Below are 255,878 nucleotides of genomic sequence, written 5' to 3' on the forward strand. Positions count from 1 at the left end.
CAAAGAGTTGAACTGCACGTGCATCTAACGAGAGCGTCTTGGACCTCCAGGTGGTCCACAGTAGGGGTGATTGATAAGTTCGTGGCCTAAGGTAGAAGGAGATGAGTTCTACAGCTCTCGTTACATGCACATGCAGTTCAACTCTTTGACTGAAAATGCAGAAAGTTTGACGTTTGTCCTCATCTCCTTCTACCTTAGATCACAAACTTATCAATCACCCCTGCTGTGGACCACTTTCTGGAGGTCCAAGACACCGACCTCTACAAAGAAGGGTTCCATATGCTCCACGAGCGTTGGACTAAGTGTGTAAATGTAGAAAAATAAATGTGCTAGGTTTTCTAAAATTGACTCCTTCTACCTTAGGCCACAAACTTATCAATCACCCCTCGTACAATAAAAGTTAATTTCTTATTTCTCCAAATTCCTACTGTGATACAAGTGGTCTGAAATTATATTTGTGTTCAGCTTCAAGCGGTCTGATGAAGCAAAGCTTTTGAAAAAAAATCTTTGTCTAGTATTCTTACACCTCCCATTGATAAGAATTTTGTACCTTCTCCCCGTGACCCCATAGGTTGCCTCCCACATTCCAAAGACATATGGGTTAGGGTTAGAGAGTCGTGGGCTTGCTATGTTGGTGTCGGAGGCATGGAGACACTCGCGAGCTTCCCCCCCCCAGGACTGTGTTAGTTGCTGACGCAAAATGATGCATTTCACAGCAAGTTCAATTGTTCTGATGTGCATGTGACAAATAAAGCTAATCTTTAATCAACTCTCAACAACCGGTTTGAATTACTCGTGCCTGAAAGTTAAATGGTTGCATATTAGTCAGCGGTTGATTAGTGAGGAAGAAGCGTATGCCTTCCACGGGCTCGCTGACAGCTCCTCACAACGTACATCGAAGCACTAACACCCCAGTGCAGGAGGACTTGCGTTGTTGGGTCATTACTGCAAAGGCCAGTCGACACAGCTGACACATCTATACACCACACACCCTGATTTACTCATGTTCCACGCCAGAGAGAAATCACAGGCGTGGAGATCTCCCTACATCCCAGCCAGAGCCAATTTAAACAGCCTGCAGGAAGTGTCAAAATTTAATAAGCTTTGCTTGAGTTGAAATTAGCTTTGTCGTCACGGCTCACATAGGGTTTGGAACAGTTTGCACTTTTGCATTCATATCTGACACTTCAATAGATAGATGGCAACGTACATGTAATTCTCTTCTCAAGTAATCATTTCAAAGTTCAAAGGTTGAAGTGAATTTATTATCAGAGTACGTATATGTCACCTATGCTACTGTTGTTCCTCTCCGTGTCCTGTGGTGCATCGGGCGGCAAGTGCGGTTTCTTCAGCATGTTGGTCTGTTTTTTTACAAGGTCGAGTTGCTAGCTCGATACTCGATCCGGCGCAGAAGGAAAACAAGCACATTTGGAGGTGATGGCAGAATGTAGTATTAATGGTCAGACTCTCGGCAGTGTAGAGGATCAGGGGGATCTTGGGGTCCTAGTCCATAGGGCACTCAAAGCTGCTGTGCAGGTTGACTCTGTGGTTAAAAAGGCATATGGAGTATTGTCCTTGTGCATTGTCCTCCAAGTGGGGTACTGTGCTCAGTTCTGGTCGCCTCACTACAGGAAGGATGTGGAAACTATAGAAAGGGTGGAGAGGTGATTTACAAGGATGTTGCCTGGATTGGGGAGCATGCCTTATGAAAACAGGTTGAGTGAACTTGGCCTCGGAGTGACAGAGGATGAGAGGTGACCTGATAGAGGTGTATAAGATGATGAGAGGCATTGATCGTGTGGATAGTCAGGGGCTTTTTCCCCCAGGGCTGAAATGGCTAGCACGAGAGGGCACAGGTTTAAGTGTGCTTGGAAGTAGGAACAGAGGAGATGTCAGGAATAAGTTGTTTTTTTTTATGCAGAGAGTGGTGAGTGCGTGGAATGGGCTGCCGGCAACGGTGGTGGAGGCGGATACGATAGGGTCTTTTAAGAGGCTCCTGGGTAGGTACGTGGAGCTTAGAAAAATAGAGAGCTATGGGTAACCCTAGGTAATTTCTAAAGTAAGTTAATGTTTGGCACAGCATTATGGGCCAAATGGTCTGTATTGTGCTGTAGGTTTTCTATATTTCTATGAGCAAGGAGCCGGCCGGAATCGAACCCAGGACCACTCGCCCTCTCATCTGATGCAGGTGCCACTTACACCATCGACCGGCTAATACTAACCCGTACCCTATGCAGAGGTTCATTTTCTTGCCGCCATTCACAGTAGAACAAAGGAACGCAAGAATCAATGGAAAAGCCGCACACAAACAAAGACTGACAGGCAGCCGATGTGTGAAACACAAACTGTGCTAATGCAACAGAAAACACAAAGGAAAAAGCCCTCCGCACCCTCTCTAAACCTTCCATTATCCTTCCCATATGTAGTGTGAAGGGTTAATTTACCTGTCGGCCGGAAGCCGCTTCTGCTGTGTCGGCCATTCGAAGGAAGCAGCAGCTCTTTCCCATTGCTGTCCGGGTTCCGGCACTTTCTTTCGTCTCGGGGCACTCATTGTCACTCTGAGGTCACAATCACCACCGAAGCACCATTGGGAAAGTATGTCACAGATATAGAAGGGCCTGCACATACTCTTCTTTGTTGAATAATTAGTTTTGTAGTTTGTGTAACTTCCATGTTTGGTAGAATGTTTTACTGTTTATAAATAAATGATTAATGTACTTATTTCTAATTAGTGTCATCTATCTCACTCCCCAAACCCGGGAACCTGCTTCTTCGTTACACTATAATGAAGTGACCAGAACTGAACTCAGTGTTCCAAGTGAGAAGCATATTCTTCTCAACCCTCTCTGTAATGATCTGGTCTGTATGAACAATATGCAAGACCAGCTTTTCACTGGATCTCGGTACATGAATTGAATTGACTTTGTTACTTACATCCTTCATATACATGAGGAGTAAAAATCTTTATGTTACGACTCCGTCTAAATGTGCAATTTATAGTAATTTTTAATAAATAGTATGTACAACAGAATAGTCAATATAACACAGAAATACAATTATATCAGTGTGAATTAATCAGTCTGATGGCCCGGTGGAAGAAGCTGTCCCGGAGCCTGTTGGTCCCGGCTTTTATGCTGCGGTACCGTTTTCTGGATGGTAGCAGCTGGAACAGTTTGTGGTTGGGGTGACTCAGGTCCCCAGTGATCCTTCAGGCCCTTTTTACACACCCATCTCTGTAAATGTCCTGAATATTGGGAAGTTCACAGCTACAGATGCGCTGGGCTGTCCGCACCACTCTCTGCAGAGTCCTGCGATTGAGGGAGGTACAGTTCCCATACCAGGCAGTGATGCAGCCAGTCAGGATGCTCTCAATTGTGCCCCTGTAGAAAGTCAGGATTTGGGGACTCATACCAAACTTCTTCAACCGTCTGAGGTAAAAGGGGTACTGTTGTGCCTTTTTCACCACACAGCTGGTGTGTACAGACCATGCGAGGTTCTCGGTGATGTGGATGCCGAGAAACTTAAAGCTGTTCACCCTCTCAACCCCAGATCCATTGATGTCAATAGGGGTTAGCCCGTCTCCATTCCTCCTGTAATCCACAACCAGCTCCTTTGTTTCTGCGACATTGAGGGAGAGGTTGTTTTCGTGACACCATTGTGTCAGAGTGATGACTTCTCTGTAGAATAGTAAACCACATGAGAATAACAAACCATTTTATTTCCAAATCCAATTCCAACTGCTCTCCCTTATCTGCACAACTTGAAACATATGTGCTTACCCGTTTCTAGTTAGGTTACATCTGGAGACTGGCATTCCGTTCTGGTCGCCCCCACTACAGGAAGGTTATGAAGCCTTTGGAGAAGGTCGGAGGAGATTCACAGGGAAGCACAGAGACTTAAGAGATTTTGTAGGATTTCCCAGTGGCCAACCATTTTAATTCCAATCTTCCCATTCTGACCTGGGCCTCCACCACTGCCACGATGAGGAAATTTGGAGGAGCATCTCCTCATATCAACATGAGAGAGGTCTGGAGTGGGATGAGGACCATCACTGGGTTCCGGCAAACTTGCAACAGAGGAGCTGAAGGCAGTGTGGACAGGGCCAACGAACTTAACCTGTTCTTTAACAGATTTGACATTGTGACCCCTGCCCATCCCACACATGAGTCATCTGTTGTCGGCCCCCAACCAACACATATTCCACTCTCCCCTCCTACACCTCCTCACAGTCCCCCACCCTGCTCTCATAACTATACCCCTTCCCCACACGAAACCACCGTGGTCGGCTTCACAGCTGAACAGGTGAGACGACAGCTGAAACGTCTCAACCCAAGCAAGGCTGCAGGACCGGATGGTGTCAGTACCAGGGTGCTCAAAGCCTGTGCCCCTCAGCTATGTGGAGTACTTCGCCATGTATTCAACCTGAGCCTGAGGCTCCGGAGGGTTCCTGTGCTGTAGAAGATGTCCTGCCTCGTCCCTGTGCTGAAGACGTCGCGCCCCAGCGGCCTCAATGACTACAGACCGGTGGCATTGACCTCCCACATCATGAAGACCCTGGAGAGACTTGTTCTGGAGCTGCTCTGGCCTATGGTCAGGCCACACTTAGATCCCCTCCAGTTCGCCTACCAGCCCCGACTAGGAGTTGAGGATGCCATCGTCTACCTGCTGAACCGTGTCTACGCCCACCTGGACAAGCCAGCGAGCACTGTGAGGATCATGTTTTTTGACTTCTCCAGTGTATTCAACACCATTCACCCTGCTCTGCTGGGGGAGAAGCTGACAGCGATGCAGGTGGATGCTTCCCTGGTGACATGGATTCTTGATTACCTGACTGGCAGACCACAGTACGTGTGCTTGCAACACTGTGTGTCCGACAGAGTGATCAGCAGCACTGGGGCTCCACAGGGGACTGTCTTGTCTCCCTTTCTCTTCACCATTTACACCTCGGACTTCAACTACTGCACAGAGTCTTGTCATCTTCAGAACTTTTCGGATGACTCTGCCATAGTTGGATGCATCAGCAAGGGAGATGAGGCTGAGTACAGGGCTACGGTAGGAAATTTTGTCACATGGTGTGAGCAGAATTATCTGCAGCTTAATGTGAAAAAGACTAAGGAGCTGGTGGTAGACCTGAGGAGAGATAAGGTACCAGTGACCCCTGTTTCCATCCAGGGGGTCAGTGTGGACATGGTGGAGGATTACAAATACCTGGGGATACAAATTGACAATAAACTAGACTGGTCAAAGAACACTGAGGCTGTCTACAAGAAGGGTCAGAGCCGTCTCTATTTCCTGAGGAGACTGAGGTCCTTTAACATCTGCCGGACGATGCTGAGTTTGTTCTATGAGTCTGTGGTGGCCAGTGCTATCACGTTTGCTGTTGTGTGCTGGGGCAGCAGGCTGAGGGTAGCAGACACCAACAGAATCAACAAACTCATTCGCAAGGCCAGTGATGTTGTGGGGATGGAACTGGACTCTCTGACGGTGGTGTCTGAAAAGAGGATGCTGTCCAAGTTGCATGCCATCTTGGACAATGTGTCCCATCCACTACATAATGTACTGGTTGGGCACAGGAGTACATTCAGCCAGAGACTCATTCCACCGAGATGCAACACAGAGCGTCATAGGAAGTCATTCCTCCCTGTGGCCATCAAACTTTACAACTCCTCCCTTGGAGGGTCAGACACCCTGAGTCAATAGGCTGGTCCTGGACTTATTTCCTGGCATAATTTACATATTACTATTTAATTATTTATGGTTTTATTACTATTTAATTATTTATGGTGCAACTGTAACAAAAACCAATTTCTCTTGGGATCAATAAAGTATGACTATGACTATATTCCACCTGGGTAGTCTCCAACCTGACAGCATGAACATCGATTTCTCCACTTTCCAGTCATTTTCCCAATCCCCCCCCCCACCTTCTCTGTCCTTCAATTTCCCATTCTGCTTCCCGTCTCACCTCCCCCTCGTGTCCCTCCTCCTTCCCTTTCTCCCGTGGTCCACTCTCCTCTCCTATTGCATTCCTTCTTCTTCAGCCCTTTACCTTTTCCACCTATCACCTCTCAGCTTCTTACTTCATCCCCCACCTCCTGGCTTCACCTATCACCTGCTAACTTGTACTCCCTCCCCTCTCCCCACCTTCTTATTGTGCCTTCATCCCCCTTCGCTTCCAGTCCTGATGAAGGATCTCGGCCTGAAACATCGACTGTTTACTCTTTTCCATAGATGCTGCCTGGCTTGCTGCATTCCAGAGCATTGTGTCTGTGTGTGTGTGTGTGTGTGTCTGTCTGTCTGTCTGTCTGTCTGTCTGTGTTTGTGTGTGTGTCTGTCTGTGTCTGTGTGTGTGTCTGTGTGTGTGTGTGTGTCTGTGTGTGTGTGTGTGTGTGTGTGTGTGTGTGTGTGTGTCTGTGTGTGTGTGTGTGTGTGTCTGTGTCTGTGTGTGTGTGTCTGTGTGTGTGTGTGTGTGTGTGTGTGTGTCTGTGTGTGTGTGTGTGTGTGTAGCTTGGATTTCCAGCAACTGCAGATTTTCTCTTGTTCGTGACTGCACGCTTAAATATTAAGGGTTGCTTGACATCCCCAAGCCTATCAAAGTAAACTTAACAAGGTAAAACAAATGAACAACCCTCGACAATTAACTAATTAAAGAGCTCCAGAAACCTTGGAGCCCAACTTTCTCTGGCTCCCACACAGGCCCGGAGAGCTGGTTACAGTGGGTATGGTTAATTGGTCATTGTAACTTGTCCTGTGATTAGGTTGGGGTTAATTCAGGATTGTCAGGGGTTTGCTGGGCAGTGCAGCTCAAAGGTTAGGAAGGGCGTATTCTGGGCTGTAGCTGTAAAGAAAATAAAGCTAAAAAATAAATTGAAAGCACGGGACTTTCCACACCGTGTCTCAGTCTTGGCTTTCTGTTTCTTTCATCAGTCCAACTCTCCCTTGTGACGGCATCTCCCTGACGAGAGGCATTGCTCAGAGACAGCGCTGACGCAGCTAACACAGCGGGAGAGCAGCTCTGGTGGGCTGAATGGCCACTACTTGTTTCCATACGAAAGAAACACCAACGTCAACAAGGCTGATGGTACAATTTTGTTTCCATGTTGGGTCACAGTGAGATAAGCTCCTGAGAGAACGAAAGAGGGAGCGGGGGGGGGGGGGCAGATGGAGAGAGAGGGAGAGATGAAATGATGAAAGATAGAGAGATAGAGACAGAGATATGAAGGAGCATGAAAAAGGAGAGAAGTTGGAGAATATGAGACAGGGAGAAAAAGAGAAAGAGGAAGAGAAGGAGAAAGAGAGAGATAGAGATGGAGAAAGAGAGGGAGGTGAAAAGGGAGAGATAGAGAAAGAGAGAAAGAGAAAGAGGGAGAGAGAGGGAGAGAGGGAGAGATGGTGAAAGAAAGAGAGACGGGGAAAGAGGGAGAGATGGTGAAAGAGAGAGAGCAAAAGAGAAAAAGATGAAGAAAGACGTGGAGAAAGAGAGCGAAGGAACGAGAGAGAGATAGAGATAGAGAGAGGGGTAAAGAAAGAGTCAAACGTGAGAGCAGGACAAGAAAGAGAGGAGAGGGAGGGCGTAAGGCAGAAAAACGGGAGATGGAGAGATGCTTAAACTCCCATCCCAAGCTGCTGCACACTGACCTTTCTCAGTCGTCTGATCATTACTCCCACCACTGAGTTATAATTAGTCCTCAGCAGGACTTCGGTCCCAGCCGGCGGGGAGATCATTAACCTCGGGCCACAGAGCATGGCCGGTCACCACGGCAACTTCAGGGTGCGGTTGGGGGCGGCGTTGTTGTTGTTCCTCTCAGAACCAACAAGAGGCTGGCAGAATCTGCGATTCCCTGAGTAATGAAACAATGATCAGCAAGCAATGACTGGGAATAGAACTGAGACCAAACCAGAAAATCTCGGAAACACTCAGCAGGTCAGGCAGCATCTTTGGAGAGAGCTAACATTTCAGTTGACACTTCAGGTAGACATAAATATTGGGGCAGAATTCAATTGCTAGGCCCATCAAGACTGCTGCACCATTTAACCACGGCTAACTTTATTTTCTCCCACCTTCTCTCCATTACCAATCAATAACATATTGATCTCTGCCATAAATACACCCATTGACTTGGCCGCCACAACCCTCCATGGAACAAAATCCAAAAATTCCTCCTCATCTCAGTTCTAAAGTCTGCCTCAGAGGTTTTGCTCTTGGATCCTGGACTCCCCCACTACTGGAAACATCCTCTCTGTCCACTTTGTCCAGGCCTTTCAGAATCCAGTAAATTTCACTGAGATCCCCCTCATCCTTTGAAATTCTAGTTAGCATGGGGCCCGAGGCATCAAAGGCTGCTCGTGCATTAACCCTTTCGTTCCTGGAATCAATCCCGTGAACTCTCCTCTGGACCCTCTCCAATGCCAGCACATCCCTTTCTTCGAGAGGGATGTGGGCCAAACGTAGGCAAATGGGATTAGCTCGGGTACGGTTGGCATGGACGAGTTGGGCTGAATGGCCTGTTACCATTCTGTACAACTCTAAATCTCTGCGATTGTAAAGGAGTGGGGGGCGGAGGGGGGTGATCACTGACAAATCAGATGGCAGTCTGGTCTGCCCTCTGGTGGCATAAATATAAACTGCATGCACTTAATAACCATTCATTAATTGATCACAAAGTTTCAGAGACATAGTCACCTACAGAGTTCCAGCCCAAAATGTCAACAATTCCTTTCCACCCACAGATGCTGCTGGATTTGTTGAGTTACTCCAATGGATTATTTGTTAAATTAAATATTTAACGTTGGTATCTCAACATATAATGGCAATCTCCCACTGTTGGTCATTTTAACATTTCTGTTAGTTCTTCAAAATAAACCAACTCCTGCTAATGAAATTGTTATCAGATCAAAATATCCAAGTTCATGGTCCAGATTATTGTCACTCAACAGGGAACATGTATAAAGCTAACCAAAACAATGTTCCTCTGCGACCAAGGTGCAAATCACAGTATATAAATCACATTCAGCACATAAAATAAAATTAACACAATAATATTATCAGATAAAAATATTCTGTAGGTGTGTAAGCTGACAGAATATGCATCTAACGACATATATTTAAGTGTTACTGTTACCGGCACTGTCATAAATAATGTGTACTGCGAGGTAGCAAGCAGGGTGTTTGGAAGTCTCAGCCTGGAGGAAGAAGTTGTTACCCAGCCTTGATCATACTTGCAGTACCTTCTGCCTGATGGTAGGAAGTTGAAGAGATTGTGGGACAGATGGGAGAGGTCCTTGACTACTGGAGGGCTCTGTGAATGTAGCACTGTTGGTATCTGTCCTGAATCAAGATTCTGCTGCAAATCTTGAGCAACACACACACAAAATCCTGGAGGAACTCATCAGGTTAGGCAGCATCAGTGAAGGGGAATCAATAGTCAACACCTCTGCCCGAAATGTCGACTGTATTTTCCCGTCCATTTTGCTGCCTGACCTGCTGAGATCCTCCAGCATTTGATCATCATCTTCATTACGTGCTGTGTCGTATCCCCTGGGCAGTCATGGTCTCACGACGATGATTGATCTTGGCAAATTTTTCTCCAGAAGCAGTTTGCCACTGCCTTCTTCTGGGCAGTGTCTTTACAAGACGGGTGACCCCAACCATTATCAATACTCTTCAGAGTTTGTCTGCCTGGCGTCAGTGGTCACATAACCAGGACTTGTGATATGCACCAGCTGCTCATACGACCATCCAGCACCTGCTCCCATGGCTTCACATGACCCTGATCATGTAGTAGGTGCTAGACCTTGCCCAAGGGTAATCTGCAGGCTTGCAGAGGGAAGGAACACCTTACACCTCCTTTGGTAGAGATGTATCTCCACCCCTCCACCCACAGCATTTTATGAAGGTAAAAAACATATTAGTTTAAAAGATTAGCTTTATTTGTCAGATGTACATTGAAACGTACAGTGAAATGCGCCGTTTTAAATCGGCAAGGATTGTGCTGGGCAGACTGCAAGTGTCACCTCATTTCCGGAGCCAACATAGTGTCCCCACAACTCACTAATCATAACCCGTATATCTTTGGAACGTGGGAGAAACAGACATGGTCACGTCGAGAATGTACAGACAGCGGCAGGAATCAAATCCTGCGTTTAGAGCTGGGGGCAGCCCGCAAGCGTCTCCACACATTCCAGCACCAACATAGCAAAAAATATTTCTCTTTTTGCACTGTTTATTTATATTATATATATTATTATTCTAACATAGTATCGTTTATGTGTTGCACTAAAATACTTCCACAAAACAGCAACTTTCATGACATATGGCAGTGATTTAAAATAACTTATTCTTATTCGGACTGCTGCAGTAAATTATATTGACCACCAGATGGCAGCAATGTCCGTGATTCACTCTCAGCTCTGACTTCACCACGAACATTTTGGGATTTCAAAGTTCAAAAAGTATATTTAATATCTTGCTTGTTACATACACCTGTTAGGGTGCATTCTCCAGTTACCTTATAAGGTAACTGTAGCCTTCAGCCAGGAGCAGATGTCATCAGGTGGATCCCAACCTTCACCGAGTGTTTCGACCCTTAACCACGACACTCTCCAGTTGGTGGGCCGGCAGTGGTGGACCAAATCACTGCCTATCTGCTCCTGGCTTCCAGCTTCCCTCCTCTCGCCTACTCTAAATCCAACAAGATGCTCGTTCTGCCTCTTCCCCCATTCTACGAGCTGCTTGTTTTTTGATCCTTTCATCCAGGCCCAGATCTGACAGCAACGGCCATGCTGATTTGGCTGGGAAACCTCTGCAGCCGATCTCCACAGGGAACAACCACGCCTGCCATCCCTTGTCTTTACACTCCTGCAGTAAGGGCTGGTACTTCAAGGCCTTCAAAAAGTATATTCAATATCAAACTACATATATGTCACCACCTACGACCCTGAGATTTGTTTTCTTGTAGGCATACTCAATAAATCCAATATCGAATCGAAAGACCACACCAATTTGAGAGTGCAACCGGTGTACAAACGACAACAAACTGTGCAAATACAAAAAGAAAGAAATGACAATAATAGATAAATAAGCAATAAATATTGAGAACATGAGACGGAAAGGCCTTGAAACTGAGTCCATTGGTTGAGGGAACAGTTCAGCGATGGGCAAGTGAAATTGAGTGAAGTTATCCCTTTGGTTCAAGAGCCTGATGGTTGAGGGGTAATAACTCTTCCTGACTTCAGTGGTGTGAGTCCTGAGACTCCTGTATCGTATTCCTGATGGCAGCAGTGAGAAGAGAGCATGGCCTGGGTGGTGAGGGTCCCTGATGATGGTTGCTGCTTTCCATAAGACCATAAGATATAGGAGCAGAATTAGACCCATTGAGCCTGCTCCATCATTTTGTTATAGCTGATCCTATTTGCCTCTCGGCCCCAATCTCCTGCCTTCTCTCCATATCCTTTTATGCCCTGACCTGTGACAACACTCTGTGTAGTTGTGCTCAATGGTGGGGAGGGCTTTACTCATGATGGACTGGGCCATAACCACTACTTTTTATAGGATTTTCCATTCAAGGGTGTTGTGTATGTGGCCTGGCTTCACAACAATGCTATTGATAAAAACGCTAGAGACGGGAGCTAAGTTTCATGGTTCTTTACTGGCAGAATCCGAACTCAGCACACACATACAGATCAATACGCGCCTAATAGCGCATGCAACGACGTGTTACTAAAACATAAAGTAGTCCCTTATTATACTGTAGGCTATACGGTACACTCCTCCGTTGTTATTTTAATACTGTATCAACTGTTTTCTTTTACTGGGGCACTATGCTAAACAAATATGTTTACTGTTAACATACAAATGCCTACCATCTTACTCAGTAACTTAATAATGTCACATTATAACAAAGTAACGTAATAATATCAAATTAAAACAAGCCTTTTTTTTTACTTTTGTCTAAGACCCATTTATAACTCAAGTCTCAGCGGGGGGGGGGTCTTCTCTAGATTGTCCAGCACTGAAGCAAATAGGTCTTCACTCTATTGTCTGGAATAAATTAAACAATCCACAAATTGGCAGGTTCCAGCCATAAAGAGTAGTCACCTCCATCTTTTAAAGGTGATGAAAGCAAAGTGAAATCCATGAAAAGGTGAATGTTATTCTTAAAAATATGTACAATCATCAAAACTGAGATGGCATTAGAAAGTCTTCAAATAGTGTGTTCTTCAGTCTGTCAATAAACTTGTTTGTTTTAATACAAGTTTTATATTTCCATATAAGAGTCATGAACAGTTGACCTCTGAGTATAGGGAGTTAAGATGTGTGCCTCCAACTTGGTAAGAGTTCTAGGCAGCAGATCACCTCTGTATAATGAAGACTCCTCTGTGCAGCTGTCCTAGTTATATACACATCTTTGTGCTATCACTTGTCTTCCTTACCCAGGTCTCATTTGTCCCAACTGAGCTAATTACACAGCCAATCTTTGTATTCTCCTTAGATTCCAAAGAGATAGCCTGACCTTTATGGTACTGTCTCTTGCCATAACATAACTTTCCGTCTTCTATTCGTGTTTCATATCTTTGTGCTGGTGATTCAGCAGTAGTGCTGGGAAGATGCTCAGGAGAAGACAGAGATGCTGGTCTTTTTGGAGATTTAAGCTTATTGCGAGTTCGCAGATCTTCCATTATCTGTTCATCGGTTAACAAGTAATTTAACTGCGCAAGTGCAGGTTTTCGTCTTTTGTCTGTAATTGGAACGGGGTCATTAGGTCTCCTCCTTAGTTTCCTAGTCATTATTGGCTTTACCTCCATAGAATCTCCTGTGAGTTTCATTGTTAGCCTCTCACTCTCAATCATCTTTTTCTTTTCTTCTAACTCAATCTTTTTATCTTCAAATTCCTTTACTGCTGCTTTCTTCTCTTTAATATAATTCCTTTCCACTTGTTCTGTCTTCAGATGCAGAAAAAGCTCTGTATTTCGTATTCTTTCCTTGTATTGTTGATCCAGTTTCTTCATCTTTTTCTGATAGTCCTGCAAAGTGCCTTCCTGTAACTGCTGTAACTGTCTTTTGAGAGATGTCAATTTCTCCTGGTTCATCTGCTCTTTTACTTCCAAGTAGCCTTCATCATCCTGCTTATTGGCAATATCTGTCTCCCTTGCATCTATATCTTCATCTGAGTCGTGGCCACCGATACTGCGTTCGTCCTCCTCGTCGACACTGTCCAGCTCCTCCTCGTCGTTGTAATAGTTGACAATGGGTGAGAGGAGAGCTGTGGACATCTTCCCTGCCGAGCTGCCCTCCTTTGTTGAGGACATCTAGTGCCTTGATGGTGCGCCAATCCAACTGGATTTTCCTGAGCCATTCCCGTCCCAGCAATGGTGGTCCTCCATTTCTCAATACCTAGAGGTTCAGCTGCTGTGTCTTGTCTCCGTAGGTCACTGTCACTTTAATTTTGCCTTCAGGACTCACTTTCTGTCCTGTGTAAGTCTTCAGCAGTAGTTTAGTTCATTTCAGAGGTATGTGAGAAGACAGTTGTTTGTAGTCGTGTACAGAGATCACTGTTAAAGCTGAGCCTGTGTGCAACTCCATTTTCAGTCTCACGCCTGCCACTTGTGCAGTAATCCTTATTACTTTTAGATCATCTGTCTCTTTCACGCTGTGAAGTTGCAGACAAGACAATTCACTTTCGTCTGAGTCGTTTTCATCAGAACTGCTTTCTTCCATTTTGTGTGCATTGTTGTGTTTTCCTTTCTGGGTTTCTTGTTTCTCTGTACTTTGTCCTTTTTCTGCTGTTTACTAGCTTTGCATACTCTGCCAGTGTGGCCCTGTTTGCCACAGTTTCTGCATTCTTTGTCTTTAAACCAACAGTCATCGGGGCATGTGACATGTTCCCATAACAGTAACATTTCTTTCCTTCATTTCTGTTCGGTGACATTTTATTCGTAGCATACTCCAGAGATTTTTGTTGTATCTCTAAAGCACTCCGTGCTGCTGTTTCCGTTGATACTGTAATGTTCAGCGCCTTCTCTAATGTAAGGTCTTTTTCACCCAGGAGCTGCTTCTGTGTGGTTTCACAGTGCATGCCACACACTATCCTGTCCCTCAATGTGTCCAGTAGACCAGCTCCAAATTGACAATGTTCTGATAATTTGCACAATTCAGCACAATATTCAGAAATGCTTTCATTTTTGCTCTGATTCTGTTTGTGAAATTTAAACCTTTCAGCAATGACCAGTGGTTTGGGGTTTAAATGCTGTTGGAGAGTGTCTACTATTTGCTTGAACATTTTGCCAGCTGGCTTTTCAGCGGTTAACAAGCTCCATAGCAGCCCGTATGTTTTTGCTCCCTCAATACTGAGTAAGACGCTGGCTTTCTTTTCATTATTAACACCGTTAGCCTCACAATATAACTCCACACTTTCAGTGTAAATTGCCCAGTCTTCAATGCCACTATCAAATGCTGTAATGGTTCCAATCATCGCCATCTTTGTTATGTTAATTTAGCCCCGTTTTCCCCTTGTTTTCTTTTTGATCCACATGACCTTTTTCTAGCACCACGAGCACACTCCGTCTAGATGTGTGCGTGTCGCTCCTTTTTATCTCCCTTCTGGGCCCTCAGCCCCTGGGGGTCAGCGCCGGCTGTGGTCTCGGCTGGGTGTGCTGTGGCTCCGACTGTGTCTCTTGGTCTCCCAACGTTCCCGACCCCGGCTGTGCTCCCGCTTCCTTTCGGACTCGCAGCCTCACTCTGCCTCCTTCTCCCGCTCCTGGGCTCGTTCCTTGCGCTCTTCCTCCAAGTGTCGTTATCAACTAAAACACGGCGTTTCGATAAGATGTAGGTTCATTAACCTTGTCGCTAATTTGTTGTGTATGTGGCCAGGTTACACAACAATGCTATTAATAAAAATGCTGGAGATGGGAGCTAAGGTTCATGGTTCTTTACTGGCAGAAACTGAAATCGACACACACATACAGATCAATACGCGCCTAATAGCGCATGCAACGACGTGTTACTAAAACATAAAGTAGTCCCTTATTATACTGTAGGCTATACAGTACACAGGGCATTGGGGTTTCCATACCAGGCTGTGATGCAGCCAGTCAATAAACCCTCCACCACATAGCTACAGTAGTTTGACACGCTGAATCTTCACAAACTCCTAAGGAAGTAGAGATGCTGCAGTGCTTTCTTCATAATTGCACTTACGTGCAGGGCCCAGGACAGGTCCTCCAAAATAATAACACCAAGGAATTTAAAGGATTTAACCTTTCTTCTGCTTTATTAAACAGCAGGTCCAGGATTTAGATCAGCAAAGCCAAAGACTTCATCAAACATTTTCTTGTCTGCTGATCCTGAATCGATTTTCAGCTCCTCTTCAGAGTTTACAAATCGTTCCAGTCTCAGCCCTTGCCCCACCTGATCTACTGCTAACACTCTCTCCAGGAAATTTAAGCTCTTCCAACTCTAGTCTCTCAATCACTTCACTGCTGCTGGCAGAACAGTCAACACACACAAAGTGCTGGAAAAACTCAGCAGGTTGGGCAGCATCTGTGGAGAGGAATAAAGAGCTGACGTTTCAAGCTGAGACAGTATACAAACTCCTTAATTTATAACAAAAGACTGTGGAAAGGATCCAGAAGACATTTAGATTAGATTAGATTATGAGGACACCCAGTCCTCTTTTATTGTCATTTAGTAATGCATGCATTAAGAAATGATACAATATTCCTCCGGTGTGATATCACAAAACACAGGACAGACCAAGACTGAAAAACTAACAAAACCACATAATTATAACATATAGTTACAACAGTGCAACAATACCATAACTTGATGAAGAACAGGCCATGGCACAGTAAAAAAGTTCAAAGTCTCTCGAAAGTCCCACATCTCACGCAGACGGGAGAAGGAAGAAAAGTTTCCCTGCCATGCTCGACCACAGTCCGACTCTGAGTTGTCTGAAAACTTCGAGCTCTGATCAGCCCTCCGACACCGAGTACCGAGCACCATCTCTATCTGAACGCTTCGACCTCAGCCTCGGTCGCCAGCGGCAGGCAAAGCCAGGGATTTTGGGGCCTTCCCTCCGGAGATTCTGGATCACACAGTAGCAGCGGCAGCAAACCGGCGTTTCAGAGATTTCTCCAGATGTTCCTCTGTGCTTTCACGTCTGTCTCCATCAAATCAGAATTGTCCACGGCCCCTATTTAACAGATACGACATCATTTTCACCGGAGAGCTGCGCGCGCATTTACCAAGTTGCTAAGCACAAGAGAGTCTGCAGATGCCGGAAATCTTGAGCAAGACACACAAAAGGCCGGCGGAACTCTGAAGATCGGGCAGCATCTATGGAGAGGACTATAGAGTCGAATATTATGAACATTGTGGACGTGCTATGTTGGTGCCAACATATGTGGCAACACTTGTGGGCTGCCCCCAGCACATCCTTGGGTGTGTTGGTTGTTAACGCAAATGACACATCTCACTGCATGTTCCAATGTTCAGTGTATACGTGATAAATAAATCTGAATCAGAGATTTCGGGCTGAGACCCTTCATCAGGACTGGAGATTTTACCAGGACAGGTTTACAAGGATGCTGCCTGGATTAGAAGGCACGAGATGTAAGGACAAAATAAAGGTGCAAACGAAGGACTCTAGGGAAACAACAGAACAGCTCATTTACTGATGCTGAAGTGTTATTGGCTTTTAACATGTGGATTTAATTGGTTAATAACATCTGAAATATGTATTATGATTGGTCCTTAAATATGCAAATGACCGGATTCAGAAGTGCGCCGAGTTTCTATTGGATCGCTATTTGTATACAGCTGGGCAGCGTCTGTATAGAAATATCAGTTCTGTGTGGTGATGGGGGTCAGGCTCTTCCCTTTGTGCATAAAGTGTGATTGAGGAATGGGTGAGGGTTGTTGGAGTTTGTGTTCGTCAGCAACGACCGGCTGGGGGGAGAGTTTAAAGGCAACATTATGGGTGACTTTTTTTTACTCAGAGTGGCAGGTGTCTGGAATAGGTTACCAGCTTACCAGGTCTGGAATAGGTTACCAGGTCTGGAATAGATTACCAGTTTACCAGGTCTGGAATAGGTTACTATATCCCCATTCCTTCATTGTCGCTGGGTCAAAATCATGGATTCCCCTCCCTAACAGCACTGTGGGTGTACCTACACCTCAGGGACTGCAGCGGTTCAAGAAGGCAGCTCATCACCACCTTCTCAAGAGCAACTAGGGATGGGCAATGAATGCCAGCTTAGTTGGCGACGCCCACATCCCGCAAGCGAATAATTGACGAAAAATGTAGAAACAGGTATAAATTCCTGGATTTGTTGGCAAAGAGTGCGTATGGTATGTTTGCCTTCACTGGTGGCGGTATTGATTGTAAGAGTGAGGAAGTCATACAGCAGCTCTATAGAACTTCAGTCACACCACACTTGAGTATTATCCGCAGTTCGAGTTTACTCCATCCAGAGATACAGCATGAGATGGGCTCTTCCAGACCTTCAAGCCGCATCACCCAGCAACCTCCGACAACCCCAATTGAATCCTGACCCAGTCACTGGACAAATCACAACGACCTATTGACCTACGCAGTCCGTCTTTGGACTGTGGGAGGAAACCGGAGCACCCGGAGGAAACCCACGCGTTCCATGGGGGGTCCCCACCGTGACGCAGTGCAGGGGATGCTGGGATTGAACTCCAAACTCCCCACGCTGAGGCCCTGAGCTGCAATAGCCTCGCGCCAACTGCTGCTCCGTTGTCGAAAGACGTGCAAAGAGTGCAAAGGGGTTTACCAGGATGCTGCCTGGGTTAGAGAGCATACGCGATTCGGAAAGGTTGGACAAATTTGGAGAAGTCCGAGGGGGGACCTGATAGAGGGTTTTAAAAATAAGAGGCATAGACAGTCAGAATCTTTAACCCATCCTCAACTATCAAACACCAGAGGACATGCCTGTGAGGTTAAGGTGGGGAGGGGGTGGTGGGAGCTTAAAGATGATGTGAGGGGCAAGTTTGAGTGGCTGGTGCCTGAAATGGGTTACCGGGGTAGAATGGGTTACTGGGATGGAATGGGTTACCAGGGTGGGATGGGTTACTGGGGGATGGAATGGGTTACCGGGGTGGGATGGGTTACCAGGGTTGAGTGGGTTACTGGGGGGTGAAATGGGTTACTAGGTGGAATGGGTTACCGGGGATGGAATGGGTTACCGGGGACAGCAGTGGAAACGGGGAGCTTATGGAGTTTAAGAGGCTTTTAGACAGCCACGGGAAAAAGAAGGGAATGGAGGGATATGGATGATACACAGGGAAAGGATGTTTCGTATAAATTGGCATCAAGGTCGGCACAATATTGTTAGCCAAAGTCCTGTCCTGGATTTCCAGCTTCTGCAGACTTCCTCGTGATTCTGATTTGCTGCTCCCCTGTGAAGTCTCTTCGAAGAATGCCGACCCTGAAGAAGTTTGCCTCTTCTCTTCGACGGGAGTACAGTGAGACCCTCCCTCACTGCTCCCCCTCTGTGATCTCTGCTGCCCTCCAGCTCTTCGACTCTGACCTCACCTAGGCTCTACCTATCACCTCCCAGCTTCTCACTTCAGCCCCTCCTTCACTCTCCTACCTTCCTCCTCCCTCAGCCGGTCTCACCTATCACCTGCCTCCTTGTACTCTTACCCTCACCCTCTTGTTCTGGCTTCCTGTCACTTCCTTTCCAGTCCTGATGGAAGGTCTTGGCCTGAGACGTCGACTGTTTATTCCCCTCCATAGACACTGTCTAACTGGCTGAATTCCACCAGCATTCTTTATGCTATACTGCTCTGTGAATCAGAAATTTCACAGAAATATGATATGAATCATACAACTCAATGAGTTGTTCTCTGATTCATATCTCACTCATCATTTTATGATGATGTGTTGGCCAAAGTTCATCTACATGGAGTGATGTCATAGGGAAGCCAAATCCATCATCAAGGATTTCCACCACCCAGGTCGTGCTCTCTCTCCCTGCTGCCATCAGGAAGAACGTACAGGAGCCTCAAGACTCTCACCACCAGGTTGACTCACAGTGACTACCCCTCAACCATCAGGCTCTTGAACCAAAGGGATACCTTCACTTGCCCCATCACAGAACTATTCCCACGACTTACGGACTCATTTTCAAGGACTCTTCATCTCATGTTCTCAATATTTATTGCTTATTTATCTATTATTATTATTATTTCTCTCTTTCTGTATTGGCACTCTTTGTTGGCTTTTGCACATTGTTTCTTTGTCCGTCCTGTTGGGTGAAATCTTCCTTTGATTCTATAATGGTTATTGGATTTACTGTGCATGCCAGCAAGAAAACGAATCTCGGGGTCGATATGGAGACAAGTGTGCACTTTGATAATAAATGTACTTTGAACTTCGAAGCCTGGGTCCGGTTGGGGAAGTCAAAGGCCTAATGTCTGCAAGTCTGAGTCCGCTGGAGGCCGAAGGTGCCTGACCGGGGTCTGGAGGACTATCCGTGAGAGCCCGTGTGAGTGAGCGGGCGGGTGGGAGGAACAGGGCTCGTTTTGCTGAGTGTTGCTCCACGAACATGGTGGGCCTGCTACGCTGGCGCCAGAACGTGTGGTTACTTTCATATTCCCGATAGTGGGGGAGACTAGGACCAGAGGGCTCAGTCTCAGAATACAAGGACGTCCCTTTAGAACCGAGGAGGAGGAATTTATTTGAACGGAGGGTGGTGAATCTGTGGAATTCATTGCCACAGACAGCTGTGGAGACCAAGACATTGGGTATATTTAAAGTGAAGGTTGATACCTACTTACTTAAGCAAATCGCCCCTCCTGGGGCATAGGCCGCAGACAGCAGCTCATTGGGGTTACTGCCCTGGACCTGTCGTTCGCATTATCCCAGGTGTAGCCCATCCCTGAGCTCCGGGAGCATTTCCGTAGTTCAGGATTTTTATAAGATGGTGTTACTCGTCCCATGCCCTAACCTCCTGCTTTCGCATCTGGGATCGGGACTGTCCATGGTCGAGTTGGAGATTGGTGGGCTCTCGATTAGTCAGGGGCATCAACGGTTACAGGGAGGAGGCCAAAGAATGGGGTTGAGAGGGGCCATGATGAAATTGTGGAGCAGACTTGATCAGCTGAATGGCCTAACTCTGCTCCCAGGTCCTAATGTCACATAGACACCTATGGGCTGCCTCCAGTACATCCTTAGGCTGTTGGTTGTTCATACAAACGACACATCTCACTGAATGTTTTGACGTGTGTGTGATAAATTAATCTGATCAGCAGTCCATTGGCCAAGGTCTGGAGGCTGGAGCCCTGTCCTGGAGTCTGGGTGTGTGCGTGGGTGGGTGGGTGGGAGGGAGGAAGGGGGGCCTGTCCTGCTGTTGTTGTTTTGGTACTTGTTGTGTTCTGTGTTGTTCCGCCGAGCATTGCGGGCTCGCTACGCTGGAGCCAGAATGTGTGCCCATCAAGCACCCTTCGGTAGAGTTGCAAATGATGCATGTTTCGACGTGCGTACAATAAACAAGTAAATATGAATGTGAGGGGAATGGAATAGTACGGACATTATGTAGGCAGAAGGAGTTATTGTACAAACACAAGAAATTCTGCAAATACTGGAAATCTAAAGCAATGCATACAAAACGCTGGAGGAACTCAGCAGGTCAGGCAGCATCCACGGAAATGAATAAACAGACAATGTTTCAGCCCGAGACCCTTCTTCAGGACCCAGTTGGTCGTTTGATTACTGATTCATTCGGGGTGCCGTGGTAGCGTAGCGGTTGGTATGACGTCATTTCAGCTCAGGGCGTCGGAGCTCAGAGTTCAATTCCAGCGCTGTCGGTAAGGGGTTTGTACGTTCTCCTCGTGACCGCGTGGGTTTCCTCAGGGTGCTCTGATTTCCTCCCATTGGCCAAAGACGTACCAGTTGGAAGGTTAATTGTAAACTGTCCTTTGATCAGGTTGGTGTTAAAATCGGTGGGTTGCTGGGCTTCGCCACTCGTTGGGCCAGAAGGATCTGATCCACACTGAATCCCAAAATTTTTTTTTTTAATTAATAATAGGTTCTGCACAACACTGTGGGCCAAAGGGCCTGTTCTTGCACTATACTCTTCAATGTTCTATAAATCTAGACCTGAAACTGTGAATGTTAGGGATCCCTCTCTAACCAGGTTCGAGAATACCTAGGGTGTGCCTACCTCTTGGTCCAGCTCTCTGAAATGACTCACCAGTTGCTGCATCAGACATTCACTTGCCTAAGTTGTGGGACTTTGATCTCGAAACTTATTATGACACAAGCAGATTTTGTCCTGTTGAAAACAAGGTTGTGCTGCAAATAAGGAAGGGAAATAATTTTTCTGATTGGAAGGAGAGCAACTGGAAACCAGCAGCTAAAAAAAAAAAATCGTTGGGCATATTTCCATAATTACCTTTGTTTATTGCCATGGGCCCGCAGGTGTTGGGTGTAGATACCATAAAAATTAGATAAATCAGGGTCAGTATCAAGTTTAATATCACTGCCATGTCTCATGAAATTTGTCACTTTACATCAACAGTACATCGCAATATATAAAAAAATCATAAATTACAGTAAGCAATATATCATATTAAAAAATTTGGATGACGGGTTGGAGATGCGTCTCTATCAAAGGGGGTGTAAGGCACTCCTTCCCTCCACTAGTCTACAGGTCACCCTTGGGCGAGGTGTAGCACCTGCTTAGCCCTCGATCAGGGTCACGAGAAGCCATGGGAACAGGTGGTGGATGGCCGTATGAACAGCTGGTATATATCACAAGTCCTGGTTATGTGACCATTGACGCCAGGCAGAAATCCTCTGAAGAGTATTGATAATGGCTGGGGTTTCCCATCTTGTAAAGTCACTGCCCAGAAGAAGGCAATGGCAAACCACTTCTGTAGAAAAATTTGCCAAGAACAATCATGGTCATGATCTCCCACGTTATATGACACAGCACATCACGAATGAATAAATGATATAAAAAATAAAATTAAATAAGTAATGCAAAAAGAGAGAGAAAAAAGAAGAAAATTAGTGAGGTAGTGATCATGAATTCAATGCCCATTCAGAATTCTGATGGCGGAGGGGAAGAAGCTGTTCCTAAACTCATTCCACCAAGGTGCAACACAGAGCGTCATAAGAAGTCATTCCTGCCTGTGGCCATCAAACTTTACAACTCCTCCCTTGGAGGGTCAGACACCCTGAGCCAATAGGCCGGTCCTGGACTTATTTCCTGGCATAATTTACACATTATTATTTAATTATTTATGGTTTTATTACTTTTTAATTATTTATGGTGCAACTGTAACGAAAACCAATTTCCCCCGGGATCAATAAAGTATGACTATGACCATGACTATGACTAAAACATTGACTGTGTGTCTTCGGTCTCCTGTACCTCCTCCTTGATGGTAGTAATGAGAAGAGAGCATGTCCTGGATGATGGGGGTCCTTTTCGATGGCCATCACCTTCATGAGGCATCGCGTTTTGAAGATGCCTCGATGCTGGGAAGGCTAGTGCCCATGATGGAGCTGGCTGAGTTTACAACTTTCTGTATCTTTTTCCAATCCTCCATACCAGACGGTGATGCAACTAGTTAGAATGCTCCCCACAGTACATCTGTTGTGTTTGGTGAACATAGCCATTGTCCTTGTAATCACATCAATATGTTGGGCCCAGGATAGACTGGTTCAGAGAGGTTGACACCTAGGAACTTGAAAGAGGTACATACAGCGGCAGTATATCAGCATTATGTTAAATTAACATGAATCAACATAAATTAACATAAATTATACATAATCCCGCCATGGACGATCACAAGTCCTGCTGCAAAAGGAGGAGGATTGAGCATGGAGCTAGAAAACCTCATTCCTGAAAAGCTACAGAAACAGAAGATCCGAAGACCTCATTCCTGTGAGAAAGAATGTTCGCCTGAAAGACTATGAAGCTGTGTGATGAAAGTGGAAGCCATATGACCATCAGCCTTCTATTGGCCCAGGACAGAAAACTTTGGTGAGCTGCTGGTGGGAGTTTATGTTCCAGCAGAGGTGATGGACTTAACTTCTCCCTGGATTGTCACCTTGTCGTGGTGGAGAGGCTTGTGTGGTCCTGTGATCCCGAGAGCGATGCCGTCTGGAGCTGTGCTCCTAGTAGGGTCACCCATGGCGGTAAGGTCGAGGGTGAGGTCTCTGACAAAGAACAATCCAACCAAGACCTCAACGGTGGAACAGACGGACCATCAGCTTCAATCGTCGTGGTTTCCATGCCATTGGAATCAGTTGGTTGATTTGTGAAGTACCGTGTGCTTCTTGGAGTGCAACATCAAGTACACATTAAACAAATACACGCACAGGTGTCTTCACTCTGTGGGACACTTCTTCAGAACGAAGACCATCATCCTCGACCTCGAGGGATAGCCACAAAGACGACGATGGACTTAAGAAGGAGATGAATGCATTACTTACACATAAAACATAGAGCAGTAACTACATAGGAACAGGCCATTTGCCCCACAATGTTGTGCTGAAGGTGTTAAACTAAAAATAAAAGTAGTACGTGACAAAACAAACAAAAGCTAAAAGCAACAATGTCATTGCAAGTTGAGGAAAGTATAGTACGAGGTAGAATTAGGGTTTTCCAGCTTGGTTCAAGAACTTGATGGCAATGGGGAGGAAGCTGTTATTGTACTTCACCTCGTCCGCAAAGTAGGTATATGAAATGAGCTGCCAGGGAAATGGTAGATGTGGGTACAATTACAATGTTTAAAAGGCATTTGGACATGTAGGGACAAAGGCCAATTGGGCCGAAGGACCTACTTCTGTATGACTCTATGAACCAAATATAAAGAGGTGTTCCTGCTGCTATTTCCTGGCATAATTTACATATTACTATTTAATTATTTAAGGTTTTATTACTATTTAACTATTTATGGTGCAACTGTAACGAAAACCAATTTCCCTCGGGATCAATAAAGTATGACTATGACTATGTAACACACATAAAAGTTGCTGGTGAACGCAGCAGGTGAACGCAGCAGGCCAGGCAGCATCTGTAGGAAGAGGTGCAGTCGACGTTTCAGGCTGAGACCCTTCGTCAGGACTAACTGAAGGAAGAGTGAGTAAGAGATTTGAAAGTTGGAGGGGGAGGGGAAGATCCAAAATGATAGGAGAAGACAGGAGGGGGAGGGATGGAGCCAAGAGCTGGACAGGTGATAGGCAAAAGGGATACGAGAGGATCATGGGACAGGAGGTCCGGGAAGAAAGACAAGGGGGGGGCGGACCCAGAGGATGGGCAAGGGGTATATTCAGAGGGACAGAGGGAGAAAAAGGAGAGTGAGAGAAAGAATGTGTGTATAAAAATAAGTAACAGATGGGGTACGAGGGGGAGGTGGGGCATTAGCGGAAGTTAGAGAAGTCGATGTTCATGCCATCAGGTTGAAGGCTACCCAGACGGAATATAAGGTGTTGTTCCTCCAACCTGAGTGTGGCTTCATCTTTACAGTAGAGGAGGCCATGGATAGACATGTCAGAATGGGAATGGGATGTGGAATTAAAATCTGTGGCCACTGGGAGATCCTGCTTTCTCTGGCGGACTATGACTATGTGTTGCTGTAGAGAACAAGTCCTTTGTTGTATTTAAGGCAAAGATTGATAGATTCTTGAATTCACTGCTCCGTCTAAGCTGCACAGGAGTGTGGCCACACAGTAACAAAAATGCTCCCGTGCACATACCCTTTGTTACTGCGCAGCTAGAGAAAGTTTACAAAACGTGAAAGATTTTTCTATGTCCAAGTAAATATCATTATACCCGTCAATTAATAAATAAAATCCAAAGTATGTGATTTTTCAACTTTCATTCTAAATATTCATACAACACATATTACAGAAATAAACATTTAAAGAGCCATGTAGTTTTCAGGCCGTGTAAAGATTTTCTGCTCAGGTCAATGGTTGGTCCACACAGCTGTATAGAAACTAGAGGGAACGTTGTTTTTGATTGATAAAGGGGTTAAGGGTAATGGGAGAAGGCAGAAGAATGCGGTTAAAAACTAATCAGATCTGAATGTATGGTGTAGCAGACCCATAGAATGCAGACCATACAACTTTACAGCACAGTACAGGCCATTTGGCCCACTGTGTTGTGCTGATCTTTTAACGTACTCTAAGATTCCTTCCCTCCTACATAGCCTCCAATATTCTATCATCATCTATGAAACATTTGGTTTCTTAAATACCCCTAATGTATCTGCCTCCTCCAGCATCCCTGGCTTGGCATTCCATGCACTCACCACTCTCTGTGTGAAAAACTCATCGCTGACAAGCAGGGGAGGATGCCGGATACTTTCCTCCAATCATCTTCAAATGATGCGCCCTCATATTAACCATTTCCACTCTGGGGGAAAAAATCGCTGGCTGTCCACTTAGTCAATGCTTCTTATCATCTTGTACATCTCTATCAAGTCACCTCTCATCCTCCTTCACTCCAAAATGAAAAGCCCTAGCCCACCTAATGTACCCTCATTAGACATGCTCTCTAATCCAGGTAGCATCCTGGTAAATCTCCTCAGCACCCTCTTTAAAGCTTCTATGCCCAGTCTATAATGAGGTGAAAATAAGAGCATAAGACCTAGGAGCAGAAATAGGCCATTCAGCCCAACAAGTCTGCTGAACCATTTCATCATGTCTGATCCACTCCCCTCTCAACTCCATTCTCCTGCCTTCTCTCCATAACCTTTCACACCCTAATCAACCTCCACCTTAAATACACCCAATAACTTAACAAATTCCACTGATTCTCCATCTTCTGTCTAAAGAAACTCCTCCTCATCTCTGTTCTAAATTGACGTCCCTCTATTTTGAGGCTGTGCCCTCTGGCTCTAGACTCTCCCATCAAAGGAAACATCCTCTTCACATCCACTCTTTCCAGATCTTTCAACGTTTGATAGATTTCAATGAGATCCCCCCTCATGCTTCTAAATTTCAGCGAGCACAGGCCAAGAGCCTTCAATCGCTGCTCATATGATAAATCTTCCATTCTCAATAACCTCCTCTGAATCCTCCCTGTCTAAAGAAATTCCTCCTCATCTCTGCTCACAATACTCCAAGAGAGGCCTCACCAGTGTGTTATACAGCCTTAGCATTACAGAACTGAACACAATATTCCAAGTGTGCTCGAAAGACAGAATGGTTTAATTCCGCTCCTAAACAGTATCTCATGGTCTTCTGGTTGAGTGCAGACATGGTAGGCCAAAGGCCTTACTTCCATGACTCTATGACTGCGATGTACAACACTCACAGAGGTGAACTCCTTTTGTTATCTCAATGATAACTTTAGTATTCTAATCTCATAGTCATAGTCATAGTCATACTTTATTGATCCCAGGGGAAATTGGTTTTCGTTACAGTTGCACCATAAATAATAAATAGTAATAAAACCATAAATAGTTAAATAGTAATATGTAAATTATGCCAGTAAATTATGAAATAAGTCCAGGACCAGCCTATTGACTCAGGGTGCCTGACCCTCCAAGGGAGGAGTTGTAAAGTTTGATGGCCACAGGCAGGAATGACTTCCTATGACGCTCTGTGTTGCATCTCGGTGGAATGAGTCTCTGGCTGAATGTACTCCTGTGCCCACTCAGTACATTATGTAGTGGATGGGAGACATTATCCAAGATGGCATGCAACTTAGACAGCATCCTCTTTTCAGACACCTCCGTGAGAGAGTCCAGTTCCATCCCCACAACATCACTGGCCTTACGAACGAGTTTGTTGATTCTGTTGGTGTCTGCTACCCTCAGCCTGCTGCCCCAGCACACAACAGCAAACATGATCGCACTGGCCACCACAGACTCGTAGAACATCCTCAGTATCGTCCGGCAGATGTTAAAGGACCTCAGTCTCCTCAGGAAATGTTCTCAATATTATTAATTACTTATTTATTCATTATTATTTTTCTATTTGCTTAATTTGCCATCTTTTGCACATTGGTTGTTTGTCCGTCTTTGTGTGCAGTTTTTCATTGATTCTTTCTATGTACTGTGAATGCTTGCAAGAAAATTATTCTCAGGGCAGTATATGGTGACTAAAGTATACGTACTTCAATAATAAATTTCCTTTGAACTTCCACAATTTTAGCCTTGGCATTTGGAGCTGCCTCACTGCAGCACGTTGGATTGGCTAGAATGAGAAGAAATAAATCCTGTCTCAGTGTGGCCTTCAGGGCTGATGGAAGACCTCCACACAGAAACCTCCTTGTGTTCTCTCTATGGAGAGCTTGTCTGTTCAGCTATGTTTCCATCGATGATAGTTTTCATATCTAAACGTTGTTGTTGGCAAGGATCCTGGAGATAGGCAGTTTGTTGGGACGACAGCTGAAACCCATGGAAAACACACCTGAGAAAGTTTTCTCTAATCTCTTGTTAATCCTTCCAGCAGACAAAAGTCTTCTCATTTTTTGCATAACATTTAACGTTCTCTGTGTATCAAAGTTCAAAATTCAAAGTTCAAAGTAAAAATTAATCATCAAAATATTTATAGAAATGTCACCTGAGGTTCATTTTCATATTCACAGTAAATACAAAGAAATACAACAGTATCAATGAAGACTTCTTTAGCCAGAGGGTGGTGAATCTGTGCAATTTGTTGCCACAGGTAGTTGTGGAGGGCAGGTCCTTGGGTATATTTAAGGCAGAGATTGATAGTTTCGTGATTAGTCAGACCATTACTCACGGGGAGAAGGCAGGGGATTGGGGTTGAGAGAGAAAAAGGATCAGCCATGACAAAATGGTGGAGCAGACTCAATGGGCCAAATTATCTAATTCTGCTCCTATATTTTATGGTTTTATGGTCTAAAAAACACGTACAACAAAGGCAGACAAACAACCAAGGTGCAAAAGACTGCAAACTGTGCAAGTGCAAAAAGGAAAAAGAACTCAAAATAATGGTAATAAATAAAGAAGCAATAAATATCAAGAGCATGAATGATAGGGTTTCCATGGGCTGTGGAACCAGTCAGTGTTGGGGTAAGTGAGGTCATCCCCTCTGGTTCAAGAACCTGATCGATTAAGCACTCTGGAGCCTGATGGTGTGAGTCCTGAGACTCAGGTGCCTCCTTCCTGAAGGCAGTAGCAAGAAGAGAGCATGGCCTGGGTGGTGGGGGTCATTAATGATGGATGGTGCTTTCCTTTCCTGCGACAGCGCTCCATGTAGATGTTCTCAATGGTGGAGAGGGCTTTTCATTTTCCTGTGCCTCAGATTGACAGATTATTTGCTTCTGAATATGTCTGCTTCTCCTGTGCATCTTACAGGCTGTTCAGGTGTGACTGATAAACTGGTATCACCCTCTCCCAGCCAGTAGCACTGTGATGTTTAAGTTTCTCTTCATCCCCCCCCCCCGCCCCATCAGACATTTTCTTTGTCAGTGAACATAGAATGTGGAACAGTACCCACAGTATTGTGGCAATCTTTTAACCTACTCTAGGATCAATCTTTTAACCCTTCCTTCCCACACATCCTCCATTTTCCTTTCATCCATGTGCCTATCTAAGGATTTCGTAAACGCCCCTAATGTATCTGACTCTACCACCACCCCTGGCAAGACGTTCCACATACCCACCACTCCCCGTGTAAAGAACTTAACTTTGACATCCTCCTCTCCTTTCCTGCAATCATCTGGGCTGCACCCATTGCTTTCACACAGTGATGCAGCAGTTACTGCTGTAGACTCACAGTTCACCTGAGCCAGGTTTGATCCCCATCTCTGGCACTGGAGTTAGCACCTGCTCCCTGTGGTTGTGTGGTCTTTCTCTTGGGTGCTCCAGTTTCCTCCCACATCCCAGAGACGAGCCGATTGATCACTCCTGAAAATTAGTGTAGGTGGATGGCGAATCAAAAGTTCAAGTTCAAGTTTAATTGTCATTCAACCATACATGAATACCCATGAATACTACCGAATGAAACACCATTACTCTGGGGCCAAGGTGCAAAACACTGTACCAACGGTCATACACAGCACAAGGCACATATAGCACACATAGACAGTGGTAGTAGTCATAGTCATACTTTATTGATCCCAGGGGAAGTTGGTTTTCATTACAGTTGCACCATAAATAATATAGTAATAGAACCATAAATAGTTAAATAGTAATATGTAAATTATGCCAGGAAATAAGTCCAGGACCAGCCTATTGGCTCAGGGTATCTGACCCTCCAAGGGAGGAGTTGTAAAGTTTGATGGTCACAGGCAGGAATGACTTCCTATGACGCTCTGTGCTGCATCTCGGTGGAATGAGTCTCTGGCTGAACGTACTCCTGTGCCCAACCAGTCCATTATGTACGCCACCAACGTCCACAAGGGTCTTGCGATCACAAGAAAAGTGACCGAGATGATCGTTCACTGTTAGACTGCACACCTCCTTCACTCACCCGACTCTGACGCCTCTCTAATGCAGGCAGAAGCACGACCCGCACTGTCAGCTTCTCCACCAACGAGCAACTCGCTGGTGGGGTAGACAAGACACTTTAGGTTCTTAATGTCTTGTGGTCTTAACAAACATGTTTAAAAAAACACAGTAACACCTTTGCTTGACCCATAGAAGCTACTGTGTCGGAGTGCCCCGTCACCTTATTGGAAGGAGGTGATTGTCAAGTTCAAGGTTATTGTCATTCAGCCATTTACATGTACACAGCTAGAAGAAGCAATATTCCTCCAGGGCTAGGGCGCAAAGCACGGTACATACAGTCTCGCACAGCACATATAGTTATGATAGTCACAAAGTAATATTAGCACAAGTCCCCGAGTGGCATGGATATTGTCCTGGAGCCATGTTCCTGCAAGGACAAGCACACAGCAGTTCCTCAACTCCTGCAGCGGAAGGCAATCCCGCTTCTCTTCCAGATTGTCAAATGGGCAAGGTTAGAATCAGAATCAGATTTCAGAATTGTTGAGTGTGGAGGGAGGAGGTACAAGAGCCTAAACCCTCACATCTCAAAATTCAGCATTAACTTCTTCCCCACTGCAATCAGGTTCTTGAACCAACCTTTCCCTCTATTTCTTACTCTCGCTCTCAATCTTACCCAGGTGTTGCTATGTTTATTTTACACATGTAAATTATGCATAAATTGAATATATTATGTATATTAATATGTTAATGTTGATGTGTTTATCTTCACTTTGAAATGAGCTGAGCTGCTGCTGAACGAAGCCAATTTTTATAACAGATACTGTATGGCCTGGTGTGTATTACATTCAGTGGCCACTTTAAATTAGATACTTCCTGTACCTAATAAAGTGTCCACAGAGCGTATGTTCATCGTCTTCTGTTGCTGTGGCCCTTCCATTTCAAGGTTCAACATGTTGTACATTCAGAGATGCCCTTCTGCACACCACTGTTGTAACGTGTAACTATTTGAGTTACTGTCACCTTGTTGTCAGCTTGAACCAGCTTGGCCGTTTTCCTCTGACCTCTCTCATTAACAAGTTGCTTTCACCCACAGTACTGAGTGTTTTTTTCTGCTTTTTGCACCATTCTCTGAAAACTCTGGAGAGTGTTATGCATGAAGATCCCAGGAGATCAGCAGCTTCTGAGATACTCAAACTACCCTCAATCATTCCACGTTCAAAGTCACCTAGATCACATTTCTTCCTCATTCTGATGTCTGGTCCAAACAATAACTGAACCTCTTGACCATGTCTGCATGCTTTTATGTGTTGAGTGTCTGCCACATTTAACAAAGAACATGGAACAGTACAGGACAGGAACAGGCCCTTCGATCCACGATGTTGTGCTGAACCAAATAAATAACTAAACTAATCCCTTCTGCCACACAATGTCCATATCCCTCCATTTCCCTCACATTCATGTGCCTACCTAAACGTCTCTTAAAAGTCCCCAATAGAGTATATCTGCCACTACCATCACCCCAGGCATCACATTCCAGGTGCCCACCACTCATTGTGAAAAAAACCTGCCTCTCATATCTCCTTTAAAATTACCCTCATCGATTTAAAATCATGCCTTTTGGTATAAGACATTCCAACCCTGGCAAAAAGGATACTGTGATCTATGCCTCTCGTAATCTTACAAACCTCTATAGATCTCCCCTCAGCCTCCACCGCTCCAGAGAGAACAACCCAAGTTTGTCCAAACTCGCGTTACAGCACATGCCCTCCAGGTAACGTCCTGGTAAAACTCTTCTGCACTCTCTCCAAAGCCTCAACATCCTTCCTGTAATGGGGAGACCAGAACTGTACACAATAATCCAAATGTGGCCTAAATAGAGTTTTGTAAAGCTGCAACATAACTTCTTGACATTTGAACTCAATGGCTCAACTAATAAAAGCAAGCATGCCGTACGCCTTCTTAACCACCAAATCAACCTGTGTAGCCACTTTCAGGGAGCTATGAACTTGGACCCCAAGATCCCTCTGCTCATCAACACTTTTAAGGGTCTTGCCCTCAACAGTACACAGTCTCTTTGCACTTGATCTACAACACTTCACATCTGGCCTGGTTAAACTCCATCTGCCATTTCTCCACGAGTATCTGTAACTGATCTATGTCCTGCTGTATTACTTGCCAGTCTTCTACGCTATCCACAACACCACCAGTCTTGGTATCATCTGCAAACTTACTAACCCATCCATCTACATTTTCATCCAGGTCATTTATATACATCACAAACAGCAGACGTTCCAGTGAAGATTCCACTAATGACAGACCTCAGGCTAAAGTAAGTCATTTTGACCACTACCCTCCATCTTCCATGAGTAAGCCAGTTCTGAATCCAAATGGCCGGTTCACCTGGATTACCAATTCACATGGAATCCATTTTATCCCATGCATCATGGTCTTCGGGATGCGAGTTCCATGAGGGACCTTGTCAAATGTCTTACAAAAATCCATGTAGACAACAGCTTCAGCTCTACCTTCATCAGTCATCCTCGTCACCTCATCAAGTTAGTAAGACATGACTTACCCCGTACAAAACTATGCTGGCTCTCCCTAAGTTGGCCATGGTTTTCTAAATACTCATGAATCCTATCCCAAATAATTCTCTCCAGTAACTTCCCTACCACTGATGTGAGACTCACCGGTCTATAGATTCCAGGGTTATCCCTGGTTCCCTTCTTGACCAGTGGAACAACATTAGCTACCCGCCAGTCCTTCGGCACCTCGCTTGTGGCTAAAGAGGACACAAAGATATTGGTCAAAGCCCCAGCAATCTCTTCACATGCCTCTTTCAAAATCCCGGGGTATAACCCTTCAGGCCTGGGGACTTATCCTCCTTAATGCTCTTTAAGAGACCCAACACTACCTCCTCCTTTATCTCGAAATGCCCCAGCATATCAATATTCTCAGCATTGATCTCCCTATCTTCCACATCCTTCTCCATGGGAAATGCTGATGTAAACACTCATTAAGGACCTCACCCACATCCTCCACATCCAATCAAATGTTCCACTATTTCTCCGTGAATGGACCCACCCTCTCCCTAGTTATCTAACAGAGAAGGTTCCCTACCTTCCTTGCTCCTGATGTATGTATAGAATGCCTTGGGATTATCTTCAATCCTACTTGCCAAGGATTTTTCATAGTTCTTCCTGGGTCTCATAATTCCCTTCTTGAGTTCTTATGTGGCTTCTTTATCATCCTCCATTGCTGTTTGATTCTAGCTTCCTGAGCTTTGCATACTTCTCCTTTTTCTTCTTGAACCAACTAGAGAGCAGGCTAATCTGGACTGGGTTTTGAGCAATGAGGAAGGGTTAATTAGCGATCTTGTCGTGAGAGGCCCCTTGGGTAAGAGTGACCATAATATGGTGGAATTCTTCATTAAGATGGAGAGTGACATAGTTAATTCAGAAACAAAGGTTCTGAACTTAAAGAGGGGTAACTTTGAAGGTATGAGACATGAATTAGCTAAGATAGACTGGCAAATGACACTTAAAGGATTGACAGTGGATATGCAATGGCAAGCATTTAAAGGTTGCATGGATGAACTACAACAATTGTTCATCCCAGTTTGGCAAAAGAATAAATCAAGGAAGGTAGTGCACCCGTGGCTGACAAGAGAAATTAGGGATAGTATCAATTCCAAAGAAGAAGCATACAAATTAGCCAGAGAAAGTGGCTCACCTGAGGACTGGGAGAAATTCAGAGTTCAGCAGAGGAGGACAAAGGGCTTAATTAGGAAGGGGAAAAAAGATTATGAGAGAAAACTGGCAGGGAACATAAAAACGGACTGTAAAAGCTTTTATAGATATGTAAAAAGGAAAAGACTGGTAAAGACAAATGTAGGTCCCCTGCAGACGGAAACAGGTGAATTGATTATGGGGAGCAAGGACATGGCAGACCAATTGAATAATTACTTTGGTTCTGTCTTCACTAAGGAGGACATAAATAATCTTCCAGAAATAGTAGGGGACAGAGGGTCCAGTGAGATGGAGGAACTGAGCGAAACACATGTTAGTAGGGAAGTGGTGTTAGGTAAATTGAAGGGATTGAAGGCAGATAAATCCCCAGGGCCAGATGGTCTGCATCCTAGAGTGCTTAAGGAAGTAGCCCAAGAAATAGTGGATGCATTAGTGATAATTTTTCAAAACTCGTTAGATTCTGGACTAGTTCCTGAGGATTGGAGGGTGGCTAATGTAACTCCACTTTTTAAAAAAGGAGGGAGAGAGAAACCGGGGAATTATAGACCGGTTAGCCTAACGTCGGTGGTGGGGAAACTGCTGGAATCAGTTATCAAGGATGTGATAACAGCACATTTGGAAAGCGGTGAAATGATCGGACAAAGTCAGCATGGATTTGTGAAAGGAAAATCATGTCTGACGAATCTCATAGAATTTTTTGAGGATGTAACTAGTAGAGTGGATAGGGGAGAAGCAGTGGATGTGGTATATTTGGATTTTCAAAAGGCTTTTGACAAGGTCCCACACAGGAGATTAGTGTGCAAACTTAAAGCACACGGTATTGGGGGTAAGGTATTGGTGTGGGTGGAGAATTGGTTAGCAGACAGGAAGCAAAGAGTGGGAATAAACGGGACCTTTTCAGAATGGCAGGCAGTGACTAGTGGGGTACCGCAAGGCTCAGTGCTGGGACCCCAGTTGTTTACAATATATATTAATGACTTGGATGAGGGAATTAAATGCAGCATCTCCAAGTTTGCGGATGACATGAAGCTGGGTGGCAGTGTTAGCTGTGAGGAGGATGCTAAGAGGATGTAGGGTGACTTGGATAGGTTGGGTGAGTGGGCAAATTCATGGCAGATGCAATTTAATGTGGATAAATGTGAAGTTATCCACTTTGGTGGCAAAAATAGGAAAACAGATTATTATCTGAATGGTGGCCGATTAGGAAAAGGGGAGGTGCAACGAGACCTGGGTGTCATTATACACCAGTCATTGAAAGTGGGCATGCAGGTACAGCAGGCGGTGAAAAAGGCGAATGGTATGTTGGCATTTATAGCGAGAGGATTCGAGTACAGGAGCAGGGAGGTACTATTGCAGTTGTACAAGGCCTTGGTGAGACCACACCTGGAGTATTGTGTGCAGTTTTGGTCCCTTAATCTGAGGAAAGACATCCTTGCCATAGAGGGAGTACAAAGAAGGTTCACCAGATTGATTCCTGGGATGGCAGGACTTTCATATGAAGAAAGACTGGATGAACTGGGCTTGTACTCGTTGGAATTTAGAAGATTGAGGGGGGATCTGATTGAAACGTATAAGATCCTAAAGGGATTGGACAGGCTAGATGCAGGAAGATTGTTCCCGATGTTGGGGAAGTCCAGAACGAGGGGCCACAGTTTGAGGATAGAGGGGAAGCCTTTTAGGACCGAGATTAGGAAAAACTTCTTCACACAGAGAGTGGTGAATCTGTGGAATTCTCTGCCACAGGAAACAGTTGAGGCCAGTTCATTGGCTATATTTAAGAGGGAGTTAGATATGGCTCTTGTGGCTACGGGGGTCAGGGGGTATGGAGGGAAGGCTGGGGCGGGGTTCTGAGTTGGAGGATCAGCCATGATCATAATAAATGGCGGTGCAGGCTCGAAGGGCCGAATGGCCTACTCCTGCACCTATTTTCTATTTTTCTATGTTTCTATGTTAAGTTCATCACGCCCTCAATATCCAAGGTCCTCTTACCTTGCCATCTCTGTCCTTCCTTCTGACTGGAACATATCTGTCCTGTACTCTGTGCAGTTGGCCTATAAATATCCTCCCAATGTGGAATGAGGACTTGCCCAAAAATGCTGTTCCCAATTAACTCTCCCTAGTGCCTGCCTAATGCTACATTAAAAATTAAGGAGGTTTTGGCACTGTTCCTTAGCTGCTCACCCACTGGAAGGCTGGTTCCTTGGCCAGGCTCATTACTCAATTGTACAACCACCCCTCCTGTTGGACCACCTACATAATGATTTAATAAATCCTCCTGTATGCACCTAACAAATTCTGCCCCATCTAAACCACTTGCACTAAGAAGGTCCCAGTTTACATTAGGAAAGTTGAAGTGCCCCATGACAACGACCCTATTGTTTTTACAGCTTTTCTTAATGTGCCTGTAACCTGTTCCTCAATGTCCCAGTGGCTAATGGAAGTAGCGGGGGCAGTGGGGGGGAGGAGGTGTCTGCAGTACAATGATTTTCTGGCCCGGTGCTCTGGTTCCCATCTCCCTGCCAAACCCGTTTAAACCCTCCCGAATTTGAGAAAATCTGCAGATGCTGGAAATTCAAGCAACACACACAAAACACTGGAGGAACTCAGCAGCGTAAACACAAAATACTCTGCAGATGCTGGGGTCAAAGCAACACTCACAACACGCTGGAGGAACTCTTGCAGGTCGGGCAGCATCCATGGAAACGATCAGTCAACGTTTCGAAGGGTTCCGGCCCGAAACATAGACTGATCGTTTCCACGGATGCTGCCCGACCTGCTGAGTTCCTCCAGCGTGTTGTGAGTGTTGGAGGAACTCAGCAGGCCAGGCAGCATCAATGGAAAGAAGTACAGTCAACTTTTCAGGCCAAGACCCTTCGGCAGGACTGGAGAAAAAAAAAGTCAAGGAGTAGATTTAAAAGGTGAGGAAGGGGAGAGAGAAACTCAAGGTGATAGGTGAAAATGGGAGGGGGAGGGATGAAGTAAAGAGCTGGGAGGTTGATTGGTCAAAGAGATACAGGGCTGGAGAAGGGGGAGTCTGAAAGAAGAGAACAGAAGGTCATGGGAGAAAGAAAAGGGAGAAGAGCACCAGAGGGAGGCGATGGGCGGGCAAGGAGATAAGGTGAGAGATGGAAAAGGGGATGGGGAATGGTGAAGGGGGGGAGGGGCCATTACTGTAAAGTTTGAGAAATCAATGTTCATGCCAACAGGTTGGAGGTACCCAGACAGAATATAAGGTGTTGTTCCTCCAACCTGAGTGTGCCCTTGTTGCGACAGTAGAGGACTGACATATTGGAATGGGAATGGGAACCCTCCCAAGTAGCCCCAGTGAACCTCCCGGCCGGGATATCGGTTCCCCTCCAGTTTAGGTGCAACCTACCCCTCTTGTACAGGTCACCCCTGCCCAGGAGAGGTTTCAATGATGCAAAAAGCTGATACTTTGCCCCCTGTACCATCTGCTCCTGCATCTGTACTACCATCCTCTTCCTGCCCCGCCCTCCCACATTGCAAAAACCTGGGGGTTAGTAGGTCACACGGGCATAATTGGGTGGTACCATCTCACTGAGCTGGAAGGGCAGCCTGATACCATGCTGTATCTCTAAATAAAACAGTAAGCAGCGGTGGGAACTGAACTCCAAGCATTGGCACTGTAAAATGTTACGCTAGCCTCTACACTACCTTGCCACCTTATGTTACTTTTCCCAGTTTATCCTTTGTTCCCGAAGTTGCTTGAATTGGGTGCCTTTCTGGGTCATTTCAAAGGGCAATTCGGACTTAGGTATTGCCGTGGGACAAGAATCACATCTAGGCTGGACTAGGTAAGGATTCTTTCCTTGAAGAATATGAATGAACCCTGATGAGTCTTTAAAACCACCTGATAGTTTCACACTTACTGCCGATACTATTTTTAAAATTAAGTGCATGTAATTGCTCAGATTTGAATTCCTGATGTCAGTGACGGGACTCGAGCAGCTTTCTTGCAGTCAATGGTACTGGGCCTGAGGGCTTTCATCCTGAAATGTAACTACTGTGCCACGGTCCCCTCTGTATGCTACAAGGAGACCCGCTATGTCACCAATGACTCGCAAATTTCTACAGGTGTACCGAGGAAAGCATTCTAATTGGTTGCATCACCGTCTGGTATGGAGGGGCCACTGCACAGGATCAGAAAAGGCTGCAGAAAGTTGTAAACTCAGCCAGTTCCATCATGGGTACCAGCCTCCCCAGCATCCAGGGCATCTTCAAAAGGCAATGTCTCAACAAAGGTAGCATCCATCACCCAGGATATGCCCTCTTCTCATTGCTACTGTCAAGGAAGAGGCCTGCTGTACCTCAGGAACAGCTTATGTCTATACCAGCTCAAATGTCATTTATAAATTTGCTGACAATACAACTATTGTTGGCAGAATTTCAACTGGTGACCAGAAGGCATACAGGAGCAAGATATATCAGCTGGTTGAGTGGTGTCACAACAACAACCTAGCACTCAACGTCAGTAAGACCAAATAACTGATTGTGGACTCCAGGAAGGGTAAGATGAGGGAACACACACCAGTGCTCCTAGAGGATTCAGGAGTGAAAAGAGTGAGCAATTTCAAGCACCTGGGTGTCAATATCTCTGACCCAACCGGACCCAACATATCAATGCAGCTACAAATGAGGCACGACAGTGGCTTTACTTCGTTAGGAGTTTGAGGAGATTTGCCATGTTACCAAAAACACTCGCAAATTTCCGCAGACGTACAGCGGAGAGCGTCCTAACTGGTGGCATCACCGTCCAGTACGAAGAGGGTTGCTGCGCAAAATCAGAATAAGCTGCAGAGAGACGTAACTCAGTTAGCTCCATCACACAGTATATATACAGTGTTTCTTATTGTAATTTATAGGTTTTATTGTTCTGTATTGCACTATACTGCTGCCACAAAACAACAACAAATATCATGACATACGCCGGTGATATTAAACCCGATTTGGATTCTGATTCTGAAGATCACTGCTGAATCTGGTCCAAGTTCCTGTCAAGCAGAGAAGTTCATATCACAATAACTTGCCAGCTTAAAAGTAAAGTGCTCCTCCCTCTGGCTGTGTGATCAGATTTACGATTTTATGGCAAGTATCAACACGAAGAGCAGATGATTTGGTCATTATTGATGAAAGGTTTGACCTATGGCAAGGTACTGTGCATCTTTCTGTGACTCTACCGCAGAAGGGGATTCATTGACTGGAAAATGCCTAGGGATAAGGGAAATGTAATCTCTTTCTCCACATTGAAAGTTATCTCCGAATCAGAATCAGATTTATTACTTATTTTAGTTGGAGATAACGTGTGGAACAGGGCCTTCCGAACAAACGAGCCACAATGCCTAGCAACCCACTTATTTAACGCTAGCCTAATCACCGAACCTGAGGCTCCAAGTAGCTGTTTGCATACAGCAGGGGCCACACCCCAGTACACAGATTCAACCAGCTGGCAAAAACCAAGTGTGGGGGGCAGCGGGTCTCACTCCCGAGTGAGACAGGGACTTGCCTGCCCTAGCGTGTGAAGTCATCTCCGGCAGGCTGGGCGCGGATGAGATCTACAGTGAGATCCAATGGCCAGGAAGGCGCTTATACAATGCCACATGGAGAGTGAAGAGCATGACGAGGCCCAGAAGGTTATGGTCATCCACCCAAAGCACAGAAAACCCCAGTTGTGACAACTACTCGAAAGACTAGACCCAAACTTCCGAGGTCACGAGAGTAGAACTGTCACAGTGCAATGGCCTCTCCACTTTAAAGACTCTCCCGAACACGCTGTCTGTGGTGGACGCAGATACAATAGGGTCTTTTAAGAGACTCTTAGATAGGAACATGGAGCTTAGAAAAATAGAGGGCTGTGCAGTAGGGTAATTCTAGGCAGCTTCTAGAGTAGGTTACATGGTCGGCACAACATTGTGGGCCGAAGGGCCTGTAATGTGGTGGAGATTTCTATGTTCTATGCCACCTGGTGTGTGTTCATGTGACTTCCCCTTCCTGAAGTCTAATGCCAGTCCCTTGGTCTTGCTGGTGTTGAGCACAAGGTGGTTATTATGGGACCACTCAACTAGCTGACCCGCCTCACTCCTGTAGCCCACCTCAGCACCATCCATGATTCTGCCAACAACAGAGAGTCGGGGGGAGTAGGTGGAAATATAAGAAAGTTGCAGGAATACAGGAAAATAAGAAGGGAAAGGAACTATGGGATTGCTCCGTCAGAACCCATTGGTTTGAATACTTTCCTTCTATATTAGCAGTGCAAACAGATTCAAGATTCGAGATTATTTTTTAGATTATGAGGACACTCAGTCCTCGTTTATTGTCATTTAGAAATGCACGCATTAAGAAATGATACAATATTCCTCCAGTATGATGTCACAGAAACACAGGACAGACCAAGACTAAAACTGACAAAAAACACATAATTATAACAACAGTGCAAAGCAATACCGTAATTTGATGAAGAGCAGACCACGGGCATGGTAAAAAGAAAGTCTCAAAGTTCCGATAGCCCCATCATCTTACGCAGATGGTAGGAGGGAGAAACTCTCCCTGCCATGAACCTCCAAGCACCACAAACTTGCTGATGCAGCACCATTGGAAGCACCCGACCGCAGCGGACTCTGAGTCCGTCCGAAAACTTCGAGCCTCCAACCAGCCCTCCGACACTGAGCACCGAGCACCCTCTCTAACGAGCGCTTCAACCCCGCCCCGGCCGCCAAGCAACAAGCAAAGCCGAGAATTCGGGGCCTTCTCCTCCGGAGATTCGGCATCACACATTAGCGGCGGCAGCAAAGCAGGCATTTCGGAAGTTTCACCAGATGTTCCTCCGTGCTTTCACGTTTGTCTGCATCAAATCGGGATTATGCACGGCGCCCTACTTGACAGATAACAGATATTCATCACTGGAGTGGCTGCTGCGTTGCGCCGCCATCTTCACCTCTCCTCGCTATGTATTTATTTATTTATTGAGCTACAGCACAGAATAGGCCCTTCTGGCCCTTTGAGCAATCCCCTGATTTTATTCCAGCCTAATCACAGGACAATTTACAATGACCAATTAACCTGCCAACCGGTACGTCTTTGGACCGTGGGAGACACCGGAGCACCCAGAGGAAACCCACGTGGTCACATGGAGAACATACAAGTTCCTTACAGGCAGTGGCCGGAATTGAACCCGTGTCTCTGGTACAGTGTGATGCTAACCACTAAGCTACCATGCCACCCCAAATAAATAAGTAGGTTCAAGATCATTTATCACGTGTACATCGAAACATACAGCGAAATGCGTCGTTTGCATTAACAACCAACACAACATAAGGATATGCTGGGGGCAGCCTGCAAATGTCGCCACACATTCTGGTGCCAACATAGCATGCCCACAATGCTCGGCAGAACAACACTAAGTACAGCAAGCAACAAAAAAACAACAACAGCAAAACTCCCTCCCACCAACGCACATTCCACAGTTCTTCAACCACAGGGCAGGCCACCTTCTTCTGCCTCAAGGCTCCAGTGGAGACAGAGTTGGACTTGGGTTTGCAGACATTGGGCCTCAGCTTCTGCAGTGGACCTGCAGAGATCTGCAGGCTTGGCTCCTGCCAACGGGCCTCTGTCCTCCACATTGATCCCAGAACATGCCAATCGCTGAACATTAGGCCTCGAACTCTAGAGTGCGTATGTCTGCTTTGAAGTGGAGAGGATGATTTATGAGGACATCTCAAAAGTATGAATTCCAAACATTCCAGCAATGGCAGCTGAGCCTAGTCCAAAATTACTTCTGAAAATTCTTTCGTGTTAAAGATGCTCCAAAAGCTCACCTCTTCGTGTAAGATTATGGAACCCTGCCTTCTTCTGGGGATGGATGCCAGGCATTGCTGATCACACTATCAAAATTTGTCTTGAGAGGATTTGCCTTGTGAAGGGGTCCAGGCTCCTGAACTTGTTTCTGTAGAAGCCAGAAATCTGAAACAGACACACACAGAAAAATGTTGCGTTTCAACAGTTAAATCAGTCTGGGCAAACAGAACAGATAAGCTGGTGATTTACAAGTAGATACTTTGTCAGTAAAAAAAAATGCTTATCTTAGGTCTTAGGCTTGCATGTTTAGTAGAGATTGATAAAATATTGAATGGTAAAGGGATTAATGGTTATGGGGAGAAGGTGAGACAATAGTGTTGAGGAAAATTAAATCAGCCATCTTGACTCAATCAAATCAAATCTTGACTCAGCAAGACAAGTGGCCAAATTTGGCTCTGATATCTTCTGGTATTATTGTCTCTTGATCTGGGGAAAGCAGGTAGCATTCTCAAGTCATAGTGTCATAGTGTCAGAGACCTCGGCCTTGTGCAGCTGGATCCTGGACTACCTGCCGGCTGGTGGTATGAATTGGCTCCCTCACCTTTGCCTCTCTGACCCTCAATGCAGGTGCCCCTTTAGGGCTGTGCCCTAAGCCCTCCTTTACTCCCTGTATACCCATGCCTGTGTTGCCACCCACAGCTCCAAACTGCTAATTAAATTTGCCGACGATACTACATTGATTGGCCTTACCTCAATTAATAATGAGGCAGCCTACAGAGAAGAAGTCATCACCCTGACACAGTGGTGTCAAGAAAACAACCTCTCCCTCAATATCGCAAAAATAAAGGAACTGGTTGTGGACTACAGGAGGAACGGAGACAGACTAGCCCCTATTGGCATCAATGGATCCAGGGTTGAGAGGGTGATCAGCTTTAGGTTCCTCGGCCTACACATCACCGAGGATCTCGTGGTCTATACATATTAACTGTGTGGTGAAAAAGCACTACAGTGCCTCTTTCACCTCAGACGGTTGAAGAAGTTTGGTATGGGCTCCCAAATCCTAAGAACTTTCTACAGGGGAACAATTGAGAGCATCCTGACTGGCTGCATCACTGCCTGGTATGGGAACTGTACCTCCCTCAATTGCAGAACTCTGCAGAGAGTGGTGCGGACAGCCCAGCACATCTGTAGATGTGAATTTCCCCCTAGTCAGGATATTTACAAAGACAGGTGTTTAAAAAGGGCCTGAAGGATCATTGGGGACCCGAGACCCCAGTCACGAACTGTTCCAGCTGCTACCATCTGGGAAACGGTACCACAGCATAAAAGCCAGGGCCAACAGGCTCCAGGACAGCTTCTTCCACCAGGCTATCAGAGAGATTAATTCACACTCATACAATTGTATTTCTATGCTATATTGACCGTCCTGTTGTACATACTTATAAAGGCATCCGTTAGTCTTGCAAGACCATGGATCTGCGCCTGGGAAGTCCTCACTCTCCAGGGCGCAGGCCTGGGCAAGGTTGTATGGAAGACCAGCAGTTGCCCAAGCTGCAAGTCTCCCCTCTCCACGACACCAATGTTGTCCAAGGGAAGGGCATTAGGACCCATACAGCTTGGCACCAGTGTCGTCGCACAGCAATGTGTGATTAAGTGCCTTGCTCAAGGACACAACACACGTTGCCTCAGCTGGGGCTCGAACTCACAACCTTCAGGTCACTAGTCCAATGCCTTAACCACTTGGCCACGTGTCCACACATGTACATACTACTTATTACAAATTACTATAAATTGCACAATGCACATTTAGACAGGGACATAACATAAAGATTTTTACCCTCATGTATGTGAAGGATGTAAGGAACAAGTCAATTCAATTCATACATCAAGGACAAAGGCCCTTCAGCCCAACTGGTTCATGCCATCCTAAACCTTCCCATTCACCCACGTTTGGCCCATAACCTTCTAAACCTTCCCACAGTATTGTAGCGATTGGAGTTCAATTCCCACCACTGTCTGTAAGCAGTCTGTACTTTCTTCCCCTGACCTCGCAGGCTTGCTCTGGTCTCCTCTCACATTCCAAAGACATATGGGTTAGGGCTAGTAAGTTGTGGGGATGCTATGTTGGCACTGGAAGCATGGCGACACGTATGGACTGCCTCCAGAACATCCTCAGACCTTGTCGGTCGTTGATGCAGAACAATGCATTTCACTGTCTGCTTCGATGTTCCAATGTACGTGTGAAGAACAATGCTAATCTTTATCTTTATATTCATGAATTCATATACCTGCCCAACTGTCTTTTAAAAGTTGTTAATGGACCTGCCTCAACTATTTCCTGATTGGATTTGTTTTCCCCACATTATAACCGTTGTTGCACTTGAAGCTCATTCTTGGCTACAAATGCTCTGAAAGGAATTCAGTACATTCAAGTCCTTTGTTTTTAATCATTGGAGCCTCTCCCAGAACTACATCCATCACTATTCCTTGAACTTCCCAGGATTTCCTCTTTTTTTTTTGCCATTGTTACTTGTGCTTTCAGTTGCCAAGTTCCCAATCTCTGAAAGCTCCTCAAAGTTCTAAAGCTCAAAGTATATTTTAACAATAAGGATAAAAAGATAGAGATAAAGATCACTTTTATTTGTCACATGTACATGGAAACCCAATGAAATGCAATTTATTATCAAAGTACATCTATATTAACTCTGACACTGATGACCCCAAGCCTGGCCGCAAAAGGAGGAAGGTTGGGCGTGGCCTATCAACCCTACCCCATAAAAACCCAGAGCAACAGAAATGCCAACAGAAGTTCCAAGTCCCCGAGAGCAGAAGGATCTTTGAAGATGAGTAACACTTGGGAAAAACTTGAAAGGTTGGTCCAGGATAGAGAACTCTGGCAAGCTCCTATGGGTGGCCTATAACCCAGTAGGTGGTCCAATCAAATTGGGAGGAAGAGTGGAAGCAACACAGATCCATGAGTGAGATTTAAAAAGGAGCATTCGCGGGCTTTTGAAGTTTTTCTGGTGATTCAATCTAATCGGGAGCAAGGGAGGAGGCATCTTACAGGTCCATGAGTGGGATTTAAAAAGGAGCGTTCGCATGCTTTTGCCATTTTCTAGCGGCCCAATCAAATCACAATTCATTAGCAAGAGCAAATAGAAATAAGGCAGGGACAAGTGGAGCGGCCATTGTGAGAGTGGACCAGTGTTAGCGTGGGGGAAGCTTGAGCTCATCAGACTTTGGTGAGATAATTATCTGGTAAGTTATTTCTTCTTCTTCATTCTTCATCGTTCGGTGCATGGTTAGAGAAGCGAGGATGGCTCCAAGGGCTGTGTTGTGTTCTTTGTGGGAGATATGGGAATTCTGCAACTCCTCAATGAACTGGTTAAGGAACTGGAGCTGCAGCTCAGTGACCTTCGGCTCATGTGAGAGAATGAAGAGGTGATAGACAGGAGCTACAGGGAGGTAGTCAACCCTAAACTTGCAGGAGGCAGGTATCTGAGTGACTGTTAGGAGAGGGAAAGAAAGGGACAGCTAATGCAGAGTAGCCCTGTGGCTGTTCCCCTCAGTAACAAGTATACCACTTCAGATACTGTTGAGAGGGGTCGACCTACTGGGGGAAGCCACGGAGATGGGGTCTCTGACACTGAGTCTGGCACAGTGGCTCAGAAGGGAAGGGGAGAGGAAGAGGACTGCAGAAGTGATATGGGATTCCATAGTTAGGTGGGTAGACATGGGATTCTGTGGACATGATAGAGACACCCGGATGGTATGTGGCCTCCCAGGTGCCACAGGCAGGGATGCCTCAGGTCGGATCCACAGCATTCTAAAGGAGAAGGGTGAGCAGCCAGAAGTCTTGGTATATATCGGCACCAATCGGTGGGGAAAGGGAGGAGCCATGAAGTGAGAATTTAAGGAGCTGTGCTAGGCAGGAAGCTGAAAAACAGGACCTGCAAAGTAGTAATATCTGGATTGCTGCCTGTGCCATGTGCCAGTGAGGCTAAGATTAGGATAATTTGGCAGACAAGTGCATAGCTGAGCAACTGGTGCAGGGGACAGGGTTTCAGAGTTTTGAATCATTGGATCTCTTCTGGGGAAGGTACAAAAGGGATGGGTTATACCTGAACCCGAGGGGGACAAATATCCTTGCGGGCATTTTTGCAGAACAGGTGGCAAGGGTTTAAGTTAATTTGGCATGAGGATGGGAAACAGTGATAGCGCTGTGGATAGGGCAGTTGCTATACAGGTAGAGGCGGTGTGTAGTGAGTCTGTCAGGAAGGACAGGTAAGTTCCAGTTCATGGAATGAGTTGCAATGTAGCAGGGGGACAAAATCGAAAAGGGTGACAAATACAGGGCTGAAGGTGCTATATCTGAATGCAAGCAGTGTATAAAATAAGGCAGACGATTTTGTAGCGCAGTTAGAAATTGGCAGGTATGATGTTGAGAGCATGACTGAGTCGTGGCTGGAAGAAGGTTACAGCTGGGAACTTAACATCCAAAGATACACAATTGTATCAAAAGGACAGGCAGGTAGGCAGCGGGGGATGGTGTGGCTCTGTTGGTAAAAAATAAAATAAAATCCTTAGAAGGAGGAGACATGTAGAGTCATTGTGGGTAGAGTTAGGGAACTGCCAAGAGTGAAAAGGGACCCTGATGGAAGTTACATACAGGCTTCTGAACAGTAGCAAGGACGTGGGCTAAAAACTACAATAGGAGTTAGAAAATGCATGTCAGAAGAACAGTGTTACAATAGTCGTGGAAGACTTCAATATGCAGGTAGATCGGGAAAATCAGATTAGTGTTGATTTTGGATCACAAGAGAGAGAATTTGTAGAATGCCTGAGATGGCTTTAGAGAGCAAATTGTGGTTGAACCCATTTGGGAATCAGCTGTTCTGGACTGGGTATTGTGTAATGCACTGGATTTGATGAAGGGGCTTAAGGTAAAGGAACCCTTAGTGATTATAATATGATACAATTCATCCTGCAATTTGACAGAAAGAAGCTAAAATCAAGTGTATCAGTATTATAGTGGAGTAAAGGGAATTACAGAGGCATGAAAAAGGAGATGATGAAAGTTGATTGGAAGGGGTCACTAGCGAGGATGAGGACAGAACATAAATGACTGGAGTTTCTGGGAGCGATTTGGAAGGTGTAGGATAGATACATCCCAAAGAAGAAGCATTCTAAAGGCAGGATGACGTAAGTGTAGCTGACAAGGGAAATCAAAGCCAACATAAAAGCAAAAAACAAGGGCATACAATAAAGCAAAAATTAGTGAAAAGTTAGAGGAGTGGGAAGCTTTTAAAAACAGAGGACAATTAAAATGCCATAAAGAGCAAAAAGTTTAAATATGAAAGTAGGGGAGGGGGAACGTCGACTCAGACCATGAGAGAGAGAGAGAGGCCTGTGTCGAGCATTTTCATGCCTTACAAGGTGCAAATTGGAAGTCTGTGTGGGGCACCACTCCTCGCACAGACTAGTTCAATTTGTGATTAAGTGCCTTGCTCAAGGGCACAAACACACTGCCACAGCAGAGGCTCAAACTAGCGACCTTGAGATAACTAGACGAATGCCTTAACCACTTGGCCACATGCCCAACACAAATATGAAAGTAAGCTAGCTAATAATATCAAAGGGTACCAAAAGATTTATCAGATATATGAAGAGTAAAAGAGGGGCCAGAGAAGATATTAGACCACGGGAAAATGACACTGGAGAGGTAGTAATGGGGGACAAGGAAATGAATGAACTAAAAAAGCATTTTGCATCAGTCTTCACTGTAAGAGACATTAGCAGTATGCTGGAAGTTTGAGACTATCAGAGGGCAGAAATGTGCAGTTGCTATTATTAGGGAGAAGTTTCTTGGGGAACTGACAGGTCTGAAGGTAGATAATTCATCTCAGCTAGATGAACTACACCTGGGGATTCTGAAAGAGGTGGCTGGAGAAATTGTGGAAGCATTAGTAATGATCTGTCAAGAATCATTAGATTCTGTTATGGTTCTGGAGGACTGGAAAATTGCTAATGTCACTCCACTCTTCAAGAAGGGAGTGAGGCAAAAGAAAGAAAATTATAGGCCAATTAGTTTGACCTCAATGGATGGGAAGATGTTGGAGTTGATTATTAAAGATGAGGTTTCGGGGTACTTGGAGGCACATGATAAAATATCCCAAAGTCAGCATGGTTTCCTCAAGGAAAAATCTTGCCTGACAAATCTATTGGAATTCTTTGAGGAAGTAACAAGCAAGATAGATAAGGGAGAATCGGTGGGTGTTGTGTACTTTGGATTTTCAGAAGGCCTTTGACAAGGTGCCACACATGAGACAAGGTAAGAACCCAAGATATTACAGGAAAGATACTAGCATGGAGAGAGCAGTGGTTGATTGTCAGGAGACAAAGAGTGGGAATAAAGAGAGCTTTTTCTGACTGGCTGTCAGTGACTAGTGGTGTTCCACAGAGGTTGATGTTGGGACTGATTCTTTTTATGTTGTAAAATTATTCAGATGATGGAATTGATGGCTTAGTGGCCTGTTGATACAAAGTTAGGTGGATGGGGCTGGTAGTGCTAAGGAAGCAGGGAGGCTACAGAAGGATTTAGACGGACTAGGAGGATGGGCAAAGAAGTGGAAGATGGAATACAGTGTCAAGAAGTGTCTGGTCATGCACATTGGTAGAAGGAATAAAAGTGCAGACTATTTCCTAAATAAGGAGAAAACTTAAAAATCCAAGGTGCAAAGGGGATCGGGAGTCCTTGTGCAGGATTCCTTAAAGGTTAACTTGCAGGTTGAATTGGTGGTGAGGAAGGCAAATGCAATGTTAGCATTGATTTCGAGAGGACTAGAATGTATGAAGGATGTGATTCTGAGGCTTTAGAAAGCACTGGTGAGGCCTCATTTGGACCATTGCAAGCAGTTTTGGGCTCCTTATCAAAAAAAGGATGTGCTAACAATGGAGAGGGTTCAAAGGAGGTTCATGCAAATGATAGAATTCTGCAGATGCTGGAAATTCAAGCAACACACATAAAAGTTGCTGGTAAACGCAGCAGGCCAGGCAGCATCTCTAGGAAGAGGTGCAGTCGACGTTTCAGGCCGAGACCCTTCGTCAGGACTAACTGAAGGAAGAGTGAGTAAGGGATTTGAAAGCTGGAGGGGGAGGGGGAGATGCAAAATGATAGGAGAAGACAGGAGGGGGAGGGATGGAGCCGAGAGCTGGACAGGTGATAGGCAAAAGGGGATACGAGAGGATCATGGGACAAGAGGTCCGGGAAGAAAGACAAGGATGGGGGGGACCCAGAGGATGGGCAAGGGGTATATTCAGAGGGACAGAGGGAGAAAAAGGAGAGTGAGAGAAAGAATGTGTGTATAAAAATAAGTAACAGATGGAGTACGAGGGGGAGGTGGGGCATTAGCGGAAGTTAGAGAAGTCGATGTTCATGCCATCAGGTTGGAGGCTACCCAGACGGAATATAAGGTGTTGTTCCTCCAACCTGAGTGTGGCTTCATCTTTACAAATATAAGGTGTTGTTCCAGGTGTTGTTTCTCTGTCCGCCAGAGAAAGCAGGATCTCCCAGTGGCCACACATTTTAATTCCACATCCCATTCCCATTCTGACATGTCTATCCACGGCCTCCTATACTGTAAAGATGTAGCCACACTCAGGTTGGAGGAACAACACCTTATATTCCGTCTGGGTAGCCTCCAACCTGATGGCATGAACATCGACTTCTCTAATTTCCGCTAATGCCCCACCTCCCCCTCGTACCCCATCTGTTACTTATTTTTATACACACATTCTTTCTCTCACTCTCCTTTTTCTCCCTCTGTCCCTCTGAATATACCCCTTGCCCATCCTCTGGGTCCCCCCCTCCTTGTCTTTCTTCCCGGACCTCCTGTCCCATGATCCTCTCGTATCCCTTTTGCCTATCACCTGTCCAGCTCTTGGCTCCATCCCTCCCCCTCCTGTCTTCTCCTATCATTTTGGATCACCCCCTCCCCCTCCCACTTTCAAATCTCTTACTAACTCTTCCTTCAGTTAGTCCTGACCAAGGGTCTCGGCCTGAAACGTCGACTGCACCTCTTCCTAGAGATGCTGTCTGGCCTGCTACGTTCACCAGCAACTTTTATGTGTCATGCAAATGATTCTGGGTTTAAGCGGCTTATCACATGAGGAGTTTTTGATGGCTCTGAGCCTGTACTTGCTGGAATTTAGAAGAATGGGGTGGGCTAGTTTCATTGAATGTTGAAAAGCCTAAGTAGAGTAGATGTGGAGAGGATACGTACTATAGTGGGGGATTCTAGGACCAGAGCACACACCCTCAGGATGTCCACTTAGAACAGAGATGACGAGTTATTTCTTTAGCCAGAGGGCGTGAATCTGTGGAATTCATTGCCACATACAGCTGTCGAGGCCAGGTCACTGACTGTGTTTGAGGCGGAAGTGGATAGATTCTTGATAAGTCAGGGCATGAAAGGTTACGGGGAGAAGGCAGGAGAATGGGGTTGAGAGGGGGATGGATCAGTCATGATGAAATGGCGGAGCAGACTCAATGGGCCAATGTCTCTAATTCTGCTCCAATATCTTATGGTCTTATGGGTGATAGGCTTAACTAAGTATGTATGTGTTACCATATGCTGCTTAAGATTCATCTTTTGCATGTAATTTATAGGAATGAAAGAAATACAATAGAATTCTATATGATAAATTTGGACCATTCAGAAATCTGATGGTGGAGGGGAAGAAGCTGTTCCTAAGTTTTTGAATGTGGGTCTTCAGGCTCCTTTACAGACCCCTTGACGGTAGTAGTAAGAAGATAGCACGTTGCAGATGATGAGGGTGCTAAATGATGCATGTCCCCTTCTTAAAGATATTGGGGAAGGTTGTGACCATAATGGAACCGGCTGTTTCTACAGCTCTCTGCAGCTTGTTCTTTTCCCTTGTCCTACCACCATCTTATTCCGCTTCTCTCCCCTTCCCTTCCCTTCCCTTCTAGCCCTAATGAAAGATCTTACCCAAAATGTTTAATCCTCTCCATTGATGTTCCCTGACCTGTGCACTCAAGCATTTTCTGGGTGTTCCTTCAAAATCAGAATCAGAATCAGGTTTAATATCACTGGCATATGTTGTGAAATTTGTTGTTTTACAGTGGCAATACATAATAAAAACTGTAAATTGCTGAAAGTAGTGTATGTATTTATTTAAAACATTAAATTAAGTAAGGAATGTAAAAAGTGAAAAAAGTAGCGAGGTAGTGGTCATGGATTCAATGTCCATTCAGAAATCTTATGGCAGAGGGGAAGAAGCCATTGCTGAATTGTTGAGTGTGTGTCTTCAGGCTCCTGTACCTCAATGCTGATGGCAGCAATGACAAAAGAGCATGTTCTGGGCTAGGTGATAGGGATCCTAAATGATGAATGCTGCCTTTTTCCAGGCATAGCTCCTTGAAGACGGCCTGGATGCTGATGATGAAGCTGATAGAATTTACAACTCAACTTTCTGCTGCTTATTTTGATCCTGTGCAGTGTCCCACCCCCCACCCATACCAGAGGACGGTGTGGCCAGTTAGAAGGCTCTCCATGGTACACCTGCTGAAATTTGCAAGTGTCTTTGGCGACATACCAAATCTCAAAATCCAAATGAAATAAAGGCACTGTTGTGCCTTCTTTGTAGTTGCATCGATATGTTAGATACTCAGAGATCCTGACACCCAGGAACTTGAAATTACTCACTCTTTCCACTCCGATCCCTCAGTGAGGACTGGCATGTCTTCCCTTGTCTTACCTTTTCTGAAGTCCAGAATTAATTCTTTGGTCTTACTGACATTGAGAGCTACCATACCTCTCAACCAACTTGTCTGTCTCATTTCTGTACACCTTCTTGTCACCATCTGAAATTCTGCTGACAATAGCTGCATCATCAGCAGATTTGTATATCATATCTGAGCCGTGCCTAGCCACTCAATCATGGGAGTACAGGGAGTAGAGCTGTGGGCTAAGTACACATCCCTGAGGAGCTCCAGTGTTGATTATCAGCAAGATGGAAACTAAATGGACATTAAACCCATGAACACTACCCTCAATATATTATTTCTGTTTTTGCATTATTTTTAATCTATCCAATATACATTTATATATAATTACATTGAACTGCTGCTGCAAAGTTAACAAATTTCATGACACATGCTGGTGACAATAAACCTGATCTAAGATGTTATTTCTGATTCGAACTATCTGTGGTCTTCCGGTGACAAAGTCGAGGATCCAGTTGCAGAGGGAGGTACAGGGGCCCAGGTTTAGCAGCTTTTTGATTAGAGCTGTAGGAATGGTTGTGTTAAACGCTGAGCTGTAGTCAAGAATCAGCAGCCTGACGTAAGTATAATGACCCTTTGTACTTGGATGAACGTTTAGAGAAACCATTACTTGTTTGGCTGTAAAGGTCGATTAGGCTGTATAGTTCTTTTTTTATTATTAGCATTCGCTATGTCTTCCTTCTTATACTGCAATGTTTGGCTTTCAATCGGTCTAATTGAGACTACAATTCCCAGGCAGCATTGCGACCAGGGAGCGGGGTGGGCATCGACGCCCGCACATTGGGCGGGGCCAGTGGATACACGTCACCCGGCGAGCTCGCACGGGGTAGAAGTTTGACAGGAGCTCGAGCTGCGGCGGGTCTCCTTCAGCATTCGTGAACAAGCCGGGCCCTTTCTGTCGTTCTAGACACGGTCCGCCCTCCTCAAACGACACCTGTGGCGACCCTTTTTGGGGTGGGTTATTTTCTTTTCGGCTCAATCCTGTGAGGGGCTACGTCGCCGAGGGAGGAACTATGTCTCGCAAACCCGAGGATATCAACAGGCTCACGGAGAACACCTATAAGGTGAGGACCCCCACCCAAAAAGTAGCCTTCAAACTAAAGTATACATGTTTTAAAAACTACGTTATTAATTATATGCAATGGCTGGCGTCGTTCCTAATTTATCACTTTGGATAGTGGTACAGGTGAGTTGCGGCAGGTGAGGCTTACCTGAAGAGGTCTGATTGATAAGGTGCAGTCTTGAGTAAATTCGCTTGAAACATCATTTTTGCCTCACAGAAAGTGGGTTAACTATTTTTAAATCGTTTTTCTTTCTTGGGGGCAATGAAATGGATTGGTCATAGAAGGGCTGGGCATCGCTTCCACTGCACCTACCTGTTTAGTCACCTTTTAAAATGGGTGTGTTTGCGGACGTGGAGAGGCAGCAGGAGTGACTTATTATGTCGCAGATGACTGTTTTTCTTGAAAGTTTGCTGAAGCGAATCCTTTAAAATGTCTTGTCCGTAATAGGCTTTATGGGGCGTGTAAAAACTGTAATTGGGGTTTTAAGAAGTCTTGGGTTCGTGTAATCCCCAATAATTTAATTTCAACAGAAATTAAAGCCTTCCCCTCCAAAGATGTGGGGGGAAAACACTACTTTTAACTGTGAATTGCATATCGGATTGTGCAGTTCATTAGTTCTTACAATTTTAGGTGGAAATCAAAAGTGCCTGAAAAGATCTGTAATTGGTATTTAAGGCTGTCTCTTGGATATCTGAATTGGAAATTTGTGCGTAGATTTGTGAGATCCTGGGCTGTCGTGCATGACTGGGCTCCACCAGCAGACTTGCTTGTTGCTTTAGATATCTATAATGTATTTCACACCTCCATAACCCCCAGTGTCTCACACCCAATGAAGTTCTTTTGTTGTCATGTAAAACACACAGCAAGGTCCTACAATGTTATTGTATTCAATTAATCTATTCATAATTGTATTAACCGAAGGTTAAATATTAACCAGACACCAAAGATAATTGCAGAGTTTCTATTCATTTCTCTTCCCCACATAAATACAAAAGGTTCTGCAGATGCTAGAAATCCAGAGTAACACACACAATGCTGGAACAACTCAGCAAGTCAGGCAGAAACTACAGAGGGGGGAAAAAGACAATTGACATTTTGGGTTGAGAGCCTTCATCTGGACTGGAAAGGAAGGGGAAAGAAACCAGAGTAAGAAGGTGGGGGCAGGGGGAGGAATACAGGTTGGCAGGTGGTGGGTGAAGCCAGGTGAAGGGGCAGGTAGGTGGGGGAGGGGGTTGAAGTGAAAAGCTGGGTGGTGATGAGTGGAAAGGTACAAGACTGAAGAAGGAATCTGATAGGAGAGGACAGTGGACCACGGGGGGCCGGGGGGAAGAAGAGTACCAGAGGGAGGTGAAGAAAAGAGGAGAACCAGAAGGAGGATAAATTTATGGAAGTTGGAGAAATCAACATTATGTCAGGTTGGGGGCTACCTTGGTGGAATATGAGGTGTTGCTCCTCCAACCTGAGAGTGGCCTTATTATCTCAGTAGAGAAGGCCATGAACTGTCGGAACGGGAAGTAGAATTAAAATGGGAGGCCACCAGGAATACTTTACCTGTTGTGGCAGATGGAGCGAAGATGGTCGAATCTATGTCGGTCAGCCCCCCACACAGACCTTTATCTGCTGAGTTCCACTAACAGATTGTTTGTTACACCGGGGATAGCTCCCCTGTTCTTTCCCAAAAATTGTAACAAAGTGCTTCTTGCATATGGGGCTATTAGTTAGCAGACTGTTCATCCTTCAGAAATGCATAAAATCTAGGCTTGGTTAGTGGAATTTGAACCAACAAAGGGACTGCCATTTAGACATGACTGCCAGCCATTAATGCCCTGATACTTGCCTACTTAAAAATCAAAAATTATATTATTTGAGCTTTAAAGCTCATACTGACAGACTTAGCAAATTAGCTTTAAGTTATTTTGGCTCCACTAAAAAAGATACAATGGAGCTGATGGATTGAAGTAGCCTTTGGATTCTACACTTTTGTGAATATTTTACATTTTCCAAGTCACACTATTCTAGTTTGAACCATAAGCGGGTCATATATTTATAGAGATTAACTCTCCAAGGACATGGAGATCTGCCTATTCCATTATTTTCGTACAGTGGCAGTGAAGTTTTGCAATTGACTGAATTGATATCAGCAGCCTGCTTTTGCTTTGTAAATAGTGCTCTGTAGCATATTGACACAGCATACTAGAGCTGTCCAGTATACAGAAGGGCATTGTGGGAAGCTAAGCTAATAAAAATTGCTTTATGGTGTATAGTCCCAGTACCAACTAGTGTTTCAAGTTGAGGTACGAGTAGAGAGTATTGGAAGGACAGTGACTGTTTAAAGATGTTTGCCGTCTGAATGCAACTACTATAATTAACTATGTAGATACTTCAGGAGCTAATGTTGACCTTTGTTACCAGTTATTTATTTCCCATTTGGGAAAACTGGTATAAATAGCAACAACAGGATTTCACTGTGCTCTTGCTCTCTTTCTCTCTTCACTTTCCAATGGTACCACTTTCTGTGATCCATCATCCCTCCTCACTTATTCCTTCCTGGCAGTTTGTACTTTTCCCTGCAACTGGAGGTGGGGGGGGGTTGTTAAATACAACAATCACCACTATCTAGAACTTATCAGCGCTTCTAGGTGAGGCAACTATTTTCATGCGCCATCTCGAAACTTGCATTGTGTATTCACTGTTGTCCAGGCAGCACAATAGCATAGCAGTTAGTGCAGCACTTTACAGTGCCAGTGATCACCACTCGAGATTCAATTCTCACTGCTGTCTGTTAAGGAGTTTGTACATTCTCTGTATGATCACCTGGGTTTCCCCAGGATTCTGCAGTTTCCTCCCACATTCCAAAGATGTAGAGGTTAGGATTACTAATTTTGGGCATGATATGTGATGCTGTAAGTCTGGCAACACTTGCGGGCTACCCCCAGCATATCCTTGGACTGTGTTGGTCGTAGCCACAAATGACGAATTTCGTGTTTTGATATGCATGTGACAAGTAAAGCTTATCTATCTATAATGCGGAGGGATAAACATTTCAACTCCTCTTCCCTTTCCCACACAACTTGACTGTTCTCTGCCTTCTCCACTGGCATGTTGAGGCCAAATCTAAACTGAAAGAACAAGACCTCGTATTCCACTTGGGAAGCCTACAATCCAATAGCATGAATATTAAATTTTCCAAATTCAGGTATCCCACTCACCTGCTTTTCCAGACTAACCCAGTTTCAAGAAATGGCATTTTGGAAGTTGCCTCATTGGATTGAAGCTTTAGGGAATGGAAATCAAACCTCAGACAGGTGCAAGCTTGGTTGAATTGCTTCCTCGTTTGTTTTTATTACTCAAATAGTGTTGCAGCATGGAATTTGCAAAATGTTTTTGGCTGAAACATTCTGTGGGCACAGATTCAATAGATAACAAGAGTTTCGGAGTATAATTTTTTTTGAACATTGATCTCTCCTTTATAATACATCTATTACACTCACTGCTTCAATAAAATGGCACTGCGATTATTGAATTGATTAAGGTTCCTCTTGATCACACAATCTATGTCATGGTGATCTTGCACCTTATTGCCTGCATTGCACTTTATTTGTAGCTGTTACAGTTCACTCTGCATTCTGTTATTGTTTTACCTCTGCACTGTGCTTTCACTGTAGCTCAGTACATGTAACAATAAATTAATTCCAATGAATACTTTTCTTTCGAGACCATTGTAGGTCTTTAAGAGTGGCTAATATGGAGATTTTAAACTTGCATCGGTATTACATGACAATGTGTCAAACATCTAAAAAATTGTAATGTCTGAGATACTTAAACTTTGTAATAGATTGTGGTGCTATTTTGCTTTGTTAATCAAATGCTTGGGTTCAACTATGGCTAATACTGAAAACTGCAAAGTATCAAGTGCATTTATAGGTGAAATGTAGTTGCTTAACACGTGTGCATTTTCATGATTTTTTTAGTTTCATAGTGCTGCTAGACCTGTTCCCATTTATAAACTTCCTTTTCAGATTCAAATTTATTACAATCAAAGCCATGCAAATGTCACCCACTATGTAAGTGAGCTCTGTGATGGTTCTCACTGAGGGATCTTGGAACAGCTTCTTCCCCTCTGCCATCAGATGTCTAAACTGCCCATGAACACTGCCTCAGTATTTCCTCTTTTGTGCTATTTTATTTATTTTTTTTGTAACTTGCAGTAATTTTTGTCTTGCACTATACTGCTGCAACTGCAAAAACAACACATCTTGACATGTGTCAGTGATCATGAACCTGATTGAGTGTTGATAATTATTATTTTAATTATTCTAATGGTCTTTTCTGTCTTCCTCAGACTGTAATGGAACAGTTTAATCCAGGATTACGGAATCTTGTAAATCTGGGCAAAAATTATGAAAAAGCTGTTGGTGGTAAGTGTACAGTTTAACTGTTTCTGATGGTTCATTTAGGTGTGCTATTTACTTCACTTTGGTCAGTTCCTAGCACCACAAGGAGGAATCTGTAATTCCAGGAAATGCAGCTCTTCTCAAATAGTGATCTTCCTGTAGATACTTGATATTTTACATGTACTACAAGTGGAAAGGAATTCTGGCCTGTAAAATGTTCAATCTGTCCAGAATGTGGATTTTCTCCCTCCAGGCATATGAGCTCATACAGTATCAGATATTTTTGACGTTCATAAACTGTCACATGTTTTTGAGTTATTAATCCCTTGAAGTAGGTAAATTACCAAATGTTAAGATCTTGATCTTTGTATCAGTTTTGAGAAAGGTTGCATAAATGTTGCAACTGACATTCTTCATGAACTATCAATTGGTGCATCAATTTTGGAAGCTTGTAATTTAAATATGTTGTGATACTGTATGACAAGGAGAAATAAGCGCCATGTGTGGCTCAAAACTGGAGGTCAGAAGGCACAAATTGCCCTTTTCCATTGTTGAGGAAAAGAGGAATGAAAGGATTGAGTTAATCAAGCGGCTAGCAACGTGATGTTAGCCATCATGTAAATAGTTTCTGGGAACCAAATTGGCTTCTAACAAGTGCTTTTTAAATCGTATCATTAGACCAAAAAAAAACACAATGCTGGAGGAATTCAGCAGGTCAGCCAGCATCTATGGTGCGGAGTAACCAATCGACGTTTCATTCGAGACCCTTCATACAAAACGTCAACTGTTCATTCCTCTTCATAGATGCTGCCTGACTTGCTGAGTTCCTCCAGCATTTGTGTGTTGCACTGGGATTCCAGGATCTGAAAAATCTCTTGTGTTCATGACCAAATGAACACTCACAATGCAATAGAAAACTGATTATATTGGAACAAGGTTGAGTGAAAAGATGTGGGTGCAGCAGGGAGAAAACTGTTCCAGACAAGATAAACAGTAGAAGGCGTGTAAGTGGATGTAAAACAGAAACCAGCATTAAGGCAAGAGGTATAAATGCACCAGAACTATGTACAAGCTTTCATCTTGCATTCATGTAAATAGATGTATGGGTTACCACGACCCTGTTACAGCTTGGGATGTCAGAGTTGAGTTTCGATGTCCTCTGTAAGAAAGTTCTTCCTGTGTGCGCGTGGATTTCTGTGTTCTGGTTTCCTCCCACAGTCCAAAGGTGTACTGGTTAGTAGGTTAATTGGTCATTGTAAGTTGTCCTGTGATTAGGCTAGGGTTAAATCAGTAGGTTGTTGGGGGGCATGGCTTGGTGGGCTGGAAGGGCCTGTTATGTACTGTATCTCTAAATAAAAATAAAACAATGTGAATGTAAGAGGTCTGATTGGAACTGAAAAGGCTGGGTTCATTTTCTTTGGAGCAGACAATCTGATGGGGAGCCTAGGATATTCAAAAGGATGAGGTGCATAGATAGGGTACACTGTGAGAAGCTTTCTTCTTAACTGAGGTGAGTCTGTGGTGGCCAGTGCTATCATGTTTGCTGTTGTGTGCTGGGGCAGCAGGCTGAGGGTAGCAGACACCAACAGAATCAACAAACTCATTCGTAAGGCCAGTGATGTTGTGGGGATGGAACTGGACTCTGATGGTGGTGTCTGAAAAGAGGATGCTGTCCAAGTTGCATGCCATCTTGGACAATGTCTCCCATCCACTACATAATGTACTGGGTGGGCACAGGAGTACATTCAGCCAGAGACTCATTCCACCGAGATGCAACACTGAGTGTCATAGGAAGTCATTCCTGCCTGTTGCCATCAAACTTCACAACTCCTCCCTTGGAGGCTCAGGCACCCTGAGCCAATAGGCTGGTCCTGGACTTATTTCCTGGCATGATTTACATATTACTATTTAATTATTTATGGTGCAACTGTAACGAAAACCAATTGCCCTCGGGATCAATAAAGTATGACTATGAGGTATCCGGAAGTAGAATGTAGCTAAGGTAAGGGGAAGGAGTCTTAGAGGGGAAATGAAGAATTTTTTTGACCAAAAGTTAGTTAAAATGTAGAATGCCATGGCGAAGGGTGTGAAGTAGTTGTAGTTGTGCACTCCCATGCACAACCATTATGTACTTTAAACCTGCTTTCCTCATCCTTCTTGTAATAACCAACCCTTGATTATGCTGTCTTTACTACTTTGCCTGCCCACCTCCATACTTGTTTCCCCTCCAAAATCATTGAATGTGTTCCTGCCAGTCTAAGCCATGCCAGTCTTGAGTGATTTTGTTTGAATATCTTGCCATTCTATCACAATAGCCTTCACAAAACCTGTAATTTAGCATTTTCTGGTTTGTATTTTTTTCATCTACTGAACGTGGATGTTGTGGGCCTGTCCCTAATCCTGATTACCCCTGTAGGTAGTGACTTGCTTACTAAGCCCATCACCCCTCCTGGGGCATAGACCACTGACAGGAGCTCACCAGAGTCCTCGGTCCCCGCTGGCCTTTCAAGCTGTCCCCAGGTGTAGCCCATCTTTTTGGTGTATTGTTCCTCTCTCAGAGATGATGTCTTTGAATTGCTGTAGCTCTAAGTTTTTATGGGATGTGGTTGCTACCCCCATGCCCAACCCTCCTCCTTTCACAGCCAGGCTTGGAACTATACGTGGAGTTGAGAAGGCAGTGAGCCATGCCTTGAATTGCTGTTTTTTCTGGTAAAGGTGCACCACTGTGTTCTTGTGGAATGGTGTTCCAAATGTAGATATAATTACGATAAAGGAATGGTAATGCAATTTCAGGTCAGGGTTGTTTGTAACTTGAAAGAAAGCCTGCAAGTGATGGTGGTCCAATATACCTGCTGCCTTAGCATTTGGTAGCAAAAACTCTAAATTTTGGAGGTGCATTTGAAGTATTTAGGTGAGTAACTGCAATGCTTTTGTAGATGTTATGACTGCAGATGTGTTGTGGTGGAGCTATTGTTTTAGAGTGGTGGGCTGTTTTGAACTGGAGAGTGTGAAGTTTCCTAAACATTATTGAAACTAAATTTATCTGGGCAAGTGAAGAGCAACACACTTTTGGCTTCTAGGAAGTAGAAAGGCTTTGGACTATCAGGAAGCAAATCACTAGCTTGCTCTTGTAGCTGCAGTATTCAAATAACAGCTGCAATTCAATTTCAGGCCAGTGGGTACACCCCAGGATGTTGATGCTGGCTTTTGTTTACTTAGCTCTCTCCTAGCTCCACAGAATCTATTTCCCATTTGGTGTTTACAGTCCTGGCAGCTGATGTTGAGCCTGGCTATTGGTGTTATAATTGACTCCAAGGTGAGCTTCTAACCACACTTCCACTCCATCATTTGCACTATCTACTTCCAACATGAAACCCGCTTCAAATTTCCTTTTGAAAAATTTAGCGTCCAGACTTGAATTCACTTTGCATTCATCTAAAACTCTGCTGCTTTAATTTGCTCTAGATCTTTTCACTTGTTGCTTCTGTACTTTCTGGCCCCAAAATGTAGTCTGTTTTAAAATGGGCCAAGTTCCATGTATTTGTAATTTCTTCTAGCCCCATAACATTCGAAGATTCCTACACACTCAATTTCTGGCCTCTTAATAATCTGAGTTTAATTGTTTCACCTTGGCTCAGTCCCTTCATTTGGACCCACAATTTTGCAATTCCTTCTCCCTAACCCCATCCAAACACTCAGCCAAAACCCATTTTTTCACTTTCTCTGAAGGGAAGGACATGATTTATTTGCATTTAGAAAGCTTGTGTGTAGGGAAATTATGTCTCATGAATTTGGTTGAGGTTTTTGAAGAAGTGATGAAGTGGATTATGCAGAGCAGAATGATAGATGTTGTCTCATAAAATTCAACAAGGCCTTGACAAGGTCTTGCATATAGTATGCTGTTCATGGGATTCAGTACAAGATAGAAAATTAAATACAGAATTGGCTTAGTTGTAGGCAAAGAGGATGGTAGTGGAGCTTGATTTTTTTTTTCCAGATTGGAGACCTGTGACCAGCAATCTGCCATGGGTATCAGTGCTAGATCCACTGTTGTTGTTTCATTGGTATTAACTTGTATGATAATATGGATGCCCATATTTAATAAGTTTGCAGACGACACCAAAATTGGTGGCATACCTGGCAGTGAAGAAGGTTTTTCAAGGGTGTAGATCAACTGGGAAAGCAGGCAAAGCAGTGGTAGAAGGAAGGGCACCATGACAGAGTAGCGGTTAGAGTGATGCTATTACAGCTCAGGGCATTGGAGTTTGGAGTTCAATTCCAGCACCACCTGTAAGAAGTTTGTACATTCTTCCTTTGAGTGTATGGGTTTACTCCTGGTGCTCAGGTTTCCTCACAGTACAAAGAACTGCCAGTTAGTAGGTTAATTGGTCATTGTAAGTTGTTCCGTGATTAGGCTAGGTGGGTTGCTGGGTGGTGGCAGTGTGGATCATTGGGTTGGAAGGGCCTAGTTCCGCACTATTTTCTCTAAATGAAAAAAGAAATAAATTTAATGCCTACAATTTTAGAGTGATCTGATTAGGGAAGTTAAACATGCACAGGTTTTTGGGAGCCTTCTTGAATGGAGGGACTTTGGGATGCATGGTTCCCTGAGAATGGGAATACAGGCAGAATGTTGAGGAAATGTATGGCATGCTTGCCTTCTTTGGCTGAATCATTGAGTATAAGAGTTGGGGTGTCATGTTATACCTGTATAAAACTGCACACAACACTTGGACAGTGTGTGCATTTGTCGTCATCATACAACAGGACGAATATGATTAAGCCAGAGAGGATGTAGAAAAGATTCAGGAGGATTTGCCCAGCTTGCAGGGCTTGAGTTATCAGGAGGTTGGTTAGAAAAGGCTGATATTCCTTGGAGCAAAGGAAACTTAAAAAAATATGAAATTGTATATAAAATGTATGTGAAATTGAGAGGCAGAGATGGGATAGGTACCAGTGTCTATTTTCTGTGGTAAGGGTGTCTAAAACTCAAGGTCATAGATTTTGGCAGGAGACTTGAGGGGGACCTAAGTGGTAAAATGTTCACACAATAGTTGGCACTTAGAATGAGTTGCCAGAGGTGGTGGTGGCAGGAGCAGTAACAATATTTAAAAAAAGCATTTGCACAGGTATTTGAATGAACAAGGCAGAGGTATCTAGGATTAATGCAGGCAATTGGGATTAGTATAGATGAGCACAGTGGTCAGCAGAGCCATGTTTGGACGAAGGGCCTTTTTCGGTGCTGTAAAACTCTTGACGCTATGATGTCCTGAGATAACAAATGTTACCAATTACGTTCAATGTATTTCTTGTCTTTACTAATTTCTTGAATTGTACTATTTGTTCAATTTGGTACCTTTCGTTCAATGCTGTTCTATATATTAAGTGACGCATGCCTTCATGCTGTTTCTGACCACAACAGTGGTTTCCATTTCAAAATCAACCACAGCCTATGGATAAAATTAAAACAATGTTGAATTGTTTAATCTCATTATCCACTATATAGGAATTGGATAACTGCAGATATTATCCAACATTGCAAGCGTTTGAAGGATTAACTAATTTAGTTGAGTATATTTCAGAGAATTGCTCTATTGTTAGTCCAATAAATTGGGTTCAAATGATGAATCTTTTGTTCCTGTGTTCTTTCACCTATGGCACAATTTTATTACTACAGCATCATGTACTGTAAGCTAACTTTAAAATTCTTTTTCCTGATTTGCTTTCTTCCCAGGACTTCTTAAAAGTAAGATGAACTGAAGGAAAATTGCTTACCAAATAGAAAACCAACTCTAAGACAGGGTATATAGAAATTGTTTGAGAACCTCATTGAACTCAGTGCTAAGTGTTTAATATGGTTGACAACTGCATATTCTCAAAGCGGAACTTGCATGCTTTTATGAAGTCAATCATATATAATACATTTGTATATAATTAATAGATGTATTGACTAAGCTCTCTGGGAACTTGTAAATTAAAGGATAGTGAAGCTCATTGAATCATCATAATAAAGAAAAGTTCTAACAAAGGAGGAAGCCAATTGTCTGTTTAGAAATTCCAGATCTCATCATGTAGCATTCAGGCCACATCTAAATACTTTGAATTGTAATGAGGGTTTCTGTCTCTACCACTTTCAAGGATTAAATTCCCAACCCCATCATCTTCTGAGTAAAATGTATTTCTTCATCTTATAATGTATTTCTTCATCTTATAATTTTCTGCAAATTACTTTAAACATGTGACCTCTAATTTGAGCTGTCCGTCTACATCCTTTGTTCAGTATATCTTAATTAGATCTTCCCTCAGCATTTTTTCCAAACAGAACAACTCCAGCTTAAGTAATGAGAGTGAGGCACAAGGAGATAGTAACAGAAGGGATGAAAATGGTGGAAGCAGAGGAAAATTCAAACATTTCAGGTTTTGCAGAATTCACTCTATTTTCATATACTGTTAGATTCTTCAGTTATTTTTCCATTTTTCACCTAGTTCCAATAATGCTCAAAGTTCAAAATAAATTTATTATCAAAGAACATGTATCACCATATACAACCCTGAGATTAGTTGTCTTGTGGGCATACTCAGCAAATCCAATAACCATAAAAGAATCAATGAAAGACCACACCAACACATGGGGTGGACAATCAATGTGCAAAAGATTTTTAAAAATTGCAAGTACAAGAGAAAAAATAATAAATAAGCAATAAATATCAAGCGCATGAGATGAAGAGTCCTTGAAAGTGAGTCCAATGATTGTGGGAGTAGTTCAATGATGGGGTACATTAAGTTGAGTGAAGTTATCCCCTCTGGTTCAAGAGCTGGATGGTTGAGGAGTAATAACTGTTAGTGAATCTGGTGGTGTGGGTCCTGAGGTTCCTATACCTGCTTCCTGATAGCAGTGAAAAGAGAGCACGGCTTGGATGGTGGGGGCTGTTGATGATGGATGTTTTCCTGTGACAGCATTCCATGTAGATGTGCTCATTGGTGGGGAGGGCTCTACCTGTGATGGTTTGGGCTGTATCCACTACTTTTATAGGATTTTCCCTTCAAAGGCATTGGAGTTTCCATTCTAAGCTGTGATGCAGTCAGTCAGTATACTCTCCACTACACATCTATAGGAGTTTGTCAAAGTTTTAGATGTTATGCCAGATATTCGCAAACTCGGAAGGAAGTCAAGGCACTACTGTACTTTCTTCATATTAGCACTTATGAGCTGTACCCAGGACATGTTCTCTGAAGTCATAACACTCAGGAATTTAAAGTTACTGACCCTCTGCACCTCTGATTTCCCCCAGTGAGGGCTGGCTCATCCTCCTGAAGTCAATAATCAGCTCTTTGGTCTTACTGACATTGAGTAAAATGTTGTTGTTGTGGCACCACTCAGCCAGATTTTCAATTTCCCTCCTATATACTGATTCGTTACCACCTCTGATTCCGCCAACAGCAGTGTCAGCAAACTTAAATGTGCCATTGGAGGTGTGCTTAGCTACACAGTTTTAAGTGTAAAGTGACTGCAAGCTTTCAGTACATTGCTTAAAAAAATTGAGAATTTTACTGGGGAGTTCCTTTTTGTTAGGGATGTCATGACTGAAACTGCTTATTAAAATGTTGCTCCTGATTGCAGAGTATTAAGAGTTGACCACAATGCTATGGCTTTGGAGTCACGTAATCAAACTACTGTAGGTAGCAATGCCAATGTGAAGGGCATTGGTGAACTAAATAGTTTTATTTTCAATGCACCATTACTGATGGCGGCTCTTTTATTCCATGAATTTAAATTCTGGTTACTTTTTCCCAGTGCTGAAATGATGAATTGAAGAGCACGTAATTTTAAGGTGGTTGGAGGAAAGTATTGGGGCGGGGTATGTCAGAGGTTTTTTCACATACTGTTGTGGTTGTGTGGAACGTGTTGCCAGGAGTGGTGGTAGAAGCAGATACATTAGGGACATGTAAGAGTCTGTTAGGCACATAGATGATAGAAAAATGGATAGATATGTAGGAAGAATAGGTTAAATTGATCTTGGGGTAGGTTAAAAGGTCAGCATACCGTGGGCTGATGGGGCTGTACTGTCCTATGTTAAACTCCCCAGTGTAGTAGGATTCAAGCATGATGTCCCTTGGCTATTGTTGACCATGGTACGGTATTTAGAAAGTAGTTTAAAAGCCTCCCATGTCAGATTTGGTAGGGATAGTCCTAAGGTGGTGTTGTATATGAAGGATGTCCAAGCAAATGTGTGGGTATCAACAAAGCTGAGCCCCTCCATCAGTCCGTATACATAGTGAAATGGACAGAGATAAAGAATGATTGTGATTGTATTGTGATATAGCAACAAATAAGCTGAGTTTCTTGCAGCTTCCTAAAACAACAGTTAATGATGTCATAGATTGCTAAATTATTTTATTCATTTTCTTATAATATAATTTTATTATGCAATGCCTTTATTTGCTATGCAGCCTGTCAAATGTGAACACCAGTCCCTCGTGATTTATGGAATTGTACCCAAATATTAAACAATGGTGTCACATGCTGTACAATTTAAGTTTCTGTATCCTGTTTGTATGATTACAGAAAAATACTTGCCTTGTCACAGACAATGTTTATGCTAGTTTTTTTGATTACATGTAAATTAAGCCTGTGTAGATCTGATAGAAACGTTCTGATATGCACTGCATCCATGTAATATTTGCTCTTAAATCCTGCATCAATACTTTGCTTTTAATCTTGTGGTTGACAGCAAAACAACTAAGTGTCTCCAATAAAACACATTTACCAATCTGCATTCCATGACTCCACAGGGAGAACTAATTATCCCAAAAATGGTAAAATCGACCCTTTTTATAAACAAATGTTGTCTGGATTGCATTTTTTATGTGTTGATTTTTACTGATTTTCTTAAAAATATTAAAGTGTAAAATAGCTGAAAATGTAATATATCGGAATTATTAACATCGGAATGATGTGACTCTATTGGATCTCAGACAACTTTTTCTTATTGTATACTTGCACTATTTGCCCAAGTTAATCTGAATTCTGGTCTCAGCACTGTAACTTGCATTATTTCAGAACGGGAAAAGTCGATGGATAATTTCAACGGGACTCAACATCAATATTGCAGAGAACGATTTTTGCATGTTATCATGTAAGATTAAAGAATCGATTACCACTTTAAAACAATATTATCTGGTTGACTCTCGTCCTTGCATATCTTTACATATGCAAAGCATCCTCTTTTCCTGGTGATTTGCAACTTAGTCTAAGGTCCACAATAATATTACCTGCTGCTGTGATAACAATGCTAAGACTTTGCTGTTTGTTACACTTGCTTGCTCCACACTTGAGAGTGGTGAATCTGTGGAATTTATTGCCATGGATGGCTGTGGAGGCCAGGTCATTGGGTATAATTTAAAGCAGACGTTGGTAGTTCTTGCTTAGTCAGGGGACCAAAAATTACTGGAAGAAGACGAGAATGGTGTTGAGAGGGATAATAAATCAGCCATAATGGAATGGCAGAGCAGACTCAATGGGCCAAATGGCCTAATTCTGCTCCTTTGCTTTATGGTCTCGTGCATGATTTATATATTCAAGTGATTTGGATGATTAATCTGGTTCAAGGGAGTTGTTTTTAGTGGATATGCTTGTTTTTGTACAGCTATGCAAATGTATTTAATTGATCCATTATATTCCATATCTATCTAGATTGTTTTTACTTTTATTAATCAAGGAAAATCCTTTATTTCTGAGAATACTTGTTCTTTTAATTTAGACTGCCCTGTTTTAAGTAAGTGATGTGTTTCTACTTTTACTTTTATAAAATGCAAATTCTGACAGTTGGTAAAACTCTGCTCAGTACAGTATGTGGTGCATCAGAATAAAACATTTCAGTCCAGTACTTAGAAATGAAACCTGGTACAGTCAATTTTGCCAAGGTGCAGTAACACTGATGATCCACGATTTTGCCAGGTACAGTAAAACTGATCCACAATCTATTTGCAATTCCTGATGGTTCTGTATCGGACTCAGCAAGAGATGTATCCTGTGTTCCATGAAATTCACTAGGGCTCCTGTTACCACACCTTTGAATGCTGGAAGATTTATTGTGATAATGTGTAACTTTATAAAAGTGAATGTAAACAGTAGTATTAACAGGTGTAAAGGCAAGTCCTAAACTTGCTGATGGTTGTTGTAGAATACACCTTCTGGTGCTACTTGGACACATCTTCAGTGATGGACCTGGGGTCAGTTTTATTGTAACTAGACTAGTGAATGAATATCAAAATACTAAATATACAAATCTAAAAGTAAACTACAAAATTCTGAAAATATTCAGCAAATTGGGTGGCTTCTGTAGATATTCCACATAATTCAAAGGTTGGCAATAAACAGATTATCATTCCCCAGCATCACTTTGGAAATGTTTGGTAAAATTCTTCTCTGCTTGCCCCAAAGTTCTGCTATTCACTTGGAAAGGAACACCTCCTTGCATCAATACAACTTGAAATGAGCCTTGTACAGCCTAAAATAACATGACCTCTGAATCTCCAATCTCCTCTGCCCATGTGCTTGGAACAAACAATGTCATCAAACAGTCTAAATCTCTCTCATGTTCATACTGAACTGGAAAATTTCATTACTTTTGCTGCCAAGTTCCATCCTGCTATTATTTTCAGTTCATTTTTTTTGGATCTCCCTGTCTTGATCTTGGGATAGATTAACAACCAATATCCATACCTACAGATATCTTGACTATATTTTCTCTCTCCCTGCTTCCTCTAAGAACTTATTTCCTTTCCTCCCAATTCCTGGTGTCTGTTCCACTTGCTCCAATGATGAAACCTTCCACACAGGTGTTTCTTAGATTTACTCCCTTTTCCATAACCATTGTTTCTCCTGTACCATAGCAGACAGAGTCCTCAGCTATTTCCTACATCTGTTGTCACTCTTGCTCTTCAAAACCAGAGCAAGGATGGTGTTCTCTGGTGTTCAGCTTCCACCACATCTGTCTGTACATTTAATGTATCATTCTTTACAACTCCCACCACTTTATGGTGAGTTTCCATCAGTAGAGACATCATCTCCCCTTTCAGCATTTCAAGGTGACTGTTCCCCTTCATGGCTGGCTAGTTTGCTTTTCCATTTTCACCTGCGGTTTCCCTTAAGTACTCTTATATGAAATTTTGGGAGGTGCATTACCTGCACTTATCATTTGTCTCCTCTCATTAATTTGTTAATCAGGCAGGTCTGTAAACATTGGCATCACTTAGACAACCAGGACCTCGCTCTCAGATATTCCCATTTTGTTTTAACGATTTCTTTCTGCTTCACGCTCTCACTTATCTCGTTATGTACTTGGTTTAGCCTTCTAGCAGACCAACAATGATTACATTTATACATTCTTTATTGACTATAAAAAAACTTTGTTAAATCCTGTGTTTGTGAAAAGGGTTTTATAAATCTTTTTTTATTTCTCAGTCTCTTGTTCATAGCTTTAAAACCTTGCTGTGTTTTTTTTTCCCCATCTCTAACTGGCCTCATTAACTTGTTAACCAGCTGGCTCTGTGACAGTGAAATCTCCATAGCAATGCTGGCCTCTCCCTCTCAGAGATTCCCTTTGTCATATCCTTGGTTTGCTTTCCTAAAATTAGTGTCCCATTTTCTTTAGTCAATCTTGATGACCTATAATTCTACCAACTGGGAAGTCATCTTCCTTCCCTTTCAAAGTCGGGCCTTACGCAATTTTGGTTTGCTTAATGTATTCTGAGGGTTGAAGAACAAAAACAACAGGAATTCTGCAGATGCTGGAAATTCAAGCAACACACATCAAAGTTGCTGGTGAACGCAGCAGGCCAAGCAGCATCTATAGGAAGAGGCGCAGTCGACGTTTCAGGCCGAGACCCTTCAGTTAGTCCTGACGAAGGGTCTCGGCCTGAAACGTCAACTGCGCCTCTTCCTATAGATGCTGCTTGGCCTGCTGCGTTCACCAGCAACTTTGATGTGTGTTGGTTGAAGAACAAGATGTGTTTCTTTAGAAGAGTGCCTCTGGAAGGTGGTATGGTAAATCAGTTAATGTTGAGCTGTCCTTGGATCAAGTAAATCAGGTTTAATTGAAGCATATTACTGTGATCTAATTTTAATCCAGTGGATTGGACTTGACCTGTTGGAATTTGACAGAATTATGACAATTTATTAAGCAGCAGACCTTTCAAATTAAATTTGATTATGTTTGGGTAAATGGGATGGAAACATTTTCGTAATCCAGTTCAATTGACCAAGATTTTCTGTTGTAAAAGTGCCATTGTAAATGAAACTGTAGTGATTTTTACTCTGTATCCACTTTAAAATTGTCATAAATATAGCATGATTGTTGGTGGAAGCATGACAACACTTGTAGGCTGCCCCCAGCGCACATTTGGACTATATTGGTCATTGACTCAACGATTCATTTCACTATATATTTTGATGTACGTACAACAAATAAAGCAAATATTTTTATCCTTTTTTCTGATTCTGGTTTAAAATGGTGCTGGTGACACACAGCGATGACTTGCTGGTAGCACACAAAGCTAGAAACTACTGTATTAATCACACTTTCTCAGATACGATTATTGTATAAATGGCCTGTAACTTCCCTTTCGGAGTTGATCTTTTGAACTGCCTGTACGACCTGGCATTTTTGAGGTATGAACTGAAGTCTCTACGGTGCACGATGGTTGAGTCGTGGCGTGTACAGGCCAAATCAAGGTGATGGGCCTGAGTGTGTATCAAAGTAGCAGAGCCCAGGTCAGTGCGAGGAACTACCAGAGGTTTGGCCGATTTTAAGTGCTGGGTCAGATTGGGGGGGTGGGGGGGGGCGTGGAATCAGGGAGTCTGGGCCGAAGGAGAGGGAAGAGCCAGTGTTTAGCTCGCTGCTCAGGTTTACTCGTCTCTGCAACTAATGGCTCCTGAATTGGCTGCAGTGATGACTGGCTTTATGGCTGTGGACCCACTTTCATGACATTCAGTTCTCATTGTTGTTTGCTTTTGTTTGCAAGATTTTTTTTGTACATTGGGTGTTTATCAGTGTTTTTTAAATGGGTTCTATTGGGTTTCTTTGTTTCGTGGCTGCCTGCAAGGAGACAGATCTCAAGGTTGTATATAGTGTAAACACACTTTGAACTTTAGTGTATGGTTTAATAGAGTTGACTTCAGTGCTAGATTATACCTCAACAGTCGATTTGCACTCTGTTTAATGTTGCTATGATCATATGACAGTTATGCATTCAGAAAATGAGGGGATAGATTTTTTTTGCTTGACCAGACCTTTATGCTAAGTGAGGGTACAGTCATTAGTCAATATCCAAAAGCCTGCATTCCTGCAAAGATTTCTTCAAGCAAAGTTTTGTAAATTACAAAGAATGCCTTGTGGGAATTGTGATACAATGTGTTCCAGTAGTAATTGTTATAACACAAATTAATTTCATAAACAGAAGATGCATAAAATTTGTAAATCAACGTTTGTAAATCAAGAAATACTTTAAGGATTTGAAACTATTTAACAGACAAAGAAAGTTGAAGTTGAATCACGTAAGGAAATCTAGTGTAAACAGAATGAATGTGGACTGAGTCAAATGCCTTACCGAAAAGTTAAAGGGGCAATATTGCTTTATTTTATTTATTTATCGAGATACATCATGGAAAAGGCCCTTCGAGCCACACTGCCTGGCAACCCCCAGTTTAACCCTAGCCTAATCACGGAACAATTTGCAGTGACCAATTAACTATCTTTGGACTGTGGGAGGAAACCGGAGCACCGATTGGAAACCGACATGGTCACGGGGAGAACGTTCAAACTCCTTGCAGACAGCAGTAGGATTTGAACCCAGGTCACTGGTACTGTAAAGCATTGTGCTAACAACTATGCTACTGTGTTACAGCATTAAGTCTATGGTACCCCAGGCTTACCAGAACGAAGATGGTTCTCTTTTTTTGCCTCTTACCCCCCCCCCCCCCCATCTTTTAACACTGTCCTTGTTTCAAAGTACTTCTGTTTGGTTGTGTAGGACATTTTTTTTAATAATCTATATTCTCTGATTGAAAGAGACGTAAGCTAATTTTGGTCTGGTTGTTGTCAGTTAAGGGAGAAATTTTAATTGTAATTATTCTCGGGAGTTTATCTTAATTGGGAAGGGACCTTTCAACAATTATAATTTGAACTGCAGTAGAGACCCGAAGAAAAATTACTAAGTCTCCTAACTAGGTTTTGAACTAAGACAAAATAAGACAAAATTAGAAACTTTGCAGTTATTACTTTTTTTAAAAAAAGGAGTTTAGCTGACATTCTTTTGCGAAACAGAGCTGGAATTTTTTAGGAAAATTTAAATCTGGACTTTTTTCATAGCCTTTGACTTGTTCCCTGAGGAATGAATCAATTAAATCTGCAGATTGTGGCTTACACCACATAATTATGAAATCATACTTTAAGTTCAGTAAGCACTCTGTAGAAAAATATAGTTCTATACCCAGTTGGCTCAAAAGGAGACCCAGCCCATTAAAGTAGACACTTCCTTTCTTGTCATTATATTAAGAGCAGTTTGCTGAGTGAGCTTAATAGAATAAGAAAAGTCTAATTTTCCTTGATCAAAGGAATTTGTACTGATTCTTATCAATTCGTGCTTTGGATTTGGTCCCGGTTGATCTAATGATAAACTTAAGATTTCAAAAGATAGCTGTTAGGCCATTTCATTTTTATTTATTTTTACTTTGGAGGCTCTTCCAGCTCAATGAGCCTGTGCTGCCCATTTATACCATGTGACCAATTGACCTGCTAATCCTGTAAGTCTTGAAAGGAGGAAACCAGAATACCTGGAGAAAACCATATGGATATAGGGAGAACATGCAAACTCTTTGCAGGAAATGGTTGGAATTGAACCTCTGTTGCTGGCATTGTAATAGTGTAACATTAATAGCTTGGCTACTCTGCCATCCCAAGTATTTGACTAAATTTTTTTGTTTTGAATGTTAAGGATAGAATTTTAAATTTTCACATTAGTACTGAGCTACAGTTAGATGAGCAAAGTACTAGAGAGGAGATGTCTGGTAGAAGTTACATTCTAACTATTGCTCTTTCCGTCCTGATGCAGGGTTCCAACCCAAAATGTTGACTATTTCTGACTTCACTGATGCTGCCTGACCTGCTGAGTTTCTCTAGCAGTTATTTTTTCTGCTCCGGATTCCAGCATCTACAGTCTCTTGTGCTTACAAGAAAACCATTAAACTGAATCTCCTCAAAAGCTCTTGAAAAGCCAATTCTTAAATGGACAAATTGGGTATAAACAGAATTATCAAACAAAACAATTCGTTTCTCATAAAATGAACTTGAAGCTCCCTTTTACCCAAGATTCAGGATATAATGCCATAAAGCAGCCAGAGACAACCCTATCAGAAAGTTCCATTATGTCCTGTATCTCTATTAAAAAGAATGGCTTAGCTGTGCACATTTTCTGGTTTTGTAATGGGTTTGCAGTGCTTGCATTTTTTCTCATTTAACTTGATATTGAAATATATAGTTGTTACCTGTGTCTTTGTCAGCACTGCTATCTTCTTGGAAGACAATGAAAGTTCCTAAGCTCAAAGCTTAGAATGGACTCCATTGTATTACAGGGGAATATTGTCATGTTCAAGCTGCTACCTTTGGATGATATAGTCATATGAGGCCAGATCTACACACTTTGGATGACACAATATTGCAGAAGAAAGGAGTTTTCCCTGATGTTTTGTCCAATATTCTTCAATTAATATGTTTAGAACTTATTTGGATAATAGTATGTTGCTGTTTTGGGACTGGACGCAAAATTCATTGCTGCGCTATATCAGTGATTACAATGGGATATTACTAAATTTGCTTCAAATCATTTGTGACAACCTTGCAAATGCATATATAAATTCCTGCTTTTGTTTTTGACCAACTCAAGCAGATTGAGTTCATTTGGGATGTAGGCACTCAAGTACAGTTTTACATAATTTGAATATTTTTAATTTAGCTTGGTTACAGGCCCGTGGTGCCCAATTACAACTTTATGACTTATGAACTTACTAATCTGTATGTCTTTGGAATGTGGGAGGAAGCCCACATGGTCGCAGGAAGAACATGCAAACTCCTTACAGACAGTGGCGGGAATTGAACCCTGGTCGCTGGCACTGTGCTACTGTGCTGATAAAATATAATAGATAATTGTATGATCTATGACAATGAAGTCATAATCAATCCATAGAAATTATAATAGAGGACTGGTATGATATCAGGCTTGCTCTTTTTGGTGTCTTTAGTGCTGTCTTTGAAGCATGTCTAAACAAAATTGCCATTTATTAAAATTATTTTACTGTTGATTTTAACAGCTATGGCAGCTGCAGGCAAGACTTACTTTGATGCTATTTCGAAGTTAGGAGAGCTGAGTTCCCAATCACCGGTCTCCAGAGAATTGGGTAAGAATGCATGAACTAACAGATACATTTTGTATTTCAGCTAATGTATTAACTTTCTTTGCCCATATTAAAAAGAAAATTCTGCATAAGTGAAGTGCTGTATTCCCTCAGGCATATTGAGATGTTTCGTATCATTGAATGTACAGCAAAAATGGTGACAGAGGCTAAATTGAAAGAAATATTACCACATCATTCAAACAAAATTTTGATGAATGACCAGTTTTCTCATGGTGTTGGTTAGAGGAATGTTGACCCAGTTACTGACTGTGTTCTGTGAATAATGTGGAATTTAAAGCTAATACTTTTAAAACTGCCAGGCTGTCATATTTTAACCTATTTGGGTCAATAATAACCAATGAGAAAGGATATCTTCTGTCCTTATCTGGCCTAGATCAGCCTGAAGATTTATAATCCTAATGTTTACTCTTAATTGCGCCACTGAATTGACCTTGGAAGCCTCTGTGTTGTATCAAACCCATCATCAAATAAAACACGACAGCGTCATTTAATTATAACATTCTTGAAAAAGGCGCATTTGCCACAGCCAACTTTGCAGTTTCCTTCATTAACATCTAATAATGTGCTGAAATTGAGAGAGGTCCCACACCACTGGATCAGAAACATTACCGTACAATCATCAAGCTCCTGAACCAACGTGGATAGCTTCACTCAGCAAAACTCTGAACTGATTCTACAACCTACAAACTCACTTTGAAGGATTCTATGACACACGTTCTCAGAATTGTTTTTTTTATTTGCACGGTTTTGTCTTTTGCACATTGGTTGCTGGTCTTTTATGTATAAATTTTTGTAAATTCTATTGTATTTTTTTTCTGTAAGTACCTGCAAGAAAACAAACCAAGGTAATATATGGTAATATACAGTCTATATACTTTGAAAATAAATGTACTCTGGGATGTGACCTGAATAGTCTAAGATAGCTCAGTGTACTCACATTTGCGGTATCATACTTTTGAGCAAAATTTTAAGCCACAACTCCATCACATTGCCTGGAGATGTTCAGTACCACTGACAGAACAAACTTGCTAGAGATGTGGTAAATGAAGCTCAATGTTATAATGGCACAGAGGAGACCATTTGGTCTGTCAGGTCACTGGAGAAGCTGGGTCCACAAACGTTGCTATCCTCAGTGATAGCAAAACCCAGCACATGAGAGGCAAAGGCAAATCTGAAATATTTGCAGCCATTTTCAGTCAAGAACAGCAAGTAAACAATCCGTCTTGGCCTCTTTGAAGTCCTACCAATTACAAAGCTGATTTGAAACTCTGCAGGTGATAAGTCTTCAATGATTGATGCTAATGCTACAATCAATATTCACTTCTCCTCTGCAACTAATAACATCTTCAGCTATTCTGTTAAACTACAGCTGAGTACAGAGAATGCTGATTATTTATGGAACTTGTATGCAGAGATTTCAACTGCAACCATCACAGCTGAGCAATTTAATTTCAATTAGTTCTAGAATATACAGTCAACTTCAGTAATGGTACAAGTAATGATTCTCAACTTTAAAAAGCTGTTTATTAATGAATTTTTATAGAAATATGTGTGTGTTCGTCCATCGTCGATGTCGATGAGGATCTCGACAGCATTATGATGGTGTTGAGACTAGTGCATGACTTGGATTTAAGTGAGGGAGAGTTGCACAGCGTCAGCCTCACTCCCTCTCTTCCCAATTCCCATCTGGATCCAGTGGCAAGACAGAGTTGAGATGGCTGGAGATGGGACTAGGCACAGTGGATGACCGGGATGTCTTCTGTGTCTTGTCCTGCTCTACACGTTTCACGACGCTTGCTTTCTTGACCCTTGGACCTTCCATCGGTCTCGTCTGCTCAATCTGCTGGAGTCTGTCTTCATATGCTGGGATAGACAACCCCTTATCTCACCGAGGGTTTGAGACCCTTTGGCTACCCTCACCTGGTTTAGGTGGCTTGTCAAAGCCGTTGCCCAGCGTGTGGCCTCTGTCGCATGCAAACAGCTATGGGAAGAGCTGAGTGCCAGGTGGGGACCAAAGGTGGACTAACCGCCTTGAAAAAGACGCGACATGTTCCCCCACAAGAGGAGCTACCCCTCCCTGACACCTCATACACCCCATTTATTGAAATAGAGTACAGCGTAGGCACTTAGAACCACACTGCCCAGCGACCCCTGATTTAACCTTGGCCTAATCACAGGACAATTTACAATGACCAATTAACCTACCAACTGGTATGTCTTTGGACTGTGGGAGGAAAGCAAAGCACCGGGAGGAAACCTATGTGGTAATGGGGAGTATATATAAACTCCTAGCAGGCAATGGTGGGAATTGAACTCGGATCACTGGTACTATAAAATGTTGTTATAACCACTATGCTACCATGCTATCCCAGTGCACAGTAGCATAGTGATTAGCACAGTGCTTTACGGTACAGACAGCCCAGGTTCAATTCCTACCGTTTCCTGTAAGGAGTTTGTACGTTCTCCCTGTAACCACATGGGTTTCCTCTGGCTGCTCAGGATTCCTCCCACAGTCCAAAGATGTACCTGTTGGCAGATTAATTGGTCATTGTAAATTGTCCGGTGATTACTCTCAGATTAGTTCAGGAGATTACTGGGCAGTGTGGCTCAGTAAATAAATGTAATTAATGACAGATTGAAAATTTTGGAAATATATTTTGGTAACATATTAAATCTCCTCTCAAACTCCTAATGCAAACTAGCAAGCTTTCATAAACAACAGGAATTCTGCAGATGCTGGAAATTCAAGCATCACACATCAAAGTTGCTGGTGAATGCAGCAGGCCAGGCAGCATCTCTAGGAAGAGGTACAGTCGACGTTTCAGGCTGAGACCCTTCGTCAGGACTAACTGAAGGAAGAGCTAGTAAGAGATTTGAAAGGGGGAGGGGGAGATCCAAAATGATAGGAAAAGACAGGAGGGGGAGAGATGGAGCCAAGAGCTGGACAGGTGATTGGCACAGGGGATATGAGAGGATCTTCTTCTGCCGTCAATTGCTCTGATCAGATTATCCCAGAGCAACAGACGTCAAAGTTGCTGGTGAACGCATCAGGCCAGGCAGCATGTCTAGGAAGGGATACAGTCAACATTTCGGGTGAAGACCCTTCGTCAGGACTAACTGAAAGAAGAGCTAGTAAGAGATTTGAAAGTGGGAGGGGGAGATCCAAAATGATAGGAGAAGACAGGAGGGGGAGGGATGGAGCCAAGAGCTGGACAGGTGATAGGCAAAAGGGATACGAGAGGATCATGGGACAGGAGGTCCGGGAAGAAAGACAGGGGGGGGGAACCCAGAGGATGGGCAAGGGGTATATTCAGAGGGACAGAGGGAGAAAAAGGAGAGTGAGAGAAAGAATGTGTGTATAAAAATAAGTAACAGATGGAGTATAAGGGGGAGGTGGGGCATTAGCGGAAGTTGGAGAAGTCGATGTTCATGCCATCAGGTTGGAGGCTACCCAGACGGAATATAAGGTGTTGTTCCTCCAACCTGAGTGTGGCTTCATCTTTACAGTAGAGGAGGCCGTGGATAGACATGTCAGAATGGGAATGGGATGTGGAATTAAAATGTGTGGCCACTGGGAGATCCTGCTTTCTCTGGCGGACAGAGCGTAGATGTTCAGCAAAGCGGTCTCCCAGTCTGCGTTGGGTCTCGCCAATATATAAAAGGCCACATCGGGAGCACCGGACACAGTATATCACCCCAGCCGACTCACAGGTGAAGTGTTGCCTCACCTGGAAGGACTGTTTGGGGCCCTGAATGGTGGTAAGGGAGGAAGTGTAAGGGCATGTGTAGCACTTGTTCCGCTTACACGGATAAGTGCCAGGAGGGAGATCAGTGGGGAGCGATGGGGGGGACGAATGGACAAGGGAGTTGCGTAGGGAGCGATCCCTGCGGAATGCAGAGAGAGGGGGGGAGGGAAAGATGTGCTTAGTGGTGGGATCCCGTTGGAGGTGGCAGAAGTTACGGAGAATAATATGTTGGACCCGGAGGCTGGTGGGGTGGTAGGTGAGGACCAGGGGAACCCTATTCCTATTTGCAACAGTGACTTTTCTATTGCCCATGGTGGGTTAATACTGTAAAAGACATGTTGAGGTGAGTTTAACAGGTGTCATTCGTTCATTAGTATAGCTAACATTATTTAAACTACGCAAACAACAGGAATTCTGCAGATGCTGGAAATTCAAGCAACACACATCAAAGTTGCTGGTGAATGCAGCAGGCCAGGCAGCATCTCTAGGAAGAGGTGCAGTCGACGTTTCAGGCCGAGACCCTTGGTCAGGACTAACTGAAGGAAGAGTTAGTAAGAGATTTGAAAGTGGGAGGGGGAGGGGGTGATCCAAAATGATAGGAGAAGACAGGAGGGGGAGGGATGGAGCCAAGAGCTAGACAGGTATGACAAGAGAGATATGAGAGGATCATGGGACAGGAGGCCCAGGGAGAAAGAAAAGGGGGAGGGGGGGAAACCCAGAGGATGGGCAAGGGGTATAGTGAGAGGGACAGAGGGAGAAACAGGAGAGAGAGAGAGAGAATGTGTGTATATAAATAAATAACGGATGGGGTACAAGGGGGAGGCATGTTCTGACATATCATGGCTGATCCAACTTTCTGCTCAGTCCTAATCTCCTGCCTTCTCCCTATATCCCTTCATGCCCTCACCAATCAGGAATCTACCATCCTCTGCCACAGGCAGCTGTGGAGGCTAAGTCTTTGTATATATTTAAGGTAAAGAGTTCCAGATTCACCACTCTCTGGCTAAATAAATTCCTCCTTTATCTTCATTCCAAAAGAATGCCCCTCTATTTTGTGTCCTCTGGTCTTAGACTCTCCCACCATAGGAAATATCCTCTCCACATCCACTATCAAGGCCTTTCAGCATTTTATAGGTTTCAATTAGGTCACCCCTCATTCTTCTGAATTCTAGTAAATACAGGCCCAGAGCCATCAAACCCTCTTCATATGACAAGCCATTCAATCCTGGAGTCACTTTTGTGAATCTCTTTTGAACCCTCTCCAGTTTCAACACATCCTCCCCAAGATGAGGGGCTCAGACCTGCACATGATACTCCAAGTGATGCCTCACTGGTGTTTTATAAAGTTTCAACATTATGTCCTCGCTTTTATATTTTAGTCGTCTTGAAATGAATGCGAACATTGCATTTGCCTTCCTCTCCACAAACTCAAACTTGCAAATTAACCTTTAGGAATCCTGCACAAGGACACCCAAGTCCCTTTGTGCCTCGGATCTTTGTATTTTCTCTCATTTAGAAAATAGTCAACCCTTTCGTTTCTAGCAAAGTGCATTACCATACATTTCCCAACACTGTTTTCCATCCGCTATTTCTTTGCCCATTCTCCTCATCTATCGAAGGCATTGTGTAGCCTCTACTTCCTCAAAGCTACCTGCCCCTCCACCTACCTTAGTATCGTCTGCAAACTTTGCAACAAAGCCATCAATTCCATCATCCAAATCATTGACATACAATATCAAAAGAATCGGTCCCAACACAGTTTCCTTTGGAACACCACTAGTCACCGGCAGCCAGCCAGAAAAGGCTCCCTTTTATTCCCACGCTTTGCCTCCTGCCAATCAACCATTGCTTTATCCATACTAGAATATTTACTGTAACACCATGGATTTGTAGTTTGTTAAAGAGCCTCGTGTGGCACCCTGTCAAAGGCCTTCTGAAAATCCAAGTACACAACATCAATCGATTCTACTTTGTCTGTCCTGCTTGTTTTTTCTTCAAAGAATTCCAACAGATTTTCCCTTGAGGAAACCATGCTGACTATGGCCTAATTTATCATGTGCCTCCAAGTACCCTGAGACCTCATCCTTAATAATCAACTCCAACATCTTCCCAACCACTGAGGTCAGACTGAGTGACCTATAGTTTCCTTTCTTCTGCCCCTCTCCCTCCTTAAAGAGTGCAGTGACAATTGCAATTTTCCAGTCTTCTGGAACCATTCCAGAATCTAGTGATTCTCTAAAGATCATTCCTAGTGCTTCCACAATCCCTTCAGCCACCTTTTTCAGAACTCTGGGGTGACACCATCTGGTCCAGATACTTATCTACCTTCAGACCTTTCCATTTCCCAAGAACCTTCTGTCTAGTTATGGTAACTTCACACACTTAATGCCCCCGACTCCTGGAACTTCCACCATACTGCTAGTGTCTTCCACAATGAAGACTGATGCAAAATACTTAGTCACTTCATCTGCTATTACCTTGTCCCCTGTTACTACCTCTCCAGCATCGTTTTCCAGTGGTTTGATATCCACTCTCGCTGGCTTTTACAATATGTATCTGAAAAGACTTTTGGTACGCACTCTAATATTATTGGCTAGCTTACTTATGTATTCCATCTTTATCTTAATGATATTTTGAGTTGCCTTCTGTTGATTTTTAAAAGTTTCCCAATCCTCTTAACTTCCCACTGCATTTTCCTCTATTATAGCTCTTTTAGGTTGACTTTGAATTTTGTTAGCCAGAGTGGTATCATCTTTCTTTGGAATACTACTTCCTCTTTGGGGTGTATATATCCTGTGCCTTCCAAATTGCTTCCAGAAATTCCAGCCATTGCTGCTCTGCTGTCATCTATGCCAGTGTTCTTTTCCAATCAATTCTTGCCAACTCTGTAATGTATGGATCTATTTCTTTTAGAGCAATGACCCCCCCCCCCCAGCACTATGTATTGATCTGTTGTCTGGTCATGTGCTGTTATTGCTCTCGATCTCACTCTCACATGTGCATGCTTTTAATTGATAAGTAGTTGTGCAAAGACACCACAAATTGGCGATGAGTCCAAACCTAAATATAAGAAAATATGACAAACTGCACCGCAGTTATGGCACGATTATAGGACAAGACAGCAAGAGTTAAACAGTACAGAGAAGGCTGTTACAGCTGCCAACAAAGGCGTGAGTACAGTGCATAGTAACAGTGAAAGGTGCTGTGAATTTGAAGTGAAAATAATGTGGCGATGGCTTCAGTCAAGAAAATTGACGAATTTGATAGCATTAATGAACGCTGGGAGGTGTATATCGAGAGGGTTGAACTATATTGTAATGCGATCATCGTGGAAGAGCAAAAGAAAGCCCTGTACTTGGCTTAATGGGTTCAAGAATGTACAGTCTCTTACCCAACCTAGTAACCCCTGAAAAGCCAGCGAGCAAGACATTTGAAATTGTACAATTTTATAAAATCACTTGAGCTCTAACTGCTGGTAATTGCTGAGAGATTTAGATTTTATGAAAGGAACCAGTCAAAAGATGAAAGCATTTCTGAATATATTGCAGAACTGCACAAACTTTCTCAGTACTGTGACTTTAGTGTTGGACTTTCAGATGCATTAAGGAACAGGCTTGTATGTGGCAAGCAGAGTCAAAGCACCCAAAAGAGGCTACTATCCGAAAGAGACCTAACCTTAGAACAGGCATTGGCCATTACAATATCGTTGGAGGATGCAGCAGAACTACAGAAAAGGTTAGAATGTGAAATGCACAATGTCCCTGAATGGTGCAAAAAGCCAAAGGTGTTATCAATGTGGCAAATCCTCCCATGATGCAAATAACAGTTGGTTGGAAGAGAAAGTCTGTGGGAAGTGTCACAGATAAGGTCTCAGAGAGAAGGTGTAAGGCAGACTGAATGGAAAGTCTTAAACACAAAACTAAGCAAATACATAAAGTTACCAAATGAATGCAAAACAGAATGACAAAGGTGAATCTGTCATGCCTAGGACTGCATGATATTACTGAAGCGGATCACAAAATCATCTGAATCACAATAAATGTGACTGGTATAAAACTGAAAGTGGAGCTGTATACAGGTTCAGCTTTGTCCATAATTCTGGAGGCTGACAAGAACAGACTGTTTTCTAGGATACCATTAGAAAAGACCGCAGTAATGTTAGAGATCTACACAGGTGAGAAAGTGTCTCCCAAAGGCAAACTGAAACTGCGACATATGGAGGCCCAACACAACAGTTAGAGATTTGTGTTGAAAAGTGGACAGCCAGCACTTTTCTGATGTGAATAGTTGAGAAAAATCCAATTAGACTAGCATTCAACCAAAGTTCTCAGTGTGGTAGCCAAATGGTAGCATTAACCAGAGACTGGCAATGCTAATGAGAAGGTGTTTAAGAAGGGGATTGGTAAATTCAAATTGAGTGAAGCAGCAACATCGAGATTCCACAAAGCGCATCCAGTCCCTTAGTACATCCTAATGTGGATGCTGAACTGCAGAGATGGAACTCTCTCCAAGGTTGAGTAGAATGATTGGGCCCTGCCCAATGTCCCAGTGATCAAGAAGGGGAAGGCCAGAGTAGTTGGGATTTCAAGGTGAGTATCAGTCCTGTGCTGCATACTGTGCAGTATCCCCTGCCATGAATAGAAGACATTTTTGCATCTTTGATAGATGGGGAGAGGTTTAAAAGATTGACATGTCGCAAGCCTATCTGCATATGGAGATTGAGGAGTTCCTCACAATGAACATTCACAAGGGACTGTTCCAGTATAATCATCTCATCTTTGGCATTGCAATTTGGCAAACATCAATGGACCAAATGCTCCAAGATATCCCAGGAACACAATGTTACCTTAATGACAACATCGTGTCTGGCAAAAAAAAGATGAGAGCAGCTCCAGAACCTTGGCAAAGTGCTTAGCAGGCTGAGTGAGTATGGGCTGTGTGCAAAGAGAGAAATGTGAGGTTTTTCAAGAATGAAATCTCATTGTGGACATGTCATTGCTAAGCATGGCTTACATAGGTCACAAGAGAGATTGAAGCAGTGCTACAAGCACCCAAATTAGAAAATATTCACAACTTCAGATCATACTTGGGCCTTGTAAACTACCACCAGTTTCTCCTAAACATTGCTGTGGTGCTGCATCCATTGAATGCACTGTTATAGAGAAGAACAAAGTGGGAATGGCCAGAAAGATGTGGAAAAAGCATTAAAGGAAACAAAGACTAATAAAATCTGATGAACTGCTCACCCATTATGACCCATCCATGCTTATCAGACTGGTGTGTGATGCATCCCCTTATGGCATTGGAGCCATTTTGTCACACACTATGAAAGATGGATCTGAATACCCAATTGCATTGGCTTCAAAATCACTGATGAGTGCAGAACACAACTGTGCACAGATTGACAGAGAGGTCCTTGGTCCAGTAAGGGGAATAAAGAAGTTCCACGACTACCTCTACAGTTTGTGTTAGTGACAGATCATCAGCCCCGTGATTCTAGTTTCAAAACCAGGAAGGGAATTCCAGTGATGACTGCTACCCAGATACGATGTTGAGCATTATTCCTAGGAGCTCACTCTTATGACATAGAGTTCAAGGGTACCGAACAACACAGCAACACTGATGGCTTGTCACATCTTCCATTATTGGCAACTGAAGAAGGAAAGTCTTTATACTGTGACCCAGCAGATGTATACACACCGCATTGGTGGACTAGTTCCTGGTAACATTCCAAAATACAAAGGGAAACAAGAAATGACCCGACATTGTCAAAAGTCTATGAAATCACCATGCAAGGATGGCCAGCTCATGGTAACCCTATGTTTCCAGAGTTCTCAGCAAGACAAGATCAACTATGGGTATGTCAAAGAAAGCTGATATGTGGATCTCCTGTTGTGGTTCCCGCTAAACTGCACACTAGAGCGTTAGAAAATCTGCATGAAGGATATTTGGGTACAGTCAAGATGAAGAGTCTCACCTGGAGCTATGTGTGGTGGCCGGGGATAGATAAACAGGTTGAAGACTTAGCCTAAAGCTATTCAAAATACCAAAAAGTTCAAAATGCACCCCCACGGGCACCATTACACCTGTGGGAGTGGCCATCATCAGCATGGCAGAGTACATATTGACTTTGCTGGGCCATTCGTGGACTCCATGTTTCTGATTACTGTGGATGTTCATTTGAAGTGGATGGAGGTTATACCAATGAAGTCAACCACATCAGCAAAGATGGTCTCTGCTCTGAGGACCATCTTCGCCAGAAATAGCTTACCCAAACAAGTTGAATGACAATGGACCGTGATACACATCAGAATAACTTCCTGTTCATGAAGAAAAATGGAATCAGACATTTCAAGTCAGCTCTTTCATAACCCAACAAAGAAAGGTTTATCCAAACCTTCAAGAAGCCCATTAAAGTGATGGACAAGGAGGACGTTTCTCTACAGCACAAAGTGGACAGCTTCCTTTTTGCATTTTTTGAACTCTGTTCATGCAATGATAAATCAAACACTTGCAATGCTGTTCATGACCAGGAATCTGAGCTCTCGCATAGACCTCCTGAAACCAGACCTCCAAAGGGAAGTACAGAATAAACAGTTCAACCAGTTGCCAGGAGAAGCAGCAAAGAGCTTCAAGATTGGACAGGAAGTCCTAGCTTGCGTTTACCGAGAAGACAATTGGGCACCCGGTAGTATAGCTACAAGAACGGTACCAGAGGTACACAGTGGATGTTGGAGATCAGACAGAGATGTCATGTGCACTAGATACTGGATGCTCAACTGAAGAACACAGACACGTTACTGTCACCGGACTTGCCCCTCAGTGATGATCATGTCATTGACAGTAACGTGACACCTGCAACCAAGAATGTGGTCTTAGACAAGGCACCTACCGAACCCGATGCCGCTCCACAGGTCCAGAGGCACCATCCTGAAATAAGCAGGGCACCACCAAGGACTGAACCTTTAGAACTGTGAAGTTAGTTATGGACTGTTTTTGTGAAAACATGGTTGTTTGGAGTGTGGGTTTATGAAAGGGAAATTGAATGTTTAGCACATATACAGTTCTATGTTGCATTAATCCAAGGGGGAGGAAGTGTAATGTATGGATGTATTTCTTTTAGAGCAATGATTTCCCCCCCCTCCTTTAGCACTACGTATTGATCTGTTTGTTCATGCGCTGTTGTCTATGCATGCACATTGTTTTCTGTCTCTCTCGTGACTACACCAGTTAAAGCCATCTCCCGCATGCGTGCTTTTATTTAATTGATACGTAGTTGTGCATAGACACAACAAACTCCTCTCTCATGCCTCTGTAATTCCCTTTATTCCACTGAAGTATTGATTATTTCTGCACTGCTTTCCTTTACATCTAACTATACTCTGAAATCTGGCAGTGTGGTGGCAAAACTAGACAGAGGTTTGTTCATTCACTGCATGAATGGAATTTTCCTCTTCAGTTCTCTCCAGGTCTGCCGTAGCCAGACCTTCCTCACCAATGAATGTAAATATTCACAGAATATGACCTTTGTTTCCTTTCTGCTTATCTGTTTTCAGATTAAATTTTAAATGTGAGGAATAAGAGGTTAGCACCTCAATATAATTTTACCTCTTATTGCTGTGTTTGTATACTTGAGGCTTTTTCACAATGTCACAAAGGATAATTAAATATGACAGATTGTTTCTGCTTGTATAATATTGCAGTACTATATATCATTTCAAAATGAAATCTTTTTTAAAAAAAACTTTCCTTTTGACTACATATAATTTCGACCTGAACAGTTGAGATTTGACCTTGATTTTTTAAAAATTACTAACTATGGTAACAGTATCAGTGTCATTATTAAAACAGGAACTATAGACTGCATATATGTGTGATAATTATCAAAACCGAAAAGCAGTTATCGGTATTCTGCCTTTTCCTTCAGAACCACCTTTAGCATCTGCCTCCAAAATGAGGGGAAACTAGGTATTTATGAATCGCATCACTATGAAATACTGTGAACCTATTGCATGTGGTTCAAATGGATTTTCAATCATCTTTTAAATGATAAATGTTGTTTCGCAACCTCTGGCAGTCTGACTGAAAACTGTTGATTCTAACACCTCCAACACTTCAACGTATTTTTAAAATCCAGTTTTAAATTTATAATTTAATTTCTCTATCTTGCACATTTGAATCTCTTTTGTATTCTGTAAAGTGATTTAAAATATTCATGGCCAAAGAAGTTTGCCACTCTTATGAAAAGTACATGACATAGAAGCTGTTGATTCTTTGTGTGCGGCTTTCTTCATTGTCAGTAATGAGCACTATTGCTTTACAAACTTGAAGCTTTTCCTTGCAAGTTGGGGAAAAACTGACTATTTTACCTTTTCGTTTTGTTAACTGAAGTATTTCATAAGGCCACAAAAAAGTGTGATTTTTCTCGGAGTTGTCTTTATGCATACAGTGTAAATAGTCCTGAACCAACTGTCTTAAGTCTGCAGTGCAGGTGTTACCATGAATGCACCTATTGCAGTTTGGGATGGATTCTCAAGTATGATTGGCAAAAGAAAACTATACAAATTTTGTGTTTAGTTTTTTTTGTTCGAAACTTTCGATAGGTAATTGTATAAACCAACTACTAACATTAAGGAGTAAAACTGCCTGCAGTCAAGAAGAATTGACTTGCATTTGCACTGCACTTAAACTTTAAAATTTCCAATGCACATTCCAACCAATTAAGTACTTGTGAAGTTTAGTAACTCTTCTAACATGGGTAAATGTGGCAGTTAATTTGCACACAGTAATGTTTCTGTACCATATAGCCTACAGTATAATAAAGGACTACTTTGTGTTTTAGTAACGTGTTGTTGAATGCGCTATTAGGCGCATATTGAGCATGTGCTATTAGGCGCATATTGGTCTGTACGTGTTTGCCGAGTTCAGATTCTGCCAGTAAAGAACCATGAAACTTAGCTCCTGTCTCCAGTGTTTTTATTAATAGCATTGTTGTGTAACCAGGCCACATACTCAACAGTTTCAAAAGCAGCAATTATGTACACAACCAGACATTTTTTCTTTCTGAAAGAAATCTTCAATTTAGGGTCAAGTTAAGGGCAACACACCAGAACAAAAATATACTGCAACATCTTTTGTCTGTCTAGTAAACAAGGCCTTAATTTAACTTTTTCATTAACAACTTTATGTTTGAAAATGTTTTAATACTGTATTGAATAGCAAGCATGCTCTGTTTAAAATGTACGTGGGCAGTGATTTTTCTGATTCACACTGCTAACTGAGAACTTATTTTAAGAAAAATGGCCAACATTTTTCACTGAGGAATGATAAGGCAGTTAATTAGGGTATAATGAAGTGATATCACTGCTTTTTTGAACACAAATGCACAATTGTAGCTACTTTAAAAAAAAATTCATTCTTAAGCATGGTGTAGTGTCTAAAAGCCACACAATGTCCATATGACAGACGCTAGTTAGAAAATGTTCAGCAACAGTCTGCCCCAGTTAATTAAGTGATACAGTACAGAGTAGGCCCTTTGAACCACGCTGTCCCAGCAACTCCACAACCCAATTAACCCTAACCTAATCATGAGTCAATTTACAAAGACCAATTAACCTACTGGAAGTGCTTTGGACTGTGGGAGGAAACCAGAGCACCCGGGGAGCACCCATGCATTCGAAGGAAAGGATGCACAGAGACTCCTTACAGAATGGCGTCAGAATTGAACTCTGAACTTGGGAACACACTAACTGCTACACCACCATGTTGCATATTGTCCCAAATAAATGAAGGTAATGCTGGCTATTTTCTTGATTAGTTTTTGTTCTTTAAGAGTTGTCCCAAATAAGCAGCTGCCCCAATTAACCACTGTGTTTGGATTGGAGATGCTAAAGGTTCAAATAGGAACACTTGACTGTGGGGAACCTTCCACTGGAAACAGATTTTGGCATCCAGACTTTGCATTATCGAGTAGACAATTGTTGAGCTGATGCTCTTGCTACAGTTCCATAATCTTTTTGATTAAAGGATTATGAGAAGATTATGTTGTGTATATACTCCACCCACCTGATTTCTTTTTCAGTGTTAACAGGAAATTGAATTTATTAAGATATCAATCTAAAAAAGCTACAAAACCTTTCTGAATGGAAAAGAAAGGTGGTGTTGAAATGCAGTATAAATTTTGAATGGTATATAATGTTGGGATTAAATGATGCTTTGTTAAATGTCAACATTTGTTTAAATTTTGATATAGGGAAAGCTGTTCTGGAAAGTTAGATATAATGCTTTATAATGTTGCTTCTAAAATAGTTACACAATAGGACACATTCACCAAGAGGAAACTATTGGGAGTACTAGTAACAAACAGTTTAACCAGTCATAGTGCTGATGTTCTAAATTAGTGATTACACTGGGACTCTGCTTGTGAAAGTTTCTTGATGGGGGGGGGGAATTGAAATGTTGAAGAAACCTATTTACCTGATTTTTTTGAACTTGGATTTAATCCATTAATATTTTGGTCTTAATATTTAGATTCTGTTATCTCATCTTTGTGTTCCTTTGCCTCCTTACCACTGAGACATAAATGTCTCTGGAATCTGTTTCAATCCATTGTTGATTTATCTCATTTCCAGTTTTGTTTTGAGTTTTGAAAGTGGTGTCATGTCACTCTGGTAGCAATGTTGATCTTCCCTTTCCAAGTGTTAGCATATGCAAGGCATAATCCCTTCTCCAAAAACACTTGCAGATCTTGAATTCTAATTTTTAAAAAATAGCATTTGACAACCATAATGCGCCGACTTATTGATAGAAACATCAGGAAAGCTTACCATCAGTATGTTAATGAGGTAATAGATGAGAGCTTAAAGAGCGACAACACCAAACCCTTCTGTAGCTTTATTAAATCTACAAGCCAAGAAGTTTTTGGAATTTCTTCTTTCTCATCCGGGGGCCGCGTTGTATCTCTTACTGCAGACAAAGCACAAGCACTTAACCAGCAGTTTTGCTCTGTGTTTACAAGGGAAAATTTGAATGAACTTCTCACTTTAGACCCCTGCAATACCCCAGACTTGCCAGATCTCATCATAACTGTAATAGGCGTTAAGAAGCTTCTCGAGGAATTAGAGCCGAAGGAAGTACCAGGACCTATTCAAATACCAGCTATGATTCTAAACAGTTGTGCTTCCAGTCTAGCTCCCATTTTGCAAAAGATATTCCATAAGTCTATTGATACTGGGACATTACCGGACGATTGGTTGAAAGTGAATGTTGTTCCAAATTATAAGAAGGGCGAACGTACAAACCCGGGAAATTACAGACTGGTTTCACTCACTTCCATCCCTTGTAAAATTCTTGAACATGTTATTTGCCATCACGTTATGGACCACCTAGACAGACACAATGCTCTTACTCACCATCAACATGGATTCCGTCCGGGCAGATCTTGTGACACACAACTTGCAGGGTTGATCAACGACTTAGCAAAGATCCTTGGCAATAGAAGCCAAGCAGACTTGATCATACTCGACTTCAGTAAGACATTTGACACAGTTCCCCACCAGAGATTGCTACGTAAGCTTGAACATGTGGGCATTAACAATAGCCTTCTATATTGGTTAAACATGTTTCTTACCAACAGACAGCGACGTGTGCCTCTTGAGAGGGCAGAGTCCCCTGAATCTCCAGTAACATCGGAGTGCCTCGGGGACACTGTTGGGACCCTTTTTCTCATTTACATCAATGACTTGCCAAATAAAGTCAAGTCCAAAGTCAGACTTTTTGCAGATGACTGCATAATCTACCGTGAAATACAAAATGACCAAGATGCTCAGCTGCTGCAAAACGACATTGATTCATTATGTCAATGGAAGTCTCAATGGCAAATGTTCCTCAACTCATCTAAATGTTATGCTATGCATGTCAGTCATAAAGTTAAACCAATCAACACGACATATAACGTGAATGGACAGATTCTTGAAACAGTCACCCACCACCCACATCTTGGTGTTGAAATTTTCAAGGATCTTCACTGGGCATGCCACATCAATCAGATTACAGCCAAAGCAAATAAAATGCTGGGTATCCTGAGAAGAAACCTCCACTCATGTAGTAAATCCGTCAAGGACATGGCATTCAAGACACTCGTCCATCCAAAGCTTGAGTATTGCGCGACCATATGGGATCCCCATCAAGCTAACAAGAAGTCCATCAAAAAAAATCCAACGCCATGCTGCTCGCTTTGTGTTAAAGGATTACAGCAGGAAATCCAGTGTCACCAACATGCTCTCTAACCTTCAATGGGAACCACTTGAAAACTGACATATTAAACTACGGTTAATTTTCATTTTCAAAGAAATTCACAACATCACTCTATTAAACATCCAAATTCGTCACAGGATCAGTTCAACTCATCAGCAAACTGGACCTTGCATATTTGGAAACTCCTTCATTCAATAAGATAGTCATAGTCATACTTTATTGATCCCGGGGGAAATTGGTTTTTGTTACAATTGCACCATAAATAATTAAATAGTAATAATAAAACCATAAATAGTTAAATAGGAATATGTAGATTATGCCAGGAAATAAGTCCAGGACCAGCCTATTGGCTCAGGGTTTCTGACCCTCCAAGGGAGGAGTTGTAAAGTTTGGTGGCCACAGGCAGAAATGACTTCCTATGACGCTTTGTGTTGCATCTCGGTGGAATGAGTCTCTGGCTGAATATACTCCTGTGCCCACCCAGTACATTATGTAGTGGATGGGAGACATTGTCCAAGATGGCATGCAACTTGGACAGCATCCTCTTTTCAGACACCACCGTGAGAGAGTCCAGTTCCATCCCCACAACATCACTGGCCTTACGAATGAGTTTGTTGATTCTGTTGGTGTCTGCTACCCTCAGCCTGCTGCCCCAGCACACAACAGCAAACACGATAGCACTGGCCACCACAGACTTGTAGAACATCTTCAGCATCATCCGGCAGATGTTAAAGGACCTCAGTCTCCTTCGGAAATAGAGACGGCTCTGACCCTTCTTGTAGACAGCCTCAGTGTTCTTTGACCAGTCCAGTTTATTGTCAATTCGTATCCCCAGGTATTTGTAATCCTCCACCATGTCCACACTGACCCCCTGGATGGAAACAGGGGTCGCCGGTGCCTTAGCTCTCCTCAGGTCCACCACCAGCTCCTTAGTCTTTTTCACATTAACTTCGTCAGGACTCACGAAGGGTCTCGGCCCGAAACATCGACTGTACCTCTTCCTAGAGATGCTGCCTGGCCTGCTGTGTTCACCGGCAACTTTGATGTGTGTTGCTTGAATTTCCAGCATCTGCAGAATTCCTCGTGTTTACTGAATAAAGTGTAATGGTTTCAGAGAAAGTGCAAGCAGACAGTTAGGTGCAAGGCCACAATGAGGTAGATTGTGAGGTTGAGTCCATCTTGCTGTTCTAGTGGACTGTTGAATAGTCTTTTAACTGGGGTAGAAGCTGTCTTTGAGCCTGGTGGTAATGTGCTTTCTTTTAAATAATTGATAAAGACCAACAAGGCAGTATTGTCTGGCTCCATTAAGTTTTCTACATTTGGCAATTATGTTGATAGGTGAAGTTTCACCCCCCCCGCCCCCCAGAAAGTTCCCTATTATCACATCATTTACTCCTTTTTATGCTATCCAGTGATTTACCTGTTCCATTGATATACACCATTTCATTAAAAAACATGCATATAAGAATATTTGTAAAGAATTGAATCATTTAGATGTAGCTCTGTATTATTTAAATAGTATATTGCTCAAACCCAGAAGAATGTATTTGGTGAAGGTTGTTTTTGGCTCATAGTCACCTGAGTCCTTACAGGCATTTGTCATGGCAGGAATAATAGGAATGCAGTTCAGCTTCCTCTAAACTGGAAGGCAAGAAAACTGGCTTGCATGTCAGGTACATGTCTGCATAATGTTATGGTGTTTATGTGAACTGATTAGTTATCATTTGTGGAAGCTGTTTAAGCAAGGAGCCAGACAACGACAGTATTTGGTTTTATTTTCTAAACAAATAAACTTTGAGAAAATTATTTGCTTTACTGATTTTCATAAATTTGTTTTTCCAATTCAACTTAATTATAGTTGTGCAGCAATACTACATGGAGGCAGGCTCTTCAGCCTAATGAGTCTGTGCCCACCCAGTTAGACCCAATTTCCGTGTTCAGTCCATATCCCTTTTAATCCTACCCCTCCTTGTATCTATCGAAATGCTGCTTAAATGACATACGAAAAAATCTGCAGGTACAGGAAATCTGAGCGACACATACAAAATGCTGGAAGAACTCAGTAGGCCAGGCAGCATCTCTCACCCTAAACGTATACCACCTAGTTCTGGATTTGCCCTACCCTGGATTATTTCAGATAAACAGTATTTTTCAAAGGAACTGTTTTGGGAGAGATTATATTGCAGTGGTTATGTATTGGCTCCACACTGTCTGATATCTGAGAGACTGTTAAAATCAACCCAGTTCATTCTACATATCAAAAAGCCAAAAAAACCTGCAAATGCTGGAAATTGAAAATAAATATCAGAAAATGCTGGGAACAATCAGTAGGTCAGGTGGAAAAATAAACAATCCAGAATCTGAAATGTTGCTGAAGAAGTGTCAACCTGAAACATTTACATATTCTTTTGTCACATTCTATGTGACCAGCTTAGTGATTCCAGAAGATTCTGGTTTTCACTTTTTCTAAATTTTCGAGACATGACTTTATCTCTGAGGGTCAGAGTACTATGGTCCAGTAGGTTTTCTCAAGTATTTCTCCATTTGTTAACATCTACAAGAAGGTTACCTAAACTTTGAGTTTTCAATTCTAATACGTATTTTGTACCTACTTTAATGGTACAAAGCTGCAATTCATTCAGTGTAACTGCTTTTTTTTCCATTATGACCAACTTTTGATGAGGTGCTTTTCAGAATATTTGAAGAAAAATTAGGCCCAGTCTTAACTGCTTATTCTATAATGTTTACATTGTGATTTATTAAATTCTGTTTATCAAACAATATTGATTATGCACCTGTTGCACCTTTTGTGTTCTGTAAACGAGAGCAGATTAAACTGAAATTAAAAAGAATGGAAGTTTTTATTGTATCTTCATAAAGCTTAATTTTGAATATTTTAGCAGTACAATTATTATATGGTTTGTCAGTAGTGTTTTTAATTATCAATGGTGGTTATGATTATGTTTATCATATAACAGCTATTCAATTTTAAGGTGATGTCAAACACTGTTGAAGGGGTTTGGGGGAAGAAGCAGATAGTTAAGCTGTAGAGTGGTCGCAGTAGTATAGATCAGCGGTCCCCAACCACTGGGCTGCGGACCGGTACCAGGCCGCAAAGCATGTGCTACTGGGCTGTGAGGAAACAATACGAGTCGGCTGCACTTTTCCTCATTTCCTGTCACGCACTGTTGAACTTGAACATAGAGTTGCCAACTGTCCCGTATTTGCTGGGACATCCCGTATATTGAGCTAAATTGGTTTGTCCCGTTTTCCCCCCACTAAAGTAAAGCGTTTCTATGAAATCTTTCGTGCCGAAATGGTGAGAAGTGAAGAAGCAATTAGCATTAATTTATATGGGAAAAATTTTTGAGTGTTCCCAGACCCAAAAAATAACTTAATAAATCATACCATATAACACACAAAACCTAAAATAAATAACACTGACATATAGTAAAATCAGGATTGATGATGATAAATACGCAGCCTATGTAAAGTAGAAATAATGTATGTACGGTATAGTCAGGAAGATGAAGGCAAAACTGATTTGTGGTGAAAAGAAATCGGCACGTACGTGCATGCGCACATCACATGTACGCATCACACATGCACACACAGGTGCCGCGCAAGGCTTCATGGTCTTGGTAGTCTTTCCTGGGGTAAAGTATCCTGGGATTTGACTGCGACTTTTGTCCCTTAGTTGGGAGTGAGAAAGTTGGTAACCCTAACTGTAAAAGACATGTTAAGGTGAGTTTAAACCTACTTGAACACCCCCCCCCACCCCCGAATGGCCGGTCCACAAGAATATTGTCAATATTAAACCAGTCCGCGGTGCAAAAAAGGTTGGGGATGCCTGGTATAGATGAATCAAGGTGCATATTTGATCTATTAAAAAATCAGCAGTTGACTGAAAATGAAACAATTAAAGGTCATTAGGAGTAATTGAATTGAATGGGTCATGGAGAAAGCCACCTCTATCAATCTAAGCAACACACATCAAAGTTACTGGTGAACACAGCAGACCAGGCAGCATCTATAGGAAGAGGTACAGTCGATTTGATCTCTTACTAGCTCTTCTTTCAGTTAGTCCTGACGAAGAGTCTCTGCCCGAAACATTGACTGTACCTCTTCCTAGATATGCTGCCTGGCCTGCTGCGTTCACCAGCAACTTTGTGTGTTGCTTGAATTTCCAGCATCTGCAGAATTCCTTATGTTTGCATCTATCAATCTAATCCTGCTTTGATGTGGTCACACAAAAGAATGTGTGGATCATGATCCATGAGGCAGAAGCAGAATTAGGGCACTTGGCCCATTTGAGTCTGCTCCATCATTCCATTAAGGCTGATTTGTATTTCTTCTCAGCCCCAATCTCCTGCCATCTCCCCATAACCTTTGATACCCTTACTAATTAAGAACCTATCAACATCCAGTTTAAATTTATCCACTTACCTGGCCTCCACAGGAGTTTATGGCAATGAATTCCACAGATTTATTACCTACTGGCTTAAAACATTCTTCCTCATCCTGCTGAGCTCCGTCCACGAACCCCTCGGTTAATGGTAGGGGTCCATGGTATAAACCCCTGCTTCAATGGTATGCCCATATAAAGTTGAGGATTGTAATTTAGATGGTTTCATACATAAACTGGAGAATTACATGATGGAAAAGAATAGAAAAGTAAATTTAAAGGCTGAGTCAAAGTACTTGGAATGATGTACTGACACGTGGATTATAAATGCACACTATTATAAAGTTGTGCAGTGTATCCTCTGAGTCAGTTTAGCAGTGATCTTGATGGAAGTAGTAGTATCTCTCTCTGGAAGACTTGCTACAGGAAGAGTCTCTAATTTTATGATCACTTTTGAATTTTCTTGTCCCAGTTGTAAATCATTTCTCTTTTATTAATGCATACTGCTTTCTCGGCCTTGAATGCAATTTACTACTTAATACTACTACCTGATTGTAGAATTGCCAAGTAGTCTACAGCAGATGACTTTCATGCTATCAGTGCTAATATCTCATTTATTAATCTTGGCATGTGTTTCATTGCGTTGTTAAGGACAAAGCAGACCCTGATGATCATTGGTATCTAGCGGAAACTCATGGGGGGAGGATACCAAAACTTAAGGATAATAGCTGGGAGTGTGCCCTACTAATGATATAATCTTATGACATTAATAAGCCAAATTTGTCTCAACATTTACTTCACTTGAACTTTGAGTAGATTGGTGGACTTGTGTATTTAGATGAGAAATGCACATCATATTTGCTGGAGTTACACAAGACCATAAGATATAGGAGTAGAATTAGGCCATTTGGCCCATCAAGTCCGCTCTGTCACTTCATCGTGGCTGATTTATTATCTCTCAATCCCATTCTCTTGCCTTCTCCCAGTAACCTTTGGCACCCTGACTAGTTGAGAACCTACCAACCATGGCTTTAAATATGCTCGATGACTTGGCCTCCTCAGCTGTCTGTGGCAATGAATTCCACAGATTCATCACCCTCTGGCTAAATAAATTCCTCCTCATCTTTATTCTAAAGGGACTTTGTTGTATTCTGAGACTGTACCTCCAGTCCTAGACTCCCCCACTATAGGAATCATGCTGTCCATGCCCACTCTATCTAGGTCTCTCAATATTCAATAGGCTTCAGTGAGATTTTCTCCCCCCCCCCATTGTTCAGAACTCCAGCAAATATTAATTCTGCAACTGTCTTTCACACAAAAGCAATGAAATTCTATTTATTCCAGATTTTTAGAAATTTATGTGGAAAAATCAATAATAAACAGAATGAATAAACAATGCAATTTCAAAGCTTACTTTTGAAAAGAGCACCAATCACACTGAAATGCAGGAAATTCCTAATTCTATTTAGAAAGGGCAAAATGTATTTTAAAATAAGAACTAACGTTAATCCAGAAAAAAGTAGATCAAAACAGGAATTTCTCTTTCCAATTGAACCTTTATGGCAGTTTAGAGTAAAATATGACTGCATAAAAAGATATTAAGTGGAAATATGTAATTGTTTTTGTGTAGAATGACAGCTCAGGCCATAAAATTTAAATTATGATGATACAGGCAGTAAAGGAATTGAGAGTTCTTGGCTTAATCTCTAATACAGCAGAAAAGTTCTGGAGTTAGAAAATCTATTTGTACTTCAAACGAAAGATGATTTGTGTATGAAAATACTGGACACATTTACATGGGGAAGTGTGAAATGTATTCCTGCCTTAGAACATCTACATATACTATTTATAGACATAACCTAATTTACAAGTCGGCTGAGGGAGAGATCTAATTAGGGTTGTTTTGTTTTTTTATATGTAACCCTTTATAGCATAACCTTAATTATTGTAAAGATATAAACTACAAAATATCTGAACTATATATATTTAAAAACAACACTTATTTAATTTAAGGAAAATTCCAAAGTTGTCAACTTTTCTTTGTACTTATTGACTTGTGAATGTCCAATAATTTTTAAACAGATTTATTCCTAACCTATTTTATTCTAGATAATTGACCGATTGTGCTGGTCGTCCAGCACCTGCTTTCTTCCAACAAGTACTTAATCACTCTTGTCAGTTGTGTCTGCCTTCAGTCCCTTTTTAACCTAGATTTTAGTTTGTTCTTGTTTAAAATAACAATCAACAGTATGGATGAAATGAATTTTTGAATGTTTAAAAAAAACACATAATTAAATTTTGCCATCAACTGTATCTGTTAAAATTTATCCATTCTGGTAAGAGTTTTATTTTAAATTACTAAGTTTTTTTGATAGTTTGCAGTAAATAAAAAGCTACCCATTACTTTCATGAGACTACATTAGCATCTCAGATGCATATTGAAACATATTTGAATATGCAAAATTCATTACTATCTAGAACAAAAGAGTAAACGTGAATGCACTGAGTATAACTGCTAATTTTTCTTGTTTTATCTGCTTCTAAAATCAGATTTCTGAATTGTAGAGAAGTTATTTAATGTTTGACTGTTAAATGCAAAATATCTGAGCAATAGGTATAGAAGAAAAAAGCCCAATTGTTAACCTTTGCACTAATCTGATTATAATTTGTTACAATTGCTATCAAGAGTTAACATGACAAAAAATTCCTTCATTGTTTGAACACGAAGTAATGTAGAAATATTCATGGAACTCTTGCTGAAAAGGAAATTGGTATTCTCATCTGAATTGACCTTGAGTTGTCGCCAAAGGGTTCCAGCCCACATGTTGAGCTTCTTCACAAGTTGCAGTAATGGCTGTGATGAAAGAACAGTTAACGCCAGGTGAATAGTAACACGTCTGGATTTTAAGAGATCCTGACTTGGCAAGTCTTAGCAAAGGTGATGCAATTTTATTGCTCAAAAGTTAATGAATAGTTTGTAGTTTTTCCCCCAGGAGAGTAATGAAATTCTTTAAATAAGCAATGCTCCTCTTCAACCTACTGTAATAATTTACAAGTAATCACAAATGCATACTATCATTATGCTCCACTGCTAAAATTCACTCGCCATTTGCCAGTTCTTTTTATTGATGCTCTTTGCGTAAATATTGATGTTTGTTAAGTATTTTTTTGGTTGCTAAGCAGGTAAAATTGCATCAGGGCATGTCTTATGAATTTGTAATGTCTTCCCTATAAATATTATAATTGCAGAAGAATGTACTCGGGGGGGGGAATTCTTTTTATACAAATTGAAGTCATGGTTTTGTTCCTTGGAACTTATTAGAAAACATATTTCTATGTTTAAGCATTCAGCATTGAATTAAAAATTGCTGGGAACAGCAAGCTTGTCTAGGACGTTATACTCTCTTGCTAGATCTTGAGTTTAATATTCAAAATTCTACCTGTTAATATAGACATTTGATAAGACTTTTTTCCATCCCCCATGTGAAGCTTTTAGGAATCATTTAAATGGAAGAAAATTGTTTAATGTAGTTGGAAGGACTATATATGTCTGTAATCAGGAGGAAAAAAAATCAATTGCTGAAAAGGCTCAGCAGGTCAAGCAGCATCTGTGGAATCAGAGGGATAGTCAATGTTTTGGATAGAGGATGTGTATCAGAATAGATGTAGTGTCTCCATTCTTTGCTACCACAGAATCTGCTTGACCCACTGAATTCGCCTTGCAGTTTTTTCTTTAGTTCGCTTATTTGCTACCTTGGAATGAGTCGTCTAGAGATGTGAACAGATTGCCTGGACCAAATATATTGTACCACAAGTGTTTGCACTGATACAGAAAATTATTGTAATCCACAGCAGATCATTGTTGGCGAAAAGGCCTGTAAGATAAGAGGGCACAGCCTCAGAATTAGGGGGACGCTAGAACTAGGGAACATAGCCTCAAGATTCGGAGGAGTAGATTTGGGATGGAAATGAGGAGGAACTGCTTTTCCCAAAGAATCTGTGGAATTCTCTGCCCAATGAAGCAGTGGAGTCTACCTCAGTAAATGTGTAAGACAAGGTTGGATAGATTTTTGCATAGTAGGGGAATTAAGGCTTATGTGGAAAAGGCAGGTAGGTGGAGATGAGCCCATGGCTACATCAACCATGATCTTATTGAATGGCGGAGCAGGCTCAACAGGCCAGATGGCCGACTCCTGCTCCTATTTCTTATGTTGTTGTGTTCAGAATAGAAGGATGTCCCCTAGGACAGTTGAGGAGAAATTTCTTTAGCCAGAGTGGTAAATCTGTGGAATTCAATGTCACAGATTGCTGTAGAGGCCAAGTCATTGGGAATATTTAAAGTCGAGGTTGATAGGTTCTTGATTAGTAAGGGTATCAAAGGTTATGGAGAGTAGGCAGGAGAATGGAGTTGAGAGAGATAATAAATCAGCATTAATGGAATGGCAGTGCAGACTTGATGGACTGAATGGCCTAATTCTACTCCTGTGTTTTGTAGTCTATCAGTGCTGATAAAGTGAGGAAAATATGTTTTAATTTGTAGAGAAGGGAGAGGTTGAGAGAACAAAGAATATCTGCAATGTGGTGGAGTTATTTTTAAAATAACTGCAAAAGCTGGAAGTCTGAAATAAAAATAGTAGGTTGGGCAGCATCTGTGGAGAGAATTAATATCTTGGGACAATAGTTCTGTCAAATGACCTAATCAGTTCAGCTGAGTTTTTCCAGCATTTTTAATTTTTTTTAAATTTAGATTTCCAGCATTTACAGTTTTTTGTTTTGCTTACATACTGATTGTCACACTTACCTTGAATGGGAGAAGCGTATTATCTTCCAACCAGCACTAGTTATAACCTGTCAGTAAGACCATAATATAGAAGCAGAATTAGGCCATTTGGCCCATCAAGTCTACTCCACCATTTCATCATGGCTAATCAATTTCCCTCTCATCCCCAATCACTTGTCATCTTGCCCGTAATGCTTCATGCCCTGGCTAATCAAGAATCCTCTGCTTTAAATATACCCAAAGCCATGGCCTCCACATCAATTCAGTTGCAATGAATTCCACAGATTCACCATCCTCTGGTTCAGGAAATTCCTTCTAATCTCCATTCTAAATGGACATCCCTCTATTCTGAGGCTGTATCCTGTTAGACTTCCCACCATTGGAAACATATTCTCCACATCCACGCTTTTAAGTCCTTTCACCATTCAATAGGTTTCAGTGAGACCCCTCCCCATTCTTCTGAATTTCAGTGAGTACAGGCCAAGAGCCATCAAATGCTTTTCATGTGATAAAGCTTTCAATCCCGAAATTATTTTTGTAAACCCCTTTTGAACCCTCTCTAAGAAACTATTCTGAATCTTGCAATCATAAATTTCCAAACGCAAAATAGTTGCTACTTGAGGTGATTTTTTTTTCACATTTTTCTGTGTGCCTCAAAATTCAAGGACAATGCATAGCTTAACTAAAATGAAACTTAATTATACTTTTCTCTGAATGTGACTTTCCCTCCAAATCATAATGAATGCAAGTATTTAAGTAGACTGGAGGGTTCACTATCAACCACTCCACTCTGATCCCAACCTCAGCTAGAGAAGGCATAATCGGTAGCTGCTTTCTAAAGGGAGAAAGGTCAAGTTCAAGTTTATTGTCACCTGATTGTTTCATATGGATGTATGTATGTACAGTGTTCCTCTGGACCACAGTGCATCCACAATATGTATATCACACAGCACATAAAACAAAATATTACCACAAATTTCAATAAAATAAAATGTAATTCAAAATGTAAGATGGACACTGAGAAGTGAAATGCTGGTGTTGGAGTTGCTTTTGGTTGACCGGTCTGAATAGAGCCTGAAGTAACTTGCTGTTTTGAGAAACACAAGCCTAACTTCTGACAGACTTGGGATACTGTACCATTTACAATAGGGGGATAAACTCAGCTTTTTTGTATATTTAAAAAAACATCTTTTTCATATAAATAAACTAGGCAGCTATGTAACTCTATTTTCTATTATCCCCATAGGACAAGTCCTTATGGAGATTTCAGAAGTTCACAAGAAACTCAACTTTGAAATGGAAGATAATGTATGTATAAGTTGTACACTGTTTTATTTTAAAAACAGTTTTAAAATAGTTATTCTCCTTTTAATCTTATCCAAAATTGTACACCTAAATGATAATATTTAAAATAAAAAGCATAAAAATGTGCTTTTCAGCATGTTATGACCATGCTGGCAATTCAGATGACCCAGATGTTGGGGCATACTCCTGTCAATTACTACTCAAGAACAGCAGGATCCAGACAACCACCACTATAAAAATACTTTTCCTCAACTTTCCCGTTTCGCAATTAACTTAAATTTCTGCCTCCAAGGAAAGCAAGTCCTTTCCAGTTGCCCTGTCTGTGTCTGAGCCTCTGCAGTACTTAAATGAAGACTTCCCACAGTGCTATTTCGTAGGAAGTTCCCAAATCTACATGGGGAAGCTGTATGTTCCAAGCATCCGTTGCCCATGAATGAGTTTGGGAGGTGCTGTCCAAAAAGCTTAAATGAGTAACTGAAGTGCATTGTGCAGATGGTATACTTTGCAGTCATGTGCATTGGTAGAGGGAATTGATATTTCAGATGGCAAGTTGAGGTAACTCAAGTTTAGTGACTTTGTCCTGATATCAAGCTGCTTCAGGGTTGCATTCATCCAGGCCAATGCAGAGTGTTCTGTAGTGCCTTTGATTTCTACCTTGAAGATGAAAAGGCTTTGGGATGTCAGATGAGTCACTTACTGAGGATGTAGTCTTGGGTTTTTTTTCCCCTAGCCATGGTTTTCATGTGGCTGGTCTGGTTGAGTGCTCGTAAATGGTGCCCACCCTGCTTCCCTCCATCCCACGCTCACCAGATTTTGTTGTGGTAGGGCATTGACAAAGTCATTGAATGTCAAAGTTACGTAGTTAGTCCCGTTGTTGAAGGTTATCACCTAGCATCCTTGCGATGAAAGTGTTACTTTCTGTCATTAGTGCATGCCTGAATGTTGCGTAGATCTTGCTGCATGCAGGCATACATTACTTCCTTTGTGGAGTAGTTATGAATAATATTGAACACTGTGCGCTCATCAGTAGGTGTGTGATGGGAACAGTGGAGGAGCCAACGATGATTGGGCTCATATATTGCCTTGAGGAACTCTTACAGGTCTGCTCACATAGTTGCCATGATTAGCCTCCAATGATCATATTCACATTTTGGAATCCTGATCTCAGTTTTAATTGGACAGACTTTCTGTGGTTGCAATTAATACCCCTGGAATTTGGTTGGGGGTGAGGGAGAGGGAGAGAAAATTACCCTTTGAGCCAGATTAAGTTAGAAATATCTATTTCGCCTGGTTGTGAAAAAAATTAAATACCTGACAGCAGGATGCTCATCTCCTTTTTCATTTGAGATAAACTATTGTTTAATTCTAGAGTAGAAGAGAAAACAGTTTGTGGACATCCACAGAATTTCAAAACTTAATTAAGAAGCCCCCCCCCCGCCCCCCAGATCAAGCTACAGGGTAAATTTGTGTTCATCTGCACAAGAGATGAAGAAAATAGGCCTGGAAATGATGCATAAAAATATGTCAATGTTTGAAAGTTCAATTACTTTTTATAGTACATTGTAATTGAAAATTAGTTTTGAATCCAGTGTAATCGTTTCCTATAAATTTGAGGTAACTTTCTCTACAATGCTCTAAGAGTATCCACTCTTGCTTATTTTGCATCTTTTTGACACCCCCTGCAACCACCTTAACCCACTGACCCCCAGCCAGCTCTGGTCCCGCAATCCAGTTGTCTCAAGATCCATTCCTGTCCATGAAAATGATGATTCCTCACGCCAACCCCTGACTTTCTGAGTGTTGGTCCCATTGTTTCTCCCCTATCTTGCATTCAAATTGACTGCAGTAGAATTTTTAAGCTAAGATAAATTTGGGCATTATTTAAGTCTTACTTTTTGCTGTTGATTTAGTTTCTAATTGAAGCTTTTTTTTTCATCTTGAAGTTTAGGAAATTTCACAAAGACATAATAACTGAATTGGAGAAAAAAATTGATCAAGATGTGAAATACATGAATGTAGGTACCTACTCTATTCAATTACAAGTTACGTAACAGTTAATTGTTTAAGTCAGATATAATTTAAGGAATTACAATAAATTCAACTTATTGTGAATACTTGGGATCTTGTGCTACTGAAAAAATGCCTTCTCTAATCCCACCCAACAATTTAAGTTGGAAATATTTATGGAATGTTGTTACAGTAAGCAGGAAGCCATTTTACAGATAAAGCTAGAAAGCGGTATTTAACTGAACATGAAATTAACATGTTTAATAAGTCCATTACTAAATTTCTGGTTAATAAAGCTCAATTATACCAAAGAGAGAGCCAAAGCTGTCATTATGTTGTGTGATACAGAACTTTTGCTTTCATAGGAAAAATAGAAACTGGATTTGATCTGAGGACATCATTAAACAAATATAAACTTGTGTTTGTCCACAGTTTGAGAGGTTTAGAGATTGGTTTAAGTATTAAACTGTGGATTCACAGGAGGAGGAAGAGTTTATTTTGTTATTCTCAAGGTATCATGGACAGCAAAGATATGGAGGAAAGTCGTAGGTCAGTCATGATATTAATGATTGGCAAAATATATTGGAAGAGCCAAGTGGCATGTTCCTCCTTCCTACATTCCTTCCTATGTCTATAACTATGACAGAAAAAAATCTAAAACTGACTTTTCATAATGTATAAACATTCAACCTATGTTTGTATCTTGGAATATTCTTAATCAAACAATGAAGGGCTTTTCCAGGGTTATTGGAGTACTGCACAATTTGATTTTCAGATGTATTAGTTTTATATAGAAAGAGAAGATCAAGGATTCATATTAACAGTAATTGTAATGTGATGCTTATCTGAATTTTAAGTATTGTTGGTGAGTTAGGCTGTAAGAACTTCAGGTATTTAATTTCTCTGCCTGTGCCCTAGAATTTATTATAATAAACTGACCATTTTTGGCATGCAGATTAACTTCTTGTAACTTCCTGCAGGCAACTCTTAAAAAGTACCAAACAGAACACAGAACTAAATTAGATTCACTGGAAAAGACTCAAGCAGAACTCAAGAAACTTAGAAGGAAAAGTCAAGGAACAAAAAATGCATACAAATACGAAAATAAAGAAATGGAGGTAGGTGGCAAGTTTATAATTTTGTGTCTAAAATCAGATTTGCTTCTATCTTTCATCTTCATCCAAATTATTTAAGAGTCCAAAGAGTTAACTTTTCTACGATTCATTCTTTTGCAATTTAACCAATACTGGTTTCTTTCTAGGGTGCACTTTATCTTTGTACATATGTAAATATGAATTGCATGTGATTTACTGACAGTGTTAACATTAAAATTAAACCTGCCTGAGCTAAAGTGTATGTACATCTGTGTTCAGGTTGTATACCATACTTTTGAGTTTTAAACTGAAACCAATGAGTTCCTTGTGGCTGTAGTATATTGAAGATCAAATCAATATTTCTCAAGTGGAATAAAAGACAAATCTGTTGTGAGGTGGATGTGGTTTGTGCTGTGCTGGTTAATTATTGGCTATATGTGGTGATTTTTTAACACTAAATCTGCTTTCTGAAACCACAAAGTATCTGGCACCATAGTATTGCAATTGTTTTTTTTATAATAACCTTACTAGTCATTCTCTTTAGTTGATAAGTAGCTTTCTCAGTTATAAAATTAATTAAGTACTGCTTCTCTGAAGTATAAACTGCAGGTGCTCAACAGTCGTCAAGGCCTGATTAGGGATAGTCCTGACGAAGGGTCTCGGCCTGAAACGTCGACTGTACCTCTTCCTAGAGATGCTGCCTGGCCTGCTGCGTTCACCAGCAACTTTTATGTGTGTTGCTTGAATTTCCAGCATCTGCAGAATTCCTGTTGTTTAGGGATAGTCAATGTGAATTTGTGCATAGTTGATCATGTGTAATCAATCTTGCACAGAGATTTTCAAAGGGGTTGCCAAAAAGGTTGATAAAGACATTGCTACATGGACTTTGCCAAGACCTTCGACAACATCCCCCATGGTAGGATGGTCCAGATTTAAATCACGTGGCATTCAGAATGAACTAAACAATTAGGTCTGACATTGACTTAGAGGAAGAAGCCAGAGAGTGGTAGTTTATGTCTGTCTCTCTGTCTCTCTGTCTCTCTGTCTCTCTGTCTCTCTGTCTCTCTGTCTCTCTGTCTCTCTGTCTCTCTGTCTCTCTGTCTCTCTGTCTCTCTGTCTCTCTGTCTCTCTGTCTCTCTGTCTCTCTGTCTCTCTGTCTCTCTGTCTCTCTGTCTCTCTGTCTCTCCCAAGGGATATAGATGAGGTGAATGCAAGCAGGCTTCCCCCCGCCCCCCGAAAATAACTAATTCAAGTTTTAAGTTTCTCATTCAACTTAAAAATTGTTTAATGTAATTTCGAGTACACAAGTGTAAAGGAAAATGAAATAATTGTTACTCCAAATCTAACGCAGCACTCAAAAAAAAAACACAAAAGATAAGGAACACAATAAAAATAAATACATTAGATGGCTTAAATGCATAGATTAATTGTATGTTCATAAAGTGACACTAGGCACAGGAGTATCTGTACATAAGGTGGCTGACAGGAAATGATAAAGTTGTCGAGGGGTGGGTTATTGGGTGGAGGAGTTGATCAGCCTTCTTGCTTGGAGAAAGTAACTGTTTTTGAGCCTTGTGGCCCTGATCTGGATGCTACATAGCTTCCTCCCTGATGGGAGTGGGATAAACAATCTATGAGCAGGTAGGTGGGTTCCTTCAGGATCCTGACCCTTTTCCGGCACTTTTCTGTATGTATGTCCTTGATGGCAGGTTGGCTGGTGCCAGTGATCAGGTTGTATACAGATAAATGAAACATCATTCCTGTGGGGCTAAGGAGCAAGACAGTACATATAGAACATACGGGCACTATAATATTAGCACAGGTCCCTGGAAGATTGACATAAAGTGTGAGGTATAGGTTTATGTAAGACAGTAGAATGTTACTAGCACTATTATAAAACAAGCCGTAGTGTAAATATGTGAAACAGCAACAAAAGTGACCAGTGCAAGACTGTGTGTGTCTGTGAGTTGGGAAGTAGGGTGGGATTCATGTGGCAGGGCATCAAACAAGGTGTATATGTGTGTTGAGTGGCAGCAATTTGTTAATTAGCAAGGTATTGGGGAAAATGATTGATTAATTTGTTCAGTACTGCATAGCTCAATGAGCCGAATGTTATCCCCCTAGTCTACAAGTTTCTGATTCTGAAATCATGTACACATTTAGTTCTGTATTTTGGAGTACAATCATTGTGAATATTGGACTTCATAAGTAGCAACAATATATGAAAACATCTTGTCTAAAATTGAATTTGGAGCTTCCAATGTATGTAACAGTGGAGTTTCTGTTCAAGCTATTCATCCAGTCTATTTCCTTCTACCTAATGCTTTGGAATAACGTTGATGACTGCATTGAATGTAAATTTATTTGGCATTAGCTCACATTTTTAATCTACTGATGTTTGCCAAAAATGCAAAGTGAATTTTAATAATTTATTTCCCCACCCACAAAAGCCACAGTTGTGATGAAAGGCAAGGGTTGGGTAGGGAGGATGCTGAAGGTGTCTGTTCAGTTGGTGATTGATGTTTTCACATGTGTAACTAGGTTTGGGCAATAAATACCAGTAACACCCACGTCACAAAAATAAATGGAACAAAACAAAGAGTCTAAATATAGTTACTTCCTGTCAAGGGAGGATGATGGTTACTCATCTCTTATCAAATTTGTATATCACTTTGTTAAAGGCCATAAGACTGCAGAATTAGGCTATTCAGGCCATTGAATCTGCCCCAAAACAAGTTAAATAATAAACACAAGATTCTGCAGCAAACTGCTGGAAATCCAGAGCAACACACACAAAATGCTGGAAGAACTTGGGTCAGGCAGCAGCTATGGAAATGAATAAACAGTTTACATTACGTGCCGAGATCCTTCACCTGAGCGTGAATGGTTTAATCATTTAAATACATGCAGTGGCCACTTTATGTTTGTACACCTACATATAAAATGAGCAGCGCCTCTAGAGGCAGAACATGGCCATTGAGTGTATAATCCCTTTGTTAAATAAGCCATTTATAAGGCAAATTTTGAGTTTTTTGTTCCAGCTACAAAAGGTGACTATTCAGATATTCAATTTTTTCTGAGTATTATTTCTTTCAACAAATTTTTTATCTTGTAACATTTTTGTGGCTGTAGTGTGGATGTCAAAGTATTTTACAATAGAGGGATGACCTTATTCCTGAATAGATCTTTTGTTTTGACAAAATATTATTGGCCAATGCAAAGTGATTATCAATTAATATTGATATTAGCTGAATATTAATGCTGCCAACCTCTTTCAGTTAACCTTGCATAGAGCGATGGATCAGATAGTTCATTTGGGTGTCATGGTGAATGCTAGGCTTATTGTTAGGGAATCTTGCATCTTGCTTCAAAGGAGTTTATGATCTATGAGCACAATTTTATCTGTCTTTTAGAATTTTTAAGTCTAATACTCTACACATAGCATGTATTTTGGAGAAAAGATGCTCTTGTAAATTTAAAAGTTCTGGAAATATGCCCATTTCATAGAGGGTACTGTTGTGTTCTGGTAAGGAGGAAGGACAAGGATACCAAGGTAAGGGAACATTAGAAGTCAAGTTGGTGAATTTAGTCAGAAAGAAAAAGGAAGCATATGTAAAGTATCCGAAGCTAAAATCAAGCAGATCGCCTTGGGGGTTATAAAGAAGCTAGAAGAGAACCCAAGAAGGGGATTGAGAAAGCCAGGCGAGTCCATGCTAAGTCCTTGGCAAGTAAAATTAAAGCATGCCAGGGTATTCTGTACATCAAGAGTAAGAAGATATCTAGGGACTAAGTAGGATCACTCAAGGATAAAGTGGGGCATGCTCCTATGCTATACTGTACTATATTCTAGATTTGCAACACTGTGTATTTAATACTTCAATAATGTAAATGTATTGTTTGAAGCATTCTTTGATGTTTAATTCATTATGGGTTAGATGTAAAAGTACGTACATGGCATTATGTCATCACGGCACCACATCATACGTGCGCGTCTCACTAAAAGTAAAACTAAGAATGTACACGAGTTATTCCCAGCTTTGTATTTTCCTTTCAATTAGTTTTGTTTTGAAGTTACAAAACAACAATGGTGACAAGGAAGTTTTCACTGAACCCAAGACAGCTACCTACGTGTTGAAGTGCAGCAAGGTGTTAGTTTTTTTAAAAAAATAGAACACTGTAGCATGTGTTCGTTGGAAGGGACAGAAGATGGTAGAGTTTAAAAGAAGGCAGGAAACAGACAAAATTCATAAGTCCGTTAACAGTGAGTACCAGGTGATCGTAAAAAGAGAGCAGAGACGCTGGCTGCATCAGAAAGGTGGATGCACTTGATTACACAATGAATAACTGGATATTATATGCTGACTGAATTGAATAGTATTTTAAAGCATAGCTGATGAGTAGCGAGTGCCAATTTTGCTCAGTGCATTGGATTTAAAGGTATACATTTTGGTTAGAGGTTTAAGCAACACTCACAACACGCTGGAGGAACTCAGCAGGTAGGGCAGCATCCGTGGAAAAGATTGGTCGACGTTTCAGGCCAGAACCCTTTGTCAGGACTGTAGAGGGAAGGGACAGAGGCCCTATAAAGAAGGTGGGGGGAGGGTGGGAAGGAGAAGGCTGGTAGGTTGTGTTTGGTTAGAGGTTTGACTGCTCCAACCAAACCTGCTGAAATGATATTGTGAAAGTAATGCAGGAAGACCTGAAACCAAAGCCATTGTTGAATGCAAAAAGCTTTAGAGTTCATAAGCAGAATGAAAAGGTAGGGGAGTCCGTTTCAGCATACGTGGCTGAATTGAAGAGATTGAGTATAGTCAGTTCGGTAATGTGCTTAATGATGCATGGAGATCATTTAGTTTATGGAATTTTACAAGAAGACATTCAAAAACAGCTCTAAATGAAGCGCAGTTTACATTTTAAAATAGCCGTTGAAATAGTTTCATCTGTGCCGCAACTCAATTATAACGGGCACAATTGAATTGCAGACAGGAAGTGAATGTGAACAAAATTACAATATCTAAACAGAAGTTGGCCTGGCTAGACAAATGGTATTACCATTATGGCAGGGACTCACATTCACCAAACTAGTGTATATTTAAAGGTGAAACTTGCAGAAAATGCAACAAAGTAGAACACGTACAAATAGCATATTGGGCAGACAAAATAAATAGACTGCACAGGGAAGAGAAAAAGCTTAAAAAGTAAACTTGCAGTGTCAAAAAGAGTAGTAATCTGCATGTTGATGAAAAATCTGATAATTATGAGTGATACAGGACTGGGTAACCTTGTGGAAACCAACATGAGACAAACAATAGGGCTGACACGAAGTTAACAGTAAATTAATTAAAATGGAACTGGACACTGGCTCAGCTGTTTCAGTTATTCCACAAAATGAGTGAACAGCTTTTCAAAGATACTAAACTGAAGCAGATATCCAACTAAAACTTGTACTGGAGAAGAGATAACTCCTGTGAGAATGACATTTGTAACAATGAAATACAACAAACAACAAGCTACATTGGGCTTGTATGTGGTTTAAAAACAGGAGGACCAGCATTGTGGGATCATGATTGGCTGAGACAACTGCAACTTGATTGGAGTTCCATCCACCATTTGCATGCCACATTCCCTGCAATAGAGTCAACTGAAAGTGAATTAAGAAAGACACTGGATGATGCTACAGCAGTGTTCAAGGATGGCATTGGAAAACTCAAATATATCAAATATGTATAGTGTTATATGAAAATGCCACACCTGGGTTTTGCAAAGCCCGTCTAGTTCCTTGTGCCATTCATGATGAAGTAGCCAGTGAGCTAGATCGCATGGAGGCTGAATGAATTCTTTCCAAGTTTGAGTGGAGCCCATGGTCCCAGTAGCTAAGAAGAATAGGTCTGTCAGGATCTGTGGTAATTAAAGTCACCATTAACCCAGTACTGAAAGTAGATCAGTACCCTCTGCTGAGGATAGAGGATATCTTTGCAAACCTTTCAAAATTCAAAATAAATTTTATTATCAAAATATGTCACCCCATACAACCCTGAGATCCATTTTCCTGCAGGCATACTCAGCAAATCTATAGAACAGTAACAATAACAGGATCAAGCAAAGTGCAGACAACACCTGCAGGAAAACACTTCAGCAAAGTGGACGGCTGAGGCCTACCTACAGATGAAGATGGAAGCAGAGTCCAAAGTGTTTCTCACCATAAACACACACAAAGGGCTTTATTGAAGTAGCATCTGCACCTGCACTCTAGCAAAAGCTGTGGACCAGGTGCTGCAAGGCTGTCCAGGCACTCAGTGTGATCTGGATAACATCATTGTTACCGATGAGGATGACAAGGAACATCTCCAAAATCTCAGTACAGTGTTAAAAAGATCATGGGCTCAGCACAACACAACAAGTGTGAATTCTTTAAACCAAGCATCACAGTGGTCACACCATTGACACACAAGAATTACACGGGTGTGCTGAGAAAGTTCAAGTAGTGATGGATGCTCCAAGGCCAAAGGACGTGTCATAGCTGCGGCCCTTTTTAGGATTTGTCAATTACTATAACAGGTTCCTGGTACTATGCTCCACCCCTTGAACTCATTACTGCAGGTCAGGAAGAAATTACGATGAAGAAAGCAATGTGAGGTGGCTTTCCAAAAGTCAGAGGAAATGGTGATGTCAGACACTGTATGCACACACAATGATCCACATCATCTAGGGAAGCTTCCCAGGCATTGTTCAGGTGTCTAGAGTCAACTCCTACAGCCACCACAGAGGAGGCCAAAAGAAGCTGAGATTATTTCACTGCCACAAGTCTCTCCTCTCAAGCAAAGTGACCCCCTCCCCCCGGTCAGGAAAGATGTTATCCCACAAGAGTAAGAAATCCTCAACAGTGACTAAATCTTTAGCCAAGTGTTGTGTATTTAATATTTCAGTAATATTTGAGTATTATTGTAAATATATTTGATTAAGCATTCTTTGTTTAAATAATTTATTACGGTCTATATGTAAAAGTACATACAAAACATGTCATACATGTATGTCTCACTAAAAGTATAGCTAAGAACATAAGTTATTCCCAGCTCCGTGTTTTCCTTTCAATAAGTTTGTGTTTTGGAATTACAAAACATAACAGCCACTCTCATTTATTTGTCCTTGAAATGAAACAAGGAACTGGAAAGAGTATACCTTGCCTACAAGTTAGTTCTATTAATAGATGTTGGAATAGGAATAACAACCTGGAAATTGTATGCAGATTAATGTGTGAATATATGGGGTGGATGTGCTTCAGAAAAGTGTATTTTTATAAAATGCATTTACCAGTGCTCCACATTGACTATCATTTGTATATTGACAGTAAAGTAAGAAAGTAACTGAGTAAAGCCATTAATTTATTGCCATCCTGTTATACCTGCAGATCAAATTCCCTTTATAATGAATCTTTTAGCTTGGGAGAGCAGTATTTTTATACACTGTAGCCACTTCATTAGGCATATAAGTTTACCTTAATAAAATGGCCACAGGAGTGGAACCTGGTGTGGTCTTCTGCTGTAGTAGCCCATCCACTTCAAAGTTCAAGAAGTTGTGCATTCAAAGGTGCTCTTCTGTACAGCACTGTTATGCGTGGTTATTTAAGTTATTGTCACCTTCCCGTCAGCTTGAAAGCCAGTCTGACAATTCTCCTCTGACCTCTCATTAACCAGGTGTTTTCATCCACAGAACTGCTGCTCACTGGATGCTTTGTTTTGGTTTTTTTTTGCACTGTAAGCTGTTGTGTGTGAAAATCTTAAGAGATCAGCAGTTTATGATTATATTCAAACCACCGTGCCTGGCACCAACAATCATTCCGTGGTCAAAGTCACTCAGATTATATTTCTTCCTGATTTGGATGTTTGGTCTGAATAACAACTGAATCTGTTGACCATGCCTACATGCGTTTATGCATTGAGTTGCTGCCACATTATTGGCTGATTAGATGTCTGCATTAACGAGCAAATGTACAGATGTATCTAATAAAATGGCCACTGAGTGTATTAAAATGGCTACAAGTCACGTTGTCTATATAAGCGTTCTCTCATTTTAAAAAAATTTAATTTTTTATTTTTATTGAAGGAATGACACAATACAAAATATATAATGGATTACATTTCCCCCCATTTTGCTTTAATATCGTACCCCCAAAACAAACTCCCCCCCCCCCCCACCCTCCCTCCCCGAACATATCATGGCAGCTAATATATTTACAACACAACAATTCACAAATACAAGTACGGACATTTCACAACCATACCCCCACACTACTTCAAGATGACGGTTCACACACATCTGCAACATGTCAGATGATCCAAAATACACTCATATTTACAATTCATCAACCACCCTGTGAGGTAAATTATAAGCATGTTAAATGGGAGGCAACTTCCCAAGTACAATCAAATGCCCTCAACTAGCAGGTAATTCCTTAAGACTCCCGAAGTATGATAAGAAAGGTCAGCTTTCTCTCATTTTCATACAGGTTAAATTTCAATGACCAGTTTTGGGATATTTTAATATTTTTGGCTTCTGAAATGTAGCCTTTCATACTAGAAATATTTCTTATCAACTGTCCAGAATATAGTGCTTTCTGATGTACTAAATATGCATAGCTATGATAACATGGCAAAAATATGCAGAAATTTGATTTTTGAAGAAACCAAGAATCTGTAATTATGATGTGGTAGAAATGACTATAGATTGTGAAAAAGATAAAGTCGCATGCATTTTTTTTCAGGTTCTAGCAACTATCAATACGAGAGAAAATGAGATTCAGAAGTTTATCACTGATGGCTGCAAAGAGGCTTTACTTGAAGAAAAAAGACGCTTCTGCTTCCTGGCAGACAAGCACTGCAGTTTTTCGCAAGACCTAAGCAACTATCATGAAAAGGTCCATATAAAGAACTGTGAAACAACTGTTGTTCTCTTTCTTAAAAAAAAAAAATTGGAAAGCATTAAAATTATCAAAATTAGAAGCACTCTTACTTTAAGGAACTGGAGATAGCTGCACTTAATATTTTACACTGCACTTGTGCAGTTTGTACCCACAGAAGGAGAGGGAAGTTAGAAAATCTACCATCCAGCTCCATTGTTTTTTATCTAAAAGAAGAGCACCATCAATAATTGTCATATGTATGACAAGTCCTCATGTGGCGCATGTTCTGAGGTGTTATATAGAGTATTAACAATTTAAAAGAAACAGGAGACATTGGCAGATGATCAAGAGTGGTCATGGATGTAGATTTTAAAGGAGAACGGCAAGACAGAGGGAAGGAAATTCTGGGGGCTCAAGAATCTACAGCCAAAGGAGCTCAGAATACTTTGGCCAGTGCTAGAGGAACTAATATCAGAATTGTATAAGAGGCAGTGACTTCAGACTTGTGTAAGGTTGATGGAGTTTGCAAAAAATGAGAATGACCATGGCCAAGGGGTGATTTGAAAGCAAACAGGAATTTAAGAGCAACACACAAAATGGTGAAGGAACTCAGCAAGTCAAGCAGCATCTCTGAAGAGGGATAAACAGTTGGGGTTTTGGGCTGATGTCCTTCATCAGGACTGCTAAGGAAATGGGAAGAAACAAAAATTGAGGGAGGAGAAACAAGGATTTAATATTGTTTTATTAGATTGAGACATGGTGATAAATGGGATTTGCAACAAGACGAGCCACTGGTATAACAATGCTTTGGATGTTCATTGTGGAATGTCAGAGGCTGACCAGGAGAGTATTGGAATTGTAAAATATAGAAGTCACAAAATGATTGAAAGCTTCAATGCCAGATGAATTGTGATAGAACTGCTTGTAAACTTTGTGGAGGTGAAGATGTTAAAACTGACAATGAAGCAAGTGTGTGGTTGAAAGCACTGCTCTGGGTCAAACAGCACCCTGCCAGTAATCTGGTTCAGCTTCAGACAATTACCAAGTGTCTAAGGACAGGATTTCCCAACCTGAGGTCTGTTGACCCCTTGGTTAATAGTAGGGGTCCATGGCATAAATGTTGGAAACCCCTGGTCTAGGGAAAGAAGTTCAGGAGCTTAAAGATAAAGGAGCTCAAGGGGACTGGAGACTAGAGGGCACTGCCTCAGAATAGAGGGGTGACCCTTTAGAGCAGAGGAAGAATTTTTTTTTTTTTTTTTTATAGCCAGAGGTGGTGAATCTGGAAATCTTGGCAACAGACAACTGTGGACGTAAAGTCATTGAGTATATTTAATGCGTAGATTGACAGGTTGTTAATGAGTAAGGGTGTCAAAGTTTACGGGGAGAAGGCAGGGTAATGGGGTTGAGAAGGATAATGAATCGGCCATGATGGAATGATGGAGCAGCCTCGATGGGCCAGATGGCTTAATTCTGCTCCTATGTCTTGTGGCCTTAAGACAGGCTGAGAAAAGAAACAATTAGAATGCATAGATGTAGATGTTTGCACAGCATGAATTCTATCCAATTTGCTCAAACTATTTTTTAGAAAAAACATAATTTCCATTTATTAACCATTGTATAATTGTGTTTTCAATTAGGCCAATGGGTTCCTTCGTGCCAAAATAATTCATTGGCAGGACAAGTGCTTGGAAGCCACAAAGGTGCCAGACTTTTTGAATGAAGATGAAAGTAGCTTCCCACCATACTTCTCCAAAACTCCTCAACCTTCTCCAATCATAGGAAGATACACTGTGAGTACCTGGCTTTGACATAGTGAATTTGACTGCAGAATGAAATATTCTATGTTTTGCACTAAAGCTTAAAGCTTAATAGAGAAATGTTAGAATTTGTTACTAAAGTCATTTTAGTTCAGCACCTTGGAAAAATTACTATAAATATTTGGGAATGGTCAGCATACTTCTGTTGAAGGACAATCTTATTTAACCAGGAGACGCAAGGGAATGCAGATGCTGGAATCTGGAGCTACAATCTGCTGGAGAAACTCAGTGGCTTGAGCAGCGTCTGTTGGGGGGAAAGGATGTGTTGACATTCTGGATCAAAATGCTGCATCAAAATACTGGGGGGGGCGGAGAAGATGGCTGGTATGAGGAGGGGGAGATCTGTGACAGAGGTAATTGGTGGACTGACAGGGTGGAGAGGTGAAGAGAGTTTTGTAGGGAAGTTTAGATGCATGATAGATGGAAGTGGAGAGAGGACATAACCAGTAAAAAGAGGGAGAACGATACGCATTCAGATTCATTTATCACATGTACTTTGGAACATGCATGCATGGATACATACGTTCTACATTGAACTGCACTGGTTGCATTAACAACCAATAGAACTAAGGATGTGATGAGGCAGCCCACAAATGTAGCCACACATTATAGCACCAACACAGCCTGCCTGTGATGCTCAGAAGAACCATGCAAGCAACAACAACACAAAAACAACGGCAAGACGCTTTCCTATCTCCCAAGCAAGGGTTGGCAAACCAGGATGGTGGGATAGTTTTAGTAGGTATATGCGGCTGGAGGGGGGCCAGTAAACCCGTTCCAAAGAACTTAAGTTTGAATACTGCGTCAGTTTTAATAATATCCTTTGACCTGTCCGAAATTTTATTTTTGAGTCAATTGAGTTTAGATTTTCTTGGCTTCCTTTTCTTGAAATGTTTTTAAATCGCCTAGGTTAACAACATTAAAACTCCAAGAGCTGGAAGAAAGGAGTTAACTAGACTGATCTCTGAGCAGAGTGTAGTAACAGTTCATTGACTCTTGTCCATGTAAGTGAAAGTAACATACCTGGGAAGGCAGGGTTATTTAAATATTTATTCTTGTCTGGTATTTATGGCTTGTGTTTCCATACCGTTAGCAATTAGTAAAAATGCCACATCAGAGCCACTGTAACCTTTGTTATTGTAATACAGACTGACAAAAGAAGTATTAGTAATATCTAGGCTTTTCTCTCTACTGGCTATTACACCAGTGATGTTTAGGGCAGCGATCAAGTTCCTCCATCTCTGGTCTAAAGTAATATTCTTGTATTCTGAGATTGTGCCCTCTGTCCTAGACTCCCCCACTATAGGAAACATCCTCTTCATGTCCACTAGGCTTTCAATATTCAAAAGGTTTCAGTGGTATCAGCTTGTCATTTTTTCTAAACTCTAGAGAGTACAGACCCAGAGCCATCAAGCACTCCTCAAACATTAACCCTTTCATTCCTGTGACCATTCTCAACCTCTGGATAAGATATTGCTAGTATGTGTTAGTTTATTTTTAAAAAGAATTATTTTAATCTTTTTTGGGGATCTGGCATTGCTGACGAGACCATCACTTAGTACCTCCCTAACTGTCCTTGAAAAAGTGTTAGTGAACTGCTTCCTTAAACTACTGCAATGCTCATAATTAAAGTATTCCCATTATCCTCCTTGCCCTTGCCTGTCTTGGTGTTACACCATCTAGGACAAAAATTTCCTTGATCACTTCTCCATTTGTCGTCGTAATCATTCATTGCCCCACCACTACCACGTGGTGATTGCAGTGGTCTAGGAACCCATCATCTTCTAGACAGCACAGTAACACTGCAGATGGTGCTGCTGATTCAGCAAAGAGACCCGAGTTCAGTTCTAGCCTCTGCTGTCTGCGTAAAGGTTTGCACATTTTGTATACGACCACATAGATTTCCATTAGGTGCTCTGCTTTCCTTCACATCCTAATGATGTTCTGATTAATAAGTTAACTGGCTGCTGTAACTTGTCCTTAATGTAGGTGAATGTTTTATTTATTTTACTTTTTAAATTAGAGATACAGTGCGGAACAGGCCCTTCTGGATCACCAAGCCGCACCACCCTGCAGCCCACTGATTTAACCTTAACCTAATGATAGGACAATTTACGATGACTAATCTACTAATCAGTATGTCTTTGGACTATGGGAGGAAACCCACATGCACATGGGAAGAATGTATAAACTTTCTTACAAAAGAATGCTGGAATTGACCTCTGAACTCTGACGCCCCGAGCTGTAATAATGTTGTGTTAACTGCTACGATACCATAGCGCCGTAATGTTAAATGTTAGATTCAGTGGCTGGTATGTGTGAGAAAATAAGTTGGAGAAGTAACTCATCTTGGCAAAACGTAAGTGTCTTCTATCACAGTCCTGACTTGTGCTTGGTCTAAAGTCTTTCAGTTGTCAGAAGATGAGTTACTAGGCGTAGAGTACTCAGCTTCCTACCTCTTGTGGCTATGATATTTATATGGCTGGTTCTTTCGACCTTTGGGCCAAGAAGGGTCCCAGGATTTTGATAGTGTGATGGTATTATCGAGTTATAAGCCCGCAATTTATTTCTCCGCTTTCTTTCTGATGGTGCTAACAAACTGGAGTATAATTACCATAAATACAACTTCCTGGTACTGAGGCTGTGGCCTTTCTTCCTTCATTATCACAAATTATACTCTTCAACCAACAAGCAAAGTAAGTTTTATAATACAGCTAGTCCTGTTCTTATCCAGTATTCACACACACACACGCTTTCTAGGCTGTATATTAGAAAGAGGATAATAATTACCTTTACTCCTCCCTCAACCTGTACTAGTATGGATGATTAAAGCACCCTGACTGCATAAAACAGTATTTGCAAATAGAAGAAATAACATTTCACTTATGTAGTAAAGTGGAGTAAATTTAATACCTTATCCTTTTAATCACATAGAATTTTGTAAAAGTACAATTTATCGCACATACCTTAAGGAAAAATCAGTTGCTTGATTTCTAAATTAATGCTCTGTCTTGGATGTAGTTAATAGAAACGTTCTGAATATTGAGTGCCAAGCAATTCAAAGTAGAAAACTCCACCATGCAGAATTTGAAAGTGATCTTTCTAATTAAGAAATTTTTTTTTTGCTTTTTCAAAGAAACTCCTTTTACAAAAAAAAACTACAGAAGTACGTGGCTGATTAATAACCTTTTTCCAGTAATTAGGGCTGGTTATTGAGTTCAATAACTTGTCAAGCTGTATTGGGAAAATTTTTGAGCAAACACTTCTAGTTGATGTTAGAAATCACATTATGGTGCAGGATTTGTGAGAAAGAGACGTGGGAGTATAGGTGGAACAGGAGTTAGATCCTCAGGCAATTTGTGGCAATGTTTGTTTAAAATTAAATTTCTGTGAATCTTATTTCCTTGGAATTCTACAGTATTTTAAAACAAAATGGGAATTGGAACTGTTTGGGGCGGGGGGAGGGAAGTAGCAAGGACATTAGGATAATTTTTATGTACAAAAAATTAGTGTGCTTGTACATTTAACATTTAAACTAATCAGTTTCTTTGACTTTTAATTCTTGAATTTCTGCGGAACAAACTGTGCTAATTTTTCACTTTTAAACTTTGCAAAAGGCTTCCTTAACTTTAATCCAAATAAAACTGAGGCTAATCAAGCAGCATCTGACCTCAAAAAGAGGTATTACCTGGTTAATACTGAATTATCATGTACTGGTTTGTTTAATAATGCATTATTTTTCCAGTTATTAATGCAGTACAGATGGATCTAATGTTGAGGTTAGATTTCTCATTCTAATGAAGTACAAAGTACATGTTAAGATGTTTCCCATACTGATGTCCCGGAAAATATGACCAGGTTCCTGTCTTTTAACAAGAGGTATATCAGGGGTGGCAGGATGAAAGGCACTCCTTCCCTCTGCTAGCCTGCAGGTCACCCTTGGGCAAAGTGTAGCACCTGTTTAACACCTCTATCAGAGTCATGTGAAGCCATGGGAGCAGGTGGTAAATGGTTGTATGAGCAGCTGGTGCATATCACAAGTCCTGGATATTTGACCACTGACGCCAGGTAGACCATCTCTGAAGAGTATTGATAATGGCTGGGGTCACCCATCTTGTAAAGATACTTCTCAGAAGAAGGCAATGGCAAACCACTTCTGTAGGAAATATTTGCCATGAACAATCAGTCAAAGGCCATGATCGTCCACTTATATGACATGGTACATAATGATGATGATATCAGGCCCTTGTTCTTTAATACAACTGTACAGAGGGTGGGGGAGGTTTGGGGACCTGCAACCAAAATTTTTTTTTGATTAAGGTGTACCAAACCATTTAATGTGAACAAGCATCTTGTTTGTTTTCTCTAGATGCATGATCCTGTATTACAGAATAACTCAAAAATACCACCTGCTCCTCCTGTAAGATTTCAGAAAAGTCCTCTGCCGGATATGTTCAACAATCCAAATTCACAACGCATGGCCCCTATTGAGAGAAACACTGAAGTTACAGGTAAGGAGTGGAATTTAATAGTGTTTACTAAATATCAGTAAAATCCAAGCAAGCTTTGGGTTTACTCCTTCTTGCAGTAATTTAGTTTATCTAAGTGATGCGAGGAAGGTTATAGGTGAGTGTTGCAGAGGAAGAGAAGTGCTGGTGGGGGGGGAGATAAATTCCATGCATTTGTATTCAAACCTGTATATCAACCGCTATTTACAAGTGTCTAACTACCAGTGAGATATTTAGTGGTTTCAGAAGTGTTGATGGATCTTGAGGGATTGATTATGTGCTGCTTCAATGAGCATAATGGCTATTGAATTCTGCAATTTAAGTGTATTCCAACTGGTATAAAGTGAAATGAGATTGCCTCTTGAGGTTGATCATTTGCTTAACATCTGTTTTGTGATATTTTCAGAAAACCTAGCAGTTATGCATAAATGGAGATGCTAATTCCTTGCTTATATGGAGTAGTTTTTTAAAATTAAGCTGAATATTTAATTTGAAGGAAATCAGCTCTCAAACTTCTAGAGTGTAATTATATGTTGGAAAAAGTGTAAAGTAAAAACTTGCGCTGGAAATAAAGTTAATACTGCTTAATATGCCACCTTCAAACTGTTGAAATATCTGAAATGAACATAGAATGCTATGGTACAGTGCAGACTCTGGCTGTTGATGATTTGCTGATCTTTTAACCTTGAATCAATCTAACCCTTCCCTCCCACATAGCCCTCCATTTTACTACCATCCATGTGCCTATCTAAGAGTTTAAATGTCCCTAATGTAACTGCCTCTACCACTATCACCACGGCAGCAGGTTCCATGCACTCACCACTCTGTGTAATTTCTTTTTAAAGAAAGAAATTTGCATCTGACGTCCTCCCTCTTCCCCCCCCCCAATACTTTCCTTCAGTCCCCTTAAGATTGTGCCCCTTATATTAGCCATTTCTACTGTGGGAATAAGTCGCTGGCTGTCCACTCGATCTATGCCTCTTATCGTCTTGTACACCTCTATTGCGTCACCTCTTGACCTCCATTCCAAAGAGAACAGCCCCATCTCGCTCAAGCATTCCTCATAAAACATGTTCTGTAATTCAAGCAGCATCCTGGTAAATCTCCTCTGCACCCTCTAAAGCAGGGGTCCCCAACCTTTTGCACACTGTGGACCGGTTTAATATTGACGATGTTCTTGCGGACCGGCCGACGGAGGGGTGGGCGGGGAGGGAGGGTGTTTCAAGTTCAACAGTGTGTGACAGGGAATGAGGAAAGGTGCAGCTGACTCATATCACCAAATCATATCGTTTCCACGTTGGGGACCACTGCTCTAAAGCTTCCACATCCTTCCTATAATGAGGCAATAATAATCAGTGTAGTGTACTGATTGACATGCTAATTGAACATGGCACAGAATTCACTAGCCGCCTTTAACTTGTGATGTTCAGAGTTACAATGAATTGCATTGTTGATGAGCGTGAGTACTTGAACTTATTGTCATTGTGTTTGGATGCAGATAATATCAGTATTGAGAAAATCATGTTCATGTATTTGATTTAATTTTTCCATAGATGATGTCAGTCTATCAAGATCGATTTCTGTTGCAACTGGACTGAATATGGTTCAGAGGCCAAAGGTGAAAAGCATTTTCCCCCACACTGCAGGAAATAACAAGAATATGTTGAGCTTTGCAGAAGGAGATATACTGACACTTCTAATACCAGAAGAAAAGGATGGCTGGCTGTATGGAGAACATGACATGACTAAATTGTGAGTGTCCATGTCTTCAAAGTTACTACAATTTAAGTATTATATCGGTAATACCTTAAAACAAAGTATTCAACTATTGGACATTGATTCACTATGAATTGAGCTCATGGTGATATTTTACAGCCTGCCATCTCACTTTTTAACATGCAAAGACCATTTTTCAATTTTAATCCCATTCCCAATCTTAAAACTCTTAAATCCGAGGGAGTTTATGACCAATAAAAGTGTCCCATTCTCAAATCTCAAATTTCCTTGCGAGTATGTTGCACTTAAGGGGTATCTATCTACCATACTTGAGTGCCACCCAGTGGCTTGAATAAAGGAAATCAGAGTTCCAAGGATGGTCCAAGATAAAAGATGAGTTTTTGGGGGGGGGGGGAGATAGTCTAGAGATATCTTGGAGTCAGTGTTTCAAAACCTAATTCATCACGGAAGAGGTGCATATGAGAGTCTGATAGCTTAGAGTCCTCAATCCTGAACTACATTGGAGAGTCTGTAAAAGATCTGCCACAAAGGTAGCAGCGAAGCAGGAGGTTCACCTGCTTGTCCTCCTTTCCTACCCGTCAACACAATCCCAACAGAAACTATAAAGTCAGTGCTGCTCTTCAATATCCACTCCCTGGAAGGCTAGCTAGATTGCCTTTGTGGCTAACCCAGTCTGCGATGAGGAACTGCTGTATGCTCGATCTTGCTGAAATGTGGCTCCAGAACAACATCCCATGCTCCATCAGTTTTCAGGCCATACCATTCAAAGTGGTGCTAATATTATTTTGTGATTGCATGTGATATGTGACTGTGTGTACTGTGTTTTGTACCTTAGTTCTTGGGAAGCAATTTACTTTAGCTGTATACATGTATATGGTTGAATGACAATTAAACTTGAACTTGAGGTGGGTTGGAAATCCTGCAGATGCAAGTTGTGTCAGAATTGCTTCTTGGTCTTAAATTTTAGTTCTACTGCAACTAATTTAAAGCAAAAATCAACATGGGATAAAATAAGGGATTATGTTGTGTAATCTTGCTGGAAGCTTAGCTTTCCATGTAATGGTCAGTTTCATAGCAACTCTCATAATAACTAGGTCAATAAATAAAGATTTACATTTATAATGGGTACAAGTTATCTTTCGCTGATTACAATCAAACTTTAGATAGTGGCCTTTGTAATGTAGGAGACAAGGTGGTCAATTTGCGCACAGATCTGTCAAGCTTCCACAAACAGCAATGTAATAGTGACCAGTTAGATTACCTGTTTTCTTGAAGTTAATTAGTCTGAATGATTAATGCATTTTAGAACAATTGAGCCTTAAATATAAAGCTATGGAAATGAATTCATAGCTGCCTATTAGTACAAAAGGAATTGTTTTAATTAAAACTAGCACAGTGATATTATAATGCGAATCTACTTGGAAACTTTATTGAATTCAGTCTTGACCATTTGTACACCCCTCTAAGAGCAAACTGTGTTAATTTTCAAGTTCCCCTGCTAGTTTGGTGTGTAAGGTATCCTAGTTAGAGTTACAATTTTCTAATTTGATTTGTTAATAAAAAAGATGAATTATCCCTAGTAAATGTACATTTTTTTAAGTGTTTACAGTTTAGTACATTGAGCCTTCAGTTTCCTGTCACTTTACGCGATACTCTGACCTATCTTTCGTTTCATACTTTGGACTTTGTATGCTTCAACCACATCCCCTGTTTAGAACTCAACATTTGAACTCAACAATGACATAAACAAGTAATTCTAATGTCTGAAATAATCTGTTCTGATGAAGCGTTATGTTAAGTCAGTCACGTGAAGTTACTGTTTTTGTCTCTGCAGGCACTGCTTGACCTGTGTTCAAGCAGATTCTATGAATTCAGATTCCAGCAATTGCAGTGCTTGTGTCTCTCTTTCAGCACAAATTTTTAAAAATATTTCTCCTTTATCTTCATTCAGTCCCTTTTATGCATCTCTGGATTGGTCAAGTTAACAATTGTTCAACATCTTCTCTCAGTTGGCATCACAAGCCTTTGCATCATTCAGTTTTTTTTTGGTCTACATACTATTGCAAATTTCCTTTATTTTCCCTTCACTCCCTTCTCGTTCTCTACAACTTTAAGCATGTTTGCTTTGTATATTTTCCGGCTTCAGTTGATAGGTCGTTGATTTGAAATGTTAACCATTTCTTTCTCAATAGATGTTGTTGAAGCATCTGAGTATTTCTGGCAATTTTCTATTTTTAATTTCAGGATTGCAGTGCCTGGAGCTTTTTCAAAAAAACCGTTATTAAAGATACACTAGCTTTATAGTTAACAAAGCACACAGTTTAACCACCTGTTTACAAATTTTGTTATTTAATGTTGAAGAGCAGATGATTTGCATCAATAAGGTTAAGAGTCTGCAGGCTGTAAAGTAAAATTGAATTTTTCGACATACGTTGTCATTAGGAAATATTCCTGTAACTTTTTCCCTACAGGATTTAAACCATTACAGCTTTTAGTGTAGGAGCTTAGCAACAGGCTCTAACAGTTACTCTTTAGATCAGTCGTCCCCAACCTCCACTGGATTTAAGTGAGATTCATGTTTCAGTTATATACCTACAATATTTATTTTAAATTCTGCACCTTTAAATATGTGATATCTATACTGATTGCATCATTATAGAATAGCATTACTATATAGCCTAGTTAATTCCTTTTTGCTTGGATGACTTGGATGGTATTTGCCAAGTATAATAAAAAAGAATTGGGTTTTTTAAATTATTTATTCTGGGAGTTGATTTGTTGATTTTTTTTATTGTATATCCATAAATTGGCTTGAAAAGCTAGTGATGGGTTGATTCCTCGAATCATTGCATTCCTTTGAAGTCAGTCCATCTGTGCCGTAAGAGAAAAACATTACCTAATATAAATAATAAATTAGTTTCCTAAATGAACTAGAGCTGAATATTTAGCACACAATATCTTCCATGATTCAAATCAGATACCTCTGGCACAGGTCACTTGAATAAAGGACTGATATTTTAAAACATTTTTGCTGATTGGATTTAAGACTTCATTGATTTAAAATGCAATTCCTATTGTATGTGCTAAAATAATTATACAATATAAAGATTTTGTGTTTTCTGCAAATACTGTTTAAAAATAATCCTTTAAGCTATCTGAATGATTTTGCAAATTTTTGAATGTAAAAAGAATTGCTGCCGGGCTCTTGTAATGGATACTGAATGTAATGTTAATATTGTTCATGTTCCTGGATGGCATTCCACCATGCTGAATGTTAAACTAATCCTTAAATTACAAATGACATGCCTATTCAAGCATGCTCCTTTGCACCTCATGTTATTTGAACTCTGATTTGAAATTCACTATCATCTTTTTGTCCCCTGTTGCACTTACATTTGTAGAAATCCAGGGAGTTGTGCTTATGCTCTGAGAATCGCCATGTAATTAATGATTGCTTGTTGCACCACCAAAGGTGACATTGTGATCAAAACACTGGGAATAATTTTAAAGACTCTGTCAGTCTGTCAATGTTCAATTCAACTTTAGTACCACATTCAGTTTTTACAAGAGCAGTCTAAATTGCTCTCTAGAGGTGGAACTGCCATTCAGTGATGCTAAGGGACTCTAAATTGAGCATAGTTTAAGTGGATACAGCTCAGGAAATTGGACAGTTGAAAGAAGATTATAGCGCTTAAGCATAAAGTTTGTGGGTTGGGGAGGGAAAATGAATAATTTATTTTCCTCCCTTGTGTTCCTTGGTGAGGAATTTCACAAAATCACAAGACAAAGGAGCAGAAGTACGCCATTCAGCCCATCGAATCTGCTCGGCCACTCCACCATGAGCTAAACTCAGACATCTCACCTCTCCTGGAAGATCCGGGAGTCTCCCGCATGTCGATAGTGGCTCCCTGACGCCTGGAAATTATGTACAATATCCCGGAAATAGATTTTTTTGAGAGGGAGAGGGAGAGCGAGCATCCTGATTGGTCTGTCTTCGTGCTAAGAGTGGTCCCCAACCACCGGACCGTGAGGAAACAATATGATTTGGCGATATGTAATGATATGAGTCATTTGCACCTTTCCTCATTCCCTGTCACACACTGTTGAACTTGAACGCACGCAAGATCATTATGCGTGCGTCATTCATGTCAGCGCGGGAAGAAGATCAACTCCTCGAGCTTGTAAATGACGGCAGGCTGAAAAGTTTGTTTGACATAACATCTCTGCCGGCATTCTGGATCAAAGTCAAGGCTAAATATCCTGAGATAGCCACAAAAGCACTGAAAATGTTGCTTCCATTTCCAACATCATATCGCTGCGAAGCGGAGTTTTCTGCAATGAGTGCAACGAAAACTAAATTGCGGAATAGACTTGGACATAAGGAACCCCCTTCGAGTATCACTGTCTCCCCTCACCCCTCAATGGGACCGTCTTGTTGCAGGAAAACAAGCCCAGGGCTCGCACTGATTCAGTGATATTGATGTGTTGCAATGATTTAATATGTTCATATGGGGAAAATACGCGCTGTGTGTTTAATATCCAAACGTTACTTAAAATGGTATGATGCTATTGACTTATCACCTATATTCCGGTTGTGATTAACACCCCCCGCCCCCCCTCCCCTATCCCGGTCAGCCGGTCTGCAAGAATATTATCAATATTAAACCGGTCTGCGGTGCAAAAAATGTTGGGGACCCCTGCTAAGTAGACCTATCAGTTTTCTCTGTGGGCGGGCTTTACAGTCGACCTCAAAAATTATGACAGAGTTGCTCCCTGCATTGTTTGCAGCAGTGACTTTTCTATTGCCCATGGTGGGTTAAAATGTAAAAGACATATTGCAGTGAGTTTAACAGGTGTCATTACAGCATAGCTAACGTTATTTAAACTAGCTGGCTAGCTGCTAAGGAGCTACGCTATTGATGTCCTACGTGATAAGGCCAAACTCCCTGTAGACTTGCTTAAAGTTGTAATAGAATAAACATGATAATATAATATAATATAAGCACATATTTTAATGTCACATTTGCTGCATATACCCAACTTGGTTTACAGATTAGACAAAATCACTAAACAAAGTATTACATACACCCTTGGAGGTCGATGGGTGGGGTGGGGGGGGGAATATGGTGTTGCGGGGGGGGGGGTGCTAACCTCCCTGAAATGGCGGTGATACCTCCCTGAAATGAGTTTTTGCAGGATGGGATGTCTGTAAACTATTCTCCCATCTTGTTCCAATTTCCAGCTTTTTCCCCATATCCCTTGATATCCTGACTAATTAGATGCCCATCAATCTCCTCCTTAAACACCCTCAATGATCAGGCCTCCACAGATGCATGTGGCAATGAATTCCATAAATCCACAACCCTCTGGCTAAAAAAATGTCCCCTCATTTATGTTTTAAATGGATACCCTCTAATTCTAAGACCGTGGCCTCTTGTCCTGGACTCAGCCACCAAGGGAAACAGCCTTTCCACATCTACTCTGTCCAACCCTTTCAACATTTGAAATGTTTCTATGAGATCCCCTTACATTCTTCTATGCTGTAATGAATACAGTCCAAGAGCCAACAAACGCTCCTCATATGTTAGCCCCTGCATTCCAGGAAACATCCTCGTAAATCTTCTCTGAACTCTCTCCAACATCAGAACATCCCTTCTAAGATAGGGGGCCCAAAACTGCACACAGTATTCCAAATGAGGTCTCACCAGTGCCCCATAGAGCCTCTTCAACACCTCCTTACTCTTGTACACTCTTCCTCTTGAAATGAATGCCAACATAACATTCGCTTTCCTTACTGCTGATCCAACCTGGTGGTTGGATTTAACCTGTCTTCCTGCCTGACAACGTCATCAGGCTTATCTGCTGAGGGTGATATCCACAGTCTTTAGTCTGGCAAGCACTCAAATTCCCACATTTCCAGATTTGCTGCAATCCCAATCCCCACCCCCACCCCTCCCTCGCTGCCTCCCCAGTTTATATCAAACTTTAAACTACAAAGTAATATAAAATGAAATGCAAGTATTTACAATGGTGCTAGAAAGTTTGTGAACCCTGTAGAATTTTCTCTGTTTCTGCATAAATATGACCTAAAATGTGATCAATTCTTCATGTAAGTCCTAAAACTAGATAAAGAGAACTTAAATAATGCAAAAAAAGTTGTGCTTTTATTTATTGAGAAAAATGATCCAATAGGGCATGTATTTGTTGGAAAACGTATGTGAACCTCTGGATTAATACCTTCTACAAAAGCAAATTGGAGTTGGGTGTTCCAATCGATGAGATGAGATTGGAGGTATGGGTTGTCGAGATACCCTGCTGTATAAAAAGACACACATGGTCAGGTTAATGATAGAGCCTGCTCTTCTCAAGAAAGATATGTTTATGTGCACCATGCCTCGATCTAAACAACTTTCAGAGGACTTTAGAAGAAGAATTGTAGAGATGCGTGAATCTGGGAAAGGCTACAAAAGCATTTCTGAAGACCTGAGTATTCATCAGTCCACAGTAAGAGAAAGTGTCTACAAATGGAGGAAACTCAGTACTGTTGCTACTCTCCCTAGGAGTGGCCATCCTGCAAAGATAGCGCAAGAGCACAATGTGCAATGCTGAAGAAGGTGGGGGGGGGGGGAACAAGGATAACAGCAAAAGACCTGCAGAAATTTCTTGAACTTGCTAAAGTCTCTGTCATGTGTTTACTATAAGAAAAACACTGAATAAGAGTGGTGTTCATGGAAGGACATGACAAAGGAAACCGCTGCTCTCCAAATTAAAAAAAAACATTGCTGCACATCTTAAGTTTGCAAAAAACCACCTGGATGTTCTACAATGCTTCTTGGATAATGTTCTGTGGACAGATAAGACAGAATTTGAACTTTTTGTCAGAAGTGCACATTGCTGTGTCTGGAGGAAAAAGGGCACTGCACACCAACACCAAAACCTCATCCTAACTGTGAAGTATGGAGGAAGGAGCTTCATGGTTTGGGACTGCTTTGCTGCCTCAGCGCCTTGCAATCGTTGAGGGAAAAATGAATTCAAGATTTACAGGAGAATGTCAGGGTAACAGTCTGTCACCAGAAGCTTAATAGAAGTTGGATAATGCAACAAGGCAATGATCTGAAAGACCAGAGTAAATCAGCAACAGAATGGTTTAAAAAGAACATTCGTGTTTTGGAATGGCTGAGTTAAAGTCCTGACCTTAATCCTATAGAAATGTTACGGAAGGACCTGAAATAAATAGTTCATGTGAGGAAGCCCACCAACATACCAGAGTCAAAGCAGTTTTGTAACCAGAAATGGTCTAAAGTTCCTCCAAGCTGATGTGCAGGACTGATCAACAGTTACCGGAACCATTTGGTTGAAGTTACTGCTGTATGGGGGGGCGGGGAGGGGAGGGGTGGTCACACCAGTACTGAAAGTAAAGGTTCAGGTATATTTTCGCAATGTAGTTTTTTTTTATTTTTCACAATAAATAAATAAATGAACAAGTGTAATGTTTTTGTTATATTTTTAATTGGGTTTTCTTTATCTAGTTTTAAGACTGATCACATTTTAGGTCATATTTATGTAGAAATAGAAAAAATTCTACAGGGTTCTAGCGCCTCTGTATGGATTGAATCTGGAGAGAGCACTTGGATTATTCTGTGTTTGCATTTTTTAATTTTTGTTTGGGTCAGTTATGAAAGTCAGATTGGCTTGTTATATTTGGATGATGTTGAAGGGTCTTCATTGACATTAGAACATACTGAATCTAAAGTGTAAAATTTCTGGAACTGCTTCCATCCATAAATGTAATTTTGTCATGCATAGTCTATCTGAAAGGACACTCGATGCAATTCAGCTATCCCAATGCACAGGAAGGTGTGTGTGTGGCCTTCGTCGGTCGTGGTCGACCATGGGTACTGCGCCTTTGGTAGTCACTGGTTTGTTGGGCCGTGTTGACTGTGGCTGTTGAGGCCAATCCTGGAACGGTAGGCTTTGCCACAGTTGCTGCATTTGTAGGGTATCATGGAATTGTCGGCTGTGCTCTCTGTTTAGCTCTCCACTCCTCAAACTGACTCAGGATCACTCTTTCGCCTTGCTCTGGGTGTTGCTGAAGAGTACCTCGCCATTTGTTGCAGTCATCTGCTGTATCCTCCCAGCACTCTGTGTTGATTTTTAAGGCTTTCATGTCGCACTTGCAGAGGTCCTTGAAGTGAAGCTGGGGTCTACCAATGTTCCTCTTGCCTGTTGCTTGTTCTCCGCAGAGGATGTCCTTTGGCAGTCTACCATCCTTCATACGACGGACGTGGCCCAGCCAGCGCAGTCTGCGTTGTCTTAAAAGCATGAACATTGTGGGAAGTCCAGTGCGGGAGAGGACCTCAGAGTTTGGGACTTTGTCTCTCCAGGTGATGCAGAGGATGTGGCGAAGGCCGTGCAGGTGAAAACTCCTGTTTGGAGTGGATGGTCCAAGTCCCACTACGATACAGCATGAATTGTACATGGCAGTCTTGGTCTTTGTAGTGAGTTTCGGATTCTCCCAGACCCGCGAGGAGAGTCAAGCAAGGATTGCCGTTGCTTTGCTGATACGCCTGTTGATTTCAGCATCAAGGGAGAGAGTGTCACTAATGGTCGACCCCAAGTATGTGAACTCGTGGACCACTTCTAGATCGTAATTGTCAATGGTAATGACTGGTGTCTCCACTACGTTCTGGACAAGGACATTTGTTATCTTTAGGCTGATGGTAAGCCCGAAGTCCTCGCTTGTCTTAGAGAAGTGGTCCATGAGAGTTTGTAGCTGCTGTTTGGTGTGCGAGGTTATAGCAGCATCATCGGCAAAGAGCATGTCACGTATTGAGATCTTTTGCACCTTTGTTCTTGTTCTCAGGTGCGCAGGGGAGGTACCCCTGTAGTTGTTGCAGTCCCTCCTATCACCCTTGTTCTTGTACAAAGTGATGATTTTGGAGTCGCGCATATCCTATGGTACGGCTCCTTCCTTCCAGCACTGACGAAGGACCTGGAGTAAAGGTTGGAGGAGTGAGCTCTCGCAGTGTTTGATCAGGTCTGGAGGAATCCGATCACTGCCAGGAGCTTTCCCTGGGGCCAGACTGTCAATTGCCTTGCTGAGGTCCTCGATGGTTGGTTTGGAATCGAGTTCATCCATGACTGGTAGACAATTGATGGCATCAACGGCTGAGCTAACAACAACATTTTCCCTCGAGTAGAGCTCAGAGTAGTGTTCTACCCAGCTTTCCATCTGCTTGCTTTCATCGGTGGTTATTTCACTACTGGATGACTTCAGGGGTGCTGTCTTGCTCTGTGATGGGCCAAGGGCCTTCTTGATACCATCATACATAGACCTGATGTTGCCTGTCACAGCTGCTGTCTGAATGTCCTCACTGAGCTGGAGCCAGTACTCATTTGCGCATTGCCTTACAGTCTGTTGCACTTTGCTTCTAGCAGCTCGAAGTGCCTGGAGTGTTTGGTCGGATGGTGAGCGCTTGTACTCTGTGAGAGCTGCACGTTTGGCTTCGATGACAGGAGTCATGATGTTGGACTTTGCCTCAAACCAGTCACTGCTCTTTGTGGCCTTTCTTCCAAAGGTAGAGAGTGCTGATTCGTGGGTGGTGTCACGAAGGTATGACCATTGTTCTGTTGCAGTATCTCCTTGTGAGGAGGTAGTCATAGCACCCTGTACTGACTTAGCAAACTGGTCAGCCCTTTCTGACTGTTTCATCTCTGTTGTGTTGATGCGAGGTTTTCCAGTTTGTTTGGAGTGGTGGATTTTCTTCAGATGTAGTTTGATCTTGCAGCATACTAAAGCATGATCCGTATCGCAGTCTACACTGTGGTATGAGCGGGTGATTAGTACAGAGTTGATGAAAGAGCGCCTGGTGATGATCATATCTAGTTGGTGCCAGTGTTTGGACCGTGGATGTTGTCATGAGACCTTGTACTGTGGCTTCGTCTGAAAGTAGGAGTTAGTTACACACAGGCCATGATAGGAGCAGAACTCCAGGGGACATTGTCCATTGTCATTTATTTTGCCAATTCCAAAGTGGCCAAGACAAGATGGCCAGGAGTTGTTATCTGCTCCCACTCTGGTGTTGAAGTCACCAAGGAGAACGAGGTGCTCATCACTGGGAATGTCCCTGAAAACAGCTAATTTGTCGCAGAACATGTCTTTTGCCTCAGAGGTGGAGTTCAAGGTAGGGGCATACACACTGATGAGAGATACTGGGCCATGACTGGTGTGTAGGCGGAGAGTCATAAGTCATTCTGATCCATTTTCTGGTGGCTCCACCATTTGCAACAAGGAGTTCCCAACAGCAAAACCCACTCCATGCCTGTGGGACTCATCTTGGTTCTATCCCTGTCAGAAAAATGTGTAGTCCCTTTCCTTCAGTGTACCTGAATCTGCAAAAACATGTTCCTTGTAGGGTAGCTATATCTTCCTTGAGCCTTAGTAGCTCATTGTTAATGACAGCTGTTTTTCGTGCATCTTCGATATCCTTGAGGTTTTGGCCAAGTCCAGTGATCACTGTGCACATTCCAACATCCCAATTTGAGTGGTGTTGTCTTATTCGATTTGTTTTCTTTCTTGTCTGATGCAGTAGTTACAGTCAGCTCTTCATGGAATAATCCATTGTCCCCACTGAGGAAGACTGACTGTGGCGGGGGGCTGCCCAGCTTGAGGCGGACGGTAGCTGTCCAGTGAAACGCGATGGTCTCTCCCATCGTCGGAAGCAACCCCTGGCACCATGCTCTACACCAATCAAGCATTATGACTTGTAACTGGTAACTGCTGCTTCCCGTGTTTGTCTGACGCTATAAAACAAAGCTGGAGTGGCCTCTCCAGGGCGCAAGCCAGGGCAGAATTGATAAGGAAATCCATTTGTCGCCCATGCAGTGGGACCCTCCTCTCCCTGCTGATGACAGGTTCAAAGGAACGACAAAAGTTGATGCAGTTTGGTGCTAGCAGCATCGCAGGAGTTGCCGTGCCAGTGCTGGCTACAGCAGTCAGCCGCCTTTGAGACTCCAACTCTGGATTTTTCCTCGGGGTTTACTCCCAAAGCCTTTCCCATGAGTGGGTATAGCCGCGAGGCAGCGGAGGTTTGAAATCGGAGTTTCCCTCTCCTAGATGAGCTACCATCTGTGGTTAATGAGCCCCATCTGCCCAGAGCAACTGGTTTTAAGGTGCCAGTGGCCCGCCTTTGCCCCTTCTGTCAGTGAGAACAGCTCTGCCAGGCATAAGAACTATGTCACACGTGAAGGCCAGGAGTTGGACTTGGTTGTCAGAGGCTGTTTGAGACACACGCCATGAAGAACATTTGTTTAGCAGTGGGAGATCGTCCCCACTACCCCACCCTTTGGCTATGACTACCTTTAGAACCACAGGAAGATATAAATCTAGTAAATAGATCTCTGTCCATTGACAGACAAATTTTATCTGCATTCAGTGAAAAGGAAGTATGTAGATTTATTGCAGGCCAAATTTTGAAATCTCTGTCTGGGAATATTATAAATCCATGGAAATGCCAAAATTTAAAGCTCTTAAGTTGTTTTTGAAAACTGTTCAGAAGAATTTTTGTGAAGTATTATTACCCTGGTTTAATTACGACATATCTTTTGCTTCCTGAACAGGAGAGGTTGGTTTCCAACTTCCTACACCAGACCAGTAGAACAAGGTCCAGACACATCATCTGCAGTCAGGTAACACATGTTTAAGCAATTCATGTTAGTAGCAAACTCTTATGAATCTCTTCAGTAGTTAAATTTCTACTTCTGGTTTCAAATGAATGTGCAAAAAGTACTTATTTCACAGCTTGTTGGCCATTTAATGATTGAATATCATAACTCATTGTTGTAGGGCCATGTTAGTAGAGAACCTTTTTAGAAGTTAAGTGTAAAATCCTTTCTTTTGCATGCTTCAGCTAATGAGTCAACAACATATTGGATCTCGGCCTGGAATTATGTATGCAAGTGTCACCTATCTGCCTACTGCAGCTTAATAGTTAGGGTTGGATGGCCTTAGTTCTTGGTGGAAGTAACAGCATAAAAAATTCCCTTTTTTTTCCCCTGTAGATGGCTGATAAAAGTTAAGCAGGAGTAGGCCATTTGTCCCTTACAGATTGCTCTGCCATTCACCAAGTTCATGTGTGATCATATGGTTCAATGCCATTTTCCTGCACTATCCCAGTATCCCTTGATTTCTTCAATATCCAAAAATGTGTTGCTTAGAATAAACTCAATCATCTGAGCCTCCATAGCCCTTCACACTGGAGAATCTGAAAAATTCAGCCCTCTCCATGTGAAGAAATGTCTTTGTCCCAGTCTCTAAGACTTGTTCATTGAGTTGCCAAAGGCGATGTCATTTCTTGGCAGTTCTTTGCATCTTCTGCGAGAACAGACATAAGCAATACAACTATGGCACTTAGTAAGGTCAAGCTTACAGGAAATGGGAAATGTACTCTGCTTATTTTTCTGCAGAATTTTTATTCTACCAACAATTTTAATTATAATTTAATGCAGAATACCTTCTCCTGAATTAAGTTGTGCTACTGTTTTAATTCTGATTTCTTGCTGTTCGAAACTCTCAGTCATAATCATGAAAAAGCTCATTGTGATAAATATACTTTAAGGGAGAATGTAAACATGAGAAGATAAATGTATGGAGAAGTTTTGCAGCCTTGATTAACCTGAAGATGCAAGTATCTTTTTTTTGGAGGAACAATGTTTATCCAGGTCTCAAAATATCTTACTGAAACAGTATCATTGTGAATTTTCTGGTTCAGAAAACATATCCAACAGATTTATCTCCAGTCATCCCCCAAAGTGAATTGGACATTCTTTTCATTTGCTATTGACTAGTATACTTGAAAAGGAGTTCAAGAATTCAACTATAATTTATTGGGTGCTCTGAGAATCTAACAGTAATTACAGATGGGTAAGCCTCCGTCTGGATTCACAGTCCCAATCTACAGTGGCAGGTGTCAAACAGTCTAATAAGGGGCAAGCTCTCTGTGAGGAGTTTCCATTTCCCCACTTCTAGTGGTTTGGAATATGTTTGAGGCTAGTATGCCCAGTGAAGAAACCAGAGGTAATTTTGTTGTTGTCGTTGTTTTTGTTTTTCTGAAGCTTACAACTACTTCACTGGTGCCCATTTGTATGTTCAGCCATAATTTACTGATAATCTAACAGTAATTACATTTAGGTGAGTCTCTGCTGGATTCACAATCCCAACCTGCATGGGAGTTGTCACCCCATCTTCCCTCTGTCTTAACAGTGATAGTTCCTCTTGGGCTTATCTACCACTCTGTGAGGCTCTGCATCCAGCACATCATCTTATGCAACTTCCGCCATCTCCAAAGGGATCCTACCACTAACCATATCCTCACTTTCCCCCCTCCGCTTTCCATGAGGATTTCTCCCTCTGTGATTCTCTTGTCCATTTGTCCCTCCCCACTAATCTCCCTCCTGTCACTTATCCCTAAGTGCTATACCTGCTCTTCCACCTCCTCCCTCACCTCCATTCCGGGCCCCAAACAGTCCTTCCAGATGAAGCAACACTTCACCTGTGAATCTGCTTGGGTCATCTAGTGTATCCGGTGCTCTTGATGCAGCTTCATCTACATTGATGAGACCCGTCGTAAATTGGGAGACCACTCTATCAAGCATCTCCGCCCCATCTGCCAAAAGTGGAACTTCCCAGAGTCCAAACACACCCTCAGACTGGAGGAGCAACAACTTGTACTCTGTCTGGGTAGCATCCAATCTGATGGATTCCTTCCCCCTCCCATTTTTATATTCCCCACTCTGGCCTTTTACCTCTTCTCGCCTGCCTGTCACATCCTGCAGGGTCCCTTCTCCTTCCCTTTCTCCATGGTCCACCCTCCCCTCTTATCAGATCTCTTTCTCTTCAGCCCTTTATATTTCTCGCCCACCTGGCTTCACCTGTCACCTTCTAGCTATCCTCATCCATCTCCCCCACCTTTTTACTTTGTCCTTCTCCCTTCCTTTTCAGTCCTGAAGAAGGGTCTTGGTTGGAAACGTTGACCTGACCTGAGTTCCTCCAGCATTTTGTGGGGGTTGCCTATTAGTATGTATATTCTATTTCTTTCAAGGAAGATAAACATTCCTTGCACACTGTGTACAACAGGTAGAAGGTACAAGTGCCTCAGGACTTGCACCACCAGGTTCAAGAACAGTTACTGCCCTCAATCATCAGACCCTTGAACAAAAGGAGATAACTACACATTCTATTTTTGGTGTTCCCACACTGATGGTCTCACTTTAAGGTCTCTTTATCTTGTTATTTCATGCTGTCGTTATTTATTTATATTTGCATTTACAGTTTTTTCATTGATCCTGTTTACAGTTACTGTTCTATAGATTTAAGTATGACCACAGCAAAAAGAATCCCAGGGTTGTATGTGGTGATATGTATGTACTCTAATAATAAATTTTACTTTGAACCAATTTTTGGAGCCCTGATCAGTATCTGATTGGGAAGTCAATAGTTTGAGAGGAGGGAATTTCAGTCGGGTCTGCTGACTGTGTGTAAAAGGTAGCAGCTCGTGGCAGTTTGATTGGAGCTCTGACCAGTTAACCAGTCAGCATTTGGTGTTGGTTGCTGGAGAAAGTTAGGGGAAGACAGGGGCAAGCACAGCGACCATCATTGGAGTAGACAGAGTTGGTGGTGATCTTGTGGCTTTAGCTCTTCGAGGCTTCAGTCAGAGAAAGCAAAATGTTTTCCCCCACCCCCCCCTTGCATTTGCTCAGTTTGGACAGTAGAGATGCCTGGCAGGACAGCTGTATGCTCCTTTTGTAGACGTGGGAAGGCAGTGAAGCCTCCAGCATCCCTGACGACTACAACTGCGAGAAGTGCATTCAGCTGCAGCTTCTAGCAGTCTGCGTTTAAGGGTTGGAACTGGAAGAACTCTGGATTGTTTGGGAGGATGGTTGGGTGATAGGACATGTAGAGAGGTAGTTACACCCAAGGTGCAGGACACAGGAAACGGGTAAAGGTCAGGAAAAGAAAAGGGCTAAGTAGGTAGTACTGTGGCCATCCCCCTCAACAACAGGCAAACTTTAGATACAGTTTGCGGGGTGGTGGGGAAATTGACCTAGCAGAGGAAAGTCATAGGGTCTCTGGCACTGAGTCTGGTTTTGTGATTCAGAAGTTGTTGTGTATGTGGCCTGGTTACACAACAATGCTATTAATAAAAACACTGGAGACAGGAGCTAAGGTTCATGGTTCTTTACTGGCAGAAACCGAAGTCACCACACATGTACAGAGCAATACGCACCTAATAGCGCATGCAACGACGTGTTACTAAAACATAAAGTAGTACCTTATTATAATGTAGGCTATATGGTACACTCCTCCCCTTTTATTTTAATAGTGTATCAACTTTTTTTTTACTGGGGCATTATGCTAGACAAATATGTTTACCCTTAACATACAAACATGTACCATTTGTTTACTTAGCAACTTAATATCGAATTATAACAAAGTAATGTAATAATATTGAATTATAACAAGCTTTTTTCAACTTTTGGTCTAATACCCATTTATTACTCAAGTCTCGGTGGGGGGGGGGGCGCGGTGGTCTTCTCTAGATTGTCCAGCGCTGAAGCAAATAAGTCTTCACTCTATTGTCTGGAATAAATTGAACAATCCATAAATTGGCAGGTTCCAGCCATAAAGAGTAGTCACCTCCATCTTGCAAAGATGATGAAAGCAAAGTGAAATCCATGAAAAGGTGAATGTTATTCTTAAAAATATGTACAATCATCAAAACTGAGATGGCATTGGAAAGTGTCTTCAAATAGTGTGTTCTTCAGTCTGTCAATAAACTTGTTTGTTTTAATACAAGTTTTATATTTCCATATAAGAGTCATGAACAGTTGACCTCTGAGTATAGGGAGTTAAGATGTGCGCCTCCAACTTGCTAAGAGTTCTAGGCAGCAGGTTGCCTCCGTATAATGAAGACTCCTCTGTGCAGCTGTCCTAAATACATAAGCATCTTTGTGCTATCACTTGTCTTCCTTACCCATATCTCATTTGTTCTAACTGAACTAATTACACAGCCAATCTTTGTATTCTCTTTAGATTCAAAGAGATAGCCTGACCTTTATGATACCATCTTTTGCCATAATATAACTTTCCGTCTTCTATTCATGTTTCATATCTTTGTGCTGGTGATTCAGCAGTAGTGCTGGGAAGATGCTCAGGAGAAGACAGAGATGCTGGTCTTTTTGGAGATTTAAGCTTATTATGAGTTCGCAGATCTTCCATTATCTGTTCATCTGTAAACAAGTAATTTAACTGTGCAAGTGCAGGTTTTCGTCTTTTGTCTGTAATTGGAACGGGGTCATTAGGTCTCCTCCTTAGTTTCCTAGTCATTATTGGCTTTACCTCCGTAGAATCTCCTGTGAGTTTCATTGTTAGCCTCTCACTCTCAATCATCTTTTTCTTTTCTTCTAACTCAATCTTTTTATCTTCAAATTCCTTCACTGCTGCTTTCTTCTCTTTAATATAATTCCTTTCCACTTGTTCTGTCTTCAGATGCAGAAAAAGCTCTGTATTTCGTATTCTTTCCTTGTATTGTTGATCCAGTTTCTTCATCTTTTTCTGATAGTCCTGCAAAGTGCCTTCCTGTAACTGCTGTAACTGTCTTTTGAGAGATGTCAATTTCTCCTGGTTCATCTGCTCTTTTACTTCCAAGTAGCCTTCATCATCCTGCTTATTGGCAATATCTGTCTCCCTTGCATCTATATCTTCATCTGAGTCGTGGCCACCGATACTGCGTTCGTCCTCCTCGTCGACACTGTCCAGCTCCTCCTCGTCGTTGTAATAGTTGACAATGGGTGAGAGGAGAGCTGTGGACATCTTCCCTGCCGAGCTGCCCTCCTTTGTTGAGGACATCTAGTGCCTTGAGCCATTCCCGTCCCAGCAACGGTGTCCTCCACTTTTCAGTACATAGAGGTTCAGCTGCTGTGTTTTGTCTCCGCAGGTCACTGTCACTTTAATTTTGCCCTTGGGACGCACTTTCTGTCCTGTGTAAGCAGTAGCTTACACAGCAGTAGTTTAGTTCATTTCAGAGGTATGTGAGAAAACAGTTGTTTGTAGTCATATACAGAGATCACTGTTAAAGCTGAGCCTGTGTGCAACTCCATTTTCAGTCTCACGCCTGCCACTTGTGCAGTAATCCTTATTACTTTTAGATCATCTGTCTCTTTCACGCTGTGAAGTTGCAGACAAGACAATTCACTTTCGTCTGAGTCGTTTTCATCAGAACTGCTTTCTTCCATTTTGTGTGCATTGTTGTGTTTTCCTTTCTGGGTTTCTTGTTTCTCTGTACTTTGTCCTTTTTCTGCTGTTTACTAGCTTTGCATACTCTGCCAGTGTGGCCCTGTTTGCCACAGTTTCTGCATTCTTTGTCTTTAAACCAACAGTCATCGGGGCATGTGACATGTTCCCATAACAGTAACATTTCTTTCCTTCATTTCTGTTCGGTGACATTTTATTCGTAGCATACTCCAGAGATTTTTGTTGTATCTCTAAAGCACTCCGTGCTGCTGTTTCCGTTGATACTGTAATGTTCAGCGCCTTCTCTAATGTAAGGTCTTTTTCACCCAGGAGCTGCTTCTGTGTGGTTTCACAGTGCATGCCACACACTATCCTGTCCCTCAATGTGTCCAGTAGACCAGCTCCAAATTGACAATGTTCTGATAATTTGCACAATTCAGCACAATATTCAGAAATGCTTTCATTTTTGCTCTGATTCTGTTTGTGAAATTTAAACCTTTCAGCAATGACCAGTGGTTTGGGGTTTAAATGCTGTTGGAGAATGTCTACTATTTGCTTGAACATTTTGCCAGCTGGCTTTTCAGCGGTTAACAAGCTCCATAGCAGCCCGTATGTTTTTGCTCCCATAATACTAAGTAGACCCGGCTGGTGGTATAGTGGCATCAGTGCCGGACTTCGGGAAGATATGTCCCGAGTTTGAATCCAGCTGGCTCCCCTGCACACTTTCCATCTGTGCTGGGTTACGAGCTGGTCATTTCTTTGGAAACTCACCTGGCAGAAGGCAATGGCAAACCACTGCTGTAACTTGCCTCATACGCGGTTCCCCACTATGTCAGAGAGGCGTGGAGGGGAATCGTCCGCTAACAGGAGAAACTCCGGATGCGACATACCTTTCCTTTCCAATACTAAGTAAGACGCTGGCTTTCTTTTCATCATTAGCACTGTTAGCCTCACAATATAACTCCACTCTCTCGGTGTAAGCTGCCCATTCTGGGGCAGGCAGTCCCTCAGCCCCTGGGGGTCAGCGCCGGCCGTGGTTTCGCCTGGACGTGCTGCAGCTCCGACTGTGTCTCTTGGTCTCCCGACGTTCCTGACCCCGGCTGTGCTCCCGCTTCCTTTCAGACTCGCGGCCTCGCTCTGCCTCCTCCCTCTCCTGGGCTCGTTCCTTGCACTCTTCCTCCGAGTGTTGTTATCAACTAAAACACGGTGTTCCGATAGGTTCATTAACCTTCGTCACCAACTTGTTGTGTAACCAGGCCACGTACACAACAATGCTATTAATAAAAGTGCTGGAGACGGGAGCTAAGGTTCATGGTTCTTTACTGGCAGAAACCGAAATCGACACACACACATACAGATCAATACGCGCCTAATAGCGCATGCAATGACGTGTTACTAAAATATAAAGTAGTCCCTTATTATAATGTAGGCTATACGGTACAGAAGGGATGGGGATGGGGAGAGAAGACGTGCTGTGGTGATATGGGAGTCATTAGTTAGGGGAACAGAAGAGAGATTCTGTGAGCAAGAATGAGGCTGTCAGATGGTATGTTGCCTCCCAGGTGCCAGGATCCGGGACATCTCCGATCGAGGCCTCCGCATTCTCATGGGAGGGTGAACAGCCAGTAGTGTGGTCTGTGTAGGTACCAATGATGTGGGTAGGCCAAGTGACGATGTTCTGCTTAGGGAGTTGGGTGCCAAGTTAAAGGGCAGGACCTCCAGGGATGTGATCTCAAGATTGCTATTTGTGCCCCATGCTAGTGAGGTCAGAACTAGGAAAATTATACACTTTAATATGTGGCTAAAGAGTTGGTGTAGAAAGGAGCGCATATGATTTTTTGGATCATTGGGTTCTCTTCCAGGAAAGGTGGGAGCTGAACAGAAGGGGTGGTTTGCACCTGAAATGGAGGGAAATTAATATCCTAGCAGGAAAGTTTGCTAATGCTGCATGGTGAGTTTTAAACTAGAGATGCAGGGGGTTGTGTCAGAACAATTAGTGAAGAGGTTGTGGAGGCAGATGTTGGTAAGACCTCAGACAAGGTCATAAATCAAAAAGATATGCATGGTGTGAGCTACACGTATTTCAATGTAAGAAGTAGCGCAGGAAAGGCGGAGGAGCTCTGTATGGAATTATGACATTGTAGCCATTAGTGAGACTTGGTTGCAGGAAGGGCAGGACTGGCAGCTGAATATTCTGGGGTTCTGTTGTTTTAGATGTGACAGCAGGAGGGATTAAAGGATGAGAGGTGACATTACTTGTCAGAGAAACTGTCGTGGCAGTGTTCAGTCAGGACACACTGGAGAACTTGTCTAGTGAGGCGTTATGTGTAGAACCGAGAAGTAAGAAAGATATGACAACGTTAAATGGGCTATATGACAGGAACCCAACAGTCCAAGGCATTTAGAGGAACAAATCTGTAGGGAGATAACAGACTGTTGCAAGAAACAATGTTGTTATAATAGGTGATTTTAACTTTCCACGTATTGACTGGGAATTCCTTACTGTAAAAGGACTAAATAGGATAGAGTTTGTCAAATGTGTTCAGGAAAGTTTCCTTCATCAGTACATAGAAGTCCCAATGAGAGAGCATGTGATACTGGATCTGCTATTAGGGAATCAGACGCGGCAAGGTGTTCCCAAAGTGTAGGGGAATACTTTGCATCGTGACCACAATGCCATTAGTTTCAAAGTAAATATACAAAAGATTGGACTGGTCCACAGGGTTGAGATTCTAAATTGGGGAATAGATAATTTTAATGGTATCAGAAATGATCTGGCAGGTGTAAGTTAGGACAGGCTGTTTTCTGGCAAAGGTGTACTTGGAAAGTGGAAGGCCTTCAAAAGCAAAATTTTGAAAGTACAAAGGTTGTCAGAATGAAAGGTGAAGGTAACGAGTGTAAGGATCCTTGGTTTTCAAGAGAAATTGAAGTCCTGGTTAAGAGATTAAAAAGGTGCATAGCAGGTCTAGGTGCTTATGGAATATAAGAAATGCAAGAGAACACTTAAATCAGGAGGACTAAAAGAAGGAATGAAGTTGCCCTGGCAGATAAGGTGAAGGAGAATCCTAAGGGATGCTACAGATATGTTAAGAGCAAAAGGATTGCAAGGGACAAAATTGGTCCTCTGGAAGACTAAAAAGGTAATCCATGTATGGAGCCAAGCAGATGGGGGAGATGTTAAATCCATTCTTTGAATTTGTATTTACTCGGGAGATGGATACAGAGTCCATAGAAGTGAGGCAAACCAGAATCAAGTTTATGGATCCTGTACATATTACAGAGGAGAAGGTTAATGCTGTCCTGAAGGAAATCGGGATGGATAAATCTGCAGGGTTGGACCCTACAGGAGGCAAGTGCAGAAATTGCCTGGGCTCTAAGAGATTTTTAAATCATCCTTAGCGACAGGAGAGATACCAGACGATTGGAGGATAGCCAATGTTGTTCTGCTGTTTTTAAAAAAAAGTCTCTAATCATAAATCAAAATCTTATAGGTAGGTGAGTTTGACATCGATTGTGGAAAAGTTTATTGGAGGGTATTCCAAGGGACTGGATATATCAAGTATTTGGATAGACGTGGACTGATTTAAGAATAGTTAGCATGGCTTTATGCATGGTTGTTCATGTCTAACCAATCTTGTAGAGTTCTTCGATGAAGTTTACAGGAAAGTGGATGTTGTCTACATTGGACTTCAAGTAAGGCATTTGACAAGGCCCTACATCGGATGGTAATCAGAAGGTTCGGTCACTTGGCATTCAAGATGAGGTAGTAAATTGGATTAGACATTGGCTTTTTGGGAGAAGCCAGAGAGTGGTAGTAGATGGAGGCTTGTGACTAGTGGTATACAGCAGGAATTGGCGCTGGATCCTTTGTTTCCCATCTTTTTTTTGTCATCCAATTTGTGGATGACACCAAGATTGGTGGTGTAGTTGACAGCAAGGCAGGCTACTGTGAGTTGCAGAGGGATCTGGACCAGCTGGAAAAATAAGCTGAAAGGAACGTGGTTGAACAAAGGGATCTGGGAATATAGATCCATAATTCATTGAAAGTGGTGTCATCTACAGGTGGGGTCATTGAGAAAGCTTTTGACCTTCATAAATCAATGTATTGAGAATAGGAGATGGGATGTTATGCTGAAGTTGTACAAGATGTTGGTGAGGCCTAATTTGGAGTATTGAGTGCAATTTTGTTCACCAACATGCAGGAAAGATGTAAACAATTTGAAAGAGTACAGAGAAAATTTACAAGAATGTTGCAGGGTCTGGAGGACCTAAGTTATAAGGAAAGACTGAATAGGTTAGGACTGTATTCCTTAGAATGTAGAATTCTGAGAGGAGATTTGATGGAGGCATAGAAAATTGAGGGGTATAGATCGGATAAGTGTAAGTGGCCTTTTCCACTGAGGTTGAGTGGGACTACAACCAGATCATGGGTTAAGGTGAATAGTTTAAGGGCAATCTGAGGGGAAACGTTTTCACTCAGGGTCGAGACAGTGCGGAATGAGCTTCCAGCACAAGTGGTGCAAGCAAGTTCAATTTCAAACCTCCAAGAGAAGTTTGGATAGGTACATAAATGGTAAGGGTATGGAGAGCTATGGTCTGTGCGCCGGTCAATGGGACTAGACTGTTTAAATGGTTCGGCATGTACTAGATGAGCCGAAGGGCCTGTTTCTGTGCTATACTTCGCTATGACTCTAATTTTGATTAAATAGATGGGAAACTTCAGAATGTCATTGCCAATCAGTCACACCTCAAGCCCTTCTAACATTTCACACTAGTGGAGTTTTAGTTCACATTTATTTATCACATATACATCAAAACGTACTATGAAATGTGTCATTGGCTGTAACAGCCAACACATCCTAGAGATGCACTGGGGGCAGCTGCAAGTTTTGTCACACATTCCAGCGTCAGCATAGCAAGTCCACAATGTTCAAAAAAACAACCGCAAAACAATCCTCTTTCCCTCCTCCTATCCACCCACTCATACAGTTTCCCAACTCTATGATCGGCCTCCAGCCTCCACTTTACTCGCAAACATCAGCCCCTGACTTCCCCAGTGGATTTGCAGACTCAGGGCTTCGGCCATCAGTCCTCGACTTCTAGATTTCTGATCAACGTTTGGGTTTCAATCCTCATTATCAACCCTAATACTTGCTGATGATGGGATCCCAAACTCCAGGCTTCAAACTCTGGACATGCCGACCTATCTCCCTCGGTGATCACTAGCCCTTGTCCTGCCTGTGTGGACCCCTGAACCTGTGAAGGTCTTGCTGACCTGAGGTGAGCGGGGTGGGTTGGGGGGGGGGCGGCGTCAGCCCACATCCTTGTTGGTTCACACTAATAATGGGAAGTTTGTAGTAAAGGTTCCTGCACCAGATATCTAAAATAATTTGCATGATATATTTATCACTTTTATGTAGGAAACTCTGCATTGGAAAGTAATTTAAAGCCTTGTGAATAATTGAAGATCTCAGAGGAACTGTGTATCTGCATCGGATGATGTGAGCCACAGGAGTTTAAAGGAGTAGCCTGAAGAACAGTAGTGCAGTGTTTGGAGACAAGACTGCAAAAGCTGAAATATGGGACACAAAAAAACAAACAATGGAAGAACTCGCACAAGAGATTCTAAAGATGCTGGAAATCTGGAGCAACACAGACACAAAATGCTGGTGCATCTATAGAGGAGTAGTTGTTCATTTTCCTCCACAAATGCTGCCTGACTGCTGAGTTCCACCAACACTTTGTATGTGTTATTGCAATGGAAGAACTCAGCAGGTGAAGTGGCATCTGTGGATGCCAAAGGGTTATTGAGGTTGAGACTACGTCAAGACTGACGGGGATTAGAAAATATTGGCAGTACAGGTTTTGGGAGGAGGATGTGAAGGGGCAGGGAAAGGAGATAATGACAGATGGAAGTGGAAGTGGAGGTGGGGAGAGGAGAGCGAGTGGATGGGAAGTTGAGCAATATTCGTGCTGCTTTAAACTTTTAAAGCCACAATTATAATTGCACTTTTTATACAACAAAGTATTACCACAATCTGTACAATAGGGGGAAGAATTGTAATGGGTGTTAACTATATCTTACCAAATAAGGAAAATCACTGGCTTTGCCAAACACTGCTTTGACTATTGTTTTCACAAGGTGTCACAAGCAAAAACAGAATTCAAAAGGAAGGATTCAGTGAAGATAAATAACCTTCCATCTGCTATCTTGTTGCTGCAAGTGGTCTGGAATTATGTTACTTTATAAACTAGTCTTATTCTACAGAGTATATGTATGAAGTGGAACAATTCTAATCTGTGTGTGGAAATTCATATGTTTATACTGCTAGCTGATTTTGTACAGCATCAGCTCCATTTACAAACAATTTAATAATTGGGAATATGTAGACTTGTTGCTCTGAGAGTAAAACTGCTGGACGTTGGAACATAAAAGATTGGGGAGAGGTTTGATAGAGGTGTACAAAATTGTGAGAGGTAGATAGGGCAAATGCAAGCAGGCTTTTTTCCACTGATGTAGGGTGGGACTACAACTAGAGGTCATGGGTTAAGGGTGAAAGGTGAAAAGTTTATGCAGAACATGAGGGGAAATATCTTTATTCAAAAGGTCATGAGAGTGTGGAATGAGCTTCTGGCACAAGTGGTGCATGCAAGCTCAACTCCAGCATTTAAGAGAAGTTTGGATAGGTACATGGATTTGAGGAGTATGGAGGGCTAATGGTCCGTGTGCAGGTCAGTGGGACTAGGCAGTTTAAATGGTTTGGTATGTATTAGATGGGCTGAAGGGCCTGTTTCTGTGCTGTACTTTTTTTAATGACTTTATGTTCCACTGGGCTGATCAATCTGATATGGACGCAAGTGCTTAATTTATTTCTACCCAAAAGAATGACATTGATCTCAGATATTCACACAGGATGAACAAGCGTCACAAAATAAGCAAGTATTGTTTCTTCAAAGTAAATTTATCAAAGTACATGTATGTCATAATATTCTACCCTGAGATTCATTTTCTTGTGGGCATTCACAGTAAATGGAATGATGCACAATATAATCAATGAGAAACCGCACAAAGCAGAGGTTGACAAATGACCAATGTTCAAAAAATGACTAATTGTGCAAATACAAAAAGAGAAGAAAAAAAAACTAAAGATAATAAATAAGCAAGAAATATCGAGAACACGAATTATAGTCCATAAAAGTGAGTCCATAGGTTTTGGAATGAGCCATATATTCCTGATACTGCACTCTCGTGTTGCTACCCTCCTGTTTAATTTTTAAGGACAGAATTGGTGTTGATGGTAAAGCCTAAAGAGCAGGGGTTTCCAACCCTTTTTTTGTCATGGACCCCTACCCTTAATCGATGAGTCAGTGGATCCCAGGTTGGGAACCTCTGCTATAGAACATGCTCCTCATGATGCATGAGTTATATGTATTATCCTTGAAGAAATGACGTCCTGTTCAGTGTGAACCTGCAGTTTTTATCTTCAATCTACATAAAACTTTAAATATACAAGTTACCATATTTAGATTTTCCTGTTACATTGAGGTCTATCTTGTTAAACTTGTTCCTGGAGTGACGACACACCTATTGTTTAAATAAGCATCTCTTATGACAAGCAAATTGTTTATTCTTGTTTATTCCTGTCCATTGATGTTGCCTAACCTGCTGAGTTCCTCCACCATTGTGTGTGTTACCTCTCTTATGATTAATTGTGACAAACCTAGCACTACTTCACATCATATGAATATGACATAGCTGCTTGTAGAATGTTTCGGTAAGACATTAAGTACAGTAATGGACTTTGGAGTACCTGAAGTTCCAAGCGCAGTTTAGATGATGAGTCCTTCTTTGTCAACTTGCACTTCTTTTGGATGAAAAGAAATCCCAATTGTTAACTGATTGCAAATTTGAAGAAATTTGTAGTAACGTAGCTTCCCCAACACCAGCAGACCTGGTACTGGAATTTAAGTTGAGAAATTTGGGTAAGCTTCTCCCCTGTAAGTATTATTGTTGCTTGAGGACAAGCAAGTGTTGATCCATGGGGCAGTGGAGGATGTTTGTCTGTAATTTTGTTTTGCATGTAGGTGAATACTTTAATTGTTTTTGTTTTCAGTATAATGTATGCCCCCTAACCAGATACCGACACAAAAGTCATCATTTGCTTCTGGTTCTCTTGCTGACCAGTTTAAATCCAATGAACTACATTTTTTGTTGTGTTTTTATTCTTGAAGCAATGAAATTTGGCAGCCAGTTTATACTAAAATTTTCCACATAGTAGTAATATTCACCACATCTGTTTTATAGATGTGAATTGAGAGTTGCTCTCCAGGACATCAAGAATACCCTCTATTCTTGTTGTAAATAGAGCCATCTGGTTTCTTGCATCCACCTGAAAGGTTAGTTTGACCTCAGTTTAACAATGTATCTTGACGAGTGGCATCTCCAACAGTGTAGCACTCCCTTCATATTGCATTGACTCGAATGAAACTTGAAGTCAATCTTCAGACCTCTGAGAATATTGCCAGCCAGGCAATTGCTGAACTCACAACACGCTGGAGGAACTCAGCAGGTCGGGCAGCATCCGTGGAAACGATCAGTCAATGTTTCGGGCCGGAACCCTTCATCAGGACTGAAGAGGGCAGGGGCAGAGGTCCTATAAAGAAGGTGGGGGAGGGTGGGAAGGAGAAGGTTGGTACGTGCCAGGTGAAAAAACCAGTAAGGGGAAAGATAAAGGGGTGGGGGAGGGGAAACAGGGAGGTGATAGGCAGGAAAGGTGAAGAAGGAATAGGGGAAAGCACAATGGGTAGTAGAAGGAGGCGGAACCATGAGGGAGGTGATAGGCAGCTGGGGGAGGGAGCAGAGTGAAATAGGGATAGGGTATGAACATAGAATTCTCCAACTTCCGGTAGTTCCCTCCCCTCTCTTCCCCTATCCCTATTTCACTCTGCCCCCTCCCCCAGCAGCCTATCACCTCCCTCATGGTTCCGCCTCCTTCTACTACCCATTGTTTTCCCCTATTCCTTCTTCACCTTTCCTGCCTATCGCCTCCCCTACCCCTTTATCTTTCCCCTTACTGGTTTTTCACCTGGAACCTACCAGCCTTCTCCTTCCCACCCTCCTCCAACCTTCTTTATAGGGCCTCTACCCCTGCCCTCTTCAGTCCTGACGAAGGGTTCCAGCCCGAAATGTTGACTGATCGTTTCTACGGATGCTGCCCGACCTGCTGAGTTCCTCCAGTGTGTTGTGAGTGTTGCTTTGACCCCAGCATCTGCAGAGTATATTGTGTTTACAATTGCTGAAATCTGTATTCCACCAGTGACTAGTGTTACGTACCCCGTAACTGGGTTGCCAAACCAGCAGAAATGGATCACTCAGTTGGAGTCTGGATTACTAGAACTAAAAGTTTTATTAAAGAAACAAGCAACACAGTACTCTAATCAAAAGGATAATAAATGCAACAGTTCAGCAATGATAACCCTACATGTGCACAGAATTAAGATAACAGGATCAATCAAGCTCTATCGCTGTCTAGGGGTAAATGACCAATTTCAAAGTGACGCAAAGTTCAGTTCAATTTTAGTTCAGTTCAGTTCACAGGCAGTGGGGGAAAGGAGGGAGAGAGCAAAACGAATGAATATTCAAACGGCTTCCACACACAGACCTTCGCAGTCAGCTTTCGTGCGAGCCCTTTGTGATGTCATCTGAGGTCACCGACCGTGACCCCTCCGTTTCCAGATACGATCGTTTCCCTGCGCTGAACCTGGCACCCAGGCAAGGGTGGACACACACCAGGTTCCCGCCGATCATGCCTTTCCACCCTGTGCGTTTATGGCCCGGTACGTCCCACTGACTTGTGAGAGACGCACCGCTTCCAGGGTCTTGTTACCTCGGGTGTCGTGTGTGTGTCCTGCCCTAGCGAACCTGTCCCTTTTTATCCCCCTGCTGGGGTATCGCCTGTCCATCACTTCAAACAGTTCAGGGTTCAAAGGGGGAGCCGCTCTTGACAGCTCTCTTTCTGTTACTCTCTCTCCCGTCCCTTCATTACACATCTCCAAATGCTGCTCCATTGTTTTCCTTATCTCTCTCTCTCTCATGAAGTCTGGCGGCAGACCAACTGCTGTTTCCACTGGTGCCAGCACAGGACAGCTACAACTTAATCTATGTGTATTCTTGTCACACTTCCCCCCTTTTAAGGATTTTTACCGGGGGTAAAAATTACAAACATGAATACATTATTTGATACACACACAAATATACATCTTTATCAGCTATTTGGCTAATACCGCGAGTTTGAAGTTGTCAACACCTGACAGACAGTCAGCCATGGCATTTTCTGTTCCTTTTATATGTGTTATTAATAATCCCTTAGACCAGGCTCCAACTTAGCAAACTTCATAGTGGCCAAAAACACTGATGAATTGCGATCAATGTAACCTCTCATTTGGTTTTGTCCCGGACCACAATAACAAGGGTCGTCCCATTCCGACTTAGTTTTCTCTAGCAAGGGCTTAGTAGGAGGGGGAGGGGTAGTGACCACAGAGTTATTGTAAAACTTCCTACAGTACCCCACCATCTCCAAGAGCCTTCTGAGGGCCCTCTTGTCTGACGGGGTTGGGAGGTCAGCGATAGCCTGCACTGTAGCTTGCATCGCTGCCAGCTGCCCCTGTGTCACCACAATTCCCAGGTAAGTGACCTTCGTGTGGCCGAACTCATTTTTTTCCAAGGTTCACTATCAAGCTGGCTTCAGACAGCCGTATTAAATTGCCAATACACACCTCTGTGTTCGTCAGCCCTTTAGTCACTGAACTACTCATTCTATAGGGCTGTTGCTTGCTAGGCTGACCTAGTGTAACAGACACCACCCAAAGTCCCGGTTCTTTGCATCGCCTCGGGACAATCAAACACACGGGTGCGAGTCGTTTAATTACTTCTCCTAAAGAGTCGCTTTGTTCGGGGATTAAGGGAGAGACCTTATCAGCAGACCTGGCCAAAACAATAGCCTTCTCCCATCTGGTCGATACCATACTCATCTTTTCAAAATGTTTTTTTTCTCTTATCGGGGGGACCCTAGCTTCATTGATTTCCGCGCTAACCCCGACTAGGTTTGTGAGCATATCAAAAGCCTGTGACCGTCTCAGTTCGCGTCAGTCATAATCAATAACATCCTTCCCCCTGGGCAGCCGGTAAACCTCTTTCATGATTCCACCAACTGTTTCCTCCAGCACCGCAAAATGTCCACCGGGGGGTACCTTGGGGGCCAGGTTAAAAACCTCATCCCCATAACTTTTGCACCACCCCCCATTCCTCATCTGCAGGCACGGCACTTGGTCTCCCTTGCTTCCTTAGCACTTCCTCCTCCACACAATAGCCTACTAGTTCCCTTGTTAAGTCTGTGTCAGAGAGAGCTGTCTCTGCCAAAACCATCAGCCCCTTGTCTCGCTCCTGCGTCTGCACAAATTCTTTCCTGGCTACTGCTACATCTGTCCCAGCTCCCTCACTACCTCTTGTCTCACTACACTCCTTCTTTTCACTTTCTACCCCCGTCTCATACAAGGCTGGCAGAAACGTCTCAGCTAAATTCACTACCGCGGTCCCGTGATGAACCTGTGAATCCATGGGCGGGGCCTCAATGCTGGCAGGCTGACCTGTCAATCTCACGACTGGGAACACGATTCCCCCGGCGACGTCATTACCGAGCAAGACTTCCAAGCCTTTCATCAGTAATTCGGACCTCACCCTGATCATGACTAGTCCAGAAACCAGGTTGCTTTGTAAGTGTACCTGGTGCAAAGGGACTGTCTCTGTCCCTTCTCCAATACCTTTGACCTTGACCTCCCCAGTCTGGGTCTCTGAGCTAAACTCTAATACGCTGTTCAGTATCAGTGACTGACACGCTCCCGTGTCTCTCCAGATCCGCACTGGAACTGGTTTTAACCCCTCCTTCACTGACACCAATCCGGCCGAGATAAACCTCTCGCGCCCTTCCCGAACTTTGGCAGACCTGTCCCTCCCTAGCAATTCGTTTACCAGCTCGATACAGCCAGTCAAAATCGCTGTTTTTCCTTTTCCCGTCTCCTCCTTTGGGGCAAAGCACCTGGACGCAAAGTGTCCGACTTTCCCGCAATTATAACAGACGACCCCAGGAGACTTCCTACCAGACTGCTCCCAGTCTACCTTATCCTTCTCACTAGACCCCGGCTTACTTTCTGACTTTTCTGGAGGACTCTCCCCACCGTCCTGACTACCCTTCTGGTAGCCTTTACTCGGGGAAAACTTCATTTTATGCGTCAACGCATACTCATCTGCTAACTTAGCAGTTGCGGCTAACATGGCTGCCTCTTTCTCATCTAGGTAGGGTCTCATACCCTCAGGGACACAACCTTTAAACTGCTCAATCAGGATCAGCTGTAGCAGTCTGTCATAATCCCCTCTACCCCCTTCGAGGCGCACCAACGCTCACAATATGTCTGCATCTCACGGGCAAACTCTAAATACGTGCGGTCCCACTGCTTCCTCGCATTCCGGAACCTCTGCCAGTATGCCTCCGGGACCAACTCATAAATCCTGAGAATGGCCTCTTTCACCACCTCATACTTCTGGGCATCTTCTGTGGACAAAGCCGAGTAAGCTTCTTGGGCTTTCCCTTTCAGCACACTCTGAAGCAAAACAACCCACTTATCCCTCGGCCAGTCCTGACTTACAGCCACTTTTTCGAAATGGCGAAAGTACCGATCCACGTCGGTATCATCAAATGGGGGAACCAGCCTAACCTCCTGGGTCGCCCGGAACCCTCCACCTTGGTTCGGCACGAGCCCCTGCTCTGCCCTTATCTTTAACTTCTCCAGCTCGAATTCCCTTTCCCTCTGTTTCTCCTCTCGCTCCAACTGTCTCTGTCTGTCTGTCTGTCTGTCTGTCTGTCTGTCTGTCTGTCTGTCTCTCTCTCTCTCTCTCTCTCTCTCTCTCGCCTTTCTAACTCTCTCTCTCTCTTGCCTTTCTAACTCTCTCTCTCTCTTGCCTTTCTAACTCACTCTCTCTCTCTCTCTCTCTCTTGCCTTTCTAACTCTCTCTCTTTCTCCCACCTTTCTAACTGCTTCTCTTCGTGTTCTAACTGTCGTACCCGGAACTCGTGCTCGAGTCTCAGTTTTTCAAGCTGTACCTGTACCGCATCTCCAGCAGGTTTTTCAGTAGGCACCACCCCCAGCTCGCCTTGGGGAAACACACCTTTTGATACATAGTGCTCTACGATAGCTCTGTGTATCTCCTCTCTCCTCATTGTCGACTTCCCCTTAGCAAGATTCAACCGTTTGGCCACAGCTACCAATTCCGATTTCCTGGCATCCTCTAATGCCTCCAAGGTCGGCGCCTTTATAAATTCCTCAGCCTCCACTTCTGCTGTTTGTCTTTTCTTTCTTTCGGGAATTTTAACCCAATCAATTACTCCGTCCCAAATTTAGCATTCAAAATCCTGGACGAGCCCCCACTTATGTTACGTACCCCCGTAACTGGGTTGCCAAACCAGCAGAAATGGATCACTCAGTTGGAGTCTGGATTACTAGAACTAAGAAAGTTTTATTAAAGAAACAAGCAACACAGTACTCTAATCAGAAGGATAATAAATGCAACAGTTCAGCAATGATAACCATACACGTGCACAGAATTAAGATAACAGGATCAATCAAGCTCTATCGCTGTCTAGGGGTAAATGACCAATTTCAAAGTGACGCAAAGTTCAGTTCAATTTTAGTTCAGTTCAGTTCGCAGACAGTGGGGGGAAGGAGAGAGAGAGCAAAACGAATGAATATTCAAACGGCTTCCACACACAGACCTTCGCAGTCAGCTTCCGTGCGAGCCCTTTGTGATGTCATCTGAGGTCACCCACTGTGACCCCTCCGTTTCCAGATACGATCGTTTCCCTGCGCTGAACCTGACACCCAGGCAAAGGTGGACACACACCGGGTTCCCGCTGATCGTGCCTTTCCACCCTGTGCATTTATGGCCTGGTACTTCCCACTGACTGTGAGAGACGCACCGCTTCCAGGGTCTTGTTACCTCAGGTGTCGTGTGTGTGTCCTGCCCTAGCGAACCTGTCCCTTTTTATTTCCCTGCTGGGGTATCACCTGTCCATCACTTCAAACAGTTCAGGGTTCAAAGGGGGAGCCGCTCTTGACAGCTCTCTTTCTGTTACTCTCTCTCCCGTCCCTTCATTACACATCTCCAAATGCTGCTCCATTGTTTTCCTTATCTCTCTCTCTCCTGAAGTCAGGCGGCAGACCAACTGCTGATTCCACTGGTGCCAGCACAGGACAGCTACATCTTAATCTATGTGTATTCTTGTCACACTAGGTAATTGTCATTAGTGGTGAGAATTTCAACGGGTAATGCCATTTGCATCTGTTGCAATTGCCAACAGTATTATGGCTTTAACTTTGCTACTGCTGTACAGCTTTTAGTTTATTTACTTTATTTTGAATGAGTTTACATTTACAGTATATTGATAAGATACGGTGCATGAATAATTGCTGCTGCGTTTGTGTAACCAGTGTCATAGATGCAGCATGAGGTGCTCAGAGTCCATGCAAGCCATGAAGTCGCCTTTTCTTTAATCCGACTGAACCCAAGTCGCTTAAACTGAGTCAGCAACTCTGAGCTGTGATACTACGCCACCCAAACCCAGAGACAGACCTCAAGCTTTTTCCCCATATGCACGTAAGACAGTCTGTGGAGCAACTGCAATTTATGTGTATATAGTTTTCTGAACTTAAGGCGGATGTATTAATATGCGCTGTGCTGCTACCACAGAATGTGATAGTGATAATAAACTGGAATCTGATGCATTATTTTCAACAGCCATATTTGTATCTCTGTGTAATGTAATCATTACACTACCAACCACAGGCAAATTAAAATGGTGCCAGAAAGCAATGATGTTATCATATACAGTATGTGGCATGCAAACATATCCTGGTTTCTAGATCTTTCAGATTGTATCAAAACAAATTTGATAATCTCACAAAACGCAGCCTGTTTTGGAAGCTTTGGTAGCTTCTTCATTTGAAGAAGTACTCCTGCTATCAAGTTCTTGGGTAACTACTGTTTAAATGAGAAGTATGGCGGGCAACAGCAATGACTTCTGGATTTTCTAGGCATGTGTTAATATGAAACTCTAAATTGAGTTCTCTAAAACAATTTGCAAAGAGTTTAGACATGCCATCATACTGAACAAATTGTCTGACTTCCTGTGTGCTTTCAGTTGTGCATTCCAGTTAACTGACGACAACTCATCAAGATAACTTTGATAAATAATCTGGATAAGGCAAGCTTGCAATATATAAACAACATTGGATTTTTTTTTTTTGAAAACTATAAGACATAGGAGCAGAATTAGGCCATTTGGCCCATCATTTGTAAACAGCGAAACAATTGAAAATGTGTTTGAACACTAGAGCATTGAAATAATCAGTGAGGGATACCTGAAGTTAGACAGTCTGGTGTTAAACAGGAAGCTAATGCCACTGGAAGATTGATTCAGTCTTTCATGTCTCTACAGAATTTTGGGTTGTCTTTAGAAACATGACCTTTAGAGTTGGATTATTTTGTAAAAGTCAAGATGAAACAATCATGAATTTCATGAAAAAAACTATAACTATTTGTAGTGTTGCTTCAAGGCTGCTTTTCTGTGTATTATTCTAGATTTCCTCCTTTTCATTCCTACAGTAGGCTCAGCTTCATGTAGGCTTTCAGAACAGCAGAGTATTTTCTGTAATATATTGAGGAACGGGAACCATTTTATTTTGGTGGATGTGACGTACAGACATGGGTTGAGAGAGACTGCTGGTGTCTATTATGTTCCTTTTGGCAGTCTGCTGAGTATGAGTATAAATCACAGCATAGAGACATTTGGCTATTGTATAGCTCCTTTAAAAGAGCCTTATAATTTGTCCCACCCCTGTAGTTTTTGTCCCAAAGCTCTGCAGGTTTTTCCTTTTTGATTATTTATTTCAATCCTGTTGAATGTTGAACCTGCCTCCACTACCCTTTTTTAGTATATTCTAGAACGCAGCATACAGTTTAACACTACAAATTCTCTTCACTTTTGTTCTCTCTGACCTTGTCCCCAAGTTTTCTATCCTAGTTAAGTCTCCCCTTCTGTCTTATCAAAACCCCTCATAATTTTAACATTCAATAATGTCATTGTCAGCTTTTCTCATTTCCCCATGCAATGAGAATCCCTCATTGCAGCTATTCTCTCTTTGAAGCATTTATTGAAATACAGTAATTGCTGTGTACTTGTCATCCATGGTCAGTATTATGTTATCTTTGCCTTTGAAACTTCCTTTAAAATTGTCCAATGTGCTTTATAATTGTAATGGAGTGCCCTCTGAGATGTTAAACTTTCGATACACACTTTATGTCTAGGGCTTGTAATATTTTCTGGATATGTTCCACTCTGTTGGAGGAAGGGTAAGTTTTCATTATACAATAAACCACAGTACTTTAGTTTTCATGAGGCATTGAGTCACCTTGGATTTGTAGATGATACCAGCTTCATTTTGTAAATCGTTGACATTCAATATGTAAGATTTGCACTATAAGCATAGACGTGGTGCTGCACAATTGTTGAGGTTGCTAAGTTTTTCATTTCACTCTGGGCATTAGAGTTAACAAGTATTTTTCATTTATTATGGGTGCTATATTGGACATCCCACCCTGCAAAAACTCATTTCAGGGAGATAGCACCATCAATTTCCGGGAGAGGTGGGATGTCTGCAATAGAGTAGCTCCTTAGCAGCTAGCCAGCTAGTTTAAATAACGTTAGCTATGCTGATGAATGAATGACACCTGTTAAACTCACCTCAACGTGTCTTTTACAGTCTTAACCCACCATGGCCAATAGAAAAGTCACTGTTGCAAACGGTGCAGCAAGCAACACTGTCATTATTTTGACCCCTATTAGGCAGGAGTACACTTTAGTGTAGTCTGGGATGACGTACATTTTATATTTTCTTTTTTTTTTTGGAACACTCTGCCATGGCGCGCTCTTGCTCTCTCTCGCTCTCAAAAATATTGATTTCCGTGATATTGTATATAATTTGCGGGCATCAGGGAGCCACTATTTATATGCGGGAGACTCCCGGAACTTCCAGGAGAGGTGGGATGTCTGCTATATGATAGATATGACAAGTCCAACTGTGTGACTGTCAATGTTAATGGTAGTTAAGAGTCAATATGGTGCTGTTGTAAGCATTACCTGCTCACAATGGATCACATATTTAAATGATATATATAATTCAATATTGTGGTAATTGTCTGTTGTGTGTGACGATGACAAAAAAATCTGGTGTGGGAGAGGTTTTAAGATGGAAAAGCAGTTAATGTAGATCTACTGTCACTACCTCGGAAGCCCAGTTCCAGTGGTACAAGTAATAGTCATAAACTGGGGTCTTCCTTGGTTGTAGTGGGTGACCATGATGTCTTCTGAGCCTTGTCATGCCTTGCCTCCGCTCTCAGCGGAGCGTTACAGAACCGCCTTTCTCGCTGATGGATCTCACTGTAGATCGCATCTGCCCAATCCACCAGAGCTGACTTCACATGCTGGGGTGTATGGGGTGACCTTTGGTGAAGGGGCTTGTCATGCTTATTCTGGGACAGCTCACTCAGATCTCACCTGTGGCTCCAAGTCTTTGCATGAAACAGCCCAGGATACCAATATTTCTTGTTTTTTTTTCCCCACTTCTGTTGTATTAATTATAAATAACCCTTGTCAGTTAAGCAAAGTTTAGTGAACTAAATAACATTTCATCTTAAATTTCAGAGATTTTTAATAATTGACCTGATACGTAATTTGAAGTTAGTTTTAGATGTATATATTGAGTCCGTTTATTTGGAAAGGTACTATTTTACCAATGAAAAGGAACTAGTTGTGCATCTTCACTCCTAAACGTTTAAGAGCATCATTGGCTGAATCCTGTTGATTCCTTTACCTCTTTGAGAGGATGCATTGGTGGTTCATGTCTGAAACTTATGTCAAGTTGTGCAGTGGGAAATGAAATTTAGTTGAGACGCAGTGATGCAGTTATGATAACAACAGATGGTTTTTTGTCTCTGTAGTAATGAAAGTAGGGTATCTGTGTTGTTCTGCCCAAAAGTGCAATATCATAGACCCCACAATATCAAGCCTCTACTGCAATGGGCAAGTTGCCTGACTTGGTGACACTGTATTTTGCAAGGCTCTTGCTGTCCAGTATTTATTTATTTTTTATTTTTTTGCCTCCTCAGCACTCCTGGAGTCTCTTGTTATCTCTGCTGGCCAATTTCCATGACTAATACAAAGTAACTGTTAGTTTTCCGTCCTCTCATCTGTAAATCAACTATATTTTTTGATATTCATCAGTCAGTTGCAATTAGGCCCATAAAAATATGCTTTTTATTATGGGACACCGGAATATATTCATTTTCAAAAGCTGACTGCTGCATGTGCTGTCAGTTTTCCTTTATATAGAAGGGTAGACTTATAGAGAAGTACAGCAGAGAAACAGGCCTGTCGACCCATCTCGTCCATACCTACTGCCATTTAAAACTGCCTACTCCCATCAAACTGCACTCAGACCATAGCCCTCCGTATCCCTACTATCCACATACCTATATAAACTTCTGTTAAACATTGAAAACAAGATGGTATGCACTACTTGTGCTGGCAACTCATTCTACACTTTCACAGCCCTCTGAGTGAAGACATTTCCTCTTATGTTCCCCTTAAACTTCTCACCTTTCACCTTTAAGCCATAATGTTTGGTTGTAATCCCATCCAACCTCTGTGGGGGAAAAAGCCTGGTTGCACTTACCTAATCTATACCCCTCATAATTTTGTATACTTCTATCAAATCTCCTTTCAATCTTCTATGTTCTAAAGTTTACAGTCCTAATCTATTAAATCTTTCCTTGTACAACTGTGAGAAGTGCATCCAGCTGTAGCTTCTTACAATCTGTTACGGAGTTGGAGCTGGATGAACTCTGGATCATTTGGGAGGCTGAGGGGTTGATAGATAGGACATATACACCCAAGGTGCAGAACACAGGAAACTAGGTGACATTGTCGTTAGGTCGCATCTGGAATTTCCAGTTGGCAGACGATTTCCATCCACACCGCTCTGTCCCAACACTTGTCCACAACATCCCTAGTCTTGTCCAGCTTGGTCCAATCCTTGATGTTATCCAGCCACGTTGTTCTTTGCCTTCCTCTTCCGTTCTTTCCCTCCACCTTTCCATATAGCAAGTCTGACAAAATGTTATCTCTCTGCATAACGTGTCCACAATAAGCAACTTTTAACTTCATAATCTTCTCCAGCAATATCCGTGGTCTATCAACTTAGGACAAAACCCTCTCATTTGAAACTTTCTGTACCAGCTGATCTTCAACATTCGTCGATAGCACCACATTTCAAAAGCATTAATTCATTTCATGTCATCCTTCTTCAGGGTCCAGGTTTCTGATCCATACCTCAGCACTGACCATACGTAACACTCGAGGAAGCGGATTCTACTTTGGGTGTCTACCTTCCGATTGCATAGTAGATCTTTTTGCTTCATGAAATGGGTCTTAGTCATACCTATTCTCCTTCTGATCTCAACTTCACATCTCCCGTCATCAGTCAGACAACTGCCAAGATATTCAAACTTTCTCACCTGTTCAATGTCGTGTTCATTCACTTGTAACGATACCATCATGAATGAGTCTTGAGTGTTTGTTTTGCTTACCACCATCGATTTTGTTTTCTTAGGGTTGATTTTAAGTCCATAGTCAAGACTTTTCTCATTCACTTTATTCAGCGTAATTTACAGTTCGCATTCGCTGTCAGCTAACAATGCAGTGTCATTCGCATACCTGACGTTATCCACCATCCGGCTTCCGATCGGAATACCTGTCTCCTGATCGTCGCATTCCCGAAAAATCCACTCTCTGTAGAGGTTGAACAAATCCGGTGATCCAACACAGCCTTGCCTTATGCCTCGTTTAATACATCCCCATGGTGATAGCTCATTTTCTACCCTGACCGCTGCTTTCTGTTTCCAATACAAGTTCCTTATTTATCTGCACATTCTCCCATCCCAGATCGTACTTGTTCAGCACCTCTATTACTTTCTCGTGTCTTACTTTTTCAAAAGCCTTTTCATAGTCAATAAAGCATAAGTAGATGGTCTTTTGTGCCTCAATGTATCTCTCCATGATGTTTCTGATCGCAAATATTCCTTCCCTTGTTCCTGAGCCTTTACGAAAACCAAACTGCGTTCCTCCAATTTCATTGCTGATTGTACCTTTCATTCTGCCAAACACTATTTTCAACAGTAGCTTGATGCAGTGAGACATTATGCTTATCATCCAGTGTTCATTACATTTTATTGTCCTTGGCTTTTTTGGTAAGGCGATAAATACCAATTTGAGAAAGTCCTCTAGAAGATTTCCTGTCATATAACTGTTGTTTAATATCGCTAAAAGGTTTGTTTTTCCCTTCGGACCAAGTGATTTCAGAATTTCAGTGGAAATCTTATCTTCACCGGCTGCCTTTTTGACTTTTAGACTCCAAATTGCACTTTCCATCTCTGACATCAATATTTTAGGTTGATTAGTCATTTGATTTAATTCTGGTAAATCCTCAATCCTGCTATCTTCAAATAATTCCTAGATGTACTCAACCCATCTGTCCATGATCTATTCTTTTACATAGCACAGATTACCATTACCATCTTCGATACACTCAGTTGATGGCATGATCCTCTTTAACTTCGTCATATCCTTTACCTTTTGGTGAAGGCCTCTATAATCATAACTTCGTTCATACTGCTTAATTTCTTTGCATTGTTATTCATTCAATTCTCTTTGGCTTCCTTGCATTTTTCTTTGAATCAAGTGGTGTAGGGTTTTGTATCGTTCATTATCCCGATGTTTTACTTCTTTCTTCAATTAACTTTCTCAACTCATCGGTGAACCAAGGGTTATATCTTTTGCTCTTTTTCCAAAAACCCACAGTCTTTTCCGCAACTTCTGTCACTGTTGTTTTAAACTCTTCCCAGATGTTCTCCACTGCCATGTTGCTACCCTTGTCATCTAAGACTGAAAATCTATTCTCCGTTTCGACCAAATATTCGATCTTTTTTGCTTCATCCGTAATGAGTAAATCAAAGTCTTATTTGATGGTTTGGCCTTTCTCATCTTCTTCAAACGCACACTTATGTCCAATACCACAGGGTTGTGATCTGTATAACAGTCAGCACCAGGGTACGTTTTCACCTGCTTCACTCCATTCCTGAACCGATTGGGTACTGAAATATAGTCAGCTTGGTTTTTTACTGAACCATCAGGACTGGTCCACATGTACAATCTCCAAACAACAGGAATTCTGCAGATGCTGGAAATTCAAGCAACACACATCAAAGTTGCTGGTGAACGCAGCAGGCCAAGCAGCATCTATAGGAAGAGGCGCAGTCGACGTTTCAGGCCGAGACCCTTCCATTTTGGCAGACTGTACCAGGTGTTCGCAATCATTAGTTTGTTAGTTTTTGCAAATTCAACCAGTCGTTCTCAGTGGTCATTTCTTACCCCAAGCCTGAAGGGTCCTACAGTCAAAACTTCTCTTACGCTGCCAACTTTGGCATTAAAATCACCAAGAATCACAGTTACTTCATTGTTTTTAGTCTTTTTCATTAGCTTTTCAACTTCTCCGTAGTCCATGTCAACTTCATCATCGTCATAGTCCGTGGTTGGCATATAGACCTGTATGATGTTAATGTCAAATAGTTTAGCCGAAATTTTAATCATCCATCACTCTTTCCTTAATGGATACACTGCCTTTGATAGTTCTCACTGTTTCCTTGTCTACCAAAATTCCAACTCCATGCTTACGTTCACTTCCTCCTGAATAGATCAGTTGGTATCCGTCATCCCTTTTGAGCCATCCCTCCCTCTGTCCATCTCATTTCACATAGCCCGAGTATGTTTATCTTCAGTCTTTTCATTTCCATAACCACATTTTCTAGTTTACCTCGTATAAGAAGAGATCTAATATTCCACATAGCTATCCTGACATGAGGTTTTCGCTTGATGACAACCCTGGTAGCCTCATTCCTACCATTGCCGGATACAACTCCACTACTGTTATTCATGGCTCAGTCAATGTCGTTGTTTTGATCCTTTATTGAGACTGACATATTGGGAAATCATGGACTTGGCAGGTTACAGCAGTGGTTTGCCTTTGCCTTCTGCAGGGTGAGTTTAAAGAGATCACCACCTCTCTTCTTGGTAGATCATCTGCTTGCAAAGCAACTATCGTCTTCCAAGGTCGTAGCTCTTCCGCCTTCTCCACCAGTCTCCTACTGGGTCCGCCATTGGTCATCGCTCATAACCCCCAGCAAGGGACCCTTACTAGGTGCTACTAGCTGGTCAGCTGGACCTGGGGTGAATCACAAGGAAAGGATCGATCACACCCTTAGGCCAACTTAAGGCCCTGCTACATGGGTTTACTTGATACAAATACGAAAAATTAAAAATTAAAATGACAGCAAATAAAACTTCATTAATAAGGATAATGTGGGAGGATACCCGAGCTTCGCGGTGCTGCGCCAGCTCTTCTGGGTCGGCCCGGTGAACGCTCAAGTCATTGACGGTGCTGTCCCACTCTTTTTTGGAGGCCCGGACACTGGAAAGGCCGCTCCCTGGCCCAGAGGGAGCCGAAGCCCGGCCCTGGCACACAGAGACACCCGCCACCTGAGGCCAAACAAAGGCGGGGCCTCAGCAACCTCGGTGCCATGCTTCCGCTTCACCCGTAGCACGGTGGCAGGGAGGCCCTAGGACAAAAAAGGAAGCACTAAAACTCTTGTCTAAATGTGTGTGAGCTTCTTGTACTGCAGAACTATCCGAACGGCAGTGCCATTCACGACCAGCCCGAGAGCAACTCTCAAATCCCCAATCGCTCTACTTCTGCACCCAATCCACTAGGTGACAGGAAGGGGAAAGAGGTTTAAGGAGCTAGTGCAGAGTACCCCTGTGGCCACCCCCTCAACAACCGGTATATCACTTTGGATACTGTTTGGGGGGTTGGGTGGAATGACCTAACAGAGGAAAGTCACAGTGGTCAGGTCTCTGGCCTTGAGCTTGCCTGTCACTCAGAGGAAGGAGGAAGAAGAGGCGTGCTGTGGTGTTGGGGGATTTGCTAGTTAGGGGAACAAACAGGAGGCTTTGTGGGTGAGAACGAGATTCCCAGATGGTATGTTGCCCCTGGGTGCCAGGTCCGGAATATCTCTGATCAAGTCCATATCATTCTTAAGTGGGAGGGTGAACAGCCAAAAGTGGCCCATGTAGGTACCAAGGACATGTGACAAGGTTCTGCATAGGGAGTTCAGGAAGTTGGATGCTAAATTAAAGAGCAGGACCTCCAGGGTTGTAATCTTGGGATTGCTACCTATGCCACATGCTAGTGAGGCCAGAACTAGAAAGGCTATGCAGTTTGACGTGTGGCTAAGGGGTTAGTGTAGAAGCGAGGGCGTAAGGCTTTTGGTCATTGGTCTCTCTTTCAGGGAAGGGACGGTTTGCACCTGAACTGGAGGGGGACTAACATCCTAGCAGGAAAACTTGTTAATGCTGCACGGTGGGGTTTAAACTGGAATTGCAGGAGGATGGGAACCAGAGCACCGGAAAAATTAGTGAAGAGTTTGTGGAGGCAGGTGTTGGTAAGATCACAGACAAAGTCCGGAATCAAAAGTTGAGCATGGTGTGACTATTCCTGAGCTGCATGTATTTCAACACAAAAAAATATCATAGGAAATGTGGATAATAGTGCTGAAGGTGTGGTGGTTGGTTTACAAACAGGTGAGGTGTATTGAGGAAAGGCTGTTGATAGGGCAAAATTGCAGTTAACAGGATGTGTTGCAACATAAAAGGTGGACAAAGTCGAAAAGGGTGAATACAGGACAAGCAGTATACAGAATAAGGTAGATGAACTTGCAGCACAGTTGCAGATTGACAGGTATGATGTGTAGGCATCACTAAATCATGACTGAAAGAAAGTTGTAGCTGGGAGCTTAATATCCAAGGATGCACATTGCATTGAAAGGTCAGGGAGAAAGACAGAGGGGTGGTTGCTGTGTTGATTTTTAAAAAATCAAAACAAATCATTAGAATGGTGATATAAGATTGGAAGGTATTGATTCATTGTGGATAGAACTAAGGAACTGCAAGGGTAAAAATACCCTGATAGAAGTTGTATATTGGTCCCCAAACAGTAGAAAAGATGTGGCCTACAAATTACAAAGGAAGATAGAAAATGCATACCAAAAAGGCAATGTTACAATAGTCATGGGGGACTTCAGTATGCAGGTAGATTGCGACAATCAGGTTGGTGCTGGATACCAAGAGGGGGAATTTCTAGAGTGCTGATGAAATGGCATTTTAAGCAGCTTTTGGTTGAACCCACTAGGGGATCAGCTATTCTTAATTGGGTGCTATGCAATGAACCACAATTGATTGAGAACTTTGAGGTAAAGGAACGATTACGGGCAAGTGATCATAATATCAAATTCGCCCTGAACTTTTAAGAAGCTAAAGTCAGATGTATCAGTATTACAGTGGAGTAAAGGGAATTGCAGAGGCATGAAAGAGGAATTGGCCAGAATTGATTGGAAAAGAACGCTGGCAGGTAAGACAGCAGAGCAGCAATGGCTGGAATTTCTGGAAGCAATTTGGAAGGGGCAGGATATGTACATCTCAAAGAAGTATTCCAAATGAAAGATGACACATCTTGCTAACGAGAAGTCAAGACAACATAAAAGCCAAAGAGTGGACATATAATAGACCAAAATTTGGTGGAAAGTTAGAGGAGTGGGAAGCTTTTAAAATTCAACAGGGGCAATCTTAAAAAAAAAAAGGCATTAAAATGGTAAAGATAGAATATGAAAGTAAGGTAGACTATAATATTAAAGAAGATACTAGTAGTTTCTTCAGATACATAAAGTGTAAAAGAGAGGCAAGAGTGGGTATTGGACCGCTGAAAAATGATGCTAGAGAGGTAGCAATGGAGGACAATGAAATGGCAGATAAATAAGTATTTTGCATCGGTCTTCACTGTGGACAGCACTAACAGAGTGGTGGAAATTCTAGGTGTCGGGTCATGAAGTGTGCGAAGTTACCATAACGAGGGAGAAGGTTCTTGGGAAACTGAAAGGTCTGAAGGTAGATAAGTTATCAGGACCAGATAGTGTACAGCCCAGGGTTTTGAAAGCAGTGTCTGAAGAGATTGTGGAGACATTAGTATTGATCTTTCAAGGATCACTAGATTCTGGGATGGTTCCAAAAGACTGAAAAATTACGAATGTCACTCTACTCTTCAAGAAAGGAGAGAGGTAGAAGAAAGGAAATTATAGGCCAATTAGTCTGACCTCAGTGGCTGGGAAGATGTTGGAGTCAATTATTAAGGATGAGGTCTCAGTGTACTTGGAGGCACATGATAAAATAGGCTGTAATCAGCATGGTTCCCTTGAGGAAAGATCTTGTCTGACAAATCTGTTGGCATTCTTTGAAGAAATAACAAGCAGAATAGATAATGGAGAATCGGTTGATGTTTTGTACTTGGATTTTCAGAAGGCCTTGAACAAGGTGCCGCACATGAGGCTGCTTAACAAATCATGAGCCCATGATATTACAGGAAAAATTCTAGTATTGATGAAGCAGTGTCTGATTGGCGGGAGGCAAAGACTGGGAATAAAGGGAGCCTTTTCTGGTTGACTGCCAGTGACTAGTGGTGTTCCACAGGGTCTGTTGGGACTGATTCTTTATACATTATATGTCAATAATTTGGTTAATGAAATTGATGGCTTTGTTGCAAAGTTGGCAGATGATATGAAGATGAGTGAGGGGCACATAGCTTTGAGGAAGTAGAGAGGCTAAAGAAGGATTTTGATAAGGAGAATGGGCAAAGAAGTGGCAGGTGGAATACGGTGTCGGGAAGTCTATGGTCATGCACTTTGATAGAAATGAAAGGGTTAACTATATTTTAAAGGGAGAAAAAATATAAAAATCTGATGTGCAAAGTGACTTGGCAGTCCTTGTGTAGGATTCCCTAAAAGTTAATTTGTAGGTAGAGTTTGGTGAGGAAGGCAAATTTGTTTCAAGAGGACTAGAATATAAAAGCAAGGATGTAATGTTGAGACTTTATAAAGCACTGGTGAGGCCTCACTTGGAGTATTGTGAGCAGTTTTGGGCCCCTTAGAAAGGCAGTGTGTTGTGTCTTTGAGCAAGGCACTTAACCTCACACTGCTCCAGTCCACCCAGCTGAAAATGAGTACTGGCAAATGCTGGGGGTTAACCTCGCGATATACTGGTGTCCTATCCGGGGGGTGGGGGGGGTGGAGTCTCATACTCTCAGTCACTTCATGCCACAGAAACCGGCATAAGCACCGGCCTGATGGGCCACGAGGCTCGGGACAGACTTTAACTTTTTATCTTAGAAAGGCTGTGCTGAAACTGGAGAGGGTTCAAAGGAGGCTCACGAAAATGTTTCCAGGATTGAATGGCTTGTCATATGAAAAACATTTGATGACTTTGCACCTGTAATCACTAAAATGTAGAAGAATGAGGGGAGACCTCATTGAAACCTATCATGGTGAAAGGCCTTGATAGAGTAGATATGGAGAGGATGTTTCCTGTGGTGACAGAGCCTCAGAATAGAGGGGTGTTCTCTTAGGATCGAGATGAGGAGGAATTTCTTTAGCCAGGTAATGGTAATCTATGAAATTCTTTGCCACAGGTAGCTGTGGAGGCCAAGCCTTTATGTATATTTAAGGCAGAGGTTGATAGATTCTTGATTGGTCAGGGCAGGAAAGGATACAGGGAGAAGGCAGGAGATTGGGGTTGAGAGGAAAAATGGATGAGCCATAATGAAATGGTGGAACAGAGTCAATGGGCCAAATGGCCTAATTCTCCAATATCTTGTGGTCTTATGGTCTTCTATAGCTCCATAAACATGGTCATACCTTTCTTATTTATCATTTCCACCCATAAGACCTCACTAGTCAAGTTCTCCAGTCGAGGGCTCTGAGTTCATCACCCTTGCACCCTAAATGCTGCCTCAGATATGTCGATGACACCTTTGTGGTGTGGACTCCAGACACTTCAACAGTACCACGACCGCCTGAACAGTATACATCGAGAAACATTCAATTTACGATGAAGAATGGTTGCCTCCCATTTCTGGACATTCCAATATTAGAGAAACTGGACGGTAGCCTCAGACATGGCGTCTGTTGGAAACCTCACATGGACTTGTACCTCAACAATAACAATGACCATCATGCCTCCCAATGCAGAGCGGTTCTTTCTACTTTGATTAGCTGTGCAAAAACTATTTCAGAACCAGAGAGTTTCCCTGAGGAAGTAAGATGATTATACATGACATTCCTACAGAATGGCTGCAAGGTGAAGGAAATCACCTTAAAAGGGACGACGGTAAAACCAGGAAACCTAACAATGAAGAGGAACCTGTCACTATGATCTGTCTTCCCTATATTTCAAAGATTTATTTGTTATCAAAACATTTCCATGGTTTCTGGAAGGGCCGCCAGGATCCTGAAGAAATATCAGATGAATACAATCCACAAACCCATAAGGAAACTAAAATCAGAGATTACCTGGGACTCAGGTCAGCTGGCATTTACAGGAGTCCCTGTGAATGTGGAGGAGCATATATTGGCCAGTTGGGACACATGGTGGAAACCCGTATTAAGGAGCACAGGAGGTGTATGTATTTGGGTTACCCAGAGAAATCGGCGGTAGCAGAACACTGCATTCGCAATGGTGCTTGACTTGGCCGGCACAAAACTACTGTGCCGCAGCAAAGGCTTTTGGGACCGCCTGGTGAAGGAAGCTATTGAAATAAAACTAGAGGTAAAGACAAAGGTCTTGTTCTCAGCAAGAACAGGAATTCAATTGTAAACAAGGTGGGAGAGGAGAAACCTAATTGGATGAGGACTAACCAGTCAGGAGGGTCTGACTACAGCAGTATAAATGCCACTGGACTAGACGTGCCCAGGCATAATCCCTGATGACGCTGGCAGGGTTTGTCATCAGAATGTCAGTTATAATTTATACCCTTATCCAGCTGGAAACCCGCTGAGTTTATTCGTCATGTAAGCTGGGAAAGCACTAGATCTTTTTTTTTAACCTCTCTACAATCCCTTTAGACTCGCAAATAATCCAGAGTTCATCCAGTTCCAGCACCAACTCCTTAACACGGATTGTTAGAAGCTGCAGCTGAATGCACTTTTCACAGTTGTCATCAGGGACACTGAAGGTCTTCCTATCTTCCCATATCCTGCAAGAGGAGCATTGCACATTCCTGTCTGGCATCTCTACTACCCTAAATGAGCAGATATAAAGAAGGGAAGGAAATAAAACTTAGAGCTTTTCTTTTCTTTCTCCAACTGAAGCCTCGAAGAGCTAAAGCCTCAAGATCACTACTCTTGACTCTGTCCACTCAGACAACCGCTGCTGCACTTGCCCCTGCCTTCCTTTAATGTACTCTTGCTAATCAATCCCAAATGCAGATTGATCACTAGTCAGAGCTCAATTATGCTGGCACGATCCGCTGCTGCCTTTTTCTATTCGGGCAGTAGACCTGAGTGAAATCCCCCTCCTCTCAAACTTTAAGCATCTGGATCAGTTGCTGGTCAAAGTTCAATTTACACTGCTGCTGCCTTTGCCTTCTACTCCGGCAAAGGATCTAGGGTCAGCTATCCAAAGGAAACTGCTGCTAAGTTGTGCAAAGATATTTATTTTATTTGATGGACAAAATGGAAGTAAATCCCAGAGTTTTGGTTTGAAAATTACAGCACAAACCAAAGTAGTAAGCCATGGTAGTTGTGCTTGATTGAGATGGTATAGTAATCATGTCAAGGACATATTGAGCTGTCTTCAGTTTTAATCTCCTAGAAAGACAAATATCAGATATTACAATTTGTACTAGTTAATGAGGGCATGGTTTTAAAAATGCTTCTTTAGAGTGTAAAAATCTAGATGCTTCCCCAGTTTGATTTTAAACTGGACCCAGGCTTGCCTGTTTCTTTTGGCTTTAATTATCAATACACATGGTGCTGCACTTTGATAGCTTTATAATTTCATGGAAATGTTGGAAATTATCAGATAACCTTATTTGGCCTCATGGGTGAAAAAGCAGTTTCAATCTATAATTAAAGGATTGAAAATTCTGGGCCTGCAGAAAGGAGAAGAGTACCACATGTTTAAGATGTGTCCATGATCACTTGATTTCCAATAACTTTGAAATCCTCTTAGATCTAGATTTTTCCCATTTAATGATATTGAACTGGTTTCAGATGGACCTCTGTGTAATATTTGAAAGCTGCACAACAAACTTCTCATCAACCTTCAAGAAAGATTTAATTTGTGTTTTTTGGCAATGAAGTTGCAGGTTTCTCTGATGTAGCAGGCTGTATATATAGCATAGCAATTCCTTTAATTTGCCAATTTTTCTGAGAAATCAGCCAATTGTGTGAATCATTTATTTTGTAACTCTAAATAAAATGGAAGTTTTCTCAAACACAGCTGTGCTCAACATTAGAAACAGTTCTCAAGCACAGACTCTGTGATCAAGCAATCTATCTCAGCAGCTAAATACGGTGGAGTCCTAACACCATTACCTCACCCTACATTTCAAAAGGGCAATCACCACACGTTTCATAAGTGTTACAGCTTCTACACAAGTAATGCAGCCCAAGCTCATGCAGAAAAGGGAGATTGTTCTGATATAAAGGGAGGGAGTTATTACTTTAGAAAGTCACTAATGAAACTATTTGAAAAGGCAAAAAGGTGAAGGGTTATCAGGAACTTCTAACAAGGAAAAGGCAATTGCTTTCTCTTTTTGAACTGCTTTCTTCTGTTACTGTATTAATAATTTGTCTTTCCCTAACAGCCCCCCCCCCCCGGCAATTTGTGCATTCACTCTCGGGAACTAATACAGAGCGTTAATCTGCTTTATTAATTTGACAGTCAGAAATGAGTGTGTTGTGTTGAAGCAAAACTACGACATTCTCTGGGTTGGTGTGCTATCTATTTTTTTTTCTTAATTTTGTTAATTGAAGTGGTCCAAATATGTTTAGTCTTTAAAGTCTTTATCCTCTTTGCATACACAATGAATCTCTGTGTACCTGGTTACTTTCACAATGCACAATAATTATGCTGGCTGCTGAACAGAATTACATTGAAAGGTTTTGAAGCAATTTAATTAGGAAAAACAACATTCCATTTAAATTACTCCAGTGTTCTGCACGGCAGCTAAAGATGAACTGAATCACAATTGGTTCAGACAAGTTTTAGTCTGACCAATATGTTTATCAACTAGAATTTATAGATAATAACAGACAAAAAACTACTGGCAGAATCAAGAAGAAAAAGTTGAGCCTGAGTTGAATTAGAAGTTCATCTTCCAGTCTAGCTTCCCTCGTGCTGGGCTATTGCAGCATTAGTAAATTAGAAGTTGACTGCATGATTTAAGATTTTGTAGTTGAAGTATTTTTTTTAGTGTTGTGCATCTGTGATAATGGAAATAAGCACCTTGTAATTTTCTTTAATTGTCTTTGGTTTAGCACAGCTCCTGCACGGAGTATGAGCATCCTGAATCTTGCAGAGAGGTCAAACGTTGCCCTACCTCCTCCAGATTATGAATCGATGCCAGTTAGACATCACAAGGAAACAACATTCCATTCTTACAGTGGTGCCCCAACCAGAGGAATTCTACCTCAGCCAGACAATACAAACTCAGTAAGTACCTATCAGAGGCCAATGTTGTTTAAGTGCCAATGATTTCTGCAGCAGGATGTTCTTGTTTCTAGGACTGGTGTTATTTATTTTTATATGTATGTGTTTTAGTTGAGCAGCAAGCAAAACTAGATAATTTACTGTCCACAGCAGGAGATTTGGGGGATGTCAGAGGTAGGTATTTTAGAGTAGTGGAACACACTGCAGGGTGGTGGTAGAGGCAGATATATTAAGGACATTTAAGAGACTCTTAGATAGGCATATGGATGAAAGAAAAACAGGGCTATATGAGTGAGATTAAACTTGGAGTAGGATAAAGAACTGGCACCACATGGTGGGTTGAAAGGCATATACTGTGCTGTTATGTTTTACAAAGGGAGGTAAATTTATTGTTTTGTCTCAATGATGGTGCTCCCACCTCAAGTCTTGTATTTGGGTTAGAGTTAGACTTCCACTCTTTCAATATATTTCTCATTGTAAGGTATGATGAATAAACAGTAAATGTATATGAGTTATTGACTTTCCAGAATAAACCTATTGACTTGAGTGTGCTTGAGCATGAGTTGCTACAAGTTAACTTGCAGGAATGCAATTAATTGGAAAGACCAATTCCAAGAGGATGAGTAGTTTATACTGAACCCAAGTAAAATGATATGTTGAATATTGTAGATGAGTCTTGTCTCTCTACCCAAGGAAGGACATACTTGAGATAGAATGGAGTAGAGTTCACCAGATTGATTTCTTAGACAAGTAGTTTGTTATTAGAGGAGGGATCAAATTAATTGAGTTAAATGTTCTTGACTTTAGAACAATGAGAGATGATTTTATTAAAGGTAGAAAGCCAAGTGTGAAGTTGCTGTTTCCTCTTGTCTAGGATCCCTAGAGCCAGTATCACTCTGAACATGAGGAGTCAGCTATTCAGCATGCATGTGAGAAAGTTCTTTATCTGGCAGCTAGTGAATCTTTGGAATGTTGATGATACTTGAGGATTGTGGATACTGAATATATTGAAGACAAACCTGTAGCAACTTAGATAACATAGGCACAGACACAAGAGATTCTGCAGGTACTGGAAATCCAAAGCAACACACAAAATGCTGCAGGAACTCGGCAGGTCAGGCAGCATCTGTGGAGGAATAAATAGTCGATGTTTCAGACCAAGACCCTTCATCATTAGATATATTGGGTCACTACCGTAAACTGGCACTGAAGTAAAAGATGAGCTGTTATTTGGCAGAGCAGGCAAGAGTTGTCAAATGGACTTCTATTTGTGTCCTTATGAGCCAAGGTTTGAGTTAACCGTATAGCATATAAGGAAGCTCCTAACAGCCTTAGCACAGCACATAGTTCCCAAGTGTAACAGAAATAAAATCAATTTCACGAACTTCAAAACAGTCCATGTCAAAAAAAATGTTGCGTTCCAACCAGGCACCAGTTAATGAGGAATTGCTTTTAACCCTCCCATCAGTTAGTTACCACCATCTGTGATACCTATTTTGTACAAAAAGATCTGCAGATCTCTGGTGTGCAGTGAATGTAGTCTCTGTGGACTTTAGTAAGGCCTTTGACAATGTCTGGAATAACAAGGTGATCTGTAAGGTCAGGTAACATGGGATTTTGGGGTGCTAGAGAAGTGTATTCAGAAATGGCTCAATATTAGGAAGCAAAGGTTGATGTGATCGTTGAAGATTGATTCTCCAATTAGAAGCTTGTGACATTGGGTGTCCCAGGGTCAGTTATGAAACCTTCTGTTATTCAGTATGTGGATGGTTTGAATATAAATGTACATGTCTTGATTAGCTAGTTTGTGGATACTAAATTAGGGAATCTTGTTGATGGTGAAGCAAGTTACAATGAATTAGAGATCTTTATCAGTAAATAAGATGGCCTGAGGAATGGCAAAAGGATTTTAATGTAAATAAGTGAGAGATGATGCATTTCTGGACATCGTACAGTGAATGGCAGGGCACAGATGAGGGTTGTGAACCAGAGAGACATGGGAGTATGTGGCACAGTTTGCTGAAAGTGGCTGCACAAGTAGACAGGATAGAAAGTGCTTAGCATGCTGGCCTTCAATCAGGGCATCCAGTTTAGGAATAGGAACTTCGTGTTGTAGCTTCAAGTCGTTGGTAAGACCTCGTTCAGTATTGTACACATTTTTCGTCACCCTGTTGTAGGAAAGCCGATGTCAAGCTGGAGAGAGTCCAGAAGAGATTTACGAGGATACTAACTGGACTAGAGGGTCTGAGTTGTAGAAAGATGTTCACCATGCTGAATCTGTATTCCTTTGAGCAGAGGAGTGACCTCATAGATGTTTATAAAATCATGAGTGGTATTGATGAGGTCATGTCTTTTCCCTGGGGATGGGGAGTCCAAAACTGGAGGGTACAGGTACAAGGTAAGATGGGAGAGATTTAAGAGACCTGAAGGGTAACTTCTTTACGCAGAGGGTGGTGAGTATCTGGAATGAACCAGTGGTTGAGGTAGGTACAATTGCAACATTTAGGAGGCATTTGGGCAGAAGAGTAGCCAAATGTTGGCAATTGGGTCTAGCAAGGAGGATGCTGTGGTCAATGTAGTCCAGCCGGGTGAAAGGCCCGTTTTTCTGCTGTATTCCTCTGACTCTATCACTGGGATTATTTCCACCGGAGTAGTGCTGGTGCAAATGTGGATGCAGAGCATAAGAAAATCAGAGTAGAATTGGGCCACTTAGCCCATCCAGCCCATGTCTTGTTCAGTAATGTCACTAGTGTATTTGTAGTCACTTAGACCTTGTTATTCTGCCCCTTGTGAATATTTGTGATCTAAGACCAATGTATCAAACTAGCAATCTTGTTGACTTGAAGGGGGCGGGGGAAACAAAATTAAGTCTTTTCAATTCAAGACTTGGAATCACATGAAAACTCAGCCACATTAATTTGTGAGAACCAACGGGGAATAATTTTACTTAGCATTATGTTAAAGAAACATAATTTTCTATTAATTCTCATGAGTTAATATGGCTGAATTCTTATCTGATTGAGTCTTGCGGCCAAAAGGATTAAGTTGTATTTTTTTCCACTTCCTTTAGGTCAGAATGCACTTGCACAGAGGGTTGGCAGACCTGTTCCTGGACAATGTTGCTTTACTGCATGCCTTTCTTTGAGGTGCTTTAAAGGGCACACTAAACAATGTGAAATCTGTGGCATTTGAGTTCTTTATAAGGACTTTAATCTATATGTTCTTATAACTTGAGGCAGCAGGTGATGATTCACTATAAATAGTGAATCATCAAAATACCATCAAATTAGAAATTTCAACTGTTTCTCTTTATTTTATATAAATAGAATCAATCTGGAGGAAGGGAAATTCTTAAGTAAAGAATTTCTTATTAAAATGAGAGGTTACCAAGTACCACATTATCATTGCCACCAATTCATTCCAAATGTGTCTTTGACCATTTTCTGTCAAACAGCATGTAAGATGTTAAATACAACACACTAAAAAAGAAGAAACAAAGTTAAGGCAGGTGCCAGTATGTGGTAAGGTTGGGAGACCTCCGGTGTCCCTGACGACTACACCTGCAAGAAGTGAATCCAGCTGCAGCTCCTAACAGACCATGTTAAGAAGTTAGAGCTGGAACTGGATGAACTCCAGATCATTCGAGAGGCTAAGGGGTAGATAGACGGGGAGGTAGTTATAGCCAAGGTGCACGACACAGGTAACTGGGTCATTGTCTGGAGGGGAAAAGGGAATAGGCAGCCTGTGCAGAGTACCCCTGTGGCAGTTCCCCTCAACAACAGGTATGCTGTTGGGGTAGATGACCAAGCAGAGGAAAGCCACAGTAACTGGCTATTTGGCTCAGGAGGGAAGGGGAGAGAAGAGGTGAGCTGTGGTGATAGTGGATTCATTAAAGGGAGTGAAAGGGGGTTCTGTGGGCAAGAAAGAGATTTCCAGGTAGTTTGTTGCCTCCTGGGTGCTAGGGTCAGGGACATCCCAGATCGAGTTCACTTTAAGTGGGATGGTGAGCAGCCATAAGTCATGATCCATGTTGGTAGCAATGATGTGAATAAGATGAGTGACAAGATCCTACAAAGTGAGTTCAGGGAGTTGGGTGCTAAGTTAAAGGACAGGACCTCCAGGGTTGTGATCTTAGGATTGCTACCCAAGTGGCGAAGGAGCTGGTGCAGAGAGAGGGGGCTTCAAATTTGTGGATCACTGGGCTCTTTTCCAGGGAAGATGGAACCTGTACAGAAGGAACGGTTTGCACTTGAACTTGACAGGGACTAAAATCCTAGTGAGAAAGTGTGCTAGCGCTGTACAGAGGGAAGGGGTTGGGGGCGAAATAGTTTAGAGTTGCAGGGAGATGAGAACCAGGGCGCCAGACCAGATATTGGAGAAAGATGTTGTAAAACCAATCTACAAAGTGATGAATCAAAAGGTCAAGCATGGAGGGACTAATGTTCTGAGCTGTGTATGTTTCAATGCAAGGAGCATCTTAGGAAAGGCGGATGAGCTTTTGGGCATGGATCAGCACATGGAACATTGTAGCTATTAGTGAGACTTGGTTGCAGGAGGGGTGGGATTGACAGCTAAATGTTCCAGGGTGCCATTGTTTTAGATGTGATGGGACGGAATGCATTAAAGGAGAGGGATGCCATTACTAGTCAGGGAAAATGTGGCGCAGTGCTTAGTCAGGACAGACTGGAGAACTCGTCTAGTGAGGCTTTATTGTTTAACTGAGGAATGATAAAGGTGTGACCATGTTCAAGGTATTATATTATAGAAAACCCAACAGAGCTCGAGATTTAGAGGAGCAAATTTGTAGAGAGATTGCAGACTGTTGGGAGGAGGGAAAAAAACCCATAAAATTGTGATTAGTAGGGGATTTTAACTTTCCAAATGTTGACTCGGACTCCCATACTGCCAGAAAGGGCTGGATGGAAAGGAGTTTGTAAAATGTGTTCAGGAAAGCTTCCTTAATCAGTCCCAACTAGAGAGAATCTGATACAAGGTCTACTGTTGGGGAATGAGACAGGGCAGGTGGCAGAAGTTTGTGTACTGGAACATTTGGCATCTAATGATTACAAGGCCATTAGTTTCAAGGTAATTATGGAAAAGGATAGGTTTGGAGAGAGTTCAGAGGAGGTTCACAAGGATGATTCTGGGAATGAAGAGATTAACATATGAGGAGCATTTGGCAGCTTTGGGCCTGTACTCACTGGAATTTAGAAGAATGTGGGGGATCTCATTGAAACCTACCGAATATTGAAAGGACTAGATACAGTGGATGTGGAGAGGATGTTTCCTATGGTAGAGGGTATCTAGAACTAAAAGGCATAGCCTCAAAATTGAGGGGTGGCCCTTTAGAACAGAGGTAAGGAGGAATTTTTTAGCCAGAGTATTGAAACTGGGGAATGCCCTGCCACAGACTGCGGTAGAGGCAAAGTCTGTGCGTATATTTAAGGCAAACGTTGATAGTTTCCTGATTGGCCAGGGCATCAGAGGGTATGGTGAGAAGGCAGGTGTATGGGGTTGAGTGGGATCCTGGATCAGCCATGATGGAATGGCAGAGCGGACTCATTGGGCTGAATGGCCTAATTCTCCTATGTCTTATGGTCCTCAGATTGAGATTCTAAACTGGAGAAAGGCTAATTTTGATGTATCAGAAAGGATCTCACAAGTGTGGATTGGGACAGGTTGTTTTCAGCAAGGTCATAGACCCTATACAGATTACAGAGGAGGAGGTGTTTGCTGTCATGAGGCAAACTTGGGTGGATAAATCCCTTGGACCTGATGAGATATTCCCACAGACCTTGTGGGAGGCTAGTTCAGAAACTGCAGGTGCCCTAGAATATTTTAAACATCCTTAGCCACAGGCAAGGTGCTGTAGGTTTGGAGGATAGCTAATGTGTTCCATTGTTTAACAAAGGCTCTAAGGAAATTGCACGCCAGTGAGCCTGACCTGAACAAAAGGAAAATTGTTGGAAGGTATTCTAAGGGACTGGATGTACAAGTATTTGATAGCCAGGGACTGATTAATCAACATGGCTTTCTGTGTGGTAAATCAGTTCTGACCAAAGAGTTTTTTGAGGAAGTTACCAGGAAAGTTGATGACAGCAAGTCAGTAGATGTTGTCTACATGGACTTCAGCAAGGCATTTGACAAGGTCCCGAATGGGATGTTGGTCAAGAAGGTTCAGTTGCTTGGCATTCAAGTTGAGGTGGTAATTTGGATTAAACATCGGCTTTGCGGAAAAAGCCAGAGACTGGTTGTCGATGAATTCCTCGGTGACTGGAGGCTGGTGATCAGTGATGTACCAGTGGTATTGGGGCTGAGTCTGTTGTTTGTCATCTCTATCAACAATCTGGATGATAATGTAGTAAATTGGAGCAGTGAATTTGTGGATGGCATCATAATTGGGTGGGAGGTGTACTGGGCAGCGGGAAAGACTATCAAAGCTTGCAGAGGCATCTGGACCAGCTGGAAAAACGGGCTAAAATAGCATATGGAGTTTAATGCAGACAAGTGTGAGGTGTTACACTTTGGGAGAGCCAACCAGGGTAGGTCTTGCACAGTGAGTGGTAGGGCACCGAGGTGTGTGGTAGAACAGCGGGATCTGGAAATACAGATCCATTATTTCTTCAAAGTGGTGTCACAGATAAATAGGATTGTAAAGAAAGCTGTTGGCACATTGGCCTTCATAAATCAATGCATTGAGTACAGGAGTTTGGTTTTATGTTGAAGTTGTATGAGATGTTGCTGAGGCCTAATTTGGAGTATTGTGTGCCGCTCTGGTCACCTACCTACAGGAAAGATGTCAATAAGATTGAAAGAGTACAGAGAAAATTAACAAGGATGTTGCCAGGTCTGGAGGACCTGAGTTATAGGGAAAGATTGAAGAGGTTAGGATCTAATTCCCTAGCATGTCGAAGATTGAGTGGAGATTTGATGGAGGTATATAAAATTATAGGGGGTATGGATAGGGTTAATGCAAACAAGCTTTTCCACTGAGGTTGGGTGAGACTAACGGTCATGGGTTAAGTGAAAGGTGAAATGTTTTAAGGGGAACATGAGGGGAAACTTCACAGAGGGTAGTGGGAGTGTAGAATGAGCTGCTTGTACAAATGGTGGATGTGTGTCCAATTTCAACATTTAAGAGAGATTTGGATGGGCACATGAATGGGAGGGTATGGTCTGGGCTCAGGTCAATGAGACTAGGCAGAATGATGGTTCAGCATGGACTAAATGGGCCAAAGGGCCTATTTCTGTACTGTGGTGTTCTATGACTATGACTGGTAATTAGATAAATCAGCAATGAATCGAAACAACTGCCCGAGACATTTGTGTCTCTCAGTCTTGAGGAGACAAAGAGTCAAAGCTGAGATAGCAGAATAGAAAACCAAAATATTTATGGATTAAATGCAAGTTCACAAAACCAGCAAGCCAAAATACAATGGCTGACAGCAACAGTACTATAAGATTCTAAGATATAGGTGCAGAATTAGGCCATTTGGCCCATCGAGTCTACTCCACCATTTCATCATGGCTGATCCAATTTTCCTCTCAACCCCAATCTCCTGCCTCTTCCCCGTATCCCTTCATTCCCTGACTAATCAAGAATCTATCAACCTCTGCCTTAAATATATGTAAAGACTTGCTCTCCACACCTGCCTGGCAGTGAATTCCACAGATTCACTGTTCTCTAGCAAAAGAATTTCCTCTTCATCTCCGTGCTATTCTGAGGTTGTATTATTTGGTCCTAGACTCTCCCACCATTTCGAATGTTCTGATAAAACCCAAAGCTCCTGAGTTTTTTGAGCATTCCTGTTTAGAACGTCAATAGACCAGTGGTCATAAAATCTTGCATATTTACAATCAGCATAGTCTACAAACAACACACACAAGTTGCTGGTGAACGCAGCAGGCCAGGCAGCATCTCTAGGAAGAGGTAAAGTCGACATTTCGGGCCGAGACCCTTCATCAGGACTAAGTGAAAGAAGAGATAGTAAGAGATTTGAAAGTGGGAGGGGGAGGGGGAGATCCGAAATGATAGGAGAAGACAGGAGGGGGAGGGATGGAGCCAAGAGCTGGACAGTTGATTGGCAAAAGGGATATTAGAGGATCATGGGACAGGAGGCCTAGGGAGAAAGAAAAGTGGGGGTGGGGGTGGAAAACCCAGAGGATAGGCAAGGGGTATAGTGAGAGGGACAAAGGGAGAAAAAGGAGAGAGAGAAAAAGAATAACGGATGGGGTACGAGGGGGAGGTGGGGTATTAGAGGAAGTTTGAGAAGTCAATGTTCATGCCATCAGGTTGGAGGCTACCCAGATGGAATATAAGGTGGTCCTCCAACCTGAGTGTGGCTTCATCTTTACAGTAGAGGAGGCCGTGGATAGACATGTCAGAATGGGAATGGGACGTGGAATTAAAATGTGTGGCCACTGGGAGATCCTACATTCTCTGGTGGACAAAGCGTAGGTGTTCAGCAAAATGATCTCCCAGTCTGCGTCGGGTCTTGCCAATGTATAGAAGGCCACATCGGGAGCACCGGACGCAGCATATCACCCCAGCCGACTCAGGTGAAGTGTCGCCTCACCTGGAAGGACTGTCTGGGGCCCTGAATGGTGGTGAGGGAGGAAGTGTAAGGGCATGTGTAGCACTTGTTCCGCTTACAAGGATAAGTACCAGGAGGGAGATCAGTGGGGAGGGATGGGGGGGACAAGTAGACAAGGGAGTTGAGTAGAGAGCAATCCCTGCGGAAAGCAGAGAGAGGGGAGGAGGGAAGGGTGTTCTTAGTGGTGGGATCCCGTTGGAGGTGGCGGAAGTTACGGAGAATAGTATGTTGGACCCGGAGGTTGGTGGGGTGGTAGGTGAGGACAAGGGGAACCCTATTCCTAGTGGGGTGGCGGAAGGATGGAGTGAGAGCAGATGTGCGTGAAATGGGGGAGATGCGTTTGAGAGCAGAGTTGATGGTGGAGGAAGGGAAGCCGCTTTCTTTAAAAAAGGAGGACATCTCCCTCGTCCTGGAATGAAAAGCCTCATCCTGAGAGCAGATGCGGTGGAGACAGAGGAATTGCAAGAAGGGGATGGCATTTTTGCAAGAGACAGGGTGAGAAGAGGAATAGTCCAGATAGCCGTGAGAGTCAGTAGGCTTTATAGTAGACATCAGTAGATAAGCTGTCTCCAGAAATAGCCCAGGTAAACTTGAGGGCAGGGTGAAAGTTGGAGGCAAAGTTAATGAAGTCAACATGGTAAGGTCAATACGCCAGACTACAACAGCACCCCCCTTATTGGTGGGTTTTAATGAAGTCAACACGCGTGCAGGAAGCAGCGCCAATGCAGTCGTCGATGTAGCGAAGGAAAAGTAGGGGACAGATACCAGAATAGGTGTGGAACATAGATTGTTCCACAAACCCAACAAAAAGGCAGGCATAGGGGTCCCATATGGGTGCCCGTAGCTACACCTTTAGTTTGGAGGAAGTGGGAGGAGCCAAAGGAGAAATTATGAAGAGCAAGGACTAATTCCGCTAGATGGAGCAGAGTGGTGGTAGAGGGGAAATGGTTAGGTCTAGAATCCAAAGAGAAGCAGAGAGCTTTGAGACCTTCCTGATGGGGGATGGAAGTATATAGGGACTGGACATCCATGGTGAAAATAAAGCAGTGAGGGCCAGGGAACTTAAAATTATCGAAAAGTTTCAGAGCGTGAGAAGTATCACGAACATAGGTAGGAAGGGATTGAACAAGGGGGGATAAAACCATGTCGAGGTATGCAGAAACGAGTTCGGTAGGGCAGGAGCAAGCTGAGACAATAGGTCTGCCAGGACAGGCAGGTTTGTGGATCTTGGGTAGGAGGTAGAAACGGGAAGTGCGGGGTGTGGGAACTATAAGGTTGGTAGCAGTGGATGGGAGATCCCCTGAGCGGATAAAGTCAGTGATGGTGTGAGAGGCAATGGCCTGAGGCTCCTGAGTGGGGTCTCAATCGAGGGGTAAATAAGAGGAGGTATCCGCGAGTTGTCGCTGTGCCTCGGCAAGGTAGAGGTCAATACGCCAAACTACAACAGCACCCCCCTTATTGGCGGGTTTTATAGTAAGGTTAGGATTAGTGTGGAGGGAGTGGAGAGCAGAGCGTTTGGAAGGAGTGAGGTTGGAATGGGAACAAGATGCGGTGAAGTCGAGACGGTTGATGTTAGCAATAAAGAGATCCAGAGCAGGCAGAAGACCAGAGCGGGGTGTCCATGAAGGGGAGGAGGGTTGAAGACGGGAGAAGGGGTCATCGTTGGGCGTGGGAGAGTCCTTGCCGAAGAAGTAGGCTCGGAGACGGAGCCGTCGGAACAAGAGTTCCACGACATGGCGAACGCGGAACTCACTGAGGTGTGGGCAAAGGGGGACAAAGGTGAGGCCCTTACTGAGGACAGAGCACTGTGCCTCAGAGTTGATGGTCGGAGGGAATGGTAAAGACCCGGCACGGATGAGAGCTGGTATCAGAGGGGGGAGGGGGAGGGAGTTTACAAAACAGTTTCTCCATTAACAAGGTGCAGACTTAAAACTCCAATTTGAAGTGAGATGGATAATCATTGTTACTAGATATAACTATAGAAAAAGGCAAAATTAAGAATGGGTGAAGAAATGGTTACTGAAAAGCAACAGTGTATAATGAATGAATTTAGAACTGAGGGGAGAGAATGACCACCTTTGGAATTTAAATTATTAAGTAGTATTTTGAAAACTGTTCAGTTTCTTATTCTTATCCGTTACAGATAAAACATAAATGAGCTGTAAATCTATATGATAAAGTTCAAAGATCAAAGTAAATTTACTGTATTATCAAAATATGTAGGAGACTAATTTTCTTGTGGGCATTCACAGTAGATACAAAGAAATACAATAGGATCAATGGGAAAACTACACGCAAACAACCAAATGCAAATCAAGACAAACTGTACAAATACATAAAATCACAAAAAAAAGTAATACCGAGAACACGAGTTGCAGAGTCTTTGGGGGGTGGGGGGGGGGGAGATTGTAGTGTAGATTCAGTGTTGAGGTGAGTGAAGTTGCCCATGCTGGTTCAGAAGCCTGGTAGCTGTAGGGTAATAATAGTACCTGAACCTGGTGGTGTGGGTCCTAAGGCTCCAGTATCTACTTCCCGATGGTAGCAATGAGAAGAGAGCATGGCCTGGGTGGTGGGGGTCCTTGATGCATGTTCATTTTAGGACCAGGGAAAATGGGGGTAGAGCTATCTTCTGATTTTATTTAAGAAAAAGTATCGACAAAAGTGTACTTCAGTGAAAAATCTCAATTGATTTGCACAGCTTGCCTTATGTTGTTAGCCGTATAAATATTGTAGCATGTGATATGATAAAATTCTGCTCATGTTTTCAGTGTTGTAATGAATAAATAATGAGGATTAGTTGGTTCTGAAGTGCAATGGCCAAATTTCCTTGTGTCATAAGGAAGAAAATCTAAGAAATTTAGAATTTCACACTGAAACATTGTTGAGGCTTAAGCAGAGACAGGTTTGAGGAAAAGGTGTAGTAACTTTGTACTGTGTATGACCGAGAAATGCCTTTTGGTAACATTGTCAAAAATAGTATGATCCCCAAGAGCAGTGGCATTACTTTTCCTGAGCATACAGTTTTAGAAAAATTTAAATGTGGATATTTTAAAACATTTACAAGCCTTGCTGTACACCTGTGAACCATCTTTAGAAGTGGGTACTCCCCTGCATTGTTTTCAGATGCATTGATAATAACTACAAATTCAACTTTGATCAAAACAGTAACATAATCAATACTTGTGAAGTTGTTAAAAGCCAATGTGTAAAAGCTGAAATCAGTGCATTCAGTGTTAGTGATAAATTAGGCTGGGAACTTGGTGTCTTGGCGTCCTTTGTCTGTAATTGCTTTATCAATCTATTAAGGATTTATTGCCATTGAATGAAGTGCTTGGCAGCACAGCTTGCTTGCAGCTCCACAGATGATTCATGTGACACGAACAGGCGATTCTATCTGAAAAGAGCCAATTTCTTCAATTTAATAAAGCTACTAGTTAATGTTTAATATAGAAGACATGCAATATGAGTGAGGTACTCATTTGCTCCTGTCCCGAAGCATTAAATTCTGTGTTTTCATCATTTGAAATCATTTGCTGCTGTATCATAGTGTTCTACGAGAGTTATTGGAGGGCTGGAAGAAACAACCTATGATCTTATCCATGTACATATACACACCGAATATACTTATTAATAATCCACCGCTTTTGTATCACCACTGGGAATACCCTAATGCCTTCCTTGATTAGCAACACTCCCAAAGCTGCTATCAGGTTTCTATTTTCCCTCTCACCCAAAACCTACGCCCTCGAGGTCTCAATTCCCTAACCCCAGCTAAAAGACTGTATGCATTGACCCATCTATGCTCCTTGTGACTTTATACCAGTATCCTCAACTTAAATAAAAGTCAATTACAAAGGATTGAGGGAAGATTTGTCTGGAATGTACTGGATAAAAAGGCCAAGGGAAGGGTCAGGATGTGAGCACTGGCAGATATTTCACAATGCTGAACAGAAATTTATCCAAATCAAAGAGGGATCCAGTGTTTTAAAAAAAATTTACAAAGCTATCAACCACCTTTCTGTATTTACCTATTCTTTTGAAACATTGAATACCTAAAATATTAAGTTCCCTGTTGTCCTAATCACCCTACATTGCTGACCCTGTAATGGTTATCAATCTCACTTCTGCGCAGTCATTTCATCTGCCTTGTTACAAGCACTAAGGTACAGATCATAATTTTCACTTGAATTTAATTCCTGTCGTGCATGTTTGTCTAAATTTTTCTGACCTTTTCTGTTGTCCTTTGGTTTCCCCTTTGCTGCTCTCAGTTTTTAATTCAAATTTCCTATAACTTGAACGGATCTAATCATTTAAGCTATAGAGACAAAATGCTAGAGGAATTCAGCAGAACTGGCAGCATCTATGGAGGGGAATAAACAGTCATCATTTTGCACCAAGACCCTTCTGTTGTGATGATGTCTCTGCCCAAAATGTCAACTGTTTATTTCCCTCCATAGATGCCACCTGACTTGACTTCCTCAACATTTTGTGTGTTGGTCTAGATTTCCAGCGTCTGCGGAATCTCAAAAAAAAAGTTTATTGTCATTCAACTGTGCACATGTATACAGCTAAACTAGTTTGTGCAGTATACTCAATTAGCTGAATGGCCTAATTCTGTCCCTATATTTTCTGGATTTTTATGGTCTAAACGAAACATTGCTCCTCTGGGACCAAAGTGCAAAACGCGGTAAATGTAGTCGCACTCAGCACATGTAATTTGTGCTAACCATTTAGCTAATGTGCTGACTATGATCCTAGTTATGTGATTTGCCATGATATTGCACCCAGCAGTTTTCAAATGAAGCCCATCTCAACAGAGCAGCTCTCCTCCCCTCCCCTGTCCTTGTAGTAGTGTGATTGCCCCATGAATCGGAACTCATTTCTCCCACACCAAGCTTTGGCGTGTGTTTACTTGCTTTGTATTTGCTCTCTGCCGATATGCATGTGGCTAGATAATGATCTTCATGATTTACCTATTCAATTTTACCCAGGCCACTCGTAATCCATCTGTTTTAAAAACTCCTCCCTAGCCCTACCTATGTTGTTAGTACCAATGGTGATGATGACAACTGTATCCTTTTTCAGTTTTTGTTCAGGGAAAATACTTTTAAGATCTATTTAAACGCAAACAACTTATTGTGACTCCCGTCTCCCCTTCCCCCACCACCACTCCGCAGCCCCGTCTTCCTCAGATCCCACTGTCAGCTCCTGGGCCCTCCTGGGCCCTCAGAGGCTCCATCTTCCTCTCACCCCAACCCTCCCCTCTCCACTGACACCACCAGCCTCCCCCCTCCCCCCTCTGATCCCAGCTCTCATCCGTGCCGGGTCTTTACCATCCCCTCCGACCTTCAACTGTCGGAGGCAGAACGCTCTGTTCTCAGTAAGGGCCTATGTTTGTCCCCCTTCGCCCACACCTCAGCGAGTTCCGTGTTCCCCACGATGCGGAACTTTTCTTCCGCCGTCTCCGTCTCCGAGCCTACTTCTTCGGCAAGGACTCTTCCACCCCCACCGATGACCCCTTCTCCCGTCTTCAACCCTCCTCTTCTTCATGGACACCCCGCTCTGGTCTTCTGCCTGCTCTGGATCTCTTTATTGCTAACTGCTGTCGGGACATCAACCGTCTCGACTTCACCACACCTTGTCCCCATTCCAACCTCACTCCTTCGGAACACTCTGCTCTCCACTCCCTCCACACTAATCCTAACCTTATTATTAAACCCGCCGATGAGGGGGGTGCTGTTGTAGTCTGGCGTACTGACCTCTACCTTGCTGAGGCACAGCGACAACTTGCGGATACCTCCTCTTATTTACCCCTCGATCGTGACTCCACTAAGGAGCACCAGGCCATTGTCTCCCACACCATCACCGACTTTATCCGCTCAGGGGATCTCCCATCCACTGCTACCAACCTTATAGTTCCCACACCCCGCACTTCCCGTTTCTACCTCCTAACCAAGATCCACAAACCTGCCTGTCCTGGCCGACCTATTGTCTCAGCTTGCTCCTGCCCCACCGAACTCATTTCTGCATACCTCGACACTGTTTTATCACCCCTTGTTCAATCCCTTCCTACCTATGTTCATGGCACTTCTCACGCTCTTAAACTTTTCGATGATTTTAAGTTCCCTGGCCCCCACCGCTTTATTTTCACTATGGATGTCCAGTCCTTATATACTTCCATCCCCCATCAGGAAGGTCTCAAAGCTCTACGCTTCTTTTTGGATTCCAGACCTAATCAGTTCCCCTCTACCACCACTCTGCTCCGTCTAGCGGAATTAGTCCTTACTCTTAATAATTTCTCCTTTGGCTCCTCCCACTTCCTCCAAACTAAAGGTGTAGCTATGGGCACCCGTATGGGTCCTAGCTATGCCTGCCTTTTTGTTGGGTTTGTGGAACAATCTATGTTCCGTGCCTATTCTGGTATCTGTCCCTCACTTTTCCTTCGCTACATCGACGACTGCATTGGCGCTGCTTCCTGCACGCGTGCAGAACTCATTGACTTTATTACCTTTGCCTCCAACTTTCACCCTGCCCTCAAGTTTACCTGGTCCATTTCCGACACCTCCCTCCCCTTTCTAGATCTTTCTGTCTCTGTCTCTGGAGACAGCTTATCCACTGATGTCTACTATAAGCCTACTGACTCTCACAGCTATCTGGACTATTCCTCTTCTCACCCTGTCTCTTGCAAAAATGCCATCCCCTTCTCGCAATTCCTCTGTCTCTGCCGCATCTGCTCTCAGGATGAAGCTTTTCATTCTAGGACGAGGGAGATGTCTTCCTTTTTTAAAGAAAGGGGCTTCCCTTCCTCCACTATCAACCCTGCTCTTAAACGCATCTCCCCCATTTCACGTACATCTGCTCTCACTCTATCCTCCCACCACCCCACTAGGAATAGGGTTCCCCTTGTCCTCACCTACCACCCCACCAGCCTCTGGGTCCAACATATTATTCTCCGTAACTTCCGCCACCTCCAACGGGATCCCACCACTAAGCACATCTTTCCCTCCCCCCCCCTCTGCATTCCGCAGGGATCGCTCCCTACACAACTCCTTTGTCCATTCCTCCCCCCCATCCCTCCCCACTGATCTCCCTCCTGGCACTTATCCTTGTAAGCGGAACAAGTGCTACACATGCCCTTACACTTCCTCCCTTACCACCATTCAGGGCCCCAAACAGTCCTTCCAGGTGAGGCATCACTTCACCTGTGGGTCGACTGGGGTGATATACTGCGTCCGGTGCTCCCGATGTGGCCTTTTATATATTGGCGAGACCCGACACAGACTGGGAGACCGCTTTGCTGAACTTCTACGCTCTGTCCACCAGAGAAAGCAGGATCTCCCAGTGGCCACACATTTTAATTCCACGTCCCATTCCCATTCTGACATGTCTATCCACGGCCTCCTCTACTGTAAAGATGAAGCCACACTCAGGTTGGAGGAACAACACCTTATATTCCGTCTGGGTAGCCTCCAACCTGATGGCATGAACATCGACTTCTCTAACTTCCGCTAAGGCCCCACCTCCCCCTCGTATCCCATCTGTTACTCATTTTTATGCACACATTCTTTCTCTCACTCTCCTTTTTCTCCCTCTGTCCCTCTGAATATACCTCTTGCCCATCCTCTGGGTCCCCCCCCCTTGTCTTTCTCCCCAGACCTCCTGTCCCATGATCCTCTCGTATCCCCTTTTGCCTATCACCTGTCCAGCTCTCGGCTCTATCCCTCCCCCTCCTGTCTTCTCCTATCATTTTGGATCTCCCCCTCCCCCTCTAACTTTCAAATCTCTTACTCACTCTTCCTTCAGTTAGTCCTGACGAAGGGTCTCGGCCTGAAACGTCGACTGCACCTCTTCCTACAGATGCTGCCTGGCCTGCCGTGTTCACCAGCAACTTTGATGTGTGTTGCTTGAATTTCCAGCATCTGCAGAATTCCTGTTCCCCTCCTGTCTTCTCCTATCATTTTGGATCTCCCCCTCCCCCTCCAACTTTCAAATTCCTTACTCACTCTTCCTTCAGTTAGTCCTGACGAAGGGTCTCGGCCTGAAACGTCGACTGCACCTCTTCCTACAGATGCTGCTTGGCCTGCTACGTTCACCAGCAACTTTGATGTATGTTGCTTTAAGATCTATTGCCTGCCAGTTTCTATCATGTTCATGTATTTTTCAGAATATTAGTTTAATTCCCTTTGGTCTCTGCTTTTGAACACATTTTACATTGGTATGTGACCACTGAATTAAGAGAATGCTGCCATTAAGAATGTGTTTTAATAACTCAGGTGTTGATTTGTTGACTAGATGATCTATGTGCCAATTTTCTGTCTAAATATTGCCATCTGGTGGTTAATGTGTGTATTGCAAAAGAAGGGAACATTCAGCCGACTTACTACTGGAACATGAAGTTCCAGAATATGTTTTGTGGTTCCACTGTAACAATATCAGGATGGTATGTTGCAACTTCATAAAACTCATTAGGTCACATCTGGAGTATTACATAGATTTCTGGTTGCTTGAATACTGATGATGCAGATTGAGTCAGTAGAACAAACTAAAGTATTACTGATACAAGGCTTCAAACCCGGAAACATTAAACTTTAATATATCCACTGTAGCAGTTTTATATTTCTTTAAATAAGTGCTGATGGAAAACAACAGTTGATTTACAGAAATTCATTATCTTTTACCAGTTAAATTCAGTTTACTTATCCCTGCCATGCTAGATTAGGGGGGGGGAAGCGGCAAATGCTGAAAATCTGAAATGAAACAAAATGCTACAAATAGCCTTTGGTGGGAAAAAAAAATGAAATCATGTTTCAGGTCAATAATCTTTCATCAAAATGTCTGGGTTATTTTTTTATTAGATTTGAGCTGCCTGATTATCAGAATTGAATCAAAGTTATCTATCAGTTAAAATCAGTTCAGGATTACCAATGGCAATAATAGTCATATTATAATTAATATAAATCAAATTCCCTCTTCAACACCAAGCTCCCTCTTTGACTAAAGAAATGAGCACCAAATGCTGTAAGAACTTGACAAGCCAGGCAGCATCTATGGAGGAGAATATGCTGCTAGACTTGCTGAGTTCCTGCAGCATTTTGTATGTGTCCTCTAGATTTCCAGCATCTACAGGATTACTTGTTTATATTTTGTACTGAAGTATACTTTCTTTGGGGGAAAAATTGGCCAAAGGATTGGCAAACCTATGGATGATAATTGTAGCTATTCTTAATATACCAAGTCAAAGAACATCAGGTTTAGGACACTGACTGATGCAGGCTTTCCAGCAAAGGTCTCTGTCGTGTATGCTCCAGAGACTCGAGTAGTGTAGCACCTCTTTTCCTATCCTGGTGTTGATCAGCATAAACATATGAACAACTTCCATTTTCCCCACTGAAATTGTAGCACAAACTTCAACTTTTTTTTTCTTGCAGAATTAATTCTATTATCCATCTGTCTAGTTAAAAGCACAGTACAATATCTATCAGAATCAGGTTTATTATCACTGGCACGTGATGTGAAATTTGTTAATTTAGCAACAGCAATTCAACGCAATACATAAAATAGATGAAAAAAAGAACAATGTATTATTGTCCAAACATGTGGTAAATTAGGGACAGCATGGTAACATAGCAGTTAGAAAAATACAATTACGGTGCCAGTGACTCGGGTTCAATTCCTGCCACTGTCTTAAGGAGTTTCTACATTCTCCCCATGATTGCATGGGTTTCCTCCAGGTGCCCTGGTTTCCTCCTACATTCCAGTGATGTACAGGTTAATTGGTCATGTATGTAATTGGGCAGCACGGGCTCACTGGGCCGTAAGGGCCTGTTACCACTCTGTATACCAAATAAATAAAACTAATTTAATGTGGTTATGGTTTGCGTTTTAAGGTGTATATATTTTCTCTGTGTTATCTAATTTCTGTTTCCTCCTTTAGAGTTCAGAGGTGAATGGCACTATGAAACCACCTTTCCTCAGGTAAGACATATTGCCACAAGTGTGTGCTCAATAGCAGCGTGTTTTGAAAATCAGTGAACTGCAATGTTAGAACAGGTCAGGCAGCATCCGTGGATAGAGAACTAACATTTCAAGTCAAAAGACCTTTCATGGAAACTGGGAAAGGGCAAAAGGCAGCCACATGGTAGAGAAATTGGAGTTGAGATAAACAGACAAGTGCTATTAGTAGGGTTTCTCAAGAAGGTCCATATGGATATGGTGCACTGAAGTGCCTTTGTTAAGTGTTATGTGACTCTAACTGTTTAAGGTTAGTATCTGTAATAGATTGTGGTTATTTTTGCTGTGGGATTGGCTGTTAATTTGTTGGACAACACAAAATAATCTGCAGATGCTGGGGTCAAAGCAACACTCACAACACGCTGGAGGAACTCAGCAGGTCAGGCAGCATCCGTGGAAAAAATCGGTCGACGTTTCGGGACAGAACCCTTCGTCAGGACAACTTTGTCACCTTCATTTTTTTCCCCCATTGGCAATTCATTCCCTTTGGCAATCCTGACAGGGCAACATGAGCTAATGGAGTTCGGATCATAGAACAGTACAGAACAGAGAGGCCCTTCAGCCCATCCAATCTGTGCCAAATTGTTATTCTGCCTGTTCCCATCAACCTCACCTGGACCATAGTCTTCCATATGCCATCCTTCCATGTACTCATCCAAATTTATCTTAAATGTTGCAATTGAACCTGAATCCACCTCTTCTGGCAGCTCGTTCTGCTCTCATACCACTGTCTGAAGAATTGCCTCAAGTTCTCCTCAAACATTTCACCTTTCATGCTTAATCTCTTGCCTTGAGTACTCATCTCGCCCAGCTTGGTGGGAAAAAGTCTGCTTGCTTATCTACACCCCTCATAATGTTGTATACCCCTATCAAATCTCCCCTCATTCTCCTATGCTCCAAGGAATAAAATCCTAACCTATTCAACCTTCCCTATACAGGTTTCCCCCGCCATCCGACGGTAGAGTGTTCCTACGAAACGGATCGTAAGCTGGAGTGTCGTAAAGTGAAGAAGCAATTACCATTTATTTATATGGGAAAAATTTGTGAGCGTTCGCAGACCCAAAAAATAACCTAAGAAATCATGTCAAATAACACATAAAACCTAAAATAACAGTAACATATAGTAAAAGCAGGAATGATATGATAAATACACAGCCTATATAAAGTAGAAATACTTTTCTACAATCACTGTTCTCCGTAGTGAAAATCTCACGCAAGCGCTCTCGGCAGAAACACTCTCTCCAATAACCTTTAAGCTATGAAGCTGCCAAATCATACCAAGTAACGCAAAAATACATAGCCTATATAAAGTAGAAATAATGTCTGTACAGTGTAGTATCACTTACCGGAATTGGGAAGACAGCACCAAGCACACTGATGATGGTGTGTTAGGCTGAGTCATCGGAGGTTGGGGTGGTGCAGTGTCCCCAACCTCTGGGCCGCCGACCGATAACGATCTGCGAAGCATGCAGTGGTGCAGCGGTAGCCGGAACGCACACAGCACATCTTTAAGAAAAAAGCCGAAGTAAACAAGCTAATTAATTAGGTGCTGCCCGGCACATAAATGTCGGCCCAGATCAGAGGCAACGCAATCGGCCCACAGCCCGGGGGTTGGGGTGGTGGGACACTGGGGTGTCATCTCATTGTCGTCTGTTTCCATCAGGGCAGGCAGGTTATCTTCTATGTCTGTCTGCCTCAATGTCAAAGGTCGAGGTTCGTTGTCTGCTGTGGCTGATGTGGAAGGCTTGAAAAACGACAGTATGCTTGACTGCTTAGCCTCGCGCATTTTTCTATCATACAGTTCTTTGTAAGCACTCAAATCATTCTGCAAATATGCCCTAAACCTACGTACCCTTTCAAAATTAAAGTCGTACTTTATCATTGCAGCGAAAATCTCACGCAGTTGCTTCACGTTCAGTTCCTGGACGACTTCACTTTCGGTCTGTTCACTACTACATTCGGTTTCAATTGTTATCCTTTCCTCTTCCAATTGCATCAGCTCTTCATCTATCAGTTCTTGGTCATGGGATGCCAAAACCTCTTCAACATCTTCGTCAACTTCCACAAGCCAAACTCACTTTGTCCTTACTTCGTTCACCATGATCGAAACACTTAATTATGTCTAGTTTTACGCTAAGTGTAACACCCTTACAAGCTCTTTTAGGCTTTTCTGATACCTTAGAACTCATCTTGCTAACGGCTGCTCACAGGCACATGTTTAAGCAATGCCGGCAAGAACGCATTTCCGAATCCAGAGGAGGAGCTTGGCCGCTCAGGGCGCGCGCTGCCTTTTTTCGTAACAGTGAAAACACCTTCTGTTGGTGAAAACAAGTAACTAACGTAGGTCTTTCATAACAGCGAGATTTTGTAAAGCAGACGTTCGAAAAGTGGGGGACGCCTGTAACTCAAATCCTCAAGTGTCTGTAGAGTGGAAAAGATCACAGCCTATAGCACTGACTGATGACTTAGAGGGGAAAAAAATAGCCAGTTCTGATATATTCAGAGAAAGTAAGTTATCAGAAGTTGGAGACTTGAGTATTGAGTCCAGAAGGTTGCAAGGTGCCCGGGCAGAAGATCAGGTCCTGTTTGTCAAGCTTGCATTTGACAGTGAGGAAGGTCAGAAACATGGGTCAGATGGGATGGAGAATTAAAGCAACAGGCAACAAAAAACTTGGTCACTGCTACAGGCTGAATCTTTTGAGCACAGACTGGGCAATAGTGCAGTAATCTGTTATCCCACCTGGGATTCCTCCGGCTGCTCCGGTTTCCTCCCACATTCCAAAGACGTACAGTTAGTAGGTTAATTGGTCACATTGTTGTAATTAGGTGGCACAGGCTCGTTGGGCCAGAAGGGTTTATTACTGTGCTGTATCTCTAAGTAAACAAATAATGGAGCAAACTTTATGGGCCTGTGGTAGTGGTAGGGAAATTATTGAAGAAGATAATTAGGGATAGCATTAGGGACAGTCAACATGGCTTCTTGCAGGGGAGATCACATTTTGATTGAGTTTTTTTTTGAGGTGATGAAGACAATTGGAGGATGGGGTAGTGGATGTTGTATACCTAGACTTTAATAACACATTCAACAAGATACTTTATGGCACACGGAAGATCCAGAAGATTAAAACATATGGAATTCACAGTGATTTGATAAGATTCAAAATTAGCTTGGCTACAGACCCCGAGGGGAGTGGTGGAGGGGTGTTATTCAGAGTGAAAATCTGTGATCAGTGTTGTTCCACTGAAATCAATGCTGGGATCTGTGATAATGAAACTATTGACCAGTTACCTAATACAATAAATTGGATTCTTGACCTCACAAACTACCTCATTATGGCCTTTCACCTTATTGTCTACCTGGACCACACCTTCTCTGTAACTGTACTACTTCATGCTGGGTTCTGTTATTGCTTTGTCTTGTACTACCTCAGTGCACTGTTGTAACTGTGGAGAGAAGATGGCGGCGTGATGCAGCACGCAGCGGCCACTCCGGAATGAATTTCGGTTATCTGTCAAGTAGGATGCCGTGCATAATCCTGATTTGATGGAGACAGATGTGAGAAGCACGGAGGAACATCTGGTGAAACTTCTGAAATGCCTGGTGCGCTGCCGCTGCTACTGTGCGATCCTGAATCTCTGGAGGGGAAGGCCCCGAATCCTCGGCTTTGCCTGTTGCTTGGCGGCCGGGGCTGGGGTCGAAGCGCTCAGCAGAGATGGTGCTCGGTGTCGGAGGGCTGGTCGGAGGCTCGAAGTTTTCAGACGGACTCAGAGTCGGACTGTGGTCGGGTGCTTCCAGGATGCTGCATCGGCAAGTTTGCGCGCTGGAGGTTCATGGCAGGGAGAGTTTTTCTTCCTTCTCCATCTGCGGGGCTATCAGGACTTTGAGACTTTTTTTTACTGTGCCCATGGTCTGCTCTTATCAAATTACGGTATTGCTTTGCACTGCTGTAACTATATGTTATAATTATGTTTTTTTTGTCAGTTTTAGTCTTGGTCTGTCTTGTGTTTCTGTGATATCATACTGGAGGAACATTGTATCATTTTTTAATGCATGCATTACTAAATGACAATAAACGAGGACTGAGCGTCCTCATAATCTAAATCTAAAATCGAACAAGATGAGCTGTTGGGTGTTTGCAAGGCAAGTTTTTCACTATAGCTCGGTACATTTGACAATTATAAATCAATCTACAACATATTTTGCAGCATAAGACATAGGAGCAGAATTAGGCCCATCAAGACTGCTCTGTCGAAGCATATCTTCAAACATACAGTCTCTACCATTTTGATCAGAGGCAGCCTGTTGGTTGGAAGCCCTCCGTTAATCAGGATCAACCATGGATGTGCATCCTAGCTTTCTGTCTATGCTGCCAGCTTCGGTTGAGAACCCCATCTGCCCAGAATGACTGGTTTTAAGGCACCAGAACTCGCCTTTTTCCCCTTCTCCTGTCAGTATAAGCTACATGGGAAGGCCAGGAGCTTGGTTATCAGAGGCTATTTGAGACACACACATTTGGAAGCATTTAGTAGGTAATGGGAGCTTATCCCCAGTACTACTCCCGGCTATGACAATCTTAAGGAACTCACCCAGCTGAAGGGAACACCAGTTGCTGAAAATTCCCGCTCAAGTCTCTGTCCTAATTTGAGAATGTGGTATCAGTCTCCAGTCATTATTGTGGTTCCATCCTAGAAGTCACAACCTAGCAGAACGGTTGGAGTGCTGTCATCACCACCACCTTAGGGATAATGGGCAATAATGTCACCAATGTACATTTTTAATATTATGTTACAATTCCTACCCCAAGATTTTCTTGTAGAATAAATACAAGAAGCCTCCAATCTGATCTGAGAACTCTAAACACAACTTTCTAATGACAGCCTGAATCCAAACAATTCCCATTGCTTTTATGAACACAGCTGCCAGAAAAATGTAGACATGAGTAAGAAAATTGTACTTGAGTCCAGACGCCTTATCAAAGTCCTTTTCTTGGTATAACAGCGTCATTTTTTACTTTGAGGGGCCAAATACAAATTAAATATTTCCCACCCTACCATATTGTGCATTTTTTCAGTTTTGTTTGATGGTGGGAAAAATATTGCTCAAGTTATTTTGGTAACATTCCAGTCACACTAACTGTTTTTCTCTCTTGTTGCAGTGGGGGAAATCCTTTCGCTACAGTCAAACTCCGACCAACAGTCACAAATGACCGATCGGCACCCGTTATCTAGTGCGTGTGGGTAACGAATGTATCTCCTGTACCAGATGTGAAATGGCAACCAACAGATGCTATTCTAAATTGACATTATATATACAATCATGCCTTCCACACAAACTGCTGTCTCTACATTTATCCTTGTAGTATCAGTTATTTATGCTATTCAAATTAATTGTAAAGCCACTCTTATTTTAGATAATGGAGGAACAGATGCTATTACAAGTGAAAGAATGCAGCATTTACAAGGCTCTTGTTACTAGACATTTACTTGGGGAAGAAGTTGTTTTTATTAGGAATTAATCACTGTTTAAAAATGCTGTTGCCTTTCAAAATCCCACACTTCATGTTACCAGCTTGTTTAATCAAGCATTTATTCCATATGGTGTTTAATACTTAGTGAAAAATGTAAAAAAAAATCTTGTACATTTATTACTCATTGCTTTTGTTGAGGAGTAAGACTCCGGAGGCTGTGCGCGCGTGAGCTTTGAGTACTCACACAGTATCAGACGCAGGCTCATGGTTTTTGAAATTGGTGATGGGCTAGAACATGTTTTTCAGCATCAGTAATGGAAGCCATATCAACAGGCTGTATCTATTCATTTTGTTTCTCTCAGGGATGTTTGTGTTTTTTTAAATCTTTCCCATTCTCTATTCCATTTTTTGTTTTTTTGAATCTTTCTCTCCTATTTACTGTCTGTGCAGCCTTTTTTATTATTTATACCTAATTGGGAGCTGTTTATGGATGATGGGTACAAATCGATATAATAGATAGAATCCTAAAGATATGATTGTTCCTTTCCTGATATAATTTTGCATTTTAATTTGTGTACATGCGGAACATTTTACAGATGAGCCTGACTGAGGGGAAAGGGATTAATATGTTGTAGATCATGGCAATTCTGACCTGAGGCTGACATTTTGCACGTCAAACCCTGTCAAAATTGATAGTGACCTATACCAACTGCTAGAGTTTCAATCTCTTTCAGTTACGGACACTGATGGACTGGTGCACTTTCCCAATGTTTTCTACTTGCATTTGAGTGGCACCTTGTATCCATCACCACTGTAAGTAGATACACAGCCTCACACTTCCCAATCCGAAAATGTAGCAGCAGAGCCACTTGAAGTGCATTTTAAATGTATCAGCCAAAGATTAGTTCATTTAAAGTTCAGCATATTTAATAGGTTAGTGCTATCCATTTATTTTTGGAGTTGTGCCATAGAGATGATCCTCCTTTTAAAGTGATCTATGTGCACACATGTACTTTGTGCTTTACCTCATGGTTTGAGGGGGTTTACAATAATAGTCAAGACTCTTATGTAGCAAATAGTAAAATCCCAATAAATAAGTCTGAACATGGTAGTGTTTCTTTACCTCTGGCTGCACTTCAATCCTCAGATTCCTAATGGTACACATCTTCAGGCATATATTCTCCAAATTTATGGGAGTTTTCTCTTCTGCGTGGAGTTGAAGTATCAGTTTTTTTTTATCACTCTGTGTCACTTTGACTTTTGGGAGTGTTTTGCTTTGTAACTCTCTGAGACTGGTGGCAATGCTTTAGAAATGAGCACCAAATATGGAAAAGATCAGAACAAAATTAACAGTTGTGTGGACCACACCACAACTCCTATGGCAATGGAACTATTAGAATAAATTATTTTGTTGTTCAGACTATTTTCAAAGGATGTAAAAATATGAGACCTCTATGTAAATTAAAAAATCTTTGCAAAGTGAACAAGATGCAAAAGGCCCTTTGCCAATTCAATCAAGAAAAAAATCCTCCATTCATCCTATTCTTAAGGACTCTAACATTTTGTCTTTTTTTAAAAAAATCCTTTTTCAAATGTGGCAACTCAGTTTTAAGCCTGTCTTTCCTTATTTTGAACTTAAGAGCTGTACATCTTTGTGTAGCCTTGCTGTGGAGTTTAGTACTGTTTCAATACATCTGGTTTTCCATAAGGCAAGCACTGCATTAAGTTGTTCAGTCTGCTCTTGGTGAAAGGGAGCTTTATGGCTGCCATTGTCTTCCCCTTTCTCTATATATGCACACACCCCTCAACCCACCTTCCCTCCCTCTCTCCACCCCTCAACCCCACCCTCTCTCAACCCTGCTTCCTGTAGGCCCCAGCAATAGTGTGCATCAAACTCAGCCTAGGAAAACACAAACAAAAGAACTGCAGATGCTCAAAATAGGAAATAAATTTTATAAATTCTGGAAAGCATCGGCAGGCCATGAATAGAATCCATGCCATGAACAATGGATAGGAATAGGTAATGTTTTAGATCAGAGACTGGACTCAGCAAGTTCTTCACCTGAAACATTAACCCTTTCCACACATCCTACTTGGCCTGCTGAATGTTCCCAATATTTTCTGCTTTTTATTTCTAATCTGCATATTTGCCTCTGACCTGCATTCAACTGGCATATTAACTCAATCAGTTTCTCTTTCTTTGGTTACTGAACTTTAATGAAACGTCAAGTGTAACTGTACCTTTGGCTCCATTATCTCTACTTGAAGTGCTTAACCCAAAGATTCAATTCAGATGCAGGGAAGGGACCAGGACCTATTGCAAGTTTAACATTTAGATGATAGATTATAGTTGCTGCACTTCAGTGATATTTCTTTGTACTCTCATCACTTTTCATTCCTTTTACCACTTTCTGCTGTGTCAGTAATCCCCTGCATTTGTCTATGATAACATGTAGTTAATCTGTCATATTCATTTCTGAATTAGTCTGTCAAGGGCAATATTAGGTTAATCCTGTTTCAGGTCTCTGTCCTGCCTTGAAACTGCAATTAGTGGAAAACTAACACTACCATCTTCAGGGTAGAAGTGACAGAGACGAAGAACCAAAGTGTTTGTTACGTATGTAATGCAATGAGATAAATCAAGTTCTAAATGTTTAACTTTACGTTACTGAAGAATCTGTATTGGAATTAAATTATATCCCTTTACTGGGGAGCTTATGTAGGAAAGTTTTTGATGAGATTAGCAATAAGAATTCAAATATATATCTCCAGTGATAAATGCAATAAAAATGTGTACCATGCATTGTCTAGAGACATTTACTGTATTATAGTATATTTTGCAGTGAGGATCTCAATTAAGCAAGATGATTTAATGTTGAATAAATGTGTGTGATGCCTCTTTATCTATTACCAACATCCTTGCCAGGACCAAGCCACTGATCTGGCTGAAAAGACTCCCTCTTGTACAATGTTTGGGGAAACCAGATTTGTAAGTGTACTCTGGGTATTTCACAGTACATATTAGTTTTCTGTATGTTGTTTTTCTGATGTTCCTGTGACAGCACAGCTGCGTTTAACTCCAACTAGTTATAGGTTTATTAAATTCTAATTTTGCTCTCCTGAATTCTGGTTCAACTGTGCAAAATGCAAATGTGAAAAGTCTATGCAACCATTTGCAGCAACTGCAATAAATTACTGGTGCATATTCCTAACTTTGTTTTCAAATAGCCTCTGCCAAGATTGAAATCTTCTTAGCTATTGAGTTCAGCCAATAACTTTAATATTTCAGCACTGCTGAGTGTGTGTCACCACACAAGTAGTTAATAATACATGTAAGACTTTGAGTTTCCTTTAAGTATTGAGGCCTTGGCGAGGGTGTAGAAGAAGTTTACCAGGATACTGTCTGCATTAGAGGGCATATGCTAAAATGAGAGTTTGGACAAATTTGGGTTGTGTTCTCTGGAGTGGTAAAGGCTGATAGAGCTTTATAAGATTGAGTGGCATAGATAGGGTAGACAGACTCCATAATTGAAATGTCTAATACCAGAGGGCATACATTTAAGTTGAGAGGGTGTAATCTCAAAGGAGATGTGAGGGTCAAGTTTTTTTTTAACACAATGGTGGGTGCTTGGAATGCACTGCCTGGTGTGATGGTAGAACAATACAGGCACATGACTATGCAGAAAAAGGAAGAAGACGAACACTGTGTCGGCAAAGGGCATTAATTAGGTTGGCCATTTGATTACTAATTTAAGTTGATCAGTACAAATGGCCTGTTCCTGTGCTGCACTGTTCTATCTTCTATCACTGGACCGTAATTTCATAAATGTCAGGGATTTACAGACACAGCTTTCAATCATATCTGTAGTCCTGCTATATACAGATTCGACCATAAAACACTGGAGCAGAACTCGGCTACTTGGCCCATTGAGTGCACTTTGCAATTAGTCGCATATTTGTCCAGGAAAATACAATAATTACTCGGCCAGTAATGAAGTTGCCAAATGAATGAATGTCCTCACTTTTGTTATTGAGTGTGTGGCTGAGATAGAGATTTAGTTGCCTGGGTTTGTTCTTTTTAAGAAAGAAGTTTTAAAAGGAATTTAAGGGGATTTTTTTTTATTATTTTACAGAGAATGGTTGATAAATTTAATGCTGCCAGAAGAGGTGGTAGAATCGGATGCAGTCATTTTGTTAAATACACATTTAGACAGATATTTAAATGGACAAGTTACAGAAAGATGCAGCATTAGTAGGAGCAAATCAGAGTCAGGTTTAATATCACTGGCATATGTCCTGAAATTTGTTGTTTTGCAGCAGTACATTCAATACATAATAAAAAAAACTAGAAATTATAATAAGAAAATAGATTAAAACTAAGTAAGTAGTGTGGAAAGAGCACGAAAACGAGGGGAGGTAGAGTACGTGGATTCATTGCGTCCATTCACAATGGCATTGGTGTAGGTGGCCAGACAGGTCAACATAGATGTGGTGGGCTGAAGGACCTATTTCTTTATTGTACAACTCTGACTCCATGATAATGCACACTTTCCCTCGACTAGTTACTGGGTATGCAGGGATCATGGTAAAGCCTGCAAGTGAAATACAGTTTGAGCAGGAGGTGGCACGGTAGCGTAGTGGTTAGCACAACACTTTACTGTATCTGTGACCCGGGTTCAATTCCCACCGCTGTAAGAAGTTTATATGTTCTTGCTGTAACCCCATGGGTTTCCTCCAGGTGCCTTGGTTTCCTCCCGCAGTCTAAAGGTGCACCAGTTGGTAGGTTAATTGGTCATTATAAGTTGTACATTGATTTAAGCTAGGGTTAAATAGAGTGTTACTATGCAGTGTGGCTGAAAGGGCCTATACTGTGCTGCTTCTAAATAAATAAATCTAATCTATCAATTCGACAAGTTATGCGCCTCTGAATTGTGCTTACTGAAGACAATTCAGGCCAAGGTTTGGATTTCAGCCTTTTGGCCTGGTGTTGGAAGCTTTTTTTTAAACAAACATACCAACCTTTATTCAATCACGAAATATAAACAAGATAAGGGCTTTAAGACCATAAGACAGAGAAGCAGAATTAGGCCATTTGACCCACTGAGTCTGCTCCACCATTCAATCATGGCTGACCCTGAGCCCCACTGCCCACCCTTCTCCCGTAACCTTTGTGGCCATGTCCACGTCACAATCTATCAAGCTCTGCCTTTCATACACTCAATGACCTGGCCTCCACAGTTGCCTGTGGTAACAAATTCCACAAATTCACCACCCTCTGGCTAAAGAAATTTCTCCATCTGTTTTAAAAGGATGCCCCTCTATCCTGAAGCCGTGACCTCTTGTCCTGGACTCCCCCACTATGGGAAACATACTTTCCACATCTACTTTGTCCAGGCTTTTCAACATTTGAAAGGTTTCATTGAGATACCTCCCCCCGCACCCCCCCATCCTTCCAAATTCCATTGAGTATAGATCCAGAAGCCATCAAACGTTCCCCGTATGATGACCTGTTCATTCCTGGCAACGTCCTTGTGAACTGCCTATGGACCCTCTCCAATGCCAGCACATCTTTTCTTAGATGAGGAGCCCAAAACTTCACAATACCCAAGGTGAGGCCTCACCAGTGCCTTATAAAGCCTCAGCATCACATCTCTGCTCTTGTGTTCTAGACCTCTTAAAATGGATGCTAATGTTACATTTGCTTTCCTCACCACCAATTCTACCTGTAAATTAACCCCTAGGGTGTTCTGCACAAGGACTCCCAAGTCCTTTTGCATCTCAGATTTTTGGATTTTCTCCCCATTTAGAAAATAGTCTGTACACTTATTTCTTCTACCAAAGTGCATGACCATGCATTTTCCAACATTGTATTTCATTTACCATTTTCTTGCCCATTCTCCTAATCTGTCTTCCTGCAGCCTTCCTGGTTCTTAAAACACTACCTGTCCCTCCACCAATATTCGTATCATTTGTAAACTTGGCAACAAAACCATCTATTCCATCATCTAAATCATTGAGCTACAGCATAAAAAGAAGCAGTCCCAACACAGACTCCTGTTGAAAGCCACTAGTCACTGGCAGCCAACCAGAAAAGGATCCTTTTATTCCCACCAGTCAGCCAATGTCCTAACTATGCAGGTAACTTTCCTGTAATACCATGGGCTCCTAACTTGATAAGCAGCCTCATGTGGCACCTCGTCAAAAGCTTTCTGGTCCAAATATACAACATCTATTGCATCCCTTTTATCTATCCTATGTGTAATCTCCTCAAAGAATTCCAACAAGTTTGTCAGGCAAGATTTTCCCTTAAGGAAACAATGCTGACTTTGTCCTGTCTTCTCCTGTGTCACCAAGTACTCCATAACCTCATCTTTAACAATTGACACCAACATCTTCCCAACTACTGAGGTCAGGCTAACTAGTCAATAATTTCCTTTCTGCTGCCTCCCTACTTTCTTAGAGTGGAGTGACATTTGCAATTTTCCAGTCCGCCGGAACCATGCTAGAGTCCAATAATTTTTGAAAGATCATTACTAATGCCTCCACAATCTCTGCCTGTACCTTTCAGAACCATAGTGTACATTTTATCTGGTCCAGGTGATTTGTGTACCCTTAGGTCTTTCAGCTTTTTGAGCACCTTCTCCTTGTAATAGTAACTGCACTCACTTCTCTTCCCTCACACCCTTCAACATCTGGCACGCCGTTAGTGTCTTCCACAGTGAAGACTTATGCAAAATACTCATTTAGTTCATCTGCCATCTCCTTGTCTCCCGCCCTCATTATTTCTCCAGCCTCATTTTCTAGTGTTCCTACATCAACTCTCATCTCTTTTTTATTTTTAACATACCTGAAAAATCTTTTACTATCCACTTTGATGTTGTTTGATAGCTTGCTTCCATATTTTATCTTTTCCTTCCTAATAATTTTTAGTTGTTCTCTGTAGGTTTTTAAGTTTCCCAATCATCTATCTTACTGTTAATTTTTGCTTGTTTGTATGTCCTCGCTTTTGCTTTTATATTAGCTTTGACTTGCCTTGTCAGCCACAGTTGTAGTATTTTGCCATGAGTATTTCTTCTCTTTGTTTTTGGAATACATCTATCCTGCACCTTCCTCATTTTTCCCAGAAACTCACACCATTGCTGCTCTGCTGTCATCCCTGCCAGCATCTCCTTCCAATTTACTTTGGCCAACTCCTCTCTCATATCACTGTATTCTTTTACTTCACTGCTACGTTAGACTTTACTTTCTCCCTATCAAATTTCAAGTAAACTCAATCATATTGGGATCACTGCCTCCTAGGGGTTCTCTTACCTTAGCCCCCCAATTGCCTCTGGTTCATTACATAACACCCAATCCAGTATAGCTTCTTGAGATCCATTTCCAACCTGATTTTCCCAATTCACCTTGCATGTTGAAATTTCCTATGACTGTCATAACGTTGCCCTTTTGATACACCTCTTCTATTTCCCATTGTAATCTCTGGTCTACATCCCAACTATTATTGGGGGGAATGTATATAACTACCATAGGGTCCTTTTACCCTTGCAGTTTCTGAACTCAACCCACAAGGATTCAACATCTTCCAATCCTTTGGCATCAAATCATTAGAAAGATATGACATTCTTTACCAGCAGAGCCATGCCATCTCCTCTGCCTACCTTCCTTTCCCTCTGATACATGTGTAACCTTGGATGTTCAGCTCCCAACTTCAACCATCCTTCAGTCAAAATTCAGTGATGGCCACAACATTATTCCTGACAATCTGTAAAAGTGCAATAAGATCATCCACCTTATCTCTTGCATTCTGTGCATTGAGATTCTAACAGTTTGAGTGCTGTATTTGCTACCCTTTTAGATTTTGCATCCCTAATGCACTGACACTCATCCTGCTGGCTGCAATTTTCTGCCTGCCCTTCTTGACAGTCTGATTGCATGCTGTGTTTGGTTTGTTACCGTCAGTCCTATCATGAGTCCCTTCACTCCAGTTCCCACCCCCCAGTTTATCCCTCTCCATAAGCTCTAACAAACCTGTCCGTGAAAATACTGGTCCCCCTCCGGTTCAGGTGCAATCCATCAATTTTGTACAGGCCATGCCTCCCCCAGAAGAAATCCTAATGATCCAAGAACCTGAAGCCCTGTGCCCTGCACCAACTTCTCAGCCTCGCATTTACCTGCCAAATCATCCTGTTTCTACCCTCACTGGCACGTTGCACAGGTAGTAATCCAGATATTACTACCCCGGAGGTCCTGCTTCTCAGCTTTTTGCCCAGATCCCTAAATTCTCTCTTCAGGAACTCTTTGCTTTTCCTTCCTCTGTCATTGGTACCAATATGTACCAAGACATCCCATTGCTCTTCCTCCTCTTCCAAAATCCTGTGAATGTGATATTTAACCCTGTTGACGATTTCAAATTAAAATACAATCACTTTCATCTACAAAACACTCAATTCCCTTGGGAGGAGGGACTGTTTGTAAATCCCCCAACGTACCCTTTGTGATTTCATGCTCCCTTTCCAAGAACACCTGGGCATGAATGTAACTCTGGATGAGGAGCAGGCACTGGTGTTGGAGGCTAAAGCAGTCTAACAGCAGTTGTAACTAACACAGAGTTTAATATTGTGAACCACGATCTTGACTTGGGCTGGCTTAAGGCAGAGCAGAACTATCCACCCTTTAAAAACTGGCTATGGCAGTGACCACTGTTCATGTGCTACGATTTTGCCATCAAAATCTGCCATCAGTACAAACCAGATGTGGTCTTGGACTTGTGTTTATGAAAAAAAACATTTGACACTGGAGAATTAAAACTAATCCTTACAAAAACACAAGAAAAGGGGAGGAGGAATATCATCAGCCGCCCCCTCCCCTGCCAAAGCTCACCCTAATATTCAATATGATGATGGCTGATCTTAAATCCTCTTGTGTGCTGGTTGCCCACAACCTTCATGCCCCAGTCTTTCTGATGTTTATGTCTCCACCTTAAATACCTAAGACATTAGAGCAGATTTAGGCCATTTAACCCATTGAGTCTGCTGTCACATTCCATCATGGCCGATTCATTTTCCCTCTCAATGCCATCATCCTGCATTCTCCTTGAAACCTTTGACATTCTTACAAGATCACAAGACAAAGGAGCAGAAGTAGGCCATTTGGACCATCGAGTCTGCTCCACCACTTCACCATGAGCTAAACTATTCTCCCATCTAGTTCCAATTTCCAGCTTTTTCCCCATATCGCTTGATACCCTGACCGATTAGATACCTATCAATCTCCTCCTTAAACACACTCAATGACCGGGCCTCCACAGCTGTATGTGGCAACGAATTCCATAAATCCACGACCCTTTGGCTAAAAAAATTTCTCCTCATCTCTGTTTTAAATGAGTACCCTCTAATTCTAAGACTGTGGCCTCTTGTCCTGGACTGACCCACCAAGGGAAACAGCCTTTCCACATCTACTCTGTCCAACCCTTGCAACATTCGAAATGTTTCTATGAGATCCTCTTTCATTCCTCTATACTGTACTCTTACAAACCAAGAACCTATCAACCACTGCTTTAAATATACCCAGCATCTCATGATCTGGCACTCACCACCCTGGGGGCAAAGAATCCCAGAGATTTCTACACGGCACAGTTTTAAATGCCCCCTTGTTCATGTCTCCTCCACTGGTGTTAACATCTCAAATCTACCTTTAGGATCTTAACCGTTTGAACAAGGTCACCCTAATTTTTCTAAACTTCAGGGAATGCACACAAAAAAAACAACAAAAAGGGGGAACAGGAAATGAACAAGCTTTTTTTTTCTTTTTTAAACAGGCACAAAAAAAATCTGATTTTAAAAACAAAAAAAATGCTTATTTAAACATTACACAGGCCAAACACAGCCAGGACATAACGTTGAATCACTTCCAAACTCAGCTCTTCATTTTCTACACTTTTTAAACTAACTGCTGTTAGTTTCTTTCAAAATAATTTCCTTTACTGCACTAACCAGTGAACAGATAGTAACAAACATTTAAAATATCACAGCTGTTTATGTATGGAACACTTGAATGCTGTGTTCATAAATATTAAATCAGATCTGAAAGTGCCTATACATGCAGATTTAAATGTTTAAGGATGGTGCAGCATAGGCACAGCTGTAGCAATAATCTTATGCAATGTCACCATTGGAACACCTAGACTGAAACCAGTGGAGGAGGAAGGTATGTAGTTTCCTAATTATTATTTGCATTGTTAGTTCATTCTAAAGGTACAGTGATCTAATTAACAAACAGCTACTACCATCAAAATAGTATGGATAAAATAAATTTTGACATAATTCTTATGCTGCAGAACAGGAAAATTAGTGTCTCAGACAAGTGCTTATATTCTGTGCTCTAAATGTCAAAATGTAAACCCTAAAACAGAAATGTTAAGTTGACTGCACTATTACTCACTGTGCATGGGATGTGAAATCAACTTGGTTGAATTTCATCAGTTTCACTATGTGTGGGTTAGGTTAAAAATTGATCCTGTGCATTTCCAGAGGCAGTCAGAGAGTAGATTGAAAGCTTTTATTTTTTAATAAGTATTTTGAAATTTCTAAGAGACTAACATCATCAAAATTGTACAGTTGCATGAGCAGCGTTGACGAAGCTCAGTGATTAGCTGATTGTTTTTACTTGAACCAAGATGAAGCATTGCCTTCTCCTCCCCCATGAGGGCAGTTCCTACTCCGTATGACCATTGATTGACCACACTTGAAGGATGCAGAAATGCCTGAAGATGAGTCCATCTGGCTAAGTTGACTTCTGTCATGCTGTAAGAGAGAAATTTGAAACACTATGATCTAACATTTTATATTTTCTCATTTGGGAAGCACTAAATTATAGGTTCTGATGCTATAAAGTTATTGCCTAATTGTATAAATTAAGATGGCAGAAAAAGTGAAGAATGTATTGTAAATGTAGCCATGGACTTAAAAGTGCAATAATCTGTATCATTATAAACCAGTTTATTTTGAATAAAACTACAATTGTCAATGTGTATTCTGTGCTGAAGTGCATTTAAGACATTGAAAATCTCCCAACAGCAGTTTATAAATACTTATACACATCCACCCACCACTGGCTTCCATTTGGAGATCTATTAACAATTTAACTTCTGGGCATGTGGACAGCATGGTAGCGTAACGCTTTATGGAGCCGGTAAGCCGGGTTCAATTCCACCACAGTCTGTAAGGAGTTTGTATGTTCTCCCCGTGAGTTTCCTCTGGGTGCTTCATTTTCCTCGCACATTCCAAAGATGTATGGGTTAGTAAGTAAATTGGCCACATTAGTGAAATTGGGCAGTGTGGGCTCATTGGGCTGGAACGACCTGTTACTGTGCTGTATCTCTAAAATAAACAAACATACCAAAGGTGTACAAGTTAGAGTTTAGTAAGCTGTTGGGACCAGAGGCGTGACTACACTTGTGAGCTGCCCCCAGCACATTCCTTAAACTGTGTTGGTCATGGACGCAAACAATATTTTCACTGTTATGTTTCAATACAAAAGAGCAGCAACCTTTTAAGATTTAAAGTTTACTAGCTAAATTGTTTTATATTAGCATAGTTCAGCTTTTCTGTATTTCAGTGGGTGCTCCAATGAACCCCTCCTTCATGTACTTCAAAACCAAAACCTGTGGACTAATCATAGAGCAGCTGAGAGGAAGAATTACTACTATGCCCTCTGGAGCAACCAGTAACTGTCCACTATTTCAGACGAAATAAGGGTATAATCTACAGAGCATGTAATTTCATTGCCAATTCTTTCTCCTTATATTGGGAGTCAATGATAAATTTTGTCTGTGCAAGATGTTGTTGATGATAAAGTATAGCTTTATTTGTCAAGTGTACATCAAAACAGTGAAATGTGTTGTTTGTGTCCATGACCAACACATTCTGAGGATGTGCTGGGGGCAGGCCTCAAGTGTCGCTATGCTTCAGGTACCAACACAGCATGTCCACAACTTACCAACCCTAACCTGTATGTCGTTGAACTGCGGCAGGAAACCAGAGCACCCAGAACCACACATGGTCATGAGAGAGTACACAAACTCCTGACAGTGTGGGAACTGAATCCTGGTTGGTGATCGCTGGTGCAGTAAATGTGTGGTGCTAACTACAGTGCTACAGAGCCGCTCGGACAACAATGGTTGGGAGACAGTACATACAACTCCCTGCCTCACCTAGAAGAGTTGTTTAGGTCCCAGATAGCGGTGAGGGAGGAGGTGTTATACCACCTCCTCTGGCTGCAGGGAAAAGTGCCAGGAGACAGGAAGGAATGGGTAAGGAGGGATGAAAGATTTCTCAGTTCTGATGAAGGACTGCAAGCCCAAGACATCGAGTTTCTCTTTCCACAGATGCTGACTGACATACTGAATTTCTCCATCACTTTCTGTCAAGAATTCTGTGGTTTCTCTTTGTTCCCAAAGCCAAGTTAACACCACCCAATGTAGATTTGCACAACCAGTTTAACCTGCTACCTGTGGTAGCCACTAATCCCAGAGGTAGGAATGGGTGAGGCTACCTTGATTTATTTTTGATCTTGATCATCCCCATCATCCAACCATAAGATATAGAACTTTTGGCCCATCAGCCACTTTTGGCTCTGCCATTCAATAATAGCAGCCTCCACAGAGCAAAATGTAGTGGACTTGTTCTCTGCCAGAAACTTAAGTACAAAACAAGCTAACACACACAAAATGACCTTGCCAGGCTTTCGTCACTTCACACTGAGCCTCCGGAAAATCCAACATATTTTCTGGCCGAGAAGGATCCCCAGCCACGCCCTATCCCTTCAGTGTCATTAAGAGGACACGACCACAATCAACATGAGGAAAGGTTGGAGATGGATAGGACATGTGATGAGAAGAGAGGCCAACTCCATCATCAAGCAGCTCTTCACTGGACCTCTGAAGAGCAAAGAAAACAGCTTGGCACCATATGCAGAAACAGAAACGAGAACCCTGAATCGTACCTGTAGCACAATAACGAAGGTGGCCAAGGACAGACTGAGATGGAGGACCTTTATTGCTGCCATAAATGCCAGTGGTGTTATAGGCAGTAACAAACTGACGCACAAAGTCCACTATTAAAGAAATACTGTTATCTTGTTGGGGTGTTTGTTGACAAAGCCACACTCCACTTGCACTCAGCTCTCATGCGATGAATCCACTAACTGCTAGAGGTAAGGTGATTTGGCTATTTTTTTTGAAATAACATCACACTGCTGGTAAGAGAATGTGCTGTACAAAAACACTTTGGTAATTTTACATTAACACTTTTAAAATGAACACATGATGGTGCTGAAGTGACCACTAGGGGGCCACTGAACCACCTGGACACAAGAGTCTGGAACTCAAGGTCCCCTCATCAACTAACCCTAGGGTCAATACTGAGGATCAAACTACAAAGGCTGATTGTATGTCCAGAAGTCTGATGGCCCAAACTCTAGGAGTATGAGTTGGAGGGTCCATTGAGGAAGTCAGTAGCCCATTATCTGTCAGTCCACTGGAGACCCAGAGGACTGTCTGAGAGTGGATGTTTGGACCATCAATTCCATCACCCAAATCATTGACATATAATGCGAAAAAAAGTCCTAACAGTCATCGGCAGCCAATAAGAAAAGGCTCCCTTATGCACTCTTTGCCTTCTGCCAATCAGCCACTGCTTTATCTATGCTAGAATCTTTTCTGTAATACACTGGGCTCACAGCTTGTTAAGCTGCCTTATGTGGCACCTTGTCAAAGGCCTTCTGAAAATCCAAATACAATTAAATATTGGTTGTTAATGCAAATCACACATTTAACTGAATGCCTCATTGCATTCACGATACATTAATCTGACCTGCCCACCAACTTCACATGCCTGTATCACATTGTTGATTATAGGGATTTTCTCTGCATTAATTCTGAAATTTTAGATTTTTAAAATCTTATGAATCACAGGTAGTTATAAAACAGTGCTCAATGGCCATTTAAATAACCACAAGGTCCAAATGCTGAAAGTCAAAAGTTAATGAAATTAAGACATCATTTCTTTAAATACACTTTGAAATGTTTTAATCTTTGGTTACACTCAAAGCAGGTTCATCTTGAAGTCTTTAAGGTTATTCACACTTATGCTTACAAATACCTGGATTGTTGAATCAGAAATATGCTGTGAAGTTTGTTGTTTTGTGCCAGCAAATATAAGCAGGGAGTCCAATTAGTGAAGAGTTTAAGTTACCAGCACATCCTCATCTGAATCCAAGTGTGGTATATTGAACAAGGAAACAACTCAAAACATCTGTCAGTCAGCGAAGCCCCAAAAATTACTTACTCCCATTATGGGTTATCAGGAGAGGAAGAAAGATTTACTTTCCTTTTCGCATGTACATTTGTGTCAAATCAAATCAGAGAGGATGATGCTGGGCAACCCACAAGGGCCACTGCACTTCTAGCATGTCAAAAACTCACTGACACTAACCATGTCTTTGGAATGTGGAAGGAAACCCACACGGTCAGGGGGAAGAACATACGGACAGTGGTGGAAATGGAACCCAGGTCACTGATGCGGTAATAGCACTGTGCTGCCCTATGGGTTCAGATTCTGTAGCAGAAGGGACTGCAGAGGAATAGTGCAGTACTGACATGACAGCAGGAAGTAATGCTACACCACTTCCCTCCTTTCACCCAACGTGCAGCACCTTTACGGTGAAAGTTACCTCATGTATTTCTAATGTGCTGCCTTTATCACCCTTGTTTCAGATTTTGTTAAAGGTTTGGAAAGGTTTCTCTTGACATGACATTAAAAGATCTTTTCCTCCCCCAGCAGAACCCTGTGACTTTCAAAAACCGTATTTATGACAGAACAGTACCTGCACTTTTAACCTACTCTAAGATCAATCTAACCATACTCTCCCACACAGGCACATTAACAAACGGGCCGAGTCTCTTAAATGTCTCCAATATATCTGTCCCTACCACTGCCCTGGCAATGCATTTCAATAGCAGGAGTCTCAGACTAGAGGCATAGCCTTAGAATACAAGGACGTCCTTCTAGCCGGAGGGTAGTGGAACTTGTTGCCACAGATGACTCTGGAAGCCAAGTCATCGGGTATATTTAAAGAAGACGTTGATAGATTCTTGATGAGAGGGTATTACAGGAAGAAGGCAGGAAAATGGGGTTGAGAGGGTTAATAAATCAGCAATGATTAATGCTGGAGCAATCTCCGTTCCTACATCTTAGTCACACTTCCAATGCATGAGAAACACTTTTGCTCAGTGTCAAGATTGTTTAATCATCTAAGTGGCTGTTAGTTTAAAAAAAAACAGTACAAGGATGCAAATTTAATTGTAGCATTTTCAGTCACATCTGCAGAACCAGAGTACAGAGACAATTTTTCTCCTGTACATTTTAAACATTCAAAAACAAATTACTTTTAATTGTTCAGACTTTTCAAATTATATTTCTTTAAAGATCAACTCAAGTTCCATCAAACTAAATACAGAATGATGACAGTTCATTCATGGCAATTTATACAGAATAGGAGAGAATTTATAGTAAAAAAAGACATGGCCATCAAACCCATCAACCAAAACTGGCCCCACAATTCGGGCATCTCCGTTGTCGCAATGCCAGGCAAAAGAGGATCCCAATGGGGAAGAAAAATATTGCACAGAGCACACCAAGGCAAGTGAAGTCATCTTCCAGAACACCAACTCTGTAAAATAAAGACAAAAAGCATGTTAGAAATACAGCCAGCGCACAAAGTATTGGAGGAACTCAACAGATCAGGTAGCATCAAGGCAGAGGAATAAACTATTGACTTTTCAGGCTGAGACTCTTCATGAGGACTTAAGATACAGCTATTTTGCCCATTGAAACCAAATCACAGCAAGAAAAATGGATGTGGATTTAATGTTGATGTTAGGACTACAGGATTAAATTTAACCCTGGAAATAATTCGGAAAATGTGTAGCTCAGATCGATGGTTGGTTTGAGTTGTTTTCCGATCCTGGCAATTTATTTGCGAACATTGTCGATTGGCTCTGTGGTGAACGTATGTCATGGTCTGGAAATTTGCCTGCATCAGCTCAAATAGGATCAAGGTCTAGGTTTTTGTTTTAAGAATTATTCATGGAAAACCACACTTCTAGGAATTCTCTTGCATGCCACGTGTTGGCTTGCACCATGATTTTCACTAATGTCCAGTTGAATATGTTCCTGTCTCGGTCTTCATGGATAGAGACCAATGAAAGTCATGCCACTTACCAACCAGTTAATGTTCATGGATCCTTGCGAACAGTTTTCTCCCAGTTTGTTTGATTTAATATTTGCTGCCATCCCCACATTAGATTTTGTATACCTCATGCCATCTGTAAACAAACATGTTGACCTCAATCCTATTTGAGCCAAAGCGGGGAAAATTCCAAACCACAATGCACGAAGCTCACCACACAGCAACGAGATTCACCCCCCCCCAATTCCCCCAAACACAACTGAGTTTTTGACATCCAATCAGCTGATTGAAAAGTATACACAGGCCAAGCATTGAGGATTCCACTATCAACAGAGCAGTGACAAGATCTTCTCACATGGTGATGAAAAGTTTGCAAGAAAATTGCCAAGATCAGATTACAACTCAACCCAACTAAATTTCACCCTGGTTAACTAGACTAGGCATCATGCCCTTTAAGATAACTGGGTGACAGTCAGGAAGGGGAAGGGGTTAATAAACCCCCTCACGGGTATATCACTTTGGATACTTTTTTTTGGATGGGGGTTGACCCGACAGAGGAAAGTTAGTGGTCAGGTCTCTGGCACTCTGACTCAGACGGGTAAGGGAGGGGTGGAAAGTAGAGACACGCTGCAGTGATAGGGGATTCGTTACTTAGGGGAACAGAGAGGATGTTTTGTGGGTGAGAATGAGATTCCCAGATGGAATGTTGCCCCCTGGGTGCCAGGGTCCAGATATGTCTGATTCTTAAGCATGAGGGTCAACAGCCAGAAGTTATGGTCCATGCACGTACCGAAGATATGGGTTGATCATGGAGCAGAGTCCTGAGTTGCATTTATTTTAATGCAAGAAGTATTGTAGGAAAGGCGGATGATAGTGCTGAAGATGAGGTAGCTGGTTTACAAACAGAGGCAATGTGTAGTGAGGAGAAGCCACTGATAAGACAAAAATCACAGTCAACAAGATGAGCTGCAACATAAAAGGAAGATAAAATCAAAGGCAAATTCAGTAATGAAGTTGTTATACTTGAATGCATGCATTATACAGAATAAGGTAGATGAACTTGTAGCACAAATGCAGATTGGCATGTATGAAGTTGTACGCATCACTGAATCATGGCTGAAAGATTATAAATGGGAGCTTGAAGTCCAAGAATACACATTATATCAAAAAGAATAGGCAGGACGGCACAGTTGCTCTGCTGGCAAAAAACGAAATCAAATCATTAGAAAGAGTGGATGGACATAGGGTTGGAAGGTGTTGAATCATTATGGATCGGGCTAAGGAACTGCAAAGGTAAAAAGACCCTGATGGGGGTTGTATACAGAACCCCAAACAGCAGTAAGGACGTGGCCTACAAATTACAACGGGAGATAGAAAATGTATGCCAAAAGGGCAATGTTACAATAGTCATTGGGGATTTCAATATGCAGGTAGATTGGGAAAATCAGTTTGGTGCTGGATTCCAAGAGAAGGGATTTCTAGAATGCCTACAAGATAGTTTTTTTTATATAAAGAGCAGCTCAGGGTTGAGCCCACTAGGAGATCAGCTATTCTGGACTGGGTGCTGTGCAGTGAACCAGAATTGATTAGAGAGCTTAAGGTAAAACAACCCTAAGGAAAGTGATCATAACATGATCAAATTCACCCTGAAATTTGAGAAGCCAGAGTCAGATGCATCAGTATCACAGTGGAACAAGGCAATTACAGAGGCATGAGAGGAGTTAGCCAGAATTGATTGGAAAAGACTGGCATGTAACAGCAGAACAGCAATAGCTGGAATTTCTGGTAGGAATTTGGAAGGCACAAGATACACATCCCAAACAGGAATTAGTATTCGAAAGGCAAGATGACACAACCATGGCTAACAAGAGAAGTCAAAGCCAATATTAAAACCAAAGAGAGGGCTAATAATAGAGCAAATTAGTGGGAAGTTAAGAGGATTGGAAGCTTAAAAACAGAAGGCAACTAAACAAATCATTAAGGTATAGATGGAATACAAAAGGACGCTAGCCAATAACATTAACGAGGATACTCAGTTTCTTCAGATACAAAGTGTAAAAGAGAGGCAAGAGTGGACATCGGACCACTGGAAATCGATGCTGGAGAGGTAGTAATGAGGGATAGGGAAATGGCAGATGGACTAAATAAGCATTTTGCATCAGTTTTCATTATTGAAAACATAAGCAGTATAATGGAAGTTCCAAGTGTTAGGTGTCATGAAGTCAGTGAATTTACTATTATGAGAGAAGGTTCTTGGGAAACTGAAAGGCCTGATGGTAAATAAGATAGTCACCTGGTATACATCCCAGGATTCTGAAAGAGGTGGCTGAAGAGATTGTGGAAGCATTGGTAATGATCTTTCAAGAATCACTAGATTCTCGAATGGTTCTGAAAGACTGGAAAATTGTAAAATGTCACTCCACTCTTCAAGAGGCAGAAGAAAGGAAACTACAGGCCAGTTAGGCTGACCTCAGTGGTTGGGAAGATGCTGGAGTAGATCATCAGGGATGAGGTCTCATGGTACTTGAAGGCACATGATAAAATGTGCCATAGTCAGCATGGTTTCCTCAAGGGGAAAATCTTGCCTGACCAAACTGTTGGAATTCTTTGAAGAAATAACAAGCAGGGTAGACAAAGAATAAATCAGTTGATGTTTGTGCACTTGGATTTTCAGAAGACCTCTGACAAGGTGCCACATAAGGCTACTTAAGCTACGAGCCCATGGTATTACAGGGAAGATTCTAGCATGGATAAAGCAGTGGCTGATTGGCAGGAGGCAAAGGGGCGGGGGGGGGGGGCTTTTCTAGTTGGCTGCCGGTGACTAGTGGTGTTCCAAGGGGGTCTGTGTTGGGACTGATTCTTTACGTTAAATGTTAATGATTTGGATGAAGGAATCGATGGCTTTGTTACAAAGTTTACAGACCATATCAAGATAGATGGAGGGACAGGTAGTTTTGAGGAAGTAGAGGGGCTACAGAAGGAGTAAGACAGATTAGGAGAATGGGCAAATAAATAGCAGATGGAATAGTGTCGGGAAGTGTACGGTCATGCACTTGGGTGGAAGAAATGAAAGGGTTGACCATTTTCTAAATGGAGAGAAAACACAAAACTGAGGTGCAAAGGGACTTGGGAGTCCTCCTGCAGAATTCATTTGCAGGTTGAATCTGTGGTGAGAAGGTAAATGTGATGTTAGCATTTATTTCAAGAGGACTAGAATATAAAAGCAAGGATGTAATGGTGAGACTTTGTAAAGCACTGGTGAGGCCTCACTTGAAGCATTGCGAGTAGTTTTGGGCCCCTTATCTCAGAAAGGATGTGCTGAAACTAGAGGGGGTTCAAACGGGGTTCATGAAAATGATTCCAGGATTGAATGGTTTGTCATATGAAGAGCATTTGATGGCTCTGGACCTGTATTCAATAGAATTCAGAAGAATGAGGGATGACCTAATTGAACCCTTTTCAATGGTGAAAGAAAGGCCTTAATATAGTGGATGTAGCGAGAATATTTCTTACGGTGGCAGAGTTTAAGACCAGAGGACACAGCCTCAGAATAGAGGGGCGTCCATTTAGAACAAAGATGTGGCATTTCTTCAGCCAGAGAGTGGCAAATCTGTGGAATTCTTTGTCACAGGCAGCAGTGGACACCAAGTCTGTATGTATATTTAAGGAAGAAGTTGACAGATTATTGCCCTCTACAAAGGCAATACTGATATTCCAGTGACACTGTGTACGATGTAAATAGGCAAAGCCTGAAAAACCACCATGCAAGGGAATTTTTTTAAAAATCTGAACTCGCTTCCCCATATTTCCACAGATGACCACAAGATATGACACATTCAAGGCTGAACAAACTAAACTGCTCTCGACAACAGTTTATAGACAAGCTTTATGTCACATGTACATCAAAACACATAGTAAATGATCACAGTGAGGATGTGCTGGGGGCAGCCCAGTGTCACCATAGCTTATCCATAACCTAACCCTAGCCCACGTCTTTGAAATGTGTGAGGAAATTGGAGCAGCTGGACAAAATCCATGTGGTTACAAAGAGAACGTACAAACTCCTTAGAGGTGGGGACTGAACCCTGACTGGTGATCATTGCCACCGTAAAGGGTTGTGCTAACTGCTAATCTCAGTTGGGCAGGCAGGCCCCATTCGTGGTGTTCCCCCAGCAATATTTATCTCTTCAGATTCCAAATCCCCACTTTTAGGCTTTGGATACACAGACAACTGGGATATTCAAAACAATCACTAATTTCTCAGGGGCAAAATATTCGAACTGGGCAGGGAAGTTGAGATACAGACACAACAGGTGGTGAGGGGAAGATATCACTCTACCAAAAGAGTGTAAGGTGCTAGCCTGCAGTTCATCCTTGAGCACCTGCTTACCACCCCCCCACCTCTCCATGGTCGTATGAGTAGTTGGTGCATAGCACCACTGATACAAGGCAGACAATCTCTGAAGAGAACTGATAATGGCTGGGGTCACCCATCTTGTAAAGGCACTGCCCGAAAGGTGGCAGTGACAAACTACTTCTGAAGAAAATTTTGCGAAGGACAATCATGGTCTTGAGACTGTGATTGCCCATGTCATATGACATGGCACATAATGACGACGACGACGACAAGCAATAAACCCTCCCCCCCCACCTAGTGACTGTCTGCCTTGACTGCACTTTTCTGTAATTGTGACATTTTATTCTGCTGAGGGAACTCAGTTGGTCAGGTAGTTTCTATGGAGGGGAATAAACAGTCCACATTTTGGGCCAAGACCCTTCATTAGGACTGCATTGTTATTTTTCCCTTGTACTACCTCAATAACACTGATGTGATAAAGTGATCTGTATTAACAAGATATAAAACCCCTGCTACGACAATAAACCAATTTATCTTTTTTTTATGCCTTCACTTTATATACCAGCCATCTTTTCTTTACACACACAGACCCGATGCAGGGTCTCTTGGCCACACATTAACCAGCCCTTTGCTACCACAGATGCTGCCTGACCTATTGAGTTCTTCCAGCAGTTTATTTTTTGCTCCAGATTTTAACATCTGCAATCTTATCTGGCTCTGAAAATGACTACAAAAAAGCTGAGTTATAGATGTCCTTTCATGTACATCCCTAGTACATGCATGCATATTGAATTGAATTGACTTTATTCCTTACACCCTTTACATACACAAGTAAAAATCTTCACGTTACTTCTCCATCCAAATGTGCAATCATAATAAATTATAATTTATAATAAATAGAATAATGTAACATAGAAATACACTTAATCAGCGTGAGTTAATCAGTCCGATGCCTGGTGGAAGGAGCCTGTTGGTCCCGGCTTTTATGCTACAGTACCACTTCATGGATGGTAGCAGCTGGAATAGATTGTGGTTGGGGTGACTCGGATCCCCAGTAATCCTTCGGGCCCTTTTTTCACACCTGTCTTTGCAAATGCCCTGATGCGCTGGGCTGTCCGCACCACTCTCTGCAGAATCCTGCGATTAAGGGAGGTACAATTCCCATACCAGGCAGTGAAGCAGCCAGTCAGGATGCTCCCTTTGTGCCCCTCTAGAAAGCTCTTATGATTCAAGGACCCATACCAAACTTCAACCATCTGAGGTGAAAGAGTCACTGTTGTGCCTTTTTCACTACACAGCTGGTGTGTACAGACCACGTGAGGTCCTAGGTGATGTGGATGCCGAGGAACTTGAAGCTGCTCACCCTCTCAACCCCAGATCCATTGATGTTAATAGGGGTTAGCCCATCTCCATTCCTCCTGTAATCCACAACCAGCTCCTTTGTTTTTGCGACACTGAGGGAGAAGTTGTCTTGACATCACTGTGTCAGAGAGAAGACTTCTTCCCTGTAAATCACCTCTTTATTGTTTGAGGTTAGGCCAATCAATGTAGTGTCATTGGCATATTTAATTAGCAGATTAAAGCTGTGGGTGGCTACACCGTCATGGGTGTACAGGGAGTAAAGGAAGCGACATAGCACACAGCCCTGAGGGGCTCCTGTGTTGAGAGTCAGAGGGGAGGAGGTGAGGGAGCCCAATCTTACCACCTGCCGGTGATCCGACGGGAACGCCAGCATCTAGCTGCTCAAGGAAGGGTCAAGGTCTCTGAACTTCCTGTCAATCCTGGATGAAATTATGGTGTTGAATGCTGACCTGTTTAACCCAAATCCTCCTACACTTCAGTATGAGCCTTTTTATTGGCCCATAGATCTGGACAGGAGGTCAGAACAAACACAATAGCATAGCAGTTAAGCAAATTTGGACAGATACAGAATGGGAAAAGTTAAGATATTGACCGTATCAGAATCAGGTTTAATATCACTAGCATGTCATGAAATTTGTAATTTTGCTGCAGCAGTACATTGTAATTTATAGTTTTTATTACTGTGTATTGCAGGTATATATAAAAAAGTAAATTTGTGCAAAAAGGGGAGAATCCTAAGTGCTCCATGGGTTCATTGTCCATCTTAAGCATGGGATGGCATGGTAGCACAGTGGTTAGTGTAACGCTTCACAGTGTGAGCTGCAAGATCAGGGTTCAATTCCCAGCGCTGTAAGGAGTTTCTAAATTCTCCCCACGACTATGTGGGTTTTCCCCAGGTGCTTCAGATTCCTCCCACATTCCAAAGACACGCGAGTTAGGGTTAGTAAGTTGTGGACATGTTCTCCTGGCACCAGAAGCATGGTGAAACCTGGGTTTGCCCCACCACATCTCACACTGCGCTGGTCTTAACATAAAAAACGTGCATTTTACTCGAGTTTCGATGTATATGTGATAAATAAAGCAACTCAAATTTTTAAAAATCCCTCCAAGAACAGCCTCCTTAATTTGTGCCAAGTTGAATCTGGACTGGTGCCAGAATCAGGTTTAATATCACCAGCACATGCTATGAAACTTCCGTGTTTTGCAGCAGCAGAGCAATACATAATGTACACAATAAATTACAATAAAAATATTTTTTTAAATGTTCTGCAAAAAGAGCAAAAGTACTGAGACAGTATTCGTGGACTGTTCAGAAATCTGATGGTGAAGGGGAGATGCGAGGTTGCATTATTAGCCAGAACAGTTGTTGGTTATTAAAGGGTTCAGTCTGCTGAATAGCCTTTGACCTTGTGCTTCTGGATAAAGAAAATGGGAAACAGTTGAACATTCATGTAAATGATCTACTGAAATGCAAGCAGATCTGAAGACAACAAGTTCCATCCCACTCATTTAGAAAAACTTGGTGGATCCACACAAAATATTGGAGGAACTCAGCATCCACAGAAAGGAATAAAGAGTTGATGTTTTGGGCCAGGACCCTTCTGAAACGTTGGGGCAGGTCCATAAGACCATAAGATATAGGAGCAGAAGTAGGCCATGCAGCCCATCGAGTCTGCTCTGCCATTCAATCATGGGCTGATCCATTTCTTCCAGTCATCCCCACTCCCCTGCCTTCTCCCCATACCCTTCGATGCCCTGGCTAATCAAGAACCTATCTATCTCTGCCTTAAGTACACCCAATGACTCCACAGCCTCTCATGGCTACAAATTTCACAGATTTACCACCCTCTGACTAAAGTAATTTCTCCGCACCTCAGTTCTAAAAGGACGTCCTTCAATCCTGAAGTCGTGCCCTCTTGTCCTAGACTCCCCTACTAAAATAAAAATAACTTTGCCCTATCTAATCTGCTCAGGCCTTTTAACATTCGGAATGTTTCTATGAGATCCCCCCTCATTCTCCTGAACTCCAGGGAATACAGCCCAAGAGCTGCCAGACGTTCCTCATATGGTAACCCTTTCATTCCCGGAATCATTCTCATAAATCTTCTCTGAACCCTCTCCAATGTCAGTATATCCTTTCTAAAATAAGGAGTCCAAAACTGCACACAATACTCCAAGTGTGGTCTCACGAGTGCCTTATACAGCCTCAACATCACATCCTTGCTCTTATATTCTATACCTCTAGAAATACGCCAGCATTGCATTCGCCGTCTTCACCACCAACTCAACCTGGAGGTTAACCTTTAGGGTATCCTGCACAAGGTCTCGCAAGTCCCTTTGCACCTCTGCGTTCTGAATTCTCTCCCCATCTAAATAATAGTCTGCCTGTTTATTTCTTCCACCAAAGTGCATGACCATACAGTTCCCAATATTGTATTTCATTTGCTACTTCTTTGCCCATTCCCCTAAACTATCCAAATCTCTCTGAAGACTGTTTTCTCAACAATACCCACTACTCCACCCATCTTTGTATCATCAGCAAATGATATCGGTGGGCTGGGAGATCTGGACCATATACATGCATATTCTGCGTTGTATTTTTACTAGTTTTCTCTACGTCTAAGGATGGGGCCACAAAACTGCTGTGTCGCCTAGCGGGCATCATGGCTGGTCGTCATATTTGCAGGCTGGGGGTGGGGTCTGGACTATATACACATGCATAATCTGCAGCACTGTACTCATTTTTTAAAACTGACATTCTATATGGGCTTGATGATTGTATGAACGAGCACTGGGCATCAGGCCACAGTGTCACGTGGAGGGAGGTTGGGTGTGCACATCAGGATTTTTTCTTGTGTGTGACTGTTGGTAATGTGTTTTAGCACCTTGACCCCCATAGCAATGCTGTCTCGTTTAGCTGTATTCATGAATGGTTGAGTGACAATTAAGCTATTCATTTCCACATGCTCTCTGATCTGCTGAGTTCATCCAGTATTTTGTGTGCACGTACTCTGGATTTCTTGTGCTGTGGTAATGGACTGTAATCCATTGTTTCTGTAGTTTCACCCAGACAACCCAAAGTTCCAACACTCTACACAATGATTAAAACAAGGGGGATGGTTAAAAACAAAGTTGATTTGGAATCAGTTACTTCAGCATTCGTATCAGTAGTCCATTCATACCACTTCCTCAGAACACTCCATTCAGTTCCTCTGTAGGTCAAACTCCTCTCCAATATGCTCTTTCTCTTTCAATTACCACATAAAAGTACAACGCAGAATATGCATGTATCCAATAGTGGAGTCCAGGACCAGAGGGCAAAGCTTCAGAACAGAAGAGGAATTTCTTTCGCCAGAGAGTGGTGAATCTATGGAATGCATTGCCACAGATGGCTGTGGAGTCCAAGTCATTGGGTATATTTAAGGTGGCAAAGGTTATAGGGAAAAAGACAGGAGAAATGGGTTGGCAGGGATAATGAATCGACCATGATGAAATGAGCAGTAGACTCAATAGACCACTGGTCCTCTCCTCGGACCCATCACACCCAGAGTTTTTAAATGCTCGAATTAGGTCCCAGTACTCAACCCTTACACCAATGGAAACTTCTCAGCTTATTTAAATCAATGGAGTAAGAACACTACAACACAGAAACAAGCCCATCAGATTTATATTACCCTGCGTAGTCCCATCAACCCACACCTAGACCACAGCTGGCCATACCTCTCCCATCCATGTACATAACCAAACTATTCTTAAATGTTGCAATCAAACCTATATCTACCACATGTACCGGCAGCTCGTTCCACACTCACACCACCCTCAGGTTCCCCTTAAATATTTCATCTTTCACCCTTAACCCACGTCCTCACACAAACTCAGAGGAAACAGCCTGCATTATCTTATCTATACCCCTCAATCAAATCAAATCTCCCTCATTCTCCCAAGCTCCAAGGAATAAAGTCTGATCTATTCGACCTTTCTCTAACTCACGTCCTCATGTCCCAGCAACATTTTCTCTGCATTCTTTCAATCTTATTGCTATCTTTCCTGTAGGAAAGTGCCCAGAACTGCACACTCCAAATTTGGCCTCACTCATGATTTATCGAACTTTAACATAACATCCCAACTCCTTTACTAAGGACTTTGATTTATGAAGGCCAATGTGCATTTACAACCCTGTGTTATGGATCAGTGTTCCCATATCCCTTTGTTCTACTGCACTCCTGTACCCTACCGTTCACTGTGCAAGTCCTAGCCTCGTTTGTCCTCCAGTGCAACACTTCAGTTGTCTGCATTAAATTCCAGCACCATTTTTCAGCCCATTTTCCCAGCTGGTCCAGATCCCGCTGCAAGTTTTGATAGCCATCCTCGTTATCTATATCCAAATCCTGTCTCATCCGCAAAATGATTATGTACCATTTATGCACTCTTGCGTTTTGCTCCAGTCTAACTCTGTAGCTGAGATTCCTTATCCAAGAGCCAGCATCATACCACCACTGGGGGGAGAGAGAAAAAAAATAAAGAGGCCTGCACATTCACCCCATTTGCCCAACATAAACCAGAACTGACTTCTAGAATCATTCAAGGGAGGATAGAGGAAATAAATGTCTCCAGTCCCCAGTGGTCAAAGGAGTTTGCAGGAAAGTAAAATGTATTAACAGTAAAGCAGCAGAAGCAGGTGAGGAGCTGAAAATACTCAAGACTATGCAACATCTGCAAGATTGGGCTTTTAGGTCAATAACCTCAATAATGCTGAGTGTGAAATTCAGGAGTAATTATCATCTACTTGGGATTTTCAGTGAAGAAACTTCACAATGAATCTTAATGTGGCAAACATCTTTTATAAAATTTGAAAAGTTAACATGCAACGAAAATAATTATTTTTCCTTTAAAAGTCAAAGTTGCCAACAAAGCATGGCCACAACACACTAACACTAAAGTACACCTTTGTATTTAAAGCGCATATTTAAAACTTTAAAACTAGTGCTATATAACAGAATGTGCTCATTTAGTAATTAGTTGTGTATAGCTGGAGACTTAAATTTTAACTCCTTGTGGAAGTTTATTTTTAAATTATTCATGTATACATCACCATACATCTTACGATTCATTTTCTTGCAGACATTTACAGGAAGATAAAGAAATATGATAGAAATTATGAAAAATATAGACAAAGACCAAAAGACAACAAATTGTGCCAATAAATACTGAGAACACGAGCTGTGGAGTCCTTACAAGGGAGTCTGTAGGTTATTGAATCAGTTTGGAGTTGAGGTGAATGAAGTTATCCGCGCTGGTTCAAGAGCCTGATGGTTGCAGAGTAATAACTATTCCTGAACATAGTGGTGTGGAACCCAAGACTACTGAGCCTCCTGCCTGATGGGTAGTAGCAAGGAGAGGACGTGGCCTGGATGATGGATGCTGCTTTCTTGTGGCAGCACTCCCTGTAAATGTGCTCAATGGTGTGGAGGACTTTGCCTGTGATGGACTGGGCTGTATCCACCACTTTTTGCAGACTTTTCCATTCATGAGTAATGGTGTTTCCATACCAGACTGTGATGCAACTAGTCAGGATACTCTCCACTGTGCATCTATAGAAGTTTGTCAACGTTTTGGTGACATGCCAAATCTCATTCCCCTAGTGGGCTCAACCACAAAATGCTCTTTAAAAAAGCCACCTACTTCATAGTCACTCTGCAAATTCTCTCTTGAGATCCAGCACTAACCTGACTTTCCCCAATCTACCTGCATACTGAAATCCCCCTTGACCATCACAACATTGCTCTTTTTTACATTTGTAGCCCACATCCTGGTTACTGTTTGGAGGCCTGTATACAACTCTCATCGGGGTCTTTTTACACTTTGCAGTTTCTAAACTCTACCCACAAGGATTCTACATCTTCCAATCAACTTTCTAAGAAATTGATTTCTTTTTTTAACCACAGCAACGTCATCACCCTCTAACAACCTGCCTGTCCTTTCAATACAATGTGTATCCTTGGATGTTAAGCTCCCAACTATGGTTCTTTTTTCAGCCATGACTCTGTGACGCCCAGATCATACCTGCCAATCTCCTACTCTGTACAAGACCTACCTTATTCTGTATACTGCATATATTTAAGTATATCACCTTCAGTCCTGTGTTCATCATCCTTTGATTTTAGCCCCATTACTCCTCATCTCATCCCACTGATTACAAATTTGCCCCATCATCTGCCTGTCTTTCCTCAGTCTCATTACACACTAGTTACATAACAACTGCCCCATCCTCAGTCACATCACTCTGGCTCCCATCCCCCTGCCAAATTAGGTTAAACCCTCCCCAGCAGCTCTAGCAAACCTGCCCACAAGGATATTGGTCCCCCTTGGATTCAGTACAATCCATTCTTTTTGTTCGGGTCATACCTTCTCCAGGAGTATATTAAGGAATAAAATCTCCAGTGCCATGTTTAAGGAGTTTGTAGGAAAGTAAAATGCTTTAAACAGGTGAGCAGTGGATTCAGTGAAGTTGAGCTGAAAATACAGCATTTGCAGAGGGGAAGATCAGGCCTCTAGGTCAATAATCGCAGCTGCATTGACATGCAGCTCAAATTTCAGAGTAAATGATCAACTATTAAGGATTTTCAGTGAACCAGGACTACCAGACTCAAATAGTCACTTTCGCCAAGCGGTAAGGCTGATCAACAACTCCCCAACTAACTCGACCCTCACCAACCCCCATCACTACCACTACTTTATCATTTCCCATCAGTCACCTTGTGTACAGATACTCCTGGGCCTACCGTCACTTTATTAAAGTATGATGTACGTATACAAACTAAATAATAAAAAAAGCACAAGTAAAATTGTAAAAATATATATAAAATAAATAAATAAGCAATGGGGTGTGAAGAGGAGGAGGGGCATTAACGGAAGTTAGAGAAGTCAATGTTCATGCCATCAGGTTGGAGGCTAACTGGATAGGATATAAGGTGTTGTTCCTCCAACCTGAGTGTGGCTTCATCTTTACAGTAGAGGAGGCCGTGGATAGACATATCAGAATGGGAATGGGATGTGGAATTAAAATGTGTGGCCACTGGGAGATCCTGCTTTCTCTGGCGGACAGAGCGTAGGTGTTCAGCGAAACAGTCTCAGTCTCCCAGCCTGCCTCAGGTCTCGTCAATATATAGAAGGCCACACCGGGAGCGCCGGACACAGTATATCACACCAGCCGACTCACAGGTGAAGTGTCACCTCACCTGGAAGGACTGTCTGGGCCCTGAATGGTGGTGAGGGAGGAAGTGCAAGGGCATGTGTAGCACTTGTTCCGCTTAAAAGGATAAGTGATGGGAGGGAGATCAGTGGAAAGGGATGGGGTGGACGAATGGACAAGGGAGTCGCGTAGGAAGCGATCCCTGCGGAAAGCGGGGGGGGGGGAAGAAGAGGGAAAGATGTGCTTGGTGGTGGGATCCCATTGGAAGTGGCAGAAGTTACTGAGAATTATATGTTGGACCCAGAGGCTGGTGGGGTGGCAGGTTAGGACAAGGGGAGCCCTATTCCTAGCAGGGTGACGGGAGGATGGGGTGAGAGCAGAGTTGATGGTGGAGGAAGGGAAGCCGCTTTCTTTAAAAAAAGATATCTCCTTCGCCCTGGAATAAAAATCCTCATCCTGAGAGCAGATGCAGCAGAGACAGAGGAATTGCAAGAAGGGGATGGCATTTTTGCAATAGACAGGGTGGGATGAGGAATAGTCCAGGTAGCTGTGAGAGTCCGTAGGCTTATAGTAGACATCAGTAGATAAGCTGTCTCCAGAGAAAGAGACAGAAAGATCTGGAAAGGGGAGGTGTCGGAAATGGACCTGGTAAGCTTGAGGGCAGGGTGAAAGTTCGAGGCAAAGTTATGAAGTCAACGAGCTCAGCATGTGTGCAGGAAGCAGTGCCAATGCAGTCATCGATGTAGCGAAGGAAAAGTGGAGGACAGATACCAGAATAGGCTTGGAACATGGATTGTTCCACAAAGCCAATGAAAAGGTAGGCATAGCTGGGACCCACATGGGCGCCCATGGCTACATCTTCAGTTTGGAGGAAGTGGGAGGAGCCAAAGGAGAAATTGTTAACAGTAAGGATTAATTCCACTAGATGGAGGAGAGTGGTGGTAAAGGGGAACTGGTTTCTCTCTCTTTTTTCTCCCTCTGTCCCTCTCACTATAACTCCTTGCCTCCTCTCCACCCTCCAGGCTCCCCTCCCCCCCTTCTCTTTCTCCCCAGGCTTCCCATCCTTCCCATCCCATGATCCTCTCCCTTCTCCAGCTCCTAGATCCACCCCTCCCCTCCTATAATTTCGAATCTCCCCCTCCCCCTCCCATTTTCAAATCTCTTACTAGCTCTTCTTTCAGTAAATCCTGACGAAGGGTCCCAGCCTGAAACGTCGACTGTTACCTCTTCTTATAGATGCTGCCTGGCCTGCTGCATTCACCAGCATTTTTTGTGTGTGTTGCTTGAATTTCCAGCAGCTGCAGATTTCCTCATTTCCACAAAATTGTGTTATCTTATGATTTTTTTTCTGTGCTACATCGGATCCAGAGTAACAATTATTTCATTCTTTACACTTGTGTACCCGGAAATGACACTAAACAATCTTGAACTTGAAGAAACTTCTTAAAGAACCTCAGTGAGTGCACTTTAATGCCGCGAACAGCTTCTATACAGAAACTTAGAGCTAACATGCAATTAAAATTAACATGCGCCCTTTAAAAGGCCCAGTAAAAGCAGTCATCAGATCACTGGGTGAGGCACAGAGAGTTTGATGTGCGATGCTAGGTTTCAGTTTGAAACACCCTGATTTCTGAGAAATCAGCTACAAGGAAGCTGTCCTGGCACAGATGAACATGTTCAAAAAGGCACGTGATTCCTTTGCAAAGGGGAGGAGATAAGACAGAGGAAGGTCGAGAGGAAGAAGGAAGGTTATTTTCAAAAACTTATGATGGCTCTTGGGAGAAAGTGAAGCAGTGCGACAATGGCATATGGAACACATGACAGTGAGTCACACACTGTGCAAGTCCAAAATAGCTCAGTTTCAATTCAGTAAGCCCATGGGAAGGACTGCTGGAGGCAGTCAGGAGGTTAAAGCAGGATACCAGCAAACAGAAACACTGAGTCAGATTTAGATTACACTGGAAAAAGTGGTAATTGTATGTTTGATGTTAGAAGGAAACCAGAGATACATCAGGAGCCCAAAACCTAAACCCACTCGCTGTACAGAGGCTCATCCATTTCAGAAGTTCAAAACCAGGTTTTTAAAAAAAAAAATCACTAATTTAGATGTGAAATTTGTTTTGCAGCAGCAAAAGAGTGCAAAGGTAGAAATTACTATAAACTACAAGGCAACACATTTCACTGTATGCTTCAATGGACATGTTACAAATAATCTCAAAGTGCAAAAGGAATGATGAGGCAGTGTTCATGGTGGAGGGGAAGCAGCTGTTCTGAAAACATTAAGTGTATATGCCTTCAGTTCCCTGTACTTCCTCCCTGATGATAGCAATGAAAGGAGGGCACGTCCCAAATAATAAGGATCCTTAATGATGGAAGACCCAGCTGGTAGCGTAGTGGCATCAGTGCTGGACTTCGGGACGAAAGGTCCCCAGTTCGAATCCAGCCGGCTCCCCTGCACACCTTCCGTGCTGAGTTACGAGCTGGTGATCTCTTTGGAAACTCACCCTGCAGAAGGCAATGGCAAACCACTACTGTAACTTGCCTCATATGTGGTTCCCCACTATGTCAGAGAGGCGTGGAGGGAAATTGTTCGCTAACCGGAGAAACTCCGGATGCGACATACCTTTCCTTTCCCCATCTTAAGGCATCACCTCTTAAAGATGTTCTTGATGGTGAGGAGGGTTGTGACCACGTTGGAACTGAAGTCAACACCCACAATAAGATTTACACAAATCCTTACAATTGTATAATTAAAACCTCCAACTCTCGACTCTTATGGAAATCTTAAATAATGAAAAATCATTGTGGACATGACCCACCCAGCAAACTGCTCTTTCCAAAGCTGGCTTCTAGAAAGTGCTTTAGTTATTACAACAAAAACTTTACACCAGCTTCAAAATTTCCTCCCGGTAGTTAATCTGATTAACCATTCGAGTTACACCCCCCCCAATTAAACCACTTTTTAATAAATCTGTTTACATTGTAAATACATGGTGTTTATGCACATTTTATTCCATTTTGTAGTTTAACCTCCAACTTCATATGTTTAAAAAATTTGTAATTGTTGAATATTTTTTTTTGTTGCATGTCAGATCAACTCACCACAACAAATTCCTAAAACATGCAACTCTATATAGCAAATAAAGTTGATCCTAATGAATGCATGGACCATCTGTCTCCTACACACCCTTCACTGCAAATTCACTTCCAGTGTCGCTATAGCTTGATGACAGATTCACCCCTGGGTCAAGCAAAAGGTTATGGATTCAAGTATCCCTCCACTGGTCCAAGATCCAGGGCTGTAGTCCTGAGGGACCACCACCGCTTTGGAGAAAATGAACTCCATTTAATCACTTCTATGCTCAAAGATTCCCATGGCACCATTTTAGACCGTAAGACATAGGAGCCAAAATGGGCTGTTCAGCCCATCATGCTGATTCAGGAACAGCTTCTTCCCCTCTGCCATCCAATTCCTAAATGGACATTGAACCCGTGAACACTACCTCATTCCTTAATACATTTCTGTTTTAGCGTGATTTTTAATCCATGAAAATACATATACATAATTGATTTATTCATTCCTCTATGTATTGCATTGAACCGCTGTTAACAAATTTCACGTCACATGCCAGTGATAATAAATCTGATTCTCAACCTCAGTCTCCTGCCTTCTCCCTGTAACCTTTAACATGCTGACTAATCAAAAACCTGTCAACCTCTGCTTTAAATATATCCTATGACTTGGCCTTCACGCCCAAATACGGCCATTTTCATGGAGTCAGAATAGAAACAGGCCCTTTGGCCCACCACATCAACACTAACCTTCCCGCCCATCAACACCAATCCCTTTTGCCCTTACTAGGTCTGTATAGTACTATGCCTTGACCATTTAGCGTCTGTCTAATGTACGTCTAACATAAGGCAATCTGATTCCACCACCTCTGTCACCATCCAATTCCATTTATCAACCACTCTGCTTAAAAACATTTTCCTTTAGTTCTCTTTAAAACTTCTTAAAGCTATGTTCTCTTGCTTTAGATACTCCTTCCCAGGGTGGAGGGGGAGGGAGAAAGGTTCTATTTACTTTAACTTTACCACAATTTTATACACCTCTATCAAATCACCCTCAGCTTCCTTCAAATAATTCATTCTAGTGTTCTAGAACAGCCTCGTTCCTGCTGTTACAAGTCTCGTCAATGGGCCTCTTGTACAATAAAGATGAACTTGACCTTCCAGTCTACCTCTACATGGCCTTTGCACTTTGTCTACTTGCACCACTGTATAATTGACATAATGATCTGCATTGCTTGTCCGTTTTCTATCACACTACCTCAATGTACTTGGGGAATGATCTGTCTGAATGGCATGCACACAAAACTTACCATTTATCTCAGTATGTGTGACAGTAATCATCAATAAGCCACAGAATATCCAGTCATTAAAGCATATTGTTGTCTGGGAGTAAACCCACCGTGGTTTCCTTCATTGTTCGATGAATTACTCATGTATTCACTGACTGAGGCCAGGACAAATCAAAGGTGCTACCCAAATGGAATTCATTGCCACAGTGGGCTGTGGATGTCAAGTCATTGACTACATTTTCAAAGTCAGAATAAAATTTACCACAATACATACATGTCACCATATCTAACTTTGAGATTCACTTTCTTGCAGCATTTAAAAATAAAAAATACAGTACAATTTATGAACAGCTATACATAAAGGCTAACAAACAACCAGTGTGTGCAGAGGAAGACAAACTGTGCAAATAATACTGAGAACACGAATTGCAGAGTCCTTGAAAGCAAGTCTGTAAGTTTTGGTATCAGTTCAATGTTCAGGTGAGTGCAGTTGTCCACATCTGTTCAGGGGCCAATGGTTGTAGGGTAGTACTTAAATTGGAGGTTGATAGGTTCTGATCTGCAAGGGCAAAGGTTACAAGGAGAAGGCAGGAGAATGGGGTTGAGGAATAATAATCAGCCATGATGCACTGGCAGAACACTCAAGGGGCTGAATGACCTAACTCAGCTCCCATGTCACTAATTTGGTTAATAAGACCATAAGATAAAGGAGAAGTCGGCCATTCGGCCCATTGAGTCTGCTCTGCCATTTTAACATGAGCTGATCCATTCTCCCATTTAGTCCCACTCCCCCACCTTCTCACCATAACCTTTGATGCCCTGGCTACTCAGATACCTATCAATCTCTGCCTTAAATACACCCAATGACTTGGCCTCCACTGCCACCCATGGCAAAAAATTCCATAGATTCACCACCCTCTGGCTAAAAAAATTTTTTTGCATTTCTGTTCTGAATGGGTGCCCTTCAATCCTTAAGTCATGCTCTCTCGTACTAGACTCTCCCATCATGGGAAACAACTTTGCCACATCCACTCTGTCCATGGCTTTCAACATTCGAAATGTTTCTATGAGGTCCCCCCTCATTCTTCTAAACTCCAAGGAATACAGTCCAAGAGCGGACAAACGTTCCTCATATGTTAACCCTCTCATTCCCAGAATCATTCTAGTGAATCTTCTCTGTACCCTCTCCAATATCAGCACATCCTTTCTTAAATAAGGAGACCAAAACTGCCCGCAGTACTCCAAGTGAGGCCTCACCAGCGCCTTATAGAGCCTCAACATCACATCCCTGCGCCTATTCTCTATTCCTCTAGAAATGAATGCCAACATTGCAATCGCCTTCTTCACCACCGACTCAACCTGGAGGTTAACCTCAAGGGTATCCTGTAAGAGGACTCCCAAGTCCCATTGCATCTCAGAACTTTGAATTCTCTCCCCATTTAAATAATAGTCTGCCCTTTATTTCTTCTGCCAAAGTGCATAACCATACACTTTCCAACATTGTATTTCATTTGCCACTTCTTTGCCCATTCTTCCAATCTATCCAAGTCTCTCTGCAGACTCTGTTTCCTCAGCACTACCGGCCCCTCCACCTATCTTTGTATTATCAGCAAACTTAGCCACAAAGCCATCTATTCCATAATCCAAGTCGTTGATGTACAATGTAAAAAGAAGCGGCCCCAACACAGACCCCTGTGGAACACCACTGGTAACCGGCAGCCAACCAGAATAGGATCCCTTTATTCCCCCTGTTTTCTGCCAATCAGCCAACGCTCTATCCATGTATGTAACTTTCCCGTAATTCCATGGGCTCTCATCTTGTTAAGTAACCTCATGTGTGACACCTTGTCAAAGGCCTTCTGAAAATCCAAATATACAACATCCACTGCATCTCCCTTGTCTAGTCTACTGGTAATTTCCTCAAAAAATTGTAATATGTTTGTCAGGCAGGATTTTCCTTTAAGGAATCCATGCTGAGTTCTGCCTATCTTGTCATATGCCTCCAGGTACTCTGTAACCTCATCCTTGACAATCGACTCCAACAACTTCCCAACCACCGATGTCAAACTAACAGGTCTATAATTTCCTTTTTGCTTCCTTGCCCCCTTCTTAAATAGCGGAGTGACATTTGCAATCTTCTAGTCCTGCGGAACCATGCCAGAATCTATCAACTTTTGAAAGATCATCGCTAATGCCTCCGCAATCTCCACAGCTACTTCCTTCAGAACACGAGGGTGCATTCCATCTGGTCCAGGAGATTTATCTACCCTTAGATTATTCAGCTTCCTGAGTACTTTCTCTGTCGTAATTGTGACTGCGCACACTTCTCTTCCCTGCCACACTTGAGTGTCCGGTATACTGCTGATGTCTTCCTCTGTGAAGACTGATGCAAAATACTGTTCAGTTCCTCCACCATCTCATCTCCCATTACAATTTCTCAGGCATCATTTTCTACCGGTCCTATATCTACTCTCACCTGTCTTACTCTTTATATACTTGAAAAAGCTTTCAGTATCCTCTTTGAAATTATTTGCTAGCTTCCTTTCATAGTTCAGCTTTTCCCTCTTAATGACCTTCTTAGTTTCCTTTTGTAAGCTTTTAAAACTTCCCAATCCTGTCTTCCCACTAATTTTTGCTTCCTTGTATGCCCTCTCCTTTGCTTTAACTTTGGCTTTCACTTCTTGTCAGCCATGGTTGCATCCTTTTTCCATTTGAAAATTTCTTCTTTTTTTGGAATATACCAGTCTTGCACCTTCCTCACTTCTCGCATAATCTCCAGCCACTGCTGCTCTGCCGTCCTTCCCACCAGTGTCCCTTTCCAGTCAACTTTGGCCAGTTCCTTTCTCATGCCACTATAATTTCCTTTACTCCACTGAAATACCAACACATCAGATTTCGGCTTCTCCTTTTCAAATTTCACAGTGAACTCAATCATGTTATGATCACTGCCTCCTAAGGGTTCCTTCACCTCAATCTCTTTAATCACCTCCAGTTCATTACACAATACCCAATCCAGTACAGCCGATCCCCTAGTGGACTCAACAACAAGCTGTTCGAAAAAGCCATCTCACAGACATTCTACAAATTCTCTCTCGAGATCCAGTGCCGACCTGATTTTCCCAATCCACTCGCATGTTAAAATCCCCCACAATTATCATAACACTGCCCTTCTGACAAGCCTTTTCTATTTCCTGTTGTACTTTGTAGTCCACACCACTGATTTTGTACATTTTGTCAATCAAAGCATCACAGCAGCATACACTGAGTGAATTTCTCCCTCAATAACTATTAGGAACTGGAGCTTCTTGATTGATGTAAAGATTAAATGTTTAAAAGGATAAGGACGATCAAATGTTCCGGTACACCCACATGCCTTAATGTGATCCATCGTTTGTCAGGCCTTGCTGTAGTCAATGAAGTACATACAAACGTCCTTCTGGTATTCTTTGTCTTCGAGAATCCATCTCACACCTGCAATGATGCATGTTGTCCCCCCTTCATTTCTTGAAAACTGCTTGCAGTTCAGGAAGCTCCCACTCTAAATAAGGTTGAATTCTTTTCTAAATGATTTTTAGTAAAATCAAGAAGCAGCAGTTTGAACAAAACAATGAGAAACAGAATGGTTCAGCATCCTTATAGGGGTGTGACAAGGCTGTATTCTTTTAACTTGTATGCCGAACATATCTTTACAGAAGGAGTATATGAGAATCAAAGGGTGAAAATGGGTGGCAGAATCAATAACCTTCCTCATGCTGATGACACAGACAACACTGGCTAAAGGGAAGATGACCTGAAACAACTAACCAACACTGAGGAAGTCTCAGATGGATTAGCCTGAAGACTATTATGACTACTGGCAGCACAACCAGAACAGCTGAAGGAAACCCAAGCACTCACGGGGAGAATGTATAAACTCCTTTCAGGAGGTGTCTAAAATGAACTCCAAATTCCAGAACGCTTTGAGCTGTAATAGCATCACACTAACCATTAATGGGTCAATGTACACTACCTCACTTTGTTAGCTTTGTATGCACTGTATTTAATGTAATTTTCTTATATACTGTATATCTTATTACAACTTATAGCTTTTATTACATATTGCAAAGCAACAAATTTCATGACGTGCCAGTGATATGAAACCTGATTCCGATTTATTGTTCATTTCCATGCCTTGTGGCAACATCGGGCAGCAGTCTTGCCACTTCTTTAGCATTTTGCCTGTTTTTCTTTTAAAAATGAGTTCGAGTTGCTAGCTCGACACTCAACCTAGCATGGATTGAAATCGTGCAAGGGGCTGGCCAGATTTGAAACCAGGACCACTTGCCTCGAAGTCCGGTGCAGACGCAACTACACAAATGGCTAACTAATTGATTCTAATTCATGCTTACCCCCTATCACTTTATAATCTGTACGTCTTCTTGCCACTTGAACAAGCTGACAAATCCATCAAGTCCCCCAGCACAGCCTACCATGGCTTTGAATCAACAATCTTGGTGGTATTCTCTTCATCCAAGACATCACAATCCGCAATCAAGAGAATGGCTGAGGGCGCACTATAAAACTTCACAGTACCCACAAAGTAGCAACTTTACAATATAAAAGACCTACTTGTGTAAAATCAAAAAATGCTGAAGCCACAAGACATAGAAGCAGAATTAAGCAATTTAGCCCATTGAGTCTGCTCCCGCCATTGAATCATGGCTAATTATTGTCCCCTCAACCCTATTCTCCTGTCTTCTCCTAGTAACCTCTGACACCTTTAGCAACTTATAAAGCTCTGCTTTAATATACCCAATGACTCTCTTCACATCCACTCTATCTAGGCCTTTCAATATTCCATAGGTTTCAATGAGATTCCTCCTCGTTCTTCTAAACTCTAATGAATACAGGCCCAGAGCTAACAAACGCTTCACACATGTTAACCCTTTTATCCTTGGGATCATACTCGCCAACCACCTCTGGAACCTCTCCAATGGCAGCACATCCTTTCTTGGGCAAGGGGCCTGAAATTGCTCAATACTTCAAGTGCGGTCTGATCAATGCCTTCTGAAACCTCAGCTTTACATCCCTGCTTTTATATTCTAGTCTTCTCCAATTGAATACTGAATAAAAGAACTGAGCAGGTACGGCAGCATCTACAGAGAAGAACACACAGGCAACGTTTCAGGACAAGGCTGCTGGGTTCCTTCAGCATTCTGTATATGTTGCTCTGAATTTCCAGAAAAATCCAGTTGTGGTGCAATGAATGATGTGGGGATAGAAAGGGTTTAAGTATGAGGAGTTTTTGATGGCTCTGGGCTTGTACTCCGTGAAGTTTAAAAGAATGAGGGGGATCTTATTGAAGCCTATGAATATTGAAAGGCCTAGATAGAGCGCACACAGGAGGATGTTTCCTATTGTGGGAGAATCTAGGACCAGAGGGCACAGCCTCAGAACAGGAGGACTTGATGTTTCAATCCCTATAGTAAGTCAGCACTCTCGATGTTCGCAGTGGGCTTGGACCAGTGACAAGGAGGACAGGTACATCATCGGGGTCATCCTTCTTTGACATTTCGTTGATAAGCCCACGATGTCTCCAGAGAGCTCAACGGTGCTACCAGGCATCCCAGATACACCCCCCTCAGTTCCATATCCTCCTGTCTTCATCTTGCAGCCCAGTTGTTGTCTTTCCTTTTAATCCAAATCCAATTGCTGCTTTCTTCTGCTGCATTTAACAAGGACTTGATTGGTTATTGGAGGGAGTGTCCCCTCACGCCCATCTTCTTCAATAGGCTTGTCATAGATGTAGCAATGAATCTCCTGCATCCCACTTCTACAGGGAAAATCTTGGTCTTCCAGCCATTCTGGGCAGCTTCAGTTGCCAGTTCAGAGAACTTGGTCTTTTTCCTCTCATAAGCTTCTTCGACACCATCTTCCCATGGTACTGTCAATTCCACAATATATGCCAGCTTGGCTGTTGTGGACCACAGGACCATGTCTGGCCGGAGTGTTGTAGCCACAATGTCTGGGGAAACACAAGCTTTTTCTCCCAAAGTCCACGTCCATTTTCCAATCCCGAGCAACCTGCAGAACGCTTACACCTTTTGATGTTATATGGTGCTCTGGAGGTTGGCCTGCTGGTACAAATCGTGTGATGTAGACATTTCCTGCCGATGTTTGTGGGAGAGCATTTGTGGTGGTTCACCTCTGTTCCAAGATTGATGCCAGCTGTCTGAGAACTTGGTTACGCCACCAAGTGTACCACCCCTGGGTGAGGCTCGTGGTGCATCCTGTTAAGAATTAGATGGAGGAAGTTCTTAGCCAGAAGGTGGCGAATCTGTGGAATCTATTGCCATAGACAGCCGTGGAGGCCGTCATTGGGTATATTTAAAGCGGAGGACAATAAGTTGATTAGTAAGGATGTCAAAGGCTATGGGGAGGAAGGCAGGAGAATGGGGTTGAGAGTGAGAGTAAATCAGCCATGATTGAATGGTGGAGCAGGTAGACTGAATGGTCCAATTCTGACCCAATGTCTTATTTTCCTCACCCAAGAAATTAAAATTTTGGATTTACTGTTTTCCTTTGGCAGAGGAGCCATACAATTTAGCAGATTCTAAGTGCCCAGTTACCAAATCGTTAGTGGATTTCATCCATTTCCCAATAACCAAGTACAGAATAACTGGAGTATGCTTCCCTATTTACACTGCTTGGGCTGTGAAGATGGAAGTGTGGTTAGAGCAGTCACACAGCTGCAGATTTAGCTTGATGCCTACAAACAGATTAATAATAGAGGAAATCAGACTAGACAATTGCTGACAAATGTTTCACACTAGAATATACTCGAGTTTCCCCAAGAAGGAGAATGTAACAAGCCATTAATGCCCAGATGTAATGACACACCAATCAGACTTCAGCTTTGACCAAAGTTCAGGGGATTTCTAGATTCCAGAGACGGCCTACATGCATGAGTGCTACATTCTTACTAGAAAGGGAGCAATGAATGTCATATACCTCAATCAGTGGGGTATATGGGGTGTCCAGAGAGGGGCAGCACCTCTGGTGAAGGGGCTTGCCCTGTCTGTTCTGGAGCAGCTCACTCACCTTTAGTCCCCACTGCTCTCATCTGTGGCTGCAAGTAGCCGCACCCCAGTACACCACTTTGAAAGGCAGGCTAAACCATGTGAGGACAGCCAGCAGGCCTCATACCCTGGTGAGATAGGGACATGCCTGCCTGAGCAGGTGAAGTCAGCTCAGGCAGACTGGGCGGATGAGATCTACATGAGATCCACATGTGATCCAATGGTCAGGAAGACATTTCTGCTAAGCTTTAAGGACAGTGAAGGACTTGACAAGGCACAGAAGATGTCATGGTCGTCCACTGCAACCAAGGAAAACCCCAAACTGTGACACTTGCTCGTACCATTAGACACGGACCTGTGAGGTCAAGAGAGGAAGTGCCCCAGTGCAACAGCTTTTCCACTTTATCCCACACAGATCTCTCATCATCAGACACAACGGACAACCACTACCCTCAATCCAATGCAACAGCAGATTTATAAATGGATGTTTTGCTGAAGTTAAGAATCCCACAGTTGATACACTAAATGCAATGTTACTGGTCAATTTGAGAGGACTAGAATACAAAAGCAAGGATGTAAGGCTGAGGCTTTAAAGCATTGGTCAGACTGCACTTTTGAGTATTGAGAACAGTTTTGGACCCCATATTTAAGAAAGGATGCACTGACATTGGAGGGGGTCTAAAGGAGGTTCACAACAATGATCCTGGAAATGAAAGGGACATGAAGGGTCTGTACTTGCCACAGTTCAGAAGAATTGGGGGGGGGGGAATGGAAGAAAGGAGGAGAATGTCATTGAAGCCCATCAAATATTGAAAGGCCTGGATAGTGGGCTTGGAGAGGACGTTTCGAATAGTGTAGGACTCTAGGACCAGAGGGTATAGCCTCAGAATAGAAGGATGTCCCTTCAGAACAGATGAGGAATTTCTTACCCAGAGGGTGAAGCTGTGGAAATTTGTTGCCACAGATGGCTGTGGTAGCCAAGTCACTGTATTTAGTTAGTGAGGTTGACAGTGCTGCCAGAGGCAGAAACATTAGGGGCAGCTATGGAACGCTTAGACAGGACATGGATGACAGAAAAATGGAGGACTATATAGGAAGGGTTAGAGTGATTACTTAGAGTTGGTAAAAAGACAGCATGACACTGTGGGCCGAAAGGCCTGTACTGCGCTGCAATTGTCTATGTTCTAATCTATCACATTGGTGAATCTGGAGTCAACTGGATCCATATGGAAAAGGATGGCAGACTGTTCCAAGGAAAAGATATTAATGAACCAGAAGGGATCCAAGAGAGGATCTGCATTCAACAGAACATGACAGCACAGAAACAGGCCCTTTGGCCATCACATTGGTACTGATCAAGCAGCCAATTTAAACTACTCCAAGATGCCCGTACCTGATTCATATCCCTTCATCCCCTGCTGTTCATGTGTCTGTTTACCTGCCTCTTAAACTTCGATATTGTATCTGCTTCCACTTTCCCTGCAACGTTCTACACACTTAATATTATGTAAAAGAAAAGAACCTGCCTCCAGCCTCCTTTACACAAGATGCTGCAGATTAGTGGTCACCAACCTTTTTAAGCCCAAGATCCCCTACCTCGACCTTAGTGAAAGGCAAGATCTACCTACTAAATCGTTTAGAGAAAAAACAGCTCAGATTGTACTTTCAATTTGAGGCCTTTTATTTGGGCTAATTGTATTTGATTTACACAAAATACTTTTGTCAAACTTTCAAATTAATTCAAACAAGAAAACACTAACTAGCATATCAAACAGGCCTTAGCTGTCTTTAAGAATATTACAATACTTCACACCTTTAATTCTAAGTTTCATTATTTAATTTTATTTCAACATGAAAAATAAATGAATAAAAATTGACTGTTGCACTCAGTGTGATGACTGGGGCTGAATACTTTCTGCTAGTTCCCTGAAATTTGGCTCGTAACTACAGACAGCCAGTCTGAGACAGTCTGTCAGTAAAACAGCTCCTGTACTTAGTTTTAATAATTTTTATCTGTGAAAATGCAATTTCACGTAGATAAGTTGACCCGAAGTAGGCACTGACTTTTAGTGCTATAAAACCAACGGCAAACCGCACATTGCTTGGCCCCATCAGTAGTAATTGCCACCAGTTTATGAATGGGGTTGTCATTTTCACAGACATTTTTTTTAAACTCATTGTAAATATCCTCACCTCTCATTCTCTCCTTTAATTGCAAAACAGTGAGGAAGTCCTCCTTCGTTGTAAAATCCTGGAAAGCCATTCTGACAAATACAACAAGTTGAGCTGTTTGCATTACATCCAGGGATTCATCGAACTGTGGTGAAAAATATTCACAGAGTGACAAGTCCTTTAACACTTGTCGATCCACATCCTGACAGTGACTCTACCCTCCTTGTCACTGTTGCAGGGCCAAGCAGTATATTATGTATTGCGGTCGTGATATTATTTTTGTTTTTAAAGTCATTAAAAACAGTCTCTGCGGTAATGGCCATTGCTTCCTTGAGTAAATCACCATCTATAAAAGGCTTCTTGTGTTTAGCCAAAAGATGACTTACACGAAATGATACTTCAATATCAGCCTTATTTTGAGCAGCATGTTTTGTGAAAAACGATTGCTGGGCCTCCAACTTCGATTTCAGCTCCTCAACTTTCCTGGCACGAATTGCGCTCTTTGTGGAGTAGGTGTCTTTAAATTTCTGGTAGTTGGTGTTGTGGTGCCGCTCCAGAGTCCCTCTTTTAGTCAGTCCTTGTATTTGGTGGCACAACATACACACACACACACTTGTCTTTCACCAAGGTAAACAGAAGTTCCTCTTTCCATTCTGGATGGAATTTGTATGTTTTCGCCTTCTTTCACGCAGCCTCCGCAATGCTGTCAGGATATCACAAGCGAGTGCCATATATTGATGTTTGCGACAGTCTGCACTCTTATCCAATCTAATTGGTCACTTTGATGCAGCACACGCTACGCTGAAAACAAGGCACCGGGGGAGCTACACACATGCGCACTGGGCAGAAAGAACGGAACTAAACCCCCGCAACCCGGAAACAATCTCTCTTTACAAACAGCTTTCAGTAGCTAAAGTATTGCTATATTACCATCATCCTAATTAGTATTACTTATTTTTATAATGTTCACATTACAACAGTATTTGTGTATTTATTTTTGATTTTTTTCGGGATCTACTGGGAAAATCTCAAAGATCTACCGGTTGATCGCGATCGAGGGGTTGGCGACCACTACTGCAGATACTGTAAGCCCAGAACACACAAAGTGCTGAATGAACTCAGAAGGTCAAGGAGCACCGAGGGAACGGAATAAACAAATGACGTTTGGACTGAGACCCTTCATGGAAAGAAAGGGAGAAGATGCCAGAATATGGTAGTGGGGAACAGGAGGAGTACAAGCTGGCAAGTGGTAGGTGAGACCAGATGGGTGGAGGAGAAGAAATGAAGCAATAAGCTGGAAGTCAACAGGAGGAAGAGATGAGGGCTGATGAAGAAATCTGATAGGAGAGGAGAGTGGACCATGGGAGAATGGGAAGGAAGAAGGGAACCAGAGGAAGATGGGCAGGTGAGAAGAGGTGAGAGAATGAGGAATGGAAAAAGAGAATGGGGAGAGGGGAGAAATCATCAGAAGTTAGAAAAACCCATGTTCATGCTGCCAGATTGGAGCCTACCCAGATGGAATGAGGAGTTGCTCCTCCAACTTGAGTGGCCTCATCATGGCAGAGGGGTCTCTGCCCTGACCAACTGTTTATTTCCCTCCATAGATGCTGCTCAGTTCTTCCAGCATTTTGTGTGTTGCTCAGGTCTCCTTTAAATTCCGCCCTTCACCTTAAAGTTTAGTATTTACCATATCTAGCCCACAAAAAAAGGGGCTGTCTACACTTCAATTTTTATATACAGTTCTATAACATCACTTCTGGGAAAACAATCGAAGGCGTGTCCAGCTTCTCCATTGGCAGAGTAATTGTCCAAGAAAAATTACTTAAACAGGGACATCAAGAAACCCAACATCCAGACCATGCTCTTTTTGCTGCTGCCATCAATAGGATGGTACACGAGCCCCAGAACTCTCACCACCAAGTTCAAGGACAACTACTACCTTTCATTCATCAGGCTCTTGAACCAGAAGCGATAACTTCACTCACCCATCACTGAATTGTCCTCACTTTCAAGGACTCTTCATCTCATGTTCTCAATAAGAAATAAGAAATATTATTTTTCTTTATTTCTGTATTTGCACAGTTTGCAGTTTTTTAATGCACACTGGTTACTGTCTGTTGGGTTTGGCCTTTCACTGATTCTATTGCAGAGGTTCCCAACTTGGGCTCCATGGCATAAAAGGTTGGGAACTCTGTTCTACTGTGTTTCTTGAGTTTACTGTGATTGCCCACAAGAAACGAATCTCAGTGTACATGTAGGTAATAATAAAGTTACTTTGGTTTGGTGTAATATCTTAACGACTGAATTCTAGATCACATGCTCTTCACAAAATTATACCGCAGAACCACTCAAAAGCAAACTGGCTGTTGTGTTGCACTTCAAAGCAGCACACCAAGTTGAATCCTTGCAACTCCAACCAGGCCCTTCTGGTTCATTCACATGTCTAGTCCCATTGCCCCCCACACCCCTCCCATCCAAACTTCTCTCGTATGTTGAAATCAAACTGATATCCACCACTCGTTCCACACTTGCACCACCCTGAGTGAAGAGGTCACCCTTAAACCATGACCTCTAGTTCTAGTATCACCCAACCTCAGTGGAAAAAGCCTGCTTGCATTTACCTATCAACAGTCCTCAGAATGTTGTACACCTCTGAATTCTTCGGGCCATTTATAAACTGGAGGCTACAGCCTCAGAATAGAGGGATGTCTACTTAGAACAGAAATGAGGAATTTCTTTAGGCAAAGGACGGTGAATCTGTGGAATTCATTGTCACAGGTGGCTGTGGAGGCCAAGTCTCTGGGTATATTTAAAACTGAGGTTAAACAGGATGTCAATGGCTACAGGGAGAAGGCAGGAGAATAGGGTTGTGAGGATTCATCATCAGCCATGATGGATGTGCCAAATAGCTCATTCTGCTGCCATGTCTTGTGGTCTAAAGTGCACAACATTAATCACTACCTTATGTAGAAAAATACCTGAGCACTTTGAACTACAATGGACTCCGATTTATGCTGTAATTGTGTTCTTCGGTGTATAATTTTGTTTAATTTGATCTGTGTGAACATTGCAACCTTCTGCCTGCACCTGTGTGATCATGTACCTTTGTGCAAGCTACAATAAACTCGACTTTGACCTCTTCTGTGCCAGTTATCCACTGAAAGACTGGGGAACTGAAGGCAAAAGTTTTTACATGCCCCCTCCACAGCTCAGTATGGATTCACCAACCTCTACAACAACATCCGTACAATTTTTTTTAATACAAGGGTCCACCACCCCTAACCTGGTAACTGCATGCCCTTGTTTGAAGACTCACCAGTTGAAAACACTATACAAGTTCCTGATTTGTATGTTTATCCGTCAAAACTCGACAAGGGATTTACATTTTCCTTAAAACATTCACAGCAGATTAAAACCATTTTCCTCTTCATATCGATGATCAGAAGGAAACATTTTACCTGCAGGCAGGGCACCCGCCCACCACTACCACAGAAGCGGCAGTGGGTTGCTGGATGATGGTGTAAGTGTTGGAATAGTTCGACGTTGGACAGACAGGAGGCTGAACACCTACTGAAACAGGAGGCACGTATCCTAAAAAGAAAAGCGATTACTTAAAAATAATTAAGACTCTAAACGCTAACAAAATTGCTCGTGTATCAAGGATAAGAATAATACTTAACAGTTTCAAAGAAAATCAATTAATTGGCTGTAAATATAGATTCAAACAAAATTTCAGTGTAAAATACAATGCTATCAAATTTATGAAAAGCGAAAAACAACTAAAATCAATATACATCAATCACGAGGCTACTGGCGACAACTCCTGCAGAGGCCACCCAATAGTGAAAAATTGTCAGCTCTCCGCTTTTTAATTGGAACTAGCAACAAGATAAAAGCAACAGCCAGTATATTTTTTCCGGATGAAGTGAAGTTTCACCATAATCGCCTCCAGCTCCACACGCCTGCTGCTGCGGTACCGATGATTAAGACAAAAGGCCTGTGCAGAGCCGAAAGGAAAGCAACGGGGGTGGGGGGCGAGAAGAAGAGACCTCACCTGAGGCTGGGTAGGAGTACGGAGGAGGCTGCTGTTGGTATCCAGGCGGCGGGATGGTCCCGTAAGTCTGGGCGTACTCGTAGTTCGCCGAGCTGGGCACATATGCGGGTGGCCTATCCTGGAGCAGCGGCTTGTTGTCCATCGTCCTTCCCAGGGCGAGGGAGGGGAACAAGAGAAAGAAAGAGAGAGGGAGGGGTGAAGGTAGTGGAGATCGGCGGCAGCGGCGGTGGAGCTTCCTCCCCGCCTTGGAATATAGCGGGTAAGGGGAGGGAACTGCAGTGGGATTATTAATGCTGGGCGAGATCCAGCCCTGAAAGAGGCGCGCAGCAACGAGTCAGACGCACACAAAATGTTACAGCATGCCCGCCCGCTTCCCGGGACACCCCAGGTCCGATACAAAGTCACAAGATAACTGCCACGTGACCGCCACAGCCGGCCCTCCCCCTCCCTCTGCTCTTAAAGGGGCCGCACCCTCCTTCCTCAGAGGAAAACAAATTCCACTACCAGTCCTGGTTATCATGGGACGAGGTGGTGGGAGAGGCAGATATATTAGAGGCATTTAAGAAACTCTTACATGGGTACATGAATCAGAAAAAAAATAGTGAGCTATGTACAAAGGAAGGTTTAGATTAATCTTAAATTGGTAAAAAAAAAGGGTGGGCACTGCATCGTGTACAGTGCTGTGCTGGAATGTTCTAATAGTAAAATGTGATCACTCGAGTTGAGTACGATGTGGATTCCCTTAATGCAGAGCGTTCGTGCACGATTTTGTTTAACCTGGGGTGGTTGATACATGGGCAGCCACCACACGGTCCTTGACAGATAGGGGTCAGGGTCTAAGTGGCATGGAATGCAAGATGACTGGGGAGCTTTCACTGCTGCAGTCTTTCTCCACCTTCACTACTGTTGTGATGTGTCATCATCTTGCCCCAGCTCCACCGTTGAGGTCTTGGTTGGACTGCTCTTTGTCTGGAACTCTGCCTTGACCTTAATGGCATGAGTAACCCGACCAGGAGATTCCACCACCATAAAGTACTGATCCTTGAAAAAAAATGTTCTTTGTTCTATGAGACCATTTGTCAAGGTTGATTTACAATTATCTCAAAGAATTTGATTAAAGTGTGGTTATAAACCATAAGACATGGAAGTAGAATTAGGCCATTTGGCCCATCGAGTCTGCTCTGCCATTCAATCATGGCTGATGCTTTTTTTTCCTCCCCAGCCTTCTCTCCATAACCTTTGATGCCATGTGCAATCAAGAACCTATCAAGCTCTGCCTTAAATACACCCCAACGACCTGGCCTCCACAACTGCCTGTGGTAATAAATTCCACAAATTCACTACCCTCTGGAAACTTGGCAACAAAGCCATCTATTCCATCATCTAAATCATTGATATACAGCATAAAAAGAAGCGGTCCTAACATCAACCCCTATGGAACACCACTAGTCACTGGCAGCCAACCAGAAAACGATCCTTTTATTCCCACGCTCTGCTTCTTACTAATCAGCTAATGCTCTACCCATGCCAGTAACTTTCCTATAGTACCATGGGCTCTTAACTTGGTAAGCAGCCTCATGTGTGACACCTTGTCAAAGACCTTCTGAAAATGCAAATATATAACACCCACTGCATCCCCTTTATCTATTCTACATGTAATCTCCTCAAAGAATTCCAACCATCTTGTCAAGCAAGATTTCCCCTGAAGGAAACCATGCTGATTTTGTCCTATCTTGTCCTGTGTCACCAAATACTCCATAATCCCATCCTTAACAATTGACTCCAACATCTTCCCAACCACCAAGGTCAGGCTAACTGGCCTATAATTTCCTTTCTGCTGCCTTCATCCTTTCTTAAAGAGTGGAGTGACGTTTGCAATTTTTCAGTCCTCTAGCACTATGCCAGAGTCCAATGATTTTTGAAAGTTCACTACTAATGCCTCCACAACCTCTACCGCTACCTCTTTCCAAAACCCAGGGTGCAGTTTATCTGGACTGGGTGACTTATATCCCCTTAGATCTTTCAGCTTTTTGAGCACTTTCTCCCTTGTAATTGTAACTGCACTCACTTCTCTTCTGTCACACCCTTCTGTGAAGCGCAGAATCAAATATCGCTGTGATGATTGTACGTTCTAGAGCTAATTGTCTGGCGACAATAAAGTATCATAAAATATCCGAAACTCTGCTCGTGTCTTCCACAGTGAAGACTGATGCAAAATACTCATTTAGTTCATCTGCCATTTCCTTGTCCCCCGTTATTATTTCTCCGGACTCATTTTCTAGCGGCTTTATATCTACTCTCTTCTCTCTTTTACTTTTTAGATACTTGAAAAAGCTTTTACTATCCATTTTGATATTGTTTGTTAGCTTGCTTTCATATTTCATCTTTTCCCTCCTAATGATTATTTTCGTTATTCTCTGTAGAGTTTTAAAAGCTTTCCAGTCCTCTATCTTCCCACTGATTTTTGCTTTGTTGTATACCTTTTCCTTTGCTTTTACATTAGCTTTGACTTCCCTTGTCAGCCATGGTTGTACTATTTTGCTGTTTTGAGTATTTCTTCATTTTTGGAATACACCTATCTTGCACCTTCCTCATTTTTCCCAGAAACTCACACTATTGCTGCTCTGCTGTCATCCCTGCCAACATCTCCTTCCAAATTACTTTGGCCAACTCCTCTCTCATACCACTGTAATTCCCTTTATTTCACAGAAATACTATGTCAGACTTTACTTTCTCCCTATCAAGTTTCAAGTTGAAATCAATCATATTTTGATCACTGTCTCCTAAAGGTTCCTTTACCTTAAACTCCCTAATGACCTTCAGTTCATTACAGAACACTCAATCCAGTATAATTGATCCCCTAGTAGGCTCAATGATAAAATACACTAAAAAATCTCTTAGCATTCAATAAGCACACTCTTTTACCAACATGATACTCCCAATCGACCTGCTTGTTGAAATCTCCCATGACTATCATAATATTGCTCCTTTGACATGCCTTTTCTATTTCCCATTGTAATCTGTGGTCCACATTCCGGTTACTGTTGGGAGGCCTGTATATAACTACCATCAGGGTTCTTTTACCCTTGCAGTTTCTTAACTCAACTCACAAGAATTCAACATCTTCCGATCCTATGTCACATCTTTCCACTGATTTGATGTCACTCATTACTAGCAGAGTCACACCAGCCTCTCTGCCTACCGCCGATACAAAGTGTAACCTTGGACATTTAGCTCCCAACTACAACCATCCTTCAGCCATGATTCAGTAATGGCCACAACATCATATCAGACAATTTGTTAAAGTGCAACAAGATCATCCATCTTATTTCTTATACTCTGTGCATTGAGATATAACACTTTGAGTATTGTCTTTGCAATCCTTTTTGATTCTGCATCCCTAATGCACCGTTACTCACCCTACTGGCTGCTATTTTGTCCTGTCATCTGTCTGCCCTTCTTGACAGTCTGACTGTATGCTATCTTTGCTTTTCTACCATCCGTCCTACCTTGAGTGCCTTCACTCCAGTTTCCATCTCCCTGCCAAATTAGTTTAAACCCTCTCCAATAGCTCTAACAAACCCTGTCCGCAAGAATATTGCTCCCCCTCCGGTTCAGATGCAACCCATACCTCCCCCAGAAGAGATGCCAATGATCCAATAACCCGAAGCCCTGCCCCCCTCCCCGCACCACTTTCTCAGCCATGTATTTCAGCTGGTGACAAGAGGGCATACAGGAGTGTGATATGCCAACTAGTGGAATGGTGCTGCAGCAACAACCTGGCACTCAACGTCAGTAAGACGAAAGAGCTGATTGTGGACTTCAGGAAGGGTAAGATGAAGGAGCACATACCAATCCTCATAGAGGGATCAGAAGTTGAGAGAGTGAGCAGCTTCAAGTTCCTTGGTGTCAAGATCTCTGAGGATCTAACCTGGTACCAACATATCGATGTAATCATAAAGAAGGCAAGACAGTGGCTTATTAGGAGTTTGAAGAGATTTGGCATGTCAACAAATACACTCAAAAGCTTCTATATTTGTGCCATGGAGAGCATTCTGACAGGCTGCATCACTGTCTGGTATGGGGGGGTCTACTGCACAGGAATGAAAGAAGCCGCAGAGGGTTGTAAATCTAGTCAGCTCTATCTTGGACACTAGCCTACAAAGTATCCAGGACATCTTTAGGGAGCGGTGTCTGAGAAAGGCAGCATCCATTATTAAGGACCTCCAGCACCCAGGGCATGCCCTTTTCTCAGTGTTACCATCAGGTGGGAGATACAGAAGCCTGAAGGCACACACTCAGTGATTCAGGAACAGCTTCTTCCCCTCTGCCATCCGATTCCTAAATGGACATTGAAGCTTTGGACACTACCTCACTTTTATAATAAACAGTATTTCTGTTTTTTGCACATTTTTAAAAATCTATTCAATATACATAATTGATTTACTTGTTTATTTATTATGTTTTATTTTATTTTATTTATTATTACTTTTTTTCTTTCTCTGCTAGATTATGTATTGCATTGAACTGCTGCTGCTAAGTTAACAAATTTCACTTCTCGTGCCAGTGATAATAAACCTGATTCTGATTCTGACCTGCTAAATCATCCTGTTTCTACCCTCACTGGTGTGTAGCACAGATATTAATTTAGAAATATTATCTTGGAGGTCCTACTTCTCAGCTTTCTGCCTAGCTCTCTGAATTTTCTCTTCAGGACCTCTTTGCTTTTCCTTCCTATGTCATTAGTACTAATATGTACCAAGATTATGGGGCAGGATGATGAACTGAGGGCGGGAGGGAACTGAGAGAGTGGGGCTAGGAAAAGGGTTAGAGGTAGTGAGACTGAGTGACAGAGGAAGGGAATCAGAGTGTGGAGTAGTGTGACAGAGGGTGTAGGCAAGATTGAGTGTAAACATGTGCATGGGCAGGGTGTACCTTTGAGCACAGAGACCACGTACAATGGTCTGTAGGTACGCAGATGGCTGGAAAGGCCAATCCATCCTCATATGTTTCTTTGGCAATGTGGAGAGAAGATGACAGCCACGTTGTGTTGGGGGTTGCTAGGTTGGGTTTTCCTGGCCTGCCTGCATCTCCCTACTGCTATTGTCCTTTCTGCCTCATTTGTCACTGCACCCTTATGAGGGAGGAGTACCGGTCAACCCAATCCTGCATGATATATTCCCATGTTTCTGGGTTGATGCCAAAGGCTTTTAGTGATGTTTTCAGAGTGTCTTTATAATGTTTCCTTTGGCTTCCACAGGAACACTTTCCTTTCTGCAGTTCACCCTAAAGTGATCTCTTAGGCAGCTAATAGTCTGACAAACATGCTGGGTAGCCTGCCAGTGTAACTGGGACTGCATCAGGATGGTGTAGATACTGGGTAGGCCCACCTTGGTAAAAATACCTCAGTATCGAGGATTCTGTCTTGCCACTTAATGTTGAGAAGCTTTCTGAGGTAGACTGTGTAGAAATGGTTCAGTTTCTTGGCATGCTATTGGTACACCATCCATATTTTGCAGAGTGGGAACAATTATGGTTCTATACACCTTAAGTTTCATCTGTTTACTTATTCCTCTTCTGTTCCAGACATTGGTATAAAGTCTGCTGATGGCTACACTTACTTTAGCGATCCTGACATTTACTTCATCATCAATGATGATGTTCTGGGACAGTGAGCACCAAGATACATGAATCTGTTCATTGGATTGTCTTTGACTATGATGTTTAGCTCAGCATATAGGGCCATAAGATATAGGAACACAATTATGCCATTTTGCCCATCGCGTTTGCTCCGCCACTTCATCATGTGACAACGAATTGTATAGATTCATCACTCTCTGGTTAAAGAAATTCCTCTTCATATCCATTCTAAAAGGACAGCCCTCTCTTTTGAGGCTGTGTCCTCTGGTCTTAGACTCTCCCACCATAGGAAACATCTTCTCCATCAAGGCCTTTCACCATTCGATGGGTTTCAATGAGGTCACTCTTCATTCTTCTGAATTCTAGTGAATACAGGCCCAAAGCCATCAAATGCTCTTCATATGACAAGCCGTTTAATCCTGGAATCATTTTTGTGAACCTCCTTTGAACCCTCTCCAGTTTCAGCACATACTTTTTAAGATAAGGGGCTCAAATCAGCTCACAATATTCCAAGGGAGAACTCGCCAGTGCTTTATAAAGTTTCAACATTGCATCCTTGCTTTTATAGTCTAGTCCTCTTGAAACAAATGCTAACATTGCATTTGCCTTCCTCACCACAGACTCAACCTGTAAATTAACCTTCAGGGAATCCTGCACAAGGACCCTCAAGTCCCTTTCAGTATTTTCTCTCTATTTAGAAAATAGTCAACCCTTTCATTTCTTCTACCAAAGTGTATGGTCATACACTGTATTCTATCAGCCATTTCTTTGCCCATTTTCCTAATCTGTCTAAGTCCTTCTGTAGTCTCTCTACTTTTTCAAAACTACCTGCCCCTCCACCCATCATATCATCTGCAAACTTTGCAACAAAGCCATCAATTCCATTATCCAAATCATTGACATATAACATAAAAAGGATTGGTCGCAACACAGACCCCTGTGGAACACCATCCTGTATGATTTCCCTGGAAATGGCTGGTGCATTACTTGTCTTCCTGGTGTAGATTGTAAGCCAAAGTTGGTGCACATATCAGAAAACTTTGTCAATACAGTGCTGCATATCATCTTTTGAACTAGCATTGAGGGCATTGTCATCAGCGAAAAGGAAGTATCTGATGATCTCTGTCACAACCTTAGTTTTTGCTTGGAGCCTTCTGAAGTTGAACAGTTTCCCATCAGTGGACTTATGGTCTCATACATAGTCATACAGCACAGGTACGGGCCTTTCAGCCCAACTCATCCATGTCAAATCAGATGCTTGTTCAAGCTGGTTCCAAATACCTGCATTTGGTCTATTTCTCTCTAAACTGGACTCAACGTTCCTTATGCATATGTCAGCTGAGTCTGTGCAGAAAAACATCAATGCCAATGGCTGAGACGTCTTTCCTTTATCCTGTCATCTGAATGCTTGCCACACTAATCCAAACCGAAGTGGGAGCAAATCATTATTAATCCTTAAGTGAATGCCTACAAAGAAGAAGTTTATGATTTAATTTTTAAAAAGCATTGCTTGTTCTGGAGACCTGAAATAAAATAGAGAATGCTAAAAATACTCAGCAGATTGGACATCATTGGAGAGATTGACATACACTCAGTGGCCACTTTATTAGGTATCTCCTGTGCCTAATAAAGTGGCCACTGAGTGTATGTTTGTGGGCTTCTGCTGCTGTAGCCCATCCACTTCAAGGTTCAACATGTGTGTTTAGAGATGCTCTGAACACCTCTGTTGTAACACATAGCTATTTGAGTTACCATCATTTTCCTGTCAGCTTGAACCAGTCTGGAAATTCTTTTCTGATCTCCCTCATTAACAAGGCATTTTCATCCACAGAACTGCCACTCACTGGACACCTTTTTTTGTTTCTCGCACCATCCTCTGTAAACTCCAGAGACTGTGGTGCATGGAAATCCCAGGAGATCAGCAGTTTCTGAGATACTCGAGGTGTCAAAGACCGTGACCGCCTGATTCCTTGCTGGTTTTGCCGACTGAGACATCATGGGAGAAGGAACATCAGAATTTCACTACAACAGATGCAGCTGACAGAGTCTCTGTACTCCAGTAGCGAGGATAGTTTGCTGCTGATTCTCGAGTCGGAAAATCTTGGAATAAAAAACGATGTGGCAGATTGTAACATTGTAACAGCGACTGTTTGTTGGTCTCCCCTTTCGCTATGTTACAGGTGACACGTCTCTGTCCCTTGTTAGTGAGAGAGGGCCTGTAGCATGTTGAACTGTCAGGTAAATAATATTTTTGTTGAGCGCAGATCATGATCTCTCTTTAAAAATGCAAACACAAGGAAATCTGCAGATGCTGGAAATTCGAGCAACACACATCAAAGTTGCTGGTGAATGCAGCAGGCCAGGCAGCATCTCTAGGAAGAGGTACAGTCGACGTTTCGGGCCGAGACCCTTCTCTTTAGGGGTTTTGCGGTTGCTTGGTGGAGGGGGGGCAGAGGGGAGGTTTTGGGGTTCTACATTTTTCCATCATTCATTCTTTGGGGTTCTCTTCAGTTTTCGTGGATAACTGTGAAGAGTAAGAATTTCAGGTTGAATACTGTGCACATTCTCTGATATTAAAATAGAACTATTTGAACTCACACCACCCCATTTGGCACCAACAATCATTCTACGTTCAAAGTCACTTAGGTCACATTTCTTCCCCATTCTAATGTTTGGTCTGAACAACAACTGAACCCTTGACCATGTCTGCCTGCACTTATGCATTGAGTCAGCTGTTTAAATATTTGCAATAATGAGTAGAATTCCTTGGTATTCACATTTCCGAGGATCTCACCTGATTCCTGAACTCCTCCATCCTGATCAAAAAGGTGCAACAGCGCCTTTATTTCCTGCAGAGCATCAAGAAAGCTCATCTCTGTCCCAGGATACTGATGGACTTTTACCGCTGTACCATTGAGAGCATACTCACCAACTGCATCTCAGTGTGGTATGGCAATTGTCCCGTATCGGATCACAAAGCACTCCAACGTGTGGCGAAAACTGCCCACCATTGAGAACATCTACCATAAACACTGCCTGGGCAGGGTGAAAAGCATTATCAAGAATACATCTCACCGTAACCATTGACTTTTTACTCTCCTCCCATCCGGTAGGCACTACAGGAGCCTCCGCTCCCACACCAGCAGGCACAGGAAGAGCTTCTTCCCTGAGACTGTGACACTGCTGAACCTCACGTCACAGCGCTAAGCAGTATTGCACCAATGTTGTACTGTCTCAATACTTTTATATTTGTGTGCTGTAGCACTTCTTTTATTCACAGTTATTTTGTAAATAACACTATTCTTTGCATTTCTGGTTAGATGCTAACGCATTTCATTGGCTTTGTATCTGTACTCAGCACAATGACAATAAAGTCGAATCTAATCTAATCTAGATGTAGCTAATAAAACAGCCACAGAGGTATATTCATCAGAAATGGGAAGTGTTAGAGAGGAAACATGACTTAGGAATGCTGTCTGACCTGATAAGCATGTCCGCCATTTTTATTTCTACTCAGTTAAGTTACAGGACTAATCATACACAGCATAGGTACAGGCCCTACAGCCCATCTAATCCATGCTGACCCAGCTAGTCCTAATTTGCTGCATTCAGCCCACATCGCACCAAGCCCTGTCTCTCTTTCTACCTTTCCAAGTCCTACTATCAAGAATTGCAGATATAAAAGTACAGAATTGCCACCTCATTAACTAGTAGACTATAGTGAATAAATCTGCCACTTTTTCCCAATCTGATCAAATGTTTCTTCAAACCTGTAGTACTGTGGGTGATTATAAATTGCTCTAGGAAATAGCCTAGCAAGCCACTCCACTTGGCATCAATAAGACTAAACCAGTAAATAATTTCACTGCCTATGATTCCCACAACTGTGAACTTTAAACACCCTGTATAAGGATTAATTTATGCATTATGTAGCTGCAAAGAATGATAGGAACTTAATTTAGCTGTTTGCATATTGAGCACAAGAGCAAAGGTCAGGAAGCTCTGTTGCAGACTGATCACAGAGCAAGTGTTTGCACCAAACAAAATAGAAATGCAGGGAGATGGTTTCAGTCTGTCAAAAGCAAAAATATTGCAATTTAGTGATCAGCAACTAATAACTTTCACCTGCAAATGTCTTACTTGACTGGTGGGGGGCGGGTGTGGTGACTGGTTGGTTGGTGGAACTGGAGTTGACCAATGTTCTTCAGATTTCACTCTCTTGTTTTTGAATCGGGGAGAATTGATAGAGGTATACAAAATTATAAGGGATATAGAAAGCAGGCTTTTGCCAGAGGTTGGTTGAAACTGTAGCTAGAGGATGTAGACTAAGGGTGAAAGGTGAAATATTCAAGGGGAACCTGAGGGGGAAACTTCTTCACTCAGAAGGTGGTGAGAGTGTGGAATAAATTGTCAGCAGAAGTTTTGGATACAGGTTCGATTGCAGATAAATGGGACTAGGCAGAATAAAAGTTCAGTATGGACTAGATGGGCCAAAGGGCCTGTTTCTCTGCTGTAGAGCTCTAGGACTCTATGAAATGTGGCCATCCAGGGCATCGGAGGTATCCTTCTTTTTCAGAAAGCAAAGCTTTTGCACTGCTGTAATTGGTGAAGCTCATACCTGTATCTCCTCTACTTCATGTACCTGGTCTTACTTCATCTACCCCGCTACTCCTCCCAAAACAGAATAGGTATAAATTTCCCTTCATCCTTACTTTTCACTCCACCTACCTACACATCCAGCACATCATTTTTCAACACTTCCTCCAGCTACGAGATCCCTCCACTATCCACATCTTCTCCTCACCCCTTTCTACATTCCATAAGGAACACTTTCTCAGTTCACTCATCCCTCCCCCTCCCCCTCCCCAGGCACTTTCCCCTGCAACCAAAGGAAGTATAACATTGTACATACAGCTCCTCCCTCATCACTATCCAGACTCCTAGCGCCTCCTCCAACCTTGTTTATTGCATTCAGTGCTCCTGATGTACTTTCCACTACATTAATGAAACTAAGCACAAACTAGGTGACCACTTTGCTGAACAGAGGTGGCCCGTCCACCATGGCCTTCTCAAGTTCCCACTTGCTAGCCTTTTCTACTCCCCTCCCTATTCCCACACCGACCTGTCTGATCTCAGCCTCATTAGCTACTAGGGTGAGGCCAAACACAAACCAGAGCAACAGCAGCTCATATTCTGCCAGGGTAGTCTCCAACCCGACAGTATGAACACCGAGGTAAACTGTTCCCACTCTGCCTTTTTCTCCCAACCTTCCAGTACACAAACTGATGTAGGGAGTCTGAGCATTTGAATCTGGTATAATGGGATATGGGTCACTCAGAGAATTAGAAAAGCAAGCGGAATATTGAACTTTTCTGCATGAAAGATGGGGTTTAAGAGTTAGCACATCTTACTATAGGGCTTGGGTGCCATACGAATACTGAAGGACCTAGACAGGGTGGACATGGAGAAGATGTTTACAATAGTTGGGGAGTCTGGGAACAGAGGGCATAACCTCTAAATACAAGGACATCCCTTTAGGAGGAATTTCTTTAGCCAGAGGGTGGTGAATCTGTGGAATTCATTGCCACGGTTGGCTGTGGAGGGCCAGGTCATTGGATATACTTACAGTGGAAATTGATCGGTTCTTGATTAGCAAGGATATCAAAGGTTCCAGGGACAAGGCAGGAGAATGGGATAATAAAAGATCATCCATGACAGAATGGTGGAGCAGACTCAATGGGCCGAATTGGCCTAATTCTGCTCCTATGTTTTATGGTCATACCTGGAGTAATGCTTACACTTTTCAGAAAGGATATACTTACCTTGGAGGCAGTATGGAAAAAAGTTCATCAGTTTTATTCTAGGTATGAAGCAGCTAAGCTAAAAGTCTAAGCAGATTGGGCCTACATTCTCCAGAGTTCAGAAGAAAGAGAGGTGATCTCACTTAAAACATATAAGATGCTCAAAACATAGAGGCTTTGCAGGGTTGATTCAGTGAGGATAATTCTCTGGAGGGAATATCTAGAATTAGAGGATTAGACATCTGACTGTAACACCCTATAAAGGATTATGAGGAGAGCTGAGAGGTTCATTGGGGTCTCTCTTCCACCTTTCTGAGATATTTATCAGGAGCACTGTGTACACAGGACCCTTAGTATTGTCGGTCATCCCTCCTTAGCCTTACAACCATCTCTTTGACCCTCTACCATCAAGCAGGAAGTACTGTAGCATTAAGACAAGAACTGTTAGGATGGGAAACTGCTTCTTCCCCCAGGCCCTGAGGTGTCTGAACTTCCTGCCACCACCCAGGTCTCATCGCATATGAAGCACCAGTAGTGTTATACTGTTTACTTTTTGACATGTGTTGTAAATGCACCTTATTATTTGTTAATTTATTTGTGGTAATATACCTTTGTGTTGTGTGTGTTATATGTTATATGTACTGCGTTATGCAACTTGGTCCGGAGTAACATTGTTTTATTTGGTGATATACAAGGTTGAATGACAAACTTCACAAAAGATGTTGCACTTTATGATTAGGATGAGGAAGTGTTTCTTTTATCAAAGTCCCCGTCCACAACAGCAATAGAAGTATATTCAAGGCTGAGGTAGATGGAAAATGAAGATGTGGGCCCCGAACAGCAGAGTGGAGTTGATGCCAGATCAGATTAGTCTTGAATGCCAGAGCAGGTTTGCAAGATCAGATCCTGACACCTGCTCCCCTTTCTTATGTTCTTACGCTCTCCAGCTTGCTTTGTCAAATTCAGATTTATTTATAACATGTACATCGAAAGATACAGTGAAATGTGTATTAACAACAAATACACCTAAGGATGTGCTGGGGGCAGCTACGTGTCACTAGACATTCTGATAACATGAACATAATGTTCAGCAGAACAACTTAAATAACAACGGCAACAATAACCACAAAACAGCAAGCCCCTTTCCCACCCTCCCACCCTGGGTGGTAGAAGGGATGTGTTAAACCTGTGGATCTAGCCACTAGTCTGGTCTTGCACTGATCTCTAGGAGGCAATTGAAAAACAGCATTAGCTTGAAGTTACTTTGTTAACTGAATCCTTAAGACTATAAGATATTTAAACAAAATTAAGTAATTTAGCCCTTTGAGTCAGCTCTGCCATTTCATCAAGGCTGATCCATTTCCCTGTCAGTCCCAATCTCCTGCCTCCATAGCCACCTGTGGCAACAAATTCCACAGATTCACCACTCTCTGGCTAAAGAAATTCCTCCTCATCTCAGTTCTAAATGGACATCCCTCTATTCTGATGTTGTGTTCTCTGGTCATAGACTCCCCCACCATAGGAAACATCCTCTCCACATCCACTTTATAGAGGCCTTTCAACATTCGATAGGGTTCAATGAGATCACACCTCTTTCTTCTGAATTCCTGTGAGTACAGGCCCAGAGCCATCAAATGCTTCTCATATGATAAGCCAGAATAATTTTCATGAACCTCATTTGAACTCTCTCCAATGTCAGTACATCCTTTCTTTGATAAGGAACCCAAAATTACTCATAATACTCCAAGTGAGGACTCAACAGTGTCTTATAAAGCCTCAACATTACTTCTGAGACCCTAGACCTGACGTAAATTGGGAGACTGCTTCACCGAGCACTTTCAGTCTGCCAGAAAAAGCATGATCTCCCAGTGGCCACCCATTTTAATTCTTTTTCCTATTCCCATTCTGATATGTCTATCCGTGGACTCCTCAACTGTCGCAACTTTCTTGACTTCCGAAAGAACTTTGGATCAAACACATCAGATTTCAATAACCCCTTACAGGAAATATAGCACATCAACAGGAAAGAAGAGGAACCTGTGGCTGAATACAGAATAAAGCCATCTGTGTTCAAATAAAGGAAGTGAAATGAATGTTGTAAATGCCGGGAATTCAAAACTAAAACAAAACTGCTGTGGATTTGTGGTAGATGTGAACCAGATTGCTGGAGGACCTGCTGAGTTGGTCCAGCATTATCTGTACGTTGCTCTTATTTGTAAGATACATGCTACATTACTGAGATAAAGTTGAAGAGCATCCAGTCAGACTAGTTTAGATTCAATAGCTGTCCAACTTTACCTTATCAGCTTGTGAAGCTTTTGGACCATAAAACATGGGAGCAGAATTAGGCTATTTGGCCCATCGCGCCTGCTCTGCCATTTCATCGTGGCTGTTTATTATCCCTCTCAAAACCATTCTCTTGCCTTCTCCCCATAGCCTATGATGTCCTGACTAATGAAGAAGCTATCAACCTCTGCTTTAAATATAACCAATGATTTGGCCTCCACAGATCTCAGTGGCAATAAATTCCACAGACTCAATACATCTGGCTAAAGAAATTCCTTCTTATCTCTGTTCTAAAATGAACGACCTTCTATTCTGAGGATGTGCCCTCTGGTTCTAGGCTCACCAACGAGAGGAAACATTCTCTTCACATCCACTTTATCTAGGCCTTTCAATATTAGATAGGTTTAAATGAGATCCCTCTCTAAACTCTAGCAAGTATAGGCTCAGAGCTATCAAGCACTCTCCATATGTTAACCCTTTCATTCCCAGAATCATTCTTCTGAATCATAATAAAAAGTGGAAGAAAACAAAGAAACAGGAAGTGTCTCTTTTGGAATAGGATATGAGGCATTGCATTTGCGTTCACAAGCTCTTGTTTATTGAAATATACTCCTGGACAGCTTCTTGCTCACTGTTTTCGCTATTAGAAAGTAAAACCAATATTTCAAAACATTTGAATGAAGGATAATCAGGTATTTCTTGTATCAAGTAGAAGTTTTATCGGTTTGCCAAGAATAGATCATGTTTGCTGTTGTGTGCTGGGGCAGCAGGCTGAGGGTAGCAGACACCAACAGAATCAACAAACTTATTCGTAAGGCCAGTGATGTTGTGGGGCTGGAACTGGACTCTCTGACGGTGGTGTTTGAAAAGAGGATGCTGTCCAAATTGCATGCCATTTTGGACAATGTCTCCCATCCACTACATAACGTACTGGGTGGGCACAGGAGTACATTCAGCCAGAGACTCATTCCACCGAGATGCAACACAGAGCGTCATAGGAAGTCATTCCTGCCTGTAGCCATCAAACTTTACAACTCCTCCCTTGGAGGGTCAGACACCCTGAGCCAATAGGCTGGTCCTGGACTTATTTCCTGGCAAAATTTACATATTACTATTAATTTACATATTACTATTTAATTTACATATTACTATTTAACTATTTATGGTTTTATTACTATTTATTATTTATTGTGCAACTGTAATGAAAACCAATTTCCCCCAGGCTCAATAAAGTATGACTATAACTATGAGCAACAGGATGGCACTCTGAGGAACTGTATATAATGTTAAGAGCACTGCAAGGATCCACCATTTGGTCCTCTCAACCCCTTGTTACACATTGGTCATCAGGGCTCATCAATGTGTTGGTTTCATTTGAGGCTCGGGCAGATGATGGTCACATGATGAAATATTTTCAAGACCATCACATGTAGTAACACACACAAATTGCTGGAGGAACTCAGCAGGCCAGGCAGCATGTATGGAGATGAATAAACAGTTGATATTTGGGGGCCAAGACCCTTCAATGTGTTCTTCAGTATCTTGTGTGATACCGCCTGTCCTGCTGTGTTCCTCCAGCATTGTGTGTGTTTATTCCTTTCCATATATGCCAAGCCTCTGAATACACAGACATTCCTTCATAACATACATCAGGAGGAATTTCAAGAAGACAGAGGGTGGAAAATCCGTGGAATTTATTATGGAGGCCAAGTCATGATTGATAGGTTCTTGATTAATAAGGGTGCCAAAGGTTCAAAGTACATTTATTTATCAAAGTATGTATACAGTATACAATCTTGAGAATCATCTTCTTGGAGGCAGCCACAAAACAAAGAAACACAATAGAACCTATTCGAAGAAAAACCCCACACAAGACCATCAAAAGCCCAAAGTTTAAAAAAAACAAATCATGAAAATAATAACATTAACTGCAGAGTCCCTGAAAGTGAGTCCTAAAAATTGTGCCAATAGTTGCAGGCCACGGTGCAGAATCAGTTCAATGCTGAAGTGCCTTGATCAAACTGCACAAATAGAAAAAAAAAGTAAATAAAAACACAAGGAACATGAACTACAGAGACCCTGAAAGTGAGTCCACAGCTGCATTGTGTATTCAGCACTGAGGCGAGTAGGGCCCTTCCAGAAACTCAATGGTTGCAGGGTAACAGCCGCTCCCAAACTCAACCACGTGGAACCCAAGACTCCTGCAATTTTTACCTGCCAGCAGCAGCAAGAAGAGACCGTTCAAACGCAGGCAGAGGGCGCTAAACACCTGTTCATTTCCTTCTCTTATCCTCGATGATTTTAATCTTGCTTGACTCTTCAATCAGCTCAGAGTAATGGAGCCGACCACAGGTTCATGTTCTGCCATTAGGAATGGATGCAGTGGACACCCCCAGAGATGGCCGTAGCTGCACTCTCCACTCTCATCCTCGCCTTATTTCCCAGGAGATCGCAGAAGTGCTAGATTATTCAATACCTTTGAAATAATATTAAAAATGTCTTTCCAAAAAGTTTCCAAAGTAGGACAGGACCAAAACGTATGAGTTAAGGAGGCTATCTCCCCATGACATCTGTCACAAAGAGGGTTAATATGAGAATAAAAACAAGCTAATTTATCTTTAGACATATGTGCTCTATGAACAACTTTAAATTGAATTAGGGAATGTTTGGAACAGATAGAGGAAGTATTATTTTAAAGGTATTGAATATAGATATTTCTCCCCATCCTATTACCGCTATCTTTGGATTACCTAAAATTTCCAGTAATCTTTCCCCTTCAGCCCGTAGACTGATTGCATTTCTTACTTTAATGGCGAAAAGGTGTATTTTACAACATTGGAAGGAGATTAATGCCCCAACTACGTTCTTTTGGTTTTCTCAGATGATACTACGTTTAAATTTGGAGAAAATCAGAAGTAATCTTTATGATACTTCAGTTAAATTTGAACAGACCTGGAGATCTTTTATTCAACATTTTCATTTAATGTAATTTTTTTTTCTCTTTGCCTATATTTACATTCCCTTCTTGCTTTTTTAACTGTTTTTAATGGAGGTCGGGTTTGAGGATGTGATTGTTTTAAGTTGTTTAAGTCTACTTGTTACCTAGTTAGCCCATTGCTTTGCTTTGCTTTTTAGATTAGTTGCACGGTGGGTTTTTTGGGGGGGTTTTTTTGGGGTTTTTTCTTCTCTTTACTGATATGTATGAAAAATTAGTATACTATTATATTACCTTGTTATTTTATATCTAAACTGCACTGTTTGTACTAACTTTTTTTTCTGTATTAATATCTCTTGCAAATTTATATTGCCACAGTGTATTAATGTCTACATGGTTTACTTTTTGTGTACTAATTTAATAAAAAGATTTAAAAAGAAAGAAGTGCTAGATTATTTAGTCTCCTCAAAAATACATTCTTAAAAGGGGAGAAGGCAGGAGAATGGGGTTGAGAGGGAAAATAAATCAGCCATGAACAAATGATGGAGCAGACTTGATGGCCAAATGGTCTAATTCTGCTTCTACGTCTCATAGTCTGATCTGCTGAATTAGAATCATAGAGTGGTAGAAAAGTACAACACAGAAGCAGGCCCTACAGCCCATCTAATCCATGCCCTAATATTTTGGTCCATATTCCTCTAGCAGTTTGTGTGTGTTGTAATGGATTTCCTGTATCAGCAGAATCTTGTGTAGTGTTCATAAATGAACCAGATGACAATTTGTCAGAAGATTCATTATCTGCTTTCTACTGAGGTAGATAAAGAAACACTTCATAATCTACTGCTTCCTGCAGGAGCTAAATTGTGTCATTCACAACCCAACTTAGAAAGGTGAGTTAAATAGTTCTGCTGTGATTTTGTACTTTTAAAACTGTCTCTTGGATCTGTAAGTTGAGCAAACTAGGGCTTTTCTC

The 255,878-nt window shown here is 42.3% G+C and overlaps 3 protein-coding genes across 6 annotated transcripts; 1 reads left to right on the plus strand and 2 right to left on the minus strand.

The window, feature by feature from the left end:
* Positions 1 to 12,393: 12,393 nt before the first annotated feature.
* On the minus strand, positions 12,394 to 13,272 carry LOC134351415 (sin3 histone deacetylase corepressor complex component SDS3-like). The gene has a single exon (XM_063057517.1). It carries the CDS (start codon positions 13,270 to 13,272, stop codon positions 12,394 to 12,396), a length of 879 nt encoding a protein of 292 aa, XP_062913587.1.
* Positions 13,273 to 51,591: 38,319 nt separating this feature from the next.
* Positions 51,592 to 194,651, plus strand: LOC134352135 (brain-specific angiogenesis inhibitor 1-associated protein 2-like protein 1). Of its 3 annotated transcripts, none has more exons than XM_063059364.1 (14): positions 51,592 to 51,840; positions 56,183 to 56,258; positions 72,604 to 72,690; positions 99,141 to 99,202; positions 101,143 to 101,214; positions 102,187 to 102,324; positions 111,062 to 111,214; positions 112,837 to 112,989; positions 117,386 to 117,527; positions 119,078 to 119,276; positions 130,881 to 130,949; positions 167,195 to 167,369; positions 185,882 to 185,935; positions 191,128 to 194,651. In XM_063059364.1, exons 1-14 carry the CDS (start codon positions 51,790 to 51,792, stop codon positions 191,176 to 191,178), a joined length of 1,482 nt encoding a protein of 493 aa, XP_062915434.1. In that variant the 5' UTR covers positions 51,592 to 51,789; the 3' UTR covers positions 191,179 to 194,651. The 3 variants fall into 3 exon arrangements, with proteins under 3 accessions (XP_062915434.1, XP_062915433.1, XP_062915435.1); XM_063059363.1 differs by having other exon boundaries at positions 185,895 to 185,935; XM_063059365.1 differs by lacking the exons at positions 51,592 to 51,840; positions 56,183 to 56,258; positions 72,604 to 72,690 and adding an exon at positions 95,982 to 96,052 and having other exon boundaries at positions 185,895 to 185,935.
* Positions 194,652 to 194,799: 148 nt separating this feature from the next.
* On the minus strand, positions 194,800 to 238,653 carry bri3 (brain protein I3). Of its 2 annotated transcripts, XM_063059368.1 has the most exons (4): positions 238,244 to 238,653; positions 237,648 to 237,780; positions 208,478 to 208,619; positions 207,031 to 207,168 (listed from the first exon to the last, which is right to left on the minus strand). In XM_063059368.1, the coding sequence occupies exons 1-3, from the start codon at positions 238,383 to 238,385 to the stop codon at positions 208,520 to 208,522; spliced, it is 375 nt and encodes a 124-aa protein (XP_062915438.1). In that variant the 5' UTR covers positions 238,386 to 238,653; the 3' UTR covers positions 207,031 to 207,168; positions 208,478 to 208,519. The 2 variants fall into 2 exon arrangements, with proteins under 2 accessions (XP_062915437.1, XP_062915438.1); XM_063059367.1 differs by lacking the exon at positions 208,478 to 208,619 and having other exon boundaries at positions 194,800 to 207,168; positions 238,244 to 238,649.
* Positions 238,654 to 255,878: the final 17,225 nt, after the last annotated feature.

Source organism: Mobula hypostoma, chromosome 9, assembly GCF_963921235.1.
Source record: "Mobula hypostoma chromosome 9, sMobHyp1.1, whole genome shotgun sequence".
NCBI lineage: Eukaryota > Metazoa > Chordata > Chondrichthyes > Myliobatiformes > Myliobatidae > Mobula > Mobula hypostoma.

Bases quoted from the DNA above. Each gene is read 5' to 3' on its own strand.
- LOC134351415 (XM_063057517.1), bottom strand. From the start codon at position 13,272: ATGTCCACAGCTCTCCTCTCACCCATTGTCAACTATTACAACGACGAG.
- bri3 (XM_063059367.1), bottom strand. From the start codon at position 238,385: ATGGACAACAAGCCGCTGCTCCAGGATAGGCCACCCGCATATGTGCCC. The intron at 237,781-238,243 runs GTGAGGTCTCTT...TTTTCTTTTTAG, and splicing joins GTACTCCTACCCAGCCTCAG to GATACGTGCCTCCTGTTTCA. The intron at 207,169-237,647 runs GTAAAATGTTTC...TTTATTTTACAG, and splicing joins GGCGGGTGCCCTGCCTGCAG to AGTTGGTGTTCTGGAAGATG.
- LOC134352135 (XM_063059363.1), top strand. From the start codon at position 51,790: ATGTCTCGCAAACCCGAGGATATCAACAGGCTCACGGAGAACACCTAT. The intron at 99,203-101,142 runs GTATGTATAAGT...TTCATCTTGAAG, and splicing joins ACTTTGAAATGGAAGATAAT to TTTAGGAAATTTCACAAAGA. The intron at 117,528-119,077 runs GTAAGGAGTGGA...ATTTTTCCATAG, and splicing joins GAGAAACACTGAAGTTACAG to ATGATGTCAGTCTATCAAGA.